General features: G+C 38.9%; 4 protein-coding genes across 4 annotated transcripts; 2 read left to right on the top strand and 2 right to left on the bottom strand.

Moving 5' to 3' along the window:
- Positions 1–100224: 100224 nt before the first annotated feature.
- Positions 100225–228502, bottom strand: LOC134223149 (gamma-aminobutyric acid type B receptor subunit 2). Its single transcript, XM_062702290.1, has 13 exons — positions 227656–228502; positions 213278–213837; positions 128091–128673; positions 110974–111956; positions 110688–110906; positions 110333–110628; positions 109903–110266; positions 102380–102715; positions 102013–102316; positions 101876–101948; positions 101470–101818; positions 101267–101411; positions 100225–101212 (listed from the first exon to the last, which is right to left on the bottom strand). The coding sequence occupies exons 4-13, from the start codon at positions 111934–111936 to the stop codon at positions 100440–100442; spliced, it is 3822 nt and encodes a 1273-aa protein (XP_062558274.1). The 5' UTR covers positions 111937–111956; positions 128091–128673; positions 213278–213837; positions 227656–228502; the 3' UTR covers positions 100225–100439.
- LOC134206049 (uncharacterized) lies at positions 134935–135552 on the top strand. The gene has a single exon (XM_062681729.1). The coding sequence runs from the start codon at positions 134935–134937 to the stop codon at positions 135550–135552; it is 618 nt and encodes a 205-aa protein (XP_062537713.1).
- On the top strand, positions 175838–181176 carry LOC134208202 (E3 ubiquitin-protein ligase CCNB1IP1-like). The gene is made up of 3 exons (XM_062684258.1): positions 175838–175880; positions 180271–180527; positions 180610–181176. Exons 2-3 carry the CDS (start codon positions 180297–180299, stop codon positions 180931–180933), a joined length of 555 nt encoding a protein of 184 aa, XP_062540242.1. The 5' UTR covers positions 175838–175880; positions 180271–180296; the 3' UTR covers positions 180934–181176.
- Positions 228503–261570: 33068 nt separating the features above from the next.
- LOC134208201 (cyclin-dependent kinase 20) lies at positions 261571–278042 on the bottom strand. The gene is made up of 3 exons (XM_062684257.1): positions 277600–278042; positions 262357–263016; positions 261571–261966 (listed from the first exon to the last, which is right to left on the bottom strand). Exons 1-3 carry the CDS (start codon positions 277801–277803, stop codon positions 261925–261927), a joined length of 906 nt encoding a protein of 301 aa, XP_062540241.1. The 5' UTR covers positions 277804–278042; the 3' UTR covers positions 261571–261924.
- Between the last annotated feature and the right edge of the window lie 10316 nt (positions 278043–288358).

Raw genomic sequence — 288358 nt, 5'->3', positions numbered from 1 at the left:
GGATCGGAAGGGCTTTCGGCACCTACGGCCAAACATCACTTACACTTAACTTCAGTTCCAAATCTGGCCCTACGGCCGAGCTCTACTTGCACTAAACTTCAGTTCCAAATCTGGCCCTACGGCCGAGCTTCACTTGCACTGTACTCCAGTTCCAAATTATCTGCCTAACGATAGACAAAGAAGGATTGATTACATAAATGCACTTGCCGTGTTCTTACTTCCCTTATGTTCCTTTCGTTACAGACACATTATGCAACTCGGTATGCGTTTTATGCCTTATCTTTCATTTAATTTTCTTATAGCTCTGGCTAACTCGTTTGATCGTACGACGCAGCGCAATATGTTTAGGAAATTAATTATCCCACAGCCACACGAGGTATACGTTTATGCTGTTCTTCTTGGTACATTGTTTCCTGTAGACATAATACAAATGGGTTGATGGTAGCCATTAATAATTTAAAGTCGGTGCTTCTTTTCCTTAATCCTCGTGACATTCTATGAGACCGCAAAATGTTCGTTGTTTGTTGGACTGTTATTATGGTGTGTTAATTTTATTGTTTTGTCTACTTGTTTATCTTGGGTATGGTGTTGTGGTCTCATTAAAGCTACTAAATATTCTTACTACATATTACCGTCGAGGTGGGTAGATCCTATGGACAGTCTTGCAAAATGTCGTGACCATCACCAGATGATCAGATATGAAAACAAAAACCACCACGCTTTTAAACGATGTTCTTTACTGACAATCACTGCAAGCGCATCGTGACATGTAGAAGCTGACACGTGAGTACCTTCGGTAAGCGTGACACCCAGATTGACAACCACAAGCTGAGAGCCATAAAGAGCATCAGGTCGGTCAGCTGTCAAAAGTGCAGGTGAGCACCGTTATTGATTGATTTTGTTGTCGTTTGATTGGACTGACGTCGTTTTTAATTGATAAATTGGATAAATCAATACATAGTTAAATTAAGGGTTCATTCACAAATTACATAACGCTAAAATGGACCTGGGGGCTGAAAGCTCCCACCCACCCTCTCGTAACGTATTTTGTATGGGAGGGTTCTGAAATTTGTATGGCCGTATTTGTGAATGGCTCTAACTAAGTTTTTACCAATTTGATCCAGACTATCTTTTGAAAAAGGCCAAATTTTTTTATTGATTTTTTCAAATGGATACAATAAAAAAAGACGCATCCTACAAAAATGTTATATGGGTGACTATCGCAAAATCAGTCAAAGTTTCTAATAAAGATATCGGAAACAATTCAAATTGAGCCCTACACTGAAAAAATCAGTTTCAAAAATTAAAACTCGATTTGCGAAAAACGCTTTTTGATTTGTATGAAATTGTGTCTCAAGATAGGTGATTATGTTCCCTACCAACAGTCCATACAGCGCAAGCTGGGCACTGTGAAGAAAAAAAATTTTTTCTAACAAAAACTATCTCTTGTCGAAAGTATTTTCGGTGTATTTTTATCCGTAGCGAGTAGTTACTACCTAAATATTGTACTCTGCTTGAATGTACCGGAGTCTTTACATATATGTATGTATATGTTAAATCCACTGGCACTCCTTGACACTGAGAAAAAAAATCAATTCCGACAAGAAAAATTTTTTGTTAGAAAAACTTTTTTTCCTTAAAAGTGTCAAGCTTGCGATGTATGGACGGTTGGTAGGGAACATAATCACCTATCTTGAGACACAATTTCATACAAATCAAAAAAAGCGTTTTTTCGCAAATCGAGTTTTAATTTTTGAAACTGTTGAAACTGATTTTTTTTCAGTGTAGGGCGTATTTGAATTGTTTCCGATATCTTTATTAGAAACTTTGACTGATTTTGCGATAGTCACCCATACAACATTTTTTTATAGGGTTCGTCGTTTTTTAATTGTATCCATTTGAAAAAATCAATAAAAAAAATTTGGCCTTTTTCAAAAGATAGTCTGGATCAAATTTGGAAAAACTATGAATGTACTTTTCTTTTAATAGCACCTCTTAAAATACTGCACAAAAAGTCAATATAAACAATAAGAACACTTAAATGATCCCAAAAGTTCTATTTTGGCTTCATGCATTTTTATCACAGCAAAAATCCATTAATTCCGCTAAGTGGATTATTCCATTGCTGTCGAGCGTTGATTTCGAACCAAACACCGCATAGGTCAAGTGATCATCACGATAGTCAAGATGACATGGATATGACAACCACAACATCAGGAAAGTTTTCCTATCATTCATGCTGGTGATCACAGGCAGAAGAAGTGAAGACATGGTGAGTGACCAAGCGCTAGTTGCTAAAATGTCACTTTCATGGTGATCGTTACACCAAGCATGTGAGATCCACATTGAGCATCACAATTGAGTACTTGACACATGACCTGGATTTTGTTATTGTCACGCTTTGCGTGACTTGTACGGTGACACTTTGCAGCACTGCCTATGGATTGTTCTGAGTCCGATTCAACATACTCCATCTGTTTACATGGTTGCATTGCAGTGTTTCCTTTTTTCTTCCTAGGAGGCGAGAGCAAAGTATTATCTAGACTCCTTGTGTGTTTGGGGACTGTATTATGTTGGTACGATTTCAATAGGTTTTCAAGCTTGTTGCAATTTTCTTTGAGGTTTTCAGCCTCTTTTTCTGCAATTTTTCTTCTATGTTTTCTTCCTTGTATGCTTTGTAGTCTAACGTATCCTGAATTTCTCAAATTTTTGTTTGCATTTCCGTCACTTTTTTTATCATTTTCCTGGAAACATTAAATCTTCTTTGTATTACATGAGCATTGTCTCGAGCTGTACTTCCATTTTAGCTTTCAAAGTGTCAGCATACATTTTCTTCTTTTCATTTAGCTCGTTGATTTTAGCTACGTAGGATTTGTTTTCATTAGTAAGTTTCTTAACTTCTTCGTTAACTGATGATATCACTGCATCCGAGTAAGTTGTTTTGCTCTCCGATTCAATTATGTTTCAGGCTTCCAAAACGAAATGTTTCTGTCCACTTTCACTTTCGTAATAGATTTTTCTTTTTGCAGAACTGGGCTCTGGATTGTTTTCTCCACTAAAACTGCGGAAACTCCATGGAAGTTTCTCCCCTCCTCCAGTCTTACCATTTTCCATAATTTTTTCCCAGGCACCTCCGTCCATACGGGGGAAATTCGAACTGTTCATCCAGAAGTAATGATAGATTTTCAACCATAATATCTTCTCCTTGGAGAATTTCCATGCACTCGCGAATGATCTCCCTTAATCTTTTGTATCTTAAAAACAACGCTTTTCTTACTTCTATATTTAGATTTCTGTTCCTCAAAATTGCCCCTAACTCTTTCTTTAAACTCGATAGCTGCGCAACCTTTGGCTGCTTCGCTTCATTTTAAAATTGCTGAATTTTTTTAAGGTTTTGATGCAATTTCAAAATTGCCTCTTCAATTTGGAAGAAATCTTCCATTCCGTTTTAGTATGACTTACGTTTGATATTTTCTTGTTTTTCATTATTTTATTTGACCTGGTTTTTTCCCGATTGTATCCTAAAAGAAAATATTTTCACTTTAGCTCAGTATTATTCAATTTTAATTATGGCTACCTGCCTGCTCCATTCCAGGGTGTCCTCTATTTCTCGTACCAGTTTGTTTAGATTTTCCCTCATTTCTGTCCTCATGTTCCTTCTCACGGCTGCTTCTGCTGCTCGTCCATACAGGCGCTCCACGATTTCCAAATAGGCTTTGCACTCCTCACTTTAGATCGTTGTCTTGGCCCGGTTCAAAATTTTACATTTCAGCTCTGTTAACTGAATGTAGCACAGAGAAAGCAGTATGTCGTTCTTTGTATGTTCATTGATTTATCACAGTTTGGAAACTCACAAATTGATAAGTTTATAATGTCTAATTTTTCGCACGTATCTCCTATTCATGCTACCGAAATACTGGTCAGACTGTGTGCAATTTTCATTGCTCATTTTCGCTCCCTTTTGTGAAGTAACTTATATAACGTGATAGCTAGTTGGGGTCACAGCTTTAACTTTTGTAGTAAATGGCAATTTCTCGTCGCATTCACATTTACAGTATAACCCGAATGAAACAATTTTCAGAATTCGTTTTTCTGGTTTCTCTGCGAGTATCTTGGGTATTCTTTTTTGTTACTATTCTTTTTTGTTACTAGAAAGCTACAGTTCGCATTTCGACCATACAGTTGACTTTGATAAGGAGGGTCTCGAGCGAAAATCTGGTGGTTTCGAGAAAGGACCAACGCAGCTGCAGATTGCATTGCATCCGGCAAGTATTTCCTAGGGGTCTCCGAAGTTCTCAGAAGGATGTGGCGAAGAATCCGGATCAGTCGAGACATGAGGTATTCCTTATGCCAGAAATTGGGACATTTTGGTCGAAACTGTTCGCAGTTAGTGTCTCAAAGCGGTGGAAGAACGATGGTAGACGGTAGAGCGGCTAGATCTGTGTCCGTGTTGCATATACGATCACGAGGAGCGCCAGGTTCGTAGCGGAGCTACAGCGAGACAGAGCCTAAAGCTAACGAGGAAGCACACCAGTTGCTGAATAGTATTAGTGAAGCGAAACTACTTTTTTACGATGTATTGTTCACGCTCAAATGTTAATAATCACCGTTCCACGATGTGTTAAGCGTTCTATGCCGAAGGCGCGTCACTGGTCTTTCGGTTTTTCTAGTTCAAACACTCAACTTCGGTTAGAATAAAACTTTATTATTTATGTATCACTTGTTTGTACAATTATAAACTTCTTTTACATTTTAGCACTTATTTATTACAATTATTACAATTAACACTTTTCGTATAATTCATTACATTCATAAACTCGAATATTTTCCTTTTTACAAACTTTTGCACTATTTCCTGTATGACTGACAATGTCTTTCCCAGAGATACTAACACTTTTTGTTTATCGATACTTATTCTGAGACTCTAACACCGATTTCGATTTTACTGCGACGGACTATTTAACTGTTCACTTATGTTTTTTTTCAAAAAGTTAATTAATTTAAACTTAGATCTCGATTCGTGCACTAGTCACGAGTGTCGAGGTGTCTAAGGGACAACCCTGATTCAATTGGAGTGTTCGGTAAGCCGGCTAGGGAAGGCGAGCTTGGAAAAGCGCACGGTATTTATAGTCTATCCGAGTTCTGAATTTCATAATGATTTCATGAATTGCATCAGACTGGACTTTGGACCCCACGAAAGGGCCGAGAATCCTTAAATAACGTAACCATTTTCCTCATCCCACATTTATCTGTTCAGACTATGTGGTTTTAATTTCAACTTCGTAAATATCCTCAATTATCAGATTCCATTCATTACTCAACTTTGCATTCTTTATGGATGCTCCCTAAAGTTCTTTTGCACGAAATGCTTACTCAGCTTATTTGAAAAAATCCATAAATTCCGAAACAACTTCCTTTTTCCCTTTCTTTACACCTAAACTTGAACATTGCTGTCTCACAGAGTAATGTTCAACAAGTCCCAAATGTGTGTTGCTAACTCGCCCATCCACAAATAGTGGCGGACAGATTTATTGCATAAACTGTTCCTGAGATGGGTCTAAAAAAAAGGTTGTGCCCTTGGAGGAATAGGTTGATGCGTCATCTGTTGTTTTATTGCTGGTTTGCTTGCTGTGGAATGTTGTAATTAAGAAACATTCCGTGATGAGCATTAAAGTGACTTTTTCGGGGGAACGATCCGCAATAATAGAATGACCTTCTAGAATTTCCTGTACTATGGAGGTTTCCTTGGAAATTGTTGTAATTTTTATGATAACTACGGGAATTTTTTTGGTTCCCTTTTTGGAACTGGTGATTACTTTCTCCACGTTTTCTCTTCGACGCGTTTCCGAGAATTGGTGTTTCTTACCGCGTACATTTCTGGGTAGTTGCAATGGATGCCTCAGTTATCTTTGAGAATGTTCCAGCCATTAAGATGATCTTAGCTTTGCTGTTCCTTGTACCATCGATGAGGGCTTCGACTCCTTTTTTTCGTTGCCATAATGTTAGCTCGATCTATCGAAATTTGCTCCCTAACGTAGGAGGCTTTGAGCTGTGAAGTTAGCTTTTCCACCTCAAAATGATTCAGCTGAATCCTTCTGCTTCACGGCTTTTAGTTTCGCTATAATGTTATCGGAAGTTACTTTAGGTGTACAGTGTTAATAATTATTTGCGTCTTAGGGGAAAATGTCACACGGTTTAAAAATTTCGTAATTCGTGGAAGTAAAAGGAAGACCTTTTTTTTAAAACCGTGTACTGTGTTGTTTTACTGCGTCTATAATATCCATAAGCCTGCAATAACTTGCCGGGCAACGCCAGTTAGTCTTGTTTTAACAGCCTAACTACAGTGACTTCAGCTGCTATCTGCTGAGGGGTAGTTGCTGTCTCAAATTCATTCACGACTGTATCATTGAATAAGTCTACCGTCTACCGTACAGATTGGCATATTGCGGGTTGTTGTTGTTGTTGTTCATTTATTAACGTGAATCTTAACCTATAGTCATTTGACTCACGCCTTAACCTAAGAAATTACATTTCATTATACATTGAAATCACTTTTGGGCACTTTACACATCTAGTGTGGCGATGGATCGGGCAGCCTTTATTCCTTTTTCCATCCATCGTTTCCTTATCATTTTGTAGATCATCTTGATCACCATTATAAGTATGATGATAATCTGTAGCACGATCACGATAAGCAGTAATGATTGGTGTTCCTTGTGTTCTGCTGAGTGGACGTCCTGTGTTTGGATCACAGTTACTAGTTGGTTTCCGTGGGTGTGTGCGGTGTTTTCCTCCTTCGTGCTTGAGCCTCCCATGTTTGGAATTTTGTTCGAGCTGCACTTCTGTTGCTGGGTCTATCAGGAAGTTTTGTTCTGCTGCGTTGCTTGGTACTGATGGGTTGGGGTGAAATTGATCGGTTTTATATCTTTGTTTGTTTGGTTGGTTCGACGTTTGTTGCTGATCGTGGTTTTTTTTGTGATTTGATTGGTCATATTTCGTTTGTCAAGTTTGCTTTTCGACGAAATTGATTGTTTTTGAGTTCGTCGATGTCATTGCCCAGGGCGATGTAAACTGATGATGCGATATTTGTTTCTTTTCTGATATTGTCGAATTTGGGGCAGTCTAGGAGTATATGCTTGACACTTGTTGGGATTCCACAGGTACTGCAGGTTGACTCTGTTTCTTTCAGAGCAAAGTGCCCATGAGTGGCTCTAGTGTGCCCTATTCTAAGTCGTGTTATTATGAGACTCTCTTTTCTTTTGAACATGTTTGAAGTTTGCCATTCGACAGTGCTATGCTTAATTTCTCTCAGATGTCCGGTGTAGTTGTGCCAACTTTTTTTTTTTTTTTTTTTTAACTAATTTTATTTGCTAATTATCTAATACATGCATTTATCTCTTAGACTAGGTGTTCCGTGTTTTCTTAACACTATCATCCTTATTTGCTATGTTACGCTTTTAGATATTATTAATACATTTCAATTGCCTCTGGCAGTTACGATATTTCCTCTGGTTGAATTAAACCATGTAGGAATTACAATGTTTTCTACTTAAACTAAACTTAACCTAATTTATACTAAGGGTACAAGGAGCTAATCGTTGCAATGGAAGATTGCAACGATTTTTGTCTAAAATTGGAAATTATTTTGTTGGACATTTGTTGCAACGTCTCAATATTAGAAATTCTATGAAGTTCATTGGTACTATACCACGGAGGTAACTTCAGAATCATTTTCAAAATTTTATTTTGAATCCTCTGAAGTGCCTTCTTTCTGGTATTGCAGCAACTAGTCCATATTGGCACAGCATACAACATGGCTGGTCTAAAAATTTGTTTGTAAATCAAAAGTTTGTTCTTAAGACAAAGTTTTGATTTTCTGTTTATAAGTGGATATAGGCACTTAATATATTTGTTACATTTGGCTTGAAGGCCTTCAATGTGATTTTTAAAAGTTAATTTTGATCTAGCAGAAGTCCTAAATATTTAGCTTCGCTAGACCAATTAATTGGAACCCCATTCATAGTGACAATATGTCTGCTAGAAGGTTTCAAATAAGAAGCTCTCGGCTTATGTGGGAAAATTATAAGCTGAGTTTTGGAAGCATTCGGGAAATTTTCCATTTTGCAAGTAAGTGGAGAAAATATCCAAACTTTTTTGCAATCTACTACAAATGACACGAAGGCTTCGCCCTTTGGCTGAGAGACCTGTGTCATCTGCAAACAAAGATTTTTGACACCCTGGTGGTAAATCAGGTAAGTCAGAAGTAAAATGTTATACAATATGGGCCCCAGTATGCTGCCTTGGGGAACACCAGCTCTAACAGGTAATCTATCAGATTTAGAATTCTGATAGTTTACCTGCAGTGAGCGATCTGATAAATAATTTTGGATCAGTTTAATAATGTACAGAGGAAAATTAAAATTCATCAATTTTACAATCAAACCTTCATGCCAAACACTATCAAATGCTTTCTCTATATCAAGAAGAGCAACTCCAGTCGAATATCCTTCAGATTTGTTGAGCCGAATTAAGTTCGTAACTCTTAATAACTGATGAGTGGTTGAATGCCCATGGCGAAAACCAAATTGCTCATCAGCAAAAATAGAATTGTCATTAATATGAACCATCATTCTATTTAAAATAATCTTTTCAAACAGTTTGCTTATTGAAGAAAGCAAACTGATTCGGAGACAACTAGAAGCCCCTGCTGGATTTTTGTCCGGCTTCACAATTGGAACAACTTTGGCGTTTTTCAATTTATATGGGCAGTATGCACATTGAAAACATTTGTTAACTAAATTAACCACACAGGATAAAGAGCTCTCAGGAAGGTTTTTGATAAGTATGTAGAAAATACCATCATCACCCGGGGCTTTCATATTTTTAAATTTTCTAGTAATAGATCTCACTTCATCCAAATTAGTTCCCAACGAAGGGTCAAAAACATTATCTTGGTTGAGAATGTCTTCGAAGCTTCGTGTAACCTGATCCTCAATTGGACTAGTGAGACCTAGACTAAAATTATGGGCACTCTCGAACTGCTGAGCAAGTTTTTGAGCCTTTTCGCCATTTGTTAATAAAATTTTATTTCCCTCTTTAAGCGCTGGAATTGGCTTTTGAGGTTTTTAAGAATTTTCGTTAATTTCCAAAAGGGTTTCGAACTGGGATCCAACTTCGAGACATTATTCTCAAAGTTGGTATTTCTCAGAACAGCGAAACGTTTTTAATTTCATTTTGCAAATCTCGCCAAATAACTTTTAAAGTAGGATCGCGAGTTCTTTGGTATTGCCTTCGCCTCACATTTTAAGACGGATCAGTAGCTGAAGATCGTCGTCAATAATAATGGAGTTGAATTTAATTTCACATTTAGGAATTGCAATGCCTCTGGCTTCGACAATTAAATTTGTCAAAGATACGAGAGCATTATCAATATCACTTTTGTTATCGAGAGGAATATCAACATCAAAATACCTATCGATTTACGTTTTATAGAAGTCGCAATCAGCTCTATGATAATTAAAAGTAGAGCTGATTGGATTATAAATGGCTTCTTGTGAGATTTCAAATGTCACAGGAAGGTGATCAGAGTCAAAGTCAGCATGAGTTACCAATTGGCCACACAGCTGACTTGAATCCGTTAAAACTAAATCAATTGTAGAAGGATTTCGACTGGAAGAAATACAAGTTGGTCCATTGGGATATTGAATAGTATAATATCCCGCAGAACAATCTTCAAATAAAATTTTACCATTGGAATTGCTTTGAGCATTATTCCATGAACGGTGTTTGGCATTGAAGTCACCAATTTCGAAGAATTTAGATTTGTTGCGAGTCAGAATTTGAAGATCAGCTTTCAACAAATTCTTTTGCTGCCCATTGCATTGAAAAGGCAAGTAAGCTGCAATGAAGGAAAATTTTCCAAAATTTGTTTCAACAGAAACTCCCAAGGTTTCAAAAACTTTGGTTTTGAATGAAGAAAATAATTTATGTTTGATACGTCTATTGATGACAATGGCGACCCCACCACAGGCGCTGTCAAGACGATCATTTCTGTAGATAAAATAATTTGGATCTCTTTTAATGGAGAGTCCTGGTTTTAAATAGGTTTCTGTTATAATGGCAATATGCACATTATGAACTGTTAGGAAGTTGAATAATTCATCTTCCTTACCCTTTAGAGAGCGGGCATTCCAATTTAGAACTTTCACACAATTATTTGGATCCATTGAAACGGAGTCCGATAACAATTTTTTGTGTGTACTTTATACCAACCTGAACAGCTTCTGGAATGGTATTTGCTTTGAACATTGCATCAATCATGTGATGCAATTGTTCAGTTAAAAAATCAAAATCGGAAGCAGTCATGCAACCTGAATCGGCAACATGACCATTATTTCCCGTTGGGACATGGGTATAAACCTCATTTTGAGAAGAGAAATTTTGTCTACCAGCAGCGATGTTTGCATACGTAGGTACATTCGAAAAATTGGAATTTACTGAAGTGCTTGCTACCCGTTGACGAGCGGCAAAATTTGTTTGTGAATTGTAGTTGTGCCAACTGTTTTCCCAGTTCAGTCTAGCGTGTAGTTTGATGAGCTTTTTGTAATCGTCATATGGGGTGTTGATATTATTTGTTCTGGGTGCGGTTGTTCCTTTTTTTGCCAGTTGATCGGCTTTTTCGTTTCCCGTTATGTTTATATGTGCAGGGACCCTGCAGTGTTCGATGCGTCCCGGTTTGTTTATCAGCTTCAGTTTAATGTCTTGTATCCAGGGATGATTTGAGTTTTGGTGTTTGATTGCCATTAGCGCGCTTTTTGAGTCTGTGAAGATTACCGAAAGATTTGTTTCGTGGAGGTCGATGGCTTTATTGATCGCGTAAGCCTCGGCACTGAATATGGACAAATGTTGGGGAAGGTTGATACTGATTTCGATGTCTTCCGAGGAAATACCGCATCCGCTTCCTTCTTGGGTTTTCGATCCGTCTGTGTATATGTGTTTGTGTAGATTGTATTTTGTAGCTTTTATTTCTTGAAATCGGTTTTTTCTCTGCTGTAGTGGCTTCCTCAGTGATTTCAAAGTTTATTCCATGGATTTGTGTAGGGCGATAGTATGTTGGGATTTTTGATTCGATAGTTGCTGGGGGAATATCTATTTCTTCAGCTTTTAGAATTGCTCGTAGTGCTAGGGAGCAATCTTTAGGGATTATTTGTCGACTGGTTTGTTTAGCTGCGTAAGAGATCAGATTTTCTGTTATTCTGAGGTGTAGTGGAAGTTGGCCGCTTTCTGACAGGAGACTTTCGATTGGGCTGGAGTGGAATGCGCCTGTGGCTATGCGGATTCCTTGATGGTATATTGGATTTAGTCGATTTAAGTCGTTGTTGTTTGCTTTGCTGATGATTAGTGCAGCATATAACAGTTTTGGGACCAGCATGGAGTTAAGTATACGTAGTAGTGATTTTCTGTCAGCTCCAAACTTTGTACTACTGATGCATCTCATCAGTGATACGATTTTGTTGCACTCTTCGCGTTTTTTTGGATGTGGTGTTTGTAGTTAAGTTTGTAGTCGATCTATACTCCTAGTACTTTTGCGATTTTCGTTGTGGATATTGGGGTTTGGCATAGTTTGGCCGATGGTTGCTTTTGGAGTTTTTTCCGGTTTCCAATGTGCATGATTGACGATTTTTGTGTTAAAATAGTGAATCCTGTCTTGTTGCTCCAATCTTCAATTTGGTCTAATATCTTTTGTATGCGGTGCCTGGTCCATCTGGCGGATTGGGATGTGGCTGCGATGGTTATGTCGTCGGCATATATTTTGATTGTTGTGTGTTTGGGTAACCATTCTTTTATGCTGTTGATAGCGATCAGAAAGAAGGTAACTGCAAGCACCGATCCTTGTGGTACTCCGTTTTGCTGGATTTTGGGGTTCGAAATGTGTCCTTGGTGTATAGTTTTAAATTGTCGTTCTCTTAGGAAATTTTCACAAAATTTTGCCATATGGCCTCCAATGCCTGCCTTTGCTAGATTTTCTTTGATGAGGTACCTCCATGTTTTGTCATATCCAGAAATAGGAGTTCTAAGTGTTTGTGGTCTGTAATGGCTTTGTTGCATAATTCTTCTACCTCAGTAAGTGGGTCCAACGTTTGCCTTCCTTTGCGGAAGGCGTGTTGTTCAGTTCAAGGAAGTTTTTGTTTTCTAAAAAGTTCATTAGGCGGCGATTAATCATTCGTTCGAATAATTTCATCACGCAGCTTGTTAGGTAGATTGGGCGCAGGTTTTTAGGTTCATTGGTTTGTTTTCCTGGTTTCGGAATCGGGATGAGGAACGATTCTCGCCAATTTTGTGGATACGTTCCTGACGTCCAGATGTGATTGTAAGCTTGGAGTAATTTCTTTTTGATGTAGAAAGGTAATCTTTTAAGCATTTCGTTGTGAATTTTGTCGGGGCCAGGGGAAGATCCTTTCAGAGTATCCATTTGATAGATTAGTTCAGTTATTGTGAAAAGCTCGTTGTAAGCTGCATTTCTGGCTCCAGGATAAGTTACTGGTTTTTGTTCTTTTTTCTTTTTGATTGTCAGAAATTTTGGGTGGTAGGATTCGTCAGATGATTCTTTGGCGAAATGGTTTGCTATGTGTTCGACCACTTCTTGAGGGTCAGAAATGTTTCGATCATTTATGGATATCGTCCATATGGGGTCGGATGTTTTATTCCCTCTTATACTTCTTATTCTTTTCCATACTTCTTTTGGGTTTGTATTTTCGTTTATTCCGGAGACGTATTCTTGCCATGATTTTTGTTTCTCTTCATCGATAATTGTTCTTGCTTCGTATCTTTTTTCCGGAAATTCTCTTGGATGGAGTCGTAGTTTGGGTTGTCGGTTGAGGTTTTCTTCAGTTTCCTTAAGGCTTTTCTTCTTTCGCGGATAGCTGTTTTGATTTGTTCGTTCCACCATGGAACCGCTTTGGTACTAATGAAGTTTGATGTTCGAGGAATTGCTTTATAGGCGACCTCCTTGATAGCAGCTGTTATCTCCTCAATTGTGTATTCTCGGTCTGGTGTTATTAGATTTTCAATTTCTGCCTCGTATTTGGCCCAGTCGGCTTTGTCAATTTTCCATTTGGGAGTTTGTTTTTTCGAGTGTTGTTTGCTAGTGTTCCTATTTTGATTGGGAAATGGTCGCTGCTGTGTTGATCCTCTATTATTTGCCAGTCTAGTTTTGCAGCTAGTTCGGGACTGCATATTGTTACGTCTATTGCAGATTTACTGATCCTTTCGTTTCGTTTTGCAGAATGGATAAAAGTTGTTTGTCCATCATTTAGGATGATAAGGCCATGTTTTTCTATCAGTTTGGCTATTTCTTTTCCTCTAGCATTTTGTCTATCTGGATCCCATAGGTGGTGGTGGGCATTAAAATCTCCGGAGATTATCAGTGGTTTTGGTAAAGATGTGATAACTTTGTCAAATTCTTCGGGGTCTAGTGTTGAATTTGGAGGAATATATAGTGACACAACTGTCATTTTATAGGGCATGTTAACGTTAACCGCAACTATTTCCATGTTGGTGTTTAGAGTATTTGGTGTATAATTTATGTCGTTTTTGATCATAATGGCAGTGCCGCCTTGTCCTGATGGGCGGTGCGTAAAGATGGTGTTGTATCCTTTGATTTTGATATTCACGCCTGGTTTAGTTCTTGTTTCTTGTAGTGCTATAATGAAGGGGTCGTATTCTTTAATTATTAATTGCAATTCAGCAAGTTTGCTACGTATACCGTTACAATTCCATTGGATGAGCGTAGTCATCATATGTTTTGTTGTTGTTTTGTTTTGTGTTTTGACTATTGGTTGTCGTCGTCCATTTGATCAGATTCTGATTCTTGTGGTGTTCGTTGCTGTCCTGTTTTTTTGTTATGTTTTTCCTTTTCGGAGTTCCGTCGGGTTCGCGTTCTGGGGATGACTCGTGCTTTTTTTCCAGTTTTGCCTTTTTGCCGTGTTTTTCTTTGATGTGTATAATTTTTTGTTCCTGTCTTTCAATGTGCTGTTCAAGGGTTGAGATTTGCTCATCCCTTTTCTGCATTTCGTTCATGAGATAGTTGCAATGCGTTTCCATGTGGTTAAGTTCAGCCTCTTTTTTCTCGACATACTCTTTGAATTCCGCTTCTTTTGCTTTTATGTTGATGTACCATTTTTTCATTTCGTTTTCTTTTTGGCGAGCTGTTCCATCTTTTCTGAAATGTATTTGAGCTTCGATTCCATTTCTTTTTCCCACTTTGTACGCTCGTTTGCGATAGTTTTGTCTAGGTCACTTGTTTTGTTAGCGTAGCTATCCTTGTTCGTTCTAGATTCCACCATTCGACGAGCTGCCTGATAGGACACATTTTGGTCAATTTTTATTTTCACAATTGATTGTTCTGTTAGGTAAACAGGGCATTTTTTGTCAGTAGGAGCGTGTTTTTCTTTGCAGTTTATGTACATAAGTTCCTTGCTGCATTCATCGTCGTCTTTGTGTGCTACTTTTGAGCAGACTCGGCATCGTGTTTCATTTTTGCAGTATTTGCTGATGTGATTAAACGCGTAACAGCGGAAACATTGGGTCGGCCTTGGATAATACTTTTCGGTGCGGCATACTCGCCATCCTATCACCACTCAGTCAGGCGGGGTGGTGGTAGAGAAAGTGAGTATGACAACTCTGGTGTTGGTGCGTTGTTTGTCTCCATTTGAACGGGAAATGTGTTTCACTTTGATCACATTTTGGTTTTCCAGTTCAGACAGAATTTCCTTTTCTTCGAGATTAGTCAGTTGGTTACAGACGATCACTGCACTTGACGTGTTCAGTCTTGTATCCAATTTCACTGTTACCGGGGTGCTGTCCCCGAGCGTTTTCATTTGTTCGAGAATCCTTTTTGCGTATTTTTCCTTTAGGGCCACCGTTAGCGAACCATCACTCCGGTTACTCCACACACCTTCAATGCTTCCGTATGCCTCGATGGACTTAGTGACCAGAAAGATATTGTGATCCTCCAGTCTACCATTCACTTTGTTTACCCTTACATACCGTGTTTGAATTCCATTTGCCGACAGGTTCACAGGAGGGGGGTCGGGGTCCCCTCCGCTCTGTGTACTCATGTTCACCACTGGTTCACCGCACTATGATTTTACTTTTATTATTTTTTGCTCGGTTTATTGCAGACTAATCACTTTCGCGCGCGGTCGATAATTGATACTGAACGACAATTGTTCGAGGTGCTGCAATTGCAGACAAGGCACGTCCGAACTGATTGGGGTCTCAATTAATTATGCATATTGCGGGTATGAAATTGTATTGTGATTGGTTTCACGCTTTAATTTGATGGAAAACAACATGAAAGCTACCGTAAAAATATTTATGTAAGCTTCTCGTTTACAATCAGTATAACTCATTAAGCATTTAACGCACATCTTTGACATAGAAATATATTTCTTCCGACGTGAATTTACTTTCGTTTTCCCCAACTTTGTCGACTATGTAGTTATAACGTTTCGCTGCTTGGTTTTTCTTGCGCATTGAAAACTTTCTACTATAGGGAATATTAGGTGCCTTTGAAAAATCATTAAAATGAGATTTAGTTGTGCAATCACGTTATCTAACTCTAGTTTCAAGTTTTCTATTACCATTTAACGGCAAGAATCTACAAATATATAATGTATAAGCGCACTCGTGGCTATGCCCACGCAAGTTATGAATAAAGTTTATATTGAAATAAAATTTAGGTGTGCTTTCGACTAAGCAATAATTTGAATTTGTGTGGATGCATATCGATTTTATTAGGGTGTAGAAATTTATATTGTTGTCACATATTTATTATATTTTGTTTTCTCAGTTATATGAATAAAACATTAACAAAGCTCATACCGGGATTGAATTTCGTTGTTATTTGTTTGGAGCGGAGGAGGCGTTCTCCTCAACGTACACTGGCTGTTACTGTTCGATGGTGTTGTCGTGATTGATAAGGCGACAGAGGCGCTCTCCTCAATGCACGCAGATAGTTTGTCGTTTCACTGGAACGAAAAACAATAATGCGGAATCCACTCGTCTCAATCGGATCTGGATTCATTGAAGAAAATCCTTAGGTATTCATTTAAACACCTATGGTTTCTCTCCAATGCTCAGATAGTTTGAGGGTGGTATGCAGTTGCACATACATGGTTAATACTGAGGAGCTTACATTTCATAATCAGTTTTTATACTTTTTATACTGCTTCAGCTATTGTAGACGAAGATTTATCTGTAATTGGAGCGATTATCACAAATTTTGAAAATCTTTGCCGGTTCGAGTCCTGTCACGGTCGCCATGTAGTGGTTCTGTTTGGCTAGTGATATCTTTCACGTTGAACACACTCGTCGAACGTTGAAACTAGAATAAATTTATTACTATCCAAAATGATTCTTGCTACAATGGCTTCGGTTGGACATACTTGAAAACATTTATGTATAATTATATATTCGCTGTTCGAAGACATTGTAATGCGTTTCAAGTTTTGTCGACGAGGTGCCTGTTGAGTGTGGTCCTTGAGAATATGTCACAATCTCAATCCTCGAGTACCACAACTACGGCCTCGACCACGCTGGTTAGAATGTCCTCTTACATGAAAAACATGTGGTCGCGACGTTGGTGGTTCCTGGTGGTCGTTTTCCTGCAGTTTTTGAACTGCCTCACCAATTTTTCCAAAAGTTTCTGCCTTCGGGATTAAGTAGCCTAGTTTAGTAGCTTGGGCCACTGTTCCTGTTAAACAAAACGTACCACGGTGACCTGTGCGGTAGCTTTCTGATCAGTTGTTGTCGCTTGAAATTCTGTATCAACGGTGTCGGAATACAAATCGACTGCGTCAACGAAGGCATTTAATTGGGATGGTGAATCGTCAGAAGTGTTAACTAATGCGATTCCAAATTTGATATCAACGGTAGGCATTATAACTATTTTTCTTACAGCTTTTTTTTCAGTTCAATACAATGACCACTACCAACACTGTTGTTTCAAGGGATTTGTGGTTTTCAGTTACCAACTTGAGCTTAATTATCTTTTTTATTTCATCGTATTCTAAATAAGATCCTTTTAAGTAGAAATTTTTCGTTTCTTGTCTTCTATTTCGATGTTGTTTTTCATCACCGTTTTTTAGTTTTAATAACTGTTCATGAATTTTCACAGGTCCTTAGGATTTTTTGAGTGATCTCATTTTCATCTTTTATTTTTTCAAATTGTGTCTTTTCTGTTCAACGTACCATCGATTGTTGTTGAATTATTTGGATTGTTCAATCCAGTTTCTATGTCTTTATAATATATAATTACGATACTAAGTGACATTCAGATTAAAAAAACTAACACTGACATAATTTCTTACTTTACACTATGTTCGATGAGTCCAGAACTGGGTTGGGTTGATGACCTGATGATTCGTTGCGATGGCTAATGTAACTCCTCCGATGGGTGAAAAAAGGTCGTTCTCGGCCTCTGAATGTTAATGTTTCTGGTTTGATTTATGGGATGATTTCTCGAAGTTTCCTAGGGTCCTGATTCTTTTGATTTGTCTGTTGAATAGCTCTTGATTATTGACGAGTTTTTTGTTGAGTGTTAATCTGCTCCCGATGGATGGGTCTATTCCTATCGGGATGGGTTGATTCGGCTGTCTGGAATTAGTTGGTTTGTTTTCTGTAGTACCCTGTACCCTGTCTTTAAATTTTGGACTTTTATCGTAATGGTTTGGAGGGTTTTTTCTCGGTTATGTAAGAAGCGGTAATTTCTTTTGATTTGAATTTGCATACGAATGCGTAGGCATCCTCAATGTCGCTGGGTCTTGCAGCTTTTGCGTTCCAAAGTAGGGTTCCTTCAAGCCTGCTATGAAGGCAGCAACGCTGTCTTCGTCGATGATCGCATTGATGGCTTGCCAGTTGTCTTTGTCTTGTTTTTGCTTGGCTAGATTTTTGATACTTTGCACAATTTCTTCGGTACGTTGATAATATTTGTGTATCGGTGTATTATCTCTCATTTTATTGTGCCCAATAAGTCGAAAGTTCTTGTCTGTCGCCAAGAGCGTTGATTAAAATATGTTTTCATGAATCAAAATCTTGCGGATTTCCAGCTAGGTATAGCATGTCCTTTACTTTTCCCTATATTTTGTTTGTCACCGCGGTGGTGTACATGTCAAACAGTTTTTCGTAGACATAAGGTTTGAACCGTTTCAATGTGTTTTCCACTGTCTGAATCCAGACAGATAATTGTTTCCTATTACCCTCAAATGTTGGAAGTTGTTCGATTGGTCGGGTATTTTGAACTAATAATCGAAGTTTATAAATGGGATGTCGATATTTTTTTATTGGGATATGCGAATTTTCTGCTGATTCGCTTGAATCGTTATCAGATTCGCAGGTTGAATCGGAATCAGGTTGAGCTCTGATCCTATTTTTTAGAAGGCACTCTTGGCCTTGTTTATAATTAAAGGCATCAACTGAACGTGGGGGATGGGTTTTTCTTTAATTATGCACACATTCTTTTAGAACTCGTGTGTAATGTTTTGGAAAAAAATGTCTAAATTTTTTTTTTCGTCGACTGCGACATGTGCTATGGATTAATACTTTATTTTCTTTTTAATAATTAAATACAGTAGATTACACTTTGAATTCACACTAAAAACTGAAGACTCAATTGCACTGCGATTATTCTTATAGACTATTTCCGCTGATGCTGATGCAACCCTTGTCCGCGTGGTTGTCGATATCCATCGATTTATCGGCTTGCTGGGTTTCTTCACTTGTTGCTATCGACCTCGGTAGGGATCTGCTGATATTGGTGGAAAACTCGTGTCTCGAGGTGGTGTCCTATAAACTGTTGCTCCGTTGTCTTTTAGTGGTGACAATTTGCTAATAGGCTCTCGATTTCTTTTGTTTTAGGTTTGACATTATCAAAACACAAAATACTTGGAACCATGACGATCTACAGGCGATGGAAAGTTTACAAAAAAATATTACTCCTATTAGAGTTCAGAGTAAACGCCCTATTATTGGATATCGCTTGACCACTAGCCTGGCGAGTTCGATCGCATGAAGCTACAACGACCTGAACGCGGTTTGTGTAATTTCCTCTCTGGAGCCACCATGTCGATTTGGGGTCCGACATACCGTATAGCTGCGCTTTTAGCTCAAAATCGCGGTTCGACGACCAAATCACGCTTGTAGGCTTACGGGTGGTATGCCGTAGACTTTCAGACGGTCAGGCTGTACAGTTAGAACCAATCGATGCTACTGGGCCAACGTTTACGACGCCGATTAATCTCTAGTAGTTACTTGGATTCTAAGAAAGAACACTTTCGCTATTGGGCGAACTTGTTTCTATCCAAACTAGCTTGTTTCTCCTATCGAGGAGAGAAGTTTTTGCTAGAATAAGAACTGAACTATATTTACCTTTTTCACGATGTCTTGAAATAATCGGATTCTTTATAATGAGAACTCTGGAGTGAGTTTTGAACTTGGTTTTATTTCGAGTCAATATGTCAAGAAATGAAATAAATGAAATAAATGAAAATATGGGTCTCAATCCTACATGGTTTATAAATTAATAAAGAATGATTTTATTTCAGCTGGTAATTTTCCGAGTCCCTTTCAATACCAGCCTTGAAAGACCTTTGCGTGTATAGATACCTATGAATGTTGACGTTATGTTTCCCAAGCATGTCGACCACGACACAAGTTAATCACAATATTTATCAATGACGGCTTCAACTAATTTATTTTACAACAGTGCATCAAAACGGAAGCCTTGAATTTCTGATTGTGGTCCAATTAATATTTTATGCAAGACATTAGGCGAGTTAAAGATTTAGTTGCCGGGAGTTGCATCCTAGTTTCCGTTCAATTTTCACAGATTTCACCTCAAAGTTTTCTCGTGCTCTTCAAATGCTCATTTAAATTGATTGTCATAATAGATGCACCTGTTGGTAACAATTTCCAGTCCAGAGTCGACATTTTGGAGTTATACATTGTTACTGACGCACTAACAAATAATTAGGCTTGGCATTTACGTTTGGATGATTGGTTAATTTGCAGGATAATGTTTAGCTACTAAATGAGCGTAACTCGCTTATCTTTGAAGTATTTTATGAACGTTATTAACAGATTGATCAGATTGGTTTTGCTGATTTGCATAGTACATTCTGGAAAGGTTTAATTGTCTGTATCGATATGTTGGTTTGAATTTCCATTGTGGATAAAGTTTCTGTTATTTTGGTTCATTTTGTCTGAAATTTCTATTAGCTCGCTTGTGGGTTCCTATTAATTGGGTTTGATTGGGATCGAATTCAATGGGATGATTAACGAATAAATCTAGATCTTGCAAGCTTCATTAAAGAGCCAATATCTTCCTCCAATTGGCTATACATTAAGAACCGAGCGTTTATAATTCTAATATGAAATAAATAAAATCTTATCTATTGTACATATTAGTTGACCTGCAGCTGATTTAGTTATTTTCCTAGTTAGTTATTGTAGTTTGTTAGTTATTGTAGTTACTGTCCTAATCCATAATTTAACTTCGTGCGCGTCATGACTTATTATATTTATTTGTTTCCCAAATGTTGCACGATATTTACGTTTGTGTTTCCGCCTTGAATCGGCCTTAATTGGGGATTTCCCATTGTTTATATGTAATAATATGTAATGATGTTCACTTTTCAATGAATTACATGCTTGCTGCTAGCCGCCAACAGATAGAGTTTGTCCTCAAACAATTTCAGGAACTGTACTGGTATACAATGATTCACTGGTCGCCATATACTAAACATGACAGTACGCTTGGTTTGGAAGTTTGAGATGGACTGTTTATTCAATTTTGATTTTTGTTACAAGAAGTTTCGTTACACAAAATATACATGCGTCAACCGCATTTTTTTTAAATTTCTTACTTCCCTCAGTGGCAACGCATTTTGATCTGCTCGCTGAGGTGCTTGTTGGTTTCCCGAATTGTCGAATATTTCGGTGATTAAAATTTTCTCTTCGTCCCCGATTTTTCTGTCTATGATGGCATTATTGTTATTGTTTAAATTACGTTGTTACCTCTGATAGTTATGATAGTAACGAAGATATCCTCGTCTGGCACGACTTCTGCTATGTCCAAATCGGTTATGGTTATTCGATCCATTACTATTTCTTGCAAAATAGAGTAGTGAAGTCGATTGAGAGCTGGCGTTTCCTAAAGCTTCTCCGACGCTATTGGAACATGCGGCTTTCAAAATTAGTTTGAGTTCTGGGTTGTTGGCTCCAGTAATTAAACTATCGGCTCCTGCTTTTGTAGCCATTTTACTAGCTACATCTGCGGGAATTTTCTGTTTAACGTACAAATCATTAAGCTTCGTCGTCAACAACTCAATTTCACTATAGAAATCATTCGTACACATTTTTGCTGTACCGATTGAACTAATAAAGTTGGATCATCAATCAATCAAAAATTTAAAAAAGGGTTTTATGCTGCCTAGCAGGTGTCTATTCTATCAAAAAATTTGCAACATTCGCAAATGCTTCTGTTTTATCAGGCTTTCCATTAAACAATTCAACAATCGTTGAAACTTGCTTCATATCAAATGCCATTCTCCTTAAGATTCGAAAATTTAATGAAACTTTTCGAAATCGTTTTTAATTTTGGAAGACTAGGTTGGCTCAATTTGGCATCGATTAAATAAATTATTTGGTGTCTAAAATTTTCTGCGGCTTCCGATAACTATTTCCTCTGTACTTTCTTCTGAATCAAATTGATTGTATCTGGCATCTGTGTGCGATTTTGATTTGCAGATATCGCTTGTCTTACCTTACTTGTGAGACGTGTTAGCACAAACTGCACAACTGTTTGCGCAGCTGCATCCTTTTGCTCTTGCGTTCCAGCTTGAAATGTTGTATTGACGGTCTGCTCAAAAAGATGATCCGCGTCAAGAAATGATTCCAAATTTTCTGGGTTCCCATCGTAAATGGAATCTAAAGTTGTCCCTAATTTGACGTCAACCACAAGTGCCATTATTTCACGTTGATTTAACTTGAGAATTTGTGTTTAGCTTTGTACGAATGATCGAGGTAAAGCTAAAGTTGGCTTCTCTACTAGCTTTTATTAAAAAATTCCGGTATTTTTTCTTCATGTAAAATAAATCGTTCTTCAATGTTTTGACAAAGATGATTCGTATATTCTGATTTTGCCAATAATGTTCCTCTTTTATACACTATGTAAATAGATTTTTTCAAATTTCTTGAAAGTTTAATTAATGAGGCTACATCCTCCTCAATTTGACTTGACAAATTTATTTAAATTAAAAATACTAAAGGGAAATTAAATTCTTTACTTTGTTGTCCTCGTTGGGGCAGCTCCAAGTTGCCGGTTTGCCCTTCGATGCACAGATGAATTGTTTATATTATCAGCTATGTATAATGCCGATAGTTTATTTGTCAGAGACTCGACCAGATCACACATTTTGTCTTGGTCTCTCTTTTAAATAGCATTCAACTTTGATACAATCTCTTCCGGTGACGATATTACTTGACATTTACGTTTAACATCGTTTACCAGAGCATCAATTGTTGCCAAATTATTACCGATGCACGAACCGAGCGGACTAGGGACGAGATCCTTTGTAAACGGAGGGACATTTAAAACAGACACATTCACTGTCAACTTAAAACTCAACTCCTTTATTCATCATTCACCTTATTTATAGGATCTTAGGTTCTAGATTTATTTTTCTTTACCATTTACACTCATGTTTTACATAGTTACGTTTTACATAGTTTTCCATTTGAGATTCTCCCACTTCTCGGGCCATAATTTTCTCTTTACATACCCTACCCCTAAAGTTAGACATTTATTTTTACTCTTATACATCGACGCGGCTTAGCGCCAGTTAGGCTTATCTCTCTCTCTTCTATACTCTCTTGCTAGAAATTGTTGCACCCCTCAAGTGCTTTTACGTGTTGCTTCTTAATGTCACGCGACATCCTATTTCTGAGTGGATTTGTCTTACTCTGTTTTCTCACCAAAGTTTCTCCCCACCAAAAAGCTCTCTGCTTAGCTCTTACAATGGTTAATATTTTCTACAGGCGCCTAAATGTTCGCTCTCTTCCTGGGGTGGTGTGTTGCCTCTTTACATTCTCACATCCCGTTGTTTCTTTTCCCCCTGTATGGCCCTTACATTGATTCGGTCAAGAACCCTCGATTCGTTTTGTTTATATTTTATTTTTCGATTATAGCTATTGCTGGTTTTTTGCTAGGGCGTGCTTTTCTTCCACCAAAGGGGTGGCCTGCATAATATGATTCCATCGGAATGCTAGCTTACAAAGTGGAAACGTTTTTTGTTTATCATTTTTTTTCTCTGAGCTTTTTAAAATTATTGTTGGATCATGTTTTCCTTCCACTAAAGGTGGACTGCTTAATTTCGTTGACTCGAAATTCCATATGTTTGCTTAATAAGTGATCTATGCGGAATTATTATTCGTCGGTTGGCGACCCCGGTGCCGTGAAACATTGTTTTTTTGTCGAACGGCTGATTTGGATGTTTTAAGTAAAAAAAACAAAGGATGTTTCTATTTGAAACTGGCAATATGGCTTTATGAAATCAAGGGTCGCCTATCGACTTTAATCTTGTCTATTAGCGTTTCTTCAAGAACAGCTAATTGGCAGTTATTTTTGAAAAATCATACATGTTTTTGAATTTAGTTTTTTAGGTTTCGATAATTAGGCTGAATTTAGGTCGCTGCAGATTCCCCTACCCAATGAGCTTGAGATATTTCTCAAGTGGTTTGTGTGTGGGAATAGCATTTGTTATCTGGACTAACATCTTAATATCTCCTATTCAGCTCATGATCACTCCCCTGTTGAGGTTCCCGTCTTCCATCTGGTCGCAGTTCGTCCTTATGTTTTTCTCTTGAAGATTCGCTTGTCTGTTTGGGGTGTTCTGGCTTAGAGCACCCTCTTCGTTAGGGTGTAAGGGTAGGGTATAAGTACCCTGTGACAGGGTACTCCCACCCAGTCGTTTCACAAAGGTGGCGGGAAGCCTCAGCAGTCTGAGATCCCTGATTTCACACACTAATCCCAAAAATGTTAATTGCCTACGGAGGAATTGATAAATAAGAGGGAAAATAAACAACCAAGAAGCGAGCCTCCAAGATGGAAGCTCACTGCTCAATGGACATGGAGACAATATAAAGTTTTCGGAGGATAAATCCCCTGTCAGGGATGCATTGAGCCAGATGCTCAGTCTATGGGCCCATGCTCCAGGGCGGGGTCCGGCGAAATCCATGGACCTCCCATAACAATAATGGGGGGATCTCCGGCCGCAGCAGCAATATTGAGGCTGGGACTTAGCCCTCCTGGGCTGGTCCTTGTTGACAGATGGTGAACTATTGTCGAATGATCGCTGGGGCTCGGGTCCCACGATGGCCTTCTGGAGTACGAGGGCGGTTGTTCCGATGTTCTGCATTGTTCCGATGTTCTGCATAGTTCCGATGTGTTGATTATTGATGATGTCGAAGAATGAACTGACCTTCGATAGGTTCTTGCGCGGTATTTATAGATCGATACGACACAAACGCCGCGCCGAAACAGGGACGGCATGTGGAAAACAAAATAACGACAAGGCATAAAAATTCACGTGCCACCATCCGTTATTCGTCCATCCGGTATTTGTAGTTGGTTTCCATTCAAACGTGATCCTCGCCCTTCCGTTATAATTGTCCGCACTTATAATCGTTTTCAGACTGGGTTGTTATTCAGTCTGGATACTCTTTCTGTCACTCGTTCAGTGTGGCCTCTGTGCGCCTTCCAACAGGCCTTGGTTAACACATATGTCATTGCCAACAAGGCAATTGAACATATCGCGATTGTCTGGTCCAAATTGTGGTTTTCGTTGTTTGGGCATAAATTATTTGTGATCAATTCGTCACTTGAAAACCAGCCCATTGTTCACTTTTTACTTATCCGTTGAACTGTCTAAATGGAGCATCACTGTCAAGTCACTCAACTGCATTTTTCACTTAGGGGAATTGTGACGTTCAATTCGAGCGACTTGCTCAATTCACTTGTGAACTGTCTGAATGCAGCATTAGAATCACTATCAAGTCACTCATCCGCACTTTTCACTTACGGGAACTATGACGTTCGATTTTTCACTTAGGGGAATTGTGACGTTCAATTCGAGCGACTTGCTCAATTCACTTGTGAACTGTCTGAATGCAGCATTAGAATCACTATCAAGTCACTCATCCGCACTTTTCACTTACGGGAACTATGACGTTCGATTCGCGTTCAATTCGAGCGATTTGCTCGATTCACTTGAACTGCCTGAATGCAGCATTAGATTCACTTGCACTATGAACTGAACAATTTTTCACCCCGCGAGGCTAACTGTCACGGTCGCCATGTAGATTTCATTTTTTCTTCGGCCAGCCGCGCGGAGTTTCGGAAAAAGAACGCGCACACTTGACGGTTGGTTTCTGATTGATTTTATGAAAAATACAATGTTGATTGAATAAATTCTAAGTAGCTTGAATAAATTCTCCATCGACATTGTCTTTGAAGAGGTCTATTGCATCAAAGAACAACATATTTAAATTTTCTGGTGCCCAATCTGTGATGCGCTGCATGCTTTTCGCAACTGCAAACGCACGCTTTCGATCCCTTGTTTTGAGCATAGCGTTTCTTTGAGAACAGCTAATTGGCAGTTATTTTTGAAAAAATCATACACATGTTTTTGAATTTAGTTTTTAGGTTTCGATAATTAGGCTGAATTTAGGTCGCTGCAGATTCCCCTACCCAATGAGCTTGAGATATTTCTCAAGTGGTTTGTGTGGGAATAGCATTTGTTATCTGGACTAACATCTTAATATCTCCTATTCAGCTCATGATCACTCCCCTGTTGAGGTTCCCGTCTTACATCTGGTCGCAGTTCGTCCTTATGTTTTTCTCTTGAAGATTCGCTTGTCTGTTTGGGGTGTTCTGGCTTAGAGCACCCTCTTCGTTAGGGTGTAAGGGTAGGGTATAAGTACCCTGTGACAGGGTACTCCCACCCAGTCGTTTCACAAAGGTGGCGGGAAGCCTCAGCAGTCTGAGATCCCTGATTTCACACACTAATCCCAAAAATGTTAATTGCCTACGGAGGAATTGATAAATAAGAGGGAAAATAAACAACCAAGAAGCGAGCCTCCAAGATGGAAGCTCACTGCTCAATGGACATGGAGACAATATAAAGTTTTCGGATGATAAATCCCCTGTCAGGGATGCCATGAGCCAGATGCTCAGTCTATGGGCCCATGCTCCAGGGCGGGGTCCGGCGAAGTCCATGGACCCCCCATAACAATAATGGGGGGATCTCCGGCCGCAGCAGCAATATTGAGGCTGGGACTTAGCCCTCCTGGGCTGGTCCTTGTTGACAGATGGTGAACTATTGTCGAATGATCGCTGGGGCTCGGGTCCCATGATGGCCTTCTGGAGTACGAGGGCGGTTGTTCCGATGTTCTGCATTGTTCCGATGTTCTGCATAGTTCCGATGTGTTGATTATTGATGATGTCGAAGAATGAACTGCCCTTCGATAGGTTCTCGCGCGGTATTTATAGATCGATACGACACATACGCCGCGCCGAAACAGGGACGGCATGTGGAAAACAAAATAACGACAAAGCATAAAAATTCACATGCCACCATCCGTTATTCGTCCATCCGGTATTTGTAGTTGGTTTCCATTCAAATGTGATCCTCGCCCTTCCGTTATAATTGTCCGCACTTATAATCATTTTCAGACTGGGTTGTTATTCAGTCTGGATACTCTTTCTGTCACTCGTTCAGTGTGGCCTCTGTGCGCCTTCCAACAGGCCTTGGTTAACACATATGTCATTGCCAACAATGCAATTGAACATATCGCGATTGTCTGGTCTAAATTGTGGTTTTCGTTGTTTGGGCATAAATTATTTGTGACCAATTCGTCACTTGAAAACCAGCCCATTGTTCACTTTTTACTTATCCTGTCTAAATGTCTAACTGTCTAAATGTCTAACTGTCTAAATGTTATAACTGTCTAAATGGAGCATCACTGTCAAGTCACTCAACCGCATTTTTCACTTAGGGGAATTGTGACGTTCAATTCGAGCGACTTGCTCAATTCACTTGTGAACTGTCTGAATGCAGCATTAGAATCACTATCAAGTCACTCATTCGCACTTTTCATTTACGGGAACTATGACGTGCGATTCGCGTTCAATTCGAGCGATTTGCTCGATTCACTTGAACTGCCTACTGCATTAGATTCACTTGCACTATGAACTGACTATTTTTTCACCCCGCGAGGCTAACTGTCACGGTCGCCATGTAGATTTCACTTGTTCTTTGGTCAGCCGCGCGGAGTTTCGGAAAACGGTTGGATTCTGATTGATTTTATGAAAAATACAATGTTGCAAGACCAACATTGACGACTGAAAGTATTTATACTACAATATTGACAAAACATTGCGTTCTGAGTTTCTGATCTCGGTAAGATTTTGAGCTCCTGTAACTGCTTGGAGAGCTGTTCCCGTCAGCCTAGTTTCAATGAATTTGTAAATGGTGTCATCGGCTGCTGCTTTCTGATCTGGAGTAGCTTGAATAAATTCTCCATCGACATTGTCTTTGAAGAGGTCTATTGCATCACAGAACAACATATTTAAATTTTCTGGTTCGCCTTCGTAGGCTTGCACCAGAGCCTTCCCTAATTTGATATCTACTTTTAACATTTTGTTCTCAATTTTAGCCGACCACTGCTATTATTCTGTGTTTTTTTCACTGTTCCTCCTACGAAGCGAATTTTATTTTTCGTTCGTATCAGTCCATTGTCACTAGCGTAACTTTTTTTGAGCATAGCATACAGCGTTAATAATAGGTGAATAACTACCACTACCGCGATGACATATATTAAAAGTTCATGTTGTCCTAGTAATGCGGTATGGTATTCCTGTGTATTTACTATGCGGATTTGTGGATCCGCGTTATGAACCACGTCAGACTTTGAAACTGTTTTTCCCATTGTTGTTTCACTCATTCACTTTATTAATAAACGAGGCCAATAATTTGACCACCAATTCTACTGTTCACTGCTTGAATGTGGGTTTGTATCCCCATCCGTGTATAGACTATTAAGTTCCCAGTCACACGTAAAAGATCGTTTCTTCCGGCTGCTACTGTTCCCAGCACTACATCAAACTTTACCGCTTCATTAGTCACTTTGACTATTATTTCGTTATTTTTTCAATTAACCAGTTCGACCATGTCTATCAAAATTTTAATAAGTAGGCCTGTATACTTTTTTTTCTATTTTTGCTGGCCCTTTTGTTACACGGCTGTTGTCTAATTTCACTAGAGTCTTCTTTAACTTTTTAATTGTAGCCTTTGTACAAACTAAAATTTGAACAGAAAACGTTTTTCACGGTCTTTTTTTCCTTCAGTGTGGCTGTTGATCACCAAATAAAACGAGTCCGTTCTTTAAAATGGTAACTTCTCCGTACCTTTTCCGCCAATATGCCAATAAATAGTTTTCTGGACATGGCCCATTCGCATATTTCGCCACATGCTCGTTCACCTTGATCTTGATCTTGCTTCGCTTGGGCTTCCAAAACTTTCTTAATAACTCCCATCTTCGAACTCTAGGATTGGGACTTAATTTCTTGAAGAGCTCATCAAATAATTTTTTTCTTGTGCTCGGTAGTTCAAATTCTCTATTGTTTCCTCAATTCAATACCAAATTTTCAAAACGACTTATCTGCTTTTGTAAACAAAGATTCAATCGTCGATTTGACGAATCTGATAGCTCTCCCACGTAAACCAACACCACCAATAGGTAGATGAAGGTTTCCGCTACCTGTTGATAGTGTTGGTTTGCATGGGAGAGCTATCAGATTTGTCAAATCGTCGTTTGAATCTTTGTTTACAAAAGCAGATAAGTCGTTTTGAAAATTTTGTCTTGAATTATCCTTAAATCAATCCTATGTAAAATCCTGATATAGCTACTGCTGATACGCGCTGGTCCAAGCGGGATTACGGCCGAAGGGTTTCTGTTCAGGTCGTGTATCCGTATGTCAGAGTATATCGTTGATGTCCATAGTAGGAGTCTGAATTTTAGAAAATGAACCCTTTTTACCGTCTTTATGTCCCTGTCGTTCGTGACAGTTTTGTCTGTTTGTGTTTTTATGTCTATCAGGCGATAGCGATTTCCACCAGGTGTGGACTTCGCTTTACCTTCAACGAGTGGTGTGGGTTTCAGATTTTTTTTTTTCAAATTCATCATAATGCAACATGTATACAAAGCATTGTATTTCGAGATGCTGGGGCATATTTCAGCGCAAAAGGCATTCGCACGAACTCGTACTTGCCATGGTCGACATTAAATGCCGTTTCCGGAATGTCTTTGGGGTTCACTTCAATATGGTGAAAACCACTTGCCAAGTCTAGAACAGTAAAGTACTGTGCTTTCCCTAGTCTGTCTAAAATTTCACTGACTTCAGGAATACGATACCTGTGTTACCCGGTGTTTTACAAAACTATACGAAGCTTGCGTTTCCCTGAGTTGTCTACCTTTTAGGGCACAACCCAACTAGGTGATGTCCATTGCGAAGAGGACTCCCTGATTATTCCGTTGTTCAACATTTTCTGGATTTGTGCAGACACTTCTTCGCGAAGATGATACAGGAGTTAATAATTCGACTCTAGGTTTTTTATTCGACACTTTGATTAAAACTGATTGATTAGACTTTGATTAAAACTGATTGATTAAATTTTGATTAAAACTGGTGACTAGATGTTGGTAATAAAATACGACTTTAGTTTTTTTTCAAATTCGTTTATTTATTAGGCTCAGTTGTGTATAACACTCTGCGGAGCCAGTATCATGTTTTGTAGTATTACAAAAATTGAACTTTATAACAAAAACTATTCGTGATAAACCTCAATTTGGCAATATGGATTTATGAAATCAAGGGTCGCCTATCGACTTTAATCTTGTCTATTAGCGTTTCTTTAAGAACAGCTGATTGGCAGTTATTTCTGAAAAAATCAAACATGTTTTTGAATTTAGTTTTTTAGGTTTCGATAATTAGGCTGAATTTAGGTCGCTGCAGATTCCCCTACCCAATGAGCTTGAGATATTTCTCAAGTGGTTTGTGTGTGGGAATAGCATTTGTTATCTGGACTAACATCTTAATATCTCCTATTCAGCACAAAGGTGGCGGGAAGCCTCAGCAGTCTGAGGCCCGGCCAGATGGGAAAGTCTCCACCTACGAAGGTGGAGATCCCTGATTTCACACACTAATCCCAAAAATGTTAATTGCCTACGGAGGAATTGATAAATAAGAGGGAAAATAAACAACCAAGAAGCGAACCTCCGAGATGGAAGCTCACTGCTCAATGGACATGGAGACAATATAAAGTTTTCGGAGGATAAATCCCCTGTCAGGGGATGCCATGAGCCAGATGCTCAGTCTATGGGCCCATGCTCCAGTGCGGGGTCCGGCGAAGTCCATGGACCCCCCATAACAATAATGGGGGGATCTCCGGCCGCAGCAGCAATATTGAGGCTGGGACTTAGCCCTCCTGGGCTGGTCCTTGTTGACAGGTGGTGAACTATTGTCGAATGATCGCTGGGGCTCGGGTCCCATGATGGCCTTCTGGAGTACGAGGGCGGTTGTTCCGATGTTCTGCATTGTTCCGATGTTCTGCATAGTTCCGATGTGTTGATTATTGATGATGTCGAAGAATGAACTGACCTTCGATAGGTTCTCGCGCGGTATTTATAGATCGATACGACACTCACGCCGCGCCGAAACAGGGACGGCATGTGGAAAACAAAATAACGACAAAGCATAAAAATTCACGTGCCACCATCCGTTGTTCGTCCATCCGGTATTTGTAGTTGGTTTCCATTCAAACGTGATCCTCGCCCTTCCGTTATAATTGTCCGCACTTATAATCGTTTTCAGACTGGGTTGTTATTCAGTCTGGATACTCTTTCTGTCACTCGTTCAGTGTGGCCTCTGTGCGCCTTCCAACAGGCCTTGGTTAACACATATGTCATTGCCAACAATGCAATTGAACATATCGCGATTGTCTGGTCCAAATTGTGGTTTTCGTTATTTGGGCATAAATTATTTGTGACCAATTCGTCACTTGAAAATCAGCCCATTGTTCACTTTTTACTTATCCGTTGAACTGTCTAAATGGAGCATCACTGTCAAGTCACTCACTATCAAGTCAAGTCACTATCATTTTTCACTTAGGGGAATTGTGACGTTCAATTCGAGCGACTTGCTCAATTCACTTGTGAACTGTCTGAATGCAGCATTAGAATCACTATCAAGTCACTCATCCGCACTTTTCACTTACGGGAACTATGACGTTCGATTTTTCACTTAGGGGAATTGTGACGTTCAATTCGAGCGACTTGCTCAATTCACTTGTGAACTGTCTGAATGCAGCATTAGAATCACTATCAAGTCACTCATCCGCACTTTTCACTTACGGGAACTATGACGTTCGATTCGCGTTCAATTCGAGCGATTTGCTCGATTCACTTGAATTGTCTGAATGCAGCATTAGATTCACTTGCACTATGAACTGAACATTTTTTCACCCCGCGAGGCTAACTGTCACGGTCGCCATGTAGATTTCACTTTTTCTTCGGCCAGCCGCGCGGAGTTTCGGAAAAAGACCGCGCACACTTGCATACCACCACCGCGATAAAATATATTAATAGATCATGTTGTTCTAGTAATGCGGTATGGTATTTCTGCGTATTTAGTATGCAAGTCACACGTAAAATATCGTTTCTTTCGGTTACTACTGTTCCCCGCACTACATCAAACTTTACAGCTTCATTAGTCACTTTCACTATTATTTCGTTATTTTTCCAATTAACCAGTTCGATCATGTTTGCGTCGATCAAAATTTTAATAAGTTTTTCTACAGGCCTACTTTTTTCTAATTTGAACACAAACGTTTTTCACGGTTTTTCTTTCCTTCGGTGTGGCTGTTGATCACCAAATAGAACGAGTCCGTTATTTGAAATGGAAATTTCTCCTTACCTTTTCCACCAATATTTCAATAAATAGTTTTCACAGCACTTTTCTGGACGTGGCCCATTCGCATGTTTCGCCACATGCTCGTTCACTTTTCTTGATCTTGCTTCGCTTGGGCTTCCAAAACTTTCTTAATGACTCCCATCTTCGAACTCTAGGATTGGGACTTAATTTCTTGAACGTTGAATTTAATTTACTAATTTTGGCTTCATTTAAAGAGCTCATCAAATCATTTTTCCTGTGCTTGGTAGTTCAAATTCTCTACAGTTTCCTCAATTAACCTTAAATCAATCCGATGTAAAATCCTAATATAGCTCGACATTAAATGCCGTTTTTGGAATGTCTTTGGGCTTCACTTCAATATGGTGTAAACCACTTGCCAAGTCTAGCACAGTAATGTACTGTGCTTTCCCTAGTATGTCTAAAATTTCACTGACTTCAGGAATACGATACCTGTCAGCCGGTGTCATACAAAACTATACGAAGCTTGCGTTTCCCAGAGTTGTATACCTTTTTGGGTACAACTGAACTAGGTGATGTCCATTGCGAAGAGGACTCCCTGATTTTTCCGTTGTTCAACATTTTCTGGATTTGTGCAGATACTTCTTCGCGCAGATGATACGGGAGTTAATAATTCGACTCTAGGTTTTTTGTTCGACACTTTGATTAAAACTGATTGATTAGACTTTGATTAAAACTTGTGACTAGATGTTGGTAATAAAATTCGACTTTAGATTTTTGTTGTTTGATGATTTTTCACAAATTAAGATGATCACTTATGATGTTATTTTTTGATAAAATAGAATATAAAATGATTACTTACATTACTACCAACGCCTGCATTTGCCTTAGATTTTTTGTTTTAGTTCCCTAGACGATGGGGAGAGCGGGAGCAGGCACTTCAGGAAGTGATCCTTTTTGTTTGCACTACTAAGGGCCTTAGTGCCGATCGGGGGTCAACCACTGTGTCTACTGCACTGCTTTTCCGGTTTCGGTGCTGGCTCTGGTGACCAGTTGTGAATTTACTTGTACTACACGGCTCTTGGTACCGTAATGAAATTTTAATTTCGTATTAAGATTTTTGCAGCACTATTTTTGTGACTTGTACGGCTCTTTCTACCGTAGTTGGTTTTATTCAACACTTTCAAGATTTTAACAATATTGAGATTTTTTCAGACTTTTTCACTATTATACTATTCCCACTCCCACTCTTGTTTCACTAATTGAACAGTAACTGTATTCACACAACAATTAGAATGCACTGCAATATGAACGTGTGGTTTCCGAGTGTTTCTGTATGAGCAGCTTTGTTATTCACAATTTTTCTTTGGGTGTCTCCGTCACGATTAAAACGACATGACTCTGTAATGTTCTTTTTAAATACACTTACACTGTAGCTCCTTTCATAACATGGCATTTTCTTTGTTCTTTTTGTTGCAGTAATTTTTGTTTTGTAATTTCATGTATGTTGTAATTCGTTTTTATACAATTCATAATTATAAATTGGTTTCATTTTCAATCCAATCCATTAGTTCTTCTCTCAGCTTTTTAAACACGTATAGCATCATTAATGCTACCAAGCTAATTAGGATAATCGTCTTCATTTTAATTACTGACAGTCACATTTGCCAGTGATGTTGCACTTCTAATCACTTGATTTGTTCTTAACCGTTCATATTTAGTTATGACTCGGTGCATAACATAGATCACAAACATCACTGAAATGGCAAAACCGATATATGCCAACTTTGTTGTAGCACCTGCAGCTCTTTCCAAATGTTCTGTCTGTTGCACATAAGCGTTCACAATTTTGATTATTTCTTGTGGATTGTTCGTTCCCCATTGCGATTCGTCACCGAACGTTACTAGTCCATTCACTATTTTCAAATTTGGGTAGTTTTTCTTCCAATATTTTATCAACCAAAACTGTCCACAATCCGCTGTACATTTTCCTTGAACGTGTTTTATTTTACTTTCCCTGCACTTTAGATAATCCTGTTTTCCCTGAGCATCAATTTCTGCCCAAAACTTTTCACTTCCTGACTCATACATTTTTTTTCTTCGTAATTGTCTTCAAGTATACTTTTTACAGGGTCGCCATGAAACTGTAATGTTCTTGCTAAATACATTTACACTGTAACTCTTTTCATAACACTATCTGGAACTATCTTCCATGACTTTTTCTGGAAGATCTCGAACACAAGGAAACAAGAGGGAACGCGGCGGACTTTGGAATTATTTCTAAATCAACGATAGCCATACTAGAGTTTCTAGTACGGGTCGCAAAGAGAAAACCCACTACTTGTAAGCTAACACCCGATCGCGTCAATTCATTCATTACAAAATATACTTAAATTTGCTGATGAGACAGTTGGAGCGACGAAGTGACCAAAATGCATAGTTGTAAATTAATTGTTTCTGTTTTCATTTATTACATTATTAGTGTGATTTTCGCCATCGTCATTAATAATAATACAATCACATATAAAATTAGTCCTATCTGCTTCCTCTATGGAGTGCGTCAGTTCCGGCAAAAACACTGGCAGGATCGGCGTCTTTCAGTTGCACTTGTTCGGTTTAAATATGTTGGCCGTTCATCAGTAAGGTAGGGGTTCAATACTTCACCTCTCTGAAAATTACGATAATACGATCCATTCGTTGATAGCGGTGGTCCCGAAAATTGAATTTTAGTTGCAGCTAATAACTCTCTGTCCAAAGGGAGGCTCGCTGTATGATTCCTCTTGTCATAAATATCTCCCTGGTTAATAAACACATTGCGCTCCGTCGAATTTCTCGGGAACGGATAGATTTTGTTGTTGGATTTCACTTCATGGCATTTTTCGACCCGTCGGTTATTTTGAATGTTGTATCTGTTGCGCTGGTTTTTCAGTTGCTTTTTCCGCTTAATAGCTTTATCTCTCGCTTTTATTTGCTGAGTACGGCGATGTTCGCGTAGATCGTACTCCGTCCAATCCGCTCGCCAAACTTTTTTTGATCCTAACATACGGCAGGTTAAGGTTGAGTTATGGTTCACTGCTTCTGAATTAGTGTTGGGATCCGACGGTGGTTTACGGTTCTCAATGTTAATTAATGGCTCAGAATTTGAGCTAGGATCCGACGGTCACTTAAACGGCTGTCCAATGAACTAATTGCACTAGTTATTGATTCTGTTGCGGCATGTTGGTTAGAAATAATGTTCTCTGCTGAAGACTTTAATTCATCAAGTATATCCAGTCCCAGCATTGGATTGGAGTTCGTTGTGAAACTTGCTGCTGTGTCAATGGACAACTGATTGAGCTGATTTATATCATTATTTATGTTGCGCAGGTCAGTTGATAAAACTGCTGACATCGATTTCATAGTTGCTTCCAAATTTTCATCGCTATATCAAACATCGTGGTGATGTGATTTCTAATTGTACTTACGCTGCCAACTAAACTGCCTTTTTTTGTTTATGGTAGATAGCTCATTTTTTATGCTCGTTAGCAAAATCTCCATACCTTCGAACGCATCGTGAACTGCATTGGGGTTCACCTGTTGCGCTGAGCGGTGGATAATTTCCGTGTTGCTGTTGAATATTTCCGCTAATTTGGTCTGCTGTTCAGTCAGCGCCTTGATCTCATAATTCAATGTTATCAACGTTTGACATGAATTGCAACAAGGTATAATGTATGCATTAGGATCAATCCTCTTATCCTTTTTCCTTAGAGAACTGCGCTGAACAGTTATTCCTACGCATGCTGCATGGAAGGTACGCGTACACCCAACACAGGTCCACATTACCGCGTCAAACAGGTCCACATTGAGCTCTGAGACAAGGATAGCGGTTTGCTTATCCTGCACTTCTTTAATCGTTGTTCCTATTTGTGTAACTTTTATTTAATCATTTTCTCTGCTTCATTGTTGAGATACGCCTGCTTCGATTGTTACTTGACGATCGATCACTTCCACTAATTAAAGTATTTTCGGCTAGGTATGGTGCAACTTTGATGATTTTTAGTGGCGATTCTTCTGTTTGTTATATTGTTTGAATCACCTTTTGGTACACACGCGGTGGAAAACGAGTAAAATCGCACCTGTCATGATTATTCATTAATTACTGTTGTTTATTCGCGATGAATACACATCTGTGCATAATTCTTCAGTTTGTGTGTTCAAATGCTTTGTCCGTGAACCTGTTCAAGCACTGTGTTCATGTAAATCTAAATCGATCACTGTTTAGCCATTTTGCATGCTGTCTAAGCGCACTAACATTTCGATTTGTACTTCAGTGGATTTTATGTGTATTTGTGCAACACTCGGAAAAGTAAGTACACGAGGTGGTTCGTGACGAAAGTCTCAAATAATCATGTTTTCCACACTGATGTCTAAAATTACACTGGAAGCAATGCTCTATGTTCGGTTTCACTTTGACTTTTTTCGTGATACATTTTAGTCACGGTCGCCATTTGACATGATCGGACTTTGAATATTTTAACATTAACTCAAGAAGTGTTACCTGGTTGAAAGCTGAGAATAGAGTGACTTTATTTCAATTAAAAGGAAGTACTTAAAATAAAGAAATGTGGAAAGTTCAACTGCTTACTGCTGGTCGCAGTTTTTATGCATATTTTTGAATGTAAATTCGTCGTAAATTATGGAATGCATTTGACATGGGACATGATTCTAACGAATAGCATTTGCCATATGCTGGTCATGGGTACAGTGCTGGAAATAAATGATTTCTTTACTGCATAAAGTAAGTCTACAAAGTCTGCACACGAAGTGATTATTCAGCGTATTTAAAATCTGAATCTGATTATCGCCATTATGATGAACTGTAGATTTGGCATCTTTGCTTCCCATAATAGCTGTTTATTTTTTTACTTTGTCAACACTGAAGGTTACCTGTTGGTCGAAATTGAACTGTCACAGGCGTGTTAATTCAGATCACTTCATTTTTCGGTTTTTTTGGTTTGTTGCAATTTCAGAACAAGATACGAATGATTTTGAGTGCTAGTCACCCGTTCTATGCTTGCTGAAGTTTCTTACTATGTTTGCAAAGGCAACTGATACATTTTGACGAAAGAACGAATACTCACATAATTGCTTGATACTAATAACTATTTTTATTTCCCAAACCGCTAAGACTATACATGATTTGGAAATGATTTTTAACATATCTACTTTTCTACTTGAGAATTTAGTTATTTTTAAATCTCCTCCAACGGAAGAAACAGAAAATGGTTTTTTTCACGTCGTGGGATATTTTTGCAAATTTTGGGTGAATTTTTTTTTTTGAACCATTGTCGATGAGTATTTTTAATGGGTTTTTTATTTATTTATTTATTTATTTATTTCGTCAAACATAATGTAGACTACATTAAAAAAAACTTTTAACTATGTTCAATTGTAACTAATGTTTCTAAGATATTTTCTTGGGCTCATACGAGGCATGGCTAAATCAATTGCTTCACAATACTGATTGTAAACAGACATCATTTGATTCATTGGACTAAACTTTGCATAATTTGTTCGATGATGACAGGTGGCAAACAAGTTTCGATTTCTCAATTGCCGAGTAGGAGTGTAAAAATTTAAACAAGACAATAGTTTGGTGGAATCAATGCGGTGCGAAACAATATCATTCACAAATGAGATCATGGCAAACTCACGACGCTTTTTCAATGATTTAATATCTATAAGCATACATCGCGCCTCGTACGACGGAAGTGGGAATATTGTCCACCCTAATTTGCGTAAGGCATATAAAAGGAATTGCTTTTGAATTGATTCTATTCGATCATCATGTGATTTCATATACGGAGACCATACAATACTACAATATTCTATAATTGATCTGACATACGCAACGTACAAAGTTTTAATTGTATAAAGATCATGAAAGTTATAACTAAATCTTTTAATAAAACTGAGCATATTTGTTGCTCTATGGATAATGGTGTTGTAGTGGTCAGTAAAGGTTAGCTTAGCATCTAAGATTACACTCAAATCTCTAACCATTTCACATTTTTTTACTGGTTGATTTCCTAGAGTTACAGTTATCGATGGTGTACTCCGTTTAAAAGAACCCGTGTTGTGGATCTGTTATTATATGTTTTATTTGGTTGAACATCCTTCTATTGATGATTGATTCAAAAAGTTTAGGAATACATGAAATAATGGCCACTCCACGATAATTTCTAATATCAGATTTTTTCCCTGATTTAAAAATTGGTATTAGAAAAGACTTCTTCCATTCTTTTGGATAGCTACTGGTTTCTAAAGATAACTTGAATAACCAAAATAAAGGTGTCGTAAATTCGCTTGCCAACTTTTTCAAAAACATAGATGGAATTCCATCTGGTCCGGATCCTTTTGAGGCATCCAAATTCTGTAGAGGTGCCAAAATCTCCGTTGCATTAATTTGGTTTACACCAACACTGCTTAAATAGTCAGGAAAATGTGAAAAATATTCATAATCACTATCACTTTCGGAAAATTCGGTATATGTCTCTTGAAAAAGGTTGCAAAAAGAGTACAAATTTCATCAGCATTATCTCCTAATTTTTCATCTAAAGTCATTTTCGATGGAAAATTGCTGGATTTTAGCTTGGTTTTGGCATACTTGAAAAAGTTTTTTGGACATGATTTGATTTCATTTTCGGTTTCAGCATTATACTCCGTAAGAGCCGAAGACATGGATAAACTAAGTTGATCGCAAATATTCAAATAGTTTTCTATATTTTCTTGACTCGTGTATTGTTTATAAATTTTATGAGCCTTTTGCTTTCGGTTTTTCAAATTTTTGATTTGTTTGTTGAATAATACTGGGTTTTTTGAGTTATAATTGCGACGTTTCCTCACGAGTGGTACTTCAAAAATTGCATAAAAGTCTGTAACAGCACATTCAATGTCAGTTTGATTTTGTAAAATTTGTTGCCAATTAGCTCTGTTCAATTTTTGTTTAATGTTGTCAAAATTTGCATTTTTATAATCGAGAATATTTTCGAAATCATAGCCTTAAGGATCATGGTTCCGATGCACAAATACAGAGTATTCTATTGCTGTGTGAAATGCTTCATTTTTTCATAACGGCGATAGAGACTCGTTTACACAGAAATCATCGAGAGTGTTTGTGAATAAAAAGTCCAAATAGCAATTTTGTCGATTTTTCGCATGATTGATTTGATTCAAGCCTAAACATGCAGTTTTTTCAAAAATAAATTGTAAAGTCTCATTTTCACCGACAACTGGCAGCAAAATACTTTCATTCTCAGAATCTGGAATGAAGTCTGCATTACGTTGGTTGAAATCGCCGTAAATGTGAACTTTGAATTCAGGAGGAAAATGGGAAATAATTTCATCGGCATTATGGAAGAACTTTTCATATGAGGATTTACAAGCTTGATCTGGAGGAAAGTACACTGTTGCAAAATGTGAGTTTCACCATCAATATGCGTTTTACCCACACATGCTCAAATTCATTAAATTTGGTAGAATCAATGAGCTCCGAATTATGTTTTGAGGAAATTGCGATGAGAACACCTCCGCCAGACATTCTTTGCGCTAAGACGAGATCTCGGTCATCTCTAAAACATTATAATCACTACCAAAACTTAATCGCTTTTAACGCATTCTGACCAACTTGTTTCAGTTCCTAAAATAACCGAGAAAGAGGAACTCAAAATTTGTTTATGTATTTCGTTCATTTTGATAGCACTTTTCATACGATTGAAGTTTTGACAGTATATAAGTAGTTCTGTTGCCTGTGCGTTTGATGAAGTTTTTGGTAGTTCGTCAATACCATTACAATTTTCTACGACTTCCTCCAATGAGTGCGTTAAGTTGATCGGCAGTACTATTTGTTGGTCACATTCTGCATCTCCCGACTGCGTCAATTCCTTTAAAAACCCGTCTGTTGGCAGGAGCACGAAGAACAGTGATTTGTGAATGAGCTCCTTAGCGCCGGTCCAAATGCCCAATTGGGAGATGATGAACTGTCATGAGTAGGGTTCAGTGTTTCTCCTAGTCGAAAATTTATGCCGCGGTTTTTAACTGGTCCCGAAAACATGGCTTTTGCTGTTGTAAGCACATCCTTATCCGGGGGGAGAAATCCATTACGATTGTGATTATGGTTGTGCGCGTTATGGTTGACATTCTTGTTGCTATTATTTCCGCATTTATTTCGGTTCATAAAGCTGTTCCGATCATTGTGGTTCATGCGATTATGGTTGTGATTATTGTCGTTGTTTCCATTGAAATTGTTGTTTCTGCTTCTGTTGACCATTTTTCTGCTTATGTCGTTGTTGTTGTGTATTTTGTTTATGAAGTTATTGTTGCTGGTATTATTGTTTTTGTTGTTGAAATTATTGTTGTTGTATCTTCTGTTGATATTGAAGTTGCTATTTTTGTTTTGGTTGTTGAAATTATTGTTGTTTTTGTATTTGTTAATGTTTGTATTGTTGCTATTCTTATTTTTACGCCACATCGCTTTTTGCTCCTGTGCTCTTTTGAGTTCTACGTATTCAAACTCAGAGCACAACACTTTGTTTGGCCCCATTACACGCCAGGTTGTTATGTCGTTTTCAGCTGAAGCTTCATCTAGATCATTGCGAGTCAGCTCCGGATGTATCACTGGCTCTGAACTCAGTTCGTCCATTAAATTTGGAGTTGATACCGTAGGAGTTAAGTCACTTTTCAGAGCGTTGACTGTGCTGGATAGCAACTTCAATTCATTCATGATGGCGTCGGTTGAGGTAGATTCACTCTGGCTTGAATTGTGTTCCTCGCAATGGTTGGCCATTCCAATTGTTAGCGAACTCACTTTATCGAATTCATTACATATTCGGTTCAATTCTTTGGTGAAGTCGGGTGACAGTATTTTTGCATAGTCGGCCATATTTTCCTTCGTCGACTGCAATGACGAATCGAACAGTGACGTGATGTGATTTTTTAGCTCATCAACATCAGGAGTTTTTTTGCCCATATTGCTTTGATATTGAGTAGAAGATTGTATTTCCTTCTTTAACTCATTAATGTTCATTTCAATGTTCTCAAAGCATCCAGTAATGTTTAGCTGGTTGAGAACGGATGCTAACTTATGATTAGCATCCATAAGGGACTTATTGTGCTTAATCGCCTCTTGCTGCTGACTCAGAAGTTTTTCAAAATTAACTTCCAATACGAAGCGCTTTTGGCATTCGTAGCACAATGGCAGCATATAAGCAAGAATGTGTTGCTTATAATTCCTCTGGGTACCTACGCATGCAGCGTGAAACTTTCTACCACACGACCCGAAACAACACCATACGTGTTTATCGTCACTCACGGTACAGTTATTCAGCTCTACCATACTATGAAAAAGAGATCATTAAAAAAAAAATCAGTTCAGCTTCTTCTGGTTCTTGTAATTCGTTTGGTTGATCCTGTTGGTGCTTCTATCGATCTAAGATACCTGTCGAAAGTGTGGCTTGGTTCCAGATAGTATTTTTCATCATCGGATGGGATGAAGTCGGATCTTTCATTCACCGTGTCTTCTATTTCGGAGCTTTGATATGATTCTGTGTGAGCGTGAAAAAATGTTTTAGTGGGGGTTCAGTTCTTATGGAGTTTGCTATTATTCTATTAATGAAAGGATACGGTTTACCTTATCGTAATATCTTTCCAAGGCTTCCCCGTCTTGCTTGCAACACATTAATTGATAATCCAGTGTTTCTAAATCGCGTTTCTCACCTGAGCAGGTGGTCAACATTTTTCTAATCATTTTCCAGTTGATGTTGACGTTTGATGCAACGAGTGCATCATTGGCTTCGTCTTTGATTTTACGGCAAATCGATTTGCAGACGACATGATACTTATTCTTGTCGTCCACACACTGTACTATGTAGATTTGGGGCGTATAAATTGACCAATGCTTCTGCAGCTTGCAGAAAAAAAAACTAAGTTCGTTAGGGTCACCGCTGAAATTCGGTAATCCTTTAACAAAATCAGGTATATCTTCGATGGAATCGGGACTTATAGGGGTTCCATCTGCCCTTATTAAATAGAGTGAGGAATCTGAATGATCCTCCTGAGTTGGGTTAGCGATTGCTTCCAAAGAAGCGAATTAAATTTATTTGAGTATTTCACTTAATTCTACTTCACTTTACTAATTTTACTTTGGTTTTAATTCACTTTTTTCACTTGATTTATTTCATGCTGAAAAATTATTTGATTTGGTAATTCTTACTTACAAAATAAGTCCAAACATCGTTAGAGGGACTTTCTACGATTGAGGGATACGTGATGTCCAGTTTCTTTTCTTCTAACGGTTGTAATCAGGAAAATTCGGAGCGCAAGTGCTACCGGACTCTATTATCTCCTTGGCCACTAGCGGTGTGTGGTCCAATCCTCCCGGTGAAGTTGGTGGCTTCCCTTCTGTCCTTGTTGGTGATTTACTTCCTCAAAGGTGACTTGGGTACTCTACTGCACGGCTGCGATGTTATGCGGTCGGATTGACTTCTAGACTTTGAAAATATTTACTTCACTCTTACGTTGTGATGTAATTTTCAGAAACGTTCACTGCACTCTATCGTCGTGACACTATTTCAGTCCTCATACTTTAGCTAGCTCCCTATCCGGGCGCCAGTAATTCTTCTCAAGTCAAAGGACCTGAATTTTTTTTTCGAGAGCCTGAGCTCCGTCTTTATTGAATCTTAAGGAATAACTAACTAGTACAATTTTGGGTTGCAAATACTTATAATTTCGTATGCACTAGCGAGCGTGGGATCGATCTTTGATTATGCTGGATGATGTGATTGTTAATTTTTGGGATGACGGTGTCGCATGATGCTGTCCGTTGGGTTGGTTATTCCTTGATTCCGATAATGATGTTTAGCCTGGATGCTAACTAGTTCTGTCGTATTAATTCTGGGTGGTCCAATGTAGAGCGGATCGAATGTGTTAATATTTATGAAGCTAAGTGTCTGCAGGATGTGTGTTAACTTTATTAAATACTGAGTTCCAAAAACAAGAAAAAATATTTCATGCACTTTTATACCAGCAGTTGTTCTACATCTTATATTTTACTTATAGTTTTAGGGGTAAAAAAGAATAATAAATAAATAAGTTTAATTCGACGGTATTGTCGACAAGTGAGTTTTAAATCTATTCCTCTCACAATCTTTTTAAATTCGGTGCTGCATGCATTCGTCTAGTACCGGGTATGTATCCGGCTAATTGAACATACTCAGAAGCGCAGGTACTTTTTTTCCAATCATTGGATTCTTGAACAAATAAAACTTTTCATAACTATTCTAATTTCTTTTTTTTTTCAATTCCTGATCATAATACTGGGCCTAAAATCCCGCTGAGTGATTTGTTTTCATCTGGGTCGCGACAGATAATAACAACTTTGCATGAATTCAACGATTTGTGCTCGTACACTTCCACTGTTATTTCTTCGGCAAATTGTTCAATTCTAGTCAGATTTTTGGCTTGACTTTCTTTTTTTTTTTGCTGTGACAAAAATTTGTCATCTTTAGTTTTTTTTTTTATTGATGTCACTGTTCTGTAGTAGCTCTGAAAAGTCTTACCCACTAGCACTGGCGACACTCCGTGAAGGTTTTTATCTTCCTCTAGTCTCTCAATGACCATAATTTTGATTGGTGTTGAAGTTGAAAAAATCGATAAAGCAGATGACGTTATAGATGATTGGTAATTTTAGAGCTGAAGCACAACACAACGCAAAATAGTATTTTGTACCTTTTCGCGATTCTCAATGTGCACTGCTTTGTTGACCAATTCCAGACTGTATTGTTTAGTCTTTTTTATTGAAGTAGCAAACTTGGATCACTTAACTTTCAATTGTTCTTCGGCGCTGGTTCTTCTTTTCAATTGGCACTGTAGGTATTTGCCAGACTGCAAACATGAATCCCTCTCTTTATAAAATATTTAACCAGCACTAGTTCTTTTTTAATTTGACAAGAACTATTCTCGAAGTTCTCGTTCCAAATTTAACTTATTCACTTTCAAAACCGATTCATAATAGCGTGTTTATAGATTAGGCTCAAATGGCAGTGATATTTTTCAAGTTCAATCTTTAGTCAGTTCCTCCACTTATTTGGGAAGTTATTCTAAAGTGAATCATGAAGAAAATAACAAAGCTTTTGTATGTGAGCTGAATAATATTTAGACCGTCTCACTTCGGTACAAAAACAAAGACAGATCTATTTTAACAAGCCACAGTTTTTTTTTCCAATAAATTCTGGGATAATCTTAATTTCATCCAAAACTATAAAACTTTGAATCGGATTCGTTGTTCTTTTCTTCAAAGCATCCCGAACAGGAGAAATTACCTCAATAATTCATTATTCTGTTATTGATACCATACTCTGTTATGAACTAGCCTTGCATAAGAGGTAAAATACCAAAAAATAATACCAAAAATTTATATGCACAATACTTTAGGCATAACATGCTTAGGTATTTCAATACCAAACGAATAATAATTTGTGATGCGTTTGGTATTGAAATACCTAAGCATGTTATGCCTAAAGTATTGTGCATATAAATTTTTGGTATTTTACCTCTTATGCAGGGCTAGTTCATACCAATTTCTGTTATCGAGGTCGTCGCTCCTGCTCGGGATTAGTCATCGATATCAGGCTATTCAGATTGTCCGTAACCTGGGCAATTAACTGATCGGTTGTGATTCCAGCTGAATTGCAGATGCAGAGCCTGGTGTGCTAACTGAATCAGTAATTTTTGTTTATGTTACGATGAATGTGAGTATTGTGTTGTGTTGTAATAAATTTATTTTATGTTTCGTCTGACTAATAATGCCTGGTTATGCTTTCCACGTTCTAAAATAACACTTTTCTGACAGAAATGAAAGGTTATACCTTTAAGATGACCAATTGTTGCATCATCAGGGAGTCTTGCCCTGCGTTGTTGTTAATCGTACAGGCAGAGTCAATAAATTTTATCGTAATTTCACTCAAAAAAAAAAACATCCCTTAACCAGTTACATTGCTAAAATTCCACACTTTGTAATATTCCTCCTGTTTCACACTTCACAAGTTTGATTTTGAATTGCTTTTCTTCATTGATAATTTAGTTGACGTTCTTACCTTTTAATTTTGAACTCCTACCAGTCGTTTATACTCCTGCATCGTTTCCGTCAGCTCTCTGAAGTGGAAATCCAAATCTTGTATCCACATCGAAATACCGGTCTCCATCAAAACAACGGCTGTAACCTGGTAAACTGCTTGAACTATCACTTCCTTTGCCGTATACTACTTTGGAGTTATTGGTATTCTTTTATACATAAGACGGAACCAATGCTGGATTTCTCGACCGAAAAAGTCTTTGCACTGCTTAATTTTTTCCTCAGCTAGTGTCCGACTTTTTCACGGTCCACTAAAATATTTGTTTTTTTTTTGTTTTTAATTTTTTTTAACTGTTTTTAAGTCCTTGTTTTTAGTACTTCACACTTTGTCCATTCCGAATACCGACACTGCTCTGCAACATTGGCTCTACGATTGGTTTGACGTCGAGAGCCACGTGCCTCATTATTGAAATTCCTATTATCGCTAGTAGGATTTTCTCGATAATTGTTATTTTCATTATTTTGACCGTTTTCATTATGCCTTCCGTGATAGTTTCCCCTGTTGTTATTTCCACGATAATAGTTCCCTCTATTCCGAAAATATCCTCGGCCTCTGCGGAAACCAGATGCATTTCCTCTGTAATTAGTATATCTCCATCCATTATGGTTGCCTCTAGAACAGTTTTGAAATTTACACCACAAAGCTGTCTCATTTTGTGGCTTTGATGCATCTGCACTACATTCCTAAGCATCAGAAATTGCTTTATTTAGGCTAGTCGGATTTCTAGCTATTAGCAAAAATTGCGTTGTCGGATTTTGAGGTCCGTCAACAAACGTTTTAACTGATTGAACAATGTTCGAAGCGGCGGCTTTCGTCGCGAATGTACCTTGCGATACATGCGCGGCAGCCTATTTCGCAGCCGAAATTTCAATTTCAGATCCAAAGTCTGTAATTGTTTTGCTTTGACGTTTTTTTCTTTGTGTTAACTTTATAGCAAATTTATTCTCAAGGCATATAAATGCGCCATTAACCTTCTGTCTGTGCTCAAAAAAACTTACGTTGTCTGTGCTCTGGGGTCAAATTGACCCCAAATTGAAATTGCTATAACTTTTTGAATGTTTGGCCGATTTTGGATTTTTGGGGCTGTTTCGAAAGATAATTTAATCATCTTTCAGGTCGTTACCAAAGATTGATTATTGGTGGGCGGGTACATCGCGGGGAGGGGTTTTAGTGAACAAGGGTACAAAAACAGCGATTTTTCATGAATATTTTAGTTATATCCGAAAATCCTTCCCACTTTGAACTGCACATTCTTAAAAAAGGTTATGCAGGAAGGCGTGTGCTTTGGCATGAGGCGTTGATAAGTTTAGAACTTGGCCGCCAGGTGGTGATATATTTGAATTCATTATTTTAGACTACTCAAGTAATTCCGATGTATAGAATTCTCCTCAGTGCAAATGTTCTAATCGCACAAATTTAAAATTTGTTAAAATGGCGTCTTGATCAAAGGTCGTCTAGTGGGAATGGACTGTCTTGTGACGGAAGTAATAATAGAGAATTTTACTAATAGGCGGAAAATTGGCTGATCTTTGGTTACGCATGTAGACCCAAAGGCCTTAATTGCAGCGTTTTCTTGGATGAACTAAAACATATTATGTGAACACATTCTATTATTTACAGCATCGCTGGAGCAGGTTGAATACAAAGAAAACTTTTGATTAACTCTACCACAACATTTATGTTTGTCAAAAATGCTACAAACCAAAATACATCAGATCTCACATGGAACAATATACTCAAATATAACAGCTCACTAGTGCCGCATCTTAGAAGAAGTGCTCATTATATTGAGCACCGCTTTGTAGTCCTGGACATCCTGAACAATGTTGCCGAATACAACTTGGGTGTAGGTATGAGGGATCTCAAGCTAAAGCAATATTTCAAACATGCAAGAATATTGCAAGTACACTAGCGCCGCCTATTTGTAAATTTCCTAATTATTTATTCCGTCCCATGACAGTCCATTCCTACCAGACGAACTTTGTTAAGGACGTTATCTTTGAAAATTTCAAAATTGTGCGATAACAATATTTACAATGAGGAAAATTCCATATATCGGAATTACTTGAATAGTCTAAAATAATGAATTCAAATATACCACCACCTAGCAATCAAGCTCTAAACTAATCAATGCCTCATGTCAAAGCCCAAGCCTTCATGCATAACCTTTTTGAAAAGGTGCAGTTCAAAATGGGTAGGATATTCAGATATAAGTAAAATAAGCATAAAAAATCACTGTTTTTGTACCCTTTTTTACGAAAACCCCTCCCCGCGATGTACCCGCCCATCTATAGTCAATTTTTGGTAACGACCTGAAAAATGATTAAATTATCTTTCGAAACAGCCCCAAAAATTCAAAATTGGCCAAACATTAAGAAAGTTATAGAAATTTTAATTTGGGGTCAATTTGACCCCAGAGCACAGACAACGTAAGTTTTTTGAAAAAAGTACACTGTAGCGCATATTTTCAAGATTTTTCGAGCGAATTTGCACCTAGGAGACAGATCTCGGCGAGTTTTAGCAAACTACCAAAAATTAGGAGAATCGGTTGAAAACTAAAAAAATGGCAACCACTCAAAGTGGCCTGGGGTCATATTGACCCCAGAGCACAGACAAAAGGTTAATGGTTTGTTCATTGTCGTTTGAGCCATGTGCTACTCCCGACAATTTTATTATATCTGCTTCCGGCACATCGGTAGCATAATCCCTTAGCAATTCAACGCTTTCAATATATTGCTGCAAGTTGCAGATCCATCAAAACATTTTATGATTCTCAAAGCTAGTGTCAAATCTAACCTTGATGCCATTTCTAATTCATTCAACATATCTGAAATAAGAAAAAATAATTCTTGATAAGTTTTGTTTAATTTTTCTCGATAGTGAGACCATACCTCAGCAGACAATTTGGAGTGCTGAATTTTTCAAAATTGTTTCTCCTTCATTACAATTTTACAGTACTCTGCCTTTTTAAGGAATGTACTTTTCACACTGGGCACTTCCTAAAGTTTGATAAATTTACAACCAAATTAGCTATTTTTTCCTTTACGGAGAGTATCACATCATCGTTCATTGAAGAATGCTCGAACAAAAAAAAACATTTACCTTATTATTATTCCTTATTCTTCTTACATATACATATAGTGGTACATAGCAGATGCCACTTTAAAAAAAATTTTTTTTTGAGTAGGGGAAATGACGGCTTTGGCAGGTTTTTTTCTATTTTTGTCAGAGGGGTTTTTGTTGGACAAATTTTATGAAATTCGGCCACAATATTCTTTGGTATGCAAAGAATGATTAGGCCAAATTTGAGCATAATTGGTTATAGAAAACCCCCTTGACAATAATAGAACAAAGCCTGTCAAAGTCGTCATTTCCCCTATATATTTATTTATTCGTTGAAGTATTTCGTTTATCTTCCTTTGTTGTTTTGTTGGTTTGTTGTTTCCAACGGCATCTCTCTCCTCACTGCCGCTCCAGCTGCTAGTCCGGAAATCTGTTCAGCAATTTTCCTATACTAATCCGCTTCCTGATTACTGATTTGGTATGGTTCGCGGTTTTCTAGTTTCACTTTCAAGTCTTTAAGGTGGAGATAGTGCGAACATTTTGAAATCAATTTCTAGGGACATGTATCATAAATATTGTGTTATGAGGCAAGATTAGAATCGAAATATACATTTTTTTAGATTAATGAATTCATCTTTAAGTTATTCTTCTAATGTCCAAGCTAGTCTTGAGGCGAAGGTACTTCTATTATTCTTGTTACAATATTAATTGCATAGAATTCGAAGAAAAATGAATATGGTGAATAATATATATATTTTATTGTTAGTAGTATTGGGTGACGGGGACGTATGCGGTTTTGGTTTGAATGCAGGCTTTCGCACCTGTGCATTTTGATTAATGAGGACGGCTTGATAAGCGTCCTCTAAAGTTTTTGGTTTTGAATTTCGAATTATGGAAGCGAGAGGCTCGCTTATTCCATCTAAAAATTTAGTTATAGTCACTATTTCCAACAGTTGTGATGACGTTAAATGATGCGGCATCAGATTCGCTCTAATTTTAGTGTTTAACTCTTTAATATCGCTGTAGAATGTTTGATTATTTCGCTCCCCTTTTCTAACATGAAATAGGCTGTTTAAGTTTGTTGCCAAGTCTCTTTGATCCCCAAAATGGTCTCTCAAAATATCTTTTAGATCCCCGATCGTGTTTGGGTTTCCGTGGGTGCACGCTATGGCTTGTGCGTCACCCTTAAGTTTATTTCTTATTGCTCGAAAATAATGAGAATTAAAGATGTCGGGTGCACCTCTCCCACCCTTCACTTTGAAGTCGATGTACGTAGCGTTCGTCTACTTCTTGGAGCCAACAATTTAGCTCCTTTCTGTTACTCGAATATTCATGCAATTCTTTGATCGGACCGGGGATGTGGTAAGCACTCCCCGCTCCCTAACTAGTCTTTGAAGCTCGGCATTTTCTTGCCCCAGCTGCTCAATCTCACTAGCTCGTGCCTCTGGCATAATGTGGTTTTGGTATAATAAAACAGATAGAAGTCTACTTACAGTAGATGTAATTTCATCCGTCGTTGCAGTGAGCGGACAAACAGTTGTCGTCTTCAGGGTGTCGTTGCGGCGCCTTACGATCCGGTTCCCTGACGGCTGCTAAGTCCTTCAAGCCTATGTCGCTACGATGTCAAAAGGGTAAAGGTCTCTAGCTTTTGCTAAACGTGACCAACGAAGCACTATCACTTTTGTCACTTTATGACACCCACTATCAGTATCCCACTTCTGACACCAGTTACGGGATTTTTCGTTTGAGTTCACTTAAAAAAAACAAATTTAATTAACTACACATTAATTACCACACTCGCTGTTATTACAAGAAACAGGTAGAGCCTCGTGTGCTATTCCGTTTAATAGAATTATCTCCTATTGGTGCTTTACGCGGCGTGAAGCCAAGCTACTTATACACTACTATCAATTTTTCAATTTCATGATGAATTTCAATTTCAATTTATGAATCTAAAATTAGTAGACCCCATTTTGGCTATGATATTTTGATGGCTTACCTTTTATTCGCTTCGATTCTCTACATCTGCGATTAAGCTGTCGATTGTTCTGGTTTGTTTGGTTAAACCTAGTCTAGCTTTAGCAGTAATTCTTGTTTTAATAAAGTTCTTTAAGTAGCTTAACGGTATCAATAAATGCATTTAAGCTATCCGCTGAGCCAACGTAAGGCTGTACGATTGCAGTTGCGGTTTTTATGTCGAACCCAGCAACAGCGAATGGTTCCGCCATTCGTTCGAGGTTTTGATTTTTGTGTAATTGAATTTTGATTAGTTCTCCAATCTCATAATGGGTTTCTCTAGACGCTTTTGCTAAAAATCGTAATTTACTCTCGGGGATTTCGTCTTCATGATGGATTAGGTTATCTTCGATATCGTGAAATAATTTCTCAGAATTGGAAAATTTTGCTTTTAAGGTTTTTTTTATTATTTTAAATATCGTTTTCTTTAAATTGGTTAATATTTTGGCTTAGGTCTGGAAATCCTATTCAACGGATTCTAGCATCTGAATGTACGTATCGCGCAAGAAAAAAAAACTCATGTAATTTAATTAAGAATAGCCTTACTATGTAAAACTAATTGTATTGTTCATAATTACAAGTTTTATGTTATTACTCACTTAGTCTCAATATGTTTCATATTGTCGATGATGTTTCGTTTGTAAGGTGGAGGCGCTCTTCTCAACACCTTTCGACAGCAAAATTCCAATCACGGTGAGGCGGAGGATCAACGGATCTTGCCGCTTTCATTGCCTGGGTTTTTATGTACTTAGTGTACATCCCGTCGATTGTGATCCCGAAATGGATAGTAACAATAATCAACAAAATGTTCAACTTGGTATCGTGACCTACACTCGGTATGTATGGCTAATGCATTAAGCACATCGCTTGTGCATCGCCAGACTGATGCATGGCACAAATTAACTGAAGCACCGATTTTCCTTGATTTCTTCTCGGGTTGGCTTTACTGATACCAATTTTGTCACTGTAACTTTTCCTAATGTTCGATCAGCTTGCCACTTATCATAGCTAAACACTCTTTGACTTTGCAGACTCTGTTCACCGGTCAGCCATGTAAGTTAATCGTGTAAGTTAATTTTCGAAGGGAATTAAAACATCACCAATTCAGGAATCACATCGTGTAATTAATTGAAACTGATGTTATGATCAACCAATATATGATCGATGGAGAAGGCAGAAGGGGCCGAAATGTTAAAAGAGAGAGACCGCGTAATCAATCCGACATCATGACAGTCGTCAAATTCTCATGGGGTTTTAAGCAATCATAAAATTCTGATATTGTAGAAAAAGTGAACGGAGCTTGAGCTGTAGCCAGTGTTTTTTGATCCTCCAGATATTCTAACCACTTTCCTCTAAGGCTTCCAGGTAACTTTGCCGTTAAGTCGCGGAGTAACCTCCGATCGTTCAGGGACTCGGTTTTCTGTATGCTCTGCATATTGGTTACCAAATTCCCAATTGCAGCAATAAATTAAATGATTGTTTGTGGATTTTCATAGGAAGCAGATTTCAATACAAATATATCTTTTAACAACCCTGCATAGACTGTTTCTACTCTTTCAAATCTATTTTCGAGGCGATCCATTATCGCTTTGACATTGTTTGGATCTAGTAAGAAAGCACTAACTGATTTTAGCGCCTCTCCCTTCAAATATTTCTGGAGACGGTTCAAATTCTCGAGGTTTTAAAAACCTCCTGCAGTAAAAAAGTCATTTTAAATCTTGGCCAAACCTTCAAAAAAAGGTAATTCCATTAAGGATGGTCTACCTAATGATTTATTGATGTGTTGATACGGATCACCGACAACAGTCTGGGAACTTGTAGCTGCCTAAGTGTCAATCTTCACGGGAAGCTTTTTCGTCATATCTTCTATATCGGTGCATTTTACGCAGATCCAACGTTCAGTTTTTGATGCAGTTTGGGAAAGGCCGGCACAAGTTCTATGAAACTAGCGATCACATTTATCTCATGATACCATGGACTTGTCCTCCTTATCTCCCGTGTCGCATAATCGACTGACTCATTACTAACAAAATATGATTTCTTCATTTTATTACTCACTCGGATTATCTAAATTAGATGTTCTTGTTGATAGATGGTGCGGACGGCGGGTAACCGACAGGACTATCGGATGCCAACACCGCCCGTCTGGCCGGTTTATCAAGTTCAAGTTCATTTGAATTTTGTTAACTTTCTGCTGGCAGTTTGTATTTATTTATTTCGTCAACCGACGTAGACTAGTACAAATACATATACATGTTTTTTTTTCTTTCGTAATGCTATAGTAGATTATGAAATACAATAAAAAACATTTAAAAAAAATATTTTTTTTTGCAAAGTTGTTTGTAATTATGAATTTAAATTGTTGAATTTCTTATGTTTGCTTTTTGAAAATATTGTTTAATGTTATGCCGAGACATTGTTAAGTCAATAGCTTCGCAGTGTTGATTATAAACAGCCATCATTCGGTTAAGAGGTCCAAATTTGGCATAATTTGTTCGGCGGTGGTTAGTGAAAAATAATGTCCTATGTCGAAGTAGCCGAGAAGCTATGTAAAAATTTAATTTCGACAAAATTTCAGTTGAGTCAACACGTTCAGATACTATATCGTTAACAAATGAAACCGTTGCAAACTCTCGACGCTGTTTCAATGTTTGTATGTTTATAAGTATGCACCGTGATTCATAAGATGGAAGAGGAAATGACGTCCAACCTAATTTATGAAGAGCGTATATTAGAAGTTTTTGTACTGATTCTATTCTTTCTTCATGTGTGGTTAAGTAAGGCGACCATACAATGCTACAATATTCCAGTATGGATCGTGCATATGAAGATATAGTGTTTTAATTGTGTAGGGATCCTGAAAGTTGAAACAGAAGCGCTTGATAAAGCCTAGCATATTATTAGCTTTGTGAATGATTGTGTTATAGTGATCAACAAGAGTAAGTTTTGAATCTAAAATCACTCCTAAATCCCTAACTCTTTCACTTCTTTCTACAGTTTTGTTTCCTAGTACATTTTGTGTATTTGGTGTTGTTCTTTTTCTGCTGATTGATACTATGTTGCATTTCTTTACATTTAGATGCAATAGGCTTTTCTGCACCATGTATAAAACATCTGTATTTCATTATGGAATACGATAATGCCGCCTTCATTTTTTATTTCCATAAATAACTTTATGTCATCGGCATAAATTAAAAGCTTTATATTTTTGAGAATGAGGGAAATGTCATTTACATACAATATAAATAAAAGAGGGCCAAGATTGGAGCCTTGTGGAACTCTTGAAGTGACTTGAATGGGATTGGATTTCTTTCTATTAAATTTAATTATTTGTTGCCGGTCTGTGAGGTAAGATTCAAGCCATCTAAGGAGTCATGGTTCAATTCCAATTTTTGCAATTTGAAGAGTAACAATGGAATGTCAATGCGATCAAACGCCTTGCTAAAGTCAGTGTACAGAGCTTCCACGTAGTTACCATTATCCATCGCATGAAGAGTATAATTGTAGTTCGGACTTTCATGGTTTAGGGGAACTGTCATCGAAAGAACTGATCTCCAACACGTTTAGCCTAGAACTGAGAACTTTATTGAATTTTACTTACAGAGTTTGAATGTTTGAATTTTATTTGCTGGTGCCGTGTGCACCGTTTCTGCCCAGTCCTTCTTGATGCCTGGTGCACCAGAATCGCTGACTAGGCAGGCGTCGGGTGACATCGCTCAACGTCTCGGCTGCTAAGCGGTGCTTTGGTTTAGACGGACTCGCCTCGTTGTGTCCTCCAGCTCCTGGATTCGTCTCGCGTTCCGCCGCCATCTCCAGATTATGATGACGATGATCGCCAGCAACAACAGGCCGTCTATGGTGTAGCCTGCTGCCTCGTGAGTGGAGATTTCGTTCTCCACGGTGATATCGGAGCTCGCCTCAAATGGCCACATTGTAGTTGGTTGCCGTTGCTGTGAGAATGGTACTGCATTGTTGCGGCACGGTCGAAGTAAATTCTGGATCGAGTTCAAATTGTTGAGTGCGCATTTCCTGCTAACAATGCGCTCGACTTGTTGCTGGGTGGTGCCCGTCCGCTGACAATTCTCGGAGGGCACATTTTCTGCTGCGTTAGGGACTTCTTAGCAGGAATTCTGTCGCCATATGCATCTATGTTGTTTTCCTCGATCGACAGTGCAACAAAGTTGCAATCGACCGCGCTTTCCTGGGGTAGCCATCATTTTGACTTATAGGGCAGCTACCTATTCTGACTTTGAGTACCTCCAATAATCAATGAATTCTATTAAATTTGTAGCGGTTGAGCGACCTTCAAAAAATCCGTGCTGTTCATTTGTAATTCTGTTTTTAAGTTGTGAAAATAATTTTTCATTAATAATAGATTCAAAAAGTTTGGGAATGCAAGAGATAATGTCCGAATGTCGAATGTCCGATTTTTTGCCCGATTTGAAGATGGGCACAAGGTAAGAGCTTTTCCATACCCTGGGAAAACTTCCGGATTCCAGTGACAATCTGAAGAGCCAAAATTAAAGGTGCCGTCAGCTCTTTAGCCAGACTCTTCAAAAATACCGGTGGAATACCGTCAGGGCCAGAGCCTTTATCTGGCTTTATCTTATCTTTATGCATCTATGTTTTTTAAAGCGTATCGTTTATCAATATCATTTACCATGATCTGATTAACACCAATATCCCTAGCAAATTCTGGGACAGGCGCAAAAAAATCAAGGTCGCGATCTTGTTCCGTAATTCCGAGGAATTATCGACGCGTTCATCTAGATACATGGATGACGGAAAATTGTCTGTTTTTAATTTTGATTTTACGTAATTGGGAAGTTCTTTGAGCATGACTTTATTTCGTTTTCTGTTTTCGTATTATACTCTTCAAATGCTACATCAATTGCTAGTTTTAATTGATCGCAGATGTCTAAATATTTTTCCAAATTTTTATTCGAATTGTCTAGTTTGTAATTTTTATGAAATTTTGGTTTGCGATTCCTTAATTTTTTTATCTGTCTATTATACCAAATTGCATATTTCGTATTTCCGTTGCGCCTTTTTTTCCTTATTGGAACCTTTTCGGTAATAATATTGAAAATGATGTTATAAAAGACACCAACGGAAAATTCAATATTCCCTTCATTCTCTAAAATTTGCTTCCTAATCTAAAATCTACTTAGCTTATGTCTTATGTTGTCATAGTTTGCTTTATGGTAATCAAGGACTTCTTCGAAGTCACAGTCGCTGGGTTTTTGATAATCATGAACAAACAGAGAGTATTCAATAGCTGTGTGGAACGTTTCGTTTTTCCATAAGGGATTCAATGATTCTGACGTTAATAGTTCGTTAATAGAAGGTCTAGATAGCAGTTCTGTTGATTCTTAATATGATTGATTTGGTTAAGCCCTAAGCTGGCAATTCTATCAAATATAAACAGTAGTGTTTCATTTTCCCCAACAACTGGAAGTAGGATTTGTTCATTCTCTGAATCCGGAATAAAGTCAGTGGTACTTTGACTTCAGGTGGAAGTTGCGATAAAATTTCTTCCGCAGTTTTTAAAAAGCTTTCATAAGAAATTGTTTGCGCATGGTCCGGTGGAAAATACACAGAAGAGAAAACATGAGTTTCTTCTGCAATATTAGATTTCACCCAGACGTGTTCAAAGTTCTTGTATTTTTTGGTAGTTATTATTTCTGAATCAAAATTTGTGGAGATTGCGATTAAAATTCCACCGCCAGACTTTTTGTTAGATTCTGAGAAATCGCGGTCATCCCTGAATACATTAAAGCTACTTCCAAAAAGTTCTTCATTCCTTACGCTTTCATCCCAGCTGGTTTCAGTTGCCAAAATAACCGAAAAGGACGAGCTTAAAATGTTATTATGAATTTCCTCAATTTTGGCTGGGCTTTTCATGCGATTGAAATTTTGACAATATATCAATTTCAGTCGCATTCTGTTTTGGTGAAGAAGTTTTTGGAAGTACGTCGGTTGTGAAAATATTTACCTCTTTCTCGTCGAAATGAGTCGTTACTTTTGAAAATTTGGATTGTGAAATTTGTTGACGCTGTCCCTTATGTGTTGCAGATGTTGTTTTCTCAGGTTACTAAGATGACGACGGTAAGATTCCAGATTATCAATTGTCGCCTTCTTAGAAACGCCATACTCCGCATGCACATCGAAGAAGATTTTCCGAAGTTCCTCATCTGTGGTTGGAAGCCCTTGTGATGCCAGGTTGATTTTGATGCTGATGGGTGTCATTCCTTCATGGCAAAATGATGACTCCTTGTCATACAAATATGCCAGATAAAGACGCACGATATACATTATTTTCGGGTCCCGTAGTCGAGCCTTCAGGAAACGTCCGTCTCCGTCAGCTGATTGTTGAGTCAGGCTAACTATATGTGGACGCATTGGGTCAATTGACCATGCTGACGCTGAATTTGTCGTTGTTGTGGTTGCATCAGCAATTTCCATTGGTAGCTGTTCGAGGTTGTTGTCATTTGAAATTTGTTTGTTTTGCCGGTATGGATTTATAGTCTCGCCCTTCCTGAAGTTGATGAATTTGGGGATCGACAGGCCTGCTATTGGATGGTCGATGGTTGAAGGAGGACCTGCAAATTGTTTCTTTGCATTGGCCAACAGTTGTTTGTCCGAATCATGAACGCGTCCGTGAACAGTTTTTCCATTTGAATTTCTTGTTTGATTTATGCTATTTTTTGAATGATGAAATTGTTGTTTTCTTCGTTTTCGGTTTCGTCTAGCCTTTGCTGCAGTCTTTCCTGAAGTCTACGAGTTCGTTGTTTGGCATCATACGTAGACCAGTTCGGCCTCCAGCAATATTTGTTTACAAAAAATCTCCAACCAGATAATGAGTGGTCATTTTCTGGCAGGTCCAAGTTGCTTTTTACAGTCTGATCCTCGGTTAATTCCTCCTCTAGAGTCATCAGATGTGGTGTATGAGTATCTTTGACGTAATTTTGTTCAATGTCAGACACAGTTGTGGCAACACATTTCACTTCCTCGAGAATTTCCAAAACCTTCGAGTCAGATGGAGGTGATGATGATGTTTAGGCCAAATTTGAAAAAGCTGTTATATTATTTGCTATACTCGATAGCCGTTCATCCAATAATTTTGTTATTTGACCCGACAGAGTTAAATGCGATTCTCTGATGCCGGTCATAGTAATTTGAGCCTGTGAGTCATTCGACTTCACGTGCTGGTCAATTACACTGCATATGTTCGCATTGTTTTCGGTTATTCCTACAAGCGTGTCTTTTACGTCGATCAACTGGTGCTGTATGTTGTCGAATTATTCTGCCACTAAGCTAAACTTTTTCAAGGTGAGCAGCGATGCGGTGGTTGGTGTTCGTTTGCGCATGAATAGCATCCACCAGTTGTTCTTGTTGATAAAGTAACCTTTTCACATCGGCTTCTTTCCGTAAGATGTCTTGGCAGTTGGCGCACATGGGCACCATAAAAGCGATGATTATATGTTCGCGATGTCGTTGCACACCGATGCAAGCTGCATGGTATTTCTTATCACAAAATTCACACTTACATAAAAAGCGGTCGTCGTTAATGTTGCACGAAATTACACCGCACGACATCCCTAGTGGCACATTTGTGTCGCATGGATTACTGCAACTCATATGTGACCATATTTAGTCACAATGAAGTTCCTGCAACTATTTTTGTCTGACTGGTGCTGCTTGGGATAGTTAAAGATTCTACGTGACACAATTACTTAAAATTTACGAACGCGGTTCAGTTAAAGTGGATTAAGTTAAAAGTAAAATATAGTTACTACGCCGTGCTACTGCACGAGTGGTTACGCGGCGATAAAAAAAATTAAATAAGTGCGGAGGAAGTTGGAAACACAACCGCACTCGTCAACCACTCGTGCAGTTTGTATTGAAGTAGAGGAATAACAAATTCATTATTAAGACTAAGTTTTTCTTTGGAAGTGTCTATGACGGCTTTCAGTTCCTTTTGAGTGTCATGACCTATGATAGCATCGAAAATTTTTAATTAATCCAGGTGGAAAAAAATTACTTCTAATTCAGAGTAAGGTCTGCAGAATTTAGGTATTGCGAATTTGTCCATTTTGATATCTCCGCCAACAGATGAATCCGAAAATGGTTGTCTGACGTCGTGAGATATTCTTGCAAATTTAGGGTGAATAAAATTTTTATTCTAACCTGTGTCGATCAGTATTTTTAATGGCTCTCTGGATCTACCATAGAATAAGAAATATGGAAGAGTAGAGTTTATCCTAAAAAAATAAGTTCTGCCTCTTCTTCAACTTCTTCCATTGGTGCGTTATTCATCTCCTGTTGGGCCGTCCTGTTGACGGCATCTGTTGACTAATAAATTGTGCTTGTTTTGGAGGATAGTAATTAAAACGTGGATGAACAATTGGTCGCATCGGTACCCTAGGTGGATGGTTCGGTCTAAGTGGCAAGGATGGCATCATATTTCTGGGCTTCGCATGTAATTCTGGAACTTAATGACTAGTACTATTTTTCCGATATTAGATATTTTGGAAACTAATACAATAAGAATATGCGTGAGCCAGCGATTCTGTCTCGTAGATTTTCAAAAAAACGGCCTATGTCTCCGTCTTGTCCACGGATGAAGGCGTCAATAGCTTTTCGATTATACGTGTCAATCATGGCCTTTTCAGCTTCGGGGTGTGAGAAACGACTATCTGTACATATAGAATTGGCAATCAAAGATAGGATTCTATTGACCCTATCTATTGGTCGTAGGTGTCTCCTTTTTGCTGACTACACATTAACTGATAGTCTAAGGTTTCTAAGTCTCTCTTTTCCCCATAGTAGGTGGTTAGAGTCTGTTTGATCATTTTCCAATTTATGTTAACGTTAGAAGCAACAAGTGCATCGTTTGCTTCTCCTTTTATCTCCCTTCTAATTTATATTTATATTATTTACATATAACATGGTATTTATTTTTATCTTCAATTGTACTCCTAGCGGTAGGAGTGTATAATTGCACAAGTGTTTCTGCATCTTGGATGAAGAAACTAAGTTCATTGGGATCACCGGTAAAAGATGGTAGTCCCTTGACTAGGTCGGGGATGTCCTCTATCGAGTCTGGGCTTATAGGAGACCCATCGGTTCTTACGAGATGAAGTGGAGGACCTGAGTAATCTTCCTGGTTTGAGGCTATCGTTGCCTCTAGGGTATCGATTCTAGCGGTTAACTGTCTAATCTGGTCAATAAATTGTTCCATTTTTGATAATAAATTCAAGTAGTAATTGTTTTAAATAAAGCAATCGTTTAACGTGCGATTTCTCACGTAATTTATAATTAAAAGGAGTGGAGATTATTTATAACAGAGATAATGTGATGTATTTAGTGGTTTTTGATATATACACTTACACTAAGCACTTTAATTTTAAACTATTTTTCACTTCTCACTTTTTTCCTTCTAAATCGGTATGATAAGAAATTATTATTGGTTTACTTACAATATAAGTCTGGACATCTCCTGGGGACTCCGAAAGATGGCGGGATTAAAGCCTGTCGCTCTTCGTGGCTCTACCGTGGAAGATGTCGATGGCTGCGGAACGCGTGTCCAGTTGTCGAATCCTATTACTTCCAATTACCCAACTCCGCCGGGTACGGTAGAGACTCGTTGGGTTGGGACCAGAAGCGTGTCTTCTTCCTTCTCAGTACGGTAGCGTGATCCTTTTCAGCCAGGGCGAGTGGTTAGCCGTCCTGGTCTACTGGTGGCGCTGGTCCGTACGGCTGCGTGATGCAATCCGGATAAGATTCGGACTGAAGTCAGGAGTTGTGATATCCTCTAACAGATCACTGGTTCCTGGTGAACTCTAACGTTGTGGATCAACTAAGTTTGTCTCTAGATCACTTAAACTTCACTTTTTACTTGCACTACTCCTGGTCCCTATTCGGGCGCCAGTTAAGAATTTTCCTTTCTGAAGATTCAAAAAAATATATTGTGATCCAGAGCTCCTTCTTTATTCGAGGTTCACTTAAGACTAATTTACAAATTATCTTATTGCTATGAGGTTAGTTCTAGATGGGAACTGCAGTGTGGGAACAATCGGATATTTATGTTTATCAAACTATGCTGCGTCTGTGATTTGGGTGGTCTGTTAATAATTCGGGTCTGGCAATCAATATTAGTTCCGAGAAAGTGATGATATGGCGTGAGCCATGAAATAACGGGAATCAGGTGCGAACGTGGGATTTTGCTGATGAAGCGGCTCGCGTTTGCAGTTCAAATACATCGCTGAAATTTCTGATAAGGTAGTTTTTGTTCAGGGAAATGCGTTTTCCTGATTTAATTATAGAATCCACGTAATTGTATTCGTACATTGTGGTGGACACTTGCGGTACTTTTAACATGTAAATGATATGGGTATGGTTAAGCATTATCTGAGCTTTTGATCGTGAGAGTAATTCTTCGAATGATGAAATGAGCACGTCATGATTTTCTAGGAAAGAGGAAATTTTTCTTGAAATCGTTCATGGACAGTAGTTTGCTGCTAGGTGTTCCATGTTGGTTCAGTTGGTTGATTTCTATAGAGTGGTTTTTAGTACGTTCGTTTTCGATTTTAAGGACTTGATTAGTTATATCTGTAATTTCTTGAATTCGTTGATCGATTGCTTTATTGATGAAATCTTGCTTATTATTCTGGGAGATTAGCGCGATGATTGATGAGTTGATGACTCGAGGTTCCTCAACATCTGGGCTTCCGGCAATGCATTTCCAAACTGTTCCGATTGTGTCTTTTTTTGTCTTACAATAAATGGTTTTTGGAAAGTTTCGTATAATTTTTGGTTTTTTATTTGAATTAATTCGTACAAAGGGTTAGCTGAAGGGTTACTTTGTATGTCAATATTTACATTAGAAATTGTATTACCATTTTGAACAAGATCAATAGGATGTACTATGCGGATGTATCCGGTTTTCACTTTAGCTTCTCCGATGGGTATAATAGGGGTTGGGATTGTTTGTTAGATCATGAATTTGGATTCTAGTCTGAAAAGATACAAAAATAGGTTTTCAATGATTATTATTATTCTACCTCAAATTGCATTTGTGTATCTTTCTATTGTTTGAATCTATGATGTAAGTATTATGATCTTCTTTAACTTTTATCATATTATATTTGCTTTTTCTTTTATTATTGGTTTTGCTTTTTTCGTATGCATAGTCGTTTGGTTCGTAATTTTGATATGTTTTTGGTACAATGTTTTCATCTTTCTGTTTAAAGAGTTTTGTTACCCTTTCGTTGTTTTTATCTCGCGATTTAGCTATTTCTTCGTATGTCGCATTTTCAGTGGTTTCTCCAATATAAATATTTTTTGGGGTATTCTTAATGAATGAATGTATCGAATTGTTATACTTATGTGCGGCTTCTTGAATTAAATTGAATACAGTTACATCCGGTTTCAGAGCTTTTATACATCTTGCTATTTCTCGGATAGTGGAGTGACATCTCTCTACTTGTCCGTTGGTTTCTGATCGATTTACGGGAGTTTTAAATATTTGGACACCACATACATCTTTCATGTCGGAAATGGCTTTTGACTTGATAGGTCTAATTTTCAAATATATTATAAGAATTTATCCATTGAAGATATGAACAGGAAATTGGCGTTATACAGAAAAATTTCTAGATGTACAATTTCTCCTGGGTATTTAGGTATGGGTGTTTAATAGGAATAAATTTCTGTGGTTTTCTTTCGTATTTTTCCATTTTGCATGTTTCACAAGTTTTTACGTATGTTGAAGCTATTTTATGCATTCCAGGGAAAACATATTTTTTTATTATCTGTGAAGAGTTTTTTACTTCCTCTAATTGCCTTTCTTCTTTCGTAATGTCTCCGACTTTTGATTGCGAAAATCTAGCTCTGACGGTTTTTGGGTTGAATTGGGATTTATAAATTTCTTGGATGATTCCCATAGTAGGTTCGTCGGTTAGAATTCCATTGAGTACTCCTGGGTTTAAATGCCTTTGGAGTTTTGTTTTTAAGAAGTCTACTGAGAAATTTGGTTAGCTGCAAAAATGTGTCTGTTATATTCTTCAAATGGGACATTAAGGACATAGATGGAAGAGTACCACGATGGCAGTCAATATGGCACCGGACCTTCCACGGGTCAATACCACAGCTCCCGCCCTCCTCTCCCACCAACATTCGAATGCATCGAACAGCACTGAACAAAAGTTTGATATTCAAATTACTAACCTACTCACAGAATATTTATTTACTTCCCGTGATAATGAACATGTTTCAAGAGTCCTATGCATTTCGGCTCGAATTATAGCGAAAATCAGCAGTTTCGTGCCAATTTAATAGCCGTTCGCCATTTGGTGGGCTTATCACTGTGTGATAGCTTTCTTCTATATTGATAAAACAGGTTCGCGTAACAGTCCTCGTCTGGTCAAGAGGTTCCGAAAGAAATGAATTTATTTCAATCATCTTACATCTAGGAAACTTAAACTCTACACAGTTAATTAATGGGTGGTAACCTAACTGGCTATTCTGTAAATTGCAGTCAACCAATCGCGTAGCTTTGTTAAGTGTATTAGTGTAAAGTGTATTGCCGAAAAGATAAACGAAAGAATTCAGGCCATCTGTTTTGTGTGTCAATATCGTTTGACTGTTTTGTTTCTTTGCTGCTTTACGGAAATGAAGCATGTGGTAAACATAAATTATACTGTTAGCATTTTTGGTGGTCCGTGTTTGGAAAACGTTTTTACTTGTGAGTTTCTGCTTTACTAGTGGATATGCATACAATGTGTTGCTTAATGCTTGGGTGTTCTGGAAGGTTTTATTTTACAGGTCATTAATTAGAAAACTGAGATTTAAGGATGACATTTGAATTAGGTTGACAATTGCTAAAGATTTTATATTACAGTGGGTATGCGCTGTCTGATGATTATTTGGTGAAGTGTTTGGCAAGGTGTTCCGCAATCTGTTGAGGGTCAGTTATGTTGTTATTATCTGATGTTATCGTCCAGATGTTTTCTGATGATTTTTTTTCCTGATATACTTCTTATCTTGTTCCAAACTTCTTTTGGGGTTGTGTGTTCATTTATCTCAGAAGTGATTTTTTCCCACAATTTCTGTTTCTCTTCTTCGATGATTTTCCTTGCTTCGTATCTGTGTTTACGAAAGTTGTCGTGGATCATTTGTTAATCAGGGTGGTCAGTAGGTGTGTTTTTTAATTTTCTGAGAGATTTTCGCCTTTGTTTCACTGCTTACCGGGTGTTGTCATTCCACCAGGGTACGGATTTTTTTGATACCACTTCTGTTGTTCTAGGGATTGATGCTAGTGCGGCATGTCTGATGTAAGTAGTCAGATCTTCTGTTGAGTATTCCTCATTTGGGTTTATTTGATCTTCGAGAATCGCTTCGAATTTTTTCCAGTCTGCGGAGTCGATTTTCCATTTGGGATATTGTTTGTTAGGGCAGTTGACTTGAATAGTTCCGATTTTAATGGGAAAATGATCGCTGCTATGCTGGTCGTTTATTATGGTCCAATCTAATTTTGATGCTAGTTCAGGGCTGCATATTGTTACATCAATTGTGCTGTTCATATCGTTTCTTTTGGCTGAGTGTATGAAGGTTGTCTGGCCATCATTTAGCGTTAATAATCCATGGTCTTCTATTATTTTGATAATTTCTTTACCTCTGGAATCTTGGTGTTTCAAATCCCATTGCGCGTGGTGAGCGATTAAGTCACCGGCCAATATTAGTGGCTTTGGTAAAGTGCATAGCACTTTGTCAAATTCTTTAGTATCCAATGTTATATTTGGCGGAATGTATAATAATATGTACGGGGAACGGTTCGGGCTTTTAAAAAACACTAACGCGACATTTATTCATTAAACGGATTGATATATTGAATACTAGAACTTAACACCTAGACGTCTGAATTACAAAAGAGGACGCGTGGTCGATCGATTGCACCTTTTATAATATTGAACTGTTGATGATGCAGATTCCTTGGTGACCGGATGTTTATAGCTGATGTAGCAATGGATCGATGGTTGGCCTGGGAATCTATGACAAAAGGTCGAAAGACAAAAGGTCGAAAGGGACAGAAGGTCGAAAGGTCAAAGGGTCGAAAGGTCAAAAGGTCGAAAGGACAAAAGGTCGAAAGGAACAAAAGGTCGAAAGGGACAAAATGTCGATAGGGACAAAATGTCGATTAAAAACAAGTTGATAACAAGTTTTGTGTATTCCAAAGGAATTTGTGAAATGCATTTGACTTCAAGCAGAAATTGCACACTTATCTCATTTATCAAAGTTGAAGAATGAGCAATTTTCAAAGAAGGAGTAATGACTATGAAACAATAATATGAATATATAGATAGTTCTGATTGTTGATTGTTGAATTAGGAAATGAATAAAACCTGTATTGCGCGAGACAGAGTTGTCCTATACAGTTGGCAAAAAATTGCTCTTTTATTGTTCACTATTTTTAACAATTAAATAAAATTCATTCAATGAGTGCAAATAATAGATGGAAAGCTAGGTTTTCTAAATGTTGCTATGATCTGTCAAAACAGTGCACGCCTCAGCCACGCAGATGCGAGCATTAAAAATACACCTGCGTTCAATATTCGCCGGTGCATTTGATATGCGGCGTGCGCAATTTTGACAAACCGAAGTGACATTTAGAAAACTCAAACATCCATCTATTAGTTGTACTCACTGAATGAATTTTATTTAATTGTTAAAAATTGTGAAAAATAAAAGAGCACATACAACTGTGCAGGTGGTGCGAGATTGATTCCACCAGAGTTACCTGGTGCGAGATTGATTCTCTCTCTTTTTTTCTTTCGACCTTTTGTCCCGTTCGACGTTTTGTCCTTTCGACCTTCTGTCCCGTTCGACGTTTTGTCCTTTCGACCTTTTGTCCCTTTCAACCTTTTGTCCTTTTCGACCTTTTGTCCCTTCGACCTTTTGTCTTTCGACGTTTTGTCTTTCGACCGTTTGTCCTTTCGACCTTTTGTCTTTCGACCTTCTGTCCCTTCTGTAACTTCTTTGGGGGGGGGGGTGAAAAAGTGTCGTCCTCGGCACTCGATTTCTCTAGATTATTGCTTCCAGCTCCATGAACTTCCTTGGGTTTACTTTCTACTGCAGATTTGCGTTTCCTTGGGCGTGAGACATTTTGCCATATCTCATTTACTGACCGTCTAAGATAGATAAAAATTAGGGTTATTGATATTATCGTTGTTACCGATAATCCTCCGAATAGACTCCAAATTCGTAACTCGTTGTCGAACTGCTTGAGAGACACGTGATGAAGAAGATTCCTGTTGGCAAGGTTTAGGGTCATTTGGCCGAATGCCGTTTGGCCGAAAGGGTCATTTGGCCGAACGCCATTTGGCCGAATGCCGTTTGGCCGAATAGTTGAAATACGTTTCCTTATGAAGGGAGAAGGAAGAAAGAAGAAGGAAGAATGAAGAATGGTGCAGGAAGAAGGAATAAGGGAGAAGGAAAAAGGCAAAAGGAAAAAGGAAGAAGGAAGAAGGAAGAAAAAAGAAGGAAGAAGGAAGAAGGAAGAAAGAAGAAAGAAGAAGGAAAAAGGAAGAAAGAAGAAGGAAGAAGAAAGAAAGAAGAACGAAGAAGGGAGAAAGAAGAAGGAAGAAAGAAGAAGAAAGAAGGAGGGGAAAAGGAAGAAGGAAGAAGGAAAAAGAAATAAGGAAGAAGAAAGAAGGAAAAGGGAAGAAGGAAGAAGGAAAAGGGAAGAAGGAAGAAAAAAGAAGGTAAAGGAAGAACGAAGAAGGAAGAAGGAAGTAGGAAGAAGGAAGAAGGAAGAAGGAAGAAGGAAGAAGGAAGAATGAAGAAGGAAGAAGGAAAAAGGAAGTAGGAAGAAGGAAGAAGGAAGAATTAAGAAGGAAGAAGCGAGAAGGAAGAAGGAAGAAGGAAGAAGGTAGAAGGTAGAAGGAAGAAGGAAGAAGGAAGAAGGAAGAAGGAAGAAGGAAAAATGAAGAAGGAAGAAATAAGAAAGAATAAGGAAGAAGAAAGAAAAAGGAAGAAGAAAGAAGAATGAAGAAATAAGAAAGAAGGAAGAAGAAAGAATGAAGAAAGAAGGAAGAAGGAAGAAGAAAGAATGAAGAAAGAAGGAAGAAGTAAGAAGGAAGAAGGAAGAAGGAAGAAGGAAGAAAGAAGAAGGATGAAAGAAGAAGGAAAAAGGAAGAAGGAAGAAAGAATAAAGAATAAGGAAGAAGAATGAAAAAGGAAGAAGAAAGAAGAATGAAGAAATAAGGAAGAAGGAAAAAGAAAGAATGAAGAAAGAAGGAAGAAGGAAGAAGAGAGAAGGAAGAAGGAAGATTAAGAGGAAGAGGAAGAAGGAAGAAGAAAGAAGGAAGAAGGAAGAAGGAAGAAAGAAGAAGGAAGAAGGAAGAAAAAAGAATGAAGAAAGAAGGAAGAAGGAAGAAGAAAGAAGGAAGAAGGAAGATTAAGAGGAAGAGGAAGAAGGAAGAAGGAATATTAAGAGGAAGAGGAAGAAGGAAGAAGGAAGAAGGAAGAAGGAAGAAGGAAGAAGAAAGAAACAAGAAGCAAGAAGGAAGAAGGAAGAAGGAAGAAGGAGGAAGGAAGATGGAAGAAGGAAGAAGAATGAAGGAATAATGAAGAAGGAAGAAAGAAGAAAGAAGAAAGAAGAAAGAAGGAAGAAGGAAGAAGAAAATAGAATGAAGGAATAAAGAAGAAGGAAAAAGGAAAAAGGAAGAAAGAAGAAAGAAGGAAGAAAATAGAGGTTGGAAAAAGAAGAAAGAAAAAGGCAGGAAGAAAGAGGAACGAGGAAGGAAGAAGGAAGAAAGAAAAAGGAAGTAAAGAAGGACCACTAGTAAAATGAGGTCATTTTTTTAACTATTCGGCCAAACGGCATTCGGACAAACGACCCGTTCGGCCAAACGGCATTCGGCCAAACGGCATTCGGCCAAATGGCATTCGGCCAAACGGCATTCGGCCAAATGGCCTGACACCGTTGGCAATCGTGCGGTTGTCTAAAATGGTGATGTTTGGATCCTTTTGTAACCAGTTTTCCATGCGGATGTTGTGGAGAGCTGTTTGCATGAACTTAGCTTCAGATGTACTTTCCTGTGACGAGAAGGTTAGGTTTTCAAAGGTAACTGTGCAGTTTGAAAATGTTATGATGAAGTTTCCGGTTAGATTTCGATTATTGGGTCCACAGATCAGAATAGTATTTTCGCTGATAAGTTTTCCTTCTGTACGGAACTCAACTCTTCTTGCGCAATGAGCTTTGGTTCCCCAGATAAGCGGTTGGATGCAGTTATCTGTAAATTCTTGAACAAATGCGTGTCGTTGCACAAATTCTGAAGGATGACTAGTAGTAAACAGTGTTTTCCTTGATTTGATTAGAATGTTTGGATAGCTTTTGATTATGATATCGTCGTTGACCAAAGGTAAAATTTGAAGGATATCGGATTCCTGTGGTTCTAATTGTGGTACGTGTAGTATGTATAGGAGGGTATCTCTACTCACTGCTATCTTTGGTGTGACAAGGTTGATTGCTCCGTCCGGTAAGTCGACTTTGATTCCTTATTCCTTTAGCAATAGTCTTATTGTAGTTATTTCCTTCAACGACAGATTGCTTGTATTGACAGTTAAGGTTTTTGATAAGAATATAGCATCTTGAACATCCAGCAAAATTTTGTTAATTTTGTCAATATTTAGAATGGTTATGAGTGTGTCAACCTCGTTCAGGATAACTTTATTTGAGTACGAATTTTCAACTATCTTATTGACGGTACTTGTTAAGCTTTGTAGTCTCAGGTTACTTTGGTCGTTGATTTGATATTGTTTGTTATTTTCAGCAATTAGGTCATTCATTGAGCTGTTAATAATGCGAAGATCCTGTGCGTCAGGGTTTCCAGCAACCCATTTCCATGCCGTTCCGAGTGTGTCCCATCTCTTGTTCCGGATACTTGAAGTAGGTCGTATTTGTTGAAAATTTGTGTACAGTTCCTGAAGTTTTTGTTTTACTATTTTTGTTAGTGGGTTAGTAATCTTTTTATACGCCAATGTTGATACTAATTTCATCGTGATTTCTATAACTGTTAAGTTTAATGGATGAACTAGCTTTGTTGTTCCTGTTTGAATTTTGCATTTTCCATTCTTTAAGATAACAATGGGATCGTTATTCAAGTGTTTGATTCCTAATTCTTGACAATTTATTCCTATCATAATGAATATCGCTCCGAATACGATGAGTTTCATCTAGAAGTAATAGAAGATAGCAGAGAAATTGTGTTAGTTATTGTTAGTCGGTTATGATTGTTTAGTTAACGTTTCCTCAATCTTTTAATCTTGTTTTTATGTCTTTTTATATTGTTAGAGTTTACAAAGGTTTTCTGATCTACATTTTTAGCTATGGTTGGGTTAGCCCTTGGTTCGGTTTTAGTTCTAACGTTTGGTATCACTAAAACTTCCTGTTCTTCCTGAATTACTAGTGGGTTCTGTTTTATTGAATTTTTGTTAAAAATTTTCTGCTGAGCCCTTAACATGTTGGTTTTTGCCTCTTCAAACATCTCCTGAGCTTTACCTATTATTTCCTCGGAATTACGAACATTATTTAAATTGAAAACAATCTCTACTGGTTTGAGTTTTGTACTGGAATGGATGGATTCATTATACAACGCAACTGCCAATTTTATTCTTGATTTCACTCCTAAGTTCTGAAGTTTGTATTTATTTGAATTATAAATTTCTATAATCGTTGAATGTGCCCTTTCAACTTGCTCGTTAGCTTCTGAAGAAGACGCGTATTCTAAGCAGCAGCTTAATTGACTCAAAAAATTTCTAAGTTGAACTGAGCGGAATGTTGTCTCGTGATCCGTTACAATTTTCTTTGGTATTGGGTAACCACTAAAATATTTGCTTAAGGCTTTTTGTACATGGGCCAAGTTTTTTGTCTTAATGGAATGCATTTGTAAATGCTTCGAGAAAGAGTCTATCAAAGAGAGGAAACTAAATTTGGCTATTATGAAAATGTCCATGTGGACTCTTTCAAAGGGTTTTTCTGTTATTGGGCGTGGGGAAATTTTAATATTATACGGTTTCCTTTCGTACTTATGTTTATGGCAATGGGGGCATGAATCGGAATAGTTTTTAATAAGTTTTGCCATGTTTGGGAAGAAATAAGATCTTCTCATTTGGGCTTCAACTTCGTTGGTACCCCTATGAGCTCTATCGTGTTCGGTTGATATTAACAAGTTTTGTCGTTCTTCACTAACGACATCATCGACTATTTTAGAAGTGAAAATAAAATGGTTTTTACTTCCAAAATTCTCCTTGAAACTATTCTGAATAATTTGAAGCATGTCTTCTGGTGCAAGAATGGCTGTTTGTTTACTATTATGATATCTTTTAAGATATTCAGTTATATTTTCCTTTGAGAATTCTGGTTGTACAATTGTTGCTCTTTGAAAATGTGGGAAAATTGTTTCAAAAATGACCGTTGTAATTCTAGCTTTTTTAAAAATTAGTTGGTTACGGTAATAATTTATTGGTCGGTCTACATGGTGTATATAGAAGTCGGGCGAGTCGTCTGAAGAATGAATTGTTTCTGCATCGGATTCTTGGTTATCAGAAGAAGGGGGATTATTTTGACGTGATGAATCATCATCTGAATCGTCACCGGTACCTGAAACGGAAGAATTAATATCAAGTGCATTAACATCAGTTCAATCAAAGGTAATTGCCTATTTCCGGGGATTAAACCACCCGACTTGGACGTTAATTTACAATGTTATGAAAACTCATATGTGAATATGTACGTTATGTGGAAGATATTGATTTGGAAAATGTATTGGAGGTAACCACTTTCCCTTCGATTGGACTCGAACCCATGACCCTACAGTACGCTAGACTGGTGCTTTAACCAACTAAGCTACGAAGGACCTCCGTCGGCCTTCGCAACCTAGCGGCTACTGAACGAGCTCGAGATTCCCAAGTTGGACGCATAGTCAAATCACTCGCAATCCATTTATCAAGCCAATACTTCCACATGTGTATTGTACACCTCCACATTAGAGGAGCGTAAGTATTTAGAATGTCTGGCGGCTATACACATTCTTCATCAGCAACGGTACTGATCAAGTGAGGTTGTGTAAGCTATTTGCCAGTCGGTCGTCAAGCTCAGACCCGACCGCATTGCGTAGGCAAGAGCACGCAACAAGGCAAGGCAAGAGCACGTACAATACACATGTGGAAGTATTGGCTTGAGAAATGGATTGCGAGTGATTTGACTATGCGTCCAATTTGGGAATCTCGAGCTCGTTCAGTAGCCGCTAGGTTGCGAAGGCCGACGGAGGTCCTTCGTAGCTTAGTTGGTTAAAGCACCAGTCTAGCGCACTGTAGGGTCATGGGTTCGAGTCCCATCGAAGGGAAAGTGGTTACCTCCAATACATTTTCCAAATCAATATCTTCCACATAACGTACATATTCACATATGAGTTTTCATAACATTGTAAATTGCATTAACATGTTTTTCATCAGGACGTCTGCTCAATGCGTCCGCCACAACATTAGTCTTTCCTTCTTTATATAAAACATCAAAAGAATAGTTTTTCAGATCAAGCGCCCATCGTAAAATTTTATCATTTTTGGAAGAGTTTTTCAGAAACGTTAGGGGTTTGTGATCGGTTAATAATGTAAACTTGACACCGTGAAGATAAGTTTTGAATTTGTTGATGGCCCAAATTATAGCTAAAGCTTCCTTTTCTATTGTAGCATATCTAGATTCGGCATCATTCAAGGTTCTTGAAGCAAACGCGATTGGTCTTTCTACTGAATCTTGAATCTGGGATAGTACAGCCCCAACGGCGTAATTGGACGCGTCTGTCGTTAAAATAAATGGTTTCTCGAAATTCGGGTATGATAACACTTGGTCTGTTGAAATTATTTGTTTCAGAGTTGAAAAAGCTTGAATGTAATTTTGATCCTGTAAATCGACTGATTCTTCTTTCTTAAGATACTTCAGCATTGGACGGGTTATCTTAGAAAAATCTTTAATAAATCGACGATAGTAACCGGCTAGACCTATAAATTGCTTAATTTCTTTCTGATTTTTCGGTAACGGCCAGCTAATATTTTTCTCTATCTTCTCGGGATTTGGTTTCACTCCCTCGCTGGATATAATATGTCCGAGGAACTCGGTTTCTCTTTTTAAAAATTCACATTTGTCAAGTTGAATTTTCAAATTGAAATCGGAAAGGCGTTTTAGAACCACACAAAGGTTCTGTAAATGGTTTTCCAAATTGTACCCAATAATAACAATATCGTCAAGATAGACGTAACAAATGGAGCCTATATAATCCCCTAGAATATTATTCATCGCTCGCTGAAATGTAGCAGGAGCGTTTTTCAGACCAAAAGGCATTCTGTTAAACTCGAAGTGTCCTTTGTCTGTTGAAAAAGCTGTTTTTTCTTTATGAGCTGGGTCCATAGGAATTTGATGGAACCCGGACTTCAAGTCAATTGTGGTAAAATACACAGATTTTACGAGATTGTCTAAAATCTCTTCGATCTGGGGCATAGGAAAACGGTCATCTATTGTTTTTTCGTTTAACTTCCTATAATCAATAATGACTCTAATTTTCTTTTTGCCAGATGCATCTTGTTTTTTAGGTACAACCCATATAGGGGCAGAGTATGGGCTAACCGATGGTTGAATAATACCATTATCCAACATTTCTCGAATTTGTTCTTCAACATCTTTTTTGAAGTGATGTGGATATCTATAACTTTTAGTATAAATAGGGTTATCATCGGAAGTAATAATTTTATGTTTCAAAGCAGTTGTTGCAGAAAGTTGTTCGCCTTCTTTCAACATAGTTGCTTGATTATCATGAAGAACTGCTAAAAGTTTTGAAATTTCCAGAGGAGACAGATGGTCACTTCTTTAATGTTGATGTTTTCTTTTGAAATAGTTCTTTCATTTGGAATCGGTACAGGTTGCAGTGTTTCAAAGTTGTTGACTGATAAGGAAAGTTTTCCTAGGGTTTTCAGTTTAGGTTTTGTCGACAAAATTTTTATTGTGCTTTTAGAGTTTTGAGCTCGATAGAGTCCTGGTTCAATAAATGTTCCATTGCAAAGTTTTTGAAACGTGGGGACAAACCAGTCGCCGTTGTTATTTGTCTCAATAGATACGAAATGACTGTAAAGCTGTTTGGCTGGGAAGAATTTTGAATACGAGAATTGTTTGTCCTGCAATGTAATGGTTTCCTTTTCATAATCAAGATGAGCCTTCAGTTTTGCGAGTGTTTCAGACCCAATGAGTCCATCAAAGAAATAATGAAATGTCAGTACGTAAAATGGAAGAGGTTCAAAAGCACCATTGAAAAAGTCAATAATTCCTTTCTGGTTCACATTAGTTTTTCCTTTGATATTTTTAATGGTTGTTTCTGGTACGGTAATGGTTTTTTCTAAAATTTCTGGTCCAATTATGTTTTTATTCGCTCCTGAATCAATTAGAATATTCAACAACTGTTTTGTTCTAGGGTGTGTTAATTTCAAATAGGGTAGATAATTCAAACTGGTTTTTGATTTGTAGGCACCCAATGGAAATTTAAGTCCAATTCATTTTCGGATTCAGTATCTGATTGCGGATTATTCAAATTATCTTCTTCTATCATTTCATGGTTGTTAATTATGTGTTTGTTCATAGTTAGTCGACTCCGTGTCGTGGTTATGTCCATTGGTTCAGTATTCCGTTCAAATTTGTTTGGTTTGTATTCCGTTTTCCCCTCTGTACCGTGATTTTGTGGGTGCGGTTTCGAATTATTTTTAAATGGTTTTGAATGCTTATTCGTGTCCGTCATGTATGAGGCGGTCAACTCTTTAGATTTAAATTTGCAAAGGAATGCATAAGCATCCTCTATATCCGTAGGCCTTGCAGCTTGTGCATAGCCGAAGTACGGTTCTTTGAGACCTGCTATGAAGGCAGCGAGGCCGTCTTCCTCTATAAACATGTTTATAGCCTGCCAGTTGTCTTTATAAGTTTGCTTTTGTTTAGCTAATTTTTTTATACATTGTATGATGTCTTTGGTTTTCTGGTAGTATCTTTGAATAGATATACCATCCACCATTTTGTTTTGCCAAAGTTGGCATTTGTAGGTCGAAAGCTCCTGTCGATCACCCAGAGCATTCATCAACACATCTTTTATCGAATCGAATTCGACTGGGTTATCGGCTAGACACAGTATGTCTTTTGCCTTCCCTTGAATTTTATTAGTCACCGCAGTGACGTACATTTGAAATAAAGTGTCATCGACACGTGGTTTGAAAAGATTTAGTGTATTTTCTGCCGTTTGCAGCCAGGCAGATAACTGTTTACGGTTGCCGTCGAAAACCGGCAACGATTTTATTGGGTCCGGTATCTTAAACAAATACTCTAAGTCACCCCGATTGAGAGGTTGTTGCACTTGATTGGGTTGTGTCGCACTTGACGACGAAGAAGCACCAGGAGATACTCCGGTTGCATTGCGAATAGCAGCATCGTGTTCGCTTTGCTTGGCATCCAATCGGTTGATTGTATCCATCATAGCGCTAAGTTGCTGAGTAATCAACTCGAGCGGGTTAATTTGGTTATCGTTGGACATGGCCATGTTCATTTGTCCTAATGATATATCAAGGCCTTGGATTGGAACGTGCGAAAATTCAGCTGATTCTACCGAATCGTTATCCGATTCACTACTTGATTCGGAAACTGATCGCTTTTTGTTCCTGCTTTTCAGTAACGCCCTAGTGATTTCCAAGGCACTTTTGCCTTTGCTAGGAATCTTAGGCATTAACTAAAACTTTAGTAAAATTTGTTTGCAGAAACACACGTTCTCTTAGAACTCGTGTGATTTCTCAGAACAGCAATTCTCTTAGAACTTTGCCAATTCTGTTTGGGAGGTAGCTTCTCTTAGAACTGCCACTTTTCCGGTGATAAACTAAATTAAACACTGTTCAATTATGATTTATCACGATGAAATTAAACTCTCTCTTGGAACGGTTCAATTTCAGATTGGTAAATGGAACTTGGATATGAGTTGTTCACGTCTCTCTAAGAACGCGAGAAATACACCATAGAGCACAAATTTCACTTACCTTGTTTTGCTGTCGTGGGGGGGTCGCGGTTCTCTGTGGTCCGTGTCGCGTGGTGAGGCCTCAACTCCAGTACACCCTCGATGACACCAGATACTTTCACTTCACAGCACAGTAAAATTACTCGCGGACCTACTCTAGGATTTAAGAATCCTAATAAACACTGTTTTTCACGCACGGGCACAGATACCGGACGGCTGCGCCAATAATATGTACGGGGAACGGTTCGGGCTTTTAAAAACACTAACGCGACATTTATTCATTAAACGGATTGATATATTGAATACTAGAACTTAACACCTAGACGTCTGAATTACAAAAGAGGACGCGTGGTCGATCGATTGCACCTTTTATAATATTGAACTGCTGATGATGCAGATTCCTTGGTGACCGGATGTTTATAGCTGATGTAGCAATGGATCGATGGTTGGCCTGGATGTAACTGTATATTGATGCGATTGTCATTTTGGAGGGTGCATTTACCTCTATAGCGATGATTTCCAGGTCTGTTTGTATTTGTACTGGGGTGAAAGGGATTCCCTTCTTTATAAGCATAGCTACCCCTCCTTGACCAGATGGTCGATGCTCAGATGTCGAGTTGTATCCTTTTATATTAAAAGCTGTCTTGGGGTTTGTCCTGGATTCTTGTATGGCCAGGAAAAGAGGCTGATATTCACTTATTAGTAGTTGAAGTTCTGCGTGTTTGCTCCGTATACCGTTACAGTTCCATTGTATAAGCGTGGTCATATTCAGATTTGATTTTATTGTTGCTATTATCAGTTATCGTCGTTTAATTCCTCTGTTTCCATGTCTGAGGAATCCGTTTTTCTTTGTTTGTTGTTGTTTATTCGGTTGCTTTTCCTTTTTGGTGTGCCTTCTCTGGTTCCTCTGTCGGGAGATGATTCGATCGGTTTGTCACATTTAATTTTTTTTCCATGCTTGTCTTTAGTTGTGATCGTTTTCTGAAATATGCTGTGCTCGGTTATTGATCCATTTATTTTCTTCAATATCACATACCTATTTTCAGTACCTTGATCAGTTAGAATGGCACGCATTGGGCCGTACACCAAAATGCAATGCTCGACTATTGCTCTAGCTATCATTGGGCAGATTTGTCTGGGATTGGAACTATGATGATGTATTTACTAAGGTCACATTGCAGAGTAACTGCATACCTGTTTCTTTTTTCTGAAATAGTGAGAAATAGCGCGTTTTGGGGCCTCTTCCCCTATCATTGCATCAGCAAAGAAAATTTGATGCGGTTGTCGCCCTTGAGCGTTCATATTTCGGTTGTATGCATATCGAGGAATACGCATATTACCGTTAGTCGGTCTATTATTGTAGCGAGGCATGTTCATTTGAGGCCCACGAAAATGTTGATTATTTCGTGGTCCTTGTCTCCAACTATTTCTCTGATTGTACGAACCTCGGTTTTGCGAAAAACGTTTGGTTCCTCTATTGATATTTAATATTTGAGTCATCATACGATTTCCATCAGACTCAGGCAATTCATTAAGTTTTTGAATTGCGTCTTCCATGGATGCGAATCTACCTGCTTGTAAAATGATCTTCGCATTTTCGTTGGGGACAATGTTGAGTAGAGTGTCAACAGCTGCCTTAGTAGCCAATTTTTTCGCTGTAACATGAGGAACTTCCTCTTTGATGTAGCTACTTGTCAATTTATGACACAATTCTTCAATTTCCTGACAATACTGTTGTCTGGAAACGTTACGTTTAATGCTTTTCAATTCTGCTAAAGCTTGTTCAGTGGTTTCTCGAGTTCCGCAAACATCTTTAATCAAATCTATAATCTGATCTATTGACCTGTCTACCTTGTCATTAGGAATTGAATCTCGAGCTTTACCCGAAATTCTGGTCATAAAAAAAATTTCAATGTTTGATAGTCGCTCGCTTGAGTGACTGACTTCAAAAATTTCACACCGTCTACGAAGGCCAGTAATTTATTGCTATCGCCATCGTAGGGTATTAAAATCGACGCTGCAAATTTTGCATCGAATGCGTTATTGACCTGTGCTGCTGGTGATGTCATGGTTATGCTTCTTTTTCTTATTGTTCGACACTTTACCGTTTCAGTGATATAATCTAAAGCATTTCTTGCTTGTTTTATGTAAGTGAAAAATTCCCTATCAGGTATTGCCTTCTGTTGTTCTTCTAATAAATGTTCTAGGTTGTTATATAATGTCTGTGCAGTGTGTAAATGTTTATTTAGTGTATCATTAAGAATATGTTGATTGATAGATTTTCGTAAATTTTGCTCAATTTTAAGTAATGAAGCTATTAATTCTGCTTTGTTCATACCTTTTATCTCTACGTTCTGGACTGCATGCCGCACGTTTTGGATTCTAGAAGCGTTACATCGATCCTGTTGACTCTGGTAGCATGCATGAATGGTGTCATTCGGAGGTTTGATGTGATGGAGAAATCGTAGCACTTTATCTGCGCACTTCCGGTTGCACGTTAATTTTTTGTTCACTACTTCACTTGTCTGTTAATAATTCGGGTCTGGCAATCAATATTGGTTCCGAGAAAGTGATGATATGGAATAACGGGAATCGGGTGCGAACGTGGGATTTTGCTGATAAAGCGGCTCGCGTTTGCAGTTAATTATGAATTGGGTCACGTCGTTGCTAACTATAGGGAGATAAAATTCTGGACAAAATTTGATCAGAACACGTCGAGATAGAGAAATATCGAGATAGGGAGATTATCGAGAGCATGTAGTAACTCCAAGTGTTTTGGCCATACCTATTTATTAAGATTGTCTTCTTATTTGTGAACAGCATCCACTCTCCTAGGACACGCCCATCAATAGGCAGTGAAGTCAGAGTAGGAGCGCTGACAAATTTTGCAATGGCCCAGAACGATGATAAATTTTACTCTCTGAGAATGACTGAGAGATTTGGAGATACGGCATCGGTGTTACTGAGTAATTGAGTTAGAAATACTATTTTTATCTGTGGGAATTCGGACATTTTGGATGATATTTGACTCATCGAGTCAATATTGATTTTCCTATAAAATCAGGTATATCAAATCGAATTGCTGCTGACACCTTCAAAGTCGAGAGGCGATGTCCTATTGTCGCATATGATAGTAATTTAATTCTCTTGCACTTCGCGAGTGCATCGATCGGTGGATGGTGTTTGGGTTTGTTATGTTCATTTGGGTTTCGTAATATATCGTAAAATAAGAGCGAATACTCCCACGTTCCACTTTAGTTCACTTGAAAACTTTAACATCACTAAACTCTAACGCAATGATCGTTTCAACCGAACTTCCTTACTTTCACATTCAAGTTCTCATTCAGGCGCCATTAATCTGTGCTGCATCCTTCTTTATTCGTATTTCTTCAACTTGTTTATGGTTGTCATCCGATATTTGGGAAAGCTCTGATCCTTTGCATACTCCTTCGTTGATGGCTGTCATCCGTTGTTTGGAATATCGTCCGGTGCTAACTCACCTTAATTAATAACTTGAACGAGATTTATAACCTATATAATGATCCCCGTATATACGCTGTTCTATCAACTCGAAAGTTTCAAGTCATGCCAAATGGCCAATTTCCATAAATGTCAACGATGTATATGTGCTGCGTCGCTGTGCTTACCTGCAAAGTAATGATCAAACCCCACTAGTTGGCGTAACATTTGCGCCAGGTTAAACCGTGCCAAAATATATACATTATAATTAGTTCTTCATACAAACGCTAATCAATGATGGTGGCATTTTAGAATTGTGCTGAATAGGAGAAAATAAATAAGTATTTTACAATTGTTTAGTAATGGTCAATCAGAAAATCTGTGACAATATCTATTCGTATCAGGTGTACTTTAAGTACATACTAGTAGCCCGAAGCAGAAACAAATGACGAAGATATCAAAAGAGTGAAACCGTATTGGATTAAGTAACTTTTGTCAAATTGAATGAGACAATATCGTTGAGAGCTAAGACAAAACAGAAAAAACGAAACAGTATCCAACTATAACGATATATTAAGTTATTTATAATGGAAGGCATTTATCTGATCGTGTAATGAGTGTTAGGTTTTAAATTTAGGAAAGAATATCCGTGTTAGAATGTGCGTGTGCATGTTTGTAGGTAACTGTGTACTTAAAACAAGTTAATTAACAAATTGTCGTTTTATTGGCCTCACACTAGGATAAAGCAAGATCTCATAATGACACTGAAGAAAATAGTAACTGTCCTAAATTATAATATTCGTGATCAGACAAACTTACGAGAAAATGACGTTTCAACAGTAGCAGGATATATTGCATATTGAATATATAAGTATTTAAAAAAATGGTTTTCTTGAATTATGCTGTAGACGAAATAAGAAAACTAAATTTAACTGAAACTGAAACATAAGTGACAACTGTAACGCTCAAAAATATTGTGAAACAATTACAGAACGTTTTGTGATATCTACAAGAATAAGTCAATAAATGCTAGATGTAGTTTTATCTAGAAGTTTAAGTGGATTGGAACAGTATCGTTAGATAAATTACTGAAGAGAACGAACGAAGCCCATTGTTCATTGATGCCGACGTTTTGAAGAAGTTCCCTGTATGTTTTTCCATATCTCGCACAATGGGCTTGTTTTGCAGCCAATATTGTGCGACTGGTCCCCTCTGACATTTCTGGATCCCATTTATTTATGTATTATATTTTTTATTTATTCAGACTAAGGCCGAGGTGGCCTGTGCGGTATATAGGTGTATAGTCTTCTCCATTCGGCTCGGACCATGGCTACACGTCGCCAACCACGCAGTCTACGGAGGGTCCGCAGTCATCTTCCACCTGATCGATCCACCTTGCCCGCTGCGCACCTCGCCTTCTTGTGCCCGTCGGATCGTTGTCGAGAACCATTTTCATCGGGTTACTGTCCGACATTCTGGCTACGAGCCCGGCCCACCGCAGTCGCAATCGCAGTCGAGATTGTCAGTTTGGTACGGCGGCGAACTCTATTCGATCGAAGCGTCTTGCGGAGTCCAAAGTACGTACGATTTCCAGCCACTTTGTGTCTCCGAATTTCTCTGCTGGTATCATTTCGGCAGTCACCAGTGAGCCCAAGTACACAAATTCTTCTACCACCTCGATTTCGTCACCACCGATGCAAACTCGCGGTGGGTGGCTCACATTGTCTTCTCTTGAACCTCTTCCTATCATGAACTTCGTCTTCGACGTGCTGATGACTAGTCTGATCCGCTTAGCTTCCCTCTTCAGTCTGATGTAGGCTTCCTCCATCTTCTCAAAATTACGTGCCATAATATCTATGTCGTCGGCGAAGCCAGATAGCTGGACGGACTTATTGAAAATTGTACCACTCTGTAGCATTCTTCTGGATCCCAATAGAAATCAAATCAGATGTTGGTAAACAACACAAATACTACCATAAATTTTACTATAAGTTGTTGAATGCAAAAACATGGTGCACACCTGTTTTTTACTTCTTTCTGCCTTATACCGGGCAGACGTGTTGATTTAAAGAAGGTATCATCTCCACTGATCGCCTTATACCGGACAAACGCGTTCATTTATAGAAGGCATCCCGGGTAGAAGCCATGAACAGAATAACAAAACATGATACGGACTTGATTGATATAAGAGATAAAAGAACAGGCAGCAATATCAAAAAGTTGCAAGGAAATATCATTTAAATATCAAGATATGCTATGAATAAGAGCAAACTAATGGCACATGATATTGATCACTTCTTAGAAATAACATAACTTGATCTCCTCATGATATTTAAGAGCAAAATATTAATATTGTCGTCTGATCTTTTATCTCTTATATGAATCATGTGCATATCTTATTTTGCTATCTTATCAACATTTGATATTATTGATCTATTTTCATTTACTCGGGATTGTTTCTTTTTTTGCCTTATACCAGGCAGACGCGAAGGCATCATTTATTCTGTTCGCCTTGTACCGGGAAAACGCTTTCATTTAACCCTTTCCTTCCCACGACATTTTCCAAAAAAAAAAACTAGAACAAAAGTTATTTGCTCTAGCTTAAAATAGTGGAAAACGAAAAACAAATTTAATTTGTGAATTTTTTTTTAGGGTTCTAAGCATCGCAGGATATTGAAACTCCGTGACATATTCTAACTCGGCAAAATTTAGGTTTGGGTGATATCAAAATGAAAGTCCCGTAAAGGGGGGCTTGGGAAGGGGCTTCTGAATATTCTTACCCCGTACCGTACCGACAGGATACCCGGGTACCCAAGTTCATGGTATGACCATAAATTCGTCAGTTTTCAACCGATTTGGACGATTCGGATTCAGAAATTCGTCCTCTATCCGATGCCACATAGAACCGATTCGGATTACCTTGTTACCGGAATTCCGGATTTTCTAGACCATGTCTCAAAAATGGATAAGTTGTTGTTATAGAAACCAAAGGATGATTTCTTGTATCCTGAGTTACCAGTTCTTATGGCTTTACAACGTATTAGGACCACTAGATCATTTGGTCTCGAAACGGACATCCAGGAATAGGTTCCCGTGGGCCCTATAGTGATCACAAATTCATTTAGAAGAAACAGGCAATATGGGTATCACAGGAATTGTTTCGGAAACATGTTTTCTACGTAGTTAAGACCATAAGATGGATAGCAACCGGAACGGTCATTCTGGAACAGGATCCCGGAGAGTCTAAAGTGACCATAAACTCATTTAGTAGAAACCCTGGCAATATGGGTATCAATATTTTGGATTTTTTTTCGACAACATTCATTTTCATTTCATTTATTTAGTCTCGTACCTGCCGGATCGGAAGCGAACACCCTGCCCTGTACCGTACCCTTCCGGATTTAGCTACCTTCTGGATACTGGGTTCGCCGAAGAGCTGGGCGAGCTCGTGGTTCATTATTCGCCGCCACATTCCGTCTTCCTGCATACCGCCAAAGATGGTCCTAAGCACCCGTCTCTCGAATACTCCGAGTGCTTGCAAGTCCTCCTCGAGCATTGTCCATGTCCGTAGATGACAACCGTCTTTAGCGTCTTGTAAATGACACATTTGGTGTGGTGGCGAATCTTTTTTGACCGCAGTTTCTTCTGGAGCCCGTAGTAGGCCCAACTTCTACAGATGATGCGCCTTCGTATTTCACTACTAACATTGTTATCAACCGTTAGCAAGGATCCAAAGTAGATGAATTCCTCGACCACATCGAAGGTATCCCCGTCTATCGTAACACTGCTTCCAGGCGGGCCCTGTCGCGCTCGGTCCCGCCCACAAGCATGTACTTTGTCTTCGACGCATTCACCACTAGTGCAATTGTTGTTGCTTCACGTTTCAGGCGAATGTACAGTTGCCACCTTTGCAAATGTTCGGCCGACAATGTCCATGTCATCCGCGAGACAAATAAATTGACTGGATCTGTTGAAAATCGTACCCCGGCTGTTACACCCGGCTCTCCAAATGACACCTTCTAGGGCAATGTTGAACAACAGACACGAAAGTCCATCACCTTATCTTAGTCCCCGGCACGATTCGAACCAACTGGAGTGTTCGCCCGAAATCTTCATACAGTTTTGCACACCATCCACCGTTGATCAGTCTTGTTAGCTTTCCAAGGAAGCTGTTCTCGTCCATAATTTTCCATACTACGCGGTCTATACTGTCGTATGCCGCCTTGAAATCAACGAACAGATGATGCGTTGGGACCTGGTATTCACGACATTTTTGAAGGATTTGGCGTACAGTAAAGATCTGGCCCGTTGTCGAGCGGCCGTCAACGAAGCCGGCTTGATAACTTCCCACGAACTCATTCACTAATGGTGACAGACGACGGAAGATGATCTGGGATATCACTTTGTAGGCGGCATTAAGGATGGTGATTGCTCGAAAGTTTTCACACTCCAGCTTGTCGCCTTTCTTGTAGATGGGGCATATAACCCCTTCTTTCCACTCCTCCGGTAGCTGTTCAGTTTCCCAAATTCTGACTATCAGTTTGTGCAGGCAAGTGGCTAGTTTTTCCGGGCTCATCTTGATGAGCTCAGCTTCGATACCATCCTTACCAGCTGCTTTATTGATCTTTAGCTGTTTGATGGCATCCTTAACTTCCCTCAGGGTGGGGGCTGGTTGGCTTCCATCGTCCGCTAAACTGATGCAGTCATCTCCTCAGCTGGCGCTGTCTTCACTTTCACTGCCTGTACTCTCAGCGCAATTCAAATGTTCCTCGTAGTGCTGCTTTCACCTTTCGATCACCACATGTTCGTCCGTCAAGATGCTCCCATCCTTATCTCTGCACATTTCGTCTCGCGGCACGAAGCAGTCCTCAAGAGGGGCCCCATCGAGCTCACCCTCTTCCGGCAACGCTGCCTCGAGATGCTGCGCGTATGCAGTGGCGACATCAGGTGGCTACCGAACATTGTTGATGACGGATAGTTTTGGGCGCATTTTAACCATCACCAGATAGTGGTCAGAGTCGATGTTAGCGCCACGGTATGTCCTGACGTTGATAATGTCGGAGAAGTGCCGTCCATCAATCAGAACGTGGTCGATTTGTGATTGTCTGCAGTGCACTGAGGATAACCCACACATATTTATCGGCGAAAATCTATAAAATTTATTTTAAAATTTAAGTGTGCGCACATATCCCCCTATCCCAGAACGCACTTAAAACAAATTAGTGTAATATATATCATGAGCAGCTGCACATATTTTTCATTAGCGCAAAACGAGTTTTATTAGCCGAACAAATGAATCACAAATGCGTGGTGAACTGATCACAATATATTAGTGTACACATATCTACTACGTGCAGATTATTCTGAGTGTGGTGATCTCCAGGTTTACCGATACGGGAGGCTGAGTTTGAAGTAGGGGCTGCGAATGGCCATATTCTTGGAGGCGGCGAAATCAATTAGTCATAGGCCGTTTTCGTTCGTCAGCCGGTGAGCGCTGAACTTCCCAACAGTCGGTCTAAACACCTCCTTTAGGGTGATTATACAATCAAGCCATGTGGTGAATTTCAAATTCACCACACGTTTTTCTACTCCTATTATCAAAAGCTCAAAACCAGCGTAATATGTTTTGTACAATGCTGAAATTGAAGTCGATTGCTTAGTATGAGTAATCAAACGATCTAAAGATGTTGCGATCCCCATGGGCGTTGTTGTTCTTTCAATTCGTGCTCTTGAAAAATCACTAGAAAAAGCACGTGGTTTCCAAGATGACCGATTTGTGGCTTTGTTGTATAACCACCTTAGGCCAACCTGAGCGTTCAAATCTCCTATGATGATTTTGACGTCGTGGCTTGGGCAGTTGTCGTACTAACGTTCCAGCTGCGCATATAATGCGTCCTTATCATCATCAGTGCTTCCGGAATGTGGGCTATGGACGCTTATTATGCTGAAGTTGAAGAACCGGCCTTTGATCCTCAACCTGCACATGTTTTTCTTTTTCAAGAAGGTGGGACCAACGCTGGGTCATTAGGCCGAACCAGGAGTGAATAGTGAGAACTGAGCAGTGAGAAGTGAAAAATAAAAAGTGGATAGAGAAAAATGAAATGAAGGAAATGAGAAGAGAGAAGTGAAATGTGACACAGTGTTGACCCGATTTTATTATGTCCTGCTTTTGTCACGTTTTTGACCCATTAATTTTGAAAATATTAGTCGTTCTTTTTATTTTTGTAAATTATTCCGCAAACAACAATGGTTTTAATGAAATAGCTTACAGTGCATGTGGTTAATTATAAATTATTTCTAAGTACCTGTCAAAAAACTTTTAAGCCAAGAAATAATGGGTGCCAATCATGCATTTTACCTTTCCAAGGTATAAACTGATTCAAATTTGTGAAATGGATTGCAAAAATTGAGAATAAACTATTGAGAAATCGGCTGTATATTTTTATTTCGATTTTAAGGACGGCTACGCAGTCTTGAATTATTGAAACAAGATTTATATTTATCCGACGTTTCGACACGGGGATGGTGTCCTCATCAGGGGAGAAATACGGCATTTGTTCCTAGTCTATTGTCTATAGTCTAACATTAACTGTCTGGTATGGATTTTTCTGGTACATAACTTCGAGAACACACAATTTCAAAAACATTGACACTAACAGATAATGCGAATTTTCTTTCGGTTACCGCCTCATTGCGAACCCCCTTTTTTTCGTAATAAAAAAAAAGGGGTTTGCAAATTTGTGCTCGCGGAAAACTTGATAAGAACCATTTTTTAAATTGTTCCGGATGCATGTCTTAATAAGCTGATGCCTTCAAGAAGGTTTGCCATCGGAATTAGGAATTAGGGAAGATCTATTAATCACGTAACGCAAAAATTGGCCATTTTCAACCCCCTCCTTCTTTGTCACACTTTCTGTATGAATAATTTAAAAATTGTGTATAGATTGTCACACTCCGGGTAATCCCCCGGAATAGCGCAATCAACAGAAAAACATGAAAGCTTTCGATTGCAGTACTCAAATTAATTCATGAAAAAAAAATGTTACTTAGGTCCTTTTGAAAAGTTAAGCGAGATTTATCCTCAGCATTCAATGCAACATCGTTGTCCAGGAATAAACTTGACGGCAGACCGAATTCCTTCTTCTTGCTGTTTACGTACGCCCAAAACCTCTTAGGGTGACGTCGAAGACTGTGCTCGCAAAAAAAAGCGTTCATGAATTCGTGAACTAACAAGTTCACGATGTATTTTTGCTGGTTCAAGAATTCGGGAACGCTTTTTTTTGCGTGTGCTGCGTGTGACACACATACTGCTTGTAAAGTTGCATGTTATAAGCGGCGATAACAATTGCTGGCGAAAGTGAAGTTTCTTTTGGTTATAGAACAACGACGGTTAGTAAGAGCACGGAGTACTCTAGCGCGTGTCCGTTTGAGATTACGTAGAGCAGCATTAGTTCATGATGGCTTTCTTTGAGGTTTTCGCTTCGGTACACATGCAGACGCACAATCGCGTAAAAAGCAATTGAAACGGCTAGCTGCAGAATCGATGTCCAAGTCATTCGAAACGTTCCAGTCGAATCTCGACAAGCTGAGACGGAGCAATTGCAAAATTCAAGCAATCGACTTCTGAGCCGTTGTCAAGGCTAACTTGATGGTTATTAGCGACAGATATCTCTAATGCGGGATGATAAATATCAAGAGGAACGATAGCATCGGGTACTTCATGGACCGCACAGTCAGGAAGCGAATTTTCGCCTACGAACACCAAATCGAGGAAGTGTGATTGGAAATTGGATATCAAATTGATCTGGCTTAGTCTAAGAAAAGCGGTGCCATCTAGGAGTAGGTAGCTGGCTGGTGTAGTTGTCGAATTCAGCGGATCAGGACACGCATACCTGTGGCCAGAAGGTGACCAAATAAGACCGGGTTGATTGAAATCACCTAGCAGAAGAAGTACATCCATCAAGTCGGTCAAGAAGGATGCATATTCAGTTGCAACTAGGTGTTCTTGCATTATGTTGCAGTCGTGACGTCTGTCCGGAGGAATGTACATTACACCAATGAAGACGATCCTTCGATTGAAATGAAACGTCCAACAGCAATCTGTTATAAGGGCTTACGATTACTGTTATAAGGGCTTCGGTCGACTCGGTAAACGCTGAAGGAATCACCGAATAACTGAACTGAATTAAGGCTCAAATTACCGTCATTCAGTCATTCAGATTAGATTAGATTAGAAATTACCGTCATTCAGTCATTGACGAGAAAGACAGCCACGTGATCGTTCACCCCCCCCCCCCCCCCAGTAATAAAACCACCCACCGAGCGGTCTCCAGCTGCATGGGGGAAGTATTTTTGTTTCAAAACTACATCATCCAATTTGGTTGTATTTCGCTTTAGTTTTCAAAAAAAACTACCTTTTGCAACATTTTTTCCCAAGAGGGGAAATCGACAATTTACTCTCACGCTCTGGTTTTATTACTGGGGGTGGTACGAGCACGTGGCTGTCTTTCTCGTCAATGACTGGATGACGGTAATTTGAGCCTCCTGTCATCCAACCAGGTCTCAGTGAGCACATATACATCATATTCGCCATCAAGTACGGCGAGATAAACGTCGTCCAGTTTGGTCAAAAGTTCTGGGGCGTTTTGATAAAAAAAAACGAACAGTGGGTAATGTCTGTGACATAACCGCTAAGTGGACGTAGGACTTGACTTGACCATGCATTTAAGATACATAATATGTCCAAATTTCTCACATCAACTATTTTGGATAAATAAATTCAGAAAGTATCTGTCCGGTCACGAAATATTAGCCTCGACAGTGGCAACCTTCCCACTGAAGGACTGCCTGAAATAAACCACAAGTTGGTTCAGCAGGGGATGTAGACTGTATCTCAGCCCTTCCACTGAAGGGCCTTCTAATTCGTGCGATAGCTACTGAAGGAGAACATTATATGTCCAAAAAACAAACGGTTCTTCAGAGAGCCAATGATAGAGATCAATATCAAAGCTTTCAATTCCATTCGGGATAGAAAATGCAGGGTTGATACGGAGATCCTGAAATATTTTCCGCGCCAAATCCGCGCCGACTAAAATCAAATCCACGCCATTTCCGCGCAACATGAAAATCCATTCTGCGCCAAATCCGCGCGACCGAAAACTAAATTCTAAGCAAATACACGTTAAATATCAATGCATTGATCAATGCAATATTGGCATTGATAAAAAAATATGTAGTAAAACATTGTTTGATACTGACCGCACACAAAGCGAACGTAACTGAATGATCGTCCCATGTTATGAATTCTAAATCTTATCACCATAAAGCCCATGTCCGGGTGTTTTCTTCCTTCTACTACTAATAATGTTGTCTCAGAAAAGAACACCCTACTTCCCACCTGAACTGCAATTCTAAGCTCGCTTGCACGGCTTATTGGCCTGTATCAAGTGAAAAGTCCCGTTAAGAAATAGACGCCAGCAGCGAGCAACAAGCGTAAAAAAGAAGAAGCCCTTCAACGCGTTGATGATGATGACGCTTTGGCTGACAAAGAATCGGGATACAAGACACTAGCTGATTGGCCCACCAATTGGGAAGCAGAGAAGATTCAAAATTAAGTAGTATAAAAGAAAAGTGCACTCGCTCGCAGAGCATTCAGTCTTTTTTATACCATCACTAGAAATTCGCGGTTATTTGAAAAGATCGTTTTCTTACTTTTTGCACTTAGCCGAAGCAAACAGCCTTTTTCAAGGCTCTAAGAGTTATGCAGCATGTAGTGCATGCATGTGGCTTTTCTTCAGCCTGTCTCGGCTCATCACCGATGCCGGCCGGTCTCGGCTCGACTCTGCTGCTGCTGCCGGTATCTGCTCAGCATTGCTGCTTTGTCGGGTCTGTAGGGTGGACTGCTGCGGTACTGGCTAGGTTTCGGCTGATGATGGTGGCTTCGATGACTTCATTCCCTGCTAAAAGGTGTGAGTGCTGTTCAATCGATGATGCGGTTGCTTCGCTTGTCCCGGTCAGAATGAAAGGAAAAAAATTGCGTTGCGCTATTTTATGGCTTCTCGGCAGACCCAGCGGCTGCTCATTCGCTGGTGTCTGCACCAATCAGAACGTGGTAATGGAATGATGCAAGAATGATGCGGTACCCATATTTATAGGTTTTCGTGAATTCAATGTTTTGCTTTGAAAACAGTTTCATACCTATTGAAACAAGTTTTCGGATATTATCAAGCATTAATATGAAAGGCATACTTGAAAGCTGTCGATTGAGGGGTTAACTGCAGAAATCTGTTCACTAGGGTAAAAGCTATTAACGTTTGAAATCTTTCAACACAGCGTAACGCGGCCGATTTAGAAATTTTGAAATGACACCCGGTATAGTAAAGAGAGACGTAAGTCCTACGTCAAAAACACGCAATTCTCGTGATGTATTCGGGATCAATGTTCTGAGAATGGAGGAAGAGTGAGGGGGCGAATTGCTCATTGTTGATGTGTACTTGCCTGCATTTGGATTTTGGAAGACCTCTTCGCCACACCCATACACAGGGCCGGGATGACTGTAGGCCGCTGGCTGAGAATGCACGACTGTGATGGGGGGTCCAGGGGTTTCCTTACGGCTGGCAGGCTTGCATTTGCGAAAGGTCCGTTGGTTCCGAAACAATTGCTTGATTTTTTTAAATCTATGTTGCCTATGGGGACCATAAGTTATCCTTGTAGGATTACCAATCCGCAGATGCCAAGTTTGATTCTCGATCTAAAATGCTTTCGGGTGGAAAATATGCTCAACTCTATGTTACTTCAATTTCTACAAATTTTGGGACTTGGCCCAGTAAATCCGGAATTCCGGTAACTGGGTAATCCGAATCGTTTCTATGTGACGTGACATGTATCGAATAGCGGGCAAGTTCCTGAATCCGTAGCAACCATGATCATTATGATCATTTTAAGTACCCTATCAGTATCGTAAGGGTTTTTTGTCTGTAACAAAAGGGTTAATGATGCGGTTGCCATTAACACGACTTTATTTCCTCTTTTTGACAGAAACATATGTACTACTATGTTCCCAATGCAGCGTGACCTTAAAGATGCGTCTGACAATTAGTATTAGTAAGATTGGGCCGTCATCGATATTAGACATTCATTTTATTAATTTAAAATTGTCGTCCTTTATTTAAAAGTACAGGATTCTCTGGTAGGTTTGTTTACAACACTCTATCCCTTCTTTCGTCTGATACAGTATAGAACAACGTGATGATTTGACCGACTAGTCTGCTACTAGCTTCTCTCTATTGACTAGCACTAAATAACTGTTTTGGATCGCAAAATTCTCGTTTACACTTACAGGTTTCCTTCCCTTCTTTAGGTTATATTTTAAGATTCATTGACCCGACTTTCCCTATTTAAGTTTTTATCTACGCTAGAAGAATGATTGCAACGGGTTCGGTTGTTTGAGCTACTATTTAGGTGTAGGTATCCTAATCGCGCTAATCAGCACTACCCTTCTTCGAACTGTTAACCTAGTTCTAATTTCTTTTTCGAAAGTTTGGTTTTTCCTTCTATATTTACATTGTCATTAAGCGCCACAGTGCTCGAAATGTTATCATTTAGTTTGGCTGTAAAAAATGTCCAATTTATTATGTTTATTATTTGACAAAAATGTACAAGTACTACACGTCGATCGTTGAGTTGATTGTTTGACTGATTGAACAAAATAACAAACAACGAATTATTGTTTCCCTAATGTATATAAAGTCAAGTCAAATTACAAATAGACGTTGCATTGTTGTTTGTGGGAGTGTGCTCGATTATGTGTACAGTTGCGAGTGTGTTACAGGTGTCGCGTTGTGTCTGTGGGTGCAGTTTCCTCAAAATATGGTGCTGATTAAGTTTTCGACATTGATGATGCAATAATTTTTGTTAGCGGATTACGAGCCATTGATTAATTCGCATACAATTTGTTTCTGATTTTCTTGTCGGTAGGAAGACGGTTTTTAAGTTTAATTTACTCTCTTTCTGTTACTATACGCTAGGATTCATTGATTGGATTTGATAACCTATTCTTTTAAGGACATTGATAATACAGTGAAAGTAAGCTATATAATTGTTATTGTTTTATTGCTTGATGAATTTCCAGGTTTTGTGCAAAGTTTTTAAAGACTAGAAGGTTTGAAAAACAACAAACAAATAGTTAATGATCAACGCAAAGTCAATTCCTGTTTAGTTTTGTTGATTGAAATGTAGTGCTATTGATGTTTTTGAATAAGTATAGTTGTTTTTGATCGTTAAGCATAGTTTTATTTTATCTGTTTTCTAAATGCCGCACAGAACAAGTTTTAATACGTATTGCATTAAATTGCAAGTTTCGAATGATTTGAACTCAAAAAGCTTTTGTTTTTACCAGACTTTTAAATTTAGACTTCCGTGAGAGATAATATAGTTCTTTGGTTCTTTCATAGTATGTGGCCAACTAATAATCCTCAGGCAGCACAAGTCAGGCAAATATGGCTCCAGCAACTTGATTGTGACTAAATATGGTCACATATGAGTTGCAGTAACCTATGTGGAACATGTGTGCTGCTACTCCCCTCCCACAGCGTTCGCATGGACGTAGCCAGAACAGATCTCGACGATTTTTACAATGCCTTGCATCCAAGTAGTAGTTTGCCTCATCATTATCTATGGTAATCCATTAGGAAGTGATGCTACTCTCGTACAATAGTCAAACCTTGTACCATGTACCACCTATTCTTAACGCCAATGTTGACTTAAAGAATGATATAAAGAAACGCAAAACGCTCATCATACCTAAAAAAATATATAGAAATATGCTTCGAAATAAGGCCAATTCGGTATGCGTGCGATTGGGTGCTCATAGTTAAAAAGCAGATTGAATTACATTGTTTTCGCTATATGTATATTTTACAAGCAAATTAAAAAAAAAACAACTTTGTTTTGCTATTGGCTCGACATGATGCACAAGGTGCAATTTTTAGCCAATCTTCACGAAATTTTGAGGAAAGACATGCCATAGAAACTTTCGAGAAAATACTCAACTTAACACTCAACTTGGTTTTTATCATTTTTTCCGGCTTAGCGCCGCCGTCAAGCATACGCAATAGAAAGAAGAAACTCTAAAATTGATGTTACTCGTAACTTGGTTAGAATCAGTAGTTGTGCTGTGGTTTAAATTAGATTTGCAAAACAAGGAGTACCTTCTACGTAGACCTGTGTGCCGATGCACTTTGAACCGGCGGCGGCGTGAACGCATTTTCCTAACGGCAGCGGAGGTTGCTCTCAGCGGCGGCGGCTCGGATCGGCGCAATTGAAAACTATTTTTGAATATAATTTGCATGTCTCGTGCATTAATGACACATTGTAAGCTGTTGAGGAATCCTCCAGGAATACAATGAAAAAATCTCGTAAGATTCCTTTTAAAATTTCTACAGGAATTTCTTTACTATCTCATCCCATGATCCTGAATTACTATCTCATCCCATGATCCTGAAATTATTAACCTGGCGACCACACAGCAAGGCCATGCAGAAGGTGACTAGATCCATTTCCTGGTGCGGTGTATTTTTTTTGGGTGCTTCCCTATGTCTATGAGTATCATCGTGTTTGTGACACAGGAAGTGTATTTAGAAACCTCGCCGATAAAAACTGTAGAAGTGCTTGATGCAGGGATGTAATGTCAACAAAAAAGATCAGATGAGAGAATTCCTGTAGGACATATGTGATCATATAGAAATTTACATGAACTGATGAAGGAAATTTTTCAGGAGTTTCCCATCCAGAAATTCTGGGACACGTATTATCCATTCCGCAGAACTTCTGGATAAGAGAATGTCCCTAAAACTCATAGATAAGGAATTCTTGGAGTGAATTGAAAAACTGAGAGTATAAACCACCTTCCCCACAATGTCACAGGAATTCTTGTAGAAGGAACTTGTTAGAAGTCCTATCGAAGGAATTCTCCAAAATACAAGGAGAAGAAATTTCCTATAATTCATAGAAGAAGATTTGCTCATAATTCGTTAATAAGAAATACCTCCATATTCCTTAAGGAGGAATTCATCTTAATTTTGGAAGAAGGGATTCCACAAAATTCGTGCATGAGGAATTGCCTGATTGTTTGGAGGGGCAATTCCCCAAAATTCCGGAGAATTTCTATAGAAGGAATTCTTGTAGGGGAAATATTTATTTATTTATTTCTATTTATTCAATAATATCGTCACCTGACATCTGAAGTTACAATGACTATAGGGATACTAATGTCCCCTAAATCTAATTATTATGATTAATTATTTTAGAGCGTCTTAGGGGAAATGCTACAAGGTTAAAAGACTATTATTCTTCCATTTACTTCCACTATTAACTTTTTTATGTATCAACAATCAGATACGCATTTCGTTTCCTACTTGGAAACTTCTTCAGTGTTTGTTATCGACATATGTATTATACAAACATGGATAACATATACTCATAATACAGCAATCAGAATGCCATTTCGGCCAAATGACCCTTTCGGCTTAATGACCCTTTCGGCCAAACGACCCTTTCAGCCAAATGACCCTTTCGGCCAGATGGGTTTCGCCCAAATGGTATGTTCGGCCTAGTGGCATTCGGCCAAATGGCTTTCGGCCGAATGGGTTTCGGCTAAACGACTCTTCCCCCATTGGCGTAACTAACGAAAAGTTCTAGGGGGGCTTATTTTTGACGTAGGATTACGTCCTTTGCGAAGATAGGGAGGTAATTCTGCATATTCAAATTTAAGACCTTTACGAAAAGTACCGATTTAGTATCAATCGATCGAACAACTCTTTAAGATCAACTATTAAAAACAATGGATTAGAATACGCTGGCCGTCGCCGAAAGTAGCAGTACTCAAGAGAAATATCCACACAATGTTCAGACTATCGTTTCGCTTCTATCAGTGATTAGAAAAGCGCTTTGTAGAAAAAAAAATCTGTTCTTCTTTGGCGTCGATTGCGGTCTCGGGATATTAGTGGCAGTGCTGAACTTTTATTCTTAGCGTCTTAGCGGAAAAACATCGAGCGGCCGTCGGATCGGACAGCAGCAGCAGTGAATTTTTAACACAAGGTTTTGATTAATGTTTGATTCCTGTGAGTGATTCGAAAGACGCATTGTGGATTGAAAATCGACTCTTTTCAGGACCAGCATTTCATAAAAAGAAAGGGTTGACAGCAAACAATGGTGTCGGTTGCATTCCTGCGGTACTGAAGGAAGTTTCCGTCAGTATCAGAATCACAAACGCTCGTCGGAAAGCAACGCTGCAGAAATGTTGGCGTCAGTAGCAGTCAAGTGATATTTTCTTTTAAAATTCAGATTTTATTTCTGTTTTTAATTGGAAAGGAACATTATTGAAAACAAATCGGTTTTTCTCAGATACACTAGAGGAAGTTGAGCCGAGACGAACATACTTCAAAGTGCAAATCATAATCGCGTGGCGACGCTGCAGAAGTTTTTTCTCCATGGATGGCAAATCATCTGACGTTGATGTCAGAGTAGACAAAAGAAATTTTCTTTCAAAATCCTGATTTTTCCTGTGATTGGAAAGCCGCATTGTCGGTTCGTTCCAAAACCATCATTTCACAGGAGGGGTTAGTGAGTGTGATTGTTAGTGACGAATTTTCTGTCGTTAGATTCCAGAAAAACTTTTTACGATTAGAAAGACATATGAGCTTACCCAACAAGGAGGCTGATAAAGAGTTTATTTGGCTTGTTCAGTTAAAAAACTAGCTTATTCAACTTAAATTGTTTGTTGGGTAGTAAGACGCCTGTGGAGTTTTATCCATCCAAAAGAATTCCAATTTCTTTCTCATTTAAATTTTTGTTACCTCTTCTTGAAAACTCAAGATTTTTCCTTTCTGGAAACTCCTAATTGGTTTTCTGGAAATTGCAGAAAAATCTCCCAAATTACCATTCAAAGTTACAAGAAGGAATGCTTTCAAAATATCTGGATCGATACAGACATATGATACGTAGTATTTGGCTCTCACTTTTTCGGAAGGATTCTTTTGATAATTCTTTCAGAAAGGCCATGCATCTTTAAGAACTATGAACACGCTAGGTTTAATTAAATATACTCACAAAACTCTGTAAAAACTTTAAAATATTTAAAGATTAAGTACCTACTTGCTGAGAAAACCAATTTTAAATCAGGATTTTTATTTAGAAATATGTCGATAAGCTAGGTATCCTGTATTCCTTAAATAATTTGTCCAACATTTTATGCTGTGTCAATTTTGTGTCAGATAGTTCAGTATGCCACTAGAACTTTCTTTTTCCAATCAAAATTTTAGAAATTGTATTTCTCGCGGTTAGTTTCATAGGGGCCTAACTGAATTGATTGATTTCTCTTAATCGATTTTATATTTTGTTAAAAACTCAATTGTTTCTAAAGCTACAACCATTATTATTGATTCTGCTGCAAGATACGATCATCCTTTATTAAACCAAACCATTAAATCATCGACAAACTAGCACAATTTGATACAACAATAAAAAGAATACATCGACGAAGAGAAATCGATATATACAGTTACGCCCCTATGAAACTAGGCGCAAGCCCCCCCTAGCCCCCCTGTAGTTACCACAATGCCTTCCCCGCAACACAATAAAACAGGACTAAGCAATTTTCAGTTTTTGTGTTAATTAGGGCCTCAAAATTTCGTTGCGAAGTCGTTGTAGAGCAGCTGGCGATGGATCAAAATCAGGGTTTCCAGAAATCGCTCTCAATATATAACGAACAACGATAAAAGAGAGTCAAAAACTGATCCGAATCATAACAAGCCATGATAACAAATTTATCAAACTTGTATACAAGTGCGAAAAAACAAAATCGGATAGGTAGCCCCCACAGAAAAATAGCGATTCCCCCTTTGTTTTCGCTCCTTTCGTATTGGTTACTGCACAGCTGTGTAAAACAAGTTGAAATGCATCATCTGAGCCAGTACTCCCCGCATTTCGAGCTTCCTAAAATAAATTTATCGTGGGATATAGCCTCCCGAATCAGTTCTCTATCATGACAGCTTGCGAAAAAAGTCTCTCGCAGTATGCTACATATCGTATATGTATACAGAGATGATAAGTGAGAGACTCGTTCTTTCTCTTTAGGATTCAATCCCTGATCAAAATCAAAGAGATAGAACTTACTTGACACTTGATACTTGATGGGCTACAGCTCTTCGATGAACCTACGACGAATGAAGTATCCTTCTCCACTGGACTCGATCTTGGGCCAATCGCTTCTAGTTGCCCTGAACATTGGGCGCCTTTCTTAAAGAGAGGGCGAATAAGGCCATCCAACCAGCTAGCAGGCATTTCCTCGTCTTCCCATATTTTCGACATAATATGGTGCAGAACTTCATAAAGCTGCTCACTGCCATGTTTGAGAAGTTCAGCCGGGAGCTGATCTTTCCCCGCAGCCTTATTATTTTTCAGCTCTTTAACAGCTTTTTTAACCTCATCTAGTGTAGGCGACTCCACAGCTTGTCCATCGTCGCTAATATTTATTCTGCTCACCGATGCACCGTCATTTCCACTATTCAACAAAGTCTCGAACTGTTGCTTCCACCTGGCAGCCACTTCGGTTTTAAGATAGAACACTTTGTTGAAATTGGAATATCACAAAGCGTCTGAACCAAAAATTCTCCAAAAATACTAATGTAAGAATATTCTAAAATTTTTGTATAACGAGTTCCTAGAATTCCTGAAACAAAAAATTTCCAAAATATCAAGGAATACCTGGGCTGAGGTGTGTGGTGAGTGTAATGCAGTTTTTTATATTTTTTGGTGGAATAATTCCCCATAATTCCTGAATAAGCAAGTTCTCAGAATTCCTGAGGAAAAAAATCCCCAGAATTCTAGATGGAAGAAACCAGAATGATTGGAAAATCAGTTTCCCAGAATTCATGGAGCAGGAATTTCTTAGAGTCCTAGAGAAATTGTACAGAATTCAAATAAAAAAAATGAAAGTCTGCAGGGGATCAAAATTTTCCTGAAATCCTTCGAGGAATAATTCCCCATAAGTTTTGAAGGGATAAATGATCAGAACTCTAGGGTAGAAATTCTAAAGAATTTCTAGAGAAAGTATAACACTGTATTCTTGAAATATGACAATTAATTGCATATTATTCGGCAACTCGGCCGTACGAAAACCATTTTTTGTTAAATATCTTGGCTATGCATATGTACAGCACATGTTTCGAAATGGACAAATTGATATGAAATTTGCGAAAAAGAATCCACGTGTCTTGGAGGGACTCGAACCCTCAACCTCCTACTCTCTACCACTAAGACCACTTAAAGGTCACGTTTGCGGAAAAGCAACGAATAATATGCAATTAATTGTAATCGGTCTTTCACCGTCATTAGTCGTCTGAGTACACGCGACCGCTTACGTAAGGCAATCAAACTCATCAAATGCTTTAGCCAAGCAAGCCTTTGGCACAGCAGAGTGCGATTGATTCGCATTCTATACCAGCCCGCCCAGCCAGTTGTTGGGGAGCATGGAGTGCGATCCTCTCGTTTAATAAACAATGTGCACTCGCTTGACTGTGGATATACAACAGTAAAGCACATGTGGAGATTGGACAAATCAAGCATCCGAAAGATATTCAATTTGCGAAAAAGAGATCTAACCACGGTGGAGGTTGGTACTCGGATTCTGATGGCTTTTCCGCAAACGTGACCTTGTTGTATAGGGGTATCACGTCTATCTAGAGAGTAGGAGGTTGAGGGTTCGAGTTTCTCCAAGACACGTGGATTCTTTTTCGCAAATTTCATATCAATTTGTCCATTTCGAAACATGTGCTGTGCATATGCACAGCCAAGATATTTAACTTGAAATATGAGTTTCCCAGAATTCCTATAGTCGGAATTTCGCAGTATTTCTGGGAAAGAAATTTCTCAGAATTATAGAATTCAAAATTCTTAACGGAGCATTTGCTCAAAATTCTTAGTGTAGAAATTCTCCCGAATTCTTGAAGGAGACCCCCAGAATTTATGCAGAAAGAATCGCTGGAGGCGGAGTTCCTAGAATTTCAGAATTCTCAGAAATGAATTTTTCAGAAATCCGGGAGAAAAACATTCCCAATAAGGGGTCTTATAAGATACCAGTTATAGTCGAACCATCTGATGGCACATTACATCATGTCTGTCATGAGTTACAAAATCAGATTTCTTTAAAAACGATAACATATCTGGCAAATTAGTAGTGTAGCGAGAAAATTTCGTTGTTGGAGAGGCGAGGGACTTCTGTATTGAGTTCGATTAAGCAACTAAGAATTGTGTTTCTGCCCGACTTTGTGTTCCAGTCGTTCAAATACAATGATCTAGAATCTTTTCATTTTCTAAGCTTCTCTCGACTCTCGAGCAAGTAAAGCACAACGGATCGATTTTCTATTTTTAAGATAATTAGAAAAGACTCATCCCTACTACAGATAGTGGAATATATAGATGAGCGAAAATAAATCCTCTGTCTCCAAACGAACTGTCAAACGTGTCTCCAAACGAGCATGACTTCAAATTTCAATTAAAATATTAGGGGGTGTGATGTCATATGCTCCTGGTACACTGTAAAAAACGAACCCAACCATGCTTCGCTCATCTATAGATTCTGCTATGTAGCTCATATACAACAATTACCTGGAGTATAGGCCTTGAGCTCCTTGAGAGCTGTTTGCTTTTTTATTTGTTTATGCTGAGTGTGGTCCATAGAATTGAATTGGATGAACATTTTACATTTTTTCTGTTCATCCAAGAATACCCTGGAGTTTCGGCCTGATGGTCTGCACGCGTATCCAAGGGGCCGTACACATATTACGTAGGCACTTATGGGGAAGGGGGGTCTGCCTTTTTCTAACGCACCGTATAAAATAAAAATCATTTGTATGACAGAAATCTTACATGCGAGAAAAATTGCTTACGTAATAAGTGAACGATCACCAAACGGCTGTTATCTCTTTTTCGAAATGAATAATGCGCTTTGTAATCCATGGAATCAACTTGCAGCATGTTCAGCATGTCCCTTTCGAGAAGCATTTCAAAAAGGAGCTAACAGATTTTTCACTACCCGTATGGACCTTAAGGTCTATACTTCACGGAATTCTTAGGTTACCACATGTTGAAGGTGTGTCTTATTTAGTTTTTGAATCGCCAGGAATATTAATATATAGGCCGAAAGATATTAGTTGAGTCGTGGCGATCTGAAAGCCTAAACTCCAGGAAATTCTTGGAAGACCTAAATCATATGGCCAAAACATTTTTAATTATTTAATTTATTTTGGGTCCATGGATTGCTACAATTATGTACCTATCCTATTTAAAAATATTTGAAGATCAATTAAGTGAAAAACAGGTAATCAAAACCAAAAATCTTTTTGCATGCTCCCAACAAGTGACAATGGCAGAGGTTTGAGTGTACATGTTCTTCTCAGCGACGCAGCCGAAATTTTTCAAATGTATAAGGAATTGAACGGAATTTTTCTTCTAACAAATTGGGAAAGGAAGATAAACTCCGGTTACTGCACTGAAATTCTTTCAATAACGCGCCCAAAATTCCCCGGTGGCGCGGACAAAAAGCCGGTCAAAAATGGTGGCGGCGGCGGCACATAAAAATCTACGGCGGTGCACAGTTCTACTTCTACGACGGGAATTAGCTCTCTACCATATATCTTTCGAAAAAGATGGCGCACTTGGTCGCAACAATATGCAACGAAACGTCCACGTTGTCGTCACGTCGAAATCAAATGTGTATATGCCCAAATTTTATACTGATTTGGCAAGGTTCTTACACAGAACTGTATTTAAATTAGTCGTCCGCTGTTTTGGTGTGTCTAACAACAAAACAAATCAAATGTACACCATTTGGTGCGCTTCTGGTGTTGTTCAGAATTTGAAACAATGTCTTCTGTATTTGAAACGATATACACAGCGTCTTCAGCATTGGAGACATAATTAGACTTAATAAAATGATTCAGTTTCTCTAATTACAACCAATGAAATAAAATTACCAAGTGATTATTAAAACCAAATTATCAAGTGTTTTCGAATGCAACAATGTGTTTTTTTATTAACATATTCCAGTTAATGTGCTTTAAAGATCTGCATTGCCAAAAAATTGCTAGTTGAATCAAAAAGGTCCCATTTTCAGTATTTCAAAAATACTTTCAATATTAGGTACAAACAAAAACTACAATACCTTACCATAGGGTTCGTGCATTTATGGCGTTCATGTCTGTTTGCTGTTGGCAACGCGCCATTAAGTTCGATGGAGACGCAGGGTTGATGCTGTTTGGAATTACAAGGGCTGAGTATGGTAGCTTATTATGTGCCAGAATCGCGTTGATCGGCGCATCGCACGGCACACAATCACTGGAACGTTACACTTGGTCACGGTTTATATCGCACGGACGCGTGGCATTAGATTTGTGCATGGTTCTAGAGGTGCAGCACCGTCCGTTCATCATCGACGATGGCGTTTGTCGTAATTTAACTTGGCGGCGGCGCAAAGTGATGCTTCCGATCCTCTTGCATCGAAGCAACCGAGCTTCTCAGAAAAAAAACCTTCATGTCTCTCAAATGGAGGCTTCCGAACGTGTAGACTCTAAAATTTAGTTCAGAAGCATATTTTTAACATATTGTAGTGATAGACAAAGTATTAGTATTAGTTACCATAGAAGGCTGTGGTTTGTCATAAATGTCAAATCAATAGAACTGCAAATCAGTCTTCCAATGATTGTCAAGAAGTACATAAGCAAACATGAAAATCTTATGTATGTATCAGTCTCAGCTCCGGTCACAACACATATCATTCAACATTTTGTTTCAATTAGGTAGATTGCATTGAAGATTTTTAAAATTTATTCAATCGTCGTCCTGTCGTTTTGATCTTTTGTCTCATAACCCTTTATCATCTGTGCTGGTTGTATCATATATCATATATCAATTTATCAATAAGTTTCGATTAAAATTGTAATAAATCCGCCATTAGGCATTTTTGTCCGAGGTACCCCCAGGGACATGTACCCCAGGTTGAGAACCGCTGCTTTACTGGGTGACACCCAAGGAAGTGGCGGGTAACGATCCCAGAAGAAAAGGCCCACTGAATTGTCGGCTTACAACACAGTACGCCAAGAAGATTCGCAAATTCACTGACTGACGGCCTGGACTCAAGAGAGCCAATCTCGTTATCGTCATTCCTTTCCAAAGCGACCCGCTTTCAGCCATGCCCTCTTTAAACCACAACCACTGTTTTGGCGGTCAATTTTTATCACGGATATCCAAAAAAACTATCGTTTTCGAATGTAAAGCAGCAATCGATCAGCAGATAGAACACGTTCTTTTAATTGTCCGCAACAACTCGTAAAACATCAACAGCACCAATTCCATAGACCAGTGTACTACCCATAATCGCATATCAGTCTTATCTTTGCTGAATTTCCTATCCCAATGAGACCGATATTCGCTTGTAGGCAGTATCGAATTCTATCGATATTTTGTTTGAAAACCTTACATAATATCTACATTACCTACAACTTATAAAAAAAAGTAACGTACCACACCTCCGTTTTACAGATACTCAACAATATCACATTTAATCGATATATTGGGACAGCTGGCGCCCACCGTATTCCTAGTCCTATATCTAGAGTCCTTCTCGTTCAGCAGCTTCCTGAAGATCGGCAAAATGGCCGTATCGCCGTCCAGGAGCTCCGACTCCGAGCACGCCCCGTACAGGTTCGGCTTCGAACTGGACTCCTTCTTACGGTGCCGTATGTGAGTGCTTCCGCCCGTTCCGCTGGACACGGAGTGCTTCTTCTCGGGGGCCACGTTCGGCGTAGAATGGTGATGCGAGTGCTGCGATTTCGACAGTTTACGTGAAGTGATCTTGGTGGGAGTGACGCAGCTGCCGGCCGGCACGGTGACCGCCACGGAGCTGCCCGTTGAACACACGGAGGAGGGGAAATTCTGATAGTCACGCTGCTCACGTTCGCTATCGGTTTCGCTCTGGCAGGCGGTGCTTTTCTGTTTGTGCCGGTGCTTGGTGCGGTTCTTTTCCGACACGCTGCGCTGGATGGGTCCGGGTGACGTGGTGGTGCTGTTTTCCCGCTCGTGGTCGTACTGAGCTTGTTGTTGTAGTTGCTGCTGCTGATGCAGTTGCTGCTGTTGAGGCGTCGGATGTCCGTGATCCGGACAGCGCGATTGCCCCCTAGGCGATTGTCTCTGCTTGGCATGGGATAGGGTGTGGGTGTCCCAGAGATCACTCTGTGACACGACGAAGTTTCCCTTCAGTGACGATGTCATCTGGACGCTGACTCGTCGTGATTGATCGTTGATTTGCTCTGAAAAGATCGAAATTAGATTTAAGCTCTCATGGTAAGATTTTTGAAACGTACCCCTACTCTTTCCAACGGATTTGGCGTGGTGGCAAACTTGATTAAGCTCGGTACTTGAATGATTCAGTGAAGTAGCGGATGTGCAATTGACTTGAGTGTTTGATTTGGTGATGTTCTGATAGGGACGATCGTCGTCGAGTCGATCCTGAAAAGGTCGGAGAATATCAACTATTTAATAATGTGCAATTAAACAGCAGAATTACCTTCGTTTGTCCCGGCGAGTACTTCGAACTGACCATCGATTCCCGTCGAACGTCGTTGAACATGGGTTTGCTGGGGTCCTGTGGAACACTGGTGCTGCTGGCAACACTATTCGATGTGACCGATACTTTGGGTGCGATGACTTGATTGGCAGTCGTCATTACCGTTTGAGCTGCTGTAGTGACCGTATTTGTTGCTGCAGTCGCGATTATGGATGTAGTCGTAGTCTGGATCGCCCCTGGTCCAGACAAACTGTTTACTAAATTACTCTTCGGAACAGAGTTACTAATTGTGGCAATTGGTTTAGTTGGCGCTTCTTCGCCGGGCAGAACAACTGTAGTTTTCTTTTTCCTGAAATATGTAGATCTGTGTTAATAAGTTCGGCAGTGGATCAATGTGCAGATTTACCTTTCCGGTCCTACGGAGTCCAAGGTGTCGTTGCTTGACACCAAGCTTCCAATGGAAGTAAATTCAGTCCCCTCTGGAAATGGAACGAAACATTACTTAAAAGTGTTAAAACTTCTCATCAAACCCGTTATACACACCACTTGCATAATCCTTCTTAACCTGGATCTTCACCGACTCCTTGTTGACATCTGGCTCCGAAGAACAGGTCTCCAGTCCAATCCACGCTCTGGCGTCCGGTCCGAGTCGCTTGATCAAAGCTTGCAGTTCAGCTTCCTTCTCCATCAGCACCTTCCGGAAGCGACAGTTGGTTTGTTTGACATCTCGCATCCGTTGTTCCAACTCGCACGCAGACGAATCTCGACGGTTTTTGGACATTGGTCTTAAAGTTGCGCGAACCTTTTTGTCCACAACGCCCGTTGGGTTTCGCTTCAGTTCGACGAACTTGAATGAGAGGTTCAGTAATGACATCTTATTGAAAAAAGTCAGTATTGAGTGATGGCTTACCTTCGGAACAAACACCAGACACAGCGTGGCCGTCGTACAGAAGATGATGAACAGCGATATCAGTATGAAGACGGCATCCTTCCGATCCGACAGGACCAACGCAATGGCGGCACCCATGACGCACATGATCACACAGTTGTACACGGACATTCCGACATGCTTGGAGTCGTTGAGGGCTGGAATGGACACGTGTCGGGTTTCCCAGGCCAAGAAGGCACCGAAGATCAGTAGCAGGCCCTTGTAGGCGTAGATCACACCGACAAAGATGGTCATCTTGCTGGACTGGCAGTATTCGTTCTCCTGCACGATGATGACGTCTTCCAGGGTGGGATGTTCCTAAGAATGAAAATTTTTGTTATAGATATTGTTTGTGTGATAACTGAACAGATTTATTTGCTCGGGAGAGAACGATGCGAACGACAAATAATGAAGAAACGGTGTCGGGGGTCATTTGGCTGAATGCCGTCTGGCCGAATGCCATTTAGCTGAATAGTTCAAAAAATTCTTTAGATTGGGAGTGTGTAATGAGACGTAAATAGTGAGAATTGCGTGAACCGTATATCGAGATGTGAGGAATGAAATATTTCGCATTTCTTGCAGAAGGTAAGACGTGGGAAGTTAGAAGCAAATAAAGCAGTAAAGTGAGATGTGTGAAGTGAGAAATGAGAAGTTAGAATTGAGAAATGAGAAGTGAAAAGGAAGAATTGAGAAGTGGGAAGTAAAAAATAAAAAAATGCGAAAATAAGTGATAAGTGAGAAATGAGAAGTGAAAAGTGAAAAGAGAGAAATAAGAAGTGAGAAGTAAGAAGGGAGAATTGAGAAATAAAAAGTGAAATGTGAGAAATGAAAAGTAAAAAGTAGAGGAGTAAAAAGGTGGTGAGGAGAAGTGAAAAGTGAGAATTGAGGGGGTCAAACGCAAAGAGCTGAAAGTGACAAAAAATCAGTTTAAAAAAAATTGGTGTAACTTTTTTAAATATATTTCCGTTCCATTCAAAACGTATCGCATTTTCACATTTTTTATAAATAACGAACAAATGTTATCAATATATTGGCGCAAACCTCTAAAACCAAAGCATTTTTTGCTGTAGTGACTCAAATTTTACCAAAATGTCACTTACACCCCACTGCTCAAATCCCCTCAATTGAGAAGTGAAAAGTAAGAAGTTAGCAATGTGAAGTAAAAAGTGATAAGTGAGAAATGTGAATAGTGAGAAATAAGAAATTAAAAGTGGAAAATGGAAAGTGAGAATTGAGAAGTAATAAGTGAAAGTGAAAAGTAATGCGAAATTTGATTCCCTTTGACTCCCTTCATTCATCTTCCTTCTTATTTCTTCATTTGTCCTTTCGTTTTTCCTCTTCTTTCTATCTTCGTCAATCTTCGTTATTTATTCTGCCTTCTCTCTTCTTCTTTCTCTCAACTCTCTTACTACTTTTCTTTCTTTCAGCTTCCTTTCATCTTTCTACTTTTATTTCCTTCTTACATTTTACTTCTTTCTTTTCCCATTTGCCTTCTTCCCTTTCCCTTCTACCTAATTCCTTCTTCTTCTTTTTTTTCTTCCACATGTTCTTGTTCTTTCTTCCTTATGTTGCTCATTCTTACCTTTTCCATCTCTATTATTCCTTCTTTCTTATTTTTTTTCTTTTTCCTGTTCTTATTTCTCTTTATTTCTTTTTCCGTCTACCTTCCTTCTTTCTCTTTCCATCTTCTTTCTTCATTGTTTCTGCTTCCTTCTTCTATTTTCCTTCCTTTTTTACGTCCTTTATTTTTTCTTCTCTATTTTGCTTTTCTTCCTTCTTTTTCTTCCGCCTTCTCCCTTCTTTCTTTAATCACATTCTGAAATTTGAAGAAAAAAACTCCTTTTATTTATCATCCTTCATATTTCTTCATTCGCCCTTTCCTTATCCCTCTTCTTTCTATCTTCGTCATTCTTTGTTGTTTATTCTGCCTTCTGCCTTCTTTCTTCTTCTTTTTTCTACTCTATTTCTACTTTTCTTTCTTTCAGCTTCCTTCCATCTTTCTACTTCCTTTTCATTCTTACATTTTACTTCTTCCTTTTCCATTCTGCCTTCTTCTTTTTCCCTTCTAACTAATTCCTTCTTCTTTTTCTCTTCTTCCATCTTTGTTCTTGTTCTTTCTTCCTTATTTCTTTTTTCGTCTGCTTTCTTCATTCTTTCTTCTTTTTGCTTTTTTTCCTTTTCTCCCTTCTTCTTCTTTCCTTCTTACTTATTCCTTTTTCCTTAGTCCTCCTATATTCTTCCTTTTTCTTTCTCTCTTCTTCCTCCTTCTTTCTTTTATGTTCCTTCTTATTTATTCCTTCTTTTTTTACTCTTTCTTTTTCTTTCGTCTTTCTTTTTTCTTCGATCTTCTCTTTTCTTCTTTATTTTTTTCTTGTTTCTTCCTTTCTTCTTCTTCTTCTTTCTTCTCTCTCCCTTATTCGTACTTCCATTTTCTTTCTCGCTTAATTATTTTTCGTATTCCTTCTTGCTTCTTCCTTCTTTGTTCCTCCTTTTTTTCTTCTTTCTTCCTTATTTTTCGTCATTTTTACCTTTTCCATCTCTATTGTTCCTTCTTTTTTTTCTTTCTTCTTTCTTCTTCTTTCTTCGTTCTTTTTTCCTTATTTATTTTTCCATCTACCTTGCTTCTTTATTCTTCCTTCTTCCTCTTTCCATCTTCTTTCTTCATTGTTTCTGCTTCTTTCTTCCTTCCTTTTTTACGTCTTTTCTGTTTTCTCCTCTATTTTTCCACTTCTTTCTTCTTTTGTTTCTTGTTTCTTCTACCTTCTTCCTACTTCCTCCTTTCTTTCATCATATACTGAAATTAAAAAAAAAAAACTTTTTTTTTTCTTTGCCTCCCTTTATTCACCATCCTTCATGTTTATACATTTGTCCTTTTTTCCTCTTCTTTCTATCTTCGTCATTCTTTCTTGTTTGTTCTGCCTTCTTTCTTCTTCTTTCTTCATACTCTCTTTCTTCTTTTCTTTCTTTCAGATTTCTTCCATCTTTCTACTTTCTTTTGCTTCTTACATCTTACTTCTCCCTTTTCCCACCTGCCTTTTTCCCTTCCCCGTTACTTGATTCCTTCTTCTTCTTCTTTCTTCTTCCACCTTTGTTTTTGCCTCCTTCTTACTGTTTTCGTCTGTTTTCTTCATTCTTTCTTTATTCTGCCTCATTCCTCTTCTTTTTTCCTTTTCTCCCTTCTTCTTCTTTCCTTCTTACTTATTCATTTTTCCTTAATGCTCCTCTATTCATCCTTCTTTTTTCTCCCATCTTCTTTCTGCTTTCATGTTCCTTTATTTATTTATTCCTTCTTTCTTCTTATTTTTCCTTTTTCTTCTTTCTTCGTCTTTCTTATTTCTTCGATCTTCTCTTTTCTTCTTTCTTCTTTTTTCTTATTTCTTCCTATTTTCTTCTTTCTTCTCTCTTCCTCATTCCTACTACCATTTTCTTTCTTGCTTTATTCTTTTTTGTATTCCTTCTTGCTTCTTTCTTCTTTTTTCACTTTTTCTTCTTTCTTTCTTATTTTTTCTCATTCTTCTCTTTTCTATCTCTATTGTTCATTTTTTATTAATTTTTTTTTTTTTTCTTTATTGAAGTACATAGCCGTAAAGTTAATACAAACTGTATCCAGCTACTTATCTGGTGAATTCAATTTGAAGTGCAAGCATCCCTAATACATTTAACCTAACTTAACATTTCTTACTACTGTTCATTATCACTAATGTACATTTTTAATCTCCTTTTAAAAATATTTATATTTGTTTCATTAGCAAGATTTCTTGGAAGTGCATTAAAGCGTATAATTCCCGTATAAAATATGTTTCGAGAAGCTAAAGTGGTGCGAGGCCTGCTAGTGAAATATCTGTCTCTGTTCCTAGTCATATGAGAATGTACATCGGTCGCAGGAATAATTTCAATGTTGCTTTTTATAATTCCATTTCTTATTTTGTATATAGTGTATATTATGCTGAATTCATGTAGATTATGCAGAGATAAGTATTTAAAGTTATATAATGCAGTTGTGGGGTATAGTGTAGGCAGACGCCTAATCGATTTCATAACAGCATTTTGTAAAACTTTCAATGTATTTAACTGATTACTAGCTGCAAAGCCCCAAATAGATATTAAATAAGATAAATGAGGAAGAATGTAAGAATTATATATTTGCCAACAGCTTTGTATTCCAAGACATTTGCGTACTCTCTTAATAGCAAACACATAAGGAAGAATTCGTTTCTTTATTTTATCTATATGGTTACACCATTTCAACCGATTATCTATGATCAATCCAAGATAATTTGTTTCTTGTATCTGTTCTAAATACACATCATTTATAGTTAGTTCAAAACTATGAGTGATATTGCTGTTTGTGAACAACATATATTTTGTCTTCTTAGTATTTATTGACATTTTGTTAGCAGTAAACCACTGGTGCATAAGATTTAGATCATGTTGCATCATTTCCTTTAGTGAATCTAAGCTTTTTGCTTCATATTTGTTAACTGCATCATCCGCGTAGCATTGTAAAATACCTTTCAAAGGCAATTTTAATAAATCATTGATGAATATATTAAACAAAAGTGGTCCCATTATGGAACCTTGAGGTATACCCGAAGAAATTATCTTAGGATCACTTAATGTGCCATTGACGTAACAAGTTTGTAAACGATTTGAAAGATATGAAGAAATGGTTTCTATAGCTGAAACGCTCAATGCGTAATATTTGAGTTTTGCAATAAAAATGGTATGAGAAATTCAATCGCAGGCCTTTTAAGATCAATAAAAATGCATGATACATATCGACCGTTGCCTAACCCTTTGACAACAAAGTTAATAAGTTCAAGAACTGCTGATTCAGTATTTGATTTAGGTATAAATTCAAATTGATTTTGGTGTGATAGTTGCTGTGTCATTACTTTTTCGGCAACTTTAGAAAGTGAAGGTAACACTGAAATCGGACGATAATTAGCTGTGTCTAATTTATTCCCTGCTTTATATAGTGGGATCATTTTTGCATGTTTTAATACATGATCAAAAACAGAAATTTAAATAATTTTATTCACAAGCTCTGTTAACTTTAAAGTTATATAGCCTTTGCACTTTTGTAAAAATCTAACAGAAATTTTATCAAGACCACTAGCAGCACAAGAATTCAAATTATCGATCCCGTTTACAATAGTTTCTTCTGTAACACTAACAAAATCGAAGACAGTGTCGACTTCTGGTGGCATAAACAAGTGGAACGATACTGTTGGTGATTGGGATGTGTATAGTTGACCGATGTTTGTAAAATAATCGTTAAAACAATCGGATATTAATTTATTGTCGTCTAATGTCTCTCCATTGTGTTGTATTGATAATTTCTGAGCAGAATCTTTTTTTTTCTGTTGAAATACCAGTTCTTTTAATAATTCCCAAGTTTTCTTCCCATTACTTTTATGACTTTCTATTTTAGATTTGTAGTAATTCTCTCTGGCCATTTTTGTTTTGTTTCTTATTCGATTTCTCTCACTAATATACTTCCTTCGCAAGTCGTTTTTCAATGTAGAATCTATTGGTGCCTCCTTATAACTTTTGAAAAGCCTGTTTTTATGCTCAATTTCTTGCAGTAGCTCTCTTGTGATATACGGTTTCCGTATTTTGTAAGACTTTTACAAACAAATTCTTCTTTATTTTGTTCTACTAGCGATGTTAGTTTTTCAGTAAGGCTACCAAAACTATGACATTCATCTATATCATGATGTAGCGAATCATTCAGAAATCTCTCATATCGGATACAGAAACTTTTCTCATGAACATCAGGTTTGGCAATCTGTATTTCTACAGACAGTATAAGTGTTTTATGGTCTGATATATGACATTCGGTGTCCATTGTAATCAAATGTAATTTATTTTCAAAATGGTTACTGATGAAGTGGTCTATGGTAGTGGAGATAGTGTTGGATAAACGAGTTGCATGTAACGGATTCAAACTATTGAGAATAATATAGCCTAAACTTTCTACTCTACATCGATAGTTTGTCACAAGCTCATTAGAGCCATCCAATAAATTCAAATTGAAATCCCCACAAACTATCATTCTTTCAAAATTTGAAATCAGTTGCTCAAATTTATCAATAAATAAACAGACGTTTCTTCCTGGATTATACACTCCCATAACTTTTAGGTTAAAATCTAACAAATCAATTACCAAAAAATTGTTGACGTCGTAATTGATCTCTAGTATTTTTCTTCCTTCCTTCCTCTTCTATCCCTTTATTTTTTCCTTATTTACTTTTCCGTCTATCTTCCTTCTTCATTCTTCCATCTTCCTCTTTGCATCTCCTTTTTTCATTGCTACTGCTTCTTCCGTCTACCTTCCTTCTTTATTCTTGCTTTTTCCTTTTTGCATCTTCTTACTTCATTGCTACTGCTTCTTTCTTCCTTTCTTTTTTAACGTCCTTTCTTTTTTCTTCTCTATTTTTTCATTTTTTCCTTCTTTTTCTTTTTGTTTTCTTCTACCTTCTCTCTACTTTCTTCTTTCTTCATTATATTCTTCCTTCATTCTTCTGTTTTCTTTATTCTTTCTTTTCCGGTCTTTCATCTTCTTTCTTCCTTCTGTCTCATATTCAACCACTCACTACTCACTTTTAGAAATTTCACTTCTCACTTTTCGAAATTTCACTTTTCACTTTCCAATTAAAGCCTGTCCACGTTAAATTTCGGACACCCATCATCCCACGCGATTTTTCAGAGTTTTCACAAACCACTGAGGAGATCAATTTACACGACAGTTAAATCTCTCCGCTTTATGTTATTCTTTCAGCGGGTTTTCCTTCTTGTCCAAAGAGATAAAATGGCTACAAATTAGTTGGACATAGTCTCAGTGTCCGAAATTTAACGTGGACAGGCTTTACCATCTCTCATTTCTTATCTCTTGCTTCTATTATGCTCACTATTCACCACTACTTCTCCTTTCTCGCATGTCACTACTCACCACTCACTTCTCGATTGTCATTTCTCACTTTTCATCACTTACTACTTACTTCAAACATTTTATTTTTCACTTCTCACTACTCACTTCTCTCTTGTTACTGCTAACAGTACTCACTTTTCATTTCTAAGTACGCACTTCTCACTACTCTGTAACCACTTCGAACATCTCATTTCTTCTTCTAAGTTCTCATTTTTCGCTAAGCGCTTCTCATTTCGAATATGTGATAAACCTATAAATATTGAAAAATCCTAATAATAAAGTAAAAAATCGACTCATTTCTTACTTCTCACATTACTTCACTCAATAAGGAAACAAATTTCAACTATTCGGTAAAATGGCGTTCGGCCAAATGACTCTTCCGGCAAAACGGCATTCGGCCAAGTGACCCTAAACCGAAGAAACCGTGAAGTTGCATTCAGGTCTATAAACATAAGATTTAATAGAAGCAACTGAAAGCTTTTCTATTTACAGACACGTTTCTAAACCCCAAAAATTCTAACCAAATAATTTTTTTTCTTAGTGGCCGACAATAACAATAAAGGGTACTTACTGAAGGTTCGATGTACTTCGTCTCCCGATAGAAGGGATCCGCAATTTGCCACGTGGTCATAATGGCGAGATCGATTGCCAGCAGCACACCCACAACGATGAACAACTGGTAGTCCTTGATGACCTTCTTGTTCAGCTTGAGATCGGTGAAGATCGAGTGGACCCGCCACGTTTTGGAGAACATAGCTCCGAACGCCAAACTGAAGCCGGCCATCAGAAGCCACGCTCGAGCCGTACAAATATACGGAAAAGCTGGTACGCTACTTAGGCCGCTATCCAGTCCGAGAAAGATCACGCTCAGATAGGTTAGGATGCAACCAATTATGATCAGGTTGTTGAGATGCGGGCTAGACATCTTGATGTATCTGCACGAATGGGAAAAAAAATAAATCAGCGGTGATGGAGATGTATTGCGATTGGAATTGATGTACCTCTGGTTCCGGTATCTGATATTCACGATCAGAAATGCTGTCGCCATAACAATCCCCACACAGGACGTGCTTGCCAACACTACGTAGATAGTTATGTTGACCTGACTATGCTCAATAATCCGTAGTGTTCGATCTTTTGGAGGAGATCGGCCAACCCACTTCATTGGGTGGCCAAGCGTTAAGTCCAACCGATTCGTCAGCGAGTTGTACTCCCCGATCTTAACCTCTTCGCTGTTTTGAAACTGTTTCAACAGAAAGCTGGCCTTACGCTCATTGTTGTAGAAGCGAACTGGACCCTATAGGAATATGGTTTTTAGTAAATTGAAACTGTACCAAAATATTGTCAACAACTTACCGTAACTCCCTCGAAACTGGTATTCTTCAGCGCTTCTAGAAATATGTTCTCCCAGTCTTTGACGCGATACTCGAAATTAGTCAAAGTTCGCTCCTTGCGTTGTGAAACATACTGAATGGCGCTTGCCACGGCCCAAATTCCATCATAGGTGTACCCATGAAAACGAGAGTATTCACTCCCTCGTCGACTGTTGTATTCCGTGAGATATTCATCCGCAGTCTAGCATTGAGAAAAACGAATTTAAATACTTTCCAATTGAAGACACTTTATCCTAGAAAAAACTCACAATTCCGGATATGGCAATCTCTCCGCTGGTCGACAGTGGCAATAAATCCACCAAAATCGTAGACTCCAACGCCATCCGCACGTTATCAACGTCGCAATCCGTATCGTTAACGTCCCACCACTCGTTGCCGTATGTCCCCATGATTAGCCATTGATACGACCGTCCGAACATTTCTAGCTTGAAAGCCTCGCAAAACACCTTCCTTGCCCAGTATTCATTGAAATTTCCCAAAATGATGCGCACATCCTTCTCACGTAGCTTTCTCAGCGACTCTTCGACGTCGTCCACAAAGCTCTGCGTTTCCACCACGTCCAGCCCCATTGCGTCCAAATCCGCCACCATATGATTATGCGGAAGCGAGTACCTCGGTTCGTTCTGATAAATCGTCCCAATCCGCGTCCAGTTGAACTCCTTCAACAGCGCCAATCGGGGAGCATTAAATGCATTTTCCGAGGGAACCACACGAAAAAAGTTCGGAAAGGCATCTTTCGTAAACATGGGATGAGTGTCCGCGTAAGACAGCTGCGTCAGATGCCAATGTTTGCTAGCTTTGGCAATCGGATCCGTCACGTGGGTGCAGGCTGCTCCGAATAGCATCAGCTTGTGCGGTCCCGAGTGCATCATGTCGAAGAACGACTTAACCCCAACGGCCGCATTGCACTCCGTGTCGTTCCACCACATGTGCAGCCGATAGTTCCGCAGAATGGTGGAATGCTCATTTACATGATCCAGTGCCAGTTTGACACTTGGCATGACGCCCCGTCCCGTTTCGCTGTTCTCGACGCCTTCCCCATAGGGGAAAAAGCCCGCTATGTAAACATCCAACCGGTGGCCAGCACCGGGCCTGGACCCGACAACCCAGTCGGGGATTAGACATATTGCCATGACCACCGTCTGCACGATAATGGTCATCGCGGTTGGAGTTCTGATGCTGCTGGTTTTGCCGACGCTTTTTGCTTTCATTTCTGAGCTCCGTTTTGATTCTGAAAGACATGAAGACGAAAAATAGATGGTACTGAGTTGAAATAGATATATGTAAGAACCGTTAGTATAGTGGGTTGTGCAACTAGTTGCAAAAAGATGATTTATAGTATTAACTCGTGCTGAAAAAATTTGAGTTTTGAAACAAGTTGCACGCGCTATTTTTTGCAATGACGAAAAATGGGCTTCAATATGATAAATATATAACAAAATTGTACAATAGAATTTACTCCACAAGATTATTCATGCCAATAAATTATGTTACGGCAGAGAACAATCTGATTCCATCTTATCGTGCCGAATTACATAGCTCGACAAGCTATGAAGCGATAGATGGACTTGCCTTTGGAAAATTTTGATGTCATATCCTGCAAGGTATTTAATTTATTACGAAATGCAGAGAACACACTATTTGAACACTCACCCAGGCTAATTCAGCAAAATGTAGTATACTGTCCTAAAGTTGGTTTTTCATATCAAGCTGCAGTTTTGATGTAACTTTTTGTTTGCCCAACATTCTGGAGCGACTCTAGCGACTCTGTCCACAAAATTTGCACTGGAACACACAGTTGGGCAACAAAATAACTTTTCTCAGTGGTTAATATGATATAAATTTGCTTCCATCTTAAAAAATGTAACGATTTTCGAAAATATGTTTTACTGGTCAATACGCCCCAGTGTAGGCAGGACGATATGCCCTTACCAACTGAACACAAGCGCACCGAGCCTGCAGCAGTTGCTTCCAAATTCTATGGAAAATATTGAAATGTTATTTACACATGCTTAAATGTACTTATGTTGGTTTTTTAATGTCAAGCACATAAGGATTTGTAACTTTTTTATTTTGGGATAGATAAAATACTAATGATGGGCTATGAAACGTGTTTGCACGGTGTGCCTGTGACGGTTATTAACGAAAAAAAAAAGTCCATCCATTCTGAACTCGCCTTTCGAAAGATATAATATCCAGGCGTCTGCTATGAAAATTTCAAAATATTTCATCGTTACAAATTTAATGATTTTTGCGTTCGATATTTCACTAATATGCAATCATATATACCGTGAATTTCCTCCTGATTACATCCAAATAAATTAGCATCATATATGCAATTTGCAACCTCAACCATCTATAACCTAAAACCTATTCTTTGAATAATAGAAAAAAAAAATAACAAAGGATGTTAGATATCTTCTTCTTCTTCTCCTTCTCATTGGCATTACATCCCCACACTGGGACAGAGCCGCCTCGCAGATTAGTGTTCATTAAGCACTTCCACAGTTATTAACTGCGAGGTTTCTAAGCCAGGTTACCATTTTTGCATTCGTATATCATGAGGCTAGCACGATGATACTTTTATGCCCAGGGAAGTCGAGACAATTTCCAATTCGAAAATTGCCTAGACCGGCATCGGGAATCGAACCCGGCCACCCTCAGCATGGTCTTGCTTTGTAGCCGCGCGTCTTACCGCACGGCTAAGGAGGGCCCCTATATAATATTGTTCTAATGTAAATGACAAAATAGACAATACAACCACAATACAGTATTCAAATTACAGAATTATTGCACTTCAATCTCCTGATCATACCAAAGTGTGAATATTGTCTATGACAGACAAGTAACTACACTCTGTATGATGATTCTGCTTTTATTAGATATATTACAATTTTGTCTTTCATGCGTACTGGGTAGTTAGTAAGACTAGTAACCATCATTTAAACAACAATGTTCATGATTTGTTGTCAGTTATACAACCATCATCCAGTTCGAATCAAGCAGTGGTACGAAAACGAGTTCCATTTGGAAAAATAATGGGAAAGGCTAGATCAGAGGTTCCTGAACTTTCGGATATGCGACCCACCTAGCAGAATCCCATATTGCTTGCGACCCACTAGGTACCAAATGCATTGATTTTATGAAATCAGATAAAAATGAGTTCGCGTTAGATTGGACAAATTATAATAAATTGCTTTATATCCCATCATTGTATTTGTCAAAAATTCGTCAATTTTTTGGATTGGATTTGGATGGAATTCGAATTGAATTTTGATTTGGATTGGATTTAAAATTTATTCAGATTGGATTGGATTTGGATTTGGACTTCGATTTGAATAGGATTGGATTTGGATTGGATGTGAATTAGATTTGGATTGGATTTGAATTAGAATTGGATTGGATTTTAAATAGATGTGGATTTGATTTAGTTTGGATTCGAATTGGATTAGGATTGGTTTTGGATTGGGTTCGGGGCTTACATTTGGATTGTATAGGACTTTTTTCTACTTTCCCAAATATTGTATAACAAAAAAGGCCGCTGACCTCGTCAGGTTTGTTGTTCTTTAATCATCCAATCATTAGTTAGATCCTAGTTCAATATATGGAATAGATTTGTGGAACAAAATAGTAACAAAATTATGAATTAAGATTTGTCTTTCGCGACCCACCACTGAACAGCCCACGACCTCCCAGGGGGTCGCGACCCACAGTTTGGGAACCTCTGGGCTAGATCACACGAGGAAAACCGCCTTTTCCGAGAACGGTAGACGGAAAGAGCATATATGCCCCACTTCGGAACGTCTCAACAATTTAACTTGTTGAGCTACGATGCATTTACTTCATAAATTAATGCATTTACTACATAAATTAACTGACACAGGGAATACTAGTATCCGACTTAGAACTAGAAGAGGGAAATCATCGCATTTCCATAAAGCCAGGTAATAAAATGAGAGATTTTAAAAGACTGAAACTATTTAGGAAATATTTCACTGTCATGAGACGAATTTAGTACAATTCCATTCAATTCCACCAAATCGTATTACTTTTACAAATACGTATTTCGACCTTAACTATACACACTTAGTTTTTATTTCTGCAGCTCGGCAAAAATCCGCACAGCCGTACGCCAACAAAATAAAAACGATTTTTGGCAAATCATTTGCTGATTTTCAGCACTTTTGACAGAAATCTCGGCAAAAACATGTTTGCTGGGGCACAGCTGTGCGAATCTCGGTAAAAGTGAACCATTTTGCTGAGATCCCGGTTAAAAAAATTAAGTGTGTAAGATCGTCTCGTACTTGACTCGACTCACGTCGAGACACTGAAGACGACCTTACAAGTCAACAGACTTGAGTCAAGTACGAGACACTGAAGACGACCTTACAGTTGAGGTCGAAAAACGTATATGTAAATGTAATACGATTTGGTGGAATTAAATGGAATTGTAGTGAACTCGTCTCATGACAGTGAAATATTTCTTAAATAGTTTCAGTTTTCTAAAATCTCTTATTTTCTTACCAGGCTTTATGGAAACGCGATGGTTTTTCTCTTCTAGTTCTAAGTCGGATACTAGTATTTCCTGTGTCAGTTAATTTATGTAGTAAATGCATTAATTTATGAAGTAAATGCATCTTAGTTCAACACGTCAGTTAAATTGATGAGACGTTCCGAATTGGGGCATTTATGCTTCTTCCGTCTACCGTTCCACAATAGGGAAATCCGATTTCAAAGGTGGAAAAAAATGATAACTTTCTTCACGAACAACTTACAGAAGAGATCAAGAGCTTATTCGAAAGGGAATTTTGCAAAGAATTCAGTGAGTGCTGTTTCATGGACGTGGAACGCTTCTGTATGTAGTTATTGAGCTCGTTTTGCCCTAATTCCCCATATATCGCGAGTTTCCAAACTATTTGTCATTTTATCTTTAAGACATTGTTCTAAAATTGTGTTTATCTCTTCACTGTGGATCCACAGAAGGGCACTAAATATATTTTGTTGGTAAAAGTTGGAAATTTAAGGGATTTTGGGGTCAAATAAGCATCAAAGTGCATTTTATGTGCAATTTTCATGTATTCTGTAAAAAATAGTAATATTTACAGATAAGTGTTCATATTATTGTCTCAAAGTGTTGAACAGATATTGACAAATGTTTGCCGAACAAAACTTAATGAAATAAATCGTTTCACAAATGTTTTATTTGGTTATTTATTGAGTAAATACCGATTTTCAAAAACTTTCGAATAGCACCGATGCCAAACATTTCCAAACCATACCCGATAGCACAACTAGACAAGAATAGTCATATGTTATGAGTCTTAATGTGATCATAGATAGGAGGTGATGGGAGATACCCTTTTATCTTACCTTTTTGCCCAAATTTCCCTATGAAATAATATAGCTCAATGATTCTGAGGAAGGAAATGATGTGGTAATGTTAATCTAATTGATATTTTCCAATGATGTAATCAAAATAACAAATAATCATGTAATTCATTATAAATATTGAATTATAGGGGATTTAGGGGTCATACAGCTCATTTAATGTAATTTTTTATTCAAAATAGGATAACATTTTTCACGGACGACGCACATACAAGATTAACGACTTATTCGAAAGGGAGTTTTTCAAGAAATTCAGTGAGAGATGTTTTATAGACGAGAGACATTTCGGTATGTAGTTATAAAGCTCGTTTTGCCCCAATGTACTATACATCACAGTTTATCATATTTTTCGTGCTTTTATCTTCCAAGTATTGTACTAAAGATGTGTTCTCCTCTTCATTATAGATCCATAGGAAAGCATTATACATCCTTTGTTGGTAAAAGTTGGAAATTTAAGGGATTTTGGCGTCAAATAAGTATTAAATTGCACTTTACGTGAATTTTACATGTATTGTGTAAAAATTAATAAAATATTATTATTCTCCCAAAACGTTCTACAGACATTGATAAATATTTGCGAAACAATTACTAATGAAGTAAATCATTTCTCAATGTTTTGTTTTGTGATTTATTGGGTAAAACCCGATTTTTTAAATGCTTCTGAAAAGTGCCGATGCCAATCATTTCCAAACCATACCCGTTTGCACAACTAGATAAGAGTAAATATATTAGTCGATGTGATAATAGATAGGAATAGATAGGAAATATTCTGTTCTCATGACGTTTCACCCAAATTCCCCTAATGAAATAATAAAGCTCAATGATTCTGGGTTAAGAAATGATGAAGTAACATTGATTCAATTATAATTTGTCAATGATACTATAAAAATAACAAATATTCGTAGATTGTATTGAAAAATAAATCTAAGGGTGCAGGGCCCAGAATCTTTTTTATTAAATACATAATTAATGAGTTTTTTCACTTAATTGTCCCAAAATGCCTTGAAAATCCATTTTTAATGTAATATATGGATATTTGATTTTTTTTATGATATCAATTTCTGTTAAAAAAAATGTATGACAATAATATCAACTATTATCTGTAAATATCTGAATAATCAATAGGCTGTAGATTTCGTCAAAATTGATCACATGTAGTGCTACATCAATGCTTACAAGTTTTTAAATCACCGTATAATAACCCTAAATGATCATTTGACGTAATGTAGTGCAAATGATTTCTTGGGTATTATTATTTTTTTACAGAATACATGAAAAATTCACATATATGCAGTTTGATGATTATTTAACCCCAAAATCCCTTGAATTTCCAACTTTTTCCAACAAAATATGTATAGTGCTATGTATGGATCTACAATGAAGAGGAAAACAGAATTTCAGTGAAATTTTTGAAAGATAAAAGTACCAAAACATGAAAAAAAAAATGTATGGGACATTGGGGCAAAACCAGCACAATAACTACATACAGAAGTGTCTCATGTCTATAAAACATCACTCACTGAATTTCTTGGAAAAATCGCTTTCGAATAAGCCTTTAACCTTATCTGTGAGTCGCTCGTGAGAAAAGTTATCCTATTTTGTATAAAAAAGTTACATTGAATGAGCTGTATGACCCCTAAATCCCCTATAATTCAATATTTTTAATGATTTAATTTTAATTTCCTTGCTCAGAATCATTGAGCTATATTATTTCATAGGGGAATTTGGGCAAAAAAGTAAGAAAAAAGAGTATCTCCCATCACCTCCTATCTATGATCACATCAAGACTCATAACATATGACTATTCTTGTCTAGTTGTGCTATCGGGTATGGTTTGGAAATGTTTGGCATCGATGCTATTCGAAAGTTTTTGAAAATCGGTTTTTACTCAATAAATAACCAAATAAAACATTTATGAAACGATTTATTTCATTAATTTTTGTTCGGCAAACATTTGTCAATATCTGTTCAACACTTTGAGAAAATAATATGAACACTTATCTGTAAATATTACTATTTTTTACAGAATACATGAAAATTTCACATAAAATGCACTTTGATGCTTATTTGACCCCAAATCCCTTAAATTTCCAACTTTTACCTAGAAAATATATTTAGTGCCTTTCTGTGGATCCACTATTATTCAAAGAATAGGTTTTAGGTTATAGTTGGTTGAGGTTGCAAATTGCATATTTGATGCTAATTTATTTGGATGTAATCAGGAGGAAATTCACGGTATATATGGTTGCATATTAGTGAAATATCGAACGCAAAAATCATTAAATTTGTAACTGCTATAACTTTCGATTTATTTCGAAATATTTTGAAATTTTCATAGCAGACGCATGGATGTTATATCTTTCGAAAGGCGAGTTCAGAATGGATGGACATTTTTTTCATTAATAATCGTCACAGGCACACCGTGAATCAAAAATGTCAGGCAGACTCAAGTACATACAATTAAATTTCTGTGCATTTTATCGTCTGTAATTGAAAAGGTCACTAGGAATTTATAGGAATATTTTTCAAAAAAATTTCCAATTCCTGTGTGATAATGGATAGACTGTAATTGCAACATTTTGCGGGGTTATGTAGCAAGCAATTCCAGAGTCAAACCGGGTTTAACTACTGACCAGAATGCTTACGATGTTCTCAAGAATTCCTTAAGAATCAACTTCTGACATTTTTTTTTCTTAAATATCGTTAATAATTCTTTTTTTTTTGTTCGGGATGAACCACTGCGTTCATTTCTTTAAACTTTTGTATTATACCCATGTCATACACCTTTACACAGAGCTCTAATCAGTCTGAGGGTTTAGCAGATCCACCCAATCCGTATCCGCTTCTTTCCTTATTTAGTGAACGCTCTGGAACTTGGAGATTCATGTCATCCACTTCGAAATCAGTCAAAGATTGAGTTACGTTTTTATAATTGACTCCATCCAAAAGTAGAAAAATATGGGTCATCTGAAAGCAAATTATATTCGTTCCATACTCATCCGACCATCACTCATAAGTATTAACAAGAATAGTGAGAACTAGAGCACAGTGTGGTAAATCTTACTCCGTAATGCATCACGAAAAAGTGTCTACCCAGCATTACAGGCTCTGTTAACTGCCTGGCGAATTGTTTCACCCCCAGGCCATTCATTCCCTCGGTACGGGTCGCCTGACACCTTGGGATTCGGGGTTAGGGACGTCATATTGTCAGCTTCAGTGTTGAACCGAGCCTGGAGATTTGGCCGGTGGAACCGTTACGCACTACTTCAGAGTATCCATATCCCAGCGTAACGGGAATAATTCTTTAGGAAACACATCCAGGATTTTTCAAAAAAAAAAAAAAAAAATAAGGATACTGCCAGAACTCTTTCAAAAAATATTTCAGGAATTTCTTCGGATACCATAGGGAATTCCATTCCCTCGGAAATTTCTCCAATAATTCCTGTGGAATTTTCAAAGCAACTCTTTTAAGAATATCGTCGTACATTCCTCCAAGAACTCTTTCGGAATTTCACCCATGGATTTCCCTAGAAAATCCTCCGAAAATAAGTATAGAAATATATCCAGAAATTCTTTTGGATATTCAAAGAAGGAATCTCAAGAAAATTTCAAAAATTTCTTCGGAAAATACTTAACGAAATTTTTTAGGATTTTTTTTTTTTGGAAATTCTTTTAGACATTCCTTTGAAAATTTCTTCAAAAATACCTAGGGAAAATTCTTCGGATATTCCTTTAGGAGTATATATAGAAATTGATTAGAAATACCGTCCAAAATTGCTTTAGAAGATATCCTTTAGGAATTTGTTCGGAAATTGATTTAGGAATCTTTTCGGGATATGTTTTACGAAATTCTTTTGAGGACTCCTCAAGAATTGAATTTCAGGAATAATCAAGAAAAATACGACAGGAATTTGTTCTGACACTTGTCTCAGGAAATTCCTTAGAAACTTCCTCCAGCCCAAGTAACATTCAAACAGCTCTTTGGCATTCGATGTTATTTATTGAGGTTTTATTACTGCATCAGTCATGCTCTTCAGTTTAGGAAAAGCATTTAACACGCATGTATTATGATCCAACTTCTAGCTGTTGTCAAAGCATTTTGAAGCAGGTTATAAATTCCAAATACTATATTATTTTAAATATGGATTTATTAGGGCACTCCATGCCTTGATTAAACCCATCACAGTAATAACATTAAAGCCATGTAATGTTTGCATTATTTGTCATGATAAAATACTTCTTAAAGTCGTTTTGTAACGATAAATGTTACTCTCGAAACAATTGGCTTCACATGAGATCAATTGACAATTGTGACACCTTCATAAAGAGTCTTATAAAATACGTAAAATACAAACACAGCGCTTCTGATTGAATGAAAAAAAAATGAAACAAAAATAGAGCAGTGAAAACATCATTTTTACAATAGATATAGCCTTAAAATATTCTCATGCTGCTTGCTTACTCACAGTTTGCATGCTTACATATTTTTAGCTGCATCAATCCTCTGGATTGCGAAATATGCTTTTCCGAAATCTGGAGTTGAAAAATTAGAAAGAGACTAATGGACAAAATAAGACGGTGCGTAGACCCGCCGGCAGTCACTTGAAACCGTACACTTTTTATTATTGGTGGCACGGAAATGTACATTTATAGTCTCCGACCGATTAAATGCCATAACAAGTGATAAATATAGAAGTAATTTATTTTCTACTTACGTGTTTTAAATGATCCATCGGAACTCTGAATGTGCAACTTCCATCCATGCCATTTGTTTAATTTTTTTTTGAGATTGAACTGTCAAATTCTTTCTTATTATGGCCATCATATATGTTGAAAAATTACCAACCGGCATTTGTAACAGTCAGTCGATCTAGTATATAAGCAATTCAGTACGTAGATCAGCTTAATAAATGTAATATCTGAACATAACGATTTTATAGTTGATTTCATCAAAGCAAAATAATTTAAACAAATGGATCTCAAAAAATTGTCTCGGATGCCATCGCCATATTTTTTTCACTACACATCAGTAGGGATTTTATATCGAAATATGTATTTATACTGCATTACAGCCATAGTTATATGCAATGTTATATAGAAGAATCAGCTACGAACAATAAAATAAATAAATAATAAAAATTTAGCAAAAAAGTGCAAACTTAACATAATGTTGTTTTCGAAAAATAATTGTAAAAACGGGGTTTACTGAGAGCGCATTAGTTATATGGGGGTTTCGTACCATATAACACTATAAATCTCATTCGGCACCAAAAATTGATGCACCATACACCAATTATGCTCTAATTATTTTTATCGATTAATAAGAATATTTCATCAGGAAATTGATTATGGCATTTTACGGTTTCATATACAATATTTTATATATTTGGTTCAGACTGAACGTATTTTATGAATCCATGTGATTGTTTGAATAAAGCTATTTCCAGATAATTCCGCTGGGATCGAGATTAAGTAGCTTAGAAATGGTTTTAAATGATGCTGATTTTCTTTTAAAGTAGTTTGCAAATGTATTTCGAAAGGTTTTTATTGCCGAGTTCGTCTTCATGTTTTGTCGATATTTCGGTCTTGAAGTCAGTCTTTTATTTACCCTTCAAAACCATTGCAAGAGTGGGCCAACTAGGCAGATACTACTCTTTAGGAGGTTTTGTTGTAAGCGGTGGAGTAGAAAATGTCTTGACTAGAGTTTTATTGTTGTAGGTTTAAAATACTCTTGTAGTAAATCATAAAACACAAAATGTTACTTGGGAGGTAATCCTTTGGAAATCCTTTTAGTGAAGCCACACGGATTTTTTTCCCGAAATTCCTGCAGTAGTTATTCCGGAAATTTTGTTGAAAGATTTTTTCAGGAAATTGATTAAAGAATGATATAGGAAATACTGAAGGAATTTTCGGAAGAGTTTCTAACGGAAATTTCAAAGAAATTTCCAGATTAAATTTCCGACAGAACTCGTATAGCAATTTCCAAATTATTTTTAGAAGAATTTCTGAACTGATTTCCGAAATTTTTTTGAAGGAATATCAAAAGGTTTGAAACTATTTAAATTGCCAAAAGAAAGGTATTCCTAAAAAAAATCCTGGATGATGTTCTAAAGAAATTTCGAAGTGGTTTCTTAAAGAATTACTGGAAGAAATTCTTTGAAAAATTCCTGAAGTAAATGCTGAAGAAATTTCTTTAAAAAAAGTTTCGAGGGAATTCCTAAACCAGTTTTTGCAGGAACTTCTAGAGCAATTTCCAAAAGAAAATTTTGATAGAAGTCTCCTAAGGGAATTTCGGAAGTTTTCTCTGATACAATTTCCGTATGTATTGGTATTTCCAAAAGAATTTCTCTCTTAGGAGAAAATCTCCTAAGTAATTTCCCGATACTTTTCAGAAAGAATCCCTGCAGGAAACTCGGAAGGAATTATTAATGGAATGTACAGAGAAATACAAGAATTTCGGAAATTCCATCAGGAGTTTTTTTTTGGAAATTCCTTAAGAAATTCGTTCAGGAATTCCTTAAAGGAATTCCGGCGGAATTACGGGAGCCGAAGGATTTGAACACCTGGAAGAATTTCTGAATATTTGCTAAATGAATTCCTGAGAAGTTTCTAAAAAAATTTTTCGAAACAACTCTTAAAGGAGTTTCTGGAGGTATTTATAGATTCATTTGCGGAGGATTTTTGAAGAAATTCCATGAGGAATAAATCACTGGAGGAATTTCCGATATATTACTTAGCGAAATTTACGATGGAATTCCTGGAGGATCGTTTGAAGGTATGCCTGAAAGAACTTCTGGATGACTAAACGAATTCCAGAGGCTATTTTTTACGAAAAAAAATGTGAGGAGGACTTTGGGTTCTTTCGCTACGCTTTTACGTGACGCTAAATTTGACGTTTTTAGACACCCACCCTCCCCACGTAACACTTTTTGTAGGGAAGGTTTTTTGTGTATGGATCGTAACACTTGGCATGAATCCCTTCTCCCCATACAGCGATACGTAATTAAATATCACCTGGATGAATACTGGAGAAATTTCCGAAACAACTTCTGAAGTAATTTCCTAAGGAAATCTTGAGAATATTCGAAGAAGTATGTTTATGGATCGACTGCAATCCCGATATTTTTGGGTTTTTCTTTTTGTCATGAAGTCCTAATTTCAGATTCAATACAGTGTTTTATCTTACTACTGTCCAGATTTTCAAAGTAATTCCCGAATAAGTTCTTAGAAGAATTCCCAAAGGGATTCCTTCAGATATTCCTGAAGGAATTCTTGCAGGAGTTTCTGAAGTAGTTTCCGAATAAATTCCTGTACAAATCTAAAAAATATATAAGGTACCCCGGGCCAAGTGAAAATACGGGGTAAGTGGGTACTATGGCTGCCGATAAACAGGTGAACGTTTTTAATGGTAACAATATTCTAGGAAGATGAAGCAGAATTATCAACGATGTCGCCTGACACAAAAAAAATGGAATCAAAACCATTTGCGGCACCATACTAATGGTATTGTTTAATCATGACTTTAAACTACTGGCAAAATCTATTACTTTTATTTTTATTCAATGGATTTTCAAGAAAATAGTCGTTTCTAAATTCATCATTGATGTGGAAAGTGAATATTTTGAGCAATTAAATAATTGTGTGACATCAAAAACGATTTAAAAGTTTTTATTAAAGCTAAAATCTGCAATTTTCATTTTCCCTTGATTTTTAACATACATGGGGCAAGTGGGACATATTTGAACAAAATTTTCGATAGAGCCATTTTACCTGGTTTTAGATTGTTGTCTAGTGAAAAATAACTTCAACACTCATATATCATATGGATCTGAATCAAATGCAGTTGATATCGTTGGTTTAGTTGTTAAGAAGTAGTGTACAGTTGATTTACCAAATGTGAATTTTACTTTCTGAAAATTATCTCCCTAATGAAAAGAGCAATGGTTATAACTATGCAAAATTTTCCGTTTACAGGGCAAACAATCTATTTATTCTACAATAGATCAACAGGTTTTGTCTGATGCTGGGTCATTAGGCCGAAAGTCATTAGGCCGAAGGCCATTAGGCCGAATGGTCATTAGGCCGAATGGCCATTAGGCCGAATGAGAACTGGGGAGTGAGAAGTTAGTAGTGCGCAATGAGGAAGAAGTAGAAAGGAAGAAGGAAAAAGGAGGAAGAAGTAAAAAGTAAGAAGGAAGAAGGAGAAAGGAAGAATGAAGTTGAAGAAGGAAGAAGGAAGTAGGAAGAAATAAGAAGAAAGAAGGAGGGAGGAAGAGGGAAGAAGGAAGAAGGAAGAAGGAAGAAGTAAGAAGGAAGAAGGAAGAAGGAACAAGGAAGAAGGAAGAAGGAAGAAGGAAGAAGGAAGAAGGAATAAGTAAGAAGGAAGAAGGAAGAAGGAAGAAGGAAGAGGGAAGAGTGAAGAAGGAAGAAGGAAGGAGGAAGGAGGAAGAAGTTAAAAGAAAGAAGGAAGAAGGAAAAAGAAGGAAGAAATAAAAAGAAGGAAGAAGTAAAAAGAAGGAAGAAGTAAAAAAGAAGGAAGAAGTAAAAAGAAGGAAGAAGTAAAAAGTAAGAAGGAGGAAGGAAGAAGGAAGAAGGAAGAAGGAAGAAGGAAGAAGGAAGAAGGAAGAAGGAAGAAGGAAGAAGGAAGAAGGAAGAAGGAAGAAGGAACAAGGAATAAGTAAGAAGAAAGAAGGAAGAAGGCAGAAGGAAGAAGGAAGAAGGAAGAAGGAAGAAGGAAGAAGGAAGAAGGAAGAGTGAAGAAGGAAGAAGGAAGAAGGAAGGAGGAAGGAGGAAGGAGGAAGAAGTTAAAAGAAAGAAGGAAGAAGTAAAAAGAAGGAAGAAGTAAAAAGAAGGAAGAAGTAAAAAGAAGGAAGAAGTAAAAAGAAGGAAGAAGTAAAAAGAAGGAAGAAGTAAAAAGTAAGAAGGAGGAAGGAATAAGGAAGAAGTAAAAAATAAGAAGGAGGAAGGAATAAGGAAGAAGGAAGAAGGAAAAAGGAAAAAAGAAAAAGGAAAAAGGAAGAAGTAAGAAGATAGAAGGAAGAAGGAAGAAGGAAGCAGGAAGAAAGAGGAAGGAAGAAAAAAGAAGGAAGAAGGAAGAAGGAAGTAGGAAGAAGGAAGAAGGAAGAAGAAAGAAGCAAGAAGGAAGGAAGAAGGAAGAAGGAAAATGGAAGAAGAAGAAGTAAGAAGGAAGAAGGAACAAGGAAGAAGGAAGAAAGAAGAAGGAAGAATGAAGAAGGAAGAAGGCATTAGAAATAAGAAAGAAGGAAGAAGAAATAAGAAAGAAGGAAGAAGTAAAAAGGCAGGAGGAGGAAGGAAGAAGGAAGAAAACAGAAGAAAGAAGGAAGAAAACGGAAGAAAGAAGGAAGAAGGAAGAAAACGGAAGTAAGAAGAAATAATAAAGAAGAAGAAATAATAAAGAAGGAAGAGGGAAGAAGAAAGAAGATACAAGAAAGAAGGAAGAAGGAAAAAATAAGAAGGAAAAAGGAAAAAGGAAGAAGGAAGAACGAATGAGGAAGTAGGAAGAGGGAAGAATGAAGAAGGAAGAAAGAAGTAGGAATAAAGAAGAAGGAAGAAGGGGTAAGGTGAAGAAAGAACTTCTCATTTTGCACTGCTTCTTTTTGCTAATTCGGCCTAATGGCCATTCGGCCTAATGACCGTTCGGCCTAATGACTTTCGGCCAAATGGCCTTCGACCTAATGGCTTTCGGCCTAATGGCCTGACACCATTTTATCTTGTGTTTTGTTATTTTTAAACTTCGCATAAGATTAACCGATCTTCAGATAAATAAAGTGCTTAAGACATAAATTGGCCATTTCGTTCTATTACAAATTTACAACACAGCCTGAATAAAAACGTTCCTTTTGAAGTTTAAATTTATGTAATAATTTGTGTTAAACAGAGAAACATTCATTCGAAAAGTGAACAAAGATTTGCTTATCTCCTCCATCTTACACATTTGGTAAAAAAAGTAAGCTAATGTAAAGCCAGACAACAGACAATTAAACAGTAAATCGGCTGTTGTCTTGTTTTTATATCTGCTAACATTTTAATCCCTCTCTTTTGTCCAAAACAAAAGTCGGACAATCAATAAGCCCCTATCCATGATCTGAAATACTACGACTCGGAAATTACATGAACATTATATCTACATTCTTCAAATTAGTTTCGTTCGACAGTGTAGAGCAGAATAGGTCCCACTTGCCCCGTTTGAATGGGTAAGTGGGTCCCGTAGGTAAATTACTACCAATCACTACCAATATTCACTACCAATATTTTTTCAACTGAACACAACACGTCTTACAACACGTCTACACTTCATCAACGGAAGCATATAATGATGTATCCGTGGTTAATGTCCTGAAATACTCTGTTTTCTAAGTATGCGTTAGCGATTTTGCTGTACTAGCGTTTTTAGGTCCCACTTGTCCCGTGGTACCTTAATAAATTTCCACTCTGGATGGCTTAATATCCAGAACATAGGCAATTAACTTTGAATGTACTGAGACTTTTAGGATTTGCTCTGCAATCGTTAGGTGAATTAGTCCGGGTAAATTTTGAACGTGCGCGTTCGCATTACGCTGAAAGGCGTGTTGGCAAGCGTTATGACCGTTATTACCGACTTATTTTAGGGTTTTGGTCAGCTTTGTTCGAACTAGCAGAGCTGTATTTGTGGGCTCAAGTTTTGTTTCAGTTGACAGTGGAGGTCCAATTCTTCTCTAGCCCTGAATCCGTCGTATAGGGTATCCACAGACCAGACGTATCGAAAGATTTGGTTAGTATCGTTTTGTTTCGTTTCGTGGAGTTTAAGTCCGTGGTAAGTATCTTGTTACAAGGCTCCGTTTCAATTTTCGACTGATGCAAATGAGGTCAGTTTGATTTTCTAAAAAGCCGTCACGGGAGACCAACGTGATCTTGGGATCCGGTCGATGAGAGAAGAGCGATTTCCCGCTCACTATGTCACCACAGGATTCTGCGAACAGCTCATTTCTCCGACACCTTGTCTTGTAGATCGGCAGCATCGGTTGGCGCATAACAACTGATTATAGTAAGGTTTCGGACCCGTGTTCTAAATCTGGCAACGATTGGATAATTTTCACTAATAGGTTCCCAGTTCATAAGCACAGAATGTGCCTTAGCGCTTAGTACCTCGTAAACCAGAGTGTAGCAGTATATATCCCGACGGCATTGACTAGTTGCCGCAATTTACCCTGCTGGGCTAAGGTTAAAACGTTCCATATTCCTTTTCGTGCTCATTGTTTTGCGCTTAGAGTTGTTGCCGTAAAATCAGTTAAATCGACGTTTCGGAAATAGTAGGTTTTGGCCCAAGGTTCCGTATCCACCGAGATGGGGCTTCCATCTTATATATAGCTTCCGGAGAATATCATTTCTCACTGAATGCCAGAACAAACTCTGTTGGAGCCGCACCTCCTTGGTGAATAGTCGCCCGGATGAATTTCCGGGGGAATTCCAGGAAGAGCTTTCGAAAAAATACTGAATTTTTACTGCATGAAATAAGTTCACGCCGACTCATGCCGATCACCAACGGGCATGCCGACGCCGCTGGATGAAAAAATCTATCACGCCGCCGCCAATGAAATTTCAATCGGCGCAAAGGTCTACTAATAAGTGATAGTCTGAAAAGCATGAAACAACTACAATTTATTTTTGATGACCCACCTGTTCTTTGGAGGTCAATTGAGTAAATTATAAACATGGAACTCAATCAAAGAGAAAGATTAACTTAGCAAAAATATATTCAAGCCATTCAAGCCATATTCAAGCAAGGAAGAGTAACCCGAGAAAAGTAATTAAAATTAGTTTCTGAATAACTTATTCCTGCTTCGAGGAAGTGGCGATCGAGGTAGATTGTTCGGAAACATTTCGGTAATGTTCTGCCAGGAATTATTTAAGGAAGCAACATTGTGTGCAGAGTCTAATTTTCTAAATTAAATTTTCAACGAATCACTTTTAAACTCACCCGTCCCGATGTCCCCGCACAGCACCTGGGGGCTCAACTGGCAAGAGTGGCACGTACGTGATTGCGCAAGTGTATGTATTTGACCTAACTTCTGCTTCTTGATTTAATTATGCGATAGCAGCAGCTCTCCCTCGGGCGGTGGGCTGTCCTGGCCGTGTTGACTGACAGTCGGTTCTCGTGCGGCGTGCGGGTGTAACAGAGGGCGTCGAATGTATTACGGTTTGTTGGGTTAGTCCTGGCTTAATGGTCTATATAAAGTGTGTGTGAGTTTGTTTGTGTATGCTCGGTTTGGATTCTGTTGCGTTTTTTCCTCCGGTGCTCGTTCTCTCATTTGCACTCATCGTTGCTCATCAGCCGTAACCAGCGTGGATGGTCTTCTGGTGATAATGATAATGGCCATGATAGTCCCGCAGCAGGTGCCCGGGTTCAGGGGCGAATTATGTACGTTCTGGCTAGGCACTAAAGCTCTCGTAAGGCCAATTCCGGCCACGAGCTCGTTGGCTTCGTCGTAGATGTAATGTGGCAGAATTTGCATTCATTACAGCTTGTTTTTTCCGGTTCTTAGGGAGGGTGATGGTAAATTCTGCAGATATAGAAAGAAACGAGAAAATAATCGTTAGTACCTTCACGACAATTACCATATTTCAGGTGTATGTAATTCGTAGTATTGGCCATAAATGCGTGACGCTGCGAATTCCAACAACCCAATAACCAAAAAAATTATAGCATCATTCTCCAGAGCTATTCGGTCACTTTTATTTATGGTTTTACACTTATCGAGCTCTAATCTTTCTACCGTAGCTTGAAAAATGTCACGAACGTCAAATACCTATTGTTCTGTAAAATTGTTACGAAGAGTGTTATAAATCTGTTTTTTCTGCATTCGAACAAAGCCAAATGTTGTGGCAATTTTTTAGTCACAAATGGTGTTTCAAACAAATCACAATATTCTTACTGGCATCCCCCACTGAGACATTGCCACCTCGCAACTTAGTATTCATTCAGCACATCCACAGTTAATAACTGCAAAGTTTCTAAGGTTGGGAAAACCACCGGTCTAGCGTTCCCGCGATTTCCCTCCAATACCTTTTCCGAACTAAATCTATCAAATGTTGTGCATATGCATAGATCGAGTTTCATACATCGTAGGGGAAACCGCCAAATGTTGAACGACTAAAATTCTTGCCTATTGTTGAACGCCCATAAGAAATGCACGTGCGTTCAACAATAGGCGAAGAAATTAGCCGTTCAACATTTGGCGAATTACCCTAATTAGTTTCCACTCCGGGTGGTTTAATACGCTAGGAGAAATGTCAAAAAAGAAATCGAGATATGGAATGCAATTCTTTAAATGTTTTTAAAAATTTCAAAATGTTATGTAGGGGAACTGTTCCGTTTTCCATCTCACTGAACATATATTCATCTCATTGTAAAACAGTACCAATCTTGGCTCACTGCTGAAAAAATATAGAAAATCTATATACATAAAAATGAATTTCTGTCTGTCTGACCCTTATGGACTCGGGAACTACTGAACCGATCGGCGTGAAAATTTGTATGCAGAGGTTTTTGGGGCCGGGGAAGGTTCTTAAGATGGTTTGAGACCCCTCCCACCTTTGGAAAGGGGGGCTCCTATATAACACACTAATTTCTTCATAACTTGAAAACTAATCAGAGAATAAATCAATTTTAGGCGAAACGAAGTTCGTCGGGTCTGCTAGTAAAATATAAAAAAATAACCCAAATTCTTTTCCATTGCTTTGTTTTTGATGAGATGAACATAGGAGCTATGGGATGACGTGCCGAACCGTTCCCCTATTTGAAAATAATTTTAAGCCCCGGGTTAGACTTTTGATAATCGTCATTATACATATATTTATTTGATAGTTCATGATAATAAATGTTTTTCTCGAATTCATCCCGGAAAAGGTACTATTTTTGATGTTTATTGAATTTCTAATCTCGTGCAAAAAACCATTCTAAAAAAAATCAGCTTTTAACTTTTTAAATTATTTTGACTTCCGTTCGCTATACCTTGCCGTGAACTTTGAATGAACTGAGCTTTCTAAGTCAAGTTACCATTTTTGGATTCATGAGGCTAACACGATGATACATGCCCAATGAAGTTCAAAAAATGTCCATACCAAAAATTTCCTAGACCGAATCGAGAATTTTACCAGCCCTTTTCATTATCTTGCTTTGTAGACACGCATCTTACGGCACAGCTGAGGAAGGCCCCCTAGATTCCAATTTTCCATCGAGCTCACCATTTTCCGGCAACGCTGCCTCGAGATGCTATGAGTATGCAGTAACAACATCAGGTTGTTTCAGTCACTCTAGGTCGTACCGCGGCGGCCGTCGGTACCGAACAATTTTGGTGACGGATACTTTTGGGCGCAGTCTAACCATCAACAGATAGTGGTCAGAGTCGATGTTAGTGCCCGATGATGTCGGAGAAGTGCTGTCCACCAATACGAACGTTGTCAATTTGTGATTTTGTCTGCAGGGGAAAGCTGTGTTGGAAGTATGTGCTGCGAATGGTCAATGGCCATATTCTTGGAGGTGGCGAAATCAATTAGGGAAGATCCATTAATTACGTAACGCAAAAATTGCCCTTTTTCAACCCTCCTCCCCCTATGTCACACTTTTTGTATGAATCATTTAAAAAAAATGTATGGATTGTCACACTTCGGGCAACCCCCTTCCCTCTGAGCGTTACGTAATTTATGGATGCTCCCTTAGTCGTAGGCCGTTTTCGTTTGTCAGCCGGTGAGCGCTGAACTTCCCATTAGTCGGTCTAAACTCCTCCTCATTTATCGTAGGAAAATCCATCGAACAAGCGTGTGGCTGTGCAATTGAATCTGCAAGGACGGAAGAAAGAGGAACAAAGTACGTGCTGACGGTTAGGAGTATGCAACAGACGAAACGCCTGCTAAAGATGGATAAGTTAGTTGATGGAACCGAATTAATCGTAGTACCCCACCCTAGTCTAAATAAAAGTCGATGTGTAGTAAGCTGCCGGGAAGTTATTCAAATGACCGAACCGGAGCTACTAGTGGAACTGGAAGAGCAAGGTGTTGTAGAAGTTAGACGAATTACAAGACAGGATGAACGTGATAGACAAAACAGAGTTAACACTCCAACACTCATTCTTACCATCGGAGGATCCGTAGCGCCCAAACATATTATGTTTGGCCCCTTAAAGGTTCCAACAAGATTGTACTATCCGAGTCCGATGTTATGCTACAATTGCTGCACGTATGGACACATCAAAGCAAAATGTTCGAAACCAACTGCCTGTAGAAATTGTTCTGGGACGCATCAATGAGAACTGGAGAATTGTTACCTGGAACAATTTTGTAGAAACTACAAAGGACGGCATCAGCCTGTCAGCCGCAAATGTGCTGAATATGTCAAGGAGGAAAAAATCATCAGAATAAAGGTGGACACAGGAATCTCGTTCGCCGAAGCCAGGAAAAAATACGAAAAGCAATACAGCCAAAGAACATATGCAGCTGTTTGCGGAGTACAAGAAAGGTTGGAACGTACAAGAAAAGACGCAGAAGTGGAAATGTTAAGAGCGGAAATAAGTCAATTGAGAGAAGCAGCGAAGGAGGACGAGAAAACCAAAGAAATACTACGACTACGACGTGAAGTGGAACAAATGAAAACCATGCTATTGGAGTTTCAAAAAATGAAAAGTGAACTACTAGAAATTAAAAAGAAGAAAGCAGCAGCAAAACAACAAATCGAAATATCTGAATCTGAAGAAGATGCCCTCATGAATGACCCGGAACCAGAAAACCCAATTGGAGATATAAGCGAAACACAAACCCTTGACAGCAGAGAGAACATGGAGGAAGAAAACGCACTGAGGAAACGACGGAAGCAAGAAAAAACCAAACAAATATCAACGGTAACAGCTATACGATCTCGGAGTTCGTCCAGGATAAGGAGCATTGGATCACAACAGGACAATGACGGAGTTGCCATCGGAGGAGACCCAAGAGTGAGAAGAGGAAGATCTTCCAAGCAACAACATGTCTAGGTACTTGGAAGCAACCAGCAGAGGAAACACAGGATTTGAACTAGGCAACGATAATGGACAAGATTACCGGATACAACCTGATCAAGCAATGGAAGAAATAGTTATTAATGATGTGAATTCAATTCTGAATGAATCCAACCAGATGCCAACAACAAACTCCAACGCCGAAGGTTGGTTGAGGCAGCGCGAAGAGAAAGTAGCCTCCTCACTTTTCTTAGGAGAAGAGAACGCTTCTAGGGACGAGGGCGAGGAAGTTACAGTCCAACCTGTGCTCTGTCAGTCGCCTAGACGTTCTGCCAACCACACGGTACATATAAACAAGCAGGCCCTATTGATATCATGGAACATACAAGGCCTAAACACCAGTAGAGCTGAACTAAACATGCACATAGCAGACAAAGAACCAGCGATCATATGCCTCCAGGAGACCATGTGCTCCAGCCAACACCCACCCAAAATAAGAGGATATAACATTTACCACCGTCAACGAGAAGGAGGATGTCGAGCAGCCGGAGGTGTACTGACAGCGCCAGCGGTAAGAATGAGTATCGACTCTGAGATGATCGAAACGGAAACCAGTATGGAAGCAATAATAGTAAAGGTAGGCCCTCCTTTTGGACCTGGTCACCCCTTTCCCAAGCACGATGCTTTTTTGTAGGAGATATGAACGCACATCATAGCCTATGGGGTTCCAAGGACTCATCACCTCGTGGAAGAACCATTGTAGAATTCATAGAACATGGTGGCTTGGGAGTCTTGAACACAGGAGAAGCCACACATATAAATCGCTACAATGGAACACTCTCATGTATAGATGTTGCTTGCTGTACTACAGATCTGGCAGGACAGTTAGAGTGGGTAGTAGAAGAAGATTCACATGGAAGTGATCATTTCCCTACAATGATTGCTTTTCCCGGTGAGATGAGACAATCAAAAACAAGGCCAAAATGGAAAATAGAGGATGCTGACTGGGAGGCTTACAACGCTAAGGTGAGATTTGCATACATTAGTGATCCTCAAGATCAAATTCGAGAGATTACACAGGCTATATTGAAAGCAGCAGACGTAAGCATACCTAAACCGAAAGGATACAAGGGGAAGCGACGCACTCCTTGGTGGAACAACGAAGTTGCCGCAGCCATAAAGAGTCGAAGGAAAGCACTGAAGTCGCAGAGCACCGATTGTAGTAATAAAGAAGAAAGGGCTAAGGTGTTTAGAGAAACCAGTGAAGTGTCTCGTAATATAGTGAATAGAGCGAAGAAGAAAAGTTGGGAAGCATTTGCAGGAAGCTTCACATCTCAAGAAGCTTCACAATCAAGAAATGTGGAAGAAATATCGCCTTATTGAGGGAAAAAGAAAAAGTGGAGTTATTAGTGCTATAGTGTATAAAGGTGAAACAGCTAAGGATGATAAGGACATCGCCAATTGTCTAGCAGACTCTTTTGAAGAAATCTCTAGCAACGAATCCTACAATGTGGACTTCGCGACGTGGAAGGAAACTCTAGAGGCGGAAAAATTAACATTCAATGAAAATACAAACGCAGCGTACAACCAGGACTATACGTACTACGAACTTGAAGAAGCCCTTGAAGGCCTAAAGGGTTCCTCACCAGGAATGGACGGAATACACTACGCGATGATCACCAACCTGCCAACAGACTGTAAAATCCAGCTTCTAGAAGCATACAATCGCATATGGAGACAGGGTATCTTCCCATCTGAATGGACACGTTCTATGGTAGTGCCAATCTATAAAGGAAAAGGCCTGAACTCAAACCCCCAGAACTATCGTCCAATATATCTAAATTCATGCATATGCAAAGTGATGGAACGCATGATTAATAATCGATTGACCCATGTACTAGAGACTGAAGAACTAATCGGCGAGAATCAATACATAAATGCTCATAAATGCTTGGAAGTGACATTCGACTGCTTCATGAAGATCCGGAGACACGCAGAAGAAGTGAAAGCTATCTGCCAGCAACGAATCCATATCATTAGAAGCATAACTTCAAGAACATGGGGAGGAGACAGAAATACCCTAATTAAAATCTACCGGGCAGCAGTGTTGAAAAAAATTTTGTATGGTGCTCCAATATTATATAGAATGGACAACGAGGGAATTAAGTTATTGGAAACAACTCACAATGCGGGATTAAGAGCATTAGTGGGCGCATTTTGAACCAGCCCAGTTACCAGCCTACAAGTGGAAACCGGAATTCCAAGCTTGAAAACACTCCTTGCACAACGAACGGCGATCTTTGTAGCACGCAAACGAGGAATCAGTAGGCCAATCGATGGTGAAGTTGATGAATCGTCCAGAAATCTCATTAGTGACGAGGAAGATAGTTCTGGCGAAGAATGGGGAATAGTACCTAGCAGGAAGGATACTGCGACAACAAGAGGAACCAAGGTCATCGAAGAATTGCAGCTAACATTGCCACCCATAATGACCTTTAGCCGCCCACACGTTGCACCTTGGGAAAGAAAGTCTGTCCAAACGGAAAGGTGCCTGTACACCTTAAGTAAAAAAGAGCGCAACCAATAGAACTGCGACGAAAATTCTGCAAAATGAAAAATACAAAATACAGAATACACTCAGCAATATATACAGACGGCTCGAAAAAAGACGAAAGATGTGGTTTCAGTGTAGTAAGCAAAGATTTGATAATACGCAAACGCATAAACGATAGAAGTAGCATTTTCACTGCGGAAAGCTTGGCTGTCAAAGAAGCGTTATCCTGGGTGGCAAGTCAAGAGCGCGTTGGGACCTACATTATTTGTACTGACTCCATGAGTTTGCTGACTACGTTAGAGAAGATGCGAATCAACAGTAAGTGGAAGGATGATGTGATTAACATAAGTAACAAAATCAAACTCAAAGGAACCGAAGTTGTACTCTGCTGGGTCCCAAGTCACACTGGAATAGCAGGCAATGAGAAGGCAGATGAGGAAGCAAAGAGAGCACTTGAAATTGAACGGATAGGAAGCAACGTGATGGATATTAATGAAGCTAGAACAATAATAAAAAACCAGTTCAACTATAAGTGGCAAGCAGAGTGGACGTCTACCAGGAACAACAAGCTAAGGGAAGTCAAGCAAGGAGTCGTACCTTACAAAAAGGCAATACGGAAATCAAGAAAAGAAAGTGTGATTTTAGCTAGGCTTAGAATAGGACACACGTTACTAACGCATAAATGTTTGTTGGACAAAGAGGATCCACCTTTATGTAGAATTTGCAACAACTTGTTAACGGTGAAGCATATTTTTGTGAACTGTTTGGAGTTAGGCCGGAAACGACAGAAAATTGGTTTACCAGATAATTTAAAAGAAGCACTAGCCGATGATGAAGAAGCAGCAGGAAAAGTTATAGAATTTTTGAAGGAGATAAACTTACTAAACGAAATATGAATGATACACAATGAAAGTTCTAATGGACCTGAATAACAAGTTAAAAGGTCCTAAAAATAAATTAAAAAAAAAAAGATTTTCCTTATGGCCAAGCTGCTTAATGGGGCCCTCCTTAGTCGTGCGGTAAGACGCGCGGCTACAAAGCAAGACCATGCTGAGGGTGGCTGGGTTCTATTCGCGGTGCCGGAATAGGCAATTTTCGGATAGAAAAATTGTCTCGACTTCCTTGGGCATAAAAGTATCATCGTGTTAGCCTCATGATATACGAATGTAAAAATGGTAGCTTGGCTTAGAAACCTCGCAGTTAATAACTGCTTAATAAGTGCTTAATGAACACTAAGCTGCGAGGCGGCTCTGACCCAGTGTGGGGATGTAATGCCAATAAGAAGAAGAAGAAGAATTGTCATCAGAGCATTATATATTCGCCTTCACGAAGCAACTTCGGCCCGCGGCCCACGAAGCAACAAACGTTGCATGACTATTTAAAACATAGAATGACAGATTCATTTTAATATTTTGAATGGTTTGGTAATGAGAATGGTGACTAGGTAAATCGTGTTAAAAATATCCGGGTTAGATCTATATGGGCAATTGTTTAAATCATTATATAAGTGTTCAGTTTTATAGTCATTTGTTAGTTTACGAAATCTAAATAAATACTCACTGACTGATATTCGATCCGAAATTGTCAGTGTTCAGCCGAATATAAATATGTGTTGATGTGAGAATGACAAAGAAGGCTAATGGACGATGGCCCAAAACCATTAGATTATTTAAAGTTATGATTGTCATGAAATCAAGAAAACATGCAAGTAACTTCTCCGCTGTTAAAGCGATAAACCCTTTCTAATCATAAAGTACTAAATATTATCGAAATTTCCGCAATCAAACAAATAACGCCAGTAACCAATCGATTTTAGAGGTCGAGGGCTACAAATGTAACTCATAAGTATCGTGAAAACGGTGAATCCACTGTCGACCAGTGAAATTAATGCTATAGTGCTATCCGAAAATATTGCTCACGTTGTAAATAATACATACATTACTTCACGATGGTTTTTGAAGCGAATTTCTTTTTGAAATGATACAATTTCGCATGCAAACTCAAGCATGGGTACTCTACTTTAAAATTGCAAAATTTGTTTGCACGCACGTGAAGGCTCGTCGATTGAGATTTGGGAATGAATTTACCAACCCCACCCAAATCCGCTTGTAGCAAGGTCCGAAAAGTTTCCCTCGTTTTCCAACAACATGAGGATCAGAAGAGGCTTTTTGCGCTCTCCTTCTTGGATGCCCAACAGCTTGGGGCTTCTACCGAACAAAACAATAAACTTGCAAAAGCCTCGAAGAAAAACACGAGTTTGTTACAGAGTTTAAACAAAGACGGCTGTTTGTTAATTCTCGTGGTTTATAATCGGACAGACGGATTCAACTGGTTCAAATTGGAGTGAAATATATAAAAACTACATTAAAACAATGAACAATAAAAAAGTCAAAACTGTGTGTTCCCATGCGTACATTTTACATATCACTTCGTTCACTTGTCTTCATTTTGCCATTTGGTAAAATATTGACAATTCGGGGACTCATTTCCGTGTAACTACACGCACCACCAGCAGCCAGGTGTACCGTTCTGTTTTATACGATTATGTTCATGACAACTGTAAAAAAGCTAATCCACAGCGGTTAAACCTGACCTGGTTCAACTCCCGTTCCCATGTGGGTGGGAGGCGATGGTTTAATTTTTCCCATGATAACTTCCGTTCATCCTTTTCGTCTGCCTACGCACGCAGGCCGCAGCGTTGTCGTCGACCGGCGCGTTGGCAGGAGAAAGGTGCATGGGAGGGCAACGACGACGACGACGACGTAAAGTCCACCGAATGAAGTGGAGTCAAGTTTCCTTACATAATTTAAGTGGTAGTTTATGGCACTCGAGAGGGAGGAAAGTTCCGTGAAAAAACGGAACCTGTGTTGCTTCCATTCTCATGGAAGTAATGTGATTCTATCTGTACATGTAGTTAGGGCGCACTGGGGTGAGCTGGAACGAAAATCATAGATTACAATTAAACTGGAATTCTATTGATGTTTCCCTTTTTGGACATCATACATATAGAGTAGAAAAAATAAAGTACTTAAATAGTTTTGTATTAATACTTCTTGCCACAATCTACCTTACAAAGTATGGGGTGCCTCCATCTGCTGATTCACTGCGTTGTCAAATTGAGGACGAAGCGGGAGTGAGTGGTGCGATGGCAACTCAGCACTGAATGAATGACTACAAGGGGAAAGGTCAACAAGGTATCCACCGTCGTCGTATTACGGAGGATATTCGGATCCTGCACCTACGCTCTGCCCGGAAAGATATTTTCAATCACAATTCCTGATTATGCTCGTCTGCTGTTTCTCGCTCGTTGCGCTCTAGTTGTACGTTGTTAAATATTCATAAGCATAATAATTCGACTGTTCAGGATTGAATTCAAAATGAGTAGCAACCAACAACGACGTGGTGAAAATCGAAGCCCGTGGAAAATATGCACAGATACAACGGTTTTGCCTCCAGTGGGCATGAGATTTTTTCTCCAAGAGATGAAGAGCCAGAGCAAAGCATCACGAAACAAATGTTGGACAAAAGTAGGGACAATTCAATCTAGCTTTCGTCGACGTCTTAAAGCGGTTAGTGGGCGTGGGTGGATTAAGCGATGCGGCAGATCAAATTGGATCACCGGAAGGCATTCGTTGTGGATTCCGCTGGGATATAAACCAGTTGTAGAGTTCAAAGAAATGAGATTGAAGGATCATTTTTATTGTGAATATTCTGGACAAATTGGGAGGCATGCAATTCAATTCAGTCCCACACATTTTGGTGAAATAAAATGGAATTAACTCGCCTATCCGGGCATTTTTTTGTTTCAGGGTTAGATTGAAGTGGCCAGTGCAGTACAGTCATCGAGGATGACAATGGGCCAAATGGGGGTAAGAATGGACACTGTTTCAAACTACTTAGAATGTCGGTATAATGGAATAAGGACAAGAAAACTAAACTATAAAAGAGTCATCCAACCAACAGACTGTTTATGAGAGTGATTGCTAAATTAGATCCCATGTGTCGACTCCGTTGATAGTACTCAAAAATCTTTTTTGCAATTCCTGATCATAATACCTGGTTTACAGTTGTCATTTGAGTGATAAAACGGCCTACTTTTCCATACCAACAGAATGGGTGCTTTAATGACCATTATGCAACTCAAATGGGTTGCATAATATTCATTATAGCACTCATTTGGGTGCTATAATGAAAAACCTACATCGGGACAGTAGTTACTTGACTACATTTAGCTGAATTAGTTTGGCTGAGTGTTTAAATAGTGTACTCTAAGCGTCTCGTAATAAATGAAATGGTGTGTTGGACATAACATCACAATTTTCCAAAGGCAATTGCATTCATCGCTTCATAGCTTTTCAAGCCATTCAATTTGGCACGATAAGATGGAATCTTATTGTTCTCTGCCGCAACATAATTTATTGGCATGAATGATCATGTGGAGTAAATTCGATTGCACAATTTTGGTATAGATTTATCATATTAAAGCCCATTTTTCGTCATTGCAAAAAATAGCGTGTGCAACTCGTTGCAAAACTCGATTTTTTCAGCACTCGTAGTATTTATCCAACTCGGCAAGCCTCGTTGGATAAACGTACAACTCGTACTGAAAAAATCATCTTTTTGCAACTAGTTGCACAAACTACTATTACAGTATAGGCCACGTTACTAAGCACAGTAGACTGTGGGCTACTAATTTGTCACCTAATTGATCAACCATTTACTATTAACGCAGAGTTTTTGATTATAACATTAACGTCTAATGCCCGTTTTTTCTCTTGTTAATTGTTGTTGATCAGCTGGAACAATTAACCCCGATGGAACGTTCGATTTGGTGCTTCGGAGCATCAAAATAATTCGCGGGTGATCACTACTCTTTCGTAATAACAAGTCGCTGCGCGTCAAGTAGTATCAAGTGACCTTCCAAGGTTCAATGTAAACCCCGAAGTTTGGACGATATTCATATCACAATTTCAAAGTACAACCTCGATGTGCAGTTACAGAGATGAGGAGAACATGATTCAGCTCGGGAGCTGTTTAAAAGATGAAAAGTTTGCAGCCATTCGAATCCTATGCAACCGTCACTGGTCTCAAAAGCGCCTTGAATCTCAGATTTGATCAGCCACATATGATAAATACCTGGACGAGAAAATCAGAAAAAGTTTTTGTATTCGTTATGCTAATGTGTTGCATTTGTAGTTCTCGACTTCTAAAATCGACTGGTTACTGACATGGGAGTGGGAAAATTCCGAGATTATTTGATTACAAAGTTGGAAAAGGTCCATAGCTTTAATCGTTGAAGTCACTTGCGTGTTTGCATAATAATCAAAGTTATTACTTTATCTGAATGTACTTTTCTGACCTCCCAGGGGAAGCAATAGGTAGAGATTTTAAAAACTGTTCAGCAACACATAAGCATGAAGCATATGAAGACGCATGGTACATTTGTGCGATGATTCATCTTGTCACTAAACGTTTCAAATTCCATCTCATCCTTTTTATTAAATATTATGGCTTGCGTATTATGTGCAGTCCAAATTAGTATGATGGAGATATGTTCGTGGCAATAGATGAAAAGGATGCAGAGAAATTCCAATCAAAATTACCTTTACGCCTAGCTTCGGCAGTACACATACTATATGTTAACTCACCTAAAAAAGGACGACTCTCTCTCTCTCTTCCACTACTGTCCACAATACCCGCCCAATGCTAAATTCGGCCTGGCGATAGAAATTTGTTCCAATTGGTCCACCGATTGATTCAGTAGCTCACACTGACGGTTGTCGTTCTCGATTGGCCATAGAATAAATCCAGAGGCATGCATGGAAAAGTTGCCGCGCAATATTTCTTCCAACTGATTCCCGGATCCGGTTCGAAGGACCAAAATGTTGGATAGTAGGCCCTTACCTTCCTTCGATCAGTGGAGCAAAATTGGCTGCCGACTACAACACTGATGTCACCGGTTAAGTGTTGCTGATTGCGGGGAAGACTGACCTTCCAGCGATTAACAAATGGGGTGAACATTTACCCACGACGTCCTGCGTATGAACCAGAAGCAGTAGCCATATGACAAAGCCTCCTTCTTAAGGATAAAGAAGGGTTTTTTTTTAAATAGAGTGTTTATTTATTTATTAGGCTCAATTGTGTATTACACTTAACGGAGCCGAACCTTTCGTGAATAATTGATTACAATTTTACAATAAATAAAACTATATAATATCATTTTTGGCTTAACGCGCTGTTTTTTCGGCCGTAACATTTCCGTGGAACTTGATTCCATCGCTGCGTATTAGGCTCTTCTTTCGCTTGCTTGATGCTTGTTAACCGCCTCAGTCACCATGGTGACAACTTTAGTCAATCCCGCAATTGCTCTCTCCTGTTTTTCTTTCCGTTGTTCTGCATCATCTTGTTCTTTGCTTTCCTGGCTTTCCCTTCGACATAATTCTGTTCCGCATTCTACTGTTGTTCCATCCAATGTTTCTTCGATAACTTCCGTCTCGATTACGACTACTTCCTCGGATAGCAGAGACACTCCGGATTCCACAACTCCTGCATAGGTAACGAAATCATGATTCTTCTTATTTTCTATCGATACTCCTTTTTTACGTTGTGGACACGCATCTCTATGATGTCCCTCCAGGTTGCACAAGAAACATTTATTCTCCAGACCCTCATAGAAAACCCTCACTTTCCAGCTACCTATTTGCAAAGACGGTGGAATTTCTTTTGCTACACACTCAGTTTTTATTTCTGCAGCTCGGCAAAAATCCGCACAGCCGTGCGCCAGCAAAATAAATAACTGATATTCCGGCAAAAATAGCGTTTGTTAGCTGATTTTCGGCAAATTATTTGCTGATTATCAGCAATTTTGACAGAAATCTCGGCAAAAAACATGTTTGCTGGGGCACTTACAATTGCATTGAATCAGAATGAATCCGCTTTATAAATTGAGCAATCTCTACCCATGACGGAGCGGGAGCTCCTACGGGGAATAGTAATTGCAATGTGTTAAAAATCACTTCCATCGTCCTCAATATCGAAATCGAAAAAAACCGTACCTAAACCTAACAAAGCTGAAGCTACCGTGAATGTACCGGGAGCAGAATGCTGCGTCCGAATAGCACAAAAGCAAGAAAGCAACTGAAAGAAGAAAGCTGTACAAAAAAAGTACAGTAATTTAAGGATCCTCTATCCCCATTGTAGACTTCCGTCCGTATATTTTTAGATATTTTTTTGCGGAAAGTAATTATTTTTTGTAGGAAGAAAGTAACAAAACGCCTTATTTTTTATTTATTCAGACTAAGGCCGAAGTGGCCTGTGCAGTATATAAGAGTCTTCTCCATTCGGCTCGGTCCATGGCTACACGTCGCCAACCACGCAGTCTACGGAGGGTCCGCAAGTCATCTTCCACCTGATGGATCCACATTGCCCGCTGCGCACCTCGCCTTCTTGTGCCCGTCGGATCGTTGTCGAGAACCATTTTCACCGGGTTACTGTCCGACATTCTGGCTACGTGCCCGGCCCACCGCAGTCGTCCGATTTTCGCGGTGTGAACGATGGATGGTTCTCCCAACAGCTGATGCAACTCGTGGTTCATTCGCCTCCTCCACGTACCGTCCGACATCTGCACCCCACCATAGATTGTACGCTGCACTTTCCTTTCGAAAACTCCAAGTGCGCGTTGGTCCTCCACGAGCATCGTCCAGGTCTCGTGTCCGTAGAGGACTACCGGTCTAATGAGCGTTTTGTAGATTGTCAGTTTGGTACGGCGGCGAACTCTATTCGATCGGAGCGTCTTGTTGAGTCCAAAGTACGTACGATTTCCAGCCACTATGCGTCTCCGAATTTCTCTGCTGGTGTCATTTTCGGCAGTCACCAGTGAGCCCAAGTACACAAATTCTTCTACCACCTCGATTTCGTCACCACCGATGCAAACTCGCGGTGGGTGGCTCACATTGTCGTCTCTTGAACCTCTTCCTATCATGTACTTTGTCTTCGACGTGTTGATGACTAGTCCGATCCGCTTAACTTCCCTCTTCAGTCTGATGTAGGCTTCCTCCATCTTCTCAAAGTTACGTGCCATAATATCTATGTCGTCGGCGAAGCCAAATAGCTGGATGGACTTATGGAAAATTGTACCACTCGTGTTAATCCCTGCTCTTCGTATTACCCCTTCCAAAGCGATGTTGAATAGCAGACACGAAAGACCATCACCTTGCCGTAACCCTCTGCGGGTTTGGAAGGGACTCGAGAATGCCCCTGAAACTCGAACTACGCACATCACCCGATCCATCGTCGCTTTGATCAACCGTGTCAGTTTATCCGGAAAACCGTGTTCGTGCATTAGCAGCCATAGCTGGTCCCGATCGATTTTATCATATGCGGCTTTGAAGTCGATGAATAGATGATGTGTGGGCACGTTGTATTCGCGGCATTTCTACAGTACTTGGCGAATGGCGAACACCTGGTCCGTGGTGGAGCGTTCGCCCATAAAACCCGCCTGGTACTGCCCCACGAACTCCCTTGCAGTTGGTGCTAGTCGACGGCATAAAATTTGGGAGAGTGCCTTGTAGGCGGCGCTCAGCAATGTGATTGCGCGGTAGTTGCCACAATCTAGCTTATCGCCCTTTTTGTAGATGGGACACACGACACCTTCCATCCACTCCTGCGGCAAAACTTCCTCCTCCCAAATCTTGGTAATGACCCAGTGTAGCGCTCTAGCCAGTGCCTCACCACCGTGTTTGAATAGCTCTCCTGGTAGTTGGTCAACCCCAGGGGCTTTGTTGTTCTTCAGCCGGCCAATCTCCTCCTGGATTCCCTGGAGATCCGGAGCCGGTAAAATTATGTCCTGCGCGCGTTCTCCCAGGTCCATCACCATACCGCCATCTTCGTCTGCCACATCGCCATTCAGGTGTTCTTCATAGTGCTGCCGCCACCTTTGGATCACCTCACGCTCGTTCGTAAGAAGGTTCCCGTTTATGTCCTTGCACATATCAGGCTGTGGCACGTGGCCCTTACGTGAACAGTTTAACTTCTCATAGAACTTTCGTGTGTTATTAGCGCGGTACAGTTGCTCCGTCTCTTCACGGTTTCGATCTGCCTGCTGGCGCTTTTTCCTCCGAAAAATCGAGTTTTGTCTGTTCCGCGCCTGTTTATATCGTGCCTCGTTCGCCCTCGTGCGGTGTTGCAGCAATCTCGCCCATGCTGCATTCTTCTCTTCCACTAACTGCTCACATTCGCCGTCATACCAGTCGTTTCTCTGATCCGGGGGCACCGTCCCAAGTGCAGCGGTTGCGGTGCTACCAATGGCGGATCGAATATCTCTCCAGCCGTCTTCAAGAAACGCTGCGCCTAGCTGCTCTTCCGTTGGGAATACCACTTCCAGCTGCTGCGCGTATTCTTGGGCTAGTCTACCGTCTTGTAGCCGCCCAATGTTAAGCCGTGGCGTCCGACTTCGACGCGTGTTGTACACCGTCGAGAGTTTTGAGCGCAGGCATACTGCAACGAGGTAGTGGTCGGATTCAATATTCGCACTGCGGTAAGTTCGGACGTTCGTGATGTCGGAGAAGAATTTACCGTCGATTAGAACGTGGTCGATTTGGTTTTCCGTTTCTTGGTTAGGTGATCTCCATGTGGCCTTGTGGATATTTTTGCGGGGAAAGAAGGTGCTTCGGACTACCATTCCGCGGGAGGCTGCGAAGTTTACGCTTTTTTCTCGTCGTCGGGTCTCCCTTCGTGTGGGCAGTGCACGTTGATGATGCTATAGTCGAAGAAACGGCCTTTAATCCTCAGCTTGCACATCCTTGCGTTGATTGGCTGCCACCCAATCACGCGTTGGCGCATCTTACCCAGCACTATGAAGCCGGTTCCCAGCTCGTTGGTGGTGCCACAGCTTTGGTAGAAGGTAGCCGCTCGATGCCCGCTTTTCCACACTTTCTGTCCTGTCCAGCAAATCTCCTGCAGCGCCACGACGTCGAAGTTGCGGGGATGTAATTCATCGTAGATCATCCTGTCGCAACCTGCGACTTGCCATTCCATGTTCCAAGCTTCCAATCGTGATCCTTTATTCGTCGCCTAGGTCTTTGCCAATTATATCGAGTCGCATTATCTCTTATATTGTTCGTAATGATTGGTTTTCCAGGCGGCTTATTGGGCCTGCGCAAACCTCCTGTCTCGTTGGAGGGCCGTCGTGTCAGGGCTGTTTAGCGTCCCACCTAACACCAGGACTTGGGCTTGTGCGCTTTGAGCGGCACACGGTCGCTTTGGTGGGGCCTACTTGCGGATACATGCAGCTTTTTATAGAGGTTTAACAGGGCCCACTGTCAAACCCCACCACATCCTAGGCAAGCCCCACAACTCGCAGATGGCCTGGAGAGGGATCGTCAAGCCCTTGGACATAGTCCCTGCTGCCCACAAACGCCTACCCTACTCATAAATCTTATCATGGTTTATGGACAACCACAAAGAAGAGGCTTTCAAAATAAGTCATTGCATTGGTTATGGGATGGTTCATTGTTACATGACAGTTACGTGTATAGTTTATTCGAAAAATGCGAAAAATATATTCTCGAAAAATGTAAACATTCATAGTGGAATGTAAGATTTGAATGCTTTTTAAATCATTTTTAATTTGTTTCAATGATTTCAACAAGTTTTATACAACATCGTTTTTTTCTGTGTCAAGGTTTATATGACTTCAATGAAATTTTCTTTAATTTTATCAACGACATAACGAAGTCATCTAAAGTACCAAAGGATAAAGAACTTTTCAAATCTTCAAATATTATAAAATTACGCATGACATAAGAATAGGTTAGTGAAAATTTCTTCCAACTTTTTTTTCTAAATTTCTTCAACTATTTATATTGACTCTCTGCTTCTTCAGCCAGTGAACCTCAAGATGCAAGTGACCAGTGTTGGTAAAATCTCAAATTCTCAAATCTCATCGGCGATTCAAATCATGCGTGAGTCAAATCCCATCAGAATCATGGTCAGAAATTCGCCCATGATTCTCATTGATCATAGCCATTACATGATTTTCAACGTGTTCTTCATTGTTGAGTGCATTGAATTGACTTTTTGCGCTTAAAACAATTACTAATAAATCCACATGTAAAGAACATACGCCTCGATTGCGTTTTGACGTTTTTTAGAGCGAAATCATCTTTCAGTGAGTGAGCGAATCGATGCGATTCTGTCCGAGAAACTCAAGCGCGATGCTCTCCCTACAGAATCGCAAGCGAGATAGCTCGTGCATGAAGCCTCGATGATTGATTTTTGAGTATGATTCCACCAACATTGCAGGTGAGTGAATACATATACATACATGACCCAGACATTCTGAACACTAGCTGGAATTCCATACAAAGATATGGTTCGTATTTACTATTGCAATAAACATAGAAGATTTATAACTATCTAAATATTATGAAATCTCATATTTGATTCCTCATCAATATCTAATTGGTTCATTAGATTGTTAAATCCTTTGTTAAATCTTTTTTCACATTTTTTTTTTGTTTTGTAATTTAAACAATTTTGTAATTTTCTTCTTTTGATTCTTGGCTCATCAATAGAGTAACCCTATAAAGCGGTTATTTGGCAAACATATTTTATTAATGATAAGGTTTAAAATCGTCTATTTTTTTTTAATTAATTAGTGAAGTTGGGCTATTTTTTTATTGTTAATCATGTCCTAAACCAATTAAGCTCCAAACGCCGTTAACGTCACCGTTGCGCTGCATTGCATTTTATTCATTTACCTTTTTGAAAAGTTAATTAATTGAGCTATTATGCTAAAGTCGAAATTATTTCTAATGAATGTGTTTTGGCCATAACTTTCGAGCCCATAGTCCGATTTGGCAATCCTCAATAGAAAACAATTTGACTGGATTCCTCGTTGAATGCAACATGTTGCTTGAGAATAGTATAAAGATAAGTGTCTCAATGGCGTTTGAGTTTTTTTTGCGCACAAACATACAGATAAACATGTACACACATACCGACATCACCTCAACTCGTGAGCTGCGTCAGTTGGTATATAACACTTTCTATCAAAAATTAGTTTTTGGAGTGATCATACACCTTGGAGTACAAGAAAGGCAAACATGGTAAGAAACAAATGAACAAAAAATTCAGTGTGACTTAACTATGTTATTTTTTTTTTCTTTTTAACGTTGTAGTTTTAACGTAACGGTACCAATAGTGGAGGCATTAGTAGATCCACAAAAGAAAATATTTTTAAAAAATTGATTATTATGGGAAATTTACAGCTTTAATATCTTAGCCAATAGTTAAACTAATAAATTTGCTAACAAAAATGAAATTGATGTCATTTAACATCAACGATTACCAAATATTGCTTGCACCACTATGGCTACACTGTTCCTTTAGTGGCGGTAAAAAATAATTTTGGCTCCCATAGTGGTGCTATCCATTGATTTCTTATGGGACTCGCCACTATTGGTACAGTTGCACCACTATAGGTGCAAGGGAGTCAATTTTATTAAGGAAAATCATTGTTTTTAATAGTTTTTCAAGTGAATTTTCAAGATAAGTTGCATTTAACAGCATATTTAAAGCACGACGCATCAACTAAAAACATTGTAAATGGTATATTTATGATAAATCTCATTAAAACCCCACTACCTCTACTATTGGTGCTACCTCCACTAAGGGTACGGTTACCCTATTAAGATAAGAGAAAAAACATGAAAAAGTATTTTTTGCAATTCCTGATCATAATACCTGGTTTATAGTTGTCATTTGAGTTATAAAACGGCCTACTTTTCCATACCAACAGAATGGGTGCTTTAATGACCATTATGCAACTCAAATGGGTTGCATAATATTCATTATAGCACTCATTTGGGTGCTATAATGAAAAACCTACATTGGGACAGTAGTTACATGACTACATTTAGCTGAATTAGTTTGGGTGAGTGTTTAAATAGTGTACTCTAAGCGTCTCGTAATAAATGAAATGGTTTGTTGGACATAACAACACAATTTTCCAAAGGCAATTGCATCCATCGCTTCATAGCTTTTCAAGCTATGCAATTTGGCACGATAAGATGGAATCTTATTGTTCTCTGCCGCAACATAATTTATTGGCATGAATGATCATGTGGAGTAAATTCGATTGTACAATTTTGGTATAGATTTATCATATTAAAGCCCATTTTTCGTCTTTGCAAAAAATAGCGTGTGCAACTCGTTGCAAAACTCGATTTTTTTCAGCACTCGTAGTATTTATCCAACTCGGCAAGCCTCGTTGGATAAACGTACAACTCGTGCTGAAAAAATCATCTTTTTGCAACTAGTTGCACAAACTACTATTAAAAAATGTTGAAGAAAAAAATTAGAGGACTCGCTCAATTTTTTACCTACATCTGATTTTGACACCTTATATCTCTGGAATTAGTGAACCTAGAGATTTCAAATTTTGTATTTCTTTTAATTAGAGTATTGACAACGGAAAGAAAATATTTGAAAATGATTTGGAAGACATGCCATTTTTGATTAATGACAGCCTGATATCCTATAGTGCATGCGAACGAATGGCAATTGTATTCTTCGAGTCTAGCATCACGAATACTAAAGTCACTATGTAAAATATACAAAATGAAAGTGTTACCATCCACTGCCTTTGAAATATACAATTAAATATACCTATAATATAATGAACATAGAATTCAGTGCATGATCTATGCGCTTTTGTTTCATGAACCGTATCACTGCAGCTGGTATCCGGTATTTTCCGTTCCAATATCCCAAGTGGTAGTTGCACCAGATTTCAGGTCCGTTCAGGTTGACCCTAGACGACCCCGTCGAATCTAACAAGCAGTTTCCACAGAACCGCTCAGGATAATCATAATTGCGTTTATCCAGAGCCAAACACAATTTAGCCGATAGCCAACTTTGTTGGGCTAATTGTATTTTACGGTCACGCTCCAATGTTTGAGCAGCGGCGAGCCATCATTATCCTCATATGCATAATCGATTCGATTACTCGCACATTGTTTAATATATACATAGCTAAACTTCCGACCGATCATGACCCTAATTAGTGAATCCACAACAACGAGGGTCGTAATTAAAGCCACGAGCCATACCTGGCGCAATAAACACTGCATTACTACTCACGGCATTTCTGTAGGGAGGCACATTTCCAGCACTTGAGGCAGCCCAACAACGGAGCAAGTAAACAAATTAAATGAATCAACCAGAGGCAGATAAATTCCCATTCAAGCGCCTCCCGCCAGCCGGCGTTAAGCACTTGCAAGGACAATGCGAACTGACAGGTGCCGCCAGCAGGACCAAAAAGGACCATCGATTAATGGGCACATACAACATCACGCTATTATGATGTCTGGCGAAATCACGGCACTCTGGCTGACTGAGGTGAGTTCGCCATATGGGCTGCAGGGCCTCCGCCGGTCGGTTGCCACCCACGCTTCACGGGTGCGGTATAGCGAAAAAGGTGCACACACAGATTAACGGACATGGAAACACGACAACCCGGCCCAGCTGATGCCTTTTTCGTGTTCAATCAGGAAGAACACATTTATTTTCCAACCCCCCGCCCCTTCTGCATCTGTCTGCCACCACTATGGCACATTGTTGCAATCGGGGTTTCCTTGGCAAAAGATAGCGGATGGCCGGGAGGCGTCAGAGATCCCCACTTAATTCATCATGCAATGTGTCATTTTACGGGGAAATTTTGATTGGCATTTCCAGGCTCCACTGCACAAGCACAACAGACCTTTCCTCTGGATACCAGTGATTGGTCGGTTGGTAGGTGTGATGGGGTAAATAACAATTGTAAAAAAAATATGAGATTGACTTCCTACCTATCAACTTTGAATGTTTCGAGTTCGAGGAATCCACGAGGCATCCGATATAATATAATACATTAAAATGTAGCTTTCGAAATGAGTAAATTTATTTTGATTATGAAATTTGAATCGAGGATTCGTGGTGAATCGTGACGTATAAATAAAAAAGACATAATCATAGTCTTCGACCAGAGGTCGCACAGACTAAACACTTAACATCTAGCATACGATACTAGGGATTTACATGACATTAAATGAATAAAAATTATTAATTTCAAGTTCTGTTATAATTCACGGCACTTTTATCGAAAATGTAGTTAGGCAGGAAGGTGTCCGCTACTACGTCTACCAAATACTTTTTGATAAAGGTGTTCAATTTCGAGAAATTCAACCTTAGATACCTTTCGTCATACTGATTACGAAAACTTAACTCCTTGTGTGCCGCTATAAGCACACTCAAAATGGGTTATTCGTTGGAAACACCAATCATCGTCTGCAAATATTTGATCCTGGTTGTCAAGTACAAGACACTGAAGATGACTTCACAGTTGAGGTCAAAATACGTATCTGCAAAGATTACAAAACGTAGTGGAATTAAATGGAGTGTACTAAACTCGTCTTAGACGAGGTGCACAACGGGCAAGGTGGAACTATCAGGTGGAGGATTTGTGGACCCTCCGCAGACTGCGTGGTTGGCGACGTGCAGCCATGGACCGTGCTGAATGGAGAAGTTTTCTATGTACAGCACAGGCCACTCCGGCCTAAGTCTGGTAATAAAAAAAAATGAAAATTTGTTTTGATGTTGTGAAATCGCCGATTACGATTACTTAATTTGATATCTTTTTGGTCGTTTTAATAGTTAAAATAACAAAACGTATAGGGGAAATGACGGCTTTGGCAGGTTTTATTCTATTATTGTCAGGGAGGTATACGCAAACTTATCGAAGACACCAAGTTCGTAATTCCGTTACTTTTGGAGATTTTCAAAGTTTTGTTTTATGCAGACAATCCCTTAAAAATATTTTTTTCATAATATCTTTTTTACTTTAATTTCTACATTTTTTGCATATTCTTGAATGTTTTAGATAATATTAAAATACGCCGTTTGATGACTATTGTGACTTAAGAACCTAAAATATAAAAAAGTTATAACAGTTTTATCGAACTTTTTAGTCATGTTTGATTTAATTGCTACTTGACAACGGGCAAATTGTGGCAATCAATCTCAAAGTACAAGCAATGAACTTTAAATTAATACCTGAAGTGTAGAGTTGTAAGCGAATGTAAGGAATGTTTAATCAAAAACCATTTCTTACTATGCACAATGGGAAAAAAGAGGTATTTTTGGCCAAATTTATGAATCCTGTAATAAATGGTGGTATTTATCATAAAAACATAGATAGAAAAGAAAAATATTTTTTCTAAGCCTTCAATGGGGTATGGGACCAATTTTCGTCATAGTATCAATTTTTGTCATTTTCTACAAAACCAACGGAATTTGATCACTTTTTGGACAGCAATAAGCCTGTTTGATGCTGGAAAAAATACGAATGGTCATATTTAGCTATGAACTGTATGAACTGCCACAGACAAATGGACGCAACACAGATTTGCTAAAATGATCAAACAAGCACTATTAGCTTCTGGTGTTGAAAATTCACTGAATAGAACTTATTTAACTAACAAAGGAGGGTAGAAAAGATTCAATTATCGTCAAATTGTGACATCAACGAAATAGAGTTTTATTTATTTTCATTTATTTTTCATATATTTGATATTTTATTAAGATTTCTTTCATAATTTAAAAAAGTTATTTTGGCTAGGAGTTATTCATCACACTATTAATCCAACACGTTATGACACATTATGGTGAAATCTATAATTCGCTTCTCAAATCAAGTAATGCCAAATTTGTAAATTTTGAATCCCTTCCCTTCTCACTGCGTAACGTTTTTTATATGATGATTTTTTCTTGAATTAAGCGCTATGTTAAGACATAACCCTGCCCCTTAAAATGTTATGTAATTTATGTTTGTCGCCAAATTCAATTAAAGGGGCATTATTGAGTAACTCAAATGAAAATTGAAAATGAAGAAGTTTGCCAAAATACCTGATTAATCCCCCTAGTAATGTTGTCTTTCTCGTGCATTATAAGAAAATGTATATTGGCCATAACTTTTGAGCCCATAGTCCAATCCAGCCTTTTTTCAATAGGGAACAATGGAACAACATTCTCTGACGTATGAAACTTGTTGCGAGTAAATCGGTTTAAAGTAAGTGCCTAAAAAGAGTTAAAATCATTTCTGCTCACACACATACAGACATTCACACACACGTACACACAGACATCACCTCAATTCGTCGAACTGAATCGATCGGTATACAATACTATGAGTGTTTGGGCTTTCTTTTAAATGATTTTGGAGCGAACTTATAGCTTCTACATATAATTAGTACACGAAAAAGGCAAAAATGGGCAATTTTTCAAATTCACGTATCTCACAAACTGGTGAATTTGGGCAGAATTTTATTCATGGTCCTCAAAGCTTAAAAGTTCAATAGTGTAGTGCATGATGTTTTACTGCGGGGTATTGCGGGGTACCAAACTGTTTTGTTCGTTAAATATTGCGTAAAATATGCTTTTGCAAAACTACTAAAAACTAAATTCTGGACGGAGCTATTATTACATCATCAAGACTATTACATAGATCTGTTTAAGAGCTTTGTAACGATATATAAATATGTTACTTTTGAGACAAAAATATGGCAAAGATGACCGTTTTCCCAAAAAACGTAAAAATATCATTTCTAGGAGGGGCTAGTTTGAACGCCTCCCTTCTTCTTCTTATTGGCATTACATCCCCACACTGGGACAGAGCCGCCTCGCAGCTTAGTGTTCATTAAGCACTTCCACAGTTATTAACTGCGAGGTTTCTAAGCCAGGTTACCATTTTTTGCATTCGTATATCATGAGGCTAGCACGATGATACTTTTATGCCCAGGGAAGTCGAGACAATTTCCAATCCTAAAATTGCCTAGACCGGCACCGGGAATCGAATCCAGCCACCCTCAGCATGGTCTTGCTTTGTAGCCGCGCGTCTTACCGCACGACTAAGGAGGGCCCCTGAACGCCTCCCACCCCACCCCAAAAAATCTAAAAAATAAAAACCGTCCTGATTATAAAAATATAGGTTATAAGCTATGTATTCATCACATTCTACTCGCCCAAATCGAAAATCGGCCTTTTGGTAGTTTTGGCCACTCCTTTGTATGGGGCTGTCCTATTGTGCTATGCAAGGTAGAAATCAATCACCCATCACAAGGAGTTGACGAACCAATGAACCATGCGTCTCCATATGATTGTATGCTTTGCTTATACATCGAGCATGTTTATAACTTGTTGGCATAAAAATCGACAAATCTCCAACAGTTATGAAATTATGAACTTGGTGTCGTAGACAAGAAATTTCAGGAGAACTTCAGCTACAACTCTCGCGAAGACGTATACCTTCCATGTCGTAAAGAGGATAAAATAAATTTTTCATTTCACTTTTAGGGAGATTGAACATAAGGCTGAATACCTCCGAAGAAGCGCGTCGACTTACTGATAACGAAGACGCTAAATCACATAATAAAGGTACTATTAAATAAACGCGCTAAAAATTCGAATTTAGCCACTGTGCCCTGGAGTGAAAGTTCCATCAAAATAAATGCCAGGACATGGCTATTATCTCTCGACATCCAAGCGTGCCTTGTAATAAACGTTACGACCAGTTTCATCATCTTTAGACCTATCTGGATTATAGAGAATAATGGCTGAAGTAGGCCTTGACTATACAAGACATTTTGTTTTTTTTTTTCTGTGCGTCATTTTGTCTCTGTTTTGGAGCCAAACTTTTTCAAAAAATGTAGAATGTGAGAATGCGTTTTATCGTTTAGTAGTTTGTCAATAACACATTCCAGAGGCTTAATTTTAAAATGTGTTGTATGGTGAACTTCTAGTACGAAGGTTTCTCTACAACTCTGTCTAACAACTTGTTCTTTGAATTTTACTAATAACGGAGCTATAGCGCTAGTAGCAGTAACTTATACTAAATGATTGAAATTTTGTTATCATTTAGTATGAGTTACTGCAACTGGCGCCTTAACATCATTAATAGTGGAAATCAAACATCGACCTGCTAGGCAAAGTTGTAGAAAAACCTTCGCACTAGAAGTCCACCATACAACGCATTTTAAAATTTAGCCTATGGAATGAGTTATCGACAAACTACTAAATGATTGACCGCAGATTACTAAATACTAAATCGACACCAACATTTCAAAAGGGCGAAACCGCTTTTGTAAACAAGAGCTTCTCACGTCACTGGCGGGCTTATTTGTGCCCACCCACGCAATCCAGCGCCATTGAATGAAAGAAGAGGAATCGGTGCTTCCATCAGTGGTGTTGAATTGCGTGGGTTGGCTAAAATTAGCCCACCAGCGACGTGGGAAGCTCTTGTTTACAAAAGCAGTTTCGCCCTTTTGAAATGTTGGTGCCGAAATGATCTATAACATCCTTGCCTACTACCCCTCCCAAGTAACATTTTAAGTTTTATAACGCTCTTGAAGACCATAATTTACTCTACAAGAGTTTTATAAAACCATTATAAAACCAAAATGTTACTACGGTTACCCCCCCCCCCCCCCCCTACTAAGTGATTCCTACACAGTTTTTATTTCTGCAGCTGCAACTTAAAAGTGACATTTCAATAATTATCAAATAACCCTGCTCGCAGAGCAAGATTACTTTTGACAGATATCGAATCATTTTGCATCGATGTCTTATTGGAATTGCTGGGTAGCACCAGCCATTCTTATGACTGGATTATTTGCTAATTTTCGAACTGTCACTTTTAAGTTTAATTCTCCAAATGAGACAGAGCCTAAGTGTGTGTTTGCTTCATCCTCTATCCCTCCTCAACCGGGAGCGTTGGTTAAGTAGTACTACGAATAATTTGATCGAATCTCATGCTCCGCAATGGTGCGCTTTTTGTTATGGATACTAGTACTGTAAAAAGGAATCACTTCTGAAGCAAATAGTGTCTTCAGGAAGTGTGGGGGGGAAGGATGTACAGCAAAACATCACAAGGACGCCCTTATTCGCACTAACTCCTCAGAGAATAGAAAATCGAGAAGAGCCACCGTTGCTAACTAAAGCTTGAACCGGATACCTGGGACTCCCACAGTATCCGCGGCAATAGCAGCAGACGATGCCCTGTACGTATTTAGTTTTCAGTTATAAAAAGCATTTAATGATATAGAAATAGGAAACTGGAACATGCTTACCAAATTAAATCCAATTTTTATCCATCTCCAAAACAAGACACGCCAGAGCAACTCGTGCATTATCTTCGCCATTTTCCTTACACTCTAACTTTCACCTACTCAGTGACTGAGTAAAATTGTATTGCCATCTCTTTTCTTCCCACGGAAATTTTACTCAATTTCCGTCAAAAGCAGGATTACTCATGTCCTGCTTTTAACGGAAATTGAGTAAAATTTCCGTGGGATAGAAAGAGAGAGCAATACAATTTTACTCTGTCACTGAGTAGGTGAAAGTTAGCGTGTATTCTTCTTCTGACTCGGAAAGATTACCACGTTGCTAGACGGTAGCGTCGGTTTATCCGTTCCAGAACTTGTTATGATTTTTGCCACTAGCGCCAAGAACCGTAAAGCGGAAAAGGAAATAGAACAGCAACACAAGAAGCTTCTGGTTGTGAGGTGGTAGTAGTACGGATCAGTATGTAAGCATCTGTGCTACACCGCGTCAAATCTTCCGCTCATCGACTCGCGAATAGAAACGAAACGATCTCCGTAAAGTTCTTCCCTTAAACTTCCCGTTCTTATTTTCGCCAACATTCTCTTAGTCATCAGCACTGTCCAGTATCGGGTAGCTACGATTTGTTGATGCTCACTAAAGCAGCAGTTTGAACCAGGGGGGTAGTTTTCGGTGCATCGCGCCTCCTCTGCACTATAAAAAAAATTACTATCTCCAATTTGTCTAATTTATATATCATATGAAAGTATATATCCTAGATAAGAGTATCGGAAAATATTGAAGCGCTGTGTTTATTCAGTCAAAAGATATGGGCTGACGAAATAAAAAAAGCTGATTAAACCAAAACATCATTCCTCACTTTGATTTGTATGTTAGAAAGTCATTTTTTCTCCAAATATAACATTTCAAAGCTTAAACCCTCAGCTTTTCGATACTTTGGTTTGTTTTGCACGCAAAGATTAACATCAAAAAGTTGTAGAAGAAAACTTTAATTATCATAATTCTTCACTATAAAATGGTCCCGCAAACCTAATGTCCCCAAATGTCCCCTCATCTGTAAATGGGGGATTGAAATATAACCCTAGTACCACCTTTTAGTAAGTGATTTGCTTGCGCGTATTTGCGCTTTTACGAGAACGCTGAAGTCAGAGTTTTCTTGAAAATTGTGGTTTTTATTCTCTATACCTCGTAATGATTAAAAAAAAGAACAGCATTATCACTAGAAATATGATTATTTGCTATTTTATGCATGTTGTATTGGATACAAACAAAAAAAAAATTGCCCAAAAAAAAATAAAATAAAAAGTTTTTTTCCATGGGTGTCATTTTCAAAGGGTTAACGATGACCCTTAAAGGGTTGAAAAAAGTTCTTAAATATTTCTTCACATAATATGTATATGCTTCATAGAAACAGTTTTCATTGAAAAAATAATTTTGAGCGCCCATTTGTATGAGAATTCCCCATGAAGTAGTATGAAGCAAATGTAAATAAACAATTCTACATTTTTTTTCTTAGCCAGCATTAGTGTAAATTAATCAATATCCTACAAGATTCCAATTCTAACACTGTTACACTTGCCAAGCGGGGTGGCCCACCTTTTCCAAGCGGCGTGGCCCAGATAATACATCTTAGGTAGGCTTGATTTGTTCATGGATGACAGGCTTACTCCCCCCTGGTTTGAACCCATTTTTGCACTTCGTCGTTTGCATTTGTGTTAAATAATTGCTTATCGCTTCGGTTTCTTGAAAAATCGACTGACCGGGCGGCTTGATATACTCGGTAGACTTGGTCCACCACTCCATAGCATTCGTCCTCGGACTTTGGATCACTTTCGCCATCGAGTGCGTAGTCCAACGATCGCTTCCATCCACATTTGTTTGCATTCGGCAAAAGCGTGACCAAGCACAGTTTTTACGCCAATAATATGCGTGCTTCAAATTCCGCCCTATCTTTAATTTCAAATTTTGCAAAAAAAACTAGGTAATTAATATTGAGACAAAAAATGACGGCTGCGAGCACAGAAAAATACGTCCGATGCCTTCGACTACTACGATCTTTTTTTTTCAATACAAGATATGCCATTATGCTTTCGAATTTTTTCACTCCTTTATAAGAAGACTCCTTCCAAGGGGTGTCTCACAGCTATCGATCGCAGCGAATTTCAATCGAAATAAAGTCGATTTGATTCAATCGAAATAAAGTCGTATTGTTTGATCATTATTGCAACGCACCTTCAACTGGTTTGACAGAACTAGAAATACTAGAATAAGAGATCGGCAAAGACGCCATCTTGTTTCCAATCGAGCCGTCAAAAGCGGTTCCAATTCGACTTGTTTACTTTTTGCATCCATAAGAAGCAAGCAAAAAGTTCAAGTGCTGCCAGTATTATTTTCACGATTTCATGCATTTTCATACGTTGCCAATTCGACAGTATTTCACTCCGCCGGTCTCTGGTTATAGGGTTGCTAGACAGAACTAATCTGTAGTTTTTATCCAAGCAAACATCGGTTTTACTCGTTACCAATGACATTATTTCAGTTGTTTATTTTCTTATCAACAGAAAAAGAATGGCAAAGTTTCCAAATTTTTCAATTAGTTAGGAATTTACATCTTTTATAAAAAGCTTATTTCTCATTTTAGACATTATTGGACATGACAATATTGCCATGGATTATCACCTGAAGGAACCCCGTAAAATAACTCGCAAAGATAGTTCACAAAAAAGCAAGAAGCCCTGCGCAATTTTCTTGGAATCCTGTAGAAATATCCTGATGTTTTCTCATGTGAAATTCTTTGGATATCTTCCATGGCCTGAAGCGCGGCTTTTCAAAGCAGTTATGTTAGTTTTTGAACTTCTGACCTTTAGTTCCAGAGCGTTGATTAGTTGGTTTAGATTTGTGGCGGTACTTGGTACATTTCGGCCACTTGAGTTGACTTCGATTTCGAATAATAAATCCGAGAATAAATCATATATTTACTGTGGTATAGATATCTTTTTCTTTTCTTCGAAGACTTATTTGCTCCTATACAACTTAGTACTGACCAAGGACCAGTAAATACAACTTAGTACTGACCAAGGAGCAGTAAATGTCGATTACTGCTTATTGGATAGCGATCCTTTGAGCAGTATAGAGATGATTTTGAGAAGCGCAGCTTCGGTAATTCATTGTATTGTACAAGAACAACTAAGTTAGAATGAACTGTTGGGAATACAATCACGAAAAATATCTGTTAATTCATACAAAACTCAAAGCTGCTCGCTAATATTTCAAACAGAATTTCGACAAAACCGATAATAGCCAAATCCGATGCAAGATAGCTTGTGCGAAACAAATGCGCTTCCGTGACATGAGTTTATGTATCCAAAATAATTAATTTTATGAAAGAAAATTTATTAGTCATAAATAACGAACCTAAAACGTACGAAATAATTGATTTGAGACACTGAATGCTGATTGATTTACTTTAGATCCCTCTTTTTTCATGTTCATGTACATGTTTACAAGCACTGTCAATATTATATTTGACAGTTGTATTTGTAGCGTTGCTAAAATCATCAAATGCGCCTTTGTTTAGTTTCGATTTAAATCGAAATAAAGTCGCTTTGGTTACTTGATTGATTTTCAGTAAATATATTCAATCTAATCTATGTGAGACGCCCCTTGGCTCCTTCCGATTTCTTCGGATTCCAAACATCGCCTAAATTTGAAGTGGCGTTTTAATCCTTTCCATTTTCATTTCATTTATTTATTCTTCATCTAAACAGATAACACTGAATCAACAATTTGACGCCACAATACACGGTTCGAGGCCGCATCTCTCCATCCTCGAATACGCCCCACGCTTTAGCTACCTTCTGGATACTGGGTTCGCCGTAGAGTTGGACGAGCTCGTGGTTCATTCTTCGCCGCCACACACCGTCTTCTTGGACACCGCCAAAGATGGTCCTAAGTATCCGTCTCTCGAATACTCCGAGTGCTTGCAAGTCCTCCTCGAGCATTGTCTATGTTTCATGTCCGTAGAGGACAACCGGTCTTATTAGCGTCTTGTACATGACACATTTGGTGCGGCGTCGAATCTTTTTTGACCGCAGTTTCTTCTGGAGCCCGTAGTAGATGATGCGCCTTCGTATTTCACGACTAACATTGTTATCAGCCGTTAGCAAGGATCCGAGGTAGATGAATTCCTCGACCACCTAGAAAGTATCCCCGTCTATCGTAACACTGCTTCCCAGGCGGGCCCTGTCGCGCTCGGTTCCGCCCACAAGCATGTACTTTGCTTTGACGCATTCACCACCAGTCCAACTTATGTTGCTTCACGTTTCAGGCAGGTGTACAGTTCTGCCACCTTTGCAAATGTTCGGCCGACAATGTCCATGTCATCCGCGAAACAAATAAATTGACTGGATCTGTTGAAAATCGTACCCCGGCTCTCCGCATGACACCTTCTAGTGCAATGTTGAACAACAGGCACGAAAGTCCATCACCTTGTCTTAGTCCCCGGCGCGATTCGAACGAACTGGAGTGTTCGCCCGAAATCTTCACACAGTTTGGCACACCATCCACCGTTGCTTTGATCAGTATTGTAAGCTTCCCAGGGAAGCTGTTCTCGTCCATAATTTTCCATAGCTCTACGCGATTTATACTGTCGTATGCCGCCTTGAAATCAACGAACAGATGGTGCGTTGGGACCTGGTATTCAAGGCATTTTTGAAGGATTTGCCGTGCGGTAAAGATCTGGTCCGTTGTCGAGCGGCCGTCAACGAAGCAGGCTTGATAACTTCCCACGAACTCATTCATTAATGGTGACAGACGACGGAAGATGATCTGGGATATCACTTTGTAGGCGGCATTAAGGATGGTGATCGCTCGAAAGTTCTCACACTCCAGCTTGTCGCCTTTCTTGTAGATGGGGCATATAACCCCTTCTTTCCACTCCTCCTATTGCTGTTCAGTTTCCCAGATTGTGACTATCAATTTGTGCAGGCAAGTGGCTAGCTTTTCCGGGCCCATCTTGATGAGCTCAGCTCCGATACCATCCTTACCAGCTGCTTTATTGGTCTTTAGCTGTTGGATAGCATCCTTAACTTCCCTCAAGGTGGGGGCTGGTTGGCTCCCATCGTCCGCTGAACTGACGTAGTCATCTCCTCCGCTGCCTTGACTTTCACTGCCTGCCTTTCCATAGAAAGTTGATAATCAAAGTTTTTTGGCAATACATTTTGGCGCGGACTTTGAGGGTAAGGCCTTTACTTCAACTTTCAATCCTTCAGAGGCAAACTTTGTACCACCGGAGAACAGCGCACAAACAGGATAATTGCAGGACACCAAGGTCGCAGAAGGGCCATAACTTCCCCGTACCAGTAAAGCGTGTGAGTAAATCGACGATTTGCTCTCCTGAAAAAAAAAAATTTTCAACAGTTTCTGCAAATATACATTTTCTTCCCGGTGGGCGAAACTTTTCCATAGGGTGGCTCAAGCACTGACGGTAATTTGAGCTTCGGGTTGGGGTTTGGGATCTGACGTCCACCTGACGCAACAACGCAACCCTACTGCATCGAGCGCAGATTCTGATGAAGCATGTGTGTAGCTTCCAGACAATACTGAATACTAAATCCTTCTCGGTTGGCATTGTACAAAAAAATACGGGTAAAAGAGTTGGCTATAAAAATAGATTGCGAGAGTTCCGGTATGTGTCTGGTGTTGGTAGTTTTTCCTCATCAGTACCCACTGAGCTGTGGAGGACGACGGAAGTCTTTCGTGGGATCAAACCCCACCGAAGGAAGTGGTTACCCTCCAATATTTATTTCGAACTAAATCTGAATTGCACAATTCGAGTTTCAGGCAGAACAGTTCCCGGATTATAGGCAATTAACTTTGATTGTAATAAAAAATACTTCGAAAATCGACAGAACCCGCTTTGCGTCTAGAAATTTAACAGAATGGACCGTCTACTGTTTTCATTCACGATCTAACGCATGGAAATTATGTAAAGACGACTTCACTACCACTGCTTGTTGGGCTTTTTTCAACACTCGCCAATCCGAAACTAGGAGCTAAAAACATCTGAAAGAAAAATATTCACTTTTTTCCAAATTAAAAAAAAATGACAGAAGAAAAGCTGAGCCCAATAAAACAATCGCTTTGCATTATACTGCCGTCAGCGCCGTAGCGTGCGGTTGGCCAGGTTGGCCCCCGCCAAGGGCGCCAGGCCTTTAGGGGGCGCCGAAATCCAGAATTGAACTATAGGAAATGATGACAAATCTCATCAAGATTTTTTTACGCGGTTGGATGTATACCACTTGAATTTTCTTCGATTTGTTTGTAATTTGTTTGGTGAGGGTAATTCATTGTTTTATTGATGCTGAGGGTCTCAATCGGCTAAAATCAAACCGTGTAAAAAACCTTGATAAATTCTCTAATTTATCGGTTCAAAGTGTTTCAGATTCAAGCTTTTAACAGACATTTCCCTCGGGGACTACATCCGCAATCAACCGTTTGACTTATTTTCGAAAGGACTTTTCCGTCAATATACAGGTAACAGAACGTAGGCTCAGGGGGCATCTTCATTGACTACTTTTTATAATTTACTTGATGAAAAAGGAAGTGAAAATAGAAAGGAACAGGAAATATAAATTAAAAGAAGATTGGAACAAGTTTATGGGGAAGAAGCCCTGGATGAGGACTTCAACACGCCAAAGGCAAAACATAGAGTAGACTTTAAAAACGCCTATATTTTTTGTTCGTGATTAAGAAATCTAAGCCGTTTTCAAGTAATAGATACTCGGATGTAGTGATAGGGAGTTTGTTTTAATTTGAGAAAAATTCGGACCATAACGATCGCATTTGATCCTGTGAAATTTTCACTTCATTTAAACAGACATAAGGGTGAAAATTTATTGGCCTAACCAATTCAACTAATGCCACCAAACTACCGATAGGCCCACTATAGGAATTGATATATTTTGATCCGAATAGGCCCGAAGTTGTCTTTTTTTATACGACTTGGTCGAATCGCTATTCTTCTTCTTCTTATTGGCATTACATACCCACACTGGGACAGAGCCGCCTCGCAACTTAGTGTTCATTAAGCACTTCCACAGTTATTAACTGCAAGGTTTCTAAGCCAAGTTACCATTTCTGCATTCGTATATCGTAAGGCTAACACGATAATACTTGTATGCCCAGGGAAGTCGAGACAATTTCCAATCCGAAAATTGCCTAGACCGGCACCGGGAATCGAACCCAGCCACTCCACCACTGATCGAAAGTGGTTTACAATTATTTACAATAGACGACAGACTATACTAAACTTCAAAAAGGCTACAACTCATCGACCGAAATGTCGGGCACGTAAGAAGAATATCGTCCTTATTCTTTAGACTGAGAAAGCCAACTTCCGAGTATTACATCTTATCCAGTTGAAAAATATCCTACCCTAACACTGTAAGTCCAGTACACCGACCAAGGTCTAATGGCGATTCCGAAGGTCTTTCAATCCACTCCAAAGTAGGGTTCTTCTTGTTGCGACTACGTCCGAAAGTGATTCAACCACACAATTGAGATGGATTTTATTGGCCTGGCTAGATCCACTAGTGCGTGAATTCACAACAAGGAAGTCTGGATTTTGTGTCGGTAACACACGCACTGCTGGATCTATTTTTTTATTTGCGTAGGTTTATTTAATCTTTAAGAAAATCGTTGAAATTTCTATAAACAGGATTTTTAGAAATGTTCTGGCCATTTTTATAATCCTTACACCTATTGGGACACATGCAAGTTATAGAGACTTAAGGAATTCATAAAGCAAACATTTATTGAATCCACCACGCAAACAATATTGATAATGAAAGAAAAACAGCTCCTATCATGCCATTTGTTTTGAACATGCATGAAAGTAAGGGGCGCCCAATAACGGTTTCGCCAAGGGCGCTGGGAGTCCACGCTACGGCTCTGACTGCCGTAATCCAAAAAAGTGACGTATACGCCATTTTCCAAAAATGGTGTTAGCGAGTACTACTCATAGAGCTCTTTAACAGGAAAATGGAAAACATGCATGTTGTAAAATGGCTGTTACGTCACTTTTCCAGATTACGGCAGTATAGCCCAGTTCGCTCTCCAAAGTGCGATAACTCTGGACGACAAAATTAGAAAAAAAAATCAAAATGAATTTTACAATAAACGCGGTGCTTGCACCCTACCACATAACATATAGGCATCATTGGCGCAAAATGTGGTCCTTCCAGGATTTTGAATCGCTAGCGAACCTAGCGGTGGAAGTCAAGCTTGACTGAACAACGCGCATAAGACAGAGCAGCATCGCATGCTTTGCTGGCTCTTTCTTTCGCCTTGGGTATACAGGAGTGCCGTTTCTTGAGGGTTGATAAACAAAGAGCCTACTTTGAAATTTGCAGTTTGTTCTATGATACTTATCTGTTTTGTGACCCTACTGTCATCGCCTATCTCTCCAATGGGAAAAAATGGTGGCTAACATCTCTGGGGTTAGCGCGTGGTGGGCTCCACTGACAATTCAAAATTAGTAAACAAAAACATCATTTCAGGACTAGTTTTCTATGATGGAGTAATTGTTGTTGAGCGATTTGAATGAATTTATTACAATTATTGTTATGTACCACGAATTCCGTGCCGTGAAAAATGTGTTCGATTTTCAATTTAATTGTAATAAGACCGTCATTCAACACAACACGGTTAGTACGGTGCAAAACAAATTTGAATATTTGATAACAATATTGTATCAGAAAATAACGTCCACAGCAAAATAATAACGTGAATTTTATGCTAGAGCCAGAAGCATAGCTGTGTGTCATCCGGCTGGGTGCTTGAATGATTCATAAGTATTAGATTGCTAATGGCGAAATAAATTTTGTGATCAATATGTGTTGTTCAAGACGGTACTTTATTTGTCAGATGTTCATGTTTTACATCACAGTAGGCCGATTTTCATACCACAACAAGCAAACCGAAACAATAAATTTAATATTCAAGTTTCCGATCAAACCTTTTATGTAAAATCCGGGTTACTATGGTTGAATCACGTTGATCACAAATGCTGTATGGGATAACAGCGCTTGTAGGGTTCCATACACCCCCAAACCTAAGCGATTTAATCACCGCGACGGCGACAAATGGTCGCCGCGATTCTATCGTTGGACCTCTGCAGGCAATGCCCTATTTAGGCTTCTATATCGAAGGCGGCAGAATCGTTGTCGCCAAGCAATAAGATCGCGTCACGACTGCCGCGTCGCGTGTGTTTGGGGAAGCCTTAGAACTTGGACAGAAAATAATATCAGTGCTTTGAATTTGTCAGGCCTCTTTTACTATAGGTGGATGAATTTGTGAGCAAAACACCCTCAGCAATGTTTCACTCACATAATAACGGGAAAGCGGACGCATGGTGCGTTGTTCAATACGAAATGTCAGTTGTAGCATTCAATTGTTTCATTTTTAGTAGTTCGGTAGGGAGTAGTTTACACTCAATCTGGCGATCATTTGCCATGTTGACACTCCCCGTTTTTGCGTCACTTTTCTAAATGGTCGGGGTTCTGCCAAAACACACCAAGGGCCAACAAAAAATTGGCTATTTTTCTGCCCAAGCTATCGTTATGTGGATTTGCGATCAACGCAAATCATATCGAATATTCCCCAATCCCATAACTGAGTTTATCATACATCAAATATACGTATCAATTGATATGAAATGATTCCGGTTTTCCTTGTATGAATAAAATATTACAAGTCAGTCAAAAAGCCGCTTGGTGCGGTTTGGCTGAACCCCGACCAAATTGCCCTCTGCCTATATTTTAGTTTGCATTTCCTTTGAAGTCATAGAACGTACGAACCGGTAGACCGATAACAAAATATTCTCAATAACCGATTCGCATTGGCATCGGTAGGGTTTATATATTAGAAAAGATGGAAACGTGGAAACAAAGCCATGAAGCCATCAAAAGTTGGAAATGAAATCGAAATATAGTTCGACGCTGCATTCATCTATTATACGATTGACAGCTAGATAGAAATAAAAAAACGAGCTATATCGGACAGATTCGTCCAGTTGTTAATATTATCTGGATTAATTAAAATGTGTCATTTCAATGACATACTTTTAAAAGCATTTACTGTTTTGCATCCATTCTCAAAAATCATTTGATGATATCTAGTGATAGATGGATTGATACCATTTATTTTAAATTCCCATATCAATAGGTCGCTATTGAAAATACAGGTTTAAGAATCTAAAATCCTGTAATTTGAAAGAATCTAAGATCAGAACTTCAGTTAAACAAAACGGCTGCAAACTTAACTTTCATTAACAAGTATTTTGAAATACTTTCTCCCTAATGAACATCCAAGCTTATCCATCTTCGGTTTTATGTCTTACTCTCACTTTACAACGGTTGTTAAAGGTCATCCAACTCGTACCTCTTACATGGGCCCCCACGCAATGTGTAATAAAGTTACATATGCATTACAAATGGGAAAAGACAGCTCATAACTCTGCTCTGCAGGTACAAATATAATTCACTGCTCGACGACAACAGTGAAACAGGATTTTCCTGGCTTGGTACGTGCGCTGCATGGGAAAGGAACTTCGTGCAAAGCGGCGAAAAGCTGCAGAGATTTTCTTATCACTTTACCCGTCCCTTCATCTTTTCCAAACCATCTTTTATTTACCATCTCATGTCACGCAACTCACATAAGACAATACCATCACGCTATAAAACTACATACATGGCGTTACATATATATTTTCTCCAGATCCTCACAAATTATCTCGTCTACAGAGGGTAAATAATCTTAAGAGCTTTTGCTTGACGAACTACTCACCATTGATTAGACGATAAATCAGTTCCAACCCAACAGAAATAGTAAAACCCCAATCTCATCTGAGGTCACGTTCGTCCGCCGACCGACATGGTTACCGCCACGGTGCAACAACCATTCATACTTTCACTCTCTCTCTCGTTCCATTAAATCAAGAAACTATGGGAGGGATATTTCCTGGGATGATTCATTTTTTCCGCCTCATTTTCCTTATACTTGCGAGGCAACGTCCTCGCACAGCAGGATGATTGTCTTGATTATGGTGCAGATACTTCAATATTAAACCAACGAGCGGCAACAGCGACCCGAGAACGACATCCACAGCCAGCACACGATTCATTAAATCAATTTTCCGAAACATTTATATTCAGTGCAGTGCTTGGTAGAGCTTTTCGTGAAAATTGTACATTGTCATCCACCACCACCGCCTATACTGTTCCTATCACGTGCGTCAGATGGTCTTCACGTTTTGGTCTTGTTCGTTCGTTGTCCATTAACAATGGGACTGACCAAAAGGATGAAAACACGAAAAGTGGCACTCAATTTATTATGCTGTTGTAGATTAGTTAGCTGGCGTAGTCTTAGGTGACGGTTAGAGTACAACATTTCCCCATAACGTTTGTATAATTCGATGGAACGTCTCTTAAGTTTTTTAAACTCTAGAATAAAAAATTGTCGTTTTTAATCACTGACAGATTGACTGACACGACGGTAAATGTTGGCACTTGCTGGAGAAGAATTCAGCATGGGCAAGCTTCTTATCGTAGGCATACGAGGGCATCAAATATGCAGCAGACATAACATGTTTTTATGGAGGTAAAGAAGGTCACATTAATGTTCTACTAGCAGTTGGATCGGTCGCACAAGTTTGACATAGGCAGGGATAACGGAGGAAGGGAGGACAATAGAGCAATTGTGACAACACTACGACAAGCACCTAATATTATCTTTCGGGCGATCTTGAGAACTCGATACAGGACGGTGCTCGGGGCACATCATAGGCACGTGGCAAAGTAGCTACTAGCAGGTATGGAGAAAACAAGTTTTATTGTGCCAACTGGGCAGAATTGAGCACTGCCGTAACTCAGTAAATTTTAGAAGTAAAATTCTGCAACAAGCTTGCTTTTTACCAATTATCAGCTTAATATTTTCTGTAATGTGAGGGCTTCCTTAGCCGTGCGGTAAGATGCGCGGCTACAAAGCAAGACCATGCTGAATGTGGCTGGGTTCGATTCCCGGTTCGGTCTAGGAAATTTTCGGGTTGGAAATTTTCTCGACTTCTTTGGGCATGAAAGTATCGTCGTTTTAGCCTCAAGATATACGAATGCAAAAATGGTAACTTGGCTTAGAAACCTCGCAGTTAACAAATGGTCGGGGTTCCACCAAATCACACCAAGCGTTAATGAAAAATGTCCTTTTTTCCAAAGATTTTATTAATCATAAATCTCATTGGACATCGTTCAACATCATAGCTGAGGATATCCTACATCAAATGTACGCATGAATTGATATGAAATACTTTTCGTTTTCTTTTTGCGATCAAAAAACTACAAGTCAGAGAAAAAGTCGTTTGAAGCGGTTTGGCTGAATCCGACCAAATGTGGAAGTGCGGGAATGTCTCAGTGTGGAATGTTAGCCAATAAGAAGAAAAAAAAATGTAGGGTCAATCGAATCGTTTGTTCAAGAAACAATATATATCCATTCCACATAGGTACTTCCGAGAAAACAACAAAAACTTGATTTTCCACTAAATCTTTCTTTTATAGATGTAACTTACACGAGCCGGAAATAGTCTTCATAATGATGAGCAATGTGCAGAAACTGTATACCTGATGCATTGTACGAAAATTGAATGCGGAAAGACCTGAAATAAATTAACAACCTCGTTAACAACTAATTATGGAATCTAATAATTATATAATATATTTCGGCCATTTCTTGATCCTGTATTAATCCTCTTATGCCCAAGACCGCTTTTAGACGGGGTATTTTAATTATTTTTCGTAATTTTCAATTGATCAGATTTTCAAAAGTTTTTGATGTTGATCATTAATATAAACTTCAATGCATGTTTAAATGTGGTAAAATTCTACAAATTTATAAAAAAAATATTGAAAATTGAGAAATATTTTCCTTCTCCGTGTTTTCGCTCGTATACCTTTGAAGAGTGAAATATATGTAGCTTATAAAGAAAAATATATAAGAAAAATATTCTACAACTAACCTTATTCAATAGAAGGTTATAGTGGTGAATGTTCAACTTTAAAATATTTATTCAACTCGTTATACAGAAAATAAAAAATAACTCTAAAAATTTAAAAATTGCAATAAGTCAACATTGAATAAGAATTTTCAAACTCTAAATACTTGACTTGAAAACTTGAAAAACAAAATTCTTAAAAATCAATGTATTAAATTGATAAAATCGCGAATTAAAAATTTTCAATGTGCAAACCGCGTTAAGAACGATTTTGTAAAGCAAAATAGTGATTTTGAGCGAAAACAAAGATTTGGGTTATAGTGGGTTAAACCAAGGTGAATACAAACAGATGTTGCAGTATGCCAATGACATGCTTCAGCCATCTTGGATTTTTATATGGGATAGCCACCGAGTTTGTTTATGTTTTGTACTGAAAATGAAATTTTTGCAATTCCTGATCATAATACCTGGTTTACAGTTGGCGTTTGAGTGATAAAACGGCCTACTTTTCCATACCAATGGCATGGGTGCTTTAATGAACATTATGCAACTCAAATGGGTTGCATAAAATCCATTATAGCACTCATTTGGGTGCTATAATGGAAAATCAGCATTATAACAATAGTTACATTACCACATTCAGCTAAATTGGCTTGGGTGAGTGTTCAAATAGTGTATTCTTTGTGTCACGTAATAAATGAAATAATTTTATGGGCATTACATCCAATTTTCCAAAGGCAGGTTTATCTATCGCTTTATGGTCTGTCGAACACACAATGGGGCACGACAATATGGAGTCTGTTTGTTTTCTGCAGCAACATGATTTTTTGGTAAGATTGGTCATGTTGAGTAAATAAAATTGTACCATTGTGGTACAGATTTATCATATTTAAGCCCATTTTTCGTCATTGCAAAAAATAGCGTGTGCAACTCGACGCAAAACTTGATTTTTTCAGCACTCGTAGTATTTATCCAAAACGTACAACTCGTGCTGAAAAAATAATAATTTTGCAACTAGTTGCACAAACTACTATTTCACCCCCGCGCTAGTCTCTCCCATCTACTGTCGAAATGAGTGAACCCTGATATAAGAACCCTGGGTTAAACCAGAGGACAGCTGACGTTCTTTTACACTATTTTATCATTGGGTCGTGGCAGACTTGATGAGTTCCAATGTTTTCTACCTCTTAAATGTCAAATCTAGGGGATCTTACGCCGCCGTTACCAAATGCAAAATACGTGTTTGCCGGAGACGAGCCAGCCTCGGGCTGAAAGTCTCTTTAATAAAGACACAAAAAAAATAATAAAAAAAATACGGCTTGGCGAAGTGCCGATCCCGACCAGTAGATGGTAACAAATTAAAAAAAAAAGACAGAATCACTGTCTTTGACCAGAGTTTGTAGGGTCCTCCAGCGCCGGACTCCTCCCAATACCGGACACATTTAAAAACGGAAATTGCAGAGATCCCTCCAGGTGCACAGCGGGCAAAGTGGATCGATCAGGTGGAGGACGATTTGCGGACCCTCCGCCGACTGTGTAATTGGCGGCGTGCAGCCATGGACCGAGCTGAATGGAGAAGACTTCTATGTATTGCACAGGCCACTCCGGCCTTAGTCTGGGAATAAATAAAGACATCCCTCCATCATTTTATATAGTACAAAAGAAAGCTATTGAAATGTCCTTTACCTGCATGGAATATCAGATCCTCATGTCGTAAGCTTTTTACAAAATTTGAAATTGAACGAAAATATAAAAAAATCATGTTAAGCCTTATTTTAGAAGGTTTGAATCAACAATATTTAAACCAATAGAATGCATTTTGATTATGTCAAGATGGTCAATATTAGTCATATTTCAAATAGCAATCATGATTTGTTAGATACAGGGATTGAATTCTAAAGAGAAAGAGCAAGTCTCTCACTTATCATCTCTGTATACATATACGATATGTAGAGCATACCACGAGAAACTTTTTTCGCAAGCTGTCATGATAGAGAACTGATTCGGGATGTTATACCCCATGATAAATTTCTTTTAGAAAGCTCCAAATGCGGGGAGCACTGGCTCTAATGATGCATTTCAACTTGTTCTACATAGCTGTGCAGTAACCAACAAGAAAGGAGCAAAAACAAAGCGAGAATCATCATTTTTCTATGGGGGCTACCGATCAGATTTTGTTTGTTATCATGGCTTGAGTGGGGCCCTCCTTAGCCGTGCGGTAAGACGCGCGGCTACAAAGCAAGACCATGCTGAGGGTGGCTGGGTTCGATTCCCGGTAACGGTCTAGGTAATTTTCGGATTGGAAATTGTCGACTTCCCTGGGCATAAAAGTATCATCGTGCTAGCCTCATGATATACGAATGCAAAAATGGTAACCTGGCTTAGAAACCTCGCAGTTAATAACTGTGGAAGTGCTTAATGAACACTAAGCTGCGAGGCGGCTCTGTCCCAGTGTGGGGATGTAATGCCAATAAGAAGAAGAAGGCTTGTTATGATTCGGAACAGTTTTTGCCTCTCTTTTATCGTTGTTCGTTGTATATAATGTATCTATCCCTATCCTATGCTGTCCCCCGGGTCCGGACAGTTTTTCCATGTGATCAAATAGCCATTATTTGCACCTGTTTTGTTTTGTACTTCAATTCATTTGTTTTTTTCTTTTTGAGGTATCAGAAAACCACAGAAATAAGCAGAAACAAAATTTGAAGATGTCATTGAAAATGGAGGGAATTTTGAGCAGGATGTAAGAAATTGAGCTGGAGAGTCAAATAAGCTCTACTAACACGTGTTAATATCTACAACTTGAAGCAAGTGAAAAATATTACTATTCTAAATGATGTCTTTACTCATGTAATAGGAACTTTGTCATATTTGCATATGTAATAGGAACTTTGTCATATTTGCACATGAAGCAATAGTGTCTGGTACTCGGGGACACTGAGCCGTGAAAATTTTCACCAAAATTCATGATCAAAATACATCGTCCAAAAATGTGTTCAAATGTTCAAATATAGTTTGCATGTATCATCAATGATCATATTTTGTGTATACCATATATGAGTAAACAATATCCGGATGCTTAGATAGAGAGTTTTTCGTTAAATGGCTTATGTGTCCAGCACTGGGGGATCTTCCCCTAGAGACTGAACACTTAACATCTAGCATGAGATAAGGAACGGGACATTTACACAACACCCAATGGACCAGTGGAGAGTTGCACTTGCACTTATTATTGTTTAAGAACTTCGCCCAAAGCAAATCAACTATCTTTCCAATAAAAATAACCAATTGTAACTAGGAAAGTTTTCTCCTTTACCAGGGTGAGAATTGACCGCTCATTCCACAGCACTTGCGTCTAGACCATTGACTTCGCTATCCGCATGGCCACGAATCCCAGAACTTGATATTCTGTAACAGTTTTTTTTAAATATATTGTCGCGCTCTTCAAACCCTCAGCTCTTCGCGGTAATAACGCGCAAGCAAAGATTGCGCAGCAGCGTGCCCATGAGCTTTAACACAGCTTTTTTGTATACCTAGCATATGTACTAGGGTGGTTCGATTTTGCTCCACAGCGTTCATCTGATTCTTCATCTGAGTGTGCTCTAAAAATTTGAGCTCATTTGGATTAATACTGATTTAGCACAAGCAGTTTCAAGTTTGCAAGCAAATTAGTATGGGGAAATTTATTTTTTCATTATACTGTTAATGAAGCTTCCCCATTAAGCGCAGGCTAAAAGAAAACCTACATAGCTAAACGAAATACTCAAGAGCCTTCACTCAGCGAAAACCGCATCTTAATTTTTTTTTATTCCTTTATTTTTATTTGGTAGGCACTCTGTGTTACTTAACCGCTACTGTGCCGAGATCTACTGTGGTATTCTGCAGCCAGAATCCACACAGAATCTATTTTTTAGATTTTTCCATTATTCATTGTTGTTGTCGTTGCTGGTCCATCTCGTCTTGAGTCCATTGTGTTCGTTTTGTCCATGTCGTGTATCCAGTGATCGCTGCATTGTCCGGTTGCCATTTATCCGGGTAACGTTGGAGGAATGCCTCCGAGAAGAACAAGTTGTCAGTCGTCATCAGGCAGCCGTGACGATGAGGCGTGCACCCCAATACGCCACCGCATAGGCTGCGCATTCGGCGACTAACGAGGGTTTTGGTGGAGGGGCTGGGAATCGAACCCATGATCATTCGCTTGAAAGGCGAACGTGTAGCCAACTACGCTACGGGACCCCCCTGCATCTTAATTAATCGTTCTAATAATTAGTATTCGAATTTAATCTAAACCGTGGTTTTCTGGATCTAATTGCATAACTCCTCAACAGGCAACATTGCTGCTCGTGGCGCGAAAGATACCACACACACAAATCCAGGCTACTATGTTGCACTGCACATTTCAGTGATGCCCTCAAAGAAGCTTAACAATCATGACTAAAGATTCGCAACCTGTATAAAAATCGATTACTAATTATTGGAGTCATTAATCAACACGTGGTTTTCGTTGGGTGAAAACTGTTGAGTATTCCATTTACCTATGTAGGTTTTCTTTTAACTTGTGTTTAATGAGGATTTTTATATATATATCTTTATCAACGAGACTTGCAGCCCTGGGCTGGCTCATCTCGGTCATATAATATTCTGTTCTCCATCAGGAACATAGAATTTATCTTCTTCTATCTACAGGCCGGACTCGATTATCCGGAGTGTTGAAAAAAATGTCACTCACTGGTGTTGCTGAAAATTTTACTTTTGCTCAAATAATCTTTATTTTGGTAATATAATATCTTATAAAATATCCCGTTGGTTCGTTGATGGATTCTGACTACCGTTAGAGGTCAGTGCCGATCCGAAAATCGTTGGCGGAAACGTATGTCATAATTTTGGTCGGTGATGGCTCGGTGATTTTTTTTATTACGCTCGTAACGATAAGTTTTTTTTTTTCAGGATGTTTTAAGACATTAATTTCCTTTATAATCTTTCCAAGTTTTTCAAATTTTCGACAGGAATTGCTCTAAATTTTTCACAGGAATTTCTTTGAAATTTTCACGGGAAATTGTTAAGGAGTTTGCCTATGCCACCGGGCATGCATGCTTTTAATTTAACAGAATTTCCTTGTGAGTTTTTAAAAGTTTTACAAAAACTGTTTCCAACGGAATTTTAACTGGATTTTTTACGGAATTTATTTGGATTTCTACGTGAAATTCCTTATGTTGTCTATTAGTAATTCTTTGGAAATTCTACGAGAAAATTTTCAAAAGACGAAGGGTCGTTTGGTTGAAAGTCATTTGACCGAATACCACATGGCCGAATAATACGTTAAGCCGAAAGCTATCTAGCCGAATTCCATTTGTCCGATACGGTTATTATGTGGAAAATAGTTTGGCGGTACGACCAAACTAGTCATTTGGCGGAAAAAGCCATATGCCCTAACAGGTCGTTTGGTCGAATAGGCCTTGTCATCGAAAATTCCATTTGACCGAAACGGTAGTTTAGCAGGAAGGGGAATTTGGCCGAAAATTTCGGCTGATCGGATTATACGGCGAAAAACGTCAACCCGTTCAGCCAAACGCCATTTTTGAACAAATGAGCTGTCGCAGCAAACGTCTTTTTCAGTTATCGGCCGCATGATCTTCACCCGTACGTCGCACACCGTTTTTGACCTTATGTCATCTCGTCCAGCTAAGCAGCATTTTCGGTCAAACGATTTTTTTTTCGGCAGCTCGGACAAGCAACACCATATATTCATTTCGGCCAAATGGCCCTTTTTTACCAAACGACTATCTAGGCCTTTTTAACTCAATGACAAATTCGATTAGACGATTTTTCAGCCAAATGACCTGTTCGGCCGAACAACATTATCGGCCATATGTCTATTTCGGTCAAATGATTTTATGCCAGTCGAGTTTCGGATTAATGACATATTCGGTTAAACAAAAAATGGCCCTTCCCCGTCAAAACATTTGATTTCAACGTGAGTTTCTGTGGATTTCAACATCCTTGGAAATTTACGCAGGTAATTCTTCGAGATTCCCAAAGGAAATTCTTTTTACCCATGAAATTTCTGGAATTTGCATTGTTAGTGGCGTCAGTCGTCTAAGCGTATTTGCAAGCCATGGAGTGTGAGTTTGATTCCCGCCCTAGTAAGGAGAAAACATTTCGCGAGAAGTCCTCTGGATTTTCATCAAGATTGCCATAAACTGTCAGCGGCGACGGCGCACACCTCTAACCACCGTGTGGTGCTCCGGGGAATCTGGAGGATCCCAAAAAATGAAAACTTATAAATTTTATCGTTAAGCACCAAGATTTTTTTGATGAATTGAATTTTTTTGATGAATTTGCACTTAATGCTATGGCTTATACATGATGTGGCCTTCCGAAAATTCCGGAACATCCGTGAAATAAAATAAAAAATAATGAATTTTATTGCATAGCATCATTTGACATTCTAACAACGGAATTTATTTCATTTGATTTATTCAAACTAAGGCCTCTGCAGTAGATAACATTTGTCTACATTCAGCTCGGTCAGTATTTGCACGTCGCCAACTTTGTAGTCCACCTTGCTCTCTGCGCACCTCGCCTTCTTGTCCCCTGCGGATCTCTATCAGGAACTGTCCGAAATTCTGAGCATGACAATATGTATGGATCACCTTGGCGACCGAGTTATACTTTAGAAAATGAAAATATCATTTCATAATTAAGGGAAGATCCAATAACTACGTAACGCAAAAATTTGAATTTTCAATCCCCTCCCTCGTATGTCACACTTTTTGTATGAGGTATCTAAAAAAATGTATGGACTGTCACACTTCAGGGAACCACCGTTGGCGAAATAACCATTTTTTCATATAAATATTGAGTCTGTTCACAAATTACGAAAAGCTAAAAGGAGAGGCAGCCGGTCAGACCATGCGTTACGATTCATACAAACCAATTAAACCTTTCATACAAAAAGCGTTACGAGGGGTAGGATGGAGGTTCAAAATTGTCAAACTTAGCGTTACGTAATTTGTGAATGAACCCATTCCGGAGGACCATTTGGTAGCATGAGTCACAATGTCAATTCTGTACTCAGAATGTACATATGAATGCTTAAAAAAACAACGGTGCTTTGAATTGGAATTCATAAATTGGCCATTTTTATGAATGTGCTTGATTTCCGTTCCCTTAGGGTTCTTCCACAAAATTCTTAACGCTGAATTTGATAATTTTGATACCCCGCACTCTCCCTCTCGCAACCCTTTTTTTATGGAAGGTTTAATTTTTTTGTACGAACCGTAACGCTTGATCTGACTTCCTCCCTCCCCCTAAATCGTTACGTAATTTGTTAACAGTCCCTTAGGAAAGCGAGAAAGGCACTATCATTACTAGGTGACTTGCACATATTGGATACGTTACGGATACACACTGATAATACATACTTCTATTTTTGTAAGATGGGTAAAAATATTACTCCGGATAATCGAGCCATTTTCTCCGGATAATCGAGCCCCGGATAATCAAGCCTCCGGTTAATCGAACCTCCGGATCATCGAGTTCGCCCTGTATATAAAAATGAGCTTGCATTTCCTTTGAGGCAATATAACTCACGAACGCATGGACCGATTTGCAAAATTTTCTTACTAATCGATTCGTCTTGATGTTAGCTGTGTTTAAATATAGGTAGAGATAAAACATATCGCTGGGGAACTTGAACAAATTTATAAATACTACATTTTCATGAGTTCTGAAGAAAACCATTAAGTAAACTCGAACTGAAATCGATCTAGAGTGCGACGCTGCCATCAACTAAACGATTGACAGGTTGAAAAAATGAACCGGGCAAAATCGGGCAGGTTTGTCTAGTAACAAAATAATTGCAGATATTGGTATTTGTAACCAGAGCTGCGAGTCACCATCATCATAATCACAACATCTGTAGTGAGGAACCCCTGGATACATGAGCAAGAGTGAACAGGAGAGTGCGTGAAAGGAGAGAGAGAGTGCATCGTGTAGAAATGAAGAGATTGTGATGATCGGGAGATTAAGGTATTGATGGTAGTAAATAGAGTTCAGAAGTGTGCAAAAGATACAAAAAAAAAGATATATGTTAAACTGAAAAGCTGTGCGATAAATTATAAGTAATTGGAGCCTTTACAACATCTCTCATGATAACCGAAAACACATCGCTGTCTCACTGTGTTTTTTGACACGGCATCATGTCAAAGGCCTGCTGCAGAAAAAAAGTGCATAAAAAACTGTCATGACAATCGTCTACTAGGGTAAGTGTACCAGTTTTGGCCAATCCTGAAAAATGCATATCAGTTCGGTTTCAACAGTGAAGAGATATATTTCCTGTTAGTGCTAATAATACCCTCGAAAATTTATTTATTTTTGGAGTTATGCGAGAAACTGGCCAAATTAGGAACATGGCCAAAACTGGTATAGTTCACTGTTTATAGAGTAATCTGCACTCTGCATCTGTAGAACGTAATGTGCATGAATATTAACTAAACTACTCTTTGAGGTGAACTAGCCTTGGGCTAAAAACCTCATTAATAAAGATTATAATAATAATAACTAAGCCACGTATTTGTTTTACATCATTCCGGCAACGCACTAGTTTTAAGGAAAACAAAGAACGTCGTGTGGCAAAAGTGCTTTCGTTTTATCGGAAGCGTATCAACGTAGAGGCAGAGTGAATCTCTCAGTAAACCATAGCAGCCAGTGGTGGAATCCTCGCTTAACTTTTCAAAAGGACCTAAGTAACATTTTTTCATGATTTAATTGGAGTACTGCAATCAAAAGCTTTCAGTTTTTCTGTTGATTGTGCTATTCAAATTAATTCATGAAAAAATGTTACTTAGGTCCTTTTGAAAAGTTAAGCGAGAAATCTACGAGCCTCAAAACGAGAAATAGACAATGCGAAATACTCGCGAACATTTGTTTTGCCTTTTTATTGCCCACCCACGACTCGAAGATATACCAGGAAAACGAACCCCGGAAAATGTTCCTGAAGCTTCGTAAGTTATTCGGGCCAATTTGCAGAATAGTATAAAACACCATCAGAGCATGTTTCTCAGGTATGTTCGCGCAAGAACACACTTGTTTATTGTTATTATGTTCATTTAGAATTCTATTTATTTATTCTATTCGAAGAAACCACAAAAACTCGCGACCGTGATTTTTACTCGCGAGCAAAATACTGCCATACTTTGTGTCTTTGCTCTGCCCAAGCAAGCACTAGACAAATGCAGGCAGCAGGTTCGCGCGTATGCGGCGTTCTTGGTAGGTCAAATCACACTCGTTTCTTACTCGTGAAGCGAGTATTTCCACCACAGCAGCACCATTCAATAACGAACGACATTTCTCGCTTAACTTTTCAAAAGGTCCTAAGTAACATTTTTTTCATGAATTAATTTGAATAGCGCAATCAACAGACCAATATGAAAGCTTTTGATTGCACTACTCAAATTAATTCATGAAAAAAATGTTACTTAGGACCTTTTGAAAAGTTAAGCGAGATTTATTGAGGTATATTTGGCGACACCGAAAATGCAGCTAACTGTATAGCTTTGTGATACGCGCTCATGTCGTGTCACGAAGGCAAGCGACAATAAAGCTTTGCCCAGGTGACTGTCAGCTGGCATTCACTACATTTCACAGCACTGTTTGTAACACATATTGGTATAATTATGATATAACCTTGTTATGGCTAACTGGTCGGGGTTATAAGCATTTCTCTACGGAGTATGTACGACTTCCTGTTACGATGCGTCTCTGAATTTCTCTGCAGGTCTCGTTATCGGAGGTCATCACTGAGCCCAAATATACGAATTCTTCAACCACCTCGATTTCGTCACCACCGATACAAAATCGTGGTGGTTAGCTCACGTGGTCTTCTCTTGAGCCTCTTCATGTCATGTACAGTCGACTCTCTACATCTCGATGTTCTTTATCTCGATACCTCTCCTTATGTTGATGGTTACCTCAGTCTCTTCAATCTACATACATTTGGACTGTCTACATCTCGATAATCTCCCTATCTCGATGTGTTCTGATTATATTTTGTTCAGGATTCACTCTCCTTATGTCGATATGTTCAAATTTTTAGACTACAAGACCATCTTTGAACAATAACAAACACATCAACAACAGGAAACGACATTAATGTCGTTTCCTGTTGTTGTTGTTTTATTTTGTTGTCGTTTTGCATAGCAACGAGCTTTTTTGGATCTAGTACCTCGACTAGAAACTCGACTGAAACTAAAGCTGTTGAATTATGAAATCAACCAATTTTTATCTTCTAAATACCTTGGGGTCGTGTTTGATTCTAAATGTACCTGGAAACTCCATTCTGAATATTTGATAGAGAAATGCCGGAAAAGGATTCATTTTCTACGTTCTATCTCCGGAACATGGTGGGGTGCTCACCCGGAAGAACTCATCAAACTCTATAGAACGACTATTCTTTCTGTTTTAGAGTACGGCTCTTTCTGCTTCCTCTCAGCAGCTGATTGCCACCTGATCAAATTGGAACGAATTCAGTATCGTTGTTTGCGTATTGCCCTTGGCTGCATGCATTCAACGCATAACATGAGCCTGGAGGTGCTTGCCGGAGTCACTCCTTTTTTTGTATTGTCTCTATCTCTATGTTCCGTAGATCTCCGTTACTCAGGCCATCCGGAAGACGCTCCCAGGCGAACCAATCCTTGAGCACGACGACACGCCACATCGTCCCTTACGCCAAATGCCCGGATGTAGATATGCTTTACATTTTTTAAACATATTTGGCTTAGAATAGTGTATGAAATCAAGGAACTGACGTGTAGTACCATATTAACCATAAAAATAATGTTCGTTGGTCAGAGATGGCCCTTCGAAAAATAATTTGGTAAATCGTACATATCTTTTGATAAAAAAAAAACATACACCTGAGATTTTCGAACACAATGCACAATATAAGCAAAGCTTTCCATGTATGCTGAGACGAGACCTGCAAAGAGGAAAAAATGTAACTTCAGCTGCTGCCAGCCAACTGCTGTCACGAACTGTCAGGTGCAACCAGCAGCTTTTTGAGTGAAAGTATTGGTATCCCAAATAAAATATTCCACATCATTTTTGTTTTACCAAGACTTTTTTACTTTAACGAGTATTCCAAACCTTCCGTTTAGCTTGTTAATAATCAGTAATAAACCTGTGTTTTGTTCCCGGTATAAAAATCCTTATGAAAATGAATTAACTATTTCGTGAATTGGATACACTTTTATTGTGCTCAGAAGGGTCCACCTGGGGCTTAGGTGAAACAGTCAAGTAAACAGTTGAAACTAGATGGTCAACTGTGATGAAAAGAAGAACAAGTGTCAAAACAAGAGAAAAGAAGCAGTGTCTTTGCAGGTCTCGTCTCAGCATGTATGTATTAATATTCAAAATCGGTGGTTGCGAACCAGGCGGAAAAATAGTTTTCAACAAGAAATCCAAGATGGCGGCCAAATTCAATATGGCTTGCAAATTGAGGATACACTCTTCCTCTTTTCAACGATATGCTGATCTCTATGATCGGATGAGAAATGTTGGAGTTATGACAGTTTTGGTGAGTTAAGAATTGACAAAAATCGAGGGGTCCATTAAAATGATTTCGTGTATAACTAACGAGGGGTTCATCTTTCTGAATAATTAAACTCGGATCCTTAATATACTCACCGAAAGCTTTCGAAAGAATATAAATTAAGGCATTTTCAAGAACCTCGTGCAAATAGTGGCCCGGTTTCGGCGAGAATTACTCACATATTGTCTATCCGGAATAAAGTTAGAACGACTTTTATACCGAAGTTGTATTTTTCTCCAGATACAGGCAACTTTCCCAACTTCGGAAGTAGTGCGCTGGATTCACCTAAAGATGCGCTAAACAACGCATCAATTAGTTTGACAGATAAAACTTCGGAAGAAAGTTCGGTTCGGAAGTCCCGACTTCCGAATTCTAAGTTGGTGCTACGCCGATAATACTTTGTTATGTATTTCATGAATTTTGTTTGTGCCTCGCATTCGATTAAAATTTTAACAATAAATTAGGCCTGTTCCGAAACGAGATTATTGAGGTTTTCAAATTTCTTGTCGCTAGAAACGCTCCTGTCAGTGTTTTCTACAACATCGTCACCAATATAATTTCTATTAAAACTTTCTGCGTGTTCATCATTTTCAAAATCTATCTTCACTTTGAAAATCCTCAGATATGTTTTGATCATTGCTCGTACCACCTTGCTCTACTTGGGACTTGAAACCATCGAGTAAGGAAAAACGGGATTTAGATGTAAAACGGCTTCGGCACTCGCATACAGAAGCTATTCAGAATTCAATCAAAGCAGAATAAATAAACACTTAGACATTTCAATGTTTTGAATTGATTTGCGTTCTATTTGCATTGGCCTACTTACACTAGGAAACATTTGGCACTACTAATCCAAGATGTCAACCGAACGGGACCAACTGGTGTGCAACGCGCGCGATTGTTTCAAAAAGATTGAAGGCAGCGCGTGGATTACCAGCTGCTCGCACGTGTTCTGCGCTCAGCACGGCAAGGATGCCAAGCTACGGCAAACGGCAGCCGCACCCTGTTGCCCAGCCTGCGGTACCCGTTTCCGAGACGAGCTGTCCATAGTGGAGCGTAAGCTCAACAGTTCCCTACAGGCTCGGGCGGTAAGTATTTAAACCTAACCTCGTCTGTGAAGTCGAAGGCCATTATATTTTTCGTTCTTGATTTGCACCGGTGGACCCCCAGCTACTATTGTGTGGCTACAATCCGGAGGTGGTGATGGAGATTGCCAACAATGCCATCACGTTCTGGAATTTCCAGAAGCAGCAAGTTTGCGCCAATCTGGAGCGGAAGGTGGAATACTATCGGGAAATGGTTTGCACAATGAAACGCGACGGAGCTCAGCAGAAAACCGAAACGGAGGTGAAAATTCGTCGGCTGGAGCAACAATTGGATCAGGCTAAGGTTAAGCTCAGGGAATTGGACGATGAAAGACAGGCTTCGAAAAATCGTTTTGGGGAGCCGTCCAGATGCGTGAAAAAACGTAAGCCGGACGATTTCCTTCTGTGATCCGCACTTCGCACTTTCGTGCTGCCGTACCTCCAATGGAGTAATAAAAATATGCGATTCCCTTATTTTGCCTATCACGCAATCTTCGATTTATTGCATTCTCAATAAGGGGCGTTCTTTTAGATTCGATCCGCGCGTGGCAATATAAATTCACCAAGTTCCAAAGCAATAAACCATCCAACTAAGGGCTATGTGGTAGGGCACGTTTCTTGGCATTTTCATGTCACCGACGGAGGGAGCAACATAAGGATTCGATATCAACGTGCCTAGTAAAGGGGCATATAAATATTCATCGTTTTTGTTTAATTTTTATCACGAAATTCTTAAATTTTTCACCTTTGATTTTCTCATTGTTTTATTTACATTTTTTTCTCCTTTTACACCATTATGCGGTACTAAATACTTTTCCAAATGGCTTGCATTTATACCGCCCTTTAGACGCCGTTGTGATGTGAGAACACATATTCTGCATTGCACATACTCAGTTGCTGTTGACGCTACGTTATTGATAGAATGGCGCATACGATCCATTCCACGAGCAGACGTATTCCACATTTGTGGCCCCCGCCAGAGAAAACTCGTTGAAAACAAGTCGGACCGAAAAGCTCGCATATGTACTGTACGAGCACCGGAAACGGCAGTGGAAGTCATGGGAAAAAGAGCTTTATAAACTCGTGGTGTGTAAATCACCCCCAACCACACGCTTGCCTCCGACTCACACGCCAGAGCGGCCAGACCAGACGAAATGTGCACGAGTTCTCAAGGAGGAATTGGATTTCTATTTTCGTAAAGTGAGCTGATTCACGTGGTGGTTGGAAGCAGCAATGGTACACACTCAGCGAGCCACATAAATACCCACATAAGAATTCATACGAAATCACACAATATGGATGGAGCTTGCGGAGCGTTATATCATCGACAAATTATGCATCCCAAGTTGCGCTTCTATATGTTTGGTGGTGTTTATTTACCCACCGACGACGATGACGACTCTGAGTCGAGAAGGCGGTATTTTTTTCCATTTCCGCAGAAGTGAACGAGTATTGTTCGACAACAATTGCGGTTCATATGGCGTACAATGATAACTCTGTAATGGAATTTCTGAAAAACCTAAAATAATTTATCTAGCAGTTAGATTGTCCTTCTCGTTTATTTTAGGATCGAAGCGTATAAGAAATTAATATTACTGAATAAGAAAAACTCAGGTTACAAAAGAGTTAAAATTTGAAATTGAATTTTCCAGTGAATATTTAACAAAAAATTCCCATTAGCGTTGGAAGAGATTTCCAAAGTATTATGTATGATTTCCAGCCACGATGCATCTCCGAATTTCTCTGCTGGTATCGTTTTCGACAGTCAGCAGTTAACCCAAACAGACGAATTCTTCAACCAATTTCGTCACCTCTTTCGTCACTTCTGCGAGGAGAGGATCTAGGGGTGATTCTAACACTGCACTTAATTGCTCTTAAAATCTGCTTGCTTGCGACACGTTGTATTCGACAAAGAATTTTGCCCCATTGTTTCCCTTCGAGAATTGGCCAGATCGAACCCTGAGATCAAAAGTTATGGTCAAAATACTAATTTCAAAACCTGTATAGTAAAAATCGCCTTTTTGGCACTTATGATCATCCTATTTGCTTGGAAAAGTTGCGTTCGGTCCGTGATGAACAATGTTTTAATTTAAAAAATTACGTAAGTGAAGATTTAAAAAAAAGTTGCGTTCGGCAGAATATCTTCTTCTTATTGGCATTATATCCCCCTTTGGGAGAACCTCGCCTCGCACTTCCAAAGTTTCTAAGCCAAGTTACCAATTTCAGGGCTGTTAACAACATTCGCGGATTTCGCGATTTGCGCGAATGTGTCACGAGAGTGTTGTCGCGAAAACCGCGGATTTATATTTGTACTCTCTTGAAAATCGCCTTTTCATACGATTAGTTCGCAATTGAACGTGTTTCGTATCGGGCACGGATCCGGGTGTTTAGTTTTATTTTATGCAGTCGGGTGGTAAATAGTGCGCGTTTACTCGTGTTTTCTATCGGACGCTGAACGATCGCGCTATTATTGGTATGCTTGGTTCTGCTTCGACCTGATCAGTAAATTACTAGACATAACTTCGTACAAAATAATTATTCAGTGTAAACGACTGTAAACAAGGCGATTTCCTATAGATTAACCATCTAACCAACTATCCCTTTCCCGTGGCGCTCACAGAGATGCAGAGGATTCCTCGGTCTCTTGCCGAACTAATTTTCCTCTCCTAATCCTAAATTGACTGTAAGGACGTGGCTGTGTGGTAGTGAAACAGTACTTGCCGTTTACTACATAAATCATATATTCAATTGCTTTGAAACCATCGAAGTAGGCCTAATGTGAACCACAACTTAGAGTCACATCATCAGCAATCAAAGCAATCGGGGAATGTGTCGTCCGTCACATTCAGTGAACAAACAGTGCGATAAGACCAAGACGTTCCAAGTGGCTCCCGCTTGCCAACAGTCAGGATGAACTCCACATTTGGCGATCCTGCTGGATTTTCAGCATTAAAAAAAATGTAGTTATGAGCAAGCGGGAGCACCCATAAAGAAATTGAATTGGTTGTGCAAGTGGAAGTTTTGTCCTCGAATACTTGGACATTGGGTGAGTAAATTTTAGAAAATTTAAACTGGACCTGTTATTTTCAGCAGATTTGAACCACTAAAGAATCACGAGATTCAATTATTTTTCGATTGTTTTGGTGTATGAATGCGTCATTTTATGTACGGATCAATCCATTTTGCGTTGCGGCGCCATCCTTAGTAGCAGCATAGTAGTTTCATTTAATGGAAACAAGTTTCAAACATGAATAAAACCCTGCTGGAGAAGCCAGTGAGTTTGTTCTATTTTACCTCAGATTCAAACTAGAATGGAGTTCGAGGGTTTGTAACGAGACTGAATCACTACTGATTTCACTCTAAAAGTGATTCGAAATCGTTGGTCCTTTTGAGAGCCGTAAAAAAAATGTTAAAACGATGAAAGAATGAGATGTTAATTGTTTTTTCAGTTGTTAAACTTTTTTTCATAGGCGTGGGGTACATCTTTATTTTTGCATAGAAAACTATGAAATGTGAATTAAAAAAAAAAGATTAGTGTTTTTGTTACAGATGCTACAATTGTCCAATGCATGGACATTTTTCTTAGGTTGGTCCCCTATTTTGAAACCAACTTAAGCAAATAAATGGACGGAAATAATTCTTCGATCAAACCCACAAACTTGCACTTCCACAAAAAAAAGAAAGGGTAGGCCCAAGCACACGTATAGGGCTGTTCATGGCTACCAAACGAAACTTTTTCTGGTAGTGGTATAATTTTTGATACCAGTATTAATAAAATGTGTTTAGTACGACTTAGTATTATGCATATTTGAATAAGGTGAGGAAGTACGAGTTATTGTTATGATGCTTTGAATGAGCGCGAGTGGTGCTCGAATAAAGTGCTCAGTGCAACTTAGTGTTGCTAATCTTCGTAAAGAGCGCGAGTTGTGCTCGCATAAAGTGCTCAGTACGAGTTATTGTTGTGAATTTCTGAATGAGCGCGAGTGGTGCTCGCATGAAGTGCTCAGTGCGACTTAGTCTTGCTAATCTTCGTAAAGAGCGCGAGTTGTGCTCGTATAAAGTGCTCAGTACGAGTTATTGTTATGAGTTTCTGAATGAGCGCGAGTGGTGCTCGCATAAAGTGCTCAGTGCGACTTATGTCGAATTCGTTTTTAAAAAGTTCCAACCTAGGTTGGAACCAGTTCCAACCTAAGTGCTGTCAAAGTGTTTTTTTATTCGCTCAGGTTGGAACTAGGTTCGCACTAGTTCCAACCCCAAAGCTGTCGGGTTCGCACTGTGTTGTTTCACGGTTTCGCACCGGGTTCACCAATACAACTGTACTACAACTGTCAAAACCACGTGGGTGGGTGGGACTGGGCGGAATAAACAAGCAGAAGGGAGATATGTTTATTAAAATAAAATGCGCGTTGAAAATGTTTTTTCCGGGAATTTTGTGATATTTGTTATGGTAGTTTAAAATTAAATTAATCGGGTACTGTTGTCTAGATTCAGTTTTAAAAATATTGGTTAGGGAAGTTATGTATTCATAAGTTCATTCAGGTTTTCCTCACAGGTGGTGTCCTAAATTAGGTCGGTGGATGGAATTATGTAGTTTTGGAATTTCCCTTGAAACCCGTTCACAAAATCCGCTAAGAATTGTCAGAAAAATATATTTGAGGAATACCGAATAGAATTATATCTTATGCAGAATTTCTTTTGAAATTCTTCCAAAAACTCTTTCGTGCATTTCAGAATTTTCTTCAGGAATTCTGCCAGAAATTACTTCAGAAATTCTTTCAGTAATTCTTTCTTGATTTTTTGGTGATATCTTTCAGGCTTTCCTCCATATTTTTTCCAAGGGAACCTTTCGAGATGAATTCTTTTGAAAATTCTTCTAGGAATATCTTTGAATAATGTTTCAGGATTTTCTCTGGAAGTTGCTCAAGGAAATTCCTACAATATAATTCCTTCAGGAAATCCTTCTAGAATGCAGGAACTCACTCGAAGTATCCTTCAGGAATTGCTCCGCAAGTTTCGTAAATAAATTCCCCCGGAAGTATCTTGAGCAATTCCTCCGGGAGATTCTTGAAAATTGAAAATGCAAGGGGCCCAAAAACCGGCGGACAATTTTCCCGAGGTGTGAGGCTACCTGTATCAGGAGAAATTAGCGAATCCTGGAGAATTTTTATTATATGCTTCTGAGTGTTTTCCGAAAAAAAAAACTTCTGCAGAAATAGATGAATTTACGGAAATATGGAAAATACGGAATTCTTGGTATAAAAATGTGCACGGGATTATTGAATATAATTAAATATGGGAACTGTTGCGATCTCCACCTCACTGAACATATATTCATCTCAACGGGAAACAAAGAAATGCAGCACCAATTTCGTCGCCTCTTTTTGTCAACATGCGTGCTCATTACTGAAAAAAATCACAAAAATAATAAACAATCCAAATTCCTTTCCATTGCTTTGTTTTTGATGGGATGAATATCGGAGCCATGAGATGAATTCCAGGAGCAGTTTCCCTGTTTATATCCACCCAAAAGTAAATTCCACTATCCGCAAAAATCAGTTCACGCACTTAAACATATTTATTTATCATGATCTGATTAGCCAACGCCAACGCACTGCCAGTGCACTGAATGTCCTGGATCATATGTTTCGAATCAAAACAAACACGATGCTACGCACACCAACATATCCAATGACAGATGGAACTGAAAATGTTTTTTTATTCAGGGTTCGGGTTGGCACTGACCCAGGTTTAAAAACGAATTCGACATTAGTATTGCTAATATTCGTAAAGAGCGCGAGTGGTGCTCGCATGAAGTGCTCAGTACGAGTTATTTTTATGACTTTTTGAATGAACACGAATGGTGCTCGCATAAATTGGTAATATCATGGCAAGTACATACGGTAGGTGAGAATTTCATTGACTCTGTTGTGTTTAGTGACCGTAGCGATTATCTGAGAAGCAACCTGCAGGAAGGCGCAGTTTTCTATTTTATCTCGAGATGCATAATAGCTAATCTTCGTAAGGAGCGCGAGTGGTTCATATAATCACATTTAACAATGAGATACAGTCAGTTGCATTCTAATGAAATGCCATGAAATGTCACTTGACGCCCTTGCATAACTGTAGTCATATACTATAAATATAATATTCATAATACCATATGATACGTACGTGATGACATTTGAAATCAACAAGTACAGTTAAAAATGGATACGCAAGAAAACCTGCTGCTGACCTATATCTAAATATACACATAAAAATTATTTTTTTGCATGTCTGTCCGACCCTTATATACTCGGAAACTACTGGAACTATCAGCGTGAAAATTAGAACGCAAAAGTTTTTGGGGCCGGGGAAGGTTCCAATGATTGTCTGTGTGCTCCCCCTCTGAAAGGGGAGGGACTACAAATAAAATATAAATTTCTGCATAACTCGAGAACTTATCAGGCAAATGGAACCAAATGTGGCATGTAGAGTTTTTTGAAGACTAGAGATGTTACTATGGTATTTCCATCCTCTGGAAGTGGTGGGAAGAGCTCCCACACAGATAAAAAAAACAAAATCTTGTGGCAGGGAAAACAGGTTTTGACGTTTGCTCTGCGATTACATTTGCCTTTTCAGAATACTTCACCGTCTCTCTGTCTTGAGAAAGTGGTTTCTGAAGGGTTAAACCCTTAATTATGAACACAAAAAAAATGTTTGCGCTTAATAATTGGGTTTTTTGGAGAGACGAAGTTCGACGGATCAGCTAGCATAGCATATTTGCGGTATCTAGTCAGTGTAAACATTGTATTTAGAGATCTCATATCTGGAGAACAACACAATTTGACAAGCTGAATTCAACTTCATCTCACAGTTGTTAAGTGATCTATATGTAGTATGTGCCACATATAGTAAACGGGTTTATATTTTGGTTTCTTATAGACATAATAAAACCACAAAGTTTTCATGTTTTTTCATTGAAAACCAATTAAAATGACAATTTTTTTCACAAAAACCCTGAGAAGAGGGGAAATGTGTGGTAGTGAAACAGTACTTGCCGTTTACTACATAAATCATATATTCAATTGCTTTGAAACCATCGAAGTAGGCCTAATGTGAACCACAACTTAGAGTCACATCATCAGCAATCAAAGCAATCGGGGAATGTATCGTCCGTCACATTCAGTGAACAAACAGTGCGATAAGACCAAGACGTTCCAAGTGGCTCCTGCTTGCCAACAGTCAGGATGAACTCCACAGTGGCCGGCATCGTTATTTGTCTTGAATTGTTAAAACTCCAACGCATGTACAATAAGAATAATTTTCTAATCCCAAGAAGGTTATTAAATTGGTGAGCAGTGCTTGTTGTTTTTCGGCCAACTATGAATTTTACGGTCAATCAAGCTAAGCTAAGCTTTGAGATTGAAACACATTAAGGTACCACGGGGCAAGTGAAAATACGGGGTAAGTGGGTACTATGGCTGCCGATTAATCGGTGAACGTTTTTAATGGTAACAATGTTCTAGAAAGATGAAGCAGAATTATCAACGAATTCGCCTGACACAAAAAAATTTGGAATCAAAACCATTTGCGGCACCATAATAATGGTATTATTTAATCATGACTTTAAACTGCCGGCAAAATCTATCACTTTTATTTGAATTCAATGGATTTCCAATAAAATAGTCGTTCCTTTTATTCATCATTGATGTGGAAAGTGAATATTTTGAGCAATTAAATAATTGTGTGACATCGAAAACGATTTAAAAGTTTTGATTAAAGTCAAAATCTGCCATTTTCACTTTCCCTTGATTTTTAACATACGTGGGGCAAGTGGGACATATTTGAACAACATTTTTGCCTTTCTCGTATACTAAGTATACGGTAAAGGCTATATGATCGCTCCAAAAACAAACTTTTTATAGAAGGCCCGGAGACCCATAGTGTTATATACCAATCGACTCAGTTCGACGAATTGAGGTGATGTCTGTGTGTGTGTGTGTGTGTGTGTGTGTGTGTGTGTGTGTGTGTGTGTGTGTGTGTGTGTGTGTGTGTGTGTGTGTGTGTGTGTGTGTGTGTGTGTGTGTGTGTGTGTGTGTGTGTGTGTGTGTGTGTGTGTGTGTGTGTGTGCAAACTACTCAAAAAATGTCACTCATTTTTTGGGCACTTATCCTCAACCGATTTGCTCGCAACAAGTTGCATTCGACGCAGAATCCTGTCCCATTGTTTCCTATTTGAAATTGGGCAGATCGGACTATGGGATCAAGAGTTATGGCCAAAATACAAATTCATACGAAAAAATCGCGTAAAAAATGTCACTCATTTTTCGGGCACTTATTCTCAACCGATTTGCTCGCAACAAGTTGCATTCGACGCAGAATCCTGTCCCATTGTTTCCTATTTGAAATTGGGCAGATCGGACTATGGGATCGAGAGTTATGGCCAAAATACAAATTCATACGAAAAAATCGCGTAAAAAATGTCACTCATTTTTCGGGCACTTATCCTCAACCGATTTGCTTGCAACAAGTTGCATTCGACGCAGAATCCTGTCTCATTGTTTCCTATTTGAAATTGGCCAGATCGGACTATGGGATAAAAGTTATGGCCAAAATACAAATTCATACGAAAAAATCGCGTAAAAAATGTCACTCATTTTTCGGGCACTTATTCTCAACCGATTTGCTCGCAACAAGTTGCATTCGACGCAGAATCCTGTCCCATTGTTTCCTATTCGAAATTGGGCAGATCGGACTATGGGATCAAGAGTTATGGCCAAAATACAAATTCATACGAAAAAATCGCGTAAAAAATGTCACTCATTTTTCGGGCACTTATCCTCAACCGATTTGCTCGCAACAAAATGCATTCGACGCAGAATCCTGTCCCATTGTTTCCTATTTGAAATTGGGCAGATCGGACTATGGGATCGAGAGTTATGGCCAAAATACAAATTCATACGAAAAAATCGCGTAAAAAATGTCACTCATTTTCGGGCACTTATCCTCAACCGATTTGCTCGCAACAAGTTGCATTCGACGCAGAATCCTGTCCCATTGTTTCCTATTTGAAATTGGTCAGATCGAACTATGGGATCGAAAGTTATGGCCAAAATACAAATTCATACAAAAAAATCGCGTAAAAATGTCACTCCTTTTTCGTGCACTTATCTTCAACTGATTTGCTTGCAACAAGTTGCATTCGACGCAGAATCCTGTCCCATTTCTTCCTATTTGAAATTGGCCAGATCGGACTATGGGATCAAGAGTTATGGCCAAAATACAAATTCATACGAAAAAATCGCGTAAAAAATGTCACTCATTTTTCGGGCACTTATTCTCAACCGATTTGCTCGCAACAAGTTGCATTCGACGCAGAATCCTGTCCCATTGTTTCCTATTTGAAATTGGGCAGATCGGACAATGGGATCGAGAGTTATGGCCAAAATACAAATTCATACGAAAAAATCGCGTAAAAAATGTCACTCATTTTTCGGGCACTTATCCTCATCCGATTTGCTCGCAACAAGTTGCATTCGACGCAGAATCCTGTCCCATCGTTTTCTATTTGAAATCGGCCAGATCGGACTATGGGATCGAAAGTTATAGCCAAAATACAAATTCATACGAAAAAATCGCGTAAAAATGTCACTCATTTTTCGGGCACTTATCCTCAACCGATTCGCTCGCAACAAGTTGCATTCGACGCAGAATCCTGTCTCATTGTTTCCTATTTGAAATTGGCCAGATCGGACTATGGGATCGAGAGTTATGGCCAAAATACAAATTCATACGAAAAAATCGCGTAAAAAATGTCACTCATTTTTCGGGCACTTATCCTCAACCGATTTGCTCGCAACAAGTTGCATTCAACGCAGAATCCTGTCCCATTGTTTCCTATTTGAAATTAGCCAGATCGAACTATGGGATCGAAAGTTATGGTCAAAATACAAATTCATACGAAAAAATCGCGTAAAAAATGTCACTCATTTTTCGGGCACTTATCCTTAACCGATTTGCTCGCAACAAGTTGCATTCCACGCAGAATCCTGTCCCATTGTTTCCTATTTGAAATTGGCCAGATCGAACTATGGGATCGAAAGTTATGGCCAAAATACAAATTCATACGAAAAAATCGCGTAAAAAATGTCACTCATTTTTCGGGCACTTATCCTCAACCGATTTGCTCGCAACAAGTTGCATTCGACGCAGAATCCTGTCCCATTGTTTCCTATTTGAAATTGGGCAGATCGGACTATGGGATCGAGAGTTATGGCCAAAATACAAATTCATACGAAAAAATCGCGTAAAAAATGTCACTCATTTTTCGGGCACTTATCCTCAACCGATTTGCTCGCAACAAGTTGCATTCGACGCAGAATCCTGTCCCATTGTTTCCTATTTGAAATTGGGCAGATCGGACTATGGGATCGAGAGTTATGGCCAAAATACAAATTCATACGAAAAAATCGCGTAAAAAATGTCACTCATTTTTCGGGCACTTATCCTCAACCGATTTGCTTGCAACAAGTTGCATTCGACGCAGAATCCTGTCCCATTGTTTCCTATTTGAAATTGGCCAGATCGGACTATGGGATCAAGAGTTATGGCCAAAATACAAATTCATACGAAAAAATCGCGTAAAAAATGTCACTCATTTTCGGGCACTTATTCTCAACCGATTTGCTCGCAACAAGTTGCATTCGACGCAGAATCCTGTCCCATTGTTTCCTATTTGAAATTGGCCAGATCGGACAATGGGATCGAGAGTTATGGCCAAAATACAAATTCATACGAAAAAATCGCGTAAAAAATGTCACTCATTTTTCGGGCACTTATCCTCATCCGATTTGCTCGCAACAAGTTGCATTCGACGCAGAATCCTGTCCCATCGTTTTCTATTTGAAATCGGCCAGATCGGACTATGGGATCGAAAGTTATAGCCAAAATACAAATTCATACGAAAAAATCGCGTAAAAATGTCACTCATTTTTCGGGCACTTATCCTCAACCGATTCGCTCGCAACAAGTTGCATTCGACGCAGAATCCTGTCTCATTGTTTCCTATTTGAAATTGGCCAGATCGGACTATGGGATCGAGAGTTATGGCCAAAATACAAATTCATACAAAAAATCGCGTAAAAAATGTCACTCATTTTCGGGCACTTATCCTCAACCGATTTGCTCGCAACAAGTTGCATTGAACGCAGAATCCTGTCCCATTGTTTCCTATTTGAAATTAGCCAGATCGAACTATGGGATCGAAAGTTATGGTCAAAATACAAATTCATACGAAAAAATCGCGTAAAAAATGTCACTCATTTTTCGGGCACTTATCCTTAACCGATTTGCTCGCAACAAGTTGCATTCCACGCAGAATCCTGTCCCATTGTTTCCTATTTGAAATTGGGCAGATCGGACTATGGGATCGAGAGTTATGGCCAAAATACAAATTCATACGAAAAAATCGCGTAAAAAATGTCACTCATTTTTCGGGCACTTATCCTCAACCGATTTGCTTGCAACAAGTTGCATTCGACGCAGAATCCTGTCCCATTGTTTCCTATTTGAAATTGGCCAGATCGGACTATGGGATCAAGAGTTATGGCCAAAATACAAATTCATACGAAAAAATCGCGTAAAAAATGTCACTCATTTTTCGGGCACTTATTCTCAACTGATTTGCTCGCAACAAGTTGCATTCGACGCAGAATCCTGTCCCATTGTTTCCTATTTGAAATTGGGCAGATCGGACTATGGGATCGAGAGTTATGGCCAAAATACAAATTCATACGAAAAAATCGCGTAAAAAATGTCACTCATTTTTCGGGCACTTATCCTCAACCGATTTGCTCGCAACAAGTTGCATTCGACGCAGAATCCTGTCCCATCGTTTTCTATTTGAAATCGGCCAGATCGGACTATGGGATCGAAAGTTATAGCCAAAATACAAATTCATACGAAAAAATCGCGTAAAAATGTCACTCATTTTTCGGGCACTTATCCTCAACCGATTCGCTCGCAACAAATTGCATTCGACGCAGAATCCTGTCTCATTGTTTCCTATTTGAAATTGGCCAGATCGGACTATGGGATCGAGAGTTATGGCCAAAATACAAATTCATACGAAAAAATCGCGTAAAAAATGTCACTCATTTTTCGGGCACTTATCCTCAACCGATTTGCTCGCAACAAGTTGCATTCAACGCAGAATCCTGTCTCATTGTTTCCTATTTGAAATTAGCCAGATCGAACTATGGGATCGAAAGTTATGGTCAAAATACAAATTCATACGAAAAAATCGCGTAAAAAATGTCACTCATTTTTCGGGCACTTATCCTTAACCGATTTGCTCGCAACAAGTTGCATTCCACGCAGAATCCTGTCCCATTGTTTCCTATTTGAAATTGGCCAGATCGAACTATGGGATCGAAAGTTATGGCCAAAATACAAATTCATACAAATACATCGCGTAAAAAATGACACTCATTTTTCGGGCACATATCCTTAACCGATTTGCACATATCCTTAACATATCCTTAACAAGTTGCATTTGACGTAGAATCCTGTCCCGTTGTTTTCAATTGAAAATATGAAAAATAAGACCAATCCACATATTGGTGTTATTTGAGATTTTTCCAAACCTTTTGAACGAGCGAGAAAGGCACCATCACCGCTAGGTTGATTAATCTGGGTTTTGATAGAGCCATTTTACCTGTTTTTAGATTGTTGTCTAGTGAAAAATAACTTCGACACTCATATATCATATGGATCTGATTCAAATGCAGTTAATATCGTTGGTTAAGTTGTTAAGAAGTAGTGTACAGTTGATTTACCAAATGAGTATTATACTTTCCGAAAATTATCTGCCTCCTGGAAAAAAGCAATGGTTATAACTATGCAAAATTTTCCGTTTACAGTGCAAACAATCTACTTATTCTACAATAGATCAACAGGTTTTGTCTTGTATTTTGTTATTTTTAAACTTTGCATCAGAATAACAGATTTTAAGATAAATAAAGTGCTTAAGACATAAATTGGCCATTACGTTCTATTACAAATTAACAACACCGCCTGAATAAAAACGTTCCTTTTGAGGTTCTAATTTATGTAATAATTTGTGTTAAACAGAGAAACATTCATTCGAAAAGTGAACAAAGATTTACTCATCTCATTTGGTACGAAAGTAAGCTAATGCACGCAAAACAAAAAGTTGTGACATTCTTTGCATTAATCATTTTGTATCAAATCTCGCATGCAAACCACTCACAGAATGTTATACTTGTTACGTCAACTCATTGCATTAAATCGGTTTATTTGGTTTCGACCAACACATCTAAACGACTCTCTTTAGCTCCTCCAGCAACAAATATATGCATCGTGTACAGCAGCATAGCTTCGACTCACACAATCTTCCCTACTCCGTTCAACTTGATGGTGGACAAGGACGCAGAGTCAATTCCATTTTCATCGCCCTTTGCTATCTTTATTACCCTTCTACTTCATTCACATAGTATAGAACAAGGATTATAATAGTCTTCTATCACTGCTTCTCTCAGCTAGTGTATAGCCCAGATGGCAAGCGCGTCAGCCGGAGAGCGCTAGGCTTGGTGGACGGCATAGGTTCAATTCTCGTTTTCGGTCAAATTTTTTTGTAAGCAAATAAGGTTTGCGAAGTATGTGTAAAGAATTCGTTCCTCGACGGAAGTTTAAAAATAGATTCTATGTAGACACAAACACAAACCTAGTTCCTTTTTCTCGTGACCAGATACCTAATGCAATGGCTTGCTATATTGACTTAATGCAATCTGTGCATGGGCCTCAGCCTCATGCAATCTGTGCATGGAATTCATGCACGATTTGTCATAAAATCATGCATTCTCTGGTTGGGTGTGTAAAGCCAGATAACAGACAATTAAAAGGTAAACCGGCTGTTGTCTTGATTTCATATCTGCTAACATTGTAATCCCTTTCTTTTGCCAAAAACAAAAGTCTGACAAGCAATAAACCTCCAATCCATGATCTGAAATACTACGACTCAGAAATTACATGAGCATTATATCTATATTTTTCAAATTAGTTTCGTTCGACAGTATAGAATAGAATAGGTCCCACTTGCCCCGTTTGAAGGGGTAAGTGGGTCCCACAGGTAAATTTATTTAAGTCACTAACAAAATTTTTGTAACTGAATAAATGGCTTACAACACCGTTACACTTCAACAACGGAAGCATATAATGATGTATCCGTGGTTAATGTCCTGAAATACCCTGTTTTCTAAATATGCTTCAGCGATTTTGCTGAACTAGCGTTTTTTTAGGTCCCACTTGCCCCGGGGTACCTTACATCCTAAAAAAATATATAATAACCATATAGGTGCTATCTAGTTCTTTGTACTCAATTCAGAGCTCAATTCCCATCATAGCGTAGATCACAGAAATTGAGACGTCTTGGGAAATCACGAATGTTTACAAATCCGACGATCCACTGCTCGCAAAGGGGTGATCAATAGAATCGATAGATTCGCATTGCACGAATCTTCGCTGTCTCTTTCCCGTTTGATAAAAATTAGAAAACAATAGGACCACTACCTGTCAAATTTGTACAGGTCCTGTTGTTTTCTAATTTTCTTCCGTTCTCCGTGCGATGGAGTATATGCTCAGTGAAAAGAATACCAGTATTTCAATCGTGGATAGCTTACATTGACAATTTTCTTAGACAATCCGCAAACTTTACAATAATTTTAGACCGCACCTGGATCCTTTTTTAGAAATTACTTCACGCTTTGTTGGGTAGGATTCTAAGACCTCTCTCAATCTGTTTAGAAAAATCGAGTACTTAAAGAATCTGGTCCTCTAATGTGTCAACGAATTTTTATTTTAAGGCTCTTCAAGATTAAGTAAAATGATGGTAAAGAACAGCATAATATGACCTAATGCACAAAAAGTATGCTTTTTTTTAAACTAATTTGTAATGTACGTGTAATTCAACGCCATCTGAACAACCTATTTAGAACACTTCGCGTCGATGTCAGTTATTATATCTATGGTTCAAGTGTGTAGAATCTAAACGGAAGCCTTCTAACCAGGGCTTACAATAACTTTTGGATGCGTGACTACCTTCGTGGTAGGCGCGAAGAAACCGAATAAGTGTTGCGTCGTGGAATGTTATGACGAAGACTATATGTTTTTTTTCGACTATATGTCTTCCTGCGACGAGAATAGTACTGTCCAATGAGAGCTTGAAATAGCTCGAAGTTTCTCCCTGTCCTGCTCATGTCCATTTGTTGGCAAAAAAGAACGAGCAGGACGGGAACAACTTCGAGCTACTTCGAGCTGCTCATTGGACAGCACTAATGGCTATTGTCAGCCCTACTTCTAACTTTGATTCCACTATTACTTCGGAGGCACCAATAGTTCTTATCAGGCCTCGAAACCTTTTTATTAACTGTGAAATAGCCTTCAAGAACATTGGCTGTATTATAAAGTCAGTTTTCTCAATAATAGCGTACATAGATGTATAATTGTATATTGTATATTGTATAACCTATCCATACTACGTGTTTTATCATTTGGATTTGATAATATATCTAATAATGTAGCTATGAAACATAAAATTGCTTGCCAATATATGCTCTGATGATTCTAACTGCATTTGCTATCTTGCCATTTCTTGGCAATTTCATCCATTGGGCAGCCATCGGATAGCCCTCTGGAAGATCCGGAACATCCGTAATGTAACGTACACACCGCAGTGTTAGTAAAAACTCAAAATCTCAAAACTCATGGATGATTCAAATCAAGCGTGAGTTGAAACGTACCCAACTCAGCATCTAAAAACTCATGGATGAGTTGAATCATCCATTTGAATCATCGTAGGTTTTCTTTTGTTCTCCTTCGTTAAAAACAGTGAATTGACGTTTGTCGCATGAAATATTAGACACTCTTGTGCGATTATTCGATTGAGTGGGGTTTCGTGCTGGTCAGACCACTATGAAGTGTCAATTTTGCACAATTCTCTTAAAAATCACAATATTGAAGTGACGCTGATATTTTCTCAACAAAAAAGACAATAAAATTCAATGAAGAACACTCTTCAGGAGGTAGAAACATATTGTTCAAACACACTTTGTCTTGTGCGATTCTTTCTTCAAATCGCAGCAATCTATTTATCACGCTTTTTTCCTTCATGAAACTTATAATTATTGAAAAAAATATCAGCGTCAGTTCGAGGTATAGTAGAAATATTGTGATTTTTAGGGGAATTTGGGCAAAATGGGCACTTCAAAGTGGTCTGAAACCCCTCGTAATCGATTTATCATACTTTTTCTCTTCAGAAAACTTATATTTATTGAAGAAACATCAGCGTCAGTTAGATGCACAGCAGAAATATTGTGTTTCCAGGGGAATTTGGGCAAAATAGTAATTTCAAAGCGGTCTGTCCAACACGAAACCGCTCGCAATCGATTTATCACGTTTGTTTCCTTCAGAAAACTTACAATTATTGAAAAAAAAATATCAGCGTTAGTTCGAGGCATAGTTGAAAAATTGTGATTTTTAGGGGAATTGGGGCAAAATGGGCTGACCAGCACGAAACCCCGCGCAATCGATTTATCGCACTTTTTCCCTTCAGGAATCATCTACTTTCTGGAAATTTTGCAGCGTCAGCTGGAGTAATTGAATTTCGAGCCTTTTGCTTTTGAAAATCCCCAGTGTGCGCTGTTGGTAAAACTTGATGGATGTTTGAACAAACGAGAGGTGGAGTCAATGTTGGTCAAACTGCTTGACCATGTGTAAGTTCCATAAAAGGTGGTCAATTCTAAAAGTTCATCCCAGAGATTCGCGATTGTTTCGTAATAATCTATCCTGGGGAATTATGAATGCAATCAATGGTAAAAATGCCTAAAAATGCCATAGAAATTTCCTAGACTCCGTAAAATGGCCAATACCAGAAGTTCATTCTAGAGCTTCGCGATTTTTTCGTAACCATCTATTCTAGGGAATTGTTGGTGCAAATAATAGTGAAAGTCTTCTGTGACCTGTGATCAGAAAAGGTCTACCGGGAGATCCGGTACATTCGTAAAAGTGGCCAATTCCAAAAGTTTATCTCAGAGCATCGTGATTTTGGTTCAATCAAAGGTAATTGCCTATTTCCGGGGATTAAACCCACCCGACTTGGACGTTAATTTACAATGTTATGAAAACTCATATGTGAATATGTACGTTATGTGGAAGATATTGATTTGAAAAATGTATTGGAGGTAACCACTTTCCCTTCGATGGGACTCGAACCCATGACCCTACAGTACGCTAGACTGGTGCTTTAACCAACTAAGCTACGAAGGACCTCCGTCGGCCTTCGCAACCTAGCGGCTACTGAACGAGCTCGAGATTCCCAAATTGGACGCATAGTCAAATCACTCGCAATCCATTTATCAAGCCAATACTTCCACATGTGTATTGTACACGTCCACATTAGAGGAGCGTGAGTATTTAGAATGTCTGGCGGCTATACACATTCTTCATCAGCAACGGTACTGATCAAGTGAGGTTGTGTAAGCTATTTGCCAGTCGGTCGTCAAGCTCAGACCCGACCGCATTGCGTAGGCAAGAGCACGCAACTCAAGTTCAGTTCAATCAAAGGTAATTGCCTATTTCCGGGGATTAAACCACCCGACTTGTACGTTAATTTACAATGTTATGAAAACACATATGTGAATATGTACGTTATGTGGAAGATATTGATTTGAAAAATGTATTGGAGGTAACCACTTTCCCTTCGATGGGACTCGAACCCATGACCCTACAGTACGCTAGACTGGTGCTTTAACCAACTAAGCTACGAAGGACCTCCGTCGGCCTTCGCAACCTAGCGGCTACTGAATGTGTTGCGAGTGATTTGACTATGCGTCCAATTTGGGAATCTCGAGCTCGTTCAGTAGCCACTAGGTTGCGAAGGCCGACGGAGGTCCTTCGTAGCTTAGTTGGTTAAAGCACCAGTCTAGCGTACTGTAGGGTCATGGGTTCGAGTCCCATCGAAGGGAAAGTGGTTACCTCCAATACATTTTTCAAATCAATATCTTCCACATAACGTACATATTCACATATGAGTTTTCATAACATCGTGATTTTGTTGTTACCATCCATCCTGGCGAATTGTGTATGCAATCAATAGTGAAAGTCTTCTGTGACCCCCTAATGCTATCGAAAATGGCCTTCCGGAAGATCATGAACATTCGTAAAAGGAATGTGAATTCCAAAAGGAATTTACGGAGGCACTTCCGGAGAAATTCCTGGAAATTCCTATTCGTAGACTATTCGCTCTGTTTTCAAAACTACTATGAAATGTCAGTACAATTAACCATAGTTTCAAAGAAAATCACCACTGTTTCAGTTCCTTTTGACAATATTCCGCAAATGCTATAGTTGCAGATTTAGTAAATCTGGAATTCTGGCAACCCGGTAATTCAAATCGGTTCGATGTGACATGAACGAAATTCTTAAACCATAGTCCAAATCGGTTTAACACTGAACTGACGGAGTTATGGTCTTACCAAGAACGTCTTTCAAGAAGCACTTCCAGTTCATGTGCATATAAATTTACTATAGAACATGTTTGAACGATACATGAGTCGTAAGTATGAGTCTTAAAAAGTAGGTGCATCAATGATTCAGTCGCATGTAAATTCCATGATTTCTTAGAGTGAAGTTTGAATATTTCCTCATTAAAGTTAGTTCTGAAAAAAGCAATTACAACCAATATTTCATGAACCCAAAAAAGAGTTTTAAACGTAGAAACCTTTTAAATTTTGAGATAATTTTCAGTGGTAGGTAGCTTAATTAAACTTTCCATAGATCTCCTAAATATTTTTTTTAAGAGTAGAATCTTTAATTTAAAACGAGTACTTTACCGTTGAGAATCCAAAAATCGCCGACAAATTCGGTATACAGAACGATTTTTTAAAATGTTTTCTGTGATATTTATTCTTTGATTTTATTGCCATGCAGAATTATATTGTTGTTGAAAAACATGCAAATATGAAAGTATGTGTCGACAGGTTCTAAACTCTTTTCAAGTACAGATTGAATGAATACACATTCCGAACGAAAAATATTACTTCCCTTACACTTGGTCGATTTCCTCCATAAACTCACAATCAATTTATATTCGTCCAGATTGAAAGTGCTGTGACAATTTGTTCAATTTATCATTTCTTCCAGCCATTCAAATCTGACTAGAGCGTGTTTATGAAGGCATCTCGTTATTCGTGAGAAAGTTCTATTTGGAAGCCATTGATCGAACAAGTTCAAGTATAGATTCAATTCGTGGAAAATGCCGACTTCAATTACGTGCCCAATATTTTTATAAATAAAGCAAACTCCTTTTTCTGACCGATGGAGAGACATGCAGCGGTGAGGGGAGGCTTTTCTACTTCTATGAGAAGGGTTAGGCAGGATGCGAGCTGAATTTCAATGGGTTCCCCAAGAAATGTGTGGGTGTGATGATTCATGAATAGGAAAAGTGAAATGTGACTGACATTTCAATGATTTCTCCTGTTTTCTCCAATGTTTCCCCCCATAACCGACAAGTGCTGCAACTGTGAAACGATTGTATCGAACGTTATTTATCTGTTGGCTGGCTCTGATGGACCAGTGAATGAAGAATGAATGCGAGGAAATTGTTTTTTCCCTTGTCAGGGAAACATTCTCTAGATACTATGATGGCTAACAGGGTCACAAATAAGTTTAAAAGCTAATTATAATAATGACAATTGATCGATCACCTATAGTTAACAAGAAGTATACACACCGACGTGGAATACTTGAACGTAAAAGAAATTCAATGTATTCCGTTTTTTTTAATCATGTATCTAGCAATAACTATTTCACTCGTAGAATCTCACACAAATTGAATTAGTCGAGTCCATCGACTTTCGTCAATCATACCGAATGCAATAGAAAATGAATTCAGACGTAAAGAAAAATAGCCTCTCAATCATAACTACTTTGTAAGGTTTGCATAATGCACCCCATGTTCTCTTCAATTTCACGTCAATCATTTGTGTGTTTCCGCCTCATATCGTTTACATAATCTGACGTAAAAGGGTTGAGCCACCCTTCCTGAATAAATTGTGCTCATCAGAATCAATAAATATTGATGGAAATTGAAAACATAAGATTAACATCGCCTGCACAATATGCCGGCCATCACGCTCACGTTTTCTCATAAACCGGCACACATAAACCCCGAATAAGCCCACATATGAATGGCGATGTCTTAATTTGCCTCCCCACTTGTTTTCTCATATCAGCAAACATGACATACCTAAGACCAACAACGGTTTCATTCAAGCTACCCCATGGGAATCGGCGCACTCTTTTTGATTCCTTGGCCCATGATTTACCTTCAATGTGGGCTCACAGTGGCCGGAAGCCCCTAATCTGTTTTCGATTCCATTACAATACATTCTTTTACCATTCTACAGAAAATACTGGTACTGGAAGACTAGAATTTTCAAAAACATTTATTTAAGGTACAGTCGTGGACAAGCTTTTTTTTCCTCACTGCGGTACACCATTCTTAACCTCCCGCCAATCATGCCAAAGCAATTGGCAGTAACCTGTTCCCTAGTCTTCTCTGTGCAGCAATACCTTGCGTAAACAGCCGCTTCCCGTCTTCTTAGCGGAATCTTTCCCTACCCACTAGGAGTGGTTTGATGCTTTCACTGATTATCATCCCAAACGTCCCCTGGAACAGCAGATTGACGTCGCGATCCTAAGTTTGGGCCGTTAACGACAATCCTCACGGAATCCAAAACTAAATGTACTCGCGTTTTCAAGGGCGCAGCACTCAAAACGGAAGCAACACATATCTGTAATTTCTTTTTTTTTTAATCTTTACTTAGGTGTTTTTTTAATTCTAGATTAAGTTCAACACCGCTTGTCATTTCTATTATTTCAGCTTTGCTGCGTCGCAGCATGCGTGGAATAATAAAAATTTCAGTTTTTGATTCAGTTTTTGATTCCATTAGAATTGTTCTTAAAACTTTATAAATCTACTGAACAGCCCTCTACCGACGGGGCGACGATCCCCGCCGGTGGGCCGCGCGGCGGCACTGGATTTTCGAATAAAAATTTAAACACCACTCAGTTCGGTGGTACAACTTAGACTCTTTATTAACTTACATTTAACTTACAGCTAACCTACTTTATGTTGACAATTTTCTCTCTCTCTTTACTTAATGTCTCTCTCACACATAACAGTTCATTTGGAACCTTGCCAAGTGCTGTATTTTGCTTATAAAGCAAAAGTAAGCAGACTTAAACAACAAAACCCTGTTGCTGGGCGCAAAACTCTTTTCTAGCGCGGGTCGGTGCCAAGGTAAACTGACTCCGCATAAAAGATTGTGACGAATCCCCCTGAAGGAATTTAAGTAGTTGGGGTCGTCACACTACCTTCATCACTAAAACAACGAACTGACCGGCTAGACCAGTTTTCCCCAGAGAGCGGAACTCGAATCCTTTTCCTGCTGCCCGCGTGAGATTTTCCAATATACACTACATGTGGCCCATTGAAAAATATTACATCCAGGAAAAACTTTTCATTGTGCCCAGTTTTTTAATGTATCCGGAGCATATGTCAAGTTCACGTGATGTTTAAGAAACATATAAACCAAGAATCCTTTAATCATCATAATTAAATAAATTTCTCTTTTCATTAAAGTTATGAAGGCTAACGGTAACATACTTTGGTGGTATTTTGTATTTCTGGCGCAGATTAAAACGAGCTTAATATTGAAGGTCAGGTAAAAAATTTGTTGTCATACACTGGACCTTAATAAGAATACTTGCTGCTCTTGTCTGGAGGCCAAAAACAAAAGAGGCTACTGCACAGAAGAAGCTGACAAAACTGCAAAGGTTAGTGTCCATTGCCATAACGGGAGCGATGCGTAGCACCCCTTCAAAATCTTTAGATGCAATTCTTAATCGACTAAAATAAATACTCCCCCTAAACAATTAGAAAATTCCCATAAGAAAATAGAAAATTGCCAATAAAGAAATCAGGGTATGAGCAACAAATAAATACAAAATTTCCACAAATAAAACAAAATTTCCATAAACAATTAAAAATTTTCCACAAAACAAAAATAAATAAGCACTTTTAAAAGCAAAAATTGAAATTATAAAAGAAGAATTTTCCATAAAAAAAATCCAAATGTTCCACGAAAAAAATACAAAATTTCCATAAATAAATCAATATTAGCAATAAAAAATTACAAAATTTTCCACAAAATAAATATATTTTTCCATAACAAAATGAAAATTTTCCACGAAATGATCAATAAAAGCAATAAAAAATAAAAAAATTTCCACAAAGAAATATAAAAAGCAATCAAACTGTGCTTTTTCCATAGATGACCCTTCTTTAAAAGCTTTTCAAGTTCATGTAAAATTTCATCAGCTTTATTGCTTTCTTATATTTTGTTATGGATATTTTCTTATTTTTTAATTGCTCTTTGTTGATTATTTTGTAGAAAATTTTCAATTTTTTATGGAAAAAAATATTTATTTTGTGGGAAATTTTGTATTTGTTTATTGCTAATTGGTATTGATTTATTTATGGAAATTTGTTTTTTTTTTCGTAGAACATTTTGATTCCTTTATGAAAAAATCTTCTTTTATAATTGCTATTTTTGCTTTTAAAAGTGCTTATTTATTTTTGTTTTGTGGAAAATTCTTAATAGTTTATGGAAATTTTGTTTTATTTGTGGAAATTTTATAATTATTTATTGCTCATACCCTGATTTTTTTATTGGCAATTTCCTAATTGTTTATGGAAAATTTCTAATTTTAAATGGAAATTTTATTTAGCTGCCATTCTTAATCTGCTACCATTGTATGAATTCGTGCAGTTAGAAGCGGAAAAGAATATGCAAAAACTTAAACGATTGAAGTTATTCAAGTCAGGCGATTTAGTGGGCCACTTGAGTATTTCACAAAATTTTCAATATGGGCCAGTGATGAATATGAATGGATGTGCTGCCGCTAACCGCAAGTCGAGCACATCTGAGAAAAAATGCAAATGAGAAAACGGCTCGCAAAGATTTTCCATTGTTTTTCATTAATTACTGTGTTTAAATGAATTTCTTCCCAAATAACTTCCCTAACACATTGAAAACATGTATGTTCAACGAGTCTATATGAAAAAAAAGGACTTAATGCTACCTAACCGCATTGAAAAATAAATTAGCAAAGTAACCGCAAGTCAGTCACATTGCCATGACGATTTCCATTCTGTCATCAACATCCATTGGACCTGAGTGTCACAGTCACAGTTCGTTAAATCAATTACAAAATGCCAGTATTGGAATATCTTGCCATCTATACATCGGATGAAAGCTCGGATGAAGAGGTCCTTGGATTTTGCCATCCCGTCAGATCAGAAGGAAATTTTTTCAATGAAGAAATTTCTCTGGCTCAGAAGTTATTCTACCACTCGTCAAGATTGAAAATGAATTGTATTGGACTGATCTACCACTTAACTTAATGCGTTGAAAAGGCTGTACCTTAAAACTATTAGATAATTTAATAAATATAATATAAATTAAAAATTTGATGGTTTTTGTGAACATTTTTCTAAATTTAATGTTTTTTATCGACTGGGACCAACGTGCAATTATTTATATTGCATGATCACAATTTGACTTGGTCTTCTTCTTCTATGGCTCTACATTCCAACTGGAACTTGGTCTGCTTTTCAACTTCTATTAGTATTCTATTAGCATTTCCTCAGTTATTAATAAATTGAAAGCTTTTCTGTGCCCGCCATTGCATGAATCGCAATCTCCGGATTAGCAATTCTACGCCTTTCCTCACAAGGCTACTGAAGACCCAATTTTAGTTGTTTTTTTTTATTTTAATTTAATTTTAAAAAGTTATTTCAGCTAGATTCCTCATTTCCCCTATTTATTATATGGTTTTGTCCCACCCATATTTCGGAACGTAATTATGATTATCATTGGTTTTTGCGAAGGAGGAAAGTGCGAAGTGAAGAAAATTGCAGAGAATACGAGTTGTAGTTATTTCATTATAGTGCTGTCCAATGAGCAGCTCGAAGTAGCTCGAAGTTGTTCCCGTTCTGCTCGTTCTTTTTTGTCAACAAATGGGCATGAGCAGGACAGGGAGAAACTTCGAGCTACTTCAAGCTCTCATTGGACAGCACTTATAATTGATTTTACTAGCTGATGAATTTGTTGATAACATCATTCTCAGATCTCAATAATCAAGCTCTTACGAGCGAGCAAACTATTTCGCGATCTTGAAGGTAAGCATTGCCTTTTAATTTTCTATACAAAATCACATTGCTCTACTGAAACTGCATATATGTTCCATTTGAAAGGACAAGATTCCATGTGAATAATATTCGAAGAAATGCTGATCGCGGTTTATTCTAATCATCATTTAATGGGTAAATGGTAACAACTACATAGGCATAAATATATCAAAGCCCTGAAGCAACTAAATTTGAAATCGCTCTTTTTATCTGGATAAATAATAAGAATCAGCGCATGCGCTTAACCTTTTGTCTGTGCTCTGGGGTCAATATGACCCCAGGCCACTTTGAGTGGCTGCCATTTTTTTAGTTTTCAACCGATTCTCCAAATTTTTGGTAGTTTGGTAAAACTAGCCGAAATCTGTCTCCTAGGTGCAAATTCGCTTGAAAAATCTTGAAAATATGCGCTACAGTGTCCTTTTTTCAAAAAACTTACGTTGTCTGTGCTCTGGGGTCAAATTGACCCCAAATTGAAATTGCTATAACTTTTTTAATGTTTGGCCAATTTCGGATTTTTGGGGCTGTTTCGAAAGATAATTTAATTATCTTTCAGGTCGTTACCAAAGATTGACTTTAGGTGGACGGGTAAATCGCGGGGAGGGATTTTCGTAAAAAAGGGTAAAAAACAGTGATTTTTCATGCTTATTTTATTGTATCTGAAAATCCTACCCATTCTGAACTGCACCTTTTCAAAAAGGTTATGCAGAAAGGCGTGTGGTTTGGCATGAGGCATTGATTAGTTTAGCGCTTGATCGCTAGGTGGCGGTATATTTGAATTCATTATTTTAGACTACTCAAGTAACTCCGATATATAGAATTTTCCTCATTGTAAATATTCTAATCGCACAATTTTGACATTTGTAAAGATGACGTCTGTAACAAAGTTCGTCTGATGGGAATAGACTGTCATGCGACGGAATAAATAATAAGGAAATTTACAAATAGGCGGCGCTAGTGTACTTGCAATATTCTTGCATATATGAAATATTGCTTTAGCTTGAGATCCCTCATACTTACACCCAAGTTGTATTCGGCAACATTGTTCAGGATGTCTATCACTACAAAGCGGTGCTCAATATAATGAGCACTTCTTCCCATTTTAAATTTGTGCGATAAGAATATTTACACTGAGGAGAATTCTATACATCGGAATATCTTAAGTAGTCTAAAGCCTGTCCACGTTAAATTTCGGACGCTGAGGCAATGTCAAATTGATTTGTAGCCATTTTATCAATTTGGACAAGAACGAAAACACGCTGAAAGCATCACATAAACCGGGGAGTTTTAGCTCTCATGTAAATTGATCTACTCAGAGGTTTGTGAAAATTTTAAAAAATCGCGTTGGATGATGGGTGTCCGAAATTTAACGTGGACAGGCTTTAAAATAATGAATTCAAATATACCACCACCTGGCGGCCGAGTTCTAAACTTATCAACGCCTCATGCCAAAGCACATGCCTTCCTGCACAGACTTTTTAAAAAAGTTGCAGTTCAAAATGGGTATGATTTTCGGATATAAGTAAAATAATCATGAAAATCACTGTTTTTGTATCCTTGTTCACTAAAACCCCTCCTCGCGATGTACCCGCCCACCTATAGTCAATCTTTGGTAACGATCTGAAAGATGATTAAATTATATTTCGAAACAGCCCCAAAAATCCAAAATTGGCCAAACATTGAAAAAGTTATAGCAATTTCAATTTGGGATCAATTTGACCCCAGAGCACAGACAACGTAAGTTTTTTTGAGCACAGACAGAAGGTTAATAGCTTCAGTGCTGCTGGCAAATAATTATCATAATAATCCTAAACCTAACCTAAGCATATTTAATAGAACATTTTGGATTCTATGCATTCTAAGCACTAGTATTGAACTAATGGAATAAGAAATTGCACAGAAACAACAATTTGAATGATATTTTGCGAAGGGAGTATAGTTTTACTCGATGTGACTGACTTGCGGTTACTTTTCCATATGGGACAATTTGACTTGATATTTTTTTACATCTTTTCTAGAACAAACTTCTCGTAAAGAATAGCACAACACATAGTACACGTGAAAATAAAGTGGAATATGGTTATAACTGAAAATTGCCAAAAAGTCAGATGTGCTCGACTTGCGGTTAGCGGCAGTGTGGAGAACTATGACATTCCATGCGACATATATGAACCATCACATATGGTTTGGGATGTCGGAGGTCCCACTGTTCGAGACGGTTCCATAAAATTGTACACAGATGGCTCTAAAATAGGAACAAAAACGGGTGCAGGAATCTTCGGCCCTGGGATAGCGATCTCAGTGGCAATGGGAAAATTTCCAACTGTGTTCCAAGCGGAGATTTTTGCTATAATGAAATGTGCTAATATCTGTGTAGAAAGGAAATATAGATATGCAAATATTTGGATTTTCACAGATAGTCAAGCGGCATTCAAAGCGTTGAGTAGCTTTAAATGTACGTCAAAGCTTGTCTGGGACTGCATTCTTTCATTGCGAAAGGTGTGCCAAGAGAACTCCGTAAGTCTGTACTGGGTTCCAGGGCACTGTGTCATTGGAGGTAATGAAAAGGCAGACGAGCTTGCGAAACGAGGTTCAAATACACAGTTTATTGGCCCAGAACCTTTCTGCGGTATATCATACTGTACCATAAAAATGGAATTAAAATCCTGGGAAGCACAAAGGTTGATGACCAATTGGTTGTTTGCCGAAAAGTGTGCTCAATCAAAAAGATTTATAATTCCCAATGTTAAAGTAACCGAAAAGCTCTTAGAGCTCAGCAAGAGAGCTCTTTGCACCTTCACTGGCCTAATAACCGGACACTGCCCGAGCAGATATCACTTGAAAAATATTGGCCAGATTCAGAATGATATCTGTCGTTTCTGTAACATGGAACGTGAAACCTCGGAACATCTGCTTTGCAGTTGTGATGCATTGTAAGGGTAGATCTAAATTTCTAAATAGTCGCTTTATGCAACCAGGAGATATTTGGGCTGCAAATCCTGGAAAGGTAGTGGGTTTTATTAACTCAATTATACCGGACTGGGAAAAAAAGCGTCTTAGGTTATTTACTTGACAAATGGTGATCAACCTAGAAGATGCGAATAGTTAATAGTAATCAGTGGTTCTACGCCCCAACAAAAAAAAAGAATACTTTCATTTTCAAAAATTAGTTAAGATGTGGCAAAGTTCAACTGAAAATTGCCTGATTTTTAACTCCTTAAAATCGGTCATGTTAACGTACGTCCCGCTATGAAAAATGTTTAACGAAATCAAGATGTTGCCATGCTGCAATTAGAAGGGATGATAAAGAGCAGGTGTCCGGAAAATACAATTAATCGGAAATAAATGGAAACACGTGAACAGTCGAGAATGCAGATTTAATTTTTTTTTTATTCAAAACGCAATGGGCTTTCAGCCTTCGAGGTGGCGACGGACGCCATCATCGACTTTGCGTCATCGAAGCATAATATCAGTAATACTAAGGACACACCTGTGGTATTTGTACCATGGTACAAAGCGACAAGAAAATAATTCCTAGGCTATCTTTAATGAAGACAATAATATGTATGGCACTCATTTCAAGATTCTTATACCATGGTACGAATACCACCAGTGTGTCATTAGTATAAGGATCTCAAGGGGAGCTTACTGAAACTTCGAAAGTCGATGTTGGACGCCAAGCTGGAGAGGGCGGTCGAGACGGCCAAGTTGGAACCCGTGAAATCCGTGGACTCGACTGGGGCTCAAGTATTCGCGGGCACATCGAAGGTGACTGCTCCAACGAAGCAGACACAAAAACGAGGGAGACAGTCTCCAGCGGATGAGCTCCCTGGGGGCCGCTCCAAAACGCAAAGGGTTACTACCCCGAACAAGGGTAGTGGGGCTTGGAAGCTGAACCCCGGCCAGGTACCTCCAAAACCGGGGGAGGAAGGACTCCGTCCACCCAGGTAAGACGGTGGTAAGGGGTTACGGCAAGCTGAGGGCTCTCAGCTTCCCCAGACCAGGGAAATAGAGGGCGATGACGCCTCCTGGACCCTGGTAAAGAACAAGAGGAAGCCGAAGACATCAAGGGCCGAAAAGAAGGCCCAGACGAATGAGGGTAGCAAGAAGTATCCAGGGGTGATGCCCTAGTCATCAAGAAGGACGAGGCTAAGTACTCGGACGTCTTGAAGGCGATGAGGAGTGACGTCAAGCGGGGCGTCTCGCAAAAGGGCGCCGCCCACAAGAAGTTGGCGGAGTAAGTCCTAGGTGAGACGGCCAAGGTGAGGGCACTCACGACGGAGGTGAATCTAAAGGTTAAAGACCTGGACGAGATCACCGAAGTCGAAGAGCTCGTCACGGCACTGCGGCGACAGTGTGAAGTTGAGACGCCCACCGCAGCCGTTCGGCTACGGAAAGGTCCGGCTGGGACGCAGGTAGCATTGGTTCGGCTATCTGCAGCGGACGCCTCCAAGGTAGTCAAGTTAGGGTGCGTCAAGGTGGGATGGTCGGTGTGCCTTGTGGGCATATACGAGCAACCCGAAGTTTGCTTCAAGTGCTTGGAACCGGGGCACAAGCAATGGGACTGCAAAGGCCCTGACAGAAGCAAACTCTGCCGACACTGCGGATTGGAGGGACATAAGGCACAATGCTGCACGAACCCTCCCAATTGTTTGTTCCAGCAAAGCTGTGAACAGCAAGCATCCCATTGAGGGGTTCGAAGTGCCCGGCGTTTAAGCGTGCTGCAAAATTAAAGTGCAGGTAACGCAGCTAAACCTGAACCACTGTGATGCAGCCCAGCAATTGCTGTGTCAGACAGTTGCTGAATGGGGGACGGATATCGCCATCGGATATCTTCATTGCCAAAGTCAACGGGGTCTTCTTCTGCAGCTGCTATGCGCCGATGGTCGATCGAGCAGTTCGGTCGTATGCTGGATTGTTTGACGGCTAACTTGAAGGGGCGTAGGCCGGTGGTGATAGCAGGGGACTTCAACGCTTGGGCCGTGGAATGGGGAAGCCGTTCCACGAATCAACGGGGCAGATCCTGATGGAATCACTGTGCATGTTGGATGTGGATTTGGCCAATGTCGGTACCGAAAGTACCTACAGCTGGAACGGGGCCGAGTCGATTAGCGACGTTACGTTCTGGAGCTGCGCAGTTCGAACTAGAGGGTAGAACTTCCTGTGATAATTGTGAAGAATTTCACATTTCACAAAAAACACTTTGAATTTACCTGTAAAAATCGATCCAATCTCCCGTATACATTCAATAGAATTTCTTTTGGAGATTTCAAAGAATTTCCCTTGAAATTTGTTGAACAAACTGCTGTGGAAATTAAAAAAAATGCTGTGGAGATATTAATTAAAAATAATCAGTGGAATTTTTTTGGAAAAATTTCTTTTGGTAAAAAAAAACAATTTCACCTGAATGTTCTGAAAAAAAATCTCAAACAAATTTCCATTAACTTTACATGGAAATTCCTAAGAATTTTCTTTCTAAATTCAGTAGAATTTCTTGTGAAAATTTCGAAGAGTTTTCCAAGGACATTCCGAAGAACTCGTGAAAAATTAAAGTTTCAAAGAAATTATTCGTTGAAATTGCGAAGAATTTCGCGTTGAAATTCTGAAAAATTTTCAAAGTTAAAATTGGAAAGAATTGTTGGTAAGAATGTTGAAAAAATATATTCCCGTGGAAATTTCGAAAAAATTTAAGTGAATTTTTTAAAAAAAAATACGTAAAAGTTCCGCCTAGTGAAAACTCTGAAAAAAAAATCCGCTTAAATTCCGAAGACTTTTTAGGGAAATTCAGAAAACAGTCTTTTGTAAATTCTGTACAAATTTGCAACTGTCATATCCAACCCCGTGAAACAAGGACTAGTTCTTGAAGCCACCGTTTGTTGGCGTGGCGCTAGTGCTGTTTATAAAGTTTAAAGCTCCGTTCATATTGTACCGATTACATTTCGCGCGGGTATTCAATTATCGCAAAATGATTTTCGATCGTAAAAATTTAAATTTCAATAACTTAAGTTATATTGTTCTGTTTTCGTCATTTATTCAGCATTTTACGTGCGGTAATGGCTGCCAAAATTTAACTCATGTTCTGGTACGGTGCAGTCTATTTGACGTTTGGCTTGTGTCGTTTGACATCGCAGCGACCACCATCATCATGAATAAAGCATTATGATGATGGAAACTTATCAAGCGACACAAGCCATTCTTCAAACTGTTTCTACTCTACCAAAAATTGAGTTCGATTGTGGCGGCCATTAGCACTAGTAAAATGCTGTACATGACCAAAATAACTGGGACAAGCAAATTTTGGGTAAAATTAAATAAATATATTGTAACTCTGTCAATTATCATCCGATTTTGACAATTTAGGGATGCCTGAACCGGAAGTTTAATATTGTTTCACAGTATGTTTACAGCACCGGCTAAGGTCCTTTTAGAAATAAGTTTATCAGAATCCGAATGAAAACACACATTAAGGTCCGTCTCATTTATCGAATTAAACTTAAAAGTGCCAGTTCGAAGGTTTTAAAAACACCAGGTCTTGAAAAAGGCTGGTGCCACCCAGAAAAACCATTAAAACATAGATCTATCAAAAGTTATCTTGCTTGCAAGCAGTGTCATTCGATAATTGTTTAATGAAATATGAGACAGCGTCCAACACACCTACTTTTCAGTTGACGAAATCAATTAATCTATTTGCCTAGGGCTGAAAGTCTGCTTAATAAAGAAACAAAAAAAAATAATTTATTTGCTCTTGACGCATAAACTCTCTTTGGTTACAAACTTGAGCTTACTATAATGTGGGTCCAGAAGAGCGTCCAGAAGTGGATATCGGATTCAGAAGGGTCCAGAAGTGGATATCGCATTGTGGATAAAATTTTGCTTTAAACTGGATCATTTGTGTGTTGACAGAATAATAGCTTGTGAAGCATAATGGACTTAGCGTAAAAGTCAGGAGATTAAAAAGATTAACTATCGAGCTGCCAATTACCATGCACCGGAAATAAGTTATTTTTATCTGAAGAGTAAACCTAACTATATTGGCCGTGTTGCAAATGTGTAACATTTGTAATTTTGTCGATTATGAGTTAATCTTAAGAATCGTCTCCAAATTGCCAGTTCTTTGAGCTGACTAAATGAAATCTAAAAGTTTGTTAGAAACCCCGAAAAACTGCTAGGATGTTTTGTAACATTGAATGAAATGGCCGAATATCAGAAACACGTAGTCGACATGTCGCTACCAAAGACCACAGAAAAAAATTTCGTGCAATTTATGCACTTATGCATATCATAAACTTCAACGTCCCATTCTTCACATGCCTACAAAGAAAATGTTGACAGGAAAGGTCAATTGGTATGCAGCTTTATTTTTTCCATTTGCGAAAATTAAGTTTCGAACAGAAATATGCATTAGGAATCAAAGGTTTTCTAATGTTATTAAGCCCGAAGCCCACTCTTTGTCACAATGACAAATATTTTCAAATAATACAAATAAGTTCAAATCAAACTGTTTAGATATCGACATGGGTATCAGGCAGACTTGACAAATATTTGTTATTGTAACAAAGCCTGTGCGGATAACTTTTGCGCCAGGTGTATCTCTAATGAAGGAATCAGTTATAGAGATAATTGCGATAAATTTTTAAAACATATTTTAGATGATTCGCTTTTTCTTTCAACAACAGCCTAAAATATAAAAACACTGCTTATTTTTTTTATTCGAATTAAATCTGCCCTGGAGCGATATTGTCGCATGCGTGTGTTCCGTGTTCTGTGTTCCGTGCTTAAAGCCACAACTTGACAGCTAGCACCAAGTTTTCTGCTTCAATCGCATTGTATGCAGATGACAGCCGTTTCAGGGTGCTGGTCATATCGGTGCACACCTCTAGTCCCAAGACATCGAGTTCTAGTTGAAGGTCTAGTCCAAGATGTTCATCTAAAATTGATTGATTTATTTGCGCCAAGGATATCAATCGATAAATTCTTTTGTTGGCTGTGATTAGCCAAAGGATTCAGAATGTCTTAGAAAATGTCGTTGCATTTTGTTTTCCCATTATTTTGTCCAAGAATGCCAGAACAGTCATGATCATTTTTCCACCCTCAAAATTTTACCCAAGAGTAAGGTTCACTCTATTATCAAGTCCATAGAATATTAAAAGAAAACTTTTTCAAGCTTTGTAAGAAGGTCCGCCACTGTGAATAGACCCTTCCAGGTCGATGGTCAGCCCCAACAATCATCCTTCCCCTCACCCTGTTTTTTTTTTGCAACATTTGGCTCGACTTGCACAGAACTGGGCTCTACTCGCTCTCGCCGCTGGCGAAAGGCACATAAAAAAAATCACATGTATCTAGCGTTGTATGTTGTAAATCATTGCAAAGAGGTTTTCCCGATGAGCTTAAAAGATTCTCGTTTCCCTTGGCTTTCATTTTATTTGAGTTGGGTTAAGACTCACCTTTCACCGCTTCACTGATGGCTCCATAGCCGCCACAGACTACGAATCAGAGGTTTGTAACGTGTAACTGAGCTGCGGCGGTGATTGTAGATATCCCCAGCGTAAATCGATTGAATCGTCGAGGATTACGGTCGAAGCGGAACGATGAAAGAATTCTGAGCACAAGTTATCTCTCGTTCGGTTTTTTATCGCAACTATGAATGCACTTCACTCGAATCGATTCCACGTCCGAAGTATGACCGGCAATATCCCACTTGGCCACTTGTTTTCGTTTTTCTTTTTCAATTTGTTTTTTTCCTTCAGACACTGATGCCAATCTCACCTCTGGTGGTCGGAGCTTATATGGAAACTGCGACGCCAACGATCACCGTTCCATTAAAAAGGATTATATTTTCGTTATCACTTACGGCGACGTCTACGACGACGACGACGACGCTGGCAAACTTTTCTCGTTTTACGACTATCGTGCCACCAGGACAAGCTCTCATCCACCACAGGTCACTTATCTTGCCTTTGATTCTTCGAGAAGGTCTTCCGGTCACTGTTTGCACTGTTGATCACTGGAAATAGAATAAAATAAAAGAAATAAATTTTCCGCAATCCTTGGCAAGGTAAGCTGTTTTTCGTTGGAATTGTCCTTTTTTTCTTTTCTGGGCGGTTTCTATCGAGATTTGTTTCATCTGCATGCCATCAAAAGTAAATTATGAGATTGCACTCTGATAAGATGGTAGATGATACGAATGAATGGACCAATCGAGTTTGAGCTTCTTTCATTTCCTATGCAAGCATGTGACGGCAGTAAAAAGGCCAAAACAATAGACAGGAAGATGTAAATACCGAGATTTTCCATAGTTAGGGAAACACTTTCCATTTATTTATTTTTAGAAAGATGAATGTGGGAACTATGAGATGATGAAACGGAACAATTACCCTAGATGAACATTAACAACAGCACTATCCTACGATGGACCATGCGCCTCCACACATGTCCACGCTCTGTTCATATCAGAAAGTCCTAATAATATTCATTATGAAGTTTTTCTCATTTTTGCGTTTTATATTAGTGTATACATTTAAAGTGGCTTGGGCCTTCAGCTTTGTTTAATTTTTTTATTGTTATTTGATAACTAAAAAAAACTAAATATCCCATTCGCGATTCAAATCAAGCACAAGTCAAAACCCAACAGACTCTTGGCCCAGAGAGTCGTTCATGAATCTACTCGCTATTTGCACCATTGGACTGTTGCAAGATCTTATTCGATGAATGCATTGAATTAAGTTTTTTTCGCTAACTCTTTAACACCCAACTTTTTGTATGTAGCCCAAATTTTGGTTTTCGCTCAAAATCATTATTTTGCTTCCTAAAATCGATCTGAATACATTTTTGGCAATAACAATTTTGAATTTGTGTTTTCATAAATTTAACATTTCAAATTCTTAGTGTTTTTAGTTTTTTATTCATGGAAATAATTTTTCGAGTCTATTCATCTTTTTTAATTTTTCAACGTATTAAGAGTATGAAAATGCTCATTCAATGCTGAAACATAGCTGTTATTGAATTATAGGGATATTTTTTTAATTTTCGTTTGAGAAGATGGAGAATTATTTAATAGTGTATCATTCACCAGAATAGGATGTTATATAGAATAAACTTGGTTGTGGGAAAATACTAAATTACAAATATTTCACTCTTCAACGGCATACGAACAAAAACACGGAGGAACAAAAATTCACCCAATTTTTAATGTTTTTTTAATATATACCTGTCTATGTAAGTAGAATTTTGAAAATTATTTTTTAGCCACATTTAAACATACATTGAAGTTTTTATTATTGATCAAAAATAAAATCTTTTTGAAATCTGAACAACAATAAATTACAAAAAAAATAAAAAAATACCTTTTCTGCAGGCTCATATGGGTGTTAGAACTTCTATTGGGGTTTAATGCATTTAAGACTGAAATCATTTTTCGACGAATTTGCGAAACGATACAATTCTGCCTGAAAAGCAAATAGGGTTTATGTCCCTTTATCCATCTCAATAAGCAAGCAAACATATTATAATTGACAACTATGTAATAAACTTAAATTAATTGCTTAACCTTCTGTCTTTGCTCCAACAAACTTACGTTGTCTGTGCTCTGGGGTCATATTGACGCCATATTGGAATTGTTATAACTTTTTGATTGTATGGTCAATTTCGGATATTTTGGGATGGATCGATAAATAAATCATCTTTAAGGATGTTACCTAAGATTGACCATAGATGGGCGGGTACCTTGCGGAAGGGGTTTTCGTATAAAGGGTACAAAACATATCATATCTGAAAATCCTACCCCCGCCCCCCTCTAAATCCGGCCCTGGGTCTTCCATAGGTTTTTTTTTTAATTTCTTTTATTTGATAGGCTCAGTCGTGTAAAGGAAACACTTTGCGGAGCCAAAAGCATTATTGTTTGGTTAACAATATTGAAATTACATGAAATTTGATAACCCAATTTATTACAATGTAATATAAAACTAATCATGATAAAATTGCAACTGTTCTATCGGCCTACCGATGGCCGCTGCTATTCTATGTTTGTCTTTCTCAATCAGTGCCTTCCGTTCATCTTCATCATCGAGCCAGTGCAGTGATAAGTTGCTACTCTGTATTTATTCTTCCCTGGAGAATTTTCTGGTACTGTAATCAGGCTACTGTCGCTTTCGCTTGAAACTGAGTTTTGATCGTTTTGATTGTTCCGTCTCTTTTGTACGTTGTTGATCACAGCGTCCGAATCCCGATCAGAATCAAGTGACCGTTGTCGTTTCGCATCCGCCTTCTTCTTTTTGCCTTTATCGTATACTAAGTATACGTAAAGGCTATACGATCACTCCAAAACCAAACTTTTGATAGAAGGCTCGGAGACCCATAGTGTTATATACCAATCGACTCAGCTCGACGAATTGAGGTGATGTCTGTTTGTGTGTATGTATGTATGTGTGTGTGTGTGTATGTGTGTATGTGTACAAAATTTTGTAGACACACTTTTTGGAACTTAACATTGGCCAAATCACTCGCAACAAGTTCCATTCGACTGAGAATCCTGTCCCATTGTTTGCTATTGAAAATTGGCCAAATTGGACTATGGGATCAAAAGTTATGGCCAAAATACTATTTTCTATGCGCAAAACACGCTAAAAAGCAATCACTCATATGTTTTTAGTTTTTTTTTGCACGAGAAAGGCACTAACACCGCTAGGTGGATTAATCAGGGTTTTTTTGTCTATTTTTGCCTTTCTCGTATACTAAGTATACGTAAAGGCTATATGATCACTCCAAAACCAAACTTTTGATAGAAGGCTCGGAGACCCATAGTGTTATATACCAATCGACTCAGCTCGATGAATTGAGGTGATGTCTGTTTGTGTGTATGTATGTATGTGTGTGTGTGTGTATGTGTGTATGTGTACAAATTTTGTAGACACACTTTTTGGAACTTAGCATTATCCGATTTACTCGCAACAAGTTGCATTCGACGAGGAATGCGGTCCCATTGTTTGCTATTGAAAATTGGCCTGATCGGACTTTGCATTTCGGAATTATTGAAAAATCATTGTTTTTTCCCAAGGGTCCCCCCTTGGAAAAAAAATTCAAAATCGAAAATTTTTTTTTTTCTGGAATGGTGGGAATGCATAGTAATTAATGCAAAACATGCAAAATGATAGAAAATATGCGATCTATCCCCCTAAAGTGCTTTTTTGAACCTTTCCTATGTGATTTTTTCAGTACATTTTACGATGCACGAGAAAGGCATCATCACCGCTAGGTGGATTAATCTGGGTTTTTTCATTTTCACCACTGCTTACCAAAGCTGGTACGTCCACTGGTACAGTAACGGCACCTTCCTCTGCCACTTCATCAAGTGTTTCGATTTCGAGTTCAATCGTTGATTGTTGCATTTTTGTTTCGTTTTGTTTTTTCCCAGCAATAGGACAACAGCTTTTCAAATGTTTGTCTGACTTGCAAGAGAAACATTCTAGCTTGATTCCATCGTAGAATACCCTACCTCTCCGATTTCGAATGTATAGGATATCTGGAATTTCCTCTTCTATATCCATATAGATACCGCGTACTTTGGTTTGCATTTCAAGATGAAATTCTGGCGGAAATCGCTCCCGTACGGTACGTTTTATCTTCCCAAATTTCGGTAGCGCAGATGTCAGGTCAGTGTCCGTTATTTCTGGTGGAAGGTCGAATATGCGCACATATCGAGTGTTACCCGCCACGGACATACGAACCATTGCTTTCTTCCCATTAACGTATTGGAAAGAAAGCAGTTGTTCGTTGTTGGCAATAACGAAATTCATAGCCTCTTCACTTCTAAAGCGTATGAAAACTGACTTCTCATCAGAAATCTTATACGGGGCCGTCCAGAAACCACGTGGTCATATTTTTGAAGATTTTCAACCCCCCTCCCCCCATGTGGCTTATCGTGGTCATATGGCAGACCCCCCTCCCCCCCTATGACCACGTGGTTTTTTTCAAAAAGAAAAAAAAAAGAAAAAAAAAGTTATATAACTAAAACATATGGTTAACCCGATCAATTTTGAAGATGAACAAAAACAGGAATTTCAACTGATTCAAAATCAAACTAAACCCAGCATGGAAATTATAAATTTTCATGAATTCTAACATTTTGATGATGTTATCATGTTGTAATCTGCATCAGGTATTAGGATATCTAGAACTCGCACACCTTCGATGCATCAGGATACAAAAAAAATGTGGACTCGCGAATATGTAATAAAAATTTCTAGAAAAAATTGTAATGGCTTAGAAACTTTCCAAATTATCCCTATATTTTTTATTTTTTGGCTTTAAATGCTAGTTTTCATTTTATATCTACAGTCTTTAATATCTTTGGGTTCCTTTTGGTATTCTAGAATTTATTATTATATTTTGGTATTTAACCCTTTCAGGACGATTTTTTTACATGGATTTAACGTACATATTTAGGGTTTTCCTCTCGATCTTGTCAAAACTAGTATAGTAAGAACTGAAAAGTCGTATTTTTTTTCGGGAGTCGTAGGCCAAACTGCTCTGAGGTACATATCCTCGAAAGTATCAAAAATCATGCCAAGAAACAAAATGTCCTAAGCTGAGAATATATCCACAAATATCTATGTAATCATGAGACATGATATTACGGAGTTTTGAAACGACCCGATCAACCAAGTTCTGAACGATGTATCCGTACATCGCTAAGCATCCAAGCAGGTCCATTGAGCCGCTGTGATTTCATTTATTACTTTCACAAGCTACAATAGACCTTCCATGAGTCGATGTTCTAAGATACGATATCGTCTGAAGTAGAAACCCTGCTTAAAAATTTATAAAAAAAATTCCATAACAATTAGCAAATTTCCAATAAAGAAATATCATGGTATGAACAATAAAAAAATATTAAATTTTCTACAAATAATGCAAAATTTTCATAAACAATTAGGAATTTTCCACAAAACAAAAATAAATTAACACTTTCAAAACCAAAAATTGCAAATATGAAAGAAGAATTTTCCATAAATAAATCAATATTAGCAATAAATAATTACAAAATTTTCCACAAAATAATTTTTTTTTTACCAAAAGTTAAAACCTTTCCACGAAAAAATCAATAAAGAGCATCAAAAACAGGAAGTTTTCCATTAAAGAATATAAAATAATATATAAATTGAGCATTTTTCCATAGATTACCTCTTCTTTAAAAGCGTTTGAAGTTCATGGAAAATGTTATCAATTTGATTGCTTATTAGTATTTTCTCAATGTAAATTTTCTTATTTTTTCATTGCTCTTTATTGATGTGAAAGAAACCCAGCATTACCCAGGTGTTGCAAGTGTCACAATGAACTATTTGCAGCACCACACTCTAGATCAATTTCCGTGCGTTTGTTTTGTTTTCCTCAACAGCTGACCCAAAATTGTATATTATTGACTTCTTACATTTCCCCGTTAAATTCACCAACTTTTTGTATATACAAACCTTGCGGATTCCAAAACGAATCGATTAGGGAAAAATCTTGCATATCGGTCAACCCGATCGCGAGTTAAATCGTCAGGAAGGAAATCTCAACTCATTTTTATTATATAGATTTATAATAAAATATTTTATAATATTTTTTGCTTTTACAAGTGTTAATTTATTATTGTTTTGTGGAAAATTTTCAACTGTTTACTGTTTTGCATGGAAATTCTATATTTATTTAATACTCATGCCCTGATTTCTTTATTGCAAATTTATTTGATTATGTAAAATTTCTACTTTTTCTTTATTAAATAGATTTTCAGTCCAGAGCTGGCTCATCTTTCAAAATTTCTAATTCTCCATTGAAATTTTATTTTAATATCGACTCGTGGAAGCCAATGATGTCATAATACACATATTTTCTCAGTTACTCTGATGGTTCTTTCGAATAATTTTCCAAGGAACTTCTATTCCACATATCGAATATGCTTTAGTTAATGGTCCTTTCATAAGCGACTCATAGAGTAATGAATGTATTATAGATCAATTATTATTTTGGAGCTCGGATCATTCGATTTATCCAATTAACCAACTTATGAATGATGTATGATATAATATCCCAGTAGGTCCATTGGGTTGATATGACTTCAATTATTATTTATACAAGCTACTACAGACTTTTTAGCTTATACAAAACGTCCTGGAAGTCGTAATTTGAACTATTTAATCATTCAAGTCCGTGAACCCAGTGCTTCTAAGGCCCTATAAAAAAAGTTTGCGAACAAACCTCATTGTCATTGTGCAACTTGATGTTAACTAGATAATTTTGGGTACCTTGTCTCTTGGATCTCATGTTAATGGAAATAAGGATCATATGCTTATTGCATCGAATTGGGATATACCGATGATGTCTTAATTGATCTGGATATCGTGGGCTGAACTTAAGAACGTTTTGGAGTACCTTGAGCATCTCGTATTCCTGAATATTAATCACTGGCTTAACGTTCAGGATGACCTATCTTATCTGAGTATTCAGAATGATGAAACAATGTGGTTTACGATTCAAACATTTCAACTTCATTTGCATGCTCTTAGAATCGAAATCTTCCCAAGGTCTCGGATATCTGAGTTTTCAGGGTCAGTCAAATTTGAGCTCCCATATTTTTTCTGTAAAGCCAATATCTAGATGAACAATTTTGCTGAAGAAAATGGTGGCCTAGCTCTCTTTTGTGATTTTATAGACAATCTAAAACGCTGGGCATATATGACCCATCCGTCCTGAAAGGGTTGAGATTTGTTTTGGAATTGAATTTCAATTGTTATTATAACACTATTATTTAACCTAGATTGTTTTAGGGATTGGAGTGTTTTTTTTTTCTGGAACACTGATTTTTTTTTTCTATATCGCAGGAATATCCTTAGTTCTAAGACCCTTTTATTAATTTAGAAAGTATTATTATTAATTAGAATTTCATGTTGATTTTTTAAATGCAAGCTTCTCTATGTCATACGCACTACTAGAATTTTGTGCATTTAGAACATTTAAGTGCATTATTAATTTTTTCGATCAATTATCCTAATTGTTCAATATCATAAAACCTAGACTTCTTAAGCCTAAACTATTGCCTACATTTGTTGTTGGAATAATTTTAAATTCCAAGATCTTCTGTATTTTCAAGAATAATTATTCTGGAGTTGCAAGGGAAACCGTTCAGAATATTGACAAGAAATTCTTCGGAGTCTCAACGGAAAAATATTTAGAATTTCAACGACTTTTTTTCCGAAATTTTGTGGAAGAGTTCCGAAAAATGTTCGATGGAAATTTTGAAGAACTAGAAGAATCCGTAGAAGAATCCGAAATGCATATTTACGATGAAAATTCCAATAAACATCAAATTCCGAAGAATTCCCAGTATAAATTAGAAAAAAATTCCAGCTGACTTTTGTTTACAGAATCTCTAAAATTTATTTTCAAAATCCTGGGCAACATTAATGAATCTACAAAGGAAATTCTTCTAAATTTCCATTGGAATTTTTTTGACGTAGAATACGTCTTATGGGAAAATATAGGGAGGGGGGGTCATTCAGCAGAATCAAATTTAAGACCGTCACGAAAAGTGGTCAGGAAGTATGAACTAATAACTCAGCCGATTTTGATGATTTTTTTATCGATTGATCGACAAACTGTTTAAGATTTTGCACAATCATTAGAAACAATTAAACTATTGAAAATTGAATATCGTCAGGAACTGTTGAAAACTTATTATACACAGTTCATTGCCCACATTTCGTAAAAACATGAACTCTCATTGTACATTTTGTAAAAACATGAACAATTTTCAAAATTGTAGTTGCAGTCCGCTGATGCAAAAGTGTCGGCGGCGTGATGCCAAAAACCATCTGCGGCGAAAATTTTTAAAAATATTTTTCCATTTTTCCTTCCCAATTTTTTTTGTGTGGAAATTAAGACTGAATCGCAACCTGTTTTTTCGTTATTTTTTTATGGAAATAGGATTAAAGGCTAAGATGGTCAAATAACGCAGATATGCATCGGCGTTGCGACCGACGCTGCGTTACCGTTTTTAACCGATGCACACCTACGTCTTTTTAACGCTGAGATGAAAAGACGCTACGTGGTCATCGGCCCTAAGATGCGCTTTGCGTTTAATGACTAAATCATAAAATTTTAATGATTATTACACCGCTATTGTTATTCACCAAAAGTTTTTCGTGTAAAAAAAAACACGTGGTTCGAGAGCAACACCCCTCCTCCCGCCATGTGGCTTATCGTGGTCATTTTCCAACCCGTTTACAGAAAAGGTGTAGGCTATTCAAGTAAACCCTGAAGTCAAGGCCTTTTGATCTACGCGCGTAACCAAAGATCAGCCAGTCTGTTTCAAATGTGGTACATACTCTTAGTGATACTGATAATCAAAAGTGTACACAGTATATATTCTTGGACATTCAAGAATTCCTTGGAGTTAAGGCCTTTGTGTCTACACGCGTAACCAATGGTCAGCCAGTCTGTTTCAAATATACTACATGCTCTTAATGCTAAAAAGAATAAAATGCGTTCACAGTATATGTTCTTAGTCAACCAAGAAATCCCTTGTCAAGGCCTCTGGGTCTACACACGTAACCGAATATCAGTCAGCCTGTTTCAAATATGGTAGAAGCTCTTAGTAATACTCTGATTTAAATACGGTCACAGTGTATGTTCTTGGTCATCCGAGAAATCCCTGGAGTTAAGGCCTTTGTGGCTACACAAAGTTATCTTCCACCTGTCATCTTCCACCTTGCCCACTGCGCACTTCGCCTTCTTGTGCCCGTCGGATCGTTGTCGAGAACCATTTTCACCGGGTTACTGTCCGACATTCTGACTACGTGCCCGGCCCACAGCAGTCGCCCGATTTTCGCGGTGTGAACGATGGATGGTTCTCCCAACAGCTCAGCTCCACGAACCGTCCGCCATCTGCACCCCACCATAGATGGTACGCAGCACTTTCCTTTTGAAAAATCCTAGTGCGCTTCGGGCCTCCACGAGCATCGCGCATCCACGATTTCCAGCCCCTAGCATTGAAATTATGGTGAAGTTTTGACAGTCAGCATCGCTTACAAGTAAACTATATTGTTTCAGATCCTATGGCAAAATAGCATTACTATTTGAGAGTTCAAAACCGAAAAATCATATGGAAATATCCAAAAAATTTGGAATTAGCATTGTTACGATGTATTTCGTAGTTTGAACACTAGTGATACTCATGTTTCACTTTTGAGATCCTTATCTAGAATTCTATCAGAAATCAAGAAAGGGAGTGGTCCTTGATTCCAGTCAAAGACAAAAATAACAAAATCATGAGGTTTACGTCTCCTGGCCACGCCCATCTTCACCGTAACTAGAGAGAGAAAGGAAGTGCTGACGTGGTACTCACTTAACGAGAGGCCACGGACTTAGCAACACCCTCATAAGTACCACGGAGTTGGATAATGAGGAAGGTATCCGTTGGGTCAGGATTTTCCTGTAGCTAGCATTGTAACCGTGGTAGATCTTACCCCGTAACACACCACGTAAAGGTGTCTACCCAGCGTTACAGGTCTGTCCAGGATTTGGGCTGAAATACTCCTCAGTGCGAAGTGTAGCCATGGATCGAGCCGAATGGAGAAGACTCTTTTGTACTAACACAGGCCCCTTCGGCCTTAGCCTGAATAAATAAATAATAACAATAAATTTCCTAATGAATTCCTATTCGACTTACTTCAACGTTTGTTGAATGTGGCATTTTACAATTCATACAATTTACAGCTCTACTTAAGATGCTAAATATATTAATATACGAATTCTAAATATGTTAGGGTGGCTCAAATTAGTATGGGAAAAACTTTTTTTATTTTTTTTGATGGGCCGCCTTCTTATTCGGCTCTATTTGATGCCCTGATGTTATGGACAGAATTTCAGCCAAATCGGTCAACATTTGGGCGGTGCTAAACTTGGTGGAAGTTTTTATGCAAAAATGTATGCAGAAACATCCAAAAACAGTGAATTGTAGATGGACGGCACAACTTACGATGAAGGACTATGATACTCATTCAGATCTTGGAGAATTTAATACAGAATGTTATGCAGAAAACTGCGAGAAGATTGGAGCTTGCCCGGTTAAGTTATTAGCATGAAGTGGGGTTTTAGCAAATTTCGTTTCTTTTACCTTTGAAAAGAAATAAATTCACCCCTACAACACTCCAGTAAAATACTAATACCTTTGCCTAATGAACTCTAATCTTCTCGCGGTTTTCAGCATAACATTCTGTATTTAATTCTACAAGAACTGAATGAGTATCATGCTTCTTGATCGTTAATTGTGCCGTCCAACTGTAGATCACTGTTTTTGGATGTTTCTGCATACATTTTTCCATATAAACTTCCAACGAGTTTAGCACCGCTTAAACGTTGACCGATTTGGATGAAATTTTGTCAAGAGCATCAGAGCATCAAAAAGAACCGAATAAGAGGGCCTATCAAAAAATTTGAAAAAGTGTTTTTTGAGCCACCCTAATGTATACAAATGTTACAAGTTATAGTTATGTGTATTTTTTGCCTGAGTTTCACATTTTTTAACTATCATAGATGTAAAACAAGAAATGCATCATCAGTCCCAGTAACTGTTATAAAATGCACGTGTTTTATACTGCCAACTAAGACAAAAATCCTCCAAAATCAACCCAAATGTTATAAATATGATTAAATCACAAATCGTATTGGATATCCCTCAACCCTAAAACTGAGGATATCCTACAACAAATGTACGTATGAATTGATATGAAATGATTTTCTTTTTCATCTAACGAACAAATTATCACAAGTCAGTCGAAAAGCCGCGAGGCGTGATTTGGTTGAACCCCATCCAATTTATAACTCTCCCCTAAATCTACTATAATAACGTTCAAAACGATTGGAAATCAACAATATCCATTTGCTATCTGGGCTATTTATTTGGGGCTTGCTGTGCTGAAAATTACTTCAAGAAGTTGTCTGTAGCTTCTTGTTATATAGTTACACACAATAGGGTGTAGAACCTAATAAAGCTGCTCACTGTCATGTTTGTGGTGTTTAGCTTAATTGTTTTCAACTCTTCAATGGATTTTTGAACCTAACCTAGTGTAGGTGATTGACAGCTTGTCCATAATGCTAATGTTTATTCACTGATGCACCGTCACCTCCACCATCCGTAGAGAACTACTTGTCTAATGAGCGTTTTGCAGATAGTCTGTTTGTTACTGCGGCGGACTCCATTCGATCCAAAGTCCAAAATATGTACGGCTCCCAGCCACGACGCGTTTACGAATTTCTATACTGGGGGTCTCGGGGGTCACCAATGAGTCTAATGCACTCGATTTCGTCACAGCCGATACAAACTCGTGGTGGAGGTCTTACATTGTCTTCTCTTGAGCCTCTTTCTACCATCTAATTCGTCGACTTCGACGTGTAGATGACTAGTCCGAACCGCTTAGCTTTGTCTGATGTAGGTTTTCTTCATCTTCTTAAAATTACGTGCAATAATGTCAATGTCGTCGGCGAAACCAAATAGCTGAACGGACTTCGTGAAAATCGTACCACTCGTGTCGATCCCTGACCTTCGTATTACCCCCTCCAAAGCGATATGGAATAGCGGACATGAAAGACCATCACCTTGCCGTAACCATCTGCGCGTTTCGAAGGGACTTGAGAATGCCCCTGAAACTCGAACTATGCACAACACCCGATCCTTCGTCGCCTTGATCAACCGTATCAGTTTATCCGGAAATCCGTGTTCGTGCATTAGCTGCCATAGCTGCTCTCCATCGATTGTATCATATTCGGCTTTGCAGTCGATGAAAAGATGATGTATAGGAACGTTGTTATTGCGATATTTCTACAATACCTGGCATATAGCGAACACCTGATCCGTTATAAAGCGTACGCCCGTAAATCCCGCCTGGTACTGCCTCACGAGCTCTCTTGCAATTGATGCTAGTCGACGGTATAAAATATGTGATTGCACGGTAATTGCTGCAATCTAGCTTATCGCTCTTTTCGTAGATGGGACACACGACATTTTTCATCCGATCCCCCTCCCAATTCTTGGTAATTACCCAGTGCAGCGCACTAGCCAGTGCATCACCATCGTAAATAGCTTCCCTGGTAGTTGGCCAACCCCAGGGGATTTGTTGTTATTCAGCCGGCCAATCTCCTCCTGGATTTCGTGGAAATTCGGAGCCAGAAAACGTATGCCCCTCGTGCTCCCTGGTTTTGATTTCATTATGAAAAATTCTTCATTCATTGTTGCAATTTTTACTTTTGATTAACTATTTTTATTTCGTGGAAAGTTTTTAATTGTTCATGGAAATTTTGCATAGCTTAGGGAAATTATATATTTTTTTTTTGCTTAGCCCTGATTTCAATGTTGGATATTTCCTAATTTTTTATGGGAAACTTTGAATTCTTTATGGAAATTATATTTTGCTGCCCTTTCTAGCGATAGAAGCCCCTCGCGGGCATTGAGACAATTGTTTTCTATAAGTTATAACTTTTGAGCACACAAGCCGTTTTCTCGCATTTTCAACAGGAAACAATCCCCCATTGAATGCAATTTGTTCTGTTACGAGATGAACCGGCCTAGGGCCGAAAATCTCGTAAATAAAAATAATTCAATTCAATTTGTTTTGAGCAAATCGGTAACGATAAGTGCTTGAAAATGAGTGAGATTTTTTTGCATGTAGGGGGAGATAGTCCATCGCCGGACACCTCCCAATACCGGGAACTTCTGAAAACGATACCTGCAGAGGTCCCTCCACCATCTTATGTAGTACAAAAGAAGCTATTGAAAAGTCCTTCACCTCATATTGTACACTTTGTACAAAATCTTCTAGGTATATAATAAAAATGAGTTGAGATATTTCCTTCCTGGCGATTTAGCTCGCGAACGGGTTGACCGATTTGTAAGATTTTTTTTCTCTAATCGATTCGTTTTGGGATCCGCAAGGTTTGTCTTTGTATATACAAAAAGTTGGTGAATGAAATGTAAAATATCATTAGAATACAAATTTGAGTCAGCAATTTAGGAAAACAAAACAAACGCATAGAAATTTATCTAGAGTGTGGTGCTGCAAATAGTTCATTGTGGCATTTGCAACACCCGGGCAAAACTGGGTTTCTTTCACTAATTTTAAATAACAATCATTATTTGTTAGATATATTTAAGAACCCTCCTCACGGAATCCAAATTCCAAAGTACTCGCTTTTTCAGAGGCACACCACTCGATACAGAAGTAACGCACAACTGTCATTTTTATAATTTTACGCATGCTGCGACGCAGCAAACCTGAAATTATATGAATGACAGTTGTGCGTTGCTTCCGTATCAAGTGGTGTGCCCCTGAAAACGCGAGTACTTTGAAATTTGGATTCCGTGAGGAGTATCCTTAATGTTACTGTGGTGCAAAATCATTTTTTGCATCCGGTAGCAGTCCTCCGGGTCCGGACAGTGATTTTTCTCATGTGATCAAATAGCCATTCTTTGCATCTGTTTTATTAAACTTACTTCAAATCTATTGTTTCTTCTTGCTAAGGTATCAGAAAGCCTCAGAAATAGGGTGAAACAAAAATTAAAGATATCATTCAAAATGGTGAGAATTTTGAGTAGGATGTAGGAAATTAATGTGGAGAGCTAAGCTGATTGGTTCATAAAAGTCGGTTTTCCTATCAGAAATTCGTTTTTCGAGTGAACATATACCCTTTTTGTTACACGTTAGTATGCGAAAAAGGCAAAATATAATATATCGTATAACATAGAACACGTTATTGGTATATACCAATCTGATACTCATGTAAAAATGCTTACCTTCTACATATCGAACTAACTACTGCAACCGACGAAGGAAAATCCTCTTATCAATAATTAACAGGGCAAATTTGAAATTGAACTTCCTGGTATTCCGTATCCGCTCCTGGCGCTTTCTGCTTCGCTTGCTTATTCTTCTTCTTCTGTTTCCGCTTCACATCAGTTGGCCCTATTTTCCCATCCACCCACCACGAGCGAGGGACATTGATCCATGCATTGAATGCAGCTTGACGACCTCCCCTGACGTATTTTCACGCTTCACTTAGCACTTCTGCTCCAGAAAGATACTCCTTTTTGCCGTTTCTTCTTATTTTATTCTTCTCACGAGCACTTATTCATACAGACGACAACTGTAAACCATTACGTGAGCTTCATTATTGCTTCTTACTTTTTCATTACATCTTCTCCGATTGTTGGTTCTCATCCAATATAGACCAATTGCAACTTTTTTTATTCAGAATACGATGCCTTTCAGCCTGTGGCACTTTGCTCTGGTAGCTTCGGAATTGGCTGCATTTTTCACACACAGTTACCCCCTTCTCTAGAGTGGGCAGCCCAATTTGATCATCTTCCACTGAACCACCCAGCCGAAATCCCTGCCTAAGTTTGACCTTCAATCACTTGAAAACTCCGTGCCCTCGCAGGAATCTACGTTTGCCTTGAAATTCACATCACATTTGCTGCACAATCCGCACGCACCGCGAAAAGAACACACCCCAAATCACTAGGAAAATTTCCCAATCAGAGCAGGGAAAAAGTTTCACCACACTTTGCACCACCGAGGGCCACCAATGTGGATGGATGGGAGCAAAAAAAAGCTCTGTTATAGAGGCTTTCCGCGAGCGAAGAAAATTCCGTGCCGTCTCCACTGCTGGCTGCGAACCGAATGAGTACAGGGAATCAAATCGTCGAATCCGCTCGTTCGTTTCCAGGATCTGTTTAGGATGTATGAGAGGTGTTGTGCGACGAGAGCGAGGAAAACTGGGGAAAATCACCCACACAGAGACCGGAAGGATATTTGTGATCCACGTTGCGGCGGAAAATGTGACACGGAAAATTCTAGGGATGGATTTCTTTTTTAGAATTTATATACACGATTGGAAACTGCAATGCGATTTGTTCAACCAATTCAAATTCTCAGAGGTTTCAATCTCCTGAAGGCAAACATAAAGGAGACCACGTGGGTCGCGACCTCGCAGCCTGTGTAAATCTTATGGAAGGTGTTAGCGACCCCCCAACTTTGAGAAGCTATTGTAAAAAAAGTTTAGGATTTTTAAGCATCGTGACTATTTTATGGTTTCTGAAGTTGTTACTGACTTATCACGTTTCACTTCTATGTTAGTTATATTTGTAACCTATTCTCTTTAATCGATTTCCTCATTGCATGTTTGAAAGTTTTCCAAGTTCAACTTTTTACGTATAATAGAATAATTGATACGATGGTTGGGGGTGTACCCAGAGACGTTGTTTATAGAACAGTGAAGCCGAAAGTACCAAACGAACCGTCAAACGCGGTACCAAACGAGCAAAGTAAACAAACATTACCAATCGGTACTAAATGCAAGATAGGTATTGTAATCAACAAGATAGAAATTATAAAAAAGTTTGAAAAGTACAGTAAATTAAGATGTTTTCAGAGTTCTCATAGCAAATTAGTAGTGCTCCTACAGTTGCGGAACGGAGAAAAGCAATGGGGTTCGTAACTATAGGAACATAAATAAAAAAATACCGCAACTATTAGACCACTGTACCAATAATTGGTGGTTTAATTTTAGACCACAATTAGGAATATTGTTGCGATGGTTTCCAGACTGCAGAAAAAAGTAAATTCAATAGTTTTTGGATACACCCACAAAGTAAGCGAAACAATATATGTATCAGTATTAAGAGCTCAAACAGTGAGAGAAAGTGCTTAGTTCCTCCACTATTGGGTCATCTACCCTAGGCGTCGTGAAAATAGGTACCACCTAACATCAATAATTGCAAAACGCTGAAACTGTTTCGCTTGGAGCCTTTCGTAGGAAAAAGTGAGTAAACCCGACACCGCTACTTCACCGCTCCCTAATCTATGAAGCAATTTTCTGGTCTAGAAATATAATACAATCATAATTTGGCCCTTTATGCATCAGTCCATGGGGTCTCACGACTATATTTCTAGATAGCATTTGATTTCTGACTAACAAGCAAATAGTCCATTTTCAAGTGAAACTGGCTGGGGTGGCGCTGAGAGTACAGGCAGTGAAAGTCAAGGCAGCGGAGGAGATGACTACAGTTCAGCGGACGATGGAAGCCAACCAGCCCCCACCTTGAGGGAAGTTAAGGATGCAATTCAACAGCTAAAGACCAATAAAGCAGCTGGTAAGGATGGTATCGGAGCTGAGCTCATCAAGATGGGCCCGGAAAAGCTGGCCACTTGCCTGCACAAACTGATAGTCAGAATCTGGGAAACCGAACAGCTACCGGAGGAGTGGAAGGAAGGGGTTATATGCCCCATCTACAAGAAAGGCGACAAACTGGAGTGTGAGAACTTTCGAGCGATCACCATCCTTAATGCCGCCTACAAAGTGATATCCCAGATCATCTTCCGTCGTCTGTCACCATTAGTGAACGAGTTCGTGGGAAGTTATCAAGCCGGCTTCGTTGAAGGCCGCTCGACAACGGACCAGATCTTTACTGTACGGCAAATCCTTCAAAAATGCCGTGAATACCAGGTCCCAACGCACCATCTGTTCGTTGATTTCAAGGCGGCATACGACAGTATAGACCGCGTAGAGCTATGGAAAATTATGGACGAGAACAGCTTCCCCGGGAAGCTTACCAGGCTGATCAAAGCAACGGTGGATGGTGTGCAAAACTGTGTGAAGATTTCGGGCGAACACTCCAGTTCGTTCGAATCGCGCCGAGGACTAAGACAAGGTGATGGACTTTCGTGTCTGTTGTTCAACATTGCGCTAGAAGGTGTCATGCGGAGAGCCGGGTGTAACAGCCGGGGCACGATTTTCAACAGATCCAGTCAATTTATTTGCTTCGCGGATGACATGGACATTGTCGGCCGAACATTTGCAAAGGTGGCAGAACTGTACACCCGCCTGAAACGTGAAGCAACAAAAGTTGGACTGGTGGTGAATGCGTCAAAGACAAAGTACATGCTTGTGGGCGGAATCGAGCGCGACAGGGCCCGCCTGGGAAGCAGTGTTACGATAGACAGGGGATACCTTCGAGGTGGTCGAGGAATTCGTCTACCTCGGATCCTTGCTAACGGCTGACAACAACGTTAGTCGTGAAATACGAAGGCGCATCATCTGTGGAAGTCGGGCCTACTACGGGCTCCAGAAGAAACTGCGGTCGAAAAAGATTCGCCACCGCACCAAATGTGTCATGTACAAGACGCTCATAAGACCGGTTGTCCTCTACGGACATGAAACATGGACAATGCTCGAGGAGGACTTGCAAGCACTCGGAGTATTCGAGAGACGGGTGCTTAGGACCATCTTTGGCGGTGTGCAAGAAGACGGTGTGTGGCGGCGAAGAATGAACCATGAGCTCGCCCAACTCTACGGCGAACCCAGTATCCAGAAGGTAGCTAAAGCCGGAAGGGTACGATGGGCAGGACATGTTGCAAGAATGCCGGACAGCAACCCTGCAAAGATGGTGTTCGCTTCCGATCCGGCAGGTACGAGACGGCGTGGAGCGCAGCGAGCGAGATGGGCAGACCAGGTGCAGAACGACTTGGCGAGCGTGGGGCGTATCCGAGGATGGAGAGATGCGGCCTCGAACCGTGCATTGTGGCGTCAAATTGTTGATTCAGTGTTATCTGTTTAGATGTTAACTAAATAAATGAATGGCTGGGGTGCGAGTAAGATCGACACCCTATGAGGGTGAAAACCGACACACCAAGTCGGAATGGAATCGAACATCAAAACAAATTCAAATGAAAAGCGATTCCAAGCAACAGCATCAAAATTTAAGAAAATTTTTAATTCATGATTTTCTATTGAGTTGAAACTTTGCACAGTTTTTCAATTTCATCTAAATCGTCATTTTTCGATATCAAATCTTCATATTGAGTCACGACTAACTTTTCAAAAGGGTGTATGTGAAAATGGTTCAAAAATATTTAAAAAGCTGCACAGCAAAAACGGAATGTTCGATTGTTATGATTTTTCAGCAAAGTTAGACAACTAAATGGTGATTCTTAAGAAAATGTGCACAGTAAAAAAATTTTTTTGCCTTTAAAAATATCATTTTGTCACAAAAACTCAAATATCTCAAAACCCTATCTTTTTCGAACGTAATTTTTTAGGAAAACGGTCCATTATATTAGCTATCTACCATAAAAATTTGGTGATGGTAAACTAATAAACAAAAAGTTATGACATTTCAAACATTTCACAATTTTCACATATAGTAAACAAAAAAATTTCCGTGTGTTTTTTTTCAAGAATCGCAGTTTGATGCTGATTTTATTGTTAAGGGCCTTGCGTGAGTTAAACAAGTTGTTTGTATGATATTCCATATTTATGTATTCATCGATATTATGTATATTATATGTATAAATATTATATGTATAAATAAATAAAATGAATTAATATTATCCTAAGTATTAAATTAAATGTGGCAGTTACACAATGTTGTTATAGAAACTCTAAGAGTTTTGGGTTTGAATTTTGGTATGGGTTATGATATCATGAAAACAGTTTATTAATACTTATTTTTTATTTATTTTTATTCAAATTTTTTAAAATATCGAACACTTTTGAATTATTATCAGCACAGTTTGAGTATAGTTTTGCTTTAATTTTATTTTCCGACAATGGAATGAAACAGTGAAATTTTTGGGTTCCTTGGATCGTTTTCGCGTTATTAAATTGCTCGCTGAGCTCTGAAGCCTTTATTTCGTACCAAAATGATAATTTGGTTAAATCTTTTTCTTTTCTACGATTTGCCCAATCAAAAAGTTCTTTCGCAGTTTTAATTGGATGCTCACGTTCTTTGGCTAAACTTGCTCTTGTGGCCATGCGCTTTATTGTTCCTCCAATAGCATCACAAGGACCTTTGCCATGTGATGTAGCAAAAAAAAATGCCATTCTGCATCAATTCCGTACATTGATTTAAATTGACATAGGCTCGAAAAATTCTTACGATTTTTGTACTGCGACGCTGCTCCATCAGACATGAAATATATCTTTTTGACTTCTTTATGCTTATCAACGCGTAAAAAGTTAATCATTTTTTCAATGAACAAGTTTACGGATACTGAATCGTGTCTTAAATCTTCGGAAATTATAATAAAACTTAAGTGTTCAATTTGCGTACTTCCATTAAAATAAATAACGAATGGATGAATTGTAGCTTGTTGTACGTTCCAGTGATGGGACTGCACTTCATCTTGCAATACAAAGCTGTAATTTTCAGAAAAATCACAAATGACTAAAAATTCACCATTTTGTAATGTATTTTCGTATTTTTAAAATGCTGGTTTGTTCTGTTTTAATGAAATCGTGAGGGTTTAAACTTTCTAATTTCAAGCAAAAATATGACACAACTTTATCTACAGGTTTTACAATTGTTTCTTTGTCACACCTATCCGTGGTCACCCATGGCTCAATTGATAACTGATCAATATATTTTCTTCAAACTCAGCGAATAAAGTATTTTCCAATGATGAAGAATCTGGACAATCCGAACAAGATCGTAGATAGCAATTTGATGTTGTATTTTCACACAAAAGACTACCAGTTAACATTTTAATATCCTTTGTTAAATTGATTCTTTTCAAACTATGTAAAATAAGATTAATATTCTCATGGGTTGTGCACACACACACATTATGTGTTCCTGAATTGGAAAGAAGCTTACATTGCCTTGGCCGAAGGCTTGCAAATGAGGAAAAACCTATTTTAATATTATCGTGAATTTCCTTGAAGCGTGTGTACGCTTCTTTCAAAGTCGTCATCATTAATCGTTTTTGGATTGCTTGACGCTTTCCATCTTTTTTACTGATACATAATCTTTTGACCAGGCATAGCTCGACTTACTTCATCATCTTCAAAATATTGAACTACTATTTCTTTTGTCTCATCTGTTAATGCAGTACTAGACCTAGTATTTTGGTTGAAAGACAGTTATTCTTCAATTGTTTTGCCTCTTTTACTGTATTTCTATTGGTTTTGAACTCATCAATGGCATCCTGAATAGACCACGAACTTGGCAGCATCGACAAAATCAATAATTTTTCTTTCCTTGTCGTGGCTGCATTCGAGAACCTTTCCTTCATATTTATAATTACCTCATCGTAGGCTGTATTTTCCACATCATCAGGTCCTAATTTGAAGAGGTTTCTTCGTACAGCTTCGTTTATTTCACGGTATTTTTCCTCCGGGTAATAAACGTAGCCCATCTTACTCCATTTCACCGGCGTCACTTTTATCCCAGCTATGCCCTCGTTAAAGCGTTCGATGTTGACCTTTTGGATACACTCATCTTCCGATTGATTTGTTGAAACAGATTTCGCTGATGGTACGGTGGCGAGGCTCTCAGCACTTAATACTTCTGGTAATTCCTCAGTTGTTGTCGATACATCTGGCAATTCCTCAGTTGCTGTCGTTTTCGAACTTCCTGCGCTCTGCTCAACCGATGATATACAGATTGCTCTTTTGTCAACGTTTAGACGGCAGGACGTGCAAATGCGTAAATTTGTATTCAATGTGGACATTTGAGCTTAACCAGTCGCTTTCAATTTATCTATGGTGCTTTCGGTGAGATTTCGTAACTCTTTTGAACACTTTTTTCCATCAAACGGCCTACAACAGTTGAGAAAGCGGCTACTCATGTTGTTCGTAATATTTCAATAAACAAAATCACTTTTAAGTTTTTACTGACTAGTTTGGTGTCATTTGCTTGACTGAAGAAAAAAATTACTATAAGATCTTTAACAACCTTAGTAGTAGTAATTTTTTGCTTTTCGTGAAACATTGTCATGGTATGTACCTATCATGCATTTGTTGTTGTTGAAGATACCCGTTTCCTCCCGATCATAAAGTCTATTCTCTAAGAGGTATATTTTTTGCAGGTAAACTATAGACGTACACGTGTATATAAATCTTTGATTTTGCAGCTTTTGTCTTAAAAATAACATTTCTGATATGTTTCTATCAACGTTATTATCAACAGGTTTCAACACTATTAAAAGAATTTTTCGCCAGTCATGTGCAATGAAAATTATGACACTATCAATACTTTTGATCACAACACTGGATCGTGTCTAAGTTTCTTATAGATGCTATGAATAATTAAATCAAAATATCATGAAAACAACTTGTTTAAATCACGTCCCTTAACAATAAAATCTGCATCAAACTGCAACTCTCGAAATAACTTACACAGAAAAAAAAATTTTTTTACTAAATGTGAAAATTGTGAAATGTTTGAAATGTCATAACTTTTTTGTTTATTAGTTTACCATCACCAAATTTTTATGGTAGATAGCTAATGTAATGGACCGTTTTCCCTAAAAAAATTACGTTCGAAAAAAGATAGGGTTTTGAGATATTTGAGTTTTTGTGACAAAATGATATTTTTAAAGGCAAAAAATTTTTTTACTGTGCACATTTTCTTAAGAATCACCATTTAGTTGTCTAACTTTGCTGAAAAAATCATAACAATCGAACATTCCGTTTTTGCTGTGCAGCTTTTTAAATATTTTTGAACCATTTTCACATACACCCTTTTGAAAAGTTAGTCGTGACTCAATATGAAGATTTGATATCGAAAAATGACGATTTAGATGAAATTGAAAAACTGTGCAGAGTTTCAAATATTTTCGAAATGGTCGCTCAGGATCGACTGACATGCCCCCGTGGAATGCCTCTTCTATATTCTTCCTTCTTTTTTCTTTCTTCTTCCTTCTTCCTTCTTCCTTCTTTCTTCTTCCTTCTTCCTTCATCCTTCTTCCTTCTTCCTTTTTCCTTTTCTCTTCTTACTTCTTCCTTTTTCCTTCTTCCTTCTTCCTTTTTCCTTCTTCCTTCTTTCTTCTTCCTTTTCCTTTTTCCTTCTTCCTTCTTCTTTCTTCCTTCTTCCTTCTTACTTCTCCCTTCTCCCTTCTTCATTTTTCCTTCTTCCTTCTTCTTTATTCCTTCTTCCTTCTCCTTTCTTCCTTCTTTCTTCTTCTTTCTACATTCTTCCTTCTTCCTTCTTCCTTCTTCTTCCATCTTCCTTCTTCCTTCTTCATTCTTCATTCTTCCTTCTTCCTTCTTCCTTCTTCCTTCTTCCTTCTTCCTTCTTCTTTCTTCCTTCTTCCTTCTTCCTTCTTCCTTCTTCCTTCTTCCTTCTTCCTTCTTCCTTCTTCCTTCTTCCTTCTTCCTTCTTCCTTCTTCTTCCATCTTCCTTCTTCCTTCTTCATTCTTCCTTCTTCCTTCTTCCTTCTTCCTTCTTCCTTCTTCCTTCTTCCTTCTTCCTTCTTCCTTCTTCCTTCTTCCTTCTTCCTTCTTCCTTCTTCCTTCTTCCTTCTTCCTTCTTCCTTCTTCCTTCTTCCTTCTTCCTTCTTCCTTCTTCCTTCTTCCTTCTTCCTTCTTCCTTCTTCCTTCTTCCTTATTCTTTCTTCCTTCTTCCGTTCTACTTCTTCCTCACTTCGCACTAGTCACTCCCCAGTTCGCATTCGGCTTAATGGCCATTCGGCCTAATGACCGTTCGGCCTAATGACCATTCGGCCTAATGGCCTTCGGCCTAATGACCTTCGGCCTAACGGCCTTCGGCCTAATGACCCAGCATCCAAAATTGTATATATTGAAAATCATCACTGGGTATCATATTTTCTGCAGTTTTTTCAATGATTTGGATGAAACATATCAAGTATATGAATGTTAGTAACAAATTTACTAATAAATGTAAATGTTGATCTACATTTCAATTCGTAATATTTTAAAAAGTTGTTTATAACAGCGATTTAAAATTAAATGCGTATGACAAGAACTGAAAATTGCCAGTTTCGTAGGTGGCAAGCTTCACGTTATAAGGGGTGAAAATGAATCACGAAAAAGAACAGTACACTAGAGAACGGATTGAGCTAAAAACTTAAATACTTAAAAAATACGTTTCTTTTTTCAGCGCTTCGTTTCGACCTGCAGATTATTCTTGATGATATAATATTACCCCCTAGACCTGTCACGCCCAATTATGAATATTCATAGCGTAATCAATCTATGACTTAGTTATATTCTCCGGCTCTTATTATACCGTTTCTCCAATTCTTGGATTACATTAGGCGACTGATGAGTCCAGTAAAACAGAGGAACTTTGCAATTCGAAGGCAGGTGTCGAACTTACCCCAATTGGTAACATAACAATGTAGAGCTACACGTGGATGTTTATAATTAGAAAAGTTAACTATTTTTTTCACAACATATACAAAATAATGTTCAATGGATTAGATGATGGATTACACACTAAAAATTAACTATCCAGCTTTCCACGCTCGCCATAATGGGAGGAGTTTAGGAGTGGACTGGTGGAGGAGGTTTTACATTTACTATTCAACATGGCAATCAGCAAACTTAAAATGTGTTATTATCTGGGTCAATGAATACCTTCCATTCGGTATACATTGGACGTGTTTGCTTTTGCACGATGAGGACGAATATTATAAGAGATCTTTCGAGAGTTGGCGCACATACCTTGGTTGAAAGCTTGGGTGGGTGTTACACATGAGAGAATGGAGACGAGATGTTTGCCTTTCTCGTATACACATTATACGTAATTTCTAATAAAGGCTAGTACCTCGTAAATCTGAATAGATCACTTTTACGCAGTGTATTACGGAGTAAAGAGCTGAGCAGAATGGATACGTTTGCGTGCGTTGTAATGAACCTTCGGGTCGTTACATTTATTGTAAATATCATTGCCTAATTGTTTCTTGTTTAATTGGTTCTTACACGTTCTTGCTTGTTAAACGTTCTCTTGTTCATGACTTCAAATATGATAAACTAAAATTAAAAGTTAGTTAAATAAAATGAATGTAAATAAAATAGGAAAAATGAAAAAGGTTGTACCAGTCTAATTTGAAGAACAGAAATTCACGATATCAGTTCATTCGCGCTCATTTCTGCTTTTCCCCTCAATAAAATGGTTAATGATATCTAAGCCAGGTGGTGAGATACTGTGGGATTAAATTGTGTAAGCCACCCAAGATTGCTTGATCCCGCAAAATTTGCATATGAACTTCGGCGTGCATCGACCTGTTGGGATTCTTTTGAAGATTTATTGACCTTTTCCGAAGTCCCTCTCACATGGACAGAAAGGTGGCTAGCTTAAGCTGTTCGTGTGAAGAGACGCGAACATGCGCGAAAATGATTGTTATGAGCATGAGAGCAACCGTCGGTATCGCGAAATTACCTTCGTGATTTCCGGTGACGAAATTAATTCGGCGGTTAATCTGAGGATTATTGAAGTGATCAGATTCACTTCGAACTGATCCGTGGAAGAGGCAGGAGTGGCCCAAGTTGTTCTCGCGCCGTGGTAATTGCTTAAAGGTACAAATTACATAAAGTGATTTCAATCAGTGGATCTTTAGTAAAACCCTTTCCCAAAGAATTAATTCTTAAACCCTTTCCCATAATTCTTAGATAGAGAGTCGTGTGTGCGTTAGTTACGATCGGTGTGTTATCGTGTGTGCTGGTGGTTTAAATCAGGTAAATTGTGCAATTTAGATTCTGGTTATAGTGCAGTACTGACACGTGCAACATGCAACGGTCTCTAAATGTGTTTAGATTCGTGACCACATCGCCACGACGCCCGAGACACCACAACGAACCGTCGAGGCCATTCTTGACCCCACCATCAGCTTGCGAGGTTTTCCCGGGGCACGCCGGAAGAGGGACGCGATCGCCAATCAACGCGCCCTAGGCAGGGCATTACCGAAGAGAGAAGAAGAAGAAGAGAAGGCAACCGTTTTTCCCTCCGTTGGTGACGACCGACGGACATCGACGCACGTGCCGCGTCGCGCCAAACCAATCGATGAGACCGTAAGTTTTCGATCCGGAGCAAAGCCATCCGTAGGCGACAACCGCAGTCGCAGCATCATCAGCTAGCCCAGCTAGCCCAACCGCCGACCCGCCGGCGAACCACGATCCAAAACCAACAGCAGTATCAACATCAACCACTAGACAAGCCGCCGACCCGCCGGCGAACCGCGTGTAAGTCTACCGCCATCGTCCGCTAGTTCAACCATCACATGGACGCGCCGTCGTACTAGTCGTCGCGTCCATTCTCAAAGTGTGTACTCCTTTCTTTAAATACATGCGCATGTGATTTTCCGCCGCAACATAGCCCTATTCCGTTGCTAGGTAGGCGAAGACACGGCTTCACCGTGAGAAACATGTTGAGTGCCGATTAAGCACAATAGTCGTTGCGTTTGCGTAGCAAACAAGAACGTTGCACGTTTCTATTGAGTGAAACACACCAGAAGAGCACACACGATAGGAGGCTAGGGACTGACCAATTAGGCATTAATGGGAAAGGTGTAGAATGGTAGAAGCGAAGAGACAGGCAGTAGATTAACCGAGAAGAACACAAAAACGCAAATCTTCGGGCAAAGTAGAGATATCAAGTAAGACCAGCATAGAAAAAGGTCATCATTTGATGCCCTACAACCAAGCGATCATCACACTATCTGAAATAAAACATTCGTTAGCTAAAATGCATTCAAATAAACATAACTGTAGAAAAAAGTGAATTTTGATACACGAGTAGATTTCTTTGTTGATGAAAAAATAACATATTTTGGAATGTCGTTGGACACGAAGAACTACAATGGATGCTTAGACGAAAATTTCAGTTCAGTGTCGGGAAGCAGTTAACGTCAAATTTGTTATAGCATCCGCCATTATGGCGAGCGTGGAAAGCTGGATAATTATGATTAATGTCGAATAAGCTTATACACCGCTACCAAAATTTTACATACCTCATCTCGTCAATGATGATCAATGCTATTTTTGGTTTATTTCGACTGGTACACATCTCTGCCAGTAACAATCTGGCTAGACAAACAAGAAATTTATGAAGGATTTCCTAAAACATATTCGGAAGAATCAATTACCGAATAAATTCCTAAAGGAATTTTCAAAGAAATTCCTGCAGATATTTCCGAAGGATTTCTCCTAAAGGAATTTCCGAAGGTACACCTTAATTTTTTTGTAGTTATTCCTGAAGAAGATCTGAAGGATTTTAGGTATTTCCGAAGAAATGTTTAAAGGAATGAACGATTCATAGACAAGAAGACAATGTTCGTTTGTATCCGAAGGAATACCCAACATAATTTTCGAATTTAAAGGTTTTTTAAAAACTTTCCGTAGAACTCGTAGAGACCTTTTCGTTACATTAGACGATTGCGATTTTCAATACATTAGTAGACGATACAATGCAATAAAAAATAATAATATTTGAAACAACCTGAAATTAAAATTTAAATATATTTATCGCTTGACTGATTAACGCCTGCAATTATAATTCTTTTTACTGACGGCAAATTATAAATGAATCAATTACGCCAAAAATGCTGGTGCCCCACCATTACTCGAGCTCTGGCGCCGCCAGTGTTCACCAATAGTGAATTGATTTGTGGGAAGTTATCAAGCCGGCTTCGTCAAGCCTTCAAAAATGCCGTGAATATAAGGTCAGTTTTTGCAAACACACACGTTATCCAAACGGATCCAAACGTTTAAAACAGCGCACAACACTACTCAACGCACTAAACCGCAATCAGATTATTGATCTGGCAACTCAACAAATCAATATTATCTCTCTGGGGTCATTCAACAATGATGTCACAGGTTTTAGGGGGGGAGGGGGCTAAGATTTTGTGCCACTACATATATTAGGTATACAAAAAAGCGTGACAGAGGGGGGGGGGCGGGTCAAAAAGTAGTGGACTTCTTCTTCTTCCTCGTATTGGCATTACATACCCACACTGGGACAGAGCCGCCTCGCAGCTTAGTGTTCATTAAGCACTTCCACAGTTATTAAATGTGAGGTTTCAAGGCCAAGTTACCATTTTTGCATTCGTATATCATGAGGCTAGCACGATGATAGTTTTATGCCCAGGGAAGTTGAGACAATTTCCAATCCGAAAATTGCCTAGACCGGCACCGGGAATCGAACCCAGCCACCCTCAGCATGGTATTGCTTTGTAGCCGCGCGTCTTACCGTACGGCTAAGGAGGGACCCAAAGTTATACTATATATTATATAGTTATATAGTTATATATAGTTATACTATAAGTTATACTAAAGTGCTAATACACCTCTAAACCAACGACGGCAGAAAACCTCAAACCAAAATCATACCGTTTTATTTTTTTCCAACCGAGCCGCAAACTGTCAAATGGTTGTTCGAACAACTTCACACACGTTCAAACAACGCAGCAACCGAAGCGTTTTCTTGGGGGCGGAGTCAATGTTCGTCAAACTGCTTGACTGGTGTGTACGTTGCATAACAAAGAATATTGCTTAGAGCCTTTCTTTCGTATTCATTGCTGTGGCACCATCCCCGGCGCTACCTAAATCAACCATCGCAATAGGAAGCAGTGTTACGATATTTGGGTATATTTTCAAGTTGGTCAATGAATTCATCTACCTTGGACCCTTACTAACGGCTGATAATAATGTTTGTCGTGAAATACGAAGACGCCTCACCCGCGGAAGTCGGGCCTATTACGAACTCCAGAAGAAACTGCGCTCGAAATAGATTCATACTCGCAACATACTCGTCATGTACAAACGCTCATAAGACCAGTAGTCCTCTACGGACATGAAACTTGGCCATGCTCGAGGGGGACTTCCAAGCACTCGGAGTATTCGAGAATCGAGAGACGGGTGCTTAGGACCATCTATGGCGGTGTGCAACAGGACGGTGTGTGGCGGCGAAGGGTGAACCACGAGCTCGCCCAGCCAACTCTACGGCGAACCCATTACCCAGAAGGTAGCCCAAGCGGGAAGGGTACGATGGACAGAACATGTTGCAAGAATGCCGGACCGCAACCCTGCAAAGATGGCCAGTACAGGGAGGCGTGGAGCGCAGCGAGCGAGGTGGGCTGACCAGGTACAAAACTTGGCGAGCGTAGGGCGCAATCGAGAATGGAGAGTTGCGGCCTCTAACCGTGTATTGTGGTGTCAATTTTTGTGATTCAGTGTTATCCAGAGGCGCATCCACGTTGCGAGTCGTGGGTAGACAAATAGGAAATGCCAGTTTAAGCAATAGTTCTGTTAGGGGTAATGACGGCTTTGGCAGGTTTTGTTCTATTATTGGCAGGGGTTTTTTTATGACTGATTATGCTCAAATTTGGCCCAAACATTCTTTGCATATCAAAGAAAATTGTGGCCAAATTTCATAAAATTCGGTCGACAAAAACCCCCCTGCCAATAATAGAACAAAACCTGCCAAAGCCGTCTGTTCCCCTATTATCATTGGCTTTAAACGATTCGCAATAATTCGTAGGTGTTACAACTTGAAACTTACAAGCCTAGACTAAGGCATAGTATCACTTGCACCCGTGACCACAGAGAGATGGATCTCTTACTACAGAGGTGCAGAGAACTCTACGACCCCTCATAGGTGCCACTGAAGCACTGAAGGCTTTGGAGCTGTTAGCGTGGAAGGTATAGTAGAAGAAATAATTTCGGTAGAACGTGAAACACAGAAAGAACTAAGACATACAGCATAGGAAAAGGACGAACATGCGATCGAACCCACGACCTTCTGCTTATAGGCAAAAGCGGTAGCCACTGATCATCAAGCTTGTTTCCGATATCGATGCATATCCTACCTATACTGCCACCAACAGCGTAAAAGTTACCGTCCCATGTTGAAGTGAAATCCATATCAATATAAGACAGTTATGCTTGCAACATAATCAATTCTAGAAATAATGTGAACTTAAAAGATCTTTGCTGATTTTCTTCGATTCACTGGAAAAATATTGCTTTTCTAAGATTGTTTAAGGATAACTAAAAAGAAGTACGACATAGTACATATTTGAATTCTCGATTATCGAACATTTTTAGAAGCTTCCAGCAGAAGTCATGGATCTCAAAAATTTGTATAAATCTTCAATGGTTTCATCAACTATTGCTAATTATTGGTTATGGATCTAGCGATTCAAAGCGAACTTTTAAGAAATCGTATGATTGTCAAAGAATCTTTTAAGAGCTCAGAATTTCTTACGGACCGATTTCAAGTGGACTTTGTGATGTTTGTGGTTCCTCAGATTTCAATGAATCTTTTAAGGTTTCTAGAAAACCTTTTTCCTTGGGTTTCCAATAGTTCATTTAAACGCACTTCATCTATCAACACTTACAAAATTTTTAATTAATCCCATTTGCTGATTTCAACAACTTTTTTTACCTCTGGAAAACTTTTAGACCAACGATATTTCTGATCATTTAGTAATCTAGGTTCGATCATTTAGTAGATTACCAATAAATCATTCCAGATGCTGAATTCCAAAATGTTTAGTATGGTGAACTTCTAATGCGAAGGTTTTTCATCAATAGTTCGCTAATTGAATTCTACTTATAACGGACATAAAGCACCAGTTGCAATAGATGAAACTGAATGATTGATATTTTGTTACCATTTAGTATAATTTACTACAACTAGCACTAGAGTTGTAGAAAAATCTTCAGATAAGAAGTTCACCATACTACACATTTTGAAAGTCAGCAGAAAAACTACTAAATGATTGAACCCAAATTACAAGATGGTCGAAAAAATCCTTGCTTTAGACATCTTGAATGCTTTCGAGTAGTCTATTCCTTTAGGATCTTAGAAACCTCTGTGATTAAATTTGAAATCACCTTTTAGTAACACACAGATTTTTGCCAGCTAATGACTTCATATGTTCTACCAATAATCATGGGTAGGACAATGCTTTGACTGTCCCACCCAGGGAAATTCGTGCGTAGGACATGTCCTACTTGTCCCACCCACTCCCGGCGCCACTGGTGTTATCTATTTAGATGTAAGCTAAATACATGAAATGAAAATAGGGATATTCCAGATGTAGAAAGCCCAAACGTATTGAAATCGAAGGAATCGAGAAACCATCGACATAGGGAGAGGTATCGGAATACAGATCATCGAGATGTAGAGCATCGATTGTAATAATTCTTTGCCTCCTTGGCCCACTGTTATGCTTCGAAAGGATACGTCAAAACAAATTTCTAAATTACAATATTTATTACAAATATCTTTCATCTGTATTGGAGCAATCGTCAGCGAGAGCGTTATCCTTTTTTCTCTCTGGACGCGCACGCGTAAAAACAAACACCCGATCTGTATTCGCTTACCAGGAGCACCGTAGCCATGACTGGCTCTCGCTGTTTTCCTGAACTGGCACCAACGATGTTCTCCCGCGACATGTGCTTTGGTTTGGATTGGTTGTTGGTTTTGTTTTGTTGTTATTGGGACATTTTCGCACTAGTGGATTCAGATCTGCGAAGCTTTTCAGCGCGGATCACTGGATTCCGTTCCGAGTTACCTGTCTGCTACGAAGAGTCTCGTCTCTCCGTTACACTCGCTTTTGGAATATTGTAATCATAGGCTTCTCAAGTTTTTTTTATTAGATTCAAGCTCAGAGTGTTTGGATTGACGCATGAGATGCAGCATCAATTATATTGAAATTGTGTAATAGCGAAAATGATTTTACATCTCCAAATAAGCTCAGTGTTCGTACATATGAGATACCTGGCTTGACTTGCGTCATAACCTGTACCGTGAGTGACGTAGATAGGTAGGTACATACTCACTCAATATTGTCAATTAGTCAGACGAGCTGTCGACATGAATGTATTTAAATCATTTCTTTTTGGTATGAGATGTGTTAACGTTTAAATACCCCATATTCAGTTTAAATAATTTGATTTTAAACACAAACATATACGTCATCGGTTGTGATTGTATTATTGCCAACCGCTAGTGTGGTTGATTCTCTATTAACTTATTCATCCTTTGATTTATGCAACCATTTTCGTGTGGTCTTCTTTTAGCCACAAAACATATTACGGTGGTCCTCTAAAGTGATCATGCGAATGCCTCAATTGAAAACTCTTTTCGGTGGTCTACTGGAGTCATATTGTAGCTTTCCATAACACAAACCCTTTTCAGATGGTTTCACGAATTTATCTCCTCACGTCATAAACCATTTTTTAATGGCCATTTTCTGTTTTTATACTCACCATGTGCTCTTTGAAACCAATTTTTTTTTTATAGTCTTCCAAAACAAGCGTGTAGTTTAAAAATACGCAATACCGGCCTAACAGTTTTCCACAAGACGATACTAGACCAACATTTGAAAAGGGCGTAACAGTCAAAATTTATTGCCTCTGATTCTTTGTCCACATATATAGCTATATATGTAGACGAAGCATCAGAAGGAATAAATTTTGGCTGTTACGTCCTTTTCAAATGTTGATCTAGAATGTAAAACAGATATCAGAAGTTGGTATTACTATGTATTAGAGCAGCGGTTCTCAACCTTTTTGTTGAGAGGTACCCCTTCGAGCTTTTACATTCATTGAGGTACTCCCTAATTTTTCGCTGTAAACAAAATAAGCATAACGCATAAATATGAAAAAAAGGACCGGAAAACTAACGGGACATACGGCACTCCCAAATGTTGTCTGAAAGGAGGCTTCCGAGCCTCTTGAAAGGAGGCTTCCGAGCCTCTTGAAAGGAGGCTTCCGAGCCTCTTGAATGGAGGCTTCCGAGCCTCTTGAAAGGAGGCTTCCGAGCCTCTTGAAAGGAGGCTTCCCGGCCTCTTGAAAGGAGGCTTCCAGGCCTCTTGAAAGGAGGCTTCTGAGCCTCTTGAAAGGAGGCTTGAGCCTCTTGAAAGGAGGCTCTGAGCCTCTTGAAAGGAGGCTTCCAGGCCTCTTGAAAGGAGGCTTCCAGGCCTCTTGAAAGGAGGCTGAGCCTCTTGAAGGAGGCTTCTGAGCCTCTTGAAAGGAGGCTTGAGGCCTCTTGAAAGGAGGCTTCCAGGCCTCTTGAAAGGAGGCTTGAGGCCTCTTGAAAGGAGGCTCTGAGCCTCTTGAAGGAGGCTTCCAGCCTCTTGAAGGAGGCTTCCAGGCCTCTTGAAAGGAGGCCTGAGCCTCTTGAAAGGAGGCTTGAGACTCTTGAAAGGAGGCTGAGGCCTCTTGAAAGGAGGCTCTGAGCCTCTTGAAAGGAGGCTTCCAGGCCTCTTGAAAGGAGGCCTGAGCCTCTTGAAAGGAGGCTTCGAGGCCTCTTGAAGGAGGCTCTGAGCCTCTTGAAAGGAGGCTTCCAGGCCTCTTGAAAGGAGGCTCTGAGCCTCTTGAAAGGAGGCTTGAGCCTCTTGAAAGGAGGCTTCCAGGCCTCTTGAAAGGAGGCTTCCTGAGCCTCTTGAAAGGAGGCTTCCAGGCCTCTTGAAAGGAGGCTTCCAGGCCTCTTGAAAGGAGGCTGAGCCTCTTGAAGGAGGCTTGAGCCTCTTGAAAGGAGGCCTGAGCCTCTTGAAAGGAGGCTTCTGAGCCTCTTGAAAGGAGGCTTCTGAGCCTCTTGAAAGGAGGCTTCCGAGCCTCTTGAAAGGAGGCTTCCGGGCTCCTTGAAAGGAGGCTCCCGGCCTCCTGAAAGGAGGCTTCTGCGCCCCTTGAAGGGCGGCTTCTGCGCCTCTTGAAAGGAGGCTTCCGAGCCTCTTGAAAGGAGGCTTCCGAGCCTCTTGAAAGGAGGCTTCCGAGCCTCTTGAAAGGAGGCTTCCGAGCCTCTTGAAAGGAGGCTTCCGAGCTTCTTGAAAGGAGACTTCCAATCCTCTTGCAACGGAGACTTCCAATCCTCTTGCAACGGAGCTATTTAGTTTTTCGGAAAAAGCCGTCATGCCTCTCAAATAAAAGCCTCCGAGCCTTATAGGTTCTAGATTTTAATCACTTTACGTTTTGTCCCACAGCCTTTAATACACTGTGCTGTTTGTAGTGGCAGGATTTAATAGGTTCTGATTCACTGATCACCATGCATATCATGTACAATATAAAGTTTTGCAACAAAAAATTTCACAATTATCGATAAGTGGTTATTGGGATTGTAATACATCCGCCATTACGCATTATTGTCCGAGGTATCCCCTGAGGCCAGCAAAGGTACCCCCAGGGGTACATGTACCCCAGGTTGAGAACCGCTGTATTAGAGCATCATTACCGGTCGCGAGCATTTTAGTTACCCGCGCAGCGCTGTCATTTTAGTTTCGTCACTCGTTTTCGTATCGGTCGTTTTTTTCGGCTCTCAATTTGGTTACTGTATTCCGTACCGGTGACGTTTGACAGTTGACAGTTTATCAAATAGCAGCGCTCTTACCGCGCTACCAAATGTGGTCACCTGTCATTCGCGCTACTGTTCTAGCAGCGCGTTTAGTAGCGACCAGTAAAGTGTCAAGTAATGATGCTGCGCTGCCTAACGGCTAATACTCGCGCCCGGTAATCTTGCTCTTACTGATAAGGAAATCAAGCTAGGCTGCGAACATGACACAACTATGAAATCCAGAAACGTGTCATGGCAGACTTTGGTCTCTTCAGTCGAATAGAGTTAACAGGCTACTAAGTTTGACAACAATTTCATGTCAGGGCAAAGGCGTGTCGACTATCTATCTTCGCTGTTGAAACTGATCGACATTTGCAGGAAAATATGCAATTTTTAGGGTTGGACGAATCTCTTTCTCTTTCGTTCTTCATGAAATTTGACATTTACTGGCCTTGTAATTTCTAATCTCTTTGCAGTGAGAAAGAGACAAAGCAGTCCGTGCAGTGCCTTATTGTTCTAGTAGGGTAAGTGTACCGGTTTTGGTCACCTTAGTGCCTAATTTAACCAACCCTAAAAAATGCATATTTTCCAGAAAATGTCGATCAGTTTCAACAGCGAAGATAGATAAGGGATATATCTTCAGACCATCGAAAATTGCTTTACTTTTGGCGTTATGCGAGAAACTGGCCAAATTAGGAACATGTACAAAACTGGTAAAGTTACCCTATTTGATTAAGTATTTAACTTTTGCTCATCTTTTCTTACTGATTGGTTTTTATTTTTTCATTTCATTTATTTATTTCAATTATATTCAATTTATTTATTTAATTTTTATTTTTATAAAAAAAATGTGGAATATGTTAAAATTATTTATTGTAAACTTATTTATATTTACTGAAATAGAAATTGTTTCAATGAATTTTGGATTTCAAATGTAAAGTTTTCCTTTTTTTATTTTTACATTCGCAATTGCTTATATCCCTTGGTTTTGTTAAAAAAACAATTTCTATTATAATTTTTTTATACTTTAAGGAGGCTTGATTTTAACACCTGGTCGAAAAGTACAAATTGAAAAGACCGGTATCTGAAAAATACGACGATGACCTATTGCCGACTTACATGATTGGAAACAGGGGGTGTGCAGGTCATCGAATTATCGATAACGATAAATTTCGGCAAGGATAACAGCCACTCGGGCTCTAAACGACAGCTAACAACTGCCTGTTGCAGGATTAAACCGAAACACTCAGCCGCTAACCCCATTCTCGCAAATTTGGCACTCGGTCGTAAATTCAGGCGTAAGATCGATATTCGAATCTTCGCAGACCCTTCTCCTCATCGAAAGCTACTTTTGCACTTCACTCCTCGAGTGTGAAGAAATGTGAGGCAGAAGTCAAGTGTCATTTCGAGTGAACCCGCTCGCCCTTGCCAATCCACATTATGTGAGTGAGCACAGCACAGTATTGGAGGAAGGGCGATATGTGGTGGATGGGCACTTCTAGACTAGAGTCTAGAGGAGGAAGTTCGACCCGGAGACGGAGGCAGTGGAAACCGGAGCGCATCTGTTGCGAAACCCACCACCATTAAAAACCCATCCCAACCAACAGGAGTGGAGCCTCGGATGCTACTGCCTAGTGTTCTTTGGTGTCCAATGAAAGGAGTCAAGACGGATCCCGCTCTTGCATGGATGACTAGCGATAATGGGTTGAATTGAGTGGAGAATAAAGGATTTGGCGCGCTTTATGGCACTTCACTCCGGATGGAGGTATCTAACGTTAAAATTATTATTTTCTCACGAGAAGATGAAACGTGGAAATTGAATACAATTTTCTTAACATAAATCAAATGTTTATGTGCTATGTTATAGAAGACATGATAACGCTAAATACTTTAGGTGTTACAGTTTCGGTTTATGTAACGTTCTGCTCAAACGATTCCGAGAGTTTTCCGTCTTTTAAAGATTTTTCAATTTCTAGTCCTAGGTATTTCTTTGGCTTTCTGATACCTCAGCAAGAAAAAACAATTGAATTGAAGTAAATTTAGCAAAACAAGTGCAAAGAATGGCTATTTGTTCACATGAAAAAACTCACTGTCCGGACCCAGGGGACAGCTACCGGATACAGAAATTGATTTTGCACCATAGATTGGCGGCTCTGTTCCAGTGTGGGGAAGTAATGCCAATAGGAAGAAGAAGAAGAAAATAAATAAAATTAAAATTATAGTTTATCTTGCAATTCAGTTTTTCATATGTACATAAAACTACTCACTTTCTACTTTGCTGCTAAAAATAGCGCCATACTTCAATGAAATCCAGATTGCTAATAACAGCAGGGTTGGTGCATTAACAATAACAATTGTTGGAATATGTTCCTATCCATTACAGCATTATCGGCGTCTGCAAATCTCCCTTTAGCATACAAAATATCTTTCCTTCTGTTCCATGCTGCTCTTTTCTCAATTCATCCACTAGTTGGTAATACCCAAGTGATGGTTAAAAACTATGGACGTCCATCGTCTATGCCAAGCCTCTAAAAAAGTGTTAGATCGTGGGATGCCGTCTATTACTGCCTTGTAATTAAACCATAGATTAGGGTGGAACAGAGGTCGTCTATTTCCATTTGTTACGAAAACGTAGGTTTGCTCGAAATACTCAAAAAATCTAGCTAACTTTACTGACAAAAATGGTTTTAATTCCACATAGGCGTCAATAATAATGATCGGGTGGTAGGAACGTGACTGCCTGGAGTTTTTTGATGGCCATTAAAGTGTTTACATCACTGAAATAATCATTTTTAAGTCCAAAGCTATTAAGCTTTCGTGTGAGACTTTGAACGAAATGAAAATAGCATCCAAAGCATTCTGTATTTGGGAGAACGTCCCTCACAGAGTTCACAACTGCCTTCCCAAAGTTCATTAATACGTACCGTGGTTTCAAAAGCATGTCATTATTTGTGCAAATGTCCAAAAGAGCCTCGAGAGCTTCTGTATAAATGTCTTCTGTTTTAGAGCTGAGCCAAATGAACACGAGTGGCAGGGTCCTTCTACTTGCTTCCAGACCCACAGGAGCATGAATTGAAAAAATCTGACTGAACTGTTGCGGTGCTGTAGAAAATGTCTCATCGACCAACCAGCCCTCTATCGCTTGAAGCCGTTGTAGATTGTGAAGCGTTGCGAAATTTAAAATCTTCGAACCGGCAGTTGCATTATCGGTTTGCAAAAAAGGCCGGCCATCGATGTTTTTTTTTTAACTCCTCTGGTATGAAATGATCCTCAACATTGGGATCATTTATAAGACGCAATTGCTTCTGACGGGCTCTATGGACGACCATTTTTTGAGCGAATATGATGGCACGAATTTGCAAAATCTGCGGATTATGGCAGCCACTTCCCGTATGACTTTCGAAGGAATGTCGCTAGAATCAATTGATTTATTTTTAAGTTGCCTTCTGTATTTCCTTTCTTCCGTATCCAGCGGGAGGGTTCATGAACGTGTTCTTTTTTCGACTTGATGAACTTCATTTTTGAGAACGGAAACCAGACGTTGAGCGCATTCCCAACAGTACTTATCTTTTTTCTGAAATGATATCCAAATTAATAAAATCTATATGAAACATGTTGTTACAATTTACATACCTTCTTTTGCAAGTTATACAAGCAGAGCATAAAATAATCACTTTCACGAAGCAACTTCGGACCGAATATTGACAAACGTCGCATGACTATTCAAAACATAGAATGACTTACTCAGTTTTCTTCTTCACATATTCATTCATTTGATTGGTACTGAGAATGGTCACTGCGTTTAAAGAAAACATAATTGGCCTTGATTATGTTGACTTTTGGCACTAAAATTGTCCCTCAGTTTAACGTCGGGGTCAGATCTATGTGAGTAATTGTTGAAATCATCATTTATGTGTTTAGTTTTACAGTAATTTATTAGTTTACAAAATCTAAATAAATATTCACTGACTGATAATTGATCGGAAATTGTCAATGTTCAGCCGAATATGAATATGTACGAAATGAAAATAACAAAGAAGGCCGATGGGCTTCACCAAAAATCTTCGATTATTTTAAGCTCTGTATACAAGTAGCCGTCCACCTGCAGCATCTCTCTGCTCTTCTGCGAATATACTATTCTGGCGATACTCTGGGGTTCTTCGTCAGAATGGAAACCAGAACCACTTGAACTCATCGTATCCACGTTTCTTCAATATTGATACGTAGAAGTCGAATAAAATGACTGGAGAGAGCTGACTGCTTATAGATTGGGCATATTATTATTATTATTTATTCAGACTAAGGCCGAGGTGGCCTGTGCGGTATATAAGAGTCTTCTCCATTCGGCTCGGTCCATGGCTACACGTCGCCAACCACGCAGTCTACAGAGGGTTCGCAAGTCATCTTCCACCTGATCGATCCACCTTGCCCGCTGCGCACCTCGCCTTCTTGTACCTGTCGGATCGTTGTCGAGAACCATTTTCACCGGGTTACTGTCCGACATTCTGGCTACGTGCCCGGCCCACCGCAGTCGTCCGGTTTTCGCGGTGTGAACGATGGATGGTTCTCCCAACAGCTAATGCAACTCGTGGTTCATTCGCCTCCTCCACGTACCGTACGCCTTCTGCATCCCACCATAGATGGTACGCAGCACTTTCCTTTCGAAGACTCCAAGTGCGCGTTGGTCCTCCACGAGCATCGTCCAGGTCTCGTGTCCGTAGAGAACTACCGGTCTAATGAGCGTTTTGTAGATTGTCAGTTTGGTAGCGCGGCGAACTCTATTCGATCGTCTTGCGGAGTCCAAAGTACGTACGATTTCCAGCCACTATGCGTCTCCGAATTTCTCTGATGGTGTCATTTTCGGCAGTCACCAGTGAGCCCAAGTACACAAATTCTTCTACCACCTCGATTTCGTCACCACCGATGCAAACTCGCGGTGGGTGGCTCACATTGTCGTCTCTTGAACCTCTTCCTATCATGTACTTTGTCTTCGACGTGTTGATGACTAGTCCGATCTCGCCCATGCTGCATTCTTCTCTTCCACTAACTGCTCACATTCGCCGTCATACCAGTCGTTTCTCTGATCCGGGGGCACCGTGCCAAGTGCAGCGGTTGCGGTGCTACAAATGGCGGATCGAATATCTCTCCAGCCATCTTCAAGAGACGCTGCGCCTAGCTGCTCTTCCGTTGGAAGTGCCACTTCAAGCTGGTGCGCGTATTCTTGGGCTAGTCTACCGTCTTGTAGCCGCCCAATGTTAAGCCGCGGCGTCCGACTTCGACGCGTGTTGTACACCGTCGAGAGTTTTGAGCGCAGGCATACTGCAACGAGGTAGCGGTCGGATTCAATATTCGCACTGCGGTAAGTGCGGACGTGCGTGATGTCGGAGAATAATTTACCGTCGATTAAAATGTGGTCTATTTGATTTTCCGTTTCTTGGTTAGGTGATCTCCATGTGGCCTTGTGGATATTTTTGCGGGGAAAGAAGGTGCTTCGGACTACCATTCCGCGGGAGGCTGCGAAGTTTATGCATCGTTGGCCGTTGTCATTCGATACGGTGTGCAGACTATCCGGTCCGATGACCGGTCTATACATTTCCTCCCTTCCTACCTGTGCGTTCATGTCACCGATGACGATTTTAACGTCCCGCAGTGGGCATCCATCGTATGTCTGCTCCAGCTGTGCGTAGAACGCTTCTTTCTCGTCGTCGGGTCTCCCTTCGTGTGGGCAGTGCACGTTGATGATGCTATAGTTGAAGAAACGGCCTTTAATCCTCAGCTTGCACATCCTTGCGTTGATTGGCTGCCACCCAATCACGCGTTGGCGCATCTTACCCAGCACTATGAAGCCGGTTCCCAGCTCGTTGGTGGTGCCACAGCTTTGGTAGAAGGTAGCCGCTCGATGCCCGCTTTTCCACACTTTCTGTCCTGTCCAGCAAATCTCCTGCAGCGCCACGACGTCGAAGTTGCGGGGATGTAATTCATCGTAGATCATCCTGTCGCAACCTGCGAAACCTAGCAACTTGCAATTCCATGTTCCAAGCTTCCAATCGTGATCCTGTATTCGTCGCCTAGGTCTTTGCCGATTATATCGAGTCGCATTATCTCTTATATTGTTCGTAATGATTGGTTTTCTAGGCGGCTTATTGGGCCAGCGCAAACCTCCTGTCTCGTCGGAGGGCCGTCGTGTCAGGGCTGTTTAGCGTCCCACCTAACACCAGGACTTGGGCTTGTGCGCTTTGAGCGGCACACGGTCGCTTTGGTGGGGCCCACTTGCGGATACATGCAGCTTTTTATAGAGGTTTAACAGGGCCCACTGTCAAACCCCACCACATCCTAGGCAAGCCCCACAACTCACAGATGGTCTGGGGAGGGATCGTCAAGCCCTTGGACATAGTCCCTGCTGCCCCGATGAACTTCATGGCTCTCATAAAAGATAAAATCTTCAATTTTTACAATCTTAAAAAATTACGAAACTAGAACTAAAGCCCGGTTGATCATATGGTTTAGGATCACCCAATTGTCCTGGAATTTAAATTAAACGGTCTGCCGAATCAAACACGACTTCCATGATGTTCCAAGCCGCAGTATTAACCCAATCATGTCCTCCGAGAATTTGTTTTTAATTTGCGTCTCATATCCTGGCATGCGAAATATTGTAGGATCTCCAAATTGTCCTGGAATTCTTATCAAATGGTCTACCAATTCAAAGACGACTCCCATAATGTCCCCTGCCATATCTCAAACTCATGTCCTCCTAGTATTTGTATTTCATTTGCTCTCAAATCCAGGCACATGAGATGTTTCAGGGTATCTAAATTGTCCTGAAGTTCTTATCAAATTGTAACATAAATTAACGTCCCATTAAAATTAAATTTCATCAAACCTGATATATGTATTTTGTTTTGTGTTAGGAGTTAAGAATTAGTGTTGTTAAAATTTGTTCATTTTTATCTGCCCACTCGAACGCCGTCTGATACCAAAACTATCCAAGTTTCTGCTACCAAAGTCACACAATACAGTTGGGGGCCGTCCATAAACCACGTGGACGGAGGAAAGTGAGGCTCTGTGAAGTCAACGCTGGTAGCGATGAATACCATTCAAAATAGTGACTTAGTGTCTAACGATGACTAAAAGAGTGACCAAATTGCAGTTGCAGGAAAAGTGACCAAATAGTGACTTTTGTATAAAGTTTATAAACAGATAGTGAGCATCGAGTTGCATTAGCATTGTTACGGTGTAATTCGAAGACTAAAAACTATGTAGTGATACTCATATTTATCCTTAATCCTTATCTAGAATGCTTACAGAAGTCAAAAAAAAGGAATGAAGATTACTACTATTGGCTACGCCTATCTTCACGGTAACCAGGAAAAGGATGGAACTTAGCAAGAGGCCATGGCCCTAGCGACACCCTAATAAGTACCATGGAGTTGGATATTGGGGAAGGTATTCGTTGGTTCAGCCAGAAGCTAGCAATGTGACCATGATAAATCATATTTAGTCATACCACAAAAAAAAAATATATATATATATATATACCCGGCGTCACGGAAACGGGTAGTGAGTTACAAGTTTATAATTGCAGAAACGATGTTTAAGCAATTACAGCATTGTGACATTAATGTTTATTATGAGCTCGAAGATTTCTGTGAAACTGCAAAACAATGGTATAAAATGATCTTATTGATTCCTAGACAGATAATAAAGCTTACGAATCTTTAGTAGCTTAAAAAAATAATGAAGAAATTTTTAAAATACGATGTTTCCAGCAACAGATAGATTTTTCCAATAATAGTAGGAGCTAAAAATAGGTGAAGAAATTGACAATGTACTACGCTTCTCCATGCACGGCCCTTACCAGAATGCTGATTCGCCGATGCGTGGTGCGTTGTTCCCTAAGAGCTGCCAGCTGAAAGGCGGTTTGCCTCATGAGTTTTCTGGAAACTATCACTAGCGGCTAGCTATATTGTTTAACTATTGCATGAGGTTGCATAATTGAGGTGATGTCTGTATGTGAGTGTGAGTATGTATGTGTACAAAAAAATGTGAGACTCACTTTTTGGTAGTTAGCCTTATCCGATTTCCTTGCAACAGGTTGCATTCGACGCGGAAGCGGAATCCTTCGTAATTTTTCGCTATTGAAAATTGGCCTAATCGGCCGTTGCGTTCCGGAGTTATTAAAAAAAACATTAGTGACATAGTGACTTCACTGATTATTTTCCGAAAAATAGTGACGTTAGTGACTTTTGGATGCAAATAGTGACTTTTTAGTGACTAGACCCCAAAAAGTGACCATGTCACTAAAAAGTGACTCGCTACCAGGCCTGCCATGGGGTGGGGTGTAAGGGTATAACAAATGTATGAAACTAGTGATTGAAAATATTAAAATGAAACCTCAAACAAAATTACGGATGATTAGCAATATTTTCATCAATTATTCAGCTTTGGGATCCCCTAGTTAACAACCCATTTTCTTCTGTTTATTGGGTTTAAAATTACTTATTTTTGAGTGATTACTTGCAACCGTATGCACATGTTGACAACTGTCAGATCAGAACTAAAGTATACTTATAAGCGGAAACCGTTGTTCGTTTTGCAAGCTGAGTGCTATCACGGAGTGCTATACAATTTCGAAAAATGTCTTACAGTGAGTTGTACGAGGCTTACAAACGATGCCATAATACTATATCTGGGAAAAAATTCAGGCGAACTTCAACGATCTCTGCACTGAGCCTAAACATCATGCAATAAGTGACTGATAAGTGATTCACTCTTGCCCCATAACGATTATCGTTCGCATTTAAGCTGATTTTCATCCGACTGCCACCAATACCAAACTTGTAATTTTCAAACGAAAATCATCCAATAAGCATATGATCAAAAAACATAAATATGAATGATTTGTTAAATTGTTTTCAGCTGAGTTTGCTATACAAATTGAATGAAGATAATTCCTATACAATATGGTTAGCTATATAATCAGAATTTTCATAAATGTCCAGATAAAATTATATTTAAATAAAAAATATACTATTCATGACAATTTAATAATCGAAAAGCTCGGAGGATGGGGAATGTTCCAAGGAAGGTACATCATCGATAGAAGCACTCGAGGTAACCGCCAATGTCACTCAAACGACAGACAAACAAGAAAGCCAACTTATCGGTAAGTTCTATTTAATTACCTCGTTAACTAACAATCTTTAAAACATCTTTGTTTTAACAAAAACGTATAGATTTGCTGGGTGGCAGCAGCATCGATGTTAACGATGATGATGCCAGCTTCCCAACAACTGCGCAGAACAAACTGAACCGCGAAATTGTTGTCCTTAAATCTGAATTAAACGCCGCCCTGCTGTCTAGATATTCAGGGCTTGTCGATAGCTCTGTTCGTGATCCTTGTCATCAAACTTCGCAAAGGTTTGGAGATGAAAAAAAAATTAAAGCGGAAGACATCTCTTGAAAAAATAGTCAGTAAGGACCCGAAGCTGGCTGCATCGCTAAAAGTAGACATACTAAATATAATTTCAATTAAGCTTTGTTTAAGTATTTTGAAAATTTTGCTTTTCTAGATTCGTCGTCAGACAGGTAGACCACATTTAGAGCTAGGATAGGATGTGCCAATTAGTCATTAAAAATCGTACCGATTTTCTGTCAAAATCGTACCGATTTTCTGTCAAAATCGTACCGGTTGCTGATTGGGTGGAAATGACAATCGATTACTTCGATTGGCGGTATCACATTTTTAAAAGGGCAGCTTGTTGTTACCTTGGCCGTGTTGCTGGGTAAATAAATTGAAATTTATGAAAAAAATCAAAAGTTTGATTTTTGATTTTTTGGGTGAAAATAATTTATGCTAGACTGCAAATGATGCAGCATGATTCTCGAATGTTATGCTAATTTAAAACACTTGATTTGAAACATTATTTACAAACTTTTTACCCATTTCACTATAAAACTCATCTAATACCATATTAAAACTTTTTTTCTGATGATGCGTAGCATCTTTTATTACGAATAATGGAAGAAATGAACGAGAAAACATGATTTTTTTTACATATTTTGTTCGGCGGATTTTGCATTAAAATTATTTGGAAGCACTGGCCATCACCTCGTCGAAGCAACCGACTGAGGAAACAACAAGGCAGTCGCAATTCAATCGTCACATCCCACGGTATACAGAAAACAAGGTAGGCTCGTAAGAAAAATGACACTTCGAATGTGACGCATATTTTATCGCCACATGTTGGAGTACAAAAGTAAGCATGCTGCGACCGTAGAGCATCGTCTCGGTCCAACTTGTGCAGAGATAGCAGTGACGTCACATGTTTACATTCAAACTGAATGTTTACATACGTGATGAGCCTGCCTTGTTTTTTGTATGCCGTGGTCACATCCTATCTTAGATTAAGAGAACGATCAACCGGCGCTTTTGTCAGCTATCGTTGAGTTGGCAATGGTTGGAGGCGCAGCTGATCAAAGATGGCGATGCGAACAAATTCGAGCATGCAAAACACTTGACGAGCTGCACAGTGCTTTGGAAAAACAAGAGGGGGATTCACTTAACGTCGTAGGTTGCTGTGTATCTGTTTATGGAAATGTTTCATAGGCGATTTGAAATATGTCCCTTGTGGTTGAGTGTGAAACATTTCAATAATCAGATACGCAGCAACCTACGCCGTTAAGTGTATACCCCTAAGGTTTTTCGTTACCAAGAAGTGCTACCTATCTTTGCTTGCTGCCCCATGATGCACGCAATTCAGAAGGAATAAGGGCAGTAAATTTTGCACTGCTATGATCAGGTAATGAATCATACATTTTTATTGAAATTTGAATTCACTTCTGTTTTTATTGTTTTTCAATTTTAGATCAGTAGAGACATTGCATCGATTTTAGGCCAGGTAGTGATGCTCTCTCAGCACGACAAAGCACGTGTTGCGATTGGCATCAGCGCGGTTAATAAACAGGCTCTATTTTCGATGAGTGTCGAATATAAAGTTACTTCACCGTATCATACTGGGTAGTTGCCGCACATCATAAACTGATTCCCAGTGTATACGCAGGCATAGTTATTTCCAACGAGTAGATTGATGGAGATCCCGCTGCTGTTTCTTATTCAGGCTCCAGTTTCATTGCTTTGTGATATGCCAGAATTTGATGCTTTGATTCTGATTCTTTGATTTGATTCTGTTGTATTTGGTATTGTAGATATAAAATCTGGGGCCCCCCTTAGCCAAGTGGTAAGACGCGCGGCTACAAAGCAAGACCATGCTGATGGTGGCTGGGTTCGATTCCCGGTGCCGGTCTAGGCAACTTTCGGATTGGAAATTGTCTCGACTTCCCTGGGCATAACAGTATCATCGTGCTAGCCTCATGATATACGAATGCAAAAATGGTAACCTGGATTAGAAACCTCGCAGTTATTAACTGTGGAAGTGCTTAATGAACACTAAGCTGCGAGGCGGCTCTGTCCCAGTGTGGGGATGTAATGCCAATAAGAAGAAGATGATATAAAATCCATAATTTTGTATATTTTTTTAGATAACGGTCAAGGAAAGTCTGTTGTTATTCTCTCGTTCGATGGGGGACCGGATGAGAATCCACGCTACCCGAGAGTGATTGAGCACGCAATCCAGCACTTTCGCGAACATAATCTTGATGCTCTGTATATGTTCACGAACGCACCTGGTCGCAGTGTTTACAATCGAGTTGAACGAAGAATGGCTTCGTTAAGCCGTGAGCTTTCAAGAATGATTCTGCCTCATGAGCATTTTGATAGTCATCTAGACAGTCAATGCAGAATGGTTGATTCAGAATTGTAAATGAAAAACTTCCAGTATGCGAGAGAAGTGTTAGCAGAGATTTGGAACGGCATGGAGATTGATAGATTTCCTGTCGTCGCGAAATATCTGGAAACAGGGTCGGGAAAGACATGCAGCTCAACAACAATGGCATGGTATGCATTGCATCCCGGGTAGAAGCCATGAACAGAATATCAAAACATGATTTGGACTTGATTGATATAAGAGATAAAATAACAGGCAACAATATCAAAAAATTGCACCGAAATATCATTTGAATATCAATATATGCTATGCATAAGAACAAACTAATGGCACATGATATTGATCACTTATTACAAATAGCATAACATGATCTTCTCGTGATATTTTAGTGCAATATATTGATATTATCGTCTGATCTTTTATCTCTTATATCAGTCATGTCCATATCTCATTTTGCTATCTTAACAACATTTGATATTTTTGAGCTATTTTCGTCTACTCGGGATGTCAGAGAGGGCCAATAGTTCCTTCAGGTAAAGTTTCTCTTTATTTCAAACACTTTTCCAATTGCCTGTGATTGTCTTTTTTGTTCAACAGATTGTCAAGAGTGATGATAAAGTGCTGTTACCAAATGGATTTTTCTCAGCATCATTTCCTATGCGACGTACACATGCGGGGTTGGTTATATCAGAACCCAGAGATGCATTTTCCCTATTTCTTTCAAGACGTGATTATTGATTTTCAACGCTTGTCCACGGAGGGGAGCAGGGGGTCAAAAAGTCGTTTTTTCTGTCCACGCGGTAAATGGACGGCCCCTTGGTATGCGTGAGAGGACAGAAACAGAGAAAGAATATGGAAAAAAAGGTTGGGGTTCGGTGAAGACTCAGCTCCGTTGTTCGTTCTCTTTTGGGCTTGATGCAGCGATCGCTACGGTAGTTCGTGAGTTGTTCGAACGAGTGTGCTTTCCGAGACTATCTATACTGCAAATAAGGATATTAAAGTTGTGCGGTTGGCGAGAATCCAAGTACCGATAGTGCGTGGATTGTGCGTTAGTATCCCGAGAAACAATCCGAAATTTACTTACTTCGAGTGAATGAATGCTCGGTCCAAGTCGTGGACAGGAAAAGTGAGTTTGTGGCTAGCCGTTCTATAAAGACGCGGGTACCCCGTCACGGCGCGAGTGCACGGTGAGGGCCGGACGTAATCTCCGGGTATCCGACCAACGACGCTCATACCTGGCCCCAAACCGGTTGGCGGTGTTAACACAGCTAGCGACGGCCTAGGCCCGACCTAATAATCGGCGACTCTCGAACGGCAGAGTAGGCAGCCCCTGAGGTTAAAGGTAAGTAGTATGCAACCTCGTTATGTTATAAAATGGTCTACCACATCAATCACAATTTCCATGATGTCCCCAGCCGCGGTATCAACCCAATCATGCCCTCATTTTTCGTTTATTTGGGTGGTTTGGTCGATTTGCTCTGCGACTGCTACCCTGGAATGATCGAAACAATCTTCCTGCGTATTCAGAACGGATTAGAACCTCTATAAACCCGACGAATAAAATTGCAACGCATTATTCATCTTCGACGTCATCGAAGGAAACACCGACTGTTCCGATATCCTTAGACAGATACCGTTTAACGTCCCCTCCCCAGACGGTTCCGGAGCTCCAACTTACTGGCTCTCCCATATCACCCTCCGGCATATGGTTATAACAATCCGCTTGACTCCTGCATTCGATCATTCATCTCTGTTTCAGATGTGTACGATTTTAATATTTTAAAAAATATCAATGCGTTTTGGTTTCAATTTTAATTTAATTTATCAACTCTGAAGTGAAAAGAAATTTTCAATTTTACTGGATATTAGCCTAACTGAATATTTACTGATTTTACAGTTTTTTTTAATGATATTTGATCCCAATGGTGAATTCCATTGGGATCAAATATCATTAAAAGCGATCATTCAGAGCGATTTTTTGCTGGAAGATTTGCTGGTTTTACACCACATGAAAAGTCAACAAAATTTTGCTGAATTACAGAAAAATAAAATTAGTGTGTGTGTGTGTATATAATATATATTATATAATTTATGTCAAAAATTTATGTCAATAATAACTATTGTCAAAAATAAGGTTTACCAATTTGAGAGCTATCCCCTTGTCGTCGAGTCTGGCGCTGAGTGCTCGGAAAGTGAGGTAGACATAAAATTGGGATTTAGGCGCAATATTTGTATTGCATATATTAAATCAAACAAATTCAATAGTTTTCAGTGGACTGGCCGTACAGAGATAGCATTCCTTGTATAGTTCATATGCAGAGATTGTATGATATATTCCCTTTCAATTCTTGAAAGCAGTTTTAGATTTTTTAAGCATTGCAAAACATCTTAGCGTATGATCTTCTGAACTGCTGGATGCCAAACGTCAATGCCTGGTCAAAACATTTGCGAACGCAAACACGTTTCTGCAACTTTATGCAGAATAGCCGACGCTGGAGAGTGCTCTGAATATCTCTGATTGAATTATACATCCTTCAAAGTGATGTTCGACAGACCAAAGTGATGTTATGAAAGACCACCAACCAACCCAACCGGTACCAAACTATCATCGCATTGCTTAATCCTGTCAATTTGTCCAGAAATTCGTATTCGTCCATTATCTGTCATATCTGTATCCATTCGTTTAAAAAATGGAAACAATTCAGTATCGGATTGCAAAAACCTTAATGCTCAGTACGGCACATCATTGCCCTGTCCTACAATACTCGTAGTGGTTTCGTTTTTCATTCTCTGGATGTCATCATGAAGGAAGATAAAAGTTTATCCAAATCATAGCCTTTTTTTCTGATGGTTGCTACAAAGTAAGTCTGACTAAATATTTGAATTAATGATGAAAGAACTTTTCCCTTTCCTGGTTCAGGAGTTTGTCCTAACCTGGACGAATGGCTATGAGTTTTATCATGTAATCACCGCCTGTGGACTAATATATATTTATTTTGCGCTTCAACCCTTTTTGCCTCAATGATGGCGGTAGATGGTCGCCTCGTTCCACTGCCCGTGTATCAAGTCAGTGCGGAATGTGCACGTGGGGCATTCCGACGGCTTACGACACCACCGTGATGATAATCTCCACGCTGGAGTTAGGAGTGAGGCAGCACACAAGAGCTACAGTTTTCGATGTGGGATATTCCTAATTTTACCTCTCGTCTCCTTCAGTGAAATATGGCTGTTGCATGGCCTAGGAACAGATAGGTATTAGATGGTTAGTTTAATTCAATTTTTTAGCACATTTATCCAAAGCAGGACAGCGTTTCTCAATATACTTTTTGTTTTCTACAGGAGTACATCATTATACTAAATCATACTGAGTTGGGATATCAGCAAATTCGGTATGAAACGAGACAACATGATGATTAAAAGACACTCAAAAGTGAAACAAAAAAGAAATAGCAACTAGGTTTAAAATTAGTGTAATCCGCGAGATGATTGAATTATACAATTAAAGAATGAGCGATGATTTTCAAACGGTTCGAAGCAACAACTACTAGTTGAGAATCGCTGTCCGAATGAAACTAATTTAATATTCCATAAAACTTATGCCATAATTATCTGCTAAAAAGTATCTTACCTCTTCCGCCGTCAACCGTCGACTCGGGTTGTACGTCACAAGTCCATCCACCAGGCCTATCTCATTTTTGGTAGTGAAGCTGGGAAATATATCCTCCCACCGTTCCCCCTTGGCGTTGGGAAAACGAATTTTATTATAGTCCGGCAGACTTCGCACTTCGGGCCATTCTTTCAAGATGGGCGTCCCCAGGGTACGAACCACCAGTGCCAACTGCTCGATGTCGGTCGCACCGGAAAACAGCGGCACCCCTCGTAGCATTTCGGCGAACACGCACCCAGCAGCCCACATATCAATCGACGGTCCGTACGTTTGGCAACCCCAGAGGATTTCCGGCGCTCGGTACCATCGCGTAGCCACCTGTGGCGAGTACACCTTCGATGGATCCTGGTCGTTGAAGAGTCGAGCTAGACCGAAGTCGCAAATTTTGAGCACATCGTGCTTGTCGATCAGCAAATTGGCCGGTTTTATGTCCCGGTGCATTATTTTCAGCCCGTGTAGATACTTCAGCCCGTTCAGCAGCATCGCCATGTAGCGACGGATTTCGTGCCGAGAAAGTGGGTGTTCTTCGTCTTTCATTTTGCTGTATAGCGTGTAGGGCATATATTCGAACACTAGCGACATTCCAGACAAATCGGGGTACATGTCCAGCAAGGATAAAATCTATAAGTAATGCAATTTTATTATATTCGGCGATATCGTATAGCTCATCGATACATATTCCCAGATACCATAATTAGGGGAAGAGGCCCCAAAACGCCCCCCCGATGCAAAACGCCTTTTGTGGTTTCCCTCATATTTACCGTCATTAATATGTCCGTAACAAAACTAGATCTAAAATTATGTAGGATAGGCGAAGAAAGTTTCAAAATAGTGCATGGGAAGGTCGGAAAAACCGAAAATTTCCACATTTTGAAGAAACATCTAACATTTTGGCGAGGCAAAACGCCCTAGTGGCAATAACCTACAAAGTACTTGCGTCTCCACGGACTATCCATACTAGAATGCTGATTCGCCGACGCGTGGTACTTTGTTCCCTAGGAGCCGCCAGCTGAAAGGCGTTTTGCCTCATGAGTTTTCCGGCAACAAAATATCACCACTTTTTTGAAATGTGAATATTATCAATATGATTGAGATTTTTGACAATTTTTGAATGGCATCAACTAGCTATCTTGTTTAACTGATGCATAATGTAAAAATACCCATGAATAGCGTTACAAATAAGACAATAGAGCAGTGTTTGCTTAGCTAAGGCATATTGCCCCCCCTTCCCCTAATTAGCAATTTAATCGCTAAGATAAGTTTCAACTAACTGTATTTCCAACACCGTATATGCACGAAGGGGTACTCTAACTCACGCGAAATAAATTTAATATTATTGGCTTAGAGCTTTCCGTCATCATCTAATGTCAATTTAAAATGATGCCTTTTCTCGGTAGCAATGATAATGAAGACAAAAGTGTGCGTCACCGCCGAATTTACCGAAAAAGTTGACTAATTAAAAAATACTATAGAACTGTGGCATACATGAATGGAAATTTAGGAACGGTAGTAGTTCAAGTTCACTACTATCGGTGCATTACTGGAAACCATCTGGCCGCTGGCCATCTGGCGAATCTGCCACTAATGAATCTTGATTTGGGGGCAAAATATAAGCTTACGAGCATGTGGAGACGCATGGTGCATTTGTGCAATCGTACATCAAATTGTTCAAATTCCATCACATCTGTTAACACTTTGACAACTTTTGGGGGAGGGGGGATATTGCGAATGTCTTTGGTTCATACATTTTTTTTGAAATTTTGAGCAATCGTCCAATATTTATATGAGCAATTGTGTTTTTGGTTCACATGTCAAATTCTTCGATCAGGAAATCATGGCAACTACAAGCCCAAACTATTGATTCTCGGGCCTCTTCTGAACGATTATCACAGTTCTTCTTCTTCTTCAATGGCTCTACATTCCAACTGGACTGGAACTTGGCCTGCTTTTTCAACTTTCTCGGTTATTAATTGAAAGCTTTTCTATTCCCATCATTGCATGAGTATGTATCTTGTGTGCCAAGTACAGTGCACCATGGTCCACGCCGGGAAATTAGGAGGAAAAAAATATTTCAAGGTGATATTGATGATGTGATGATATTTTAGACAGGGCTGACAATAGTCATTCTCGTCGTATAAAGAAAGCGAAAAAAAAATTAGTCTTCGTCATAACATTGCACGACGCAACACCTATTCGATTTCTTCGCGCCGCATGCGTACCTCGACGATAGTCGCGCAGCCAAAAGTTATGACGATTTTCGTCGTCACTTCTTCACACAATTGATTGCACGTCATTATAGACGGACTGGTAAAAAACATAATAGCGTCTCAAATAAACAAATAGTAGGAAATTTGGTAAAATAAATGTATCGAAAACCTTCATAACGCTTTCATACGTTGCTTCAAATTCATTATTACAAGAAATTAGTAAAAATCTTCGCATGGCAGCTACCGCTTGAAGAATAACGGTATGAAATCTTCGTTCTTCGATGTCGTCAGAACGATTTGGTTACACGACGAAAGCTAACGTCGTGCGCGTCATTGACGATGTGTAGGGTAGCAATGAAGACAATGCAACTCGTCGCTACTGTGGCATTGCGTGATATAATTATGACGATTGTCAGCCCTGATTTTAGTAACAAAGTGTCTTCAGCCAAGTTAAAGCTTATTATTTAAGCTATATTTTGAAGTTTGTTGCAATAGGGTGGTTCCACTACATTTTGAGATAAAATGTTTGACTTCTATATTTCTAATTTTAGCATTGCACGATGTTCTAGAAAGTTGTTCCTTATTTAATTTTGAGGACTTTGCTGAAGAAACCAGCGTTGTACGTCATTTGTATCATTTGTTATGATAATTTGAAATAATAATGTTAGGGTGAAAATGAGAACGAACACATCAAAACAAGCGGTTATTCGATTACAAGGTTTAAATGACAATTTATTCAACTGCATGTATATAATAGACCTCTTAATGTTTTCAAAACTTTCGAACAACTTGTTTGAAGAAATCTCAACGTGTAAATCGCACATTAGCAATTATATTACTAAAATTTCCAGGGAAAAAAGAGTAATAATAATATAATAAATCAGTCATGATTTGTAATAAATTTAAGAATTTTGTAGAACAACGACTTTTGAGAGATACAGTGGTTTAAAAGTGTGCGGGTAAAATGGACTGGACATGTTAAGAAATTAAGCTTAAAACATTCAATTTAGTTTATGAATTGTATGTATAGGTTAAAAGCATCTATAAAATGTGCCTCTTGAAATAAAAATGTTGGTTAATAATTGATATATGGGTAACTCACAATGATGTTACTGAAAAAACATGTTTCATTTTCATTTTCATTTTGCAGTGTTTGGTGGGGCAATGAGAGCGCAAGTCAATCCAAGGCCGATAATAGAGAGGGTAATTGCAGAAGAGTCCTTGCAGAGCACTTGAACCCCATGGGGTAGGATAAGGATGGGGTGAAGTGAGGTTCGGATTTGGAATCGACTCGACACTAATGTAATTGAATGCAAACTCAATGTCAATGTCAATGTCAATGATCAAATTTTAAAATGATAATTTCAAAAATTCTAGTACAACGCTTATCTAGTTTTAAAAACAATGTTTAATATGCAATGTCTTCTTCTTTTGCCTTGGAAGCAGTTGATATGGTTTGAAAAGTCAACTTTTTATTTCAAAAACTTTTTTTTTCTTTTTTTTTATATTGTTGTAATCAGATGATTTATAAAATTCAACATATTACTGTATGAAGGGTCAAAAATGGGGAGGTTGTTTTCGCGTCGGTTTGCCAATTTTTCTGCATTTTGTGAGATTCGTGTGTTTCGGGCTACGCCACCCAGCAGGATAGTGATTTTCTCGTGTGTTTATTGGATACCGTGGAAAGTGATAACGACTGTAAAATGTCCATATATGAGTGTAAACTCTTTATGTAAAAAATGATACGCAACAAAGTCAAAGTACTGTTCCTGCTGGCTTTGAACTTTGTGGATGCAGATGTTAGTCGTAAGTCGTAAGTCGTAAGTTGTATTGGGTATAGTTTTTGCACTATTTTTAGGAGTGTGGTGACCGAAAGTCATTTAGTTTGTTTAGTCTGTTTAGTTTCTTCTTTTTACTATAACTAAACTTTTCTCATTTTCTGAGTGATCGATTGTTAGCACGGGCAATGCCCTTACTTATAATGTGATCAAGAAATGTAAATGTACAAACATGGTTAGTGTACTATTACTGTTGGAAAAATGGTAAGTAATTTTTGATAAATCATAAATGCCTTTTTTATATTGATTAATTTTATTACTAAATACGCGCCAGGATCAGAGAGTTAAATTTTGGTCCAGGAAGTGTGAATGCACTTCAGATATCCTTATGATATGTGGGTGTAATCACGCGGGGCTTATTGCAAACGACTATAGCTTCGGAATGCTTGCGTTCTTGAAATGGGCTATAGGAGTTACAATAGAGCTATCACCTTCTAGCTCCCGGATCTAAGATTCTTGCAATTATATTAAATTTTGATAGTTGCACGAATATTCTATCCATAATGCCACTGCCAGACAGTGGGAGTTAGATTGTAATAACACACACACACATGAAGGGTCAAAAATGGGGATGGTGGATCTGTAAGCAGACACTTACACTTACATGAAACCCACGGGAAAATGAGAATCTCCTTCCAGCAGAATGATCCAGCAAAAAGAATAATGAAATTTGTAATACTTGTCAAGTTTTTCACGGAATGGATTGTTTGAAGGTCAACTGGTTAACAAATGTTGGAGATAAAAGTAATAGACGCGAACAACTAAAATATAGTAAAATTATTCACTATCGTCAAATCGACTCGCGAATTACAAGTCAGAGCAATGCGCAATAACATATGTTTTCAAGGTGACGCACTATAGGATTTCGGGCGGTCATTAATCGAAAATGTCATGTCTTCCGAATTATTTTAAAATATTTTCTCTCCATTGTCAATACTCTAATTAAGAGAAATTCTGAATTTGAAGTCTCTAGGTGCACTAGTTCCAAAGATATAAGGTGGCAAAGTCAGAAATGGGTAAAAAAGTTAGCAAATTTTCTGAAAAAATATTTTATTTTCAACTATTTATTGAAATATTTTTTAAATGTTTTTCTTCAATGTTAATACATCATTACAAAGGTTATTGTATAAGCTTTTAAATGGTGTGCAAAAACTAATGGTTACACTGTGAAAAAAAATTGAAAAAATGCGGAAGCAATATTTTTTTCCAAAAACGACGCTATTTTCAACTTTGATAGTGAAGAACTTTTTTTTCCTCAGGAATCCCCGGGTTCTTTTATGATACACATCAAGGACAAAGCTTCGACTAAAATGTCCCGAAAGAATTTCTTGCCAGTATTTGCAATTAACAGAGTTAAGTCACTCTGATTTTTTTCATTTGTTTTTTACCGTGTTTTGCCTCTCTCGTACTCCAAGGTTAATGCTCATTCCAAAAACGAATGTTTGATAGAAGGCCCGAGACCCCTAGTGGTATATATCAACTAACTCAGCGCGAAGAATTGAGGTGATGTCTGTATGTGTGTGCATGCGCGTCTGTATGTATGTGCGCAAAAGAACGCAATCGCCATTTAGACACTTATTTGTGTCCGATTTTCTCGCAACAAGTTTCATTCGACGGGAAATCTAGTCCCATCGTTTCCTATTGAAAATGGGTCAGACTGAACTATGCGCTCAAAGGGTATGGTCAAAATACATTTATTGGTAATAACTTCGACTTTATTTATAACCATTTGAGCTCATTTAATTAACTTTTCAAAGGAGTAAATGAATAAAACCCCCAATGCAATGCAGCACAACGGTAACGGAAGGATTTAACAGTTCGCTCATATATTTCCTGTCAAATTTTACCGTTTCCGTCGCCATTCCGCTGAAATGCGTTTGGGGCTTGAGTGGTTTGAGTCATTCTCTAAACCTAATTTTCTGAGCTATTCATTAGCTACTGATGGAGAACTAAATATGAGATTTCATAATATGTAAATATTTATAAATAATCAATAATTCCCGACATGTTTATTGCAAAAGTAAAGACGAACAATATCTTAGTTAGAACGGAGCGTATGAAATTCCTGCTAGTGTTCATGAATGTCTGGCTAATGGTAGGGAAATATTTATTCACTCATCTACACTTTGAGGTTCACTGGCTGAACAACCAGCGGAAAGTCAATATAAACAGTTGAAGAAATTTAGAACTCATAATGCAAGAAAATGATCAAGAGAGGCAAATGTTGACATTTTCCTTCGTGCCTTACATGAATCAGATCCATTTTAAGCTCGATTTGGATAACGAGGAGACGTTGGAAAAAATTTTCACTTAGTTATTCTTATGCCATGCGTAATTTTGTAATATTTGAAGATTTTCAAAAGTTCTTTATCTTCTAATACTTTAGATGAATTTATCTCATCTTCCATCGTTGATGGAATTGAAGAAAATATCATTGAAGACTTAAACCTTGACACAGAAAAAGAATGATGCTGTATATAACTTGTAGAAATCATGAAAACAAATCAAAAGTAATTCAAATAGTGTTGTTATTTAAATTAAAAGAATTTTGCTTTTCGGAAGAATGGAGCATTCTTACATTCCACAATGAATGTCCACATTTTTTGAGAATATATTAATCTCATTTTTTGAATAACTTGTACACGTAAAATGTCATGGGATTGCGATTTCTAATTTGCTAATACCCTTTTTCAAAAGTTATTTTCAATTCTGATTATTTGATTAACATTTAATGCTTTATGATCCTTCAGATCCTAGTACTTTGTCAAACAAATTGTTCTAAATACAAATTGTGAGGCATGAGAGTGAGAACAAAAAATATCACGGAATGTCATGAAATTAATGTCATTTAACATGATCGCCGCCATAATGTCCATAAATTGCTGAACTTAGTTTTTGTACAGCCCCTTCCTTCTCCATAAGAAAACGCACGAAATTTCAACTTCCCAAATAGGTTTGCTTTGTCACGTTAATCGAACCTATGAAAAAAATAATTACGTAATTCATAGACGATCCCCAAAGGGGGGGGGGTTGGAAATTGTATATTCATGCTATTTCGACCATACACAGCTAAAACTAAGTGGAAAATCACTTTAAAAGTCCAATTTTATTTTTGACCGCTCGCTTGTATGGGGATCCCCCATAGTGTGACGGACTTGGGATTAAACTTATTTTAATTTCAATGTGAGTCAGGAATGATAGCAAATATACCGTCTAACGTAGAGAATGTAAAATAATTAAAAAAGTATACAACATTAAGAGATGAAAGATATAAAATAGTAGAGGAAAACTAATCAAACAAAATCAAAATTATACTCAATTATTCCAAAGATGACCTTCAATCTTGAGTTTGAACACTACCAGCAACAGTAGAAAGAGATTTGCGGGAGAGTGTAGATCGAGTGTGTAGTATCCGGAGTTGATGTTGAATTTTTAGGATAAGAATTGTAATGTATATATACGCACATGATTATTGAGCGACATAGTGCTTCAATATACCAGCGCATCAATGCTGATGCGGGAGAGTGAGTGTTGGTGAGATCGCAGCATGCGAGATTGATTTTCTGTCCGAAGTGACTCGTACCGTCAGTTTATTGACGATTTTAGAGACGGAATGTCGCACCGCTATTCAATGGCGGATTCGTCCAACCAATTCGGCTGGGATACGACATGACGTAGTCGGTAGGAATTGTGTAATAGTTCGGTTATTCAAACTAGCACATATAAATGGATGCTGGCCACATTCCATTAATGTGCTAGTTGATTGGTTAATAGGTAGGTGTGGAAACTTTTCATGTTGTTTTCAAATTTAATACAAGAAAAAAAATAAAATCATGAAGCGAGCAGGTCTTCATGATTTAAACAAAAATTGCCGGAGCGAGCAGGTCTCCGAGATTTGAATTGAATAAAAAAAGCCGGAGCGAGCAGGTCTCCGAGGTAGTAAAAAAATGCCGGAGCGAGCAGGTCTCCGAGGTTGGATAAAAAAAAAGCCGGAGCGAGCAGGTCTCCGAGGTTGAAAAAAAATGCCGGAGCGAGCAGGTCTCCGAGGTTGAATAAAAAAAAATGCCGGAGCGAGCAGGCCTCCGATAGTTTGAATGAATGTAGCCGGAGCGAGCAGGTCTCCGCAGTGGAAATAATATCTTGAGCGTGTAGGACCAGAAATCTAGAACAAAAAAAAGTTTTACGTGCAGGAATCCGAAAAAAAGGATCGTGCAAAAGTCAAAACCCAAGAGAAGAATCAGTTGGGAGGATTGCCAAAACCGGTTCTAGGTTTAGATAATGATTGAATTTCAACTGTTTGAAGACGGGATTTAAAAATCGACTAAAAGATTGGTCAGTTTTGATTTTTTTTAGTGAAACAGAATTTGAAGTTTCGGTTTACAATTTCGAATGTATGTACTTGGAGTTTTCAAAGTTAGTATATTTTAAGTAATATGTCAAAACCGAGGTCAAAGCATTACAACGAAAACTAGATTGCGTTTTGAGTTAGTAAGTAGTAATTGATATAGAAGATCGATTTTGGATTTTGGATACAGATATTTTTTTGAAAATTGACTCGACAATTGATTCCGAGAACAGTATACGATTTTATTGATATAAGATTTAGGGCCGATTTGTTCACCTCCGCTTAGGCCTTAAACCAGGTTTAAACGTATGGGTAAGCACCGCTTAAGAGTTAAGCGAAGGTGAAGAAATTTGCCCTTACTGAAATTAATTAGATGAATTGGGTAATTGAATTGAGAGGCTGGAGTTAAAAATTAGATTGGCGTTTCGATTATAAAATTGGACTTGTTGAGGCATTTCAATAAACAAGCAATTTCGATTTGGGAGTTTGTGTGGACATCAAATTCGAAGGTTAGGTTCGAATATTAACTTTAAATGATAGAATGATAGAAATGATAATTGGAGGAATTAAATTGAGAATACTTAACTCGTCTTAGACGGTTTAAATGATAAAAAAAGTGGCATTTGAACAAATCATAGTGTTGTTAAATAGACTGAAACAGCGGTGATTTGTTTCTGAAATGTTTTCGGAGTTTTAAAAATAAGTCGTGATCAGCGATCACGTATTTTTTCACAACGGTTCTTGTCAATTGTAGACATGTGAGAAATTTCAATATTTAGAAAATCCCATTGGAAAATTATATTGGATTTTGAATTTGTTGAGTTGCTGGAATGTTGAATTGGAAGGACGGAGCTCTAATTGGATTTGAAAATTTATTATAAATGTAAAAGTTGGCTTACAGAATGTATTTAAAAATGAATTTCATTAGAATGAGAAACTAGATTTGAAAATAATTCAAAACTTTATAGAAACGGAACTGAGTGCTAGGATTTGGAGATAGAATTGTAGATTGAAGAGTTGTGGCAATGGGAGCTTAAGGATATGATAATTTGATGAAAAGTTTAATTTGAACATTAGAGTTGAAGCATAAGTTGTATTTTATTACAGGTATTGGAAATTGAATTTTAAGATTGGTTTTGAAGATCAAGGCAATCGATATATGTTTTGGAGTGTTTGAATTTTGAAGTTGATTTTGATGAATAGTTCAAAGATGTGGTAGGGTTACTGCTCCTGGATTTCACCTCATAGCTCCGATTATAATACCACGATAAACAAAGCAACGAAAACAAATGATATTTTAATTATTCTAATGAATAATAACCAATGTGTCTGTATAAGATAGAAGATGCTAGAACATGATAAAAAAATGTAAAAGAGAAAGCACGAGATTGGAATGGTCCCGGGATTGAACCCACGACCTCTTGCGTGCAGCAAAAGCGGTAGCCATGTGACCACCAAGCGGGTTTTCTTTAAATAAGTCAAATGCTGATTACATTCTGAAATGATATTATTTTAATTTGAATCAATTTAAATGGAAATAGCAATCGCTTCTAAATAGATCCAAATGCTAAATTCGATTTTTGCAAAGTTTGAAGGAGTACAGAAGAAAAAGGATGTAGTATCCGGAGTTGATGTTGAATTTTTAGGATAAGAATTGTAATGTATATATACGCACATGATTATTGAGTGACATAGTGCTTCAATATACCAGCGCGTCAATGCTGATGCGGGAGAGTGAGTGTTGGTGAGATCGCAGTATGCGAGATTGATTGTCTGTCCGAAGTGACTCGTACCGTCAGTTTATTGACGATTTTAGAGACGGAATGTCGTACCGCTATTCAATGGCGGATTCGTCCAACCAATTCGGCTGGGATACGACAGAGTGGTGTGTTGAAATATTTGATACACGGAACTGTCCACTCCAAACTTAGTTTGAATACATGTAGAGGACTGCGAATTGGTAAAAAATCCGTCGAACCGTGCAATCAATCCTATGAATGCCGCATCCCAATATTACCAATTCCATTGCCATTATTTTCCGATGCGGGGCACATAGCAGTCGAGGGCTACTCGTTCTGTCAACACACTCGATTTTCAAACCTTGATCCCGTAGCATTTCAACGTCACACAATCTTTAGAAGTACAAAATCTTCATAGAATGGTCACAATACGAAAATCGGCAGAAAAAATATTTAGTTGATGATGATTATACTACGTATAATTAAAAAAAATAAAAGATTCGCTTAAGAGGCGCATATTGACCATCCTTCCCCTAATGACTAATATCATTGACTGTGTATTGTTACACACGGAAGAAAAAAAGTACCCAGCGTTGAGTTTTTTTAAACTTTCTTTTGAGTTATTTTTTCTCTTTTCTTTCATCCACTCTTTCTTCTGTAGTCAAAAACAAAAGAGCGAAACAATCCAACGACGCCAGTTCAATACGAGAAACCAAATTTGAGTTTATTGCCTGAACTCAAAATTGAGTAAATTAAAAAACCTTCCGTTGGGTAAATTTATTTTCCGTTGGGTTCTTTTTTAACATTGGAGTAAAGGCAAACTACTTCGACCCCATTTACACAATTTTGGCTTCCCGTACGGATGTTCGAGGTTGGGTGAATTGAATTCACTATTGGGTAGTTTATTTCTTCCGTGCACAATGGAAATAAGAAATTCGACACAGTTGTTTCATAAGGGCCAATGTCGCAATGAGCTCGAATGGAGATAAATGGGTTCGAATGTTCCATGACATGTTTTCAATTATATTTCAAAGAGTAGATGTTATTTTAAATGTTAATAGTTTGCATGAAATTCATCCATATCTAATCATTGAATCCACATATAAATAAAATTTACTTCGGATTTATTTCGATTTGAAAATATGATTAAAAAAATAGTCGTCCTTTTTTTCTAACAGTGTACACTTGCGCCCTTCAGAAGTGCGCCATAATGTTTTTGACAACATCCTTTCCGCCCAAATTCCACGCCCGACTGTCAACCTATTTGTCAGTATCGCCTGTTTGCATCGCCCCGTTGTGTTTTCAAAGTACCGTTTAGCCCTTTTGCTCACATGTGTTTTTGATGCAAGAACAAAGTGTCATAATGCAAAAATGAAACACAGTTTAGCCCTTCTGCTGCCATGGAGAAAACGGGGCGCAATCGCACCGAGGAAAAAATTCCAACGGAAATGTAATATCGCCCTTCTGTATTTTTCTGTTTTTACAGCAAAAAAACAATATTTTGTACCATTTTGAATATGCTACATATAGTACATTTCCAGGAGGTTCGATCTATGACATAAACTCGATTTGTTTACATTTGCGACTTCGGCCCTTATGAAACAACTATGTCGAATTGTTCACGCGATGAATTTGTTTATTTATGGGTTGAGGAACTACACCGGAAATTCGTTTGGGAATTCTTTAGGAATAAAAAGCTCACTGGCCTAGGGGATGATGTCAACTGCATCCACAGAACGCAGAAGGGCGAGATGATCCTCGTCCTGAAGCGGGATGCTGCGCGGAAGATTGCCGCGTATGAAAAGTTGGCAGAAGAGGTGCTGGGTGATGCGGTTCAGGTGAGAGCCCAGGTTGCCTCAGGCCTGCTTCAAGTGCTTTGGTTACGTCATATGGCAGCAAAGGTCCTGATCGGAGTCGGCTTTGCCGTAGGTGTGGAGCTGTAGGTCACAAGGCTCACATCTGCCAGGCCGCACCGAGGTGGTTGATCTGTGGTCCTGGCGCAGACAACAAACACCCATCCGGTGGGCAGGCCTGTCCGGCCTCCAGACGGGCTCGGTCATGCAAGTAGCTAGTGACCATCAGGAAATACGTTTTATACCCCCAACAGAACCACAAGGCGGGTCAGTAAAGCTGATCCAGGATGGCATACCTCGCTGTTAGACCCAAAACTGCTGGAAGAATCACTACGGTGGGAAAATCGGACTCTAGACCTTAGTGGTGATGAGTTATCCTATGTCTTAACACGAGCATGTGACGTGAGAATGCCCAGGAGGACTATGCCAACCGGCAACCGCAAACCGGTGCACTGGTGGACGAGCACGATAGCTGATCTTCGCACGCGATTCTTGCCGCTCCAGATATGTTCAGGAGCTACTTCCAACGTTGCATGGACGAAGGAAACTTCCCAGATCGTTGGAAACGGCAGAAGTTGATGCTATTGCCTAAGCCTGGGAAATCCCCGGGAGAGCCTTCGGCATACAGAACAATATTCCTACTCGACACAACTGGTAAGTTGTTAGAGAGGGTGATCCTGAATAGATTGACGGACTATACGGAGTGTGCTGGTGGCTTATCAAGCAATCAGTATGGGTTCCGTAAAGGCCGTTCTACCAGCGAAGTAATTCCGTCGGTAACGGAAACGGCTAAGATAGCGCGTGGTTTGAATAGGAGAGGTATTAGGTACTGTACATTGATTACACTAGATGTAAAGAATGCATTTAATAACGCTAGCTGGGCAGCTATAACTGATTCCCTGCATCGCTTGAGAGTCCCGGATTATCTGTGCAGGATTCTGAAAAGCTATTTTCAGAATCTCAATATTGCTAGTTTAAGGATCCTATTATATAGTGTAGGAGTCAATTGCAAAAAAAAAATAAACGTGCGGTACAATTTCCTTTAAAAAAATCTAATGCGGGTGAGATGCCACACCTCAGGGAGGGAAATGTTGGAGGAATGAGGTACATTTTTTTGGCAAAACATAATTTATTAATTTTTGTGTTTCAACTAAAAAACGAACAAATTCATCGCGTAAACCGTAAACTAATAAAAAAAATCATGATTGGTGCTATTGCACAACATGTGAAAGATTTAGTTCATAAATATCCTTCAGTGGGGTTTGAACCCACAACCCAATAATTATTGGTTTTGAGTGTATTACTTCTACGTGAAGTTAAATGATTTAAAATGATATAGAAATACTAATATCATCTTCCAAACTTAGACGTACATGTTCATGATAGAATTAGAGGCAAAAGTATAGAATTGATAGTTCCGTTAGGATACGGCAGGCATGAAGAATGTTTTTATAGAAGTCGATTTGAAAGCGAGCGGAGGGCAATATTTGTGATGGTATATATCTCACGACCTTCCTTCTGCCAAGAATATCAGTGTGGAAGCTTCAGCTGTTATTGGTCGACGGGACTAAGTTTGGATGATGATATTAGCATTTCCATATCATCCCACAACCGTTATGCCGTCGACTAGCACCAATTGCAAGGGAGTTCGTGTGGCAGTACCAGGCGGTTTTATGGGCGAACGCTCCACCACGGACCAGGTGTTCGCCATTTGGCAAGTACTGCAGAAATGCCGCGAATACAACGTGCCCACACATCATCTATTCATCGACTTCAAAGCCGCATATGATACAATCGATCGGGACCAGCTATGGCAGCTAATGCACGAACACGGATTTCCGGATAAACTGACACGGTTGATCGAAGCGACGATGGATCGGGTGGTGTGCGTAGTTCGAGTTTCAGGGGCATTCTCGAGTCCCTTCGAAACCCGCAGAGGATTACGGCAAGGTGATGGTCTCTCGTGTCTGCTATTCAACATCATTTTGGAAGGGGTAATACGAAGAGCAGGGATTAACACGAGTGGTACAATTTTCAATAAGTCCGTCCAGCTATTTGGCTTCGCCGACGACATAGATATTATGGCACGTAACTATGAGAAGATGGAGGAAGCCTACATCAGACTGAAGAGGGAAGCCAAGCGGATCGGACTAGTCATTAACACGTCGAAGATGAAGTACATGATAGGAAGATGTTCAAGAGAAGACAATGTGGGCCACCCACCGCGAGTTGGCATCGGTGGTGACGATATCGAGGTGGTAGAATAATTTGTGTACTTGGGCTCACTGGTGACTGCCGAAAATGATACCAGCAGAGAAATTCGGAGACGCATAGTGGCTGGAAATCGTACATACTTTGGACTCCGCAAGACGCTCCGATCGAATAGAGTTCGCCGCCGTACCAAACTGACAATCTACAAAACGCTCATTAGACCGGTAGTCCTCTACGGACACGAGACCTGGACGATGCTCGTGGAGGACCATCGCGCACTCGGAGTTTTCGAAAGGAAAGTGCTGTGTACCATCTATGGTGGGGTGCAGATGGCGGACGGTACGTGGAGGAGGCGAATGAACCACGAGTTGCATCAGCTGTTGGGAGAACCATCCATCGTTCACACCGCGAAAATCGGACGACTGCAGTGGGCCGGGCACGTAGCCAGAATGTCGGACAGTAACCCGGTGAAAATGGTGCTCGACAACGATCCGACGGGCACAAGAAGGCGAGGTGCGCAGCGGGCAAGGTGGATCGATTAGGTGGAAGATGACTTGCGGACCCTCCGTAGACTGCGTGGTTGGCGACGTGTAGCCATGGACCGAGCCGAATGGAGAAGACTCTTATGTACCGCACAGGCCACTTCGGCCTTAGTCTGAATAAATAATAAATAATAATACAAAAACAAAGCGCGTAAAACTGACCCTAGTGTTTGGCAAAAATGAGTTATCAATTTACAGTTCAACATATTTCCCTTGATGAGTTTCCAAATTATTATCTATCTAGCGTTTCCTTGCCTACTTTCGCCCATGGTACACTCTTGAAGTAGTTGTCCAATGTTCATCGCTGATCATAAGCAAGCAAATAAGTCATCACAAACAACGGAGACTAAAAAAGCGTAACATTTGAATCATTATCTAATTACGATGCAGATCAGCTAAAATGAGTTCTGAACTGTGTCCCGAAATGCAATAGCCTACTACCAATCAAACCCTTCCCCCCTTTACTCACATTTTCACACTGCGAATTCTGCAACACTTTAATCTCCCGTATCGTGTTCGTCGAAATCCAGCCGTGCTTGGTCCGCAAGGTAAGCTTCTTGATTGCCACTATTTTGTCGTCGTCGCTCAAATCCCGGGCCTTCACCACAACGCCGTGAACGCCTTCGCCGATCCTGCCGAGCAGCTGGTACCGTGGAGGCATATAGTCGTCCATTTTTTCAATGCGGCCACAGGCTAGCGCAACGCATCCGCTTGGATGGAACTTATTTAAAATTTGATTTCGGAAAACAAACAGTAAGTAGGTAGCAAGTAGACCCGACCGAATGACAGAAAATCATAAATAGAAAGTTATACTAAAGGACTCCTCGAACCGGGGTGGAACAGGACGATTGTTTGTTTGGGTTGTTTGCTCTGTCCGTTGCTATAGGGACACCCAACCAGGGTTATGACTGACTCGGTTTCAATGGCACAAGGAACAGCATGGGTGAGCTTGACAGTGAACAACCAGTGTGGATTCGTTGTAACGTAAATCATATGTTGTTAGTTTACACGCAGGTAAATACAGTACGTAATGCACCCACATATAACAGCAATATCCCGTAGTGCCGTTGAAATTGACAAATTCCAAAATAGGGTCAAACAAAACATAAATGGCAAAAATGCTAAATTCAATAATAATCTGAATTGTATGATCTGTTATGACCAAGATTGTTCAGAGCATTCACATACCAGTCCCATGTGAGTTCATAAGCTGAGGATATAGTTGTTACAATATACATATAACTAAGTGTGTTCGTTGTTTGTATTATGGTGGAAATCAATTGCAAATACCAAAATATGCCTATACCGTCAACTGGGGGGAAGATGATCATTTTTAAGACAAAACATGCAAAAACAATGTGTGTTTACATTTTAAATCGAAACAAATATTTTCAAAACATGTACTGCTATACGTTGCCATAATTAACAACTTTAGTTTTCTGAAATGCATTCGCATTTATTAAAATAAATTAAATTATCACACATTTTTTGAGTAATCTGGTTTGGGGTGAAGTTGATCAAGACAGCTCCACTAAAATAATTATGACCTGGTAGTCAAAATACACTAGGTTATTTGTATGAATGTTGAATTTACTACGTAAAGAAGTCTTCGAAGTCAATATTTGAAACGAAAATAGCGTCATTTATGACTATCTCTCTCTTTCTTCCACAAAATACATTTTCATGATTATAATCGAAAAACTTGGATTTCTACCTAGCGGTAACATTACTTGAACGGAGAATATTGTTGACTACCGTTTCATAAAAAAAATTGGCACTTTTGAATGACACATCAAATGATCATCTTCACCTCAATGATCACCTTCCCCCCAGTTGACGGTACTATTTTTTCCATTTTCAGCAATACTAAAGAAAGCACCTGCGACAAAAATTGACATGTGTGATCTACGAATTATGGACAGAATACAATATCAGTAATGATCGAAAGTATTTCTTAATTTGTAGGAGAACTAAATCTCTCTTCCATTCTACACATGTGCTGCTTGCGTCGTTATAAACATATAAAGCAAAATTGAATATCATTACTGAAGATAGAAGATGGAAAAACGGAGCAGTTACCCAGAGTTTATTACGGGAAATTAATCTCAATTACGAAAGAACTGACCCATGTCATTTGCAATTCGCATCGTCAATTACAGATGGTGGAAATGAGAATTATTTATTCATTATGCAACATCTCCTGCATAAGACGAGCGTCGGTGCCGGGCATATGTATGTACATATTGTACGTAAAAAAAATATCCACCCCATTCATCAGCAGCACCGTTGAAGCTTGGACCACCGTCCATAAATCACTTGCGCTGGACCGTGGGACTAATTGATATTGTCGACAATAAAACATTGATTCGCTCCTGCTGCCGACGACGACGGAAAGGAAGCCCCGGGTAAAGAGGGTTTATTGAAAACGGGCAGTTATTAGATAATTAATCGGACGATTCATCATCTTACCTTTTTTGTTGCGAAGGATTGCGCTGAGGGAAAACAAGGTTTACGATTAATGAACGACAGATTTTTATAGATCCTATCAGCTAGCGCCAGAAGGGATGGGATTTCTTTCGAAATGATTGTTCAAGTTTTCGACAAGGTGTCATTCTATTAAAATGCGTTTATTTTCCATTTATCACGATTATATCGTTGAAAAAGCAATTGCTTAATACTTTTAAAATGTTCAAGCACGTGTAAATATAAATTTAAGGTTCCTTTAGGTTGTAAAACATCTATGATAATTATTGTTGTTATTCCTTTCCGATAATTGTTTAAATGTCAATCCTAAATTTCGTCACAGTGAAACATTGGTTTATTTTATTTATTTATTTCATTTTCTATTTTATTCACACCAAATTTAGCAAACATCATTTTACAAAATAGGAAATAAGGAAGGTGAAATATAACAAAATAATAACATTTATGCTTGAAACAAAATACAGAACTAAAAGAGATTCAACATGGATATGCATGTACATAAAGAAGCAGGTTTCACTATGCTTTAGTCTGATATCATAAAAAGTATACCAATCTCTCAAACAACTCACAGCACTCTGTAAAGCTGTGCCTTCAGAAAACCATATTCTTCCACAACTTACACAACTCGGGTGGTTCTCCATCTGATATGAATACGTATGTACGTTAAGACCGCTAATAAGACGATTGTAGCCTCTGCCCAGCGAATTTCTATTTTTTTAGTAGAATTGCGTATGTCCAGCTCTTGGAGATGGGACCATTAATTTGTTGGTAGGTTTCTAATCATTGTGGAATGATATTCTCGATATTAAACAAAGGGCAGAATATAGTGCCTTCTTTAAATGAATGCGTCGGCCCGTATAAAATGAAGAAGGTGATAATAACTTCCTGAAAAGAACACGTTTCATTGCATTCTTTAATTGATCGTATCTACCGTTAAAAAGGCGAATTGCGAATTCACCGGTATTCTTGTTTACGAACGATCGATACTTTTGAAAGAATCCGAATCGTTCGATCGTTTCCCCATTTGATTTTGCTGGCGTAAACGGCAAAATACATCAACTTTTATTCGAAGGAGCATTCCAGCGTAACCAAAACTATGAGTGGATATCTTTTTAAATGGACGCCTGACCTGTACAAAGCGAAGGGATGAGAGAACAGATGCGCGACGTTTGACATTTATGCCTTCTTAATGTTATGGGCTGTTCTTTGGGTCATTTTATGCCTAACGTTCATTATGCCTAACGTATTCATGGCTAAAGTACTTACGTCTAACGGGATATACCCTGAGATAACGCCTCGGGCAACTTTTATATTCTTTCTCAAACGTTTTGTGTCTTGGAATATCTACGGCTTCCAGTCATCTTTCTCCAAACGAATCAAACCAACAACGTATCAAATTTGCAACGAGTTACTGGGCTGGGCTCTGAGCTGCCCGTCGCAGTCGAGCTCTTCCCGTCAACAATTTACTGCCATCCTGGTCTTGCGTATGGTGTCGGTAAGGAGGTCTTCCGAAATCCACCTGCCCATACCCCAATGTTTTGTATTATTCCCTTGATCGCTTGTAATTCAACACATGCTGCTTTATTACAAAACCCGTCGTTATAAAATTCAATAGTGATCAACAAGGCTTTGTCCCCTGTCGAATGAAACTTGTTGCGAGAAAATTGGTTAAGGATTACTATACGAAAAGTTGTCTAATGTTTTTTATAGCTTTTGTGCACACACATACTCACACATACACACAGGACGCAGGTAGCATTGGTTCGGCTATCTGCAGCGGACGCCTCCAAGGTAGTCAAGTTAGGGAGCGTCAAGGTGGGATGGTCGGTATGCCCTGTGCGCATATACGAGCAACCCGAAGTTTGCTTCAAGTGCCTGGAACCGGGGCACAAGCAATGGGACTGCAAAGGCCCTGACAGAAGCAATCTCTGCCGACGCTGCGGATTGGAGGGACATAAGGCACAATGCTGCACGAACCCTCCCAATTTTTTGATTTGTTCCAGCAAAGCTGTGAACAGCAAGCACCCATGGGGGCTCGATGTGCCCGGCGTTTAAGCGTGCTGCAAAATCAAAGTGCAGGTAAAGCAGCTGGCTTGCTCGGCTTCGCCCGAGTGTTTGGTGTGCGCAGGTTTAGAGGAAACGGCGGAACACGTGTTGTTCGTGTGCTCACGTTTTCGCGCAATGCGTGACCACATGCTTGCCACATGTGGTCTGGACACTACCCCGGACAACCTAGTTCGGAGGATGTGTAAAGACGAAGTTGGCTGGAACGCCGTTTTATCGGCTATCGCCCAAATCGTCTCGGAGCTACACAGAAGGTGGCGCGTGGACTCAAGGATGGCTAGTTCAGGCGCAAATAAGAGGTGGTCCAAGGGATCGGAGTCGGCTCCATGGGTCATACCGGTGGTCATGCTCTGTGGTCGAACTCAATCCTTTTATCGAACAAGTGGCCGCGCGAAGAACAACATGGTATCGTCGCTTTCGCGGCGTCGGTCAACCGGGCGGGTTCCGAGCCCGAGGACGGAAAGGGGTCCTCGTCAAGGCTGGGGCAGGCGTAGGCCTCGCGTCGGCAAGTCCCTCTGTGTGCTGGCGAATAGGCCCTATCGCAGAAAGGTCAATTTGGGGTGCACGCGGCATCATCATTCTTGATACCAGTCGTGCAGAGGGAAGCAGGCGCGAAGTCGACCCTGAATGATGTCAGGGGAATCCGATCAAAACCCTAGATATGGGCGCAAAAGGCCTCTTTTAGGTCAGGTCGGATTGGCGAGTAGCGTTATGATAGCGTTAGTAAACGTTAGTGTATGCAGCGATGGTATAGGTAAAATGGCTGATGGCACGGCGGGAATAGCGATGGCGACAGTAGCTATAGGATATCAAACTTGCTCAAATCGCTTCGATCTATTTCACTGAAAATCTATTCATTTTCTCCGATACTTCACGTCGAACTCCCCGAAAGGAACCTCAACTCAGGATTTTCTGCCCTTACCCATACTGGTCTGTCACCCATGGGATACCTGCAGGTATCATAAAGAGCCATCTGTTGGAGAGTTTGTCGTCCCGATTTATTGATAACACAGGCCCGCGTGGGACGGGGGCAGCAGGGACTATGTCCAAGGGCTGGACGATCCCTCCCCAGGCCAACTGCGAAATGTGGTGCCGGCTTAGGATGTGGTGCGGTTCGACAGTGGGCTATACTTCTATAAAAAGCTGCATGTCGTGGTGTTAAGTGGGACCCGAAACAGACCTGACACGACGGCTCTCCGACGAGACAGAAAGTTTACACAGGCCCAATAAGCCGCTTTTACTAACATTACTAACAACATAATACGACTTGATACAATCGGCAACAACCTAAGCGAGACCCGCATAATAGGGTTCTAAGACCAAACCACTGTTCCCATTCACTGTCTAACAGTGAAAATCGCAATATATGTTTTCTCTCCTGAACTTGCTGTAACTGTAACCTTACAGTTTGAACAACGATCGAATTTATTGACCGGAAATTGTATGTGTGCGCTGTATATTCTACCCGATCGAGTTCGGGATATATGATGTGTTGAAACTCACTGCAGTTCGCTTTTCTATCTTCTAGAAATAGCAACTGCTCTCGATTAAATCATAGTTATAAGGAACTTTAATCCACCTAGCATAACGTGGATAATATCACCCCATGGCTGGTTTTATCCGGACACCGACAATTCTCCTTCAATTACACAACGTAGCGGTAAAGATTCTCGACAGCTATAGTTCAGCAGCATTAATTCAAGTTAACACCATCGCCAACGAGAATAATCGTCGGCATGACCTTTTCTTCGTTAGCACAGCTATATCTGCATCGACTGATCCTGCGCAAACTAGTAAAATCAGTGGCACATCACCTGCCACTTCTTAGTGATTTGTTCAAGGATGTTATCGATCAATTAGTAATCTGCCTTCGATCATTTAGTAGTTTGTCCATAACTCATTCCAGAGCCTAAATTTCAAAATATGTTGTATAATGAACTTCTAGTGCAAAGGTTTATCTACAGCTCTGCCTAACAGTTCGTTGTTTGAATTTCACTAATAACGGAGCTATAGAGCTAGTAGCAGTAACTAAGACTAAATGATTGCATATTTTGTTATCATTTAGTATAAGTATTGCAACTAGCAACGTAACTCCTTTAATAGTGGAATTCGAACATCGACCTGTTTAGGAGAGTTGTAGAAAAACCTTCGCACTAAAAGTGCACCATACAATACATTTTGAAATTAGGTCTCTGGAATGAGTTATTGAAAAACTACTAAATGATCGAACGCAGATTACCAAATGATCGATAACATCCTTGGATTTGTTTGTGGTAAATCGCGATTATCTTAATAGCTACTATTTTCCATCGATTGACATAACTTTCTGGATCTAGAAGATGTGAAGATCACAGCGCAAACTTTTCCAACGTCTTGGCGTATGTCAATGATCAACATGTTCCGAAGAAAGTCTGTCGTAAGACAGACAGTCGTACAACAACAACATGTCGGAGCGTGTATGGGGCCCCTTAGATTGATTTTTTTGATTACCAGACTAAGGCCGGAGTGGCCTGTGCAATACATAAAAGTCTTCTCCATTCAGCTCGGTCCATGGCTGCACTTCGCCAACCACGCAGTCTGCGGAGGGTCCGCAAATCGTCCTTCACCTGATCGATCCACCTTGCCCGCTGTGCACCTCGCCTTCTTGTTCCCGTCGGATCGTTGTCGAGAACCATTTTCACTGGGTTACTGTCCGACATTCTGGCTACGTGCCCGGTCTACCGCAGTCTTCCGATTTTCGCGGAGTGAACGATGGATGGTTCTCCCAACAGCTGATGCAACTCGTGATTCATTCGCCTCCTCCACGTACCTCCGCCATCTGCACCCCACCATAGATGGTATGCAGCACTTTCCTTTCTAAAATTCCCAAAGCGCGTTGGTCCTCCACGAGCATCGTCCAAGTCTCATATCCGTAGAGAACTACCGGTCTAATAAGCGTTTTGTAGATAGTCAGTTTGGTACGGCGGCGAACTCTATTCGATCGGAGCGTTTTGCGGAGTCCAAAGTACGTACGATTTCCTGTCATGATGCGTCTCCGAATTTCTCTGCTGGTATCGTTATCAGCGGTCACCAGTGAGCTCAAGTACACAAATTCTTCAACCACCTCGATTCCGTCACCACCGATAGAAACTCGCGATGGGTGGCTTACATTGACCTCCGTTTTCGTGCTTTGGCTGCCATAGCTGGTCCCGATCGATTGTATCATATGCGGCTTTGAAGTCGATAAATAGATGATGTGTGGGCACGTTGTATTCGCGGCATTTCTGCAATACCTGACGTATGGCGAACACCAGGTCTGTGGTAGAGCCTTCACCCATAAATCCCGCCTGATACTGCCCCACGAACTCTCTTGCAATTGGTGTTAGTCGGCGGCATAAAATTTGGGAGAGTACCTTGTAGGCGGCGTTCAGCAATATGATTGCGCGGTAGTTGCTACAATCCAGCTTAGCGCCCTTTTTGTAGATGGGAAACACGACACCTTCCATCCACTCCTGCGGCAAAACTTCCTCCTCCCAAATCTTGGTAATGACCCAGTGCAGCGCTCTCGCCAGTGCCTCACCACCGTGTTTAAACAGCTCTCCTGGTAGTTGGTCAACTCCAGGGGCTTTGTTGTTTTTCAGCCGGCCGATCTCCTCCTGGATTTCCTGGACATTCGGAGCCGGAAATTGCATGTCCTGCGCGGGTGCTCCTAAGTTCATTACCATACCGCCACCGTTGTCTGCCATATTACCATTCAGGTGCTCTTCGTAGTGCTGTCGCCACCTTTGGATCACCTAACGCTCGTTTGTAAGAAGGTTCCCGTTTATGTCCTTACACATATCAGGCTGTGGCACGTGGCCCTTACGTGAACGGTTGGATTTAGATTGCAGTGCTTCTTCCCGGCATAAACGTAGCGACCGGATGCGACGGATTTTCCTCGGTCTTTCTGAAAATATATATAGTCGCTCTGTGGACCTCGATGTGGGGAATAAAGTGAGCCTGAAAAAGCATTCTCATTTTTTGGTTACATTGATAGAACGTTTCCCAACTAACATTTAATGTCAATGTAAATGTTATTTCAACTCGTCTATACGGCTCCAAGCTGAATATGTGTGCTATACATATGATCAAGAACTTCTATTCAATGCTTTTACCAGCAAATCTGGCGAATCTATTCAGCTGTTTTTGACGTGTCTGCACAACTACTTTACAGCATGTTACACAGTTTTTTCTCAATCTTTACAAAACCATTTAGTAATATAATTCGCTTCAATGGCGCTTATTCAGATTTTTTGAATCTGTTAAATAAGTTTTATACAGCCACTGAATTCAATTTGATTAAATATTATTTGAGAGGAGAGTAAATTTCGGGAGTTTATTCGATGTTTTTTTTTTGCGAAAACTCAAATATCAATTTTGTTGCTACCTAGATTCGAACTCCTGATCTCCTGATTCAATGGCCGCTGCTCTGTCATCACCGTCACTTTGACATATGTAAATAACAAAGAAAATTATGAATGTGCTGCTTCGCATACCCTATAGGTTGTTTTACTAACGCTATTTTCAGATTCATGCTGTATAAACGTTAGAAAGAGGCCTACATGCTGCTTTCAGCACATAAGCTTAAAAATTATGCTTTCAGCATTATTTCAACCATTATTTAAACATCTATCAGCATGTTCTGTTGGCTAACTTTTATCCATCATCAATCGCTGGAATTGTTTTTAGGCAACATTTTCTCGACCTGTATAGATGCTACTTTGCTGCTAATCGTTTAACAGTAGCCGTCAACAGAAATATCGCTTCTAAATGGCTTGTTTTCTTACGCTATCTGCTAGCATTAATGACAGCGCTTTGTCAGTTGCTATAAGAGCAGGTGAATATCTTTGTAGCTGCATTACAGAAATCAATAGCTCATACACAGCTCCGGCAACAAAAATCAAATGTAAACATAGCGGTTTTGACGTTCCATACTGACATGCTATTAAAAGAAGCAGTAATAGGTTTACTTAAACGTTGTGTAATCTTCAAAGGTACAGAAGTTGCCTAAAAGCTTCGTTAGTTCATTTATAGCGCCATTACACTATATTGTTAGTGCTATAACAACAGCAAAAACGTTTTCATTGTGAATGCTACTCACCGTAATATGGGAAGTTGCTAACAAGCAACTCAGTTACATACATGAGCTCTTAACCGATAAGCTTTGTTGCTAATTCAGACAGAGCTGTTTTATGACTATATGAAAGCTGCATAAACGATAAAAGATTAAATATATTCGGCACACTGACTAGCTGATAGATATTTGGGTAATAGTCGAGTTGAAGTTTAAGGGATTATTTGCGGAGGCTTTTCTTTTATTCAGCATTGGCTGCTTTTATTCAAATATTATACAGCCAAAGGCTAGAAGTTGAAGCTTTTAGCACCAAAAATGTTAGTTGGGTTGTCTTATTTCATAATAAAAATAATGAAATAAACTAAAATATTTTCAAATGACAATAATAAATTTAAAAAATTCTAACGGATATGAAATTCAATCGTAGTCTTTTGAAATGCCAGCATACTGAGAAGTTAATGAGAATAAAATTGAAATTCGATCTCAGTAGGCTGGCGTGGTTGGCGACGTGCAGCCATGGACCGAGCTGAATGGAGAAGACTTTTATACACTGCACAGGCCACTCCGGCCTTAGTCTGATAATAAATAAATGAAGGCTGTCAGGGAATTCTAGATTGTTCGAAAGGTGACATAGAAAATAAATGAAGATTATTCAGGGTTTGTTTCATGAGGCAGAAGGACGCTGATTGTTTATCGGCGGTGAAAGCCTGTTTTAAAAAAATCGTGTGGCTACGACACCCGATACTTTTTCTTGTCCCGGGATTCGGGATTCGGAAATCGATCTGGTGTGCGACACTGCAATCAACTCTAAACTATTGACAATAAGGTCGAAAAAAAACCAATCAAAATCCGGCAGGTTTGTCTAGTTTTTAATAATTTTCTTTTATATTCACTATGTTCTTTTAAGTTAAATTTCTTCGACAATGTTCGTATATGTCATTAGTATTAATAAATATTGTCATACATCATTAGGGTCAATTTGTAATCTGTTAATGAAACACATAAATTATTAAATAAACAAATCACTTAGCATTGATGTGTGCACTGGTATGCAAACTTTCGTGACGGCATTTGTGAAGCCAACAGCGCTTTTTGCTGGAGACTGGATTGGGTAATATATTATCAATTCAGTAGAAAACCGAATTAGCCACCAGCGAATTTGGATTTTTCTCACAATCCATACGTTAAATCTAATTTCAGAAGTCAAAATGATTGTCAAAAAATCAGAAAACATATTTAAGCTCTTTTTAGTGGTACATTCCACCGTATAAGACGAGTTTAGTACTTTTCTTTTGTTGTCTTTGCAAATACGTATTTCGACCTCAACTGTGAGGTCGTCTCCAATGTCTTGTACTTGGCTCGATTTGGTCGAGTCGAGGTTGCAACAAATTGATCGAGTCAAGTACAAGACACTGAAGACGACCTCACATTTGAGGTCGAAATACGTATATCGGCAAAGATAACAAAACTTGTGGATTTTTTTGTCTTTATTAGCGAGACTTTCAGCCCTAGGCTGGCTCGTCTCGTTTAGTGGAATTGAATGGAAAGTACTAAACTCGTCTTAGACGGTCAAAAAATCTCCAAAGCA

Source organism: Armigeres subalbatus, chromosome 1, assembly GCF_024139115.2.
Source record: "Armigeres subalbatus isolate Guangzhou_Male chromosome 1, GZ_Asu_2, whole genome shotgun sequence".
Taxonomy (NCBI): Eukaryota; Metazoa; Arthropoda; class Insecta; order Diptera; family Culicidae; genus Armigeres; species Armigeres subalbatus.
Note: the sequence above shows the minus strand (reverse complement) of the source record. Positions and strands in the feature narration are given on the sequence as shown.

Excerpts from the sequence above, each read along its gene's own strand:
- LOC134223149 (XM_062702290.1), bottom strand. The coding sequence starts at position 111,936 with ATGAAAGCAAAAAGCGTCGGCAAAACCAGCAGCATCAGAACTCCAACC. Across the intron at positions 110,629-110,687 it reads CCAGTTTCGAGGGAGTTACG|GGTCCAGTTCGCTTCTACAA; the intron begins GTAAGTTGTTGA and ends ATATTCCTATAG. Across the intron at positions 101,213-101,266 it reads ATCCGTTGGAAAGAGTAGGG|AGCAAATCAACGATCAATCA; the intron begins GTACGTTTCAAA and ends CGATCTTTTCAG.
- LOC134206049 (XM_062681729.1), top strand. The coding sequence starts at position 134,935 with ATGAGTTTGCTGACTACGTTAGAGAAGATGCGAATCAACAGTAAGTGG.
- LOC134208202 (XM_062684258.1), top strand. The coding sequence starts at position 180,297 with ATGTCAACCGAACGGGACCAACTGGTGTGCAACGCGCGCGATTGTTTC. Across the intron at positions 180,528-180,609 it reads GTTCCCTACAGGCTCGGGCG|CTACTATTGTGTGGCTACAA; the intron begins GTAAGTATTTAA and ends GTGGACCCCCAG.
- LOC134208201 (XM_062684257.1), bottom strand. The coding sequence starts at position 277,803 with ATGGACGACTATATGCCTCCACGGTACCAGCTGCTCGGCAGGATCGGC. Across the intron at positions 263,017-277,599 it reads AGAATTCGCAGTGTGAAAAT|ATTTTATCCTTGCTGGACAT; the intron begins GTGAGTAAAGGG and ends CATTACTTATAG. Across the intron at positions 261,967-262,356 it reads GACGGTTGACGGCGGAAGAG|GCCATGCAACAGCCATATTT; the intron begins GTAAGATACTTT and ends ATCTGTTCCTAG.